This window comes from Balaenoptera musculus, chromosome X, assembly GCF_009873245.2.
Source record: "Balaenoptera musculus isolate JJ_BM4_2016_0621 chromosome X, mBalMus1.pri.v3, whole genome shotgun sequence".
NCBI classification, from domain to species: domain Eukaryota; kingdom Metazoa; phylum Chordata; class Mammalia; order Artiodactyla; family Balaenopteridae; genus Balaenoptera; species Balaenoptera musculus.
The window spans coordinates 25,845,627-26,133,984 of record NC_045806.1 but is presented as its reverse complement, the minus strand read 5'-3'; the positions used below and the strand labels follow the sequence as shown (position 1 = coordinate 26,133,984).

The 288,358-nt window shown below is 40.4% G+C and overlaps 4 protein-coding genes and 1 non-coding gene across 7 annotated transcripts; all 5 read right to left on the bottom strand.

The window, feature by feature from the left end:
• Positions 1–18,956: 18,956 nt before the first annotated feature.
• On the bottom strand, positions 18,957–21,883 carry LOC118888997. The gene is given in 3 exon segments (XM_036840538.1): positions 18,957–19,780; positions 19,783–20,211; positions 21,706–21,883. Coding segments are annotated over 3 exon segments (1,431 nt in total).
• A 20,249-nt stretch (positions 21,884–42,132) lies between these two features.
• LOC118888737 (ferritin heavy chain-like) lies at positions 42,133–42,684 on the bottom strand. The gene has a single exon (XM_036840126.1). It carries the CDS (start codon positions 42,682–42,684, stop codon positions 42,133–42,135), a length of 552 nt encoding a protein of 183 aa, XP_036696021.1.
• A 25,411-nt stretch (positions 42,685–68,095) lies between these two features.
• On the bottom strand, positions 68,096–68,202 carry LOC118889350. Its single transcript, XR_005018487.1, has one exon. It is a non-coding gene; the product is annotated as a U6 spliceosomal RNA (small nuclear RNA).
• Positions 68,203–99,541: 31,339 nt separating this feature from the next.
• On the bottom strand, positions 99,542–251,097 carry LOC118888681 (dystrophin-like). Of its 3 annotated transcripts, XM_036840024.1 has the most exons (18): positions 250,980–251,097; positions 245,218–245,279; positions 214,209–214,283; positions 202,330–202,531; positions 200,033–200,118; positions 197,775–197,932; positions 171,851–172,017; positions 169,485–169,596; positions 167,956–168,092; positions 167,223–167,261; positions 162,856–162,921; positions 161,698–161,763; positions 158,804–158,962; positions 136,947–137,190; positions 135,957–136,080; positions 115,886–115,978; positions 106,767–106,798; positions 99,542–101,778 (listed from the first exon to the last, which is right to left on the bottom strand). In XM_036840024.1, the coding sequence occupies exons 1-18, from the start codon at positions 250,997–250,999 to the stop codon at positions 101,767–101,769; spliced, it is 1,854 nt and encodes a 617-aa protein (XP_036695919.1). In that variant the 5' UTR covers positions 251,000–251,097; the 3' UTR covers positions 99,542–101,766. The 3 variants fall into 3 exon arrangements, with proteins under 3 accessions (XP_036695919.1, XP_036695921.1, XP_036695920.1); XM_036840026.1 differs by lacking the exon at positions 106,767–106,798; XM_036840025.1 differs by lacking the exons at positions 99,542–101,778; positions 106,767–106,798 and adding an exon at positions 110,925–110,978.
• A 34,253-nt stretch (positions 251,098–285,350) lies between these two features.
• LOC118888868 (melanoma-associated antigen B1-like) lies at positions 285,351–286,388 on the bottom strand. Its single transcript, XM_036840394.1, has one exon. The coding sequence runs from the start codon at positions 286,386–286,388 to the stop codon at positions 285,351–285,353; it is 1,038 nt and encodes a 345-aa protein (XP_036696289.1).
• Positions 286,389–288,358: the final 1,970 nt, after the last annotated feature.

Genomic DNA, 288,358 nt, shown 5'->3' with positions numbered 1-288,358 from the left:
CTTTAAAAAAAGGCATTTAAAATTCTTCAGTGAAAATAAACATATTCGAGCTGATGTATAATAAGCAGAAGGAGCCTGAGACTTACTTTGGGTTAACCAGTGGCATTCTGAGATGTCCCCCTGATTCAATACAGATTGGAGATAGGTATAAGAAAATGGGTTATATGGTTATACTCAACCAACAATAGCACCATAACCATCTAACGAAGTGTGTGTGTCGGGGGGTGCAGAATGAGTATGTGATTTGAATATGGTGCATCAGCCTTGTAAATAGTCACTCCCAGAGCAAGTTGCAATTTGCTGTATGTCAAATGAATGGTAAAAGAGCTGAATTCATTCATTTCACGATCTCTGAATTTCTTGAGGGAAGGAAAAGAAGGTTTAAAAATTCTTGGTTTTATACTTACTTTTCAGGTTGCAGAATGTCGATTTGACAGAAAATGCTTGCACCTTGTTCCACTGAATGAGACTCCTCAGATAATGTTTCCAGATGATGAGTCTTCTCTCACCAAACATGTTTAAGCAAGAGGCACCACACACTTTGAAAATGCCTATCAAAGGAATTTAATCATAGTATAAAGACTCCTGGGGTGAGCCTGGGTAGCACAGTCGTGCCCTGTTCACCATTACAGGTTTATTTAATGTATTTTGCACAGTAATGCTTCATACGGCAGTGAGGATGCTTGATTTGGGCATTAGTATGTTTCTGATCCCCCAGGAAGCTTTTCTGCCTCAACAGGTCGCAAGCCTCCATGGCTGCCTTTGATGAAGCCATTTATCTTGGTGCCAGCAGCAGCATGTTGAAAGAGTGCACATGGGAAGGTATGCAGAGGATTATGCATGCCTTTGTGGAGCCAGGAGATTATTATTGACAATAGGCTTGGAGAAGATTTAGGTTATATGTCCTTCTGCACAAGGCTGCTGAACTGCCTTTCTGGAAACAATGAGAGGGAAATTGGGAGGGGTTCTTTCATCTCAGCCCCTTGGCACTTCCAGAATGTGCTTTGGTCAGCAGAGACTGTAAAACACTTTCTGCTGGGCATTGTCTCCATGTGATGAAAGAGCTTGACTGAAAATTTGCACAATAATTTCTGCTCATCTGTGGTCTGCCCCTCTGGGCAGCATCTTTGAAAACCGCAGAAGCCATGCTCAAAACACTGGACAACCTAACTGGTAGCATGTGCATAGAGCCTGTATCGGTTAGTTTTTGCCACATAACAAACTTCCCCCAAACTTGGCGGCTTTGATGATCATTTATTTAGCTCACAATTTGCTAGGCTGCATGGGCAGTTCTTCTGATCTAGGCTGGCTGTATTGATTTCTGCTGGATTCCTTCATGAGTCTACAGTTAGCTAGAAAGTCAGGAGGTGGCTGGATGATCCAGAATAGCCTCACTCACGTGTCTGGCAGTTGGCTGGCTGTTGGCTGGTAGCTGGCCGACTGTGGCTCTTCTTTATGTGATCTCTTATCTTCCAGAAGGCTAGCTGGGACTCAATCACATGGTGGCCTCAGGATCCCAAGTACTACAATAGCGCAACCCCCAATATGCAAGGGCTCTTTAAGCCTCTGCTTGGGTCATATTGGCTCTTGTCCCATTGGCCAAAGCAAATCACATGTCCCAGATTCAAAGAATAGAAGAAAGTACCTCACATATTGATGGGAAGAACTGCAACATCAGTATTGCAATGATGTGGGTATGGGGATCAGGAGAGGATTGGGGGCCATTTTTACAATCTACCACAGAGCCATTTAGAATTTGTAAAGTGTTTTCACATGCATTACTCCTTACTACAACAACGTGAGACAGAAACTATGATTCCCATTTTATAGATGAGTAAACTGGCTCAGAAAACCTGAGTAGCTTAACCAGATAATAAACAATAGCATTCTTGCCCCACACCACAGCAGCCTGAACTGTGAAAAACAGAGAAAACCTCTGTTATACTGTTAGCGCTGAAACCAGGTCCTTGGTATCTGTTCTTTTTTCTTCTATCATTTAATGAGAATCAGAGTCATCTCCTGACACTTGCTAAAATGCAGATTCTAGGGCTCCAGTGGAGGTTCTGATTCAGTCAGTCTGCTTGGGATCTGGCATTTGCATTTTTGACAGCCAACCACAGGAGAGTCTGATGCAGCTTCTCATGTTGGGAAACACTGGCTTATATATATTTTTTAAATTTTTAATTAATTAAGTAATTAAGTAAGCTTTTGGCCGTGCTGCATGGCTTGCGGGATCTTAGTTCCCCAACCAGGGATTGAACCTAGGCCACAGCAGTGAAAGCGCTGAGTCTTAACCTCTGAACCGCCAGGGAATTCCCTGACACTGGCTTATATTAAGAAACTGAGTGTTCCCAGCATGGCACGTTTTCGTGCTGTAGCAGAGAGCCCTGCACACTACAGTTCATTTGGTCAGCTTTCCAGAACCATGAGTTACTAGCATTGGGATGGTTATTTAACTTCTCTGAGCCTTTGTCTTTTTTATTTTTTTTATTTTTTATTTTTTATTTTTTATTTATTTATTTATTTATTTATCTATTTATTTATTTATTTTTGGCTGTGTTGGGTCTTCGTTACTGTGTGAGGGCTTTCTCTAGTTGTGGCAAGCGGGGGCCACTCTTCATCGCGGTGCGCCGGCCTCTCATTATCGCGGCCTCTCTTGTTGCGGAGCACAGGCTCCAGATGCGCAGGCTCAGTAGTTGTGGCTCACGGGCCCAGTTGCTCCGCAGCATGTGGGATCTTCCCAGACCAGGGCTCGAACCCGTGTCCCCTGCATTGGCAGGCAGATTCTCAACCACTGTGCCACCAGGGAAGCCCTGTCTTTTTAAAAATTATTTTATTTATTTACTTTTGGCTGTGTTGGGTCTTCATTGCTGCGCGCGGGGTTTCTCTACCTGCGGCGAGCAGGGGCTACTCTTTGTTGCAGTGCGCTCGCTTCTCATTGTGGTGGCTTCTCCTGTTGCAGAACACGGGCTCTAGGTGTGCGGGCTTAGTAGTTGTGGCTCGTGAGCTCTAGAGTGCAGGCTCAGTAGCTGTGGCACATGGGCTTAGTTGCTCCGCGGCATGTGGGATCTTCCCAGACCAGGGCTCGAACCCGTGTCCCCTGCATTGGCAGGCGGATTCTTAACCACTGGGCCACCAGGGAAGCCCTGAGCCTTTGTCTTGACATCTGCAAAATAGGTTTACTAAGAAGGACTGCCACAGGGCAGGGGTGAAGCTCAAATGAATAACGTCTGAAGCACTGAGCCTGGTGCCTTGTAGATGCTCAGTAAGTGTTATTTTTCTTGTCTCTTCATCCTGAGAGGCTGTAGGACCCCTTGATAAGGCAAGCCTATGAGAAGCGGAAAAACTGTTTCTAGAATGTTTGGCAGACTTGCACTGTCAATGCCCATGAATGAGAAATGATAAGTCCAATATTCATCAACATCTCAGAAAGTACATAGCTGTTTGAGGAAATAAAGGTATCGGATTCTTCAGAAGCCTAAGAATCATAACTGGAAACAGTGACAGGCCTGGGAGACAACAGCTGATATCATTAGAGACCAGCTATATGCACAGGAGGCACAGAAGGGCTGGTCATGCCTCAACCCCTCCAGTCTTTCCCAAACTGCTGTGAACTTCCGGCATCAGCACTATTGTCTTTATGTCCCCAGACAGTGACAAAATGTACAATGATTCTGTATTAAGACTTAGCCTTACCCAAGTCGATTGGGTCAATGTGGATAAAATCCCTACAAAATATTTCCTTAAGGTGATTTAAATGAAGGCTCTAAAACATGACATGTACTGTGTTACTTCCAGAGCTTCTGGGGGCTTTGTTTGAAGCTTCTGTGTTAACATGATGACCAAATAGCTTGTTTCTTACAGTTTTGCCATTTGGGCATTTTCTTCCCTATTTTTTATGCTGCTTCTCCCATTGTGTCTGTGTCTAGCCGGTTTCTCTTTTTTCTTCGTAGCTTCTGTCTTTACATGTTTCACAGCTTTCTTTCCTTGTTCCTTCTTTACTGTTTTTAAAAAAGAAAAGGTGCCCTTTATTAATCCAAACGACCACAATCCAGTTTAAAGCTGATGCCTTTCTTTAGTCTGTTGTATGGTGTTTGCATCTCTCTCTGTGGTTGTCGTCTGTACCAGTAGATGGAGCACGTCTCCTGTACTAAACACCATCGTAGGTCTTAGGGTGGGGTGTTTTCCCCCTCATCTGTCATTTTTGCTGCAGTGAAATCGTAGTTGGAAGCTGGTGTAATACAAAGCAAAACTTCTAATCTTGACTAGACTGGAGCATATACTTTTCTGACTCATGTCAGCAATGCGGGGCTTGACAGGCAGCTGATCTAGATAGGTGAAAAATAATGAGGGTTCTCCATGTGTGTGCTTGTGTGGTGCACGTTCGCTTTGGGAAGAGTTAGCAGCTTCGTGCCAAAGGTACCCTTTCTTACCCTTCTCGCCCTTCCTCTCCTCCCCATCCTTCCTTTCGGATATCCAGACTTCACCCCTCTGCTCTTTCTCCCTAGTGTCACGGCTCCCAGTACACAGAAGTGTGCCCTTGTCTGAAGACCTCAAAGTAAAATCATAGCTTGTTAGAGCTGGAAGGAAACTTAAATGTCATCTAATAGTGAAAGCAATAGGGCCCAGGTTAACCAAGGATTCATGTCGGCATTTGGGGCAGCCCTTGTCTTTGATCAGACTGTTGCCGCCCTCCTTGCTGTCGTTGCTGTTAAGCTGGGATCCCTTAATGGTGGGCTCACGGCCTGGAGAATTTCCCGACTGGCCTGTTTTAACTAAAGTTACCAAACAATGCTGTCAAACAGCTGATCTGATCTTTTTCATCAAATCAACCAGCTGTTTTAAGTTTGCTGTATGCTGGGGAAGACGCAAGCGTCAGCTTTTGAACTAATTTGTTCCGTATGTTGCCTGCTGCAGTGTCATGTGCGTTTGGGTACTTGTTAGAGTTTCTCAAAGGTCCATGGGAATCAACTGGGGCACGAGAAAAAAAGCACAGATTCCTGGGTCCTATTCCTTTTCTGTAGCATTAGAATCTCTTAGCTTAGGGCTTCGGAATTTGCATCTTTAACCAGTTTCCCCAGGTGAGGCTCATTCACCTGAAGTTTGAGAACCTACGGCTGAAGAGGTGTTGAGGACCGTGGATCCTTTGATGCACGTCACCTCTGGGCTGGGCCTCCTCCACTTTCCACCTCCGTTCCGGGGAAAGCAAAGCTTAGGAACCATGTTCTGTGCAGACCTTGGGGCTGGGAACCAATAACGCCAAGTTATTGTATATTTTTCTGAGTGAGGGCTGGGATTTTCTTTCGTAAAAATAGGTCAGAAAAGCTCACTTGAACCAATTTCTCTTTGGGGGAAGTCAACCACTTGTTTCTATGGTGATCAGATAAAGGACATTTGTCCTGAAACTTTATCAGAAGCATGGCTGGCATCTTATGGGAGGTAAGTGGTTTGATAAGACACTACAGAAACCTCTCTCTCGTCCCACATATGTCTGAAGATCCTAATATTTATCATCTATGACCAGAGACTTGTAACAAAAAGCCAGAATACTTACTGCCTGGAATAGAAAATCAGCTTAGAAATGTAAAGATTCGGCTGATTCCAAGATGTTTTCCAAATTTCTAGAATTCTCCCAGCTGCATCTGCAGGATTTGTGGCAGAGGCTTCTAGATGTCACCTGATACCAGTTCTCCCCTTTGGCTTAGTAACAGAACCCTCGTTGTACTCAAGGTGTTCAAAGACTGCCCCAGATGCAATGAAAAGCCACATTTCCCGGCCTCCTTTGTGGACAGTTGTGGCCATGTAACTAAGTTCTGGACAGCGAAATGGAAATGTTGTGTATGTGGGATTTCTGCTTAAAGGTCACTGACTCATTGGGGAGGGACCTCCTTTCGTCTTTTCCCCTCCTTCCTTCCTGTTGCCTTGAATGTGAGGTGTGAGAGCTAAAGCTTAAGTGGTCATCTTGGACACTATGAGGCAGCCTTGGGGATGCAAACCAGTGCTGAAGATGGCAGAACAGAAAGCCAGGGCTTAGGTTTCTCATGGCTTTGTGGTACCACCACACCAGCCCTGGGCAGACCACCTTCCGACTTCTTCTATATAAAATTAATTACAAGTCTGGTTTTTTTGCCACTAATATTTGTGTTTTACCTTTTATATGCAGTTAAAACTAGTCCAAGCTGAAATACATTCTAAACCTCCTTCTACTACAGCGGTTCCCAAACTTTAGCCTGTGTCAGAATCACCTGGAAGACTTAAAAACACAGACTGCTGGGCCCCCTCCCCAGAGTTTTTGAATCACTTCTAACAGCCTCCCATGTGATACTAACGCCGCTAGCCGTGAGACTACACTTGGAGAACCACTGTTCTATCAAAATCATCTTAAATTTCAAGGCAGGTTCCTAATTATTTAGGATCAGCCTAGGTCAGTTAATATCACATCCCTCAGTTGATACTGTAAGAGCTTCGTCCCCACCGCAATAGAATTTAAGACAAATGCTACAGTCTATTGGCTTGCTTTTAGATTACTTGGTGTAGGAACAGTGCTATAGCTGGGCCGTCCATGACTGCTTCCTTCCCCCCATTACTAATTCCTCTCTCAACCTCTTCACCAAAATGTGCAAACAACTTCCAGAGGAGCCACTTACCTTCCACAGGGAATTCCTTCACGGTGGTCAGTTCAGGCTGAGTTCAAGATGGAGGCAAAAGCATTCCATTCTCCTCGTTCGTGCTGGACAAAAGACCCTTTTCTTATATCTCCTGTGAAGCAAAACCTATGTATGTGGAAAGGACAAATGTGTTCATTCTCATCATATGCCAAAATGCTGGATTGAAATCAGGACTTCATTGGTGGTTTTCTACCCCAGGTGACTACTAACTTAACCTTTTTAACTGGTGCTTCCTAGGAGCTGCTTCTTTGCACCTTTTTTCCTGGATGGGTTAAGTCCAGTCATTGCCTTAGGGTCCCTGCCACCTCCTCTATTCCTCCCCAGGTCCTAAGGAAGTTCTTTCTCTGTTAGCATTCCCTAACCATTTTCCCCTTAATTCCTCATTATACACTGCACTTTGGAGTCAGACGTACCTGGGTTGGAAGCCTGACTTGACTGCTTACTTGCTGTGGGAGCTTTGGCAAGTGACTGACCTTGCTAAGATTCAGTCACCTCATTTGTAAAAATGCAGCTCATCGTGTGGACCTCACGGGGCTGAGGTAAAGATGAAAGTAGCTAATGTTCATAAAGGGCTTAGCACAGTTCCCAGCCCCTGGGAAGTGCATAATACATGGTATCAATTATCACTAATGGTAGCATTTCAATCCACTGAAGAAAACTTTAGTCCCTATATGGTACCAAAAGTACGCCCCACAAAAGAAAAAAAGGACACATTGGACTTCCAGATTAAAAACTTTTGCTTTGCAAAAGACTCTGTTATGAGGATGGAAAGACAAGCCACTGACTGGCAGAAAATATTTGCAGGTCACATATCCAACAAAGGACTCATATCCAGAATATATAAAGAACTCTCAAAACTCAACATCTAAAAAAAAAAAGACAAAAAGTCCAATTAGAAAATGGGCAAAAGACTTGAAAGAAACTTCACCAAAAAAGATGTATGGGTGGCAAATAAACACATGAAAAGTTATTCAGCATTGCCAGCCATTAGGGAAATGCAAATTAAATTCATGATGAGATACCACTACATTAGAATGGCTAAAATAAAATTTACTGAAAATACCATATTCTGGCAAGGACACAGAGATACTGAATCTTTCATACGTTGCTGGTAGAAATGTGAAATGGTACAACCACTTGGAAAGCAGTATGGCGGTTTCGTTTAAAAAATTAAACGTATACTTAGCATACAACTGAGCAATCATTACATACCTGGGCATTTATCTTAGAAAAATGAAAACTTGTGTTTATGCAAAAACCTGTACATGAATATTCATAGACACTTTATTTGTAGTGGCCCAAAACTAGAAACAACCCACATGTCCTTCAGCAAGTCAGTAGTTGAACAAATTATGGTATATTAATACCATGGAACACTGCTCAGCAATAAAAAGGAAGGAACTATTGATACACACAACAACTTGGATGGATTTTAAGGGCATTATGTTGAGTGTCTTAGTCTGTTTGGGCTGCTGTAACACAATAGGACAGTATGAGTAGCTTATAAACAACAGAAATTTACTTTTCATGGTTCTGGAGTCTGGGAAGTCCAAGATCAAGGTACCAGCATGGTCACATTCTGGTGAAGGCTCCCTTTCTGGCTCATAGCTTTCTCACAGGGTCCTCACATTGGTTTTCATCTTGAATTAATTGGATAAACACTAGACTTTGAAGAGACATATGATTGATACTGAATTTTTCTTAAGACAGTTACTAGGCTGTGGTTTTTCTTTCTTGGGCTGGCTATATGTCATGTTATCCTCAGAGCTTTAACATCCTAAAGACTAGAGTGGGAATACATTTTTAAAAAGGAATTTTGTGTTGAAATTATTCTCTGATCACAATATAATTTTCTTCTCATTATACAAATGTCTGATTTTCTGGCTACATTACAGAAATGTCTAATTTTCTGCCCACTTCAAAGTTCTAGGCAGCCACGATAAGGGCACCTTTCCTAAGCATGAAGGGTTAAAAGTGGATGGTGGTGTCAGACAGTTTTAAAAAGTCACCCAGAGTTGTATCCAGCGAAAGGACAGCTTAAAAGAGCAACAGAGCAATTCAGCCCTGAAGCGGAGACCTTATTTATATGCCACATTTCAGCTGGGAAGAGTTTTTATGACCAAATCTTAGAGCCTTAAAGATGAAGTCTGTAATATAAACATCCTAGCAGCATTAACTCTAACAGCACAAGGCAGGCTTGGCACACACCCCGTTTATTATTTTGATTCTCTTCTGCATGAAAGACATTTCAATAGTCAGTGGAACACTTCCGTCTATATGATTCTCATCTCCGAACCTTCAGACACGATGCAAAACTCTGTGTAAAATTGAATTATAAACCTCTACGTATATATTTTAACCCACAGAATAGATTCAGGTTTGGGGTTCTAGAGTGGACTTTCATCACTTCTTTCCCTCTGACAAAAGAGAGTTCTGGATTTAGGATGGGCAAACAGAGGTTTCATTCTGATTTGCTCTGGCTGTTCCTTCCAGCAGGAAGTAAATGACTGGGGCTACCAGTTAGGTTCATTTGCTTCCACTAAAATAAGGCCACGGGTAGAGAAAGTAACAAAAGCTCTATCGGTTATCTACTTTCTGTAAATCCCCCCTCTGAGCCTTCGTGAATGCTGTTCCCTTTATTTGGAATGCTCTTCTGTCTTCCCCTCTCACGTCAAACTACACCCCCACCCTTTCTAGTTAATTTTTACTCATCCTTCAGAACTTAGCTCAAGACTTACTTCCTGAAGGAAGCCCTAGATTAGCTCAGGTCCCCCATTATACTCTCTCCTGGCATCCGGGACTTCTTTTTCATAGCATCTATCATAGATGTAATTTAATAATTAATTGAATAGTTAATTTTCATATTATGTCTTCTCTACTACACTGGAAGGTCTACGGGGGGAGGGGGCAGAGAGAGGTCTGACTTACACAGATCCACATCCCCAGTACGCAGCACAGTGTGTGCCATGTAGCAGGCATTCAACAAACATTTGTTGAAAAGTAAAGATTGAATGAAGGCAAAAGTAGACGCAAAGGAATGGTGAAAATTGTAATATCTAATCTTTATTGAGCATTTACTATATGTAACGCTAGGCAGTGCATTAACTGCTTTGCATGTGTTATGCCATTCAGTTCTTACCACACCCCTAAGACAAGTACTATCCTTATCCCCATTTAACAGCTAAGAAAACTGACGCTTTAGCGGGTTGAAAGAGGTTCCGCAGCTAGTAACATTTTTCAGTCACAGAACAGCTTCTCTCCTATTCCTTCCGCTCCCTTCTCCCTCCTCTATCCATTTTGTATCTACGCTCACCTTTTCTCTGTGGAGAAAACTCCCGATGTCAATGTCAGAGAGAAGTCACTTTGTTCTGGACGTTTTTTGAGGACATTGCTCCCTAGGGAGAAACTGCTTCTAGAGCACATATTTGATGGGGTGGCCAAGGGCAAATCAAGTTGCCTGATTCCAAGCATCAATATATCTCTGTGGCAGTCTGTGTGTGTTTGGATGATATGCTGAGACAGGTTCGAAAGCACTGTTCTGCTCATTCTAATATATATGATAACACTGTACTTTATTTTTTTTTTAATTTTTAAAAAAAATTTTTATTTATTTATTTTTTGCTGGGTTGGGTCTTCGTTGCTGCGCACGGGCTTTCTCTGGTTGCAGAGAGCTGGGGTACTCTTCGTTGCGGTGCGTGGGCTTCTCTTGTTGCGGAGCATGGGCTCTAGGCACACGGGCTTCAGTAGTTGTGGCTCGCGGGCTTCAGTAGTTGTGGCTCGCGGGCTCTAGAGCGCAGGCTTAGTAGTTGTGGCGCACGGGCTTAGTTGCTCTGCGGCATGTGGGATCTTCCCGGACCAGGGATCGAACCCGTGTCCCCTGCATTGGCAGGCGGATTCTTAACCACTGTGCCACCAGGGAAGCCCGATAATACTGTACTTCAGTTGTAGGGTATTTTTTTAATCCAAGGGTCTAAAAGTTCTTTTTCAATATATCAATTTCAAAAAACATGATCTAGTTTTAAATATGGACTCATCATGCTCTACAAGATCAACTGTGTGAGCAGCAAACTGCCGATATTTAATTCTTTTTTTTCAAATCTGAGTCATGGTCCTCCCCCCACCAATGCCAGCTTGTGCTCTCATCATGACTATCACGGTTTAGCAGTTTTAAAATATATGTTACATACCAAGTAGGCTGCAGTAGCTTTCTCAGTGGCATTTGGAAACACATTAAAAATATGCAGCTTGACTTTTCATCCCCTTCACACCCTCTGCATTTCCCTTTTGGAGAGCTCAAAGGGAGGCATAGTGGGAAGAAAATAAGCCCAAAGAAAGGAAAATAGAATTTTGCCTCTGTGGAAAACAATGTACAAAACCAAATCTATTGTTCTTAATTTAGGTTTTGGTTCTCATGGCTGTCTTTTTGTGTCTGTCATTTTCTTTGTTTAATAGTGATTTGCCATTTAGGAGTGTTCCTTTGTTTACCTCTCCTTCTGCCTATCTTGATACTCCTACTGGTCCACGCGAGGCTCTGGCTCCAGCTTTTTTTCGTATTGTTCTGGATGAGTCTCCCTCTTCCTTCACCGTGTCCATTCACATTAGCTGCATTCTTTCCTAATTCTCCTCCCTCTCTTAGTTTCCCAGATCCCAGACATATCTTTTCTCGACTCCAATATATTGTTTTCTAAACCTTGACCCTTTTGCTTGACTAATTTTATTTCCTTCATTAATCCCTTTGTGTTGTAGTCTGAAAATCTCTCCACAATTTTCTCTAATTGAATTTCCAGCTCCATATTTCCTTTTGAGCTTGACTTCTGGAAGAGCCTTTACCTGGTTGCTTTTTTCTTTCATTACTGAGTTTCATTGACAAGGCTTTTCATCCCTGCTTTTGGTCCTCTGATGTATGTTGACTAAACAGTTTGAAGCAGTGAGTAAGGCCCAAGGGAAGGAGGACTGGATTTGGAGTCAGAAGGTCTGGACTCAGATCTGAGCTCTGCTAACTTAGTCATCGGAACCTCATCTGTAACATGGAAATAATGATATTACTGCCCCCCCATGGGGGATCAAATGGCATAAAACAGTGTAAACAGACTGCAAATGTCTCCTACTCGAGGGATTTTTTTTAGTCTTCATGGAACTGTTATTTCCATAAAATGGCACCTCTTTTTCCATTTAACACCAGGCCAAAATAAAATGATGGGAAATGTTAACTGAAGCATTAGAAGTTTAAAATCTTATGAAATTCTCCAAGAGGTTCTAATTAGCCTCTTGGTAAAAATATCTTGGTAATGTTGGCGCAGAGAATGCTGACAGTATCTACATCTCTCAGCTATAGCACATAACCCAAAGAGGCTTTGGAGGAAGGGATAGCATCTGAAAACTTATTTGCAATATTAAAATGAAATTAGAATTCAAATAAAGTGAAAAGAGTTCTTAGGCTCTAGGATCCAGAAATTATCATTCAAGTTTCCCATACAAAGAAGGAATCTTATCTGTTTAAAAAAAATTTTATTGAAGTATAGTTGATTTACAATGTTGTGTTAATTTCTTCTGTACAGCAAAGTGACTCAGCTATACATATGTTCTCTCTCTCTCTCTCTCTCTCTATATATATATATATATATTCTTTTCCATTATGGTTTGTCACAGGATATTGAATATAGTTCCCTGTGCTATACAGTAGGACCTTGTTGTTTATGCATCCTATATATAATAGTTTGCCTCTGCTAATCCCAAACTCCCAATCCTTTCCCCCACCCACCCCTCTCCCCCTTGGCAACCACAAGTCTGTTCTCTATATCTGTGAGTCTGTTTTTGTTTCGTAGATATGTTGATTTGTATCATTCTTTAGATTCCATATATAAGTGATATCATATGATACTTTCTCTTTCTGACTTACTTCACTTAGTATGATAATCTCTAGGTCCATCCATGTTGCTGCAAATGGCGTTATTTCATTCTTTTTGATGGCTGGGTAACATTCCATTGTATAGATATACTACACATTCTTTATCCATTCATCTGTCGATGGACGTTTAGGTTGTTTCCATGTCTTGGCTATTGTAAATAGTGCTGCAATGAACATTGGGGTGCATGTATTTTTTTGTATTATAGTTTTGTCTGGGTATATGCCCAGGAGTGGGATTGCTGGATCATATGGCAACTCTATTTTTCGTTTTCTGAGGAACCTCCATCCTCTTTTCCATAGTGGCTGCACCAGTTTACATTCCCACCAACAGTGTAAGAGGGTTCCCTTTACAAAGAAGGAATCTTATCTTAATCACTCTCTTAGTATTGGGTACTTGCTATTTTGAGAAGCAACCCATTTCATTACCAGATGTCTTGTTTTGTGGAAAATGACACATAACGTTCCCCCACTACTTCCGATGACTTCCTGAACAAGTCCCATTCTTCTCACCTGGGACAGCGCTTTGATGTTTCTGAATAGTTTCTGGGTCATCCTTTTCTACTGGCTAAAATTCCAGTCCTTTTAATGGTTTCTCATATAACGTGGGTTTTCCTGCTCTTCCATTAGTCAGACTGCTCCATTTGTCAGTGGCCTCTACAAAGCTGAGCCTCCGGGGCTGGATGCAGTACTCGGGATCTATTTCCACCATAGAGTTCTGGACAGTGTGATGTCACCAAGAGGCTCATTGCCTTAACAAAATGGGTGCTGTCACTGGTTTTAGAGAGTTGCATCGCAGTCCATTAATTCTCTAGCAAGAGCCAATAAGCTGGTTTTCATTGGTATGTCAAGAACTTCCACAAACTAACTTATTTTCAGTAAGACTGTAGGGTTTAAGTTAAACTATCGAAAATGAATTTCTTATTGTTATGTAGAAACCGGAGGTGTCCATTCACTATAATTGGAACCATGGAACTACTTAAGTTTATGATATTCCATATGTCATATTTATGCAAAAGATAAAATACTAGGTGTCAAGCTCTTCTCTATCATGATTTTTTTTAACCTTTATTGAGGTTTTTACTCTCCTCTCTGCTTATAAAGTGTTTCATGTGCACAACAGCCCTGTGAGGTAAGACTATTATTATTCCCATTTTACAGATAAGGATACTGAGGCACAGAGAGGTTTATTAGCCTGTCCAAGGTCATCCAGCTAGCAAGTGGTTCTGAACCCAGGAAGGCTGACTCCAAACTCTATACTGCCTCACCTCCCTGGGTAGTACATAATTGGAAAACATTACTTGTGTTAATTGGTTGTTTTTCCCTAAAAGAAAAGATCTGAGTAAGAACTTATCTTAAAGTTCCTCTTCCCCATGTTTCCAAGGTCCATTCCATGGAACATTGGTACCTTAAGGTGATCTAAAGGGGGAAAAAAGAGTTCCCATGTTTAAGACCACATAGTTGCCATTTTTTCTTAACTTAGCCACTTTGACCATGCTATGCTGTGGCTTGATTCAAATGTTAAGTGACAGGTTTCCATGAGGTGTTATACATGAGAGCACTTTGCAGACGCTGAATACATTGTACCTGCTTATAGCATCTCAGATTATTCATGAATTTTACATGCCTAAAAACACCATTTTAAACATTTGCTTCCCCAGACTCACAGATAGAGAGAACAAACTAGAGATTGGTTACCAGTGGAGAGAGGGAAGTGGGAAGGGGCAATATAGGGGTAGGCAAAAAGAAAGGGGTTGTTATGGGATTATATGAAATCAAGCGTGTGAAACTTTTGAAAATTGTAAAGCACTATAGAATTTAAAGAATATTTCATCCAATAAAAAGCAATAACAACAGCAACAAAACAGTTGCTTCTCTAATCATTTATACTTCCTTTACAAAGTATTTTAAAACTTGGTTAATCTATGGTTGTCAGCAGTTGCAATACACATAATAATAATGAATTAGGAAGTTTAAGATTGTTTTAAACAATCTTAAATGGGAAATATATTAAGTCTTATAGTGGTACTTTGTAATTCTGTGAAGCAGAAATTCAGTTGAGCTCGAGCGTTTATGATGCTCGAAGAAGCATGGAGGAGAAATTTACATTAGTTATGTTGGGCCACTTCTGTATATACTTAAATAACAACCACAGCAGCAGCAGTAAAGCCCTAATGACATCAAGAAATTCTCTAAATTAACATTTTGTTTTAATGGGACAACTAATAAGAATACCTTACATCCATCTTTATTCTAACATCTCAGTCCTGTTTGCTAGCTAACTTTCTTTGATCCATTTTTGTTCTCCACACTGAATAATTCTTTCAGTTGTTCGTACCATCTCCCTTCACAGAATATATTTAGTGAATTATCATGGTCCACTGATAAGCATCATTTTGCAAGACTAAACAAATTAAGTCCGTTCAATCTCTCTGCGTAAATGACATTTTCAAAGACAAGTTGAAATAAATCACTCCAGTCAGGATAAGACACAATAAAAATGTCGTGACAACTGGGTGTAAAGTCAAACCAAGCAAGTTTGTACATTTTTATTATTATTATCTTCCCAAAATGGACAGGAAAATAGAAAAAGTACAAGAACCTTAATTTTTTTTTTTTTTAGGTACAGATAACAACTTTATTTGTCCACACCAGGATTAAGCTACTTAACAGAGAGACAGAGGGTGGTGGGAGGTTGCCATACACAGCACCGTTTACGTCGAGGGCATCAGGTGGCAGAGCATTACTCCTACCACGGTACCACGGCCTTCATCCTCCTCCTCCTCCTCCCTGCTGAAGTGCCCCTTGCGGTCAGCAGGCCCCTGTCCCGCACTCACCAGCACTCTTATGCTACCAGGCTTCTTCCTTGTAGAATTGCATTCCCTTCCTTGTAGAATTGCATTCCCTTCTGCTGTGCCATCTTTTTTAAATATATCTAGCTATTGGTCCTGGTTACTTTTTTTTTTTCCTTCCTTCTCTTTGGACCACAGTAAGCCTTAGAGTAGTCTCTTCTGGAGCAGGGTAACTTAGAGGTTAGAGTGATGAGACCTTTACTTGGAGAAGTAATTTGCATGTATGAGTTAGGAAGGTGTTTTGCAGGTATGTTACAGGCTTACTTTAAACCATTTAACTTATGCTCCAAAGTAACTGTAATTTAATGTTGGTAGAATAGCAGATTATGAATAGCTTTAATTGTATGTTTAAAGTCATATGTTCGCAAGCTTAAATCTGGATATCAGCAGCTACCCTGCTGTCCCAGTACAGAGCCCACCAGGTCTGGAAACGCCTGTCTTTACATTCATCTGTCCACTGGGCCCTCACACAGCTCCTGCGAGGTAGCTGGGATGGCCTCCCACTGGATAGGTGAGGGGCCTGAGGTACAGAATGGTCAAGTGACCTGCCTGCAGACTGACGGGGTCACGGCTGGGCCTGGGGCTCAGACAGGATCTCTGGGCCTGTTTCTCTACAGCCTCCCCTTATTACGACTTCCCTCCTCTTCACAAGATTTGGCCTGTTTTTTCTGTTTACTTTTTAAAGATTTTTCCCTTTAGTTTTATTCCCAACCTTAAAGTTGCTCTTGCCCATTAGATCTGCACACTACTACCTCCCAAGTTCACCTTGACTTCTGCTCTTTAGCACTTCTCTTATCTCAGATAAATCCCTGCCTGTGTACTTTGCTACCATTAATAGATTAATATAGTACAGGTCTAACTCTTTCAAGTACTTCCCTGTTTTTCCAGAAAGTCTACCTATCTACAGTAATGTTATCCAGTTGTAACTGACATGGACCCCTCAATGTAAGGGCCTAAAACAACTGAGAAAAAAAATTGTATATCTCAATTTCCGTGCCTTAAACGTATGCTCCTTTAAAGCAAGGAATCTGTGTCTGGGTGTGGTGCTTATAGAAGTTCACGAGTACATTCATAAATGTTAATGCCATAGAATGCTTCCTTAAAACACAATTGTTACCAGGATTTCACATCCATTAATACGCTGCTGTGACTGAAAATATCGCAATCAGAATTTCACTTTTTCTTTTGTTATGCTATTCATCTAATCTTTTAGAACTGGAAGGTACGAGAAAAGTCATCTAGTACAAACCTCTCACTTTAGAGAGAAACTGAGGCACGAAAAGGGCAAGTGATCTGCTCAGTGTAACGAAGTGTGGCAGCATTAGAATCTGGGGGTTCTGACTAGATTCCAGTGTGTTCTACCTCACGCTGCTTCCTACGTAATCGCCCATTCCCCAGAGAGGCCTGCCATCTATTCCTGCTTCCACTGTGTTCCCACTGTGGTTTGGACCATTTCTCCACCTATTGGTATTTCCAGCATCTAGGTAAGCAACCAAGCTGGCAAAATAGAAAATAAAACCTCTCCCAACATGCCTGCACTTTTTTTTCAGCCTCTTGATTAGAGGAAAGCTTTTTAAATTCCAAGTCTCCTTTTTGTACTTTCTGAAAGTACTAAATAGCCACTAAGAGCTTTAAGTGAGGTTAACAATGGCCGGTAATGGCTTCCCTTCTAGAGTAAATTGGAAGCATGGCTCAACACCATCATGTCTCCTCTAGTAAGTGTGTGTGTTTTGGAGGGGAAAGGGGATGGATTTGTGGAGGGTTGGTGCTTAAAAAGAGTTACCTATTGCAGGCCGTCCTTATCCATACCACCCAACTGTTCCCAAAGCTGTTCTATCCCATCATATACCATTAACGAGGTGAACTTTTGTCTATATCTTGTGAGAAAGAGTGACTTTGGAAAGTTCCCTAGAAGAAAAGTTTTCTAGGGCTTGCCTTCTGTAACATACCAGACAGAAAAAAGGCTAACAGAGAAGAACAAAATTAGCTAAAAGCATTTGGGAAACTGATATAATCTGAATTGTTTCCACAATGTCCAAATGGCAAACCAAAGCTAAAGATATATAATTATGCATAATCAAGGAACCTAAAAAATATGGAATGCAAAGAATTTACTTACATGTAATATTTTTTTAAACAACTATAATGCTGTAAGAAATTTTTTTTTTCATTTGTATTTATTTATTTATTTAATTTATGGCTGTGTTGTGTCTTCGTTTCTGTGCGAGGGCTTTCTCTAGTTGCGGCAAGCGGGGGCCACTCTTCATCGCGGCGCGCGGGCCTCTCACTATCACGGCCTCTCTTGTTGCGGAGCACAGGCTCCAGACGCGCATGCTCAGTAATGGTAGCTCTCGGGCCTAGTTGCTCCGCGGCATGTGGGATCTTCCCAGACCAGGGCTCGAACCCGTGTCCCCTGCATTGGCAGGCAGATTCTCAACCACTGCGCCACCAAGGAAGCCCCATGCCTGGTAATATTTGATTTTTTTTTAAAATATTTATTTATTTATTTGGTTGCACCGGGTCTTATTTATGTATTTATTTTTATATTTATTTTTGGCTGTGTTGGGTCTTCGTTTCTGTGCGAGGGCTTTCTCTAGTTGCGGCAAGTGGGGGCCACTCTTCATCGCGGTGCGCGGGCCTCTCACTATCGCGGCCTCTCTTGTTGCGGAGCACAGGCTCCAGACGCGCAGGCTCAGTAATTGTAGCTCTCGGGCCTAGTTGCTCCGTGGCATGTGGGATCTTCCCAGACCAGGGCTCGAACCCGTGTCCCCTGCATTAGCACGCAGATTCTCAACCACTGCGCCACCAGGGAAGCTCTACATGTAATATTTTATACGACAGCCAATTTCTCATTATATCAAAGATTATCAATATGAACTAAAACGCACGATTGTGGCTCCCTGTCAGTTCTGAAATATATCCATAGTGATAAGAGACTAAGGACTAGTAAAATGGGGGGAAAGATGGTTTGACTATTGAGTGTTTGCTAGTGGGTATGTCACAGACACAACAGTGAAAATATAAGAGATAAAGGTACCAATACGTGTTGTGTCTATATTAGCCTAATGAGCTATAGAGAGATTTAAAGAAATGAAGATTGTAAACTCCAGGAAACAGTCAAGTTAAACTAGTAGATTCGAGCAATGAGGTCTCGGTATACAACCCTAATTCTGTATCTATCTTCTCAGCTACTGTGCCTCACCCTAGTCTGACCTTGGCCAAGGTCATATGCTTTAATAACTTACATGTGCATAGTGCTTTTAAACTTTTAAACCCTTTCACATCTATTTAAGCCATCTGATCCTCACGACAACCCTGTGAGGTAGGCAGGTTGCCCCCTTTTAACAGCCAAGGAAAATGGTGTTGAGAGGTAAACTAAATTGTCACACATCAGTGATGAAACCAGGGCTAACTAGTTCTCTGGACTTGGCTGCTTCCGTTGTCTACTAGGCTACCTCTCATGTTTCTGAAAGGTCTTTCAACTAGTGGAGACGCTTGGGAGAAGCAAGTGTATTCCTACCCTTCTGCACATTAATGGTCCATCCACTCTTTTTCTGAGGACACGGAAAAGGAGCCAGGGTACCAGAAAGCAGCTGTTGGACCCGGGCCTCTGCCAGAGAAGGAAATACACCCTTGTGTGATCAGATAACTTTTGGTGTTTGAAATTAACCTCTGAAGCAACTTTTCAAGCCCTAGCTGAAAAGCACCGGTTGCCTCTTCTACCGCTGTGGCTGAGCGTCTGACCGCGACCACGGCATCCCTGCGCAGCTCGTTGGCGGGGTCCTGCTGAGCGCTGGCCTCCTCGCCAATGGCAATCAGCCGGTCCAATTTTTCTTCCTCCCGCTTTGAAAGTTCTCGTGCCAATCTCCTGTTTTCTGCCAACTCAGCTGCGATAGTCCTGGCCACTGACTGCCTTCTTCGCCTCGCCCACCTGGGAGGGGCCTCACTGGTCAAAGGCCCATCCCCACCAGAAACAAAAGGAACTCTGGAGGAGGAGACTGGAGGCCGCTGTGCCGAGGCCACCCCGGGAGTGTTTCGGCTGGAGCTGGTGCAGGGGCTGGGCTCACCAGACACTCCCAGTCTGGTCACGGGGCTGCTCTGACAGGGAGCAGCTGCACCTCTGCAAAAGTGGTGGGAGCTGCTGTAGCTGGGGGTCCCTTGAGAGCACCCTGCACCCGAGGATTCACCCCAGGAGTCCTCAGGGTCACTGGTTTCTCTCATCTGGTCACTGATCCTCAGTTGACAATCCTCATCTGATTCCTTAACTGTTTTCAAGGTGGGCTGGTGATCTGCTGCCTGAGTCCGTTCTGCTCCCAGAACGCTGGCTCCCTCTTCCCCTGGGGTGTCGGGGGCCGCAAGTTCTGATCACAGTGCTGGGCCCACGCAGCCTCCTCCGTTAACTTGTCTGCGTCAGTCACTATCTGATTTCGGAGAAGCTGACCCAACGTATCATAAAAGGGACAGTGTGGTGGATCACCCATACTTGTGGCGTGGGCCACATAGGCCTTTAAATATAACGCCTTCAGGACCTTGAACTTGGAGCGGCACTGACGCTCGGTGCGGCGGAAGCCTTCCTGCTGCATCCGCTTAGACGCAGTCTGGTAGACATCTGCATTGTGATGCACGGTCTGGAGGCGCTGAATATACTCTGCCTCACCTAGTATGGAGAGAAGCGTCCGTGTCTCCTGTCTGGACCACCGGATGCCCGCCCTGCGATTGGAAGTGGCCGTAGCGGACTGGGAAGGAAGGCCAGCTGGAGGAGGCTCCTGGGCAGCAAGGTGCCGATCTGAAGGTGTGGGGAGGCTCTGTGTGCCCCGGTCTATCTCCAGGAGCCAGCCGATTCTTCCCTCTCAGGGCTAATTGCTGAGAAGCCAGGTCCAAGGACCGCATTTCTGGCTTCTGCCAAGGATCTGCTTTCCTTTCATCACTGGATTTGAAATATTCCTTATTCCACTTTGTTTTGTTGCCAGTCCAACAACCTCTTCACTTTCTGAGTAAACAAAAACAGCTGGAGTGACTCTGTCACCTGCACCACTGGCATCCACATCAGCCCGGCCATCCTTATAGACGGATGTGCAGGTGAACCCCGCTGGCCGCTGTGAAGCGGCAGAGACGGCGGCAGCAGTAACGAGTGGTCTCCCCTCCGCAACAGCGCCCGGCCGCAGAACCCAGAGCCTTCATTTTTGAGACTGGTTTGGGAGACTGTAATTACATTAGCGACATCCAAGTGTTATCAACACTGAGCAATTCCTCTCATCTCAACTCAGCAGCCGACTCAGAAAATCACACCTTCCAGCTCATGGAAGACACTTAGTAATGCATGTGTAATTGGGTTAAAAAATAGTCATGACCGCAAGCTTTATTTTTATTTGCTTCTGTACTTCTCTAAAGGAAAAAATACTCATGGCTATCTCCTTGCTTCTTCAAGAGGGCCATGGCCAGGTCCCCTTTGAAGGAATATATAGCATGACTTTTTTCAATCCCAGTTGCCCAAGTGCTGCCATATTCCTGACGGGAGAGTTGTGCCCGCAGAACCCCTGGAAGCTCTTCTCTCCCTGACACAGCACTGGAGGTGTGGGCAGATTCCAATCACCTGTTAAACAGATCGCTGCCTCCCCTTAGGCCTACTTCTCCTGGATGCTGTTTCCAGACCATATTCGTAAAATATGAATCTTATAATGCTCCTCCTCTGTTCAGAAACTTTCCATGGCTTCTTACTGCTGGTTGTTTAAAGTCTAAACTTCCCAGCATCCATCCAGAGAATAAATTCATTCAGAAATCCAGCACCATCCTCTTGGTAATGCTTATTTTCCTCTTTTCCGCATCTTGAACCCTCTGCTCTTGCCTTGCTTGGTAATAGTGTCCTACGTTTGTTGGTTCTCTGTTCCCTCCCTGAACGGCCTTTTCTTTTCCCCTCTGCCTATTCAAATCCCTGCCTTTCCTCCAGCCCCCACCCACCCTCCACGCCATCCATGAGGCCATCTTTCTTTACCTTCCTATCATTCAGATGGAGGCCTTTTCTACAAGAAGGGAGCCAGGATATACAAACACAAAAGGGGATTAGGTGTGGGAAAGTTTACCCTTCACTTTTAATTCCATGTAGTCTGAATTGCCACATTTCATTCCATTTCCAGCTCCACCTAGATGTTCCACGGCGTCTTGAACTGAAGAAGAGTCACTACTTTTTCCCAGAGTCCCCATTTATCTTCTTGTGTTCTCTCTCTCTGACAATGATGTCACTGTCTACCCAGATGCCCAAAGCTAGAAATGCAAACATTACCCTTCAAAATTCTTTCCTTTGCTGCCCATCTGGTCACCAAGAACTCTAATTTCTGGTCATATCTCTCAACATCACTCCCGTCTTCTTCACTGCTCTGTCTTAGCTGAGCCTTCATCATGTCTCTCCAGATTTTCTCCAGCAGTCCCCTAATAGATCTCAGGCCTCTAGCCTCATCCATACTCCGATGCTTTATTCATCTTCCACATTTGTCTGTGTTCCAAAGGGAAAATCTGATCACTCAGAAAAATTCAGCAGTGGCATTACATTGTTTTTCACATCCAATTAAAACTTTGTAGTTGAACTGCCAGGTTCTCTCTGATCTGTCCTGCTTCTATACCAGCATCTTTTCTCTTTCCTTACTCTGCCCTATCCTCCTCCACTTTAACTCTGAACATGGAAAGGTCCACTGTCGCCCACACCACTCTCTACCTGCAATGTTTATTGTCCTTAACATCTCCTGTTCAGTCTTCAAAATTCTTTTCAGCTATCACACCTGAGGAAGCTTCCAGGACGCCCACAACTCCCAAGTCAAGATAACACTCCATTTCTCTGTGTGTACTTCATTCTATCACAGCACTTACCTATCACTCTTCATGTTGGTCTCTCCAACTAAAGTATGTTCATCTTGAGGGTAGAACACCTAGCATCTAACACAGTCCTCATAAATAATTATTGAATGAGTGAATAGCACGTAGTCCTAATTTCTCCATATGGCTTTTTTAGAATTATTCATTGGTTTACATACCTGAGTATATCTTTCTAAGATTATAAGGAGCTCAACAATCAAGGATTCTATGTGTCTAAAACTGCACTAGAATAATCCATACACGTGACGAAGTGTGATAGATACACTGGAGACCATGACTGAGAGTAAGAGGTCAAATATGTGGACTGATCAAGAGGATGCATTTCCACCTTTATTCCTCCTGCTCAGCCTTTAATGGATACATCTTTGGCTTATTGAGCAGAAGTGTAATAATTTCTCAGGACATCACTTTCAGGTCTAGCCAAGGGCACCCATCAACAGAGCCCATCATCAGCTGCGGTTGACCAGGGCTCTAATTTGGCTGTTATCATTGAACTCTTTTGTAAGAAAGGTTGACTAAGGAGTGACCTTGTCTGTTTCATAAGATATAGAGAGCTCTCTTTCTAAACTTCTCCCATAAGTTTCAAGACCTTTCATTTTAATGTCTGGGAGCTATAGATGAGGTATAAATAACCACTGAGAAAGTGGTGTGATAGAGACATAATAGCAGATCAACAATCCAACAACCAGAATTCTGCTCTTGATGAAACTAGAAAAATCTATTGGCTCAGTGGCTTCACTTTCTTAAATTCATACAGAATTTAGAATGAAAAAGAAAATAGATGTAATTCAGTAAGAGGAGTAAATACAAGAACCAAAAGGCTTAAGAACAGCTCATCATGTTGTCAGACTTAGTCTGGTTTCATGTATTCTTTTGGACATCTGGTGGACCTAGGGCCTGGCCTTATTTTATGATAATTCAAAACATGGCACTTCCCATGCATTTGCCATACTCCTGCTATGTTATATTGTGTCATATGGCTCCTCTATCCCAGCCAAATTGCTCCACAACTTGTTTCTGAAAAGATCTCACATTCTGGCTCCTGTCTGAATTCCCCCACCCCTCATTTCACCCTTTTCTAAGTCATGCCCTTTCTTCAAGCCTAGCTAAACCAATAAAGAATGCATAATTCCTGAAAGGCAAAATGGATGCTAATTTGGGAGGACTTTATTCTGTAGGCAGAAAAAAATCCCAAGATGGTGGGTGGGGTTATGTTCAATGTGATCAGAGCATTGTTTTAGAAATAGCCCCTCCTCCAAGAGATTACTATGCCAAAATAGATAATTGCAATGCTCTGGTCCATTTAAGAGGATTAAATGTAATTGGTGACTGTTACCTATTGAGTGAGTTAAGACCAAACTTATCTAAGGTATAAAAAGCAAAGCAATAGTAATTCTGTTTTTAAATTCTTAGTATTTTCAAAGTGCTTAATATGTATTATTCCGTCATAATGTAGCAGTGTTACACCAAGAAGGATAAATGGTGGGCTCTAGACCCAAACATCAATAGCACTGTTATAGCCAGCAAGGAGTGCTCCTGCTTCGAATCATAAACACCATCAGACCATCCATTCATTCAAAACTATGTTTTAATTTCCTACTCTGTTCTAGGCAGTGTTCTAGGCATTTGAGATAAAACAGTGGACAACACAGACAAAAATCCCTGTCCTCGTGGAGTTTATATTCTAGAAGGAGAAGACAGTGAACAAAATAAGTAAGTTAGGTAAGAAAGTGATAGATGTTACAGAGGGATATTAAGCAGGAAAGAGGCACAGGGAGTAGGGAGAGGGAGCTCATCAAGGAAGGTTCACTAAAAAAGTGATATTTGGGCATAGAGTTGTACGAGGTGAGGCAACAAGTCATGAAGGAGGAATAAGGTTTATGGTAGATTGTTTGCAAAAATGGCCACAAAATTCCTATCCTTATAGCCACGTCTTTGGGTAGCCCCTTCCACACTGGTTCTAGGCTTAGCCATGTGACCTGCTTTGAAAAATGGGACGATATCAAGTGTGACCTCGCTTTTTGACCTCAGAAACTCTTGTGACCACCATATGTAAACGAGCCTGAGCTACCCTGATAGATGATGAGAAACACGTGGCTAAGCAATCCCCACTGACCCATCAATATCAAGCCACTGCTCTTGTAGTATGAAAGCGGTCATAGATAATACATAAACACGTAGGTACGGTCGTGTGCCAATAAAAGTTTATTTGCAAAAAGAGGTGGCAGGTCAGATTTGGCCAGCAGCCTGTAGCTTGCCAACTCCTATCCTAGACCGTACAGCCTCAGTCAAGCTGGTGTAGACAAGAACTGTCCAGTCAACTCAGAGAACCATGAGAAATGATAATTGTTATTTTAAGCCTTTATGTTTTGGATTGACTTGTTACACACATAAGCTAACTGCTACAGTGTTCCAGACAGAAGAAACCAGATACAAACATCCTGACAAGGGAGTATGCTTGGGATACTCTAGGAATTAGAAATAGAGCAATGTTGCTGGAGCCAGATGGACAAGGAGTAGAGTCATAGGAAGTAAGTGCAGAATCAGCAAGATAGAAGGGATGGGACAGGCAGATTGTAAGAGCTGTGAGGCCCATTGTAGCAGAGGAGTGACATGCTCTGTCACTTACATTTTTAAAAGCTCAGTCTAGCTGCTATGTTGAAAACAGACCCTAGACTACAAGGGCAGAAACAGGGAGATGAGTTAAGAGTCTATTGAGATAACCCTGGTGGGAGGTTGGATATGGGTGGGAGCAATGGAGGTTGTGAGAAAGGATCTGAATTTGGGGATATTTTAGATAAGATGCACTCATAATTTGGATATGGGGTATATAAGAAAGAAGGTAATTAAAGATGACTTAATGGTTTTTGTCTTGAAAAATTGGAAATTGCCATTAATTTGAGTTGGAGGAGACTATAGGTAGAAAAGGTTTTGGGGAAAATATGAGGAGTTCTATGTGGCACATTAAGTATAAGATGTCTGTTGGGCATTTGAGTAGGTATTTGTATACATGGGTCTGGAGTTCAGAGAAGAGGATTAGCCTGGAGGTACCAAATTGGAATCATCAGCACATAGAGGGCGTTTGAAATCCACGAGATTGATGAGATTGCCAAGGGAGTGCATATACACAGCCCAGAGAAAAGCCTTAAGAAATGAGCCTTGGGCTTCCCTGGTGGTGCAGTGGTTGAGAATCTGCCTGCCAATGCAGGGGACACGGGTTCGAGCCCTGGTCTGGGAAGATCCCACATGCCGCGGAGCAACTAGGCCTGTGAGCCACAATTACTGAGCCTGCGCATCTGTAGCCCGTGCTCCGCAACAAGAGAGGCCGCGATAATGAGAGGCCCGCGCACCGCGATGAAGAGTGGCCCCCGCTTGCCGCAACTAGAGAAAGCCCTCGCACAGAAAGGAAGACCCAACACAGCCATAACTAACTAACTAACTAACTAACTAACTAACTAACTAACTAACTAACTAACCCCCCCCGAAAAAAAGAATGTGCTTAGAGATTAAACAGCATTAAAAAAAAAAAAAAAAAGAACAGCCACTAACTAGCCACATATGCACTTGAAATGTGACTAGTCCAAATTGAGGTGTACAGGTGTGAAAACTACACACACACACACACACACACACAAAAGAAATGAGCCTTGGGGCATTCCAACACTAAGCTGTCAGGGAGATGATGAAGAGGAATTGAGGAACAGTAAAGGGGCAGGAGCCTGGGAAGGAGAGGCCAGAGAGATATAAAGAAAACCAAGAGAGTGCAGTATCCTGAAGGTCAGCTCAAGAAAGTGTTCAAGTAAGACAAAAACTGAGAATTAACCCTTGGACTTATCAGTGTGGAGGAGGTTGGAGACTGTGACAGAATCAGCTTTGGTGGAGTTAGGGACATGAAAGCCCAATAGGCATGGGGTGAAGAGAAGTTGGGAGGAGAGGAAATGGAGACTGTGAGTAAGGAGAGCACTTTCAAGGCAGTTAGCTGTGCAGGAGAACAGAGAAATGGATCAGTAACGGATCAGTTACCAGAGGGTCATTAGAGGGACGTTTTAGAGTAAGATAAAAGATATCATGGTTTTATTCTGAAGAGAATAATCCAATAAAGAGAGGGAAAATGATGATGCAGGAAAGAGAGTGAGGCCTCCTTAAACGATGCAGCCCATTCAAGCCACCAGATTACTGCATGGGCTTGAGTGACTCCAGAGGAGAAACAGAAGCCAGGGCCTTGAGTGGACGAGAAGGGATAGGCTGTAGGGCCAAAATGGAGGGGTTAGCCTTAGAGGCATGGAGGGTTCTTCTAGTAACAGAAGAGGGGGTAGAGTATATGCACCCAGATGCTGGTGGGTGGGAGGTATGGTGGTAGATGGAAGTCTGTGGAAGTGGTAGATTGTCCCAGTAATAACTCCCAGTGCATCAGCCCCTTGCTATTCCTCTCCCACACTGATTCTGGGCTTGGCCATATGATTTTCTCTAGCTAACAGGACATTGGCAAATATGATACATGCAGTGGCTTAAAAAATGCTTGTTTCTGGGAACACTTCCACCACCACTTGAAGGAGCTCAAGCTAGCCTGCTGGAGACAGGTGGCCCTTTCAATAGCAAGCACCAGCTGCCATCTGAGACCAAACAGCCCCGTTTGAGTCACCAGATGACCACAGGCACATGAGTGACACCAAGCAAGTCCAGCAGAAGACGTACCCAACTGATCCTGACCCAAATTGCTGACCCACAAAATCATGAGCAAATAAAATAGTTACAGCTTTAAGCCACTGTTTATTGGGATGGCTTGATACGTAGCTAAGGCTGACAGATACAGAGGAGAATGTATGTATGATGGACAGGGAGAGTAGGAGAGAAAGTAGAATAGGGAAAATGTGTATAGTATGATTGCTGGCAGTACCGAGGGCCCACTTAAGAGTCACAGTTCTTAAGTTTCAGTACATTCAGTCAGTATGGTTGGGTTTTTCTCTGGCCACATGTCAGTTGCATGGTTGCTGGTGTGGTGTAGGGGAAAAATGGATTTAGTCAGGTTAGGGACTTTGTTTTTCAAAATTTTTTTTTTTTTTTTTGGCCGCGTTGGGTCTTTGTTGCTGCGCACGGCTTTCTCTAGTTGCGGCGAGCGGGGGCTACTCTTCGTTGCAGTGCGCGGGCTTCTCATTGCAGCGGCTTCTCTTGTTGCGGAGCACAGGCTCTAGGTGTGTGGGCTTCAGTAGTTGCAGCACACGGGCTCAGTAGTTGAGGCTCACGGGCTCTAGAGTGCAGGCTCAAGTAGTAGTGGCGCACGGGCTTAGTTGCTCTGCGGCATGTGGGATCTTCCCGGACCAGGGATTGAACCCTTGTCCCCTGCCTTGGCAGGCAGATTCTTAACCACTGCGCCACCAGGGAAGTCCCAGGGTAGGGACTTCTGCCAAGCAAATACAACAAAGTCAGTGAGTCAGGTAAGAGGGAAATGCATCCAAGGGAATGATTATCATCGTTTACCATGGCATTTAACTTCAGAAAATAGAGGAGATCACGAAGTTGAAATGCAATGAAAACGTTGTTGGACCAATCGATTGGATTTCTCAGAGGGGTTCAAGGATTTTTGGCATCAGGACACTAGGGAGGATGAATTAGAAAAAGAGGAGGTGGTGGTCAGGGAGTCTGATACATGAATTAGAGATTATGGAAAGAGAACAGTTATCGCATATGGCAAGGTCTGTGATATGACTGTAGCAACGAGTGGCTGAATAGATTGGAGGACAAGATCAGGGGAGGAGAAGAAACAAGAAAATAAGAGGCCAGGCTGCAGAAGGATCATCTCTGCGGATACTGGAATCGCCAGGAATTAGGACAGGGCTAACACGGGTAGATTGCCATCAGCCAGGAGCTAAGGTAACCTAGCAGTGTGTGGGGGGGTCCCAAGATAACTATAACAAGAGAGGGGAGAGTGGGCATAATGTGATGACATTAAATTCTGAACTGGGGCGGTAAGGGAGGAGGGACCCGAGGAAGGATGGCCTGGAAGTGTCAACAAGGAAGAAGGAGGAGGCCTGCCTTACTCTCAGGCCCGGTAGTATCGTGCGTGGGGAACACATGACCGTGACTTGAGAGGGCTGCGCCGGCAGCAGCGTCCTTCGGGGAATTCCAGATTGCAGTTAGAGCAAGAAGGTGAAGAGAATGTTCAGGAAAGAGGTTGACAACATAGGAGATCGTGCTGATAACGATCCACGAGTTCCAGACAGCACAAGGGAAGGATTTCAAAAGTTGTGGAAGAGTGGGAGAAGGGGACCGGAAGGGAAAGTGCCCAGCCTTTTGAGAATTAGAGTGTGAAGGATGAGGTTTGTCCTGGAAAACTGGGGGTGGGAGCTGGGTGGGGCGGCTCTCGTGGTAATGAACATGAGGAGAGATAAAAGGCCATTTGAGGTTAGACCCTGGGGATGCAAGGCAGACAGTGATGTCAGCTTTAGAGGTTGGGGAATTTCCAGGGGACCCCTCTTCACGTCTGCCTGTGGAAATGTAGAGCTCTGGGGAGGGTGGTTGTGTTTTTAGTCGAATAGTCCAGTGGGTAAATGCCATATCGCATAACCTCACCATTGTGCCTTGATTCTGTCCTGATACACATGCATTCCCTGGGATGATTGGCTGGATGAGGTACCCTGGCATCTTTTAAACTCCAGGGCTTGCTGATCAACTTCCTTCTTCCAAATGTCTGACAAAAACGGTGAACGGTTTTTGAAGAGAGGCAGAAAGTGCCAGAGCTGAGTCTGATGTTCTTTCTCTGGGCAGAAGGGTGTAAGCCCTGCATTTCTTTGATGCTGCCCTAAAACACTTGTGCCGGCACCACCAGGGGCTTTGATGTTCTTCTAGCGCTTCTGACGTTCTGACATCTGGACTTGTACTCTTCTGAAGCAGCAAATTGAAACAATAGTCAAACTCTGGTATGAAAAGAAAAAGGACAGCAAGACCTTATACAGAACTTTGTGATGCCACTCGCCTGATTAGAGAGAATGGTTTCTCTGCCTCTTCAAACACACGATCATTAGTTTCACATTTTATTATTCATGCCAGGTGTCTGTCACTGGGCACCCTTAGCATCCCAGGATTTCTCCAAGAAGGGATTTACCAACCGACTCCTGAAGCCCAGATCCAAATTGACTGTTTCCTCCAAATGGCCTTTTACTTAAACATAAAAACCATATGCCTGACCTTAGACTGCCCTTCACACTTCATCTTTTATCATCTCACCTCGAGTTACACTTCTTGCCTTCACACCACATGAGCTCTCTCTCTGGCCTTTGTCCTCAGGTCCCGCAGACCCTGATTTGGGTCTGCCTCGTGTCGTTTTCACCTTCACATCTGTCGGGCGAGCTCTTCTTCCACTCACAGTGTTCATCTTCAAGCTAACCATCTTCCAGAGAATGATCCAGATCACAGCTTTTCAATCAATGGATACTCTTTCCTTCACTTCTTTAACCTCTGCTTTCCATATACGTTCACATCCTTTAAGAACGAATGGAGGAAAAAAAGTGAACAATTTATTTTGGTATTAAAGTTGCTTTGTTCAGTGTGAAATCCTCCCAGACAGAGCATGCATCTCTGCCAGCCTTAATACCTCAGGCCTCCACTTCTCTTCCTAATGTCTTAGACAAGTTGGGTATTTTCCTTTTCTCCCAAACTTCTTTTCCTAAAGGCTACTCTCTTTTGCTGCCATGAACAGATCAGACAGGTGAAGTGGGTTTTCTTGATTTGTTGAGGGGAAAGCACCCCTTCATCTCCTTCCACAAACCCCCTTCTTGTAACATCGTTATTTCCAATAAGATGTAGGTTGACAGGTAACAGTGAAACCCTAGTGTGGGTGTCCCTGCAAATATCAGAGGCTCCCTGGAATCCAGTTAATCCAGTGCCATAGCAGCCCTTTCCCAAGGCCCCTGGGTCTGTTGTTAACTGTGTCACCAGGAGTCCTGCCCTGGCATCACTGAGCTCCCCTATGCTAGCAGCAATTCTGCATTTAAGGTCTGCTGTATCTTGGATTGTTTCTAAGCAAGGAGGCTTGCCAAAGGACTCTCCAGAGTGGGGACAGATCCCAAACACTTCAGGCCCCCAGTCTTCTTTTTTACCTTTTTTAGTAGGTCCGTCTTGGGAGCGTTCAGATGACAAAGTGGAGGTTCTCTCTGATCACGGAGGTAATTCTGTTTATAAAGAAAAGATCCTTCCAGAACAAATTGTTAGAGAAGGTAGCTCAGCTGCTTGGTTGTGAAGCCCACAGCATGTCTTCACCAGAGTACCAGAAAGATACGTTTCTGGTTATTCCCATTTCTGAGAGCTCGGATGAGATTTTTTGCTCTTCATTGGTCTCTGGATTTATTGGCCTTAAGCCACTCTCCTAATCTCCTAATCTCCTCTCCTAATGGGCAAGACCAAAGTTGCCTGAGAAAATGTAATTTTAGTGACGGCTTAATACTGCATATTCAGGACTACAGTTAACCAGTCCCATGTTGCCTTCTTTCTTTGTTCTCATAAATAGCTATTCAGTGAACGTCCAATGGCTTCTTGAAACTCCCTGCATCCATGTCTGCACCCCATGTAGCCATATCTTCCCTTTCCATTTACTCTTTTTTTTTAAGTCTTTATTGGAGTATAATTGCTTTAAAATGGTGTGTTAGTTTCTGCTTTATAACAAAGTGAATCATCTATACATATACATATATCCCCATATCTCCTCCCTCTTGCGTCCCCCTCCCACCCTCCCTATCCCACCCCTCTAGGTGGTTGCAAAGCACCGAGCTGATCTCCCTGTGCTATGCGGCTGCTTCCCACTAGCTATTTTACATTTGGTAGTGTGTATATGTCAATGCTACTCTCTCACTTCGTCCCAGCTTACCCTGCCCCCTCCCCACGTCCTCAAGTCCATTCTCTATGTCTGCGTCTTTATTCCTGTCCTGCCCCTAGGTTCTTCAGAACCATTTTTTTTTAGATTCCATATATATGTGTTAGCATGCGGTATTTGTTTTTCTCTTTCTGACTTACTTCACTCTGTAGGACAGACTCTAGGTCCATCCACCTCACTACAAATAACTCAACTTCGTTTCTTTTTATGGCTGAGTAATATTCCATTGTATATATGTGCCACATCTTCTTTATCCATTCATCCGATGATGGACACTTAGGTTGCTTCCATGTCCTGGCTATTGTAAATAGAGCTGCAATGAACATTTTGGTACATGACTCTTTTTGAATTATGGTTTTCTCAGGGTATATGCCCAGTAGTGGGATTGCTGGGTCATATGGTAGTTCTATTTGTAGTTTTTTAAGGAACCTCCATACTGTTCTCCATAGTGGCTGTACCAATTTACCTTCCCACCAACAGTGCAAGAGGGTTCCCTTTTCTCCACACCCTCTCCAGGATTTATTGTTTGTAGATTTTTTGATGATGGCCATTCTGACTGGTGTGAGGTGATACCTCATTGTAGTTTTGATTTGCATTTCTCTAATGATTAGTGATGTTGAACATCCTTTCATGTGTTTGCTGGCAATCTGTATATCTTCTTTGGAGAAATGTCTGTTTAGGTCTTCTGCCCAATTTTGGATTGGGTTGTTTGTTTTTTTGATATTGAGCTGCATGAGCTGCTTGTAAATTTTGGAGATTAATCCTTTGTCAGTTGCTTCATTTGCAAATATTTTCTCCCATTCTGAGGGTTGTCTTTATGTCTTGTTTACAGTTTCCTTTGCTGTGCAAAAGCTTTTAAGTTTCATTAGGTCCCATTTGTTTATTTTTGTTTTTATTTCCATTTCTCTTGGAGCTGGGTCAAAAAGGATCTTGCTGTGATTTATGTCATAGAGTGTTCTGCCTATGTTTTCCTCTAAGAGTTTGATAGTGTCTGGCCTTACATTTAGGTCTTTAATCCATTTTGAGTTTATTTTTGTGTATGGTGTTAGGGAGTGTTCTAATTTCATTCTTTTACATGTAGCTGTCCAGTTTTCCCAGCACCACTTATTGAAGAGGCTGTCTTTTCTCCATTGTATATTCTTGCCTCCTTTATCAAAGATAAGGTGACCATATGTGCGTGGGTTTATGTCTGGGCTTTCTATACTGTTCCACTGATCTATATTTCTGTTTTTGTGCCAGTACCATACTGTCTTGATTACTGTAGCTTTGTAGTATAGTCTGAAGTCTGGGAGTCTGATTCCTCCAGCTCCGTTTTTCTTTCTCAAGATTGCTTTGGCTATTCAGGGGTCTTTTGTGTTTCCATACAAATTGTGAAATTTATTGTTCTAGTTCCGTGAAAAATGCCAGTGGTAGTTTGATAGGGATTGTACTGAATCTGTAGATTGCTTTAAGTAGTATAGTTATTTTCACAGTGTTGATTCTTCCAATCCAAGAACATGATATATCTCTCCATCTGTTTGTATCATCTTTAATTTCTTTCATCACTGTCTTATAGTTTTCTGCATGCAGGTCTTTTGCCTCCTTAGGTAGGTTTATTCCTAGGTATTTTATTCTTTTTGTTGCAGTGGTAAATGGGAGTGTTTCCTTAATTTCTCTTTCAGATTTTTCATCATTAGTGTATAGGAATGCAAGAGATTTCTGTGCATTAATTTTGTATCCTGCTACTTTACCAAATTCATTGATTAGCCCTAGTAGTTTTCTGGTAGCATCTTTAGGATTCTCTATGTATGGTATCATGTCATCTGCAGACAGTGACAGCTTTACTTCTTTTCTGATTTGGATTCCTTTTATTTCTTTTTCTTCTCTGATTGCTGTGGCTAAAACTTCCAAAACTACGTTGAATAGTAGTGGTGAGAGTGGACAACCTTGTCTTATTCCTGATCTTAGAGGACATGGTTTCAGTTTTTCACCATTGGGAACAATGTTGGCTGTGGGTTTGTCATACATGGCCTTTATTATGTTGAGGAAAGTTCCCTCTATGCCTATTTTCTGGAGGGTTTTTATCATAAATGGGTGTTGAATTTTGTCGAAAGCTTTTTCTGCATCTGTTGAGATGATCATATGGTTTTTATCCTTCAGTTTGTTAATATGGTTTATTGCATTGATTGATTTGCATATATTGAAGAATCCTTGCATTTCTGTGATAAACCCCACTTGGTCATGGTGTATGATCGTTTTAATGTGCTGTTGGATTCTGTTTGCTAGTATTTTGTTGAGGATTTTTGCATCTATGTTCATCAGTGATATTGGCCTGTAGTTTTCTTTCTTTGTGACATCTTTGTCTGGTTTTGGTATCAGGGTGATGGTGGCCTCATAGAATGAGTTTGGGAGTGTTCCTCCCTCTCCTATATTTTCCTTTCCTTTCCATTTACTCTTAGCTTAGGAAATCAACTTTCTGCCCCCATCTTTCTTCTTCCAAGAGCCTCCTGGACCTAGTCCACTACAGATATCAGACCTGTACAGAGGTGGGGCAATTAGGCAGGGATATCTTTTTTTTAGGAAGACTTTTTTTTCCTCTCCTTTCCAGATTGCTGAAGAGAATGATTTCTTCAAGGCATTGGAGGCTAAGGGGCTATGGAATCAAGATCCTTAAAGAAAATGGGGTCATGAGTCCCTTTATTGTGAGCTGGATATGCTCCTGAGAGGGTTTCCAGATGATCATCAAGGTGGGCAACAAAGATTCCAGTCAACAGAGCCAGGACAGGAACCAACCTAACAGTACCCAGCAAAACATTCATGACACCTCTCTGGGCCAGTTCATCTCTGAAGAACAGATTAGAAGTTGCTTGTATAGGGACATGTTTGTTCACTGTTTATTTAAGCAAGAATTTTAGAATTAAGAATACTGTGCAATAGAGAAGAAAAACAAATAAGGAGGTTAGACAAAACTAAGTATAGATAATTCTTGTGAGATATATTAGACATGGATAAAGTCAGCAGAATATATGTGTTCTGAATAGGAAGGGATGGAAGGACCAAGTAGACACCAAGTATTCATGACAGTTGTCACATCCTTAGATCAGCCACCCATTGGGGACACCAATTTTGGTCCCATATGTCCTCTGCCCTATACACTAGGAGTACTTGCACCTTGCTGTCTGACAGAACTGGTGTATATTGGCTCTACATATCTTCATCCCTGGTCTTTATAATCATATGAAGTGGGGAAAGCTAAAGCAGCAGAGAATGGACATGTGAACATTGCATGATATAGGATTCAGGCTGTATGGTCCTTCCATTGGGCTCGCTCGTGCCCTCCCTCCCTCCCTCCCTCCCCCCCTCTCTCCCTCTCTCCCTGCCCCTCCTCTCTCCCCCTCCCTCTTTCCCTCTCTCCCTCTCTCCCCACCCCCTTGATTCTCACTGTTCTTAATCATTCAGTAAACAGTGTGATCCAAGCCATCTTAGTTTGATCTGTGAGCCTTTTGGTCTGTGACATTTCGTATATCCTGCCTGGTGATGCAGTTGAAGTCTACACAAGCATCAAGGTAATTTCTCATCATGATATAAAGTGATAACGGAAGGTAAAAGCAGTTGAGTGCTTTGGCCAACAAGGGGACAAGAAACTGACAGAGACACCTGTAGATGAAGCTGTCAGCTGAGCTCTTTTGACTTCTAAGCAGCAAGGAAACAGACAACCCAGTGATCCAAGTTTCATCTCCCAAATACCATTAGAGGCCCAGAGACACAGGGGCACATCAACCAAAGGGACAGGGACCATCCTTTTTCTAGGGCAGAAGATCCATTTCAAGTTACTGACTCCTGCACTCTCCATGGTGCTTGAGACAGAATCTAAGAACAACAGTACAAAAGTGAGTACCAGCAGGGCCCAGTGGGTAATTTAAATTAATGAAGAGGTGCATTTGGGTACCCAAATTGCATTGCTTGGATGGCATTTTCTGTGGTGAATTGGAGAATGTAATTACATTAAGATGGCCACTGAAACTCAGTTCCATATGAACGTTCCCATGGGACAGGGCCCAGTGTGGCCAGACAGTTAATATTTTTAAGAGAAGCCAGAAATATAGAATTTTATGAGAATTCTTCCAGTTAAAAACTCACTAGTTTGCCAAGATCTTAGTTTCTAAATACGATTTATCCAATTAAAGGAACTGGGACTCCTTGGAGAAGTGGCTGATTCTAGGGCTGGGGCAGAGAAAATACATCATGAGCTTGGAGCATCTTGTAGTGCCAGAAAGGAAGTACTACACACACATACACACACACACACACACACACGCACACACACACACGCACACACACACACACGTACACACACACACATGCACAGAGTGATGGGAGAATGTCAAAGGGACGCAAGAACCAACTGAAAGAGTTCCCAATGACCAAATCTGGAAGAACTTGAGCAACTAAATAGATAAAGTAGTATTGGATTATAACCCAAAGTAGGAAGTAAATATGTCTGAGTTCATACTGGTATAAATACAATAAATGACTGAATAAATACATAAATGGCAGAGAAGCTACAAGTTTTCTTTTCAGAAGAATTTCAAATATTACAGGTAGATATTCTCACCATCCAGGAGGTGGTACTTAATTTCTCCTCCCCATCCCTTGAGGTTGAACTGGACTTAGTGACTGGCTTCTAAAGAGTAGAGAATAGAAAGGGAAAAATATTAACTTTTCAGGGGAGAAAGCTGGCAGACCCCACCTCAACCAAGTGATCAAGGTCAACATCACCAGTGATAAGTCATGTGTATAGCATGTACCTCCTGATATGATGTGATGAGAAGAGCACATCATCTTTGTGGTATTCTTAGCCCAAACCCATAACCCAGTCTAATCAGGAGAAAACTTCAGACAAACCCAGGTTGGTAAACGTTCTATAAAATACTTGCCCAGTACTCTTCAAAACTCTCAAGGTCGTGAAAAACAAGGAAAGACTGAGACAGGGGAGGCCAAGGAGACATGACATTAAATGCAATGTGGTATCCTGGATTGGAACCCAGAACAGAAAAGGGACTTCAGTGGAAAAATTGGTGAAGTCTGAATATACTGTGGAGTTTAGTTCATCGTAATGTGCTAGTTTTAATTTCTTATTTTTAACAAATGCACCATGGTTATGTAAGACGTTAACAGAGGAAACTGGGTGAAGGATATACAGAAACTGTCTGTGCTATCTTTGCAACATTTATGTAAATCTAAACTTATTCCAACATTGAAAAATTATTTTAAAAATTATTAGTTCAAACAAAACGCATCTGCAGGTGAATGTGGCCTGGTCCTTTCTATTGGATCCTCTGATTTTGAAGGAAAATAAATGTTCCCATGACAGTGTTCCCCTGAATCGGAAATCACAGTAAGCTGCCACCCTTTAACTCAAAGATCAACCCTCCATTCATGGCACCCAGATTTATTATCTTTTCCCTCCTCCTAGCAAAGGTCCCTATCTTCCCCCACTCCTATCTATATTCTATCTATCTATCTATCTATTCTTTCTTCTTCCTGGTATGCTGGTGTAAGTAGTTGGAGCTCCAGTAGCCATATTGGAAAATACAGCTTAAGACCAGAAGCCCCTGTACAGTGGAACAACAAAATAATGTATTTTATCAAATCAAACATGTCAATTTTAAGGCTCACCATTATTTTATGAACCACAAAGAAACAAAGAAAATGCTACCAATTAAAGTAAGACACAACCTTTTCTTATCCATTGGATTTTTCATAGATTTTTCAATTTATACTTATTAAAAGATCTCTTTTACACTTATTTAGACTGAATTTTTTTGTCATTAGATCACTCTTGTGCATACACAAGAAAAGGAAACTATGCACTAAATTAATTGTTTAAGGCACTGATAGAACTTCTCTAGATTCAAATTTCAACTCTTCTAAGATATCTGCACCCCCGTGTTTATAGCATTATTCACAATAGCCAAGGCATAGAAACAAACTGAACGTCCATTGACAGATGCATGGATAAAGAAAATGTGGTATATGTGCAGTGGAAAAAAGGAAGGGAATCATGCCATTTGCAACAAGGATGGACCTTGAAGACATTATGCTAAGTGAAATAAGTCAGACAGAAAAGATAAATTCTATGTGATCTCACTTATATGTGGAATCTAAAAAAGCCATACTCATAGAAATAGAGAGTAGAATGGTGGTTGCCCAGGGCTGGGGGTTGGGGGAAATGGGGAGATATTGGTCAAAGGGTACAAATGTTCAGTCATAAGATAAGTTCTGGGGATCTAATCTACAGCATGGTGACTATAGTTAATAATATTGTATTATATACTTGAAAGTTGCTAAGAGAGTAAATCTTTTAAAAAATGTTTCTTTTATTGAAGTATAGTCGATTTACAATATTATATAAGTTTCAGGTGTACAACATAGTGATCAATATTTTTAGAGCTTATACTCCATTTAAAGTTATTATAAAATAATGGCTGTAGTTCCCTGTGTTGTTTAATATATCCTTGTTGCTTGTCTGTTGTATCCATAGTAGTTTGTATCTCTTCATTCCCTACCCCTATCTTGCCCCTCCCCGTTTCCCTCTCCCCACTGGTAACCACTAGTTTCTTCTCTGTATCTGTGAGTTTGTTTCTATTGTTATATACATTTGTTTTATATTTTTAGATTCCACATATAAGTGATAACATACAGTATTTGTCTTTCTCTGACTTCTGTCTCTAAGCATAATGCCCTCCAAGTCCATCCATGTTGTTGCACATGCAAAATTTCATTCTTTTTTATGGCTGAGTAATATTCCATATATATATATTTATATCTCACATCTTCTTTATCCATTGATCTGGTGATAGGCATTTGGGTTGCTTCCATATCTTGGCTATTGTAAATAACGCTGCTATGAACATTGGGGGTGCATGTATCTTTTCAAATTAGTGTTTGTGTTGTTGTCTGGATATATACCCAGGAGTGGAATTGCTGGATCATATAGTAGTTCTATTTTTAGTTTTTTGAGGAACCTGCCTACTGCTTTCCATAGTGGCTGCACCAATTTACATTCCTGCCAACAGTGTATGAGGGCTCCCTTTTCTCTACATCCTTGCCAACGTTTGCTATTTGTAGACTTTTTGATAAGAGCCATTCTGATAGGTGTGAGGTGATCATTGTGGCTTTGAGATCATTGTGGTTTTGATTTGCATTTCTCTAATTAGTGATGCTGAGCATCTTTTCATGTGCCTGTCAGCCATCTGTATGTCTTCTTTGGAAAAATGTCTATTCAGGTCTTCTACCCATTTTAGAATCAGGTTTTATGTTTTTTTTTATATTGAGTTGTATGAGCTGTTTATATATTTTGGATATTAACCCCTTTTGGTCATATCATTTGCAAATATTTTCTCCCATTCAGTAGGTTGTCTTTCTGTTTTGTCGATGGTTTCAAGTAAATCTTAAATGTTCTCACCACCCCCCAAAAAGGTAATTATGTGAGGTGAAGGATGTGTTAACTAACTTCACTATGGTAATCATTTCACAATATATATGTGTATCAAGTCATCATGTTGTACACCTTAAACTTACACAATGTTATATGTCAATTATATCTCAGTAGAGCTGGAATAGATAAACAAATGATTTAAATAAAACAAATTTCAACTCTTCTAATCACTTTTGTACTCAGTATCTCTTAATAATATTGGTATCTCTTAATATTGTCCTCTGTACCATCAAGAGTGTTGGTGATGCAGAATTTCTTGAGTACTCTTCTAATGTTGCTAGAAGTTTGTTCCTAGCTAGTGAGACCACTCCATTGAGTCTTGATGTGCTTGCTCAGGCAATGACAGCTGTAGCCAACAGTGACTGTAAGATGTATCCCAATTTTAAAGATGTGAAAATGTGAAAAAAAATGCACCTCTTGGAATGAGTGAAATGAAATGGAAGGAATTTCCTCAGCAGCCCGAACTGTTTTCCTCCATACTTGTTTTACATATGGGAGAGGAAACGCTTTTTTTGTTTTTCTTTTTTTTTCTTAAAGCCACTGCTTTTCTGATCTCAGTTACTCATAACCAAACCCAATCCAAACTGATACACAATTATTATGTTAGCCCTTACTACTTTGCTTTCTCACTGTAACTTATTCCACTCTTACATCCTTCTTGACTAAATGAATCAAGGCATACATTTCTTTACTTTTTAGGAGTCCTAATGCTTTTCTAATCACCCTCATTTCACCCTTCACTTCAGCTTTCCTGAAGCATATTCTCCATCAATATCCCTCTGAAGATGAACTCAGGACTGCAAAAAAAAAATCTGTAATAAAAATTTTTATTTTAAAACCTGAAGCATAGTATCACTTCCAAGATTAGTGGTAATGCCTTCCTTTCCTGAATACTTGATTAGATATGTCTCTTGGGCTTGTGAAAAGAAACTGGAATTGCTGGCAAATGAAAAAAAATTAAAGGAGAATTTAAAAATCAGAAATGTAGAACAAATTTCAAGAGTAGAGATGATTCAGGAGAAATTAATGGGTGCTTTGTACTGCTTGTCACACATTTCTGAGGGAAAAAAATACTTTTCCTTTTTCTGGAAAATGAAGTACAATTTGTCAGTGACAACCATCTATTAAGAAATTTCCTTTTGTGATAGAGTGAGGATTTTTTCCCCCAGAGGTAAATTATTCAACACAGTTAATCTGAATCCGTGTTTGAGCCTGAGATGAAGTTATCAATTTTATTATCATTTTCCCTCAGTCTGTCCTGATATTATCATTGCCTGAGACTCTGGTACCCATAGCAACAGCCACTATTTCAGACATTATTCCCCCAAGCAACAGAGCACGGCCAATGACTGACAACCATCCAGCTGTGCATCTCAGGGTGGTATTTTCCAGGGCTGGAAGACCAAGTCACAACTCACTCCCATGTCTTGAAAGTCAGGTTATCAAGGAGTCGGGAAGGCTGTGAGTATGCAGGAAGGTGACACACCCACCAGAAGTTTGCTCACCCCTTTTGAGAGGTATACGGCAGGCAGGGGAGGATGGGAAAATAAGGAGACTTACAGTGATGGACAAAGTCAAGATGTTGTAAAGTACAACGGGGCAAACTCCATTAGTCTGAATGTTTCTTACTTCTTTCCATCACTGCCACACATGTTCAAAAGACTGTGGACCCCAAAACTGAACTAGGAAAAGGGGGATTTAGAATGTTCACTTTTGTCTTGTAGAAGAACAAGGAGAGAAACAATTGAGCTGCCACCACACTTAAACTTCCCTGCCAGGGATTCTTAAAGAAAAGCTGTGAAATGTGACACTACAAGTAGTGGCTTGTAATAGGCACTGGAGTGTTATAATCACAAGTCTCTTTGAGTCTTGCAGGTGAGGAAATCCTTCTTTTCCAGGTAAAATAAGAGGATGTAGCTCTAAGTAGACTTCTCTGCATTATCCCGGGGAGTCCCTCTGAATCACACAAAAGGAAAAGATGGGATAAAAAGGGGGGCCCGGCGCCCAAGACTGGAGTCAGCTTTAGAATCCAGGTGAAGAGCCCATGACAGGCAGTGCTTTGGTATATAGATTACAGTACCCCACGCATAGCAAAAATACAGGGTTTCTCAGTCCAGATGAGGTGAATTTGCAGGCAGAACATGTGTGTTTTGCAGCCACTCCCCTCACCTTTTGTGCCTGAAGAGAAGCCACCACAGGCAAAGATGCACTCTCTGGGGATTTCCAGTCCCAAGGTCTTTCCGGGTATTCAGGGCCAACTCTGGTAGCAGTGTCGCGGCCTGTGTGAGGGAGAGAGCCTGAACAGAGGGATTCACGTGTATAGGTGGTGACTGCCTTCCTGTGAGGTGCCCTGCTACCTCTTATGCATTCGGTGGCCGATTCTGAAGACTTCTTTCCTATGAGAAGGATTTTGGCTGAGGTTTAGCAGCCATTCCCACCCTAGGCCGGAAGGCACACCTGTAATTAGAGGAGAGACTGCAGTGATCAGGGCTGTCTTTTAAGAGTGTCGGGGATTTCCCTCCCTTCTGGGGCTGGTTATCTGGCTGGATTCCCAGTCTACCCACACAATCTTTCTTAACCCATTGTTAACCTGTGGGGTAACACACACACACACACACAAATATGGCATCAGAAGATCTATGTTCATGTCCACATTCCACGTTGCTACTTCTTACCTGTGTGGCCTACCTTTTTCTCACTGATAACACCTATCCTTCTTACTTCTTCAGGTTCTTATACAAATAAAATACAAGAATGTAAATAAGAAGACTTGGACTTGCAAAGTGCCATTATTATTATTTTAGTTGGTCAGCCCCTGGCTATGGGGATGACAGCCCAAGGCTCCTTCCCCATTATCACTGTAGCCCAGGGTGTGCTTGTCAACAACAGACTCTGACATGTTGGCTTCCAGGGCCCCCAGCTTGCTACCGAGAATCAACAACCATTAACATTTGCATAATTCATTGAACTAAGATACATCAGATAATGCTGAAGATCCCCTTTCTTTTAATCCCTGCCCATTCCCTTCACTTCTTCCCCAGAGGCAACTACTGTGATGAATTCTAGACCATATTCTTTTATATCTTTACCATATATAGGCACCCGTAGACACCACCCACCCACCCATTAGGGCCCCAGACCACCCATCTCACCCCACCCCACACACACTGTTTAAAAGGGGAAGATGGATTCTGTGTTTTCCAGGGCCCCATGGAACGCCTTCTCCCTCCCTCTGTGGAGATCCTGAGCTGCCTATGGGTGGGGCATGGGTGGGGGGAGAGCCTCCTGGATACCTGTTTTAAAAAGTGAGCGATTTGCCCACATGAATCAACCAGAGACCTTTACTTATGAGCCAATAACTTTATTGGAAGAAACAGAAAAACTGGAAGAAAAAAACTTAAGTGAACTTCTTCTGCAAGGGCACTATTGCCGTCTGCATGGCAGGCACGGTGACCAGGGCTCTGGTCACCCCGTGGCTCTGGGGAAGTCCAGGCTCAGTTCTTCTGGTCGCTGTCGCCCAGGGTGAGCTTGTCAAAGAGGTACCCTGCCAGGTCGGCGTCCGGGGCCCCCATCATGCTCAGGGTGGTGACATGACCCTCCAGCTCTCTGATGAACGCCACCTGCTGGCCGAGATAGTGAGTTGCCAGGAAGAGACGCAGGTGGGGGTCGCTCTTGTCGGTGGCCAGCTGGTGCAGGTCGAGCAGGCTCCGGTTCACGAGCTTCTCCAGGCACAAGGTGTACCACATGGCCTTGAGGCCGCTCTTCCACTCGTCACTGGCTGGCTTCCTGATGTCTTGGAAGTGGAGGCGGCCCCCGCGCTGGTTCTGCAGGCGCATCAGGCCCTGGGCCCGCTCGCTGTGCTCGTGGGAGCGGCGCAGGAAGAACCCGGTGAAGTGCTTCAAGGCGACGTCGTCGCGGTCGAGGTAAAAGGCCACGGCCAGGCACACGAAGGAGGCGTGGAGCTCCAGGGTGAAATGGCTATTGACGGCGGCCTCGCAGTCAGGGTGGTAGTTCTGGCGCACCTGCGAGGGCGGCGCGGGCAGCATGGCGGGCGGCGCGGGCAGCCTGGTGGGCGTGAAGGCCAAGGTGAAGGCGAAGCCGTGGGACCCGCGGTGGTGGCCTCGGAGCATCCCCATGTTGTCGAAGAGGGCGGCCGGAGGCGCTGGGCACCCTCTCTGGGACGGAACGTTCTAGAACGGGGAAGGGGAGGGGGACAGAGAGCGGGGGGCGGGTCCATTACTGGAAGGGGGTGACGGTGGCCGGAAGGGGGCGGGGCACCGTGCTCTAGGTTCCCTAGGAACCTGGGTGAGGCCGGAAACCCAGGGCAACTCTGCACTGTCTTGAGACCATTAAAAAAAAATAATAACCCTATTGAGATATAATTCATATACTATAAAATTCACCTTTGGAAAGTGAACATTTACCTGTTTTTTTGTATGTTCATGGAATTGTGCAACCATTACCACATCTCAGAGTATTTTCATCACTCCAAAATGAAATTCCCTACCCGTTAGCAGTCACTCCCCATCCCGCCTCCCCCCAGGTGTGGCCACCACTAATCAGCTTTCTATCTCTGTAGATTTGCCTGTTCTGGACTTTTCAAATGCAGTCATATAGTATGTGGCCTTTTGTATCTGCCTTCTTTTACTTAGCATAATGTTTTAAATCTTTTATCCTTTTTATTGCTAAATCATATTCCATTATGTGGATATATCACATTTTATTTATCCTTTCATCAGTTGATGGACATTTGAGTTGTTTCCATTTTGTGGCTATTATGAATAATGTTGCTATGAACCTTCTTGTACAGGTTTTTGTGTATACATGTTTTTGATTATCTTGGGAATATACATAAGCATGGAATTGCTGGGTTATATCGTAGCTCTATGTTTAATATTTTGAGGAACTCCCAGAATGTTTTCCAAAGCACCATTTTTACATTCCTACCAGCAATATGTGAAGGTTCTAACACTGTTATTGTCTGTTTGTTTTAAAATTTTAATCATCTTAGTGGATAGTAAGTGGTATCACATTGTGGTTTTGATTTGCATTTCCCTAATGACTAATGATGTTTAGCACCTTTGTATGTACTTATTGGCCATTTGCATGTCTTCTTTAGAGAAATGTCTATTCGAATCTCTTGCCCATTGAAAAATAGAATCGTTTGTCTTTTTATTGTCGTGTTGTAAGAGTTCTGCATCTGTTCTGGATATAAGTCCCTTATCAGATACATGATTCACAAATATTTTCTTCCATTCTGTGGGTTGTCTTTTCACTTTCTTAATGGTGATTCCTTTGAAGCACAAAAGTTCTTAATTATGATGAAGTACAATTTATCTATTTTTTTTTTGTCACTTGTGCTTTTGGTGTCATATCAAGAAACCATTGACTAATTTAAGGTCACAAAGATTTACACCTAGGTTTTCTTTTAAGAATTTTATAGTTTTAGTTCTTAGATTTAGGTACATTTAGGTCTCTGATCCATTTTGAATTAATTTTTGTATATGATGTGAGGTAGGGAATCTAACTTCATTCTATTGTGTGAGGGTCTTCAGTTATCCCAGTACCATTTGCTGAGAAGACTATTCTTTCCCCATTGGATAGTCTTGGCATACTTGTTGAAAATCAATTGGCCATAAATATATGGGCCTATTCTTGGACTCCCAGTTCTATTCTGTAAATCTGTATATCTAAACTTATGATAGTACAACACTGCCTTGACTACTGTAGCTTTGTAATAAGTTTTGAAATAGGAAAGTATGAGTCATCCAACTTTATTCTTCTTTTTCAAGATTGTTTTGGCTATTCTGGGTCCCTTGTATTTCCATATGAATTTTAGGATAAGCTTGACAGTTTTTCCCCCAAAATAGCTTGCTGGGATATTGATAGGGATTGTGTTGAATCTGTAGATAATTTGGGGGAGTATTGATATCTTAACAATATTAAGTCTTCTGATCCATAAACATGGGATATCTTTCCATTTATTTAGGTCTGGGACCTTTTAAAATATAGATTCTGATTTAGACTGAAGCCCAAATTTGAATTTCTTTTTTTTTAAATTAATTAATTAATTAATATTTTGTTTTTGGCTGCGTTGGGTCTTCATCGCTGCACGCGGGCTTTCTCTAGTTGTGGCGAGCGGGGGCTACTCTTCATTGCGGTGCGTGGGCTTCTCATTGCAGTGGCTTCTCTTGTTAGGGAGCACAGGCTCTAGGCATGCAGGCTTCAGTAGTTGTGGCACGTGGGCTCTAGAGCACAGGCTCAGTAGTTGTGGTGCACGGGCTTAGTTGCTCCACGGCATGTGGGATCTTCCTGAACCAGGGCCCAAATCCGTGTCTCCTGCATTGGCAGGCGGATTCTTAACCACTGCGCCACCAGGGAAGTCCCAAAATTTGAATTTCTAAACCAGCTTTTTAGGTAATGCCGGACCACACTCTTAATAACAATGCTTTAAAAGGGAGGAAGCTGCCATGCTTTAGTTGTCTTAGTCTATTCAGGCTGCTGTAACAAAGTACCTGGAGGCTGGAAGTCCAAGGTCAGGATGCCAGTGTGGTCGGGTTCTGCGAGGGAGCTCTCCAGGGTCTCTTTTATAAGGGTACTAATTCCATTTATGAGGGCCCCAGTCTCACGATGTACTCACCTCCCAAAGGCCCCACCGCCTAATGCCATCACACTGGGGGGTTAGGATTTCAACATACAGATTTTGGGTGGGGAACACAAACATTCAGTCTATAGCACTTATTGAGGTTTGGATTTGAAGACACATATATTGGTCTCCACAAGCAGAAATGCCCGTTCCCACTCACAGACAGTGCTTCCGATAGTTATGTTAGATGTGGGTTCCTATGGGAAAGGGGAGAGGCCTTTCTCCTATCAGGGAAAATTGTGAAAGATTTTTAAATTGGCAAAGAAAAGGTTTACTGGGTGTCCTTTTTAGAGTACCCTTCGTGGTTATGTCCACCTTTCATTGATTTTGAGCTATTTTATAACTCTAAATTATAGAAAACTAATAATAATGCAGATTATTCTTGTCCACAGAAATGCAAATGAATTGTGTCTGGTGGAATGCAACTTATTTTGGACTAATTTTGCATCTGTTTGTGCATTCATCCCAACATTACTTATTGCCTGCCTGTATATGTATGGCTCTATGAGTTTTCCTTTGAATGATGTGTAACATCTTACTGGTTTCCTCATTAATGAGTTAAATAAAATCTTTGACACGTTTTTATTTTATATTTACATGAGAGCCATGCTTTTATTTTATTTTTTTTAAATGTTAAAACCTTTCTCATTCTCATCCCTACCCCCACTAAGAACACAGTCAAAGCTCACAGGAGTTGGCTTAGTACATTAAGCACTTTTATGGGTTGCTCATCAGATATATGATTCCAGAAAAGTTTGGGGATCTAAAGGCATAGAATTCCTGACGGGGATGTAGACTGGAAGGATAGCATCTCTGAGGAGAAAGAGGCAGGGGGGACTCTGGGGAAGCAGGGAACCAATGCAAACCAGGGGAGGAAGGAGGCATTTAGAGAGTAAGTCACAGGAGGGACCTCATTAGCAGGACACTGTACACTGCGGGGTGAGGCTGGCTCAGTGCGTGCTAGGGATGGCAGGGAAGTAGCCACGGCCAGTAAAGACCCATGGAGAACCAGGAGCAGCTAAGAACCAGGGCATTGGTGAGAGCTTCCAGGCATGGAAAGCAGTCAGCAGAGATTTGAGGAGTGGATGGTTGACTGACTCGCATGGGATTCTGACAGGCTGAGATGCATGATCTGGGTAAAATTAACCCTGGAATGAGGTAGAAACATGAACCTTTGGAGCCAGGAGAAAGGCTTCCTTCATCAGCACTTTTGTGCTGAGTCATACTCCTGAAAGGGGTGTTGGGACCCCCAGATACTGAGGGTGTGGAGTATTCAGGACTGGGCCATGGGCTCCACCTTCCAGGGAAGGCTCTTCCAGCTGGTGATCAGAGACAGGGACGTTCTAATGCATCCGGGTTGGCTCCACTAAAGGGCATCTTTTCAGCACAAAGGCCATAAGAAAGTTGTGTAGTGGCTCCTATTTGGTTGGGTGCTCATGAGGCATGTCGGACACCCACGTCAATTATAGTCTGAAGAGGAGAAAGCTCTTTCCAGTCTCCACTTCCTCACTGTTTTGCCTTGGGGGAAAGAAAGGAGAATCGCTACACTGGGCAAAGGAAAGTCCTCTAAATTTAAACATGCCCATTGTATATACTGGTGTGTGTAAGTTGATGACTGATACTAATTCAGCTAAATGTGACTTTTCTCTAAGGTTGTAACCTTTCGGTTTTAGTCATTGTGCTGGATATTCTCCATTTGCCTTTCCAGGACTGTTCTCTGTCCTTCTCCATCTTACTCTGATTCCTGGGAGGGTGACTTGTGTGGACTGCATCCACGGGCCCCTCTGCCCTCTGGCTTCTGATTGGGTTCAGCCAATGGGAGGCACTGGCAGGAGATGCGAGGGCACGAGGAGAGTGAGGTTGGGATATTTATTCTCTTGGCTTCCTCTCTTCAGGGCAAACAATTAAGAGGCAAATCTATTACTCTTTTATATCTCTTGCTCCCTGGATCAAGTAAGACCATTCTCAGAATGGGCCTTTTGCGAACACTGCTCACTTCAGAGGAGTTTATTCCAAAAAAACAAGTGTTCTTTGTCTCAAGTTTAATGCACAGCCTAAGAAACTCATGAGGACCCAGAAACCAGTATGCAGCTGGACGTTCCTTCAAGCCAGAGAATAAATGGAGCTGATAGAAAAAATAAAGTGTCTCATCTAGGACAGTCTCAGGCAATAAAATAATGGTCCAGGTGGAGCTGCCACCCAAGATTCTGGCTCCAGTTTTCTAGCTTGTGGATTTCTCTGGCCTCTGGCTCCCTTCTTAGGTGATTGGTCCTTTGGTTATCGCTCATGTAATTAGATGAGGAACAGGGAAGAGGAAGCAGGAGAGTCATTTTCTACTTGTTAGTAGCCATGTTAAAAAGTCTGGTTGGGGAAGATGTTGACTTAATAAGGTTTGAGAATTATCTGTTTATTTCAAATAACCTTTGTCTTCCCTTGCTCACCTTCTACTGCCACTGATTAGAGCTATTGCAGAATGTTCTGCACAGCAGTGCATAAGTGAGTCCAATCAATGTACACAAGGGGTGTAGATGCTGACTGTTTAATTAGATACCTCTTAATCACTTGCTCCTAGGCAGGAAGGCATACCTCTCTATTGCAGATAGCCAAAAGTAGATTTTAAAAGTTTTCTTTGCTTGCTGTCTTTTCTAAATAGAGGATGAATAATTTTTATTATGTGATATTGCAATTCCTTCATAGAGAACACTAGGTATAATAGAATAGGGTAAGCTATGCTGCAGTAACAAATAAAACTGAAATTTCTCAATGGCTGAAGACAATATTTATTTCTTGGCCACATCGCAGTCTGAGACAGGTGAAGTGACTCTCTTTCATGGCTCTCCAAGGATGGTTAACTTACAGATGCAGGCTAAATTCCGTCCTGCAGTTCCACCATCTCAGAATTCTTTACTTCCAACTACACAGAAGGGAAACAGGATGCATGGAGACCTCCCACGAGCTCTTTCTTGCCTTGGACCAGAAGTCATATTCACTTCAGCCCAAACCAACTTCAGAAGAGGCTGGGAAAACGTGATATTTAGTGAGCAATCTAATCTATGCCATGCATGTTTTATCTATTTCTCCTAGTTATATTTTAAAATTATTTAGAACTCACATTTTTTTTAAACATCTTTATTGAAGTATAATTGCCTTACAATGGTGTGTTAGCTTCTGCTTTATAACAAAGTGAATCAGTTATACATATACAATATGTTCCCATATCTCTTCCCTCTTGCATCTCCCTCCCTCCCACCCTCCCCATCCTACCCCTCTAGGTGGTCACAAAGCACCGAGCTGATCTCCCTGTGCTATGCGGCTGCTTCCCACTAGCTATCTATTTTACATTTGGTAGTGTATATATGTCCATGACACTCTCTTACCCTGTCACATCTCACCCCACCCCCTCCCCATATCCTCAAGTCCATTCTCTAGTAGGTCTGTGTCTTTATTCCCATCTTGCCACTAGGTTCTTCATGGCCTTTTTTTTTTTTTCCTTAGATTCCGTATATATGTGTTAGCATACTGTATTTGTTTTTCTCTTTCTGACTTACTTCACTCTGTATGACAGACTCTAACTCCATCCACCTCATTACAAATTCCTCCATTTCATTTCTTTTTATGGCTGAGTAATATTCCATTGTATATATGTGCCACATCTTCTTTATCCATTCATCTGTCAATGGACATTTAGGTTGCTTCCATGTCCTGGCTGTTGTAAATAGAGCTGCAATGAACATTTTGGTACATGACTCTTTTTGACCTATGGTTTTCTCAGGGTATATGCCCAGTAGTGGGATTGCTGGGTCGTATGGTAGTTCTATTTGTAGTTTTTTAAGGAACCTCCATACTGTTCTCCATAGTGGCTGTATCAATTTACATTCCCACCAACAGTGCAAGAGTGTAGAACTCACATTTTTGACCACTGTTATTTACTTTCTTACTTATTAGAGTGTGCTTATAGCAAGGATCCTATTGAAAAAAATTTACAATTGTGTGTGTGTGTGTGTGTGTGTGTAAGCATGCTAAGTAATGTAACTTGTGTGGTCCCATCTCCACATAATTGCTTCTAGTATTCCACCATGGTCATATTTCTTTCCCATCCCAGTCCTAGCTTGACATTCAGATTCAGATCCAACCCCATCTCTTACCTAAAACCTCTTCTCTATGAAGTGAACACAGCCGCCTCGAAGATCTATAGGGATTAGTGCCCACACCATTAGCTTGGAAATCAATCATGGATTGTCCAGTGATGGCTTGTTTGTAATTGCCTCGAACTATTAATCATCTCCTTTTCTGTTATGTCTCTTTGGTGCAACGTTGTCCCCGACTCATAAGCTTCTGGAGGGCAAACACCCTTTCTTCGACTCCACAACACCCAACAAGACAGAATAGCACAGAAGAGGAGCTCAGAAACGATGGGCTGATTTAATCTGATTTAATTGGATTGATAGAGGCAGCAAACACATTATCAAGTATCTGAGTACCATGTTCTAGGATCTCTGCTAAGAGCTGCGGGTAAAGAGATGATTAAAACGCAGTGCTTATCCTCAAGAGGCATTTAGAATTTTCAGGATAGTCTGAATACACACCAGCAGGGTGTGGTAGCTAGTCTCCAGAGACGGCCCCAACAATTCCTCCCCTCCCTGTTTGAGCACGCTGCTCCTCATTTAAAGAGTTGGCACTTATTTTTCCCACCCAGTGACTGCCTTGACCAACGTGATGGAAGTGGCATTCTGGGACTTCAAAGAGGATGGGCAGATTTTTCTTCCTTTCATTTGGAAGTTTCGCTCTTGGGACACTCCCTTCCCTCTGAATTTAGCCAGCATGCTGTGAGAAGATGGAAGCACATGAAGGAGGGGAAAAGAGGCTGAGTTCCCAGACAACAGCCAACACCAAGTGGAAGCCATGTGAGTGAGCCATTTTATTTTATTTTTTATTTTATATTGGAATATAGTAGAGTTACGATGTTGTATTAGTTTCAGGTCATGTGAGTGAGCCGTTTTAAATATTCTAGATGATCGCAGCCTAGCTGACATCACAAAGAACAGAGTAACTATTGAGCTGAGCCAGTTCACACTGAGGATTATGAACCGTGAGAAAATGGTGGTTGTTTTAATCCACTATGTTTTGCAGGGGGAGGGGGTTGATTTGCAGCAAAAGGTAACTGAAACACAGGGTCAGAAAGTTTTACCAGAACAGTGGGTCCACAGAGGAAGGAAAAGGATGAAGGAAGCTGAGGAATGCCCTCAGAGAGTTGACATTCGAGCTGATGAGTAGAAATTCCCCAGGTAGGACTTGAAGGGAAGGGCTTTCCAGTTAGTGACCCCACAGGAGGAAAAGCATGGAGGTGTGAAAGTATGTGACATGTACAGACAACTCCTAGCAGTTTGTGATGGATGATGTGGGAATGCAAGGGGGAGAGCCACAAGTATTTTGAGAGAAATCTGGAAATCCAGGAGCCCGGCTCTGGGATTTATTCTCTACCTAACGGGATACTTGAGACTTCAAAACAGAGGACTGTCAAAATCAGATTTTTGTCTTAGACAGGTTTCTCTGGCATGGGTGAGAGGTAGATTGGGGAAGGGCATGAGATTGCAGAGAAGGAGAACAAACAGCCAAGAAACTTCTGGGCAGAGGAGGGCAGTGGCAAGGGAAATGGGCAGGAAGGATGGGGGGCAAATGTCATCGAGGTGGAAGAGCACTAGAATTTGAAGCTGGATGTGGGTAATGAGGGAAAGAGAGGAATCTAGGACTCCCAGATTTCAGGCTTTGATTCACCGTTCTCAAGCCTGGCCATGCAGGAGGCCAAGCAGATAGGGGAAGAAGGTGATGACCTGGGTTTTAATTGAGCCCTGGGAGTTCTGGGACATCAGGAGAAGAGGCCCTGTCAGACAGTGACTACTGGATTCAGAGCTCAGGGGAAAGGGCTCAGTTAACATGATAATTTTGATAAAAAGCGTCCAGGACCTGAAGCTCTTTAGTAGGTATTTCTTCCGTTCTAAAGTAGTGATGGTTTAGGGAAGAGTGTGTCTGAAAGACGGCGTGTGAGCAGGCAGAACCCCAGAGAGATGATGTAACCAGGAAGAGGAGTGTTAGGACTCATTTATCCATTAGCAGTGATGGGTTGTGGAGAGCTATAGACACGCTTATCCAGGCTCCTTTGTGGCTAATTTGACAGAATTTGTCTTGAGACCACAATTGTGGGTGTAGTTTGTGGCTGTGAAGGGTTTTTCTCTGTGTGAAACTCACTGACCCACCTGGGCTTCAGCTCAGTCTTGGCTTTATTAGGCCTACTCTGCAAGCACCTGGCGAAGTCCCAGCATAAGGCTGCATGATACGCCAATCATCCTAGTTACATGAGATAGCTAAAGGTTTGCAGCAAGGGGAAATTACTTCGATTTCCTAGAAAACGTCTGAGAGCTCATCACGGTTCTCTGATTCCAAAGAATCCAACTTTAGACCACAAGGTACTTAACTAGGTGATTATTTTGAAGGCAAATGGAATACTTTTAGGCAGGTATCTAAAGCACTGAGATAAGGAGTATGACGGGCTTTCTGGGTTATGTTGACAGAGCTGCTTATACCCATTACCATGTACATGGAGAGCTTGATTTGACCCCAGCAGGTAATCTGTGGCAGATATGCGTGCCTGTTATAAATGAAATTTAACTACTTTTAATGGGCCCTGAGAAGAGCAGAGTAGGCATTTGATCTGAATCTTGACCAGCCTATTTACCCTCTTACTTTCTATTTATGTACAATCACCCTACCCTGGGACAATTGTGTTGTTAGCTTGCTCATTTTTTTTTTTTTTTTGATTCTGGCCATGCCTATCACATACAGGAATATCCATAAGTTCACTTAATTTGATTACTTAATATGATTTTATTTTCCTAAATGTCATGGCTTCCTTATGAATAAAAACAGAAGTGATTTCAGAGCTGGAGTCTCCAGGTCATGGAAAGCTCAGGCCCAATACCGGAGTCTTATCTACGCTTCTCTTTCCAGTCCAATGCAGGGGTGTTTTATCAGTCAGAATAGGCTACTGAGTGCTTCAGTAACAGATAAGCCCCTCCCCCAAATCTCAGTGTCTTAACACAATGAGAGCTTAATTCTTCCTCTGGGCCAGTGAGGCTAGCTAGTGCCCAGGGCACAAACTTTAAGGAGGCTCCTACTCTCAGGGTCATGAAAGCACAGGGTCTTGCTTATACTAGCCGTCCGCCATGCATCGACAGAAGGCCCTGTTCATTGTTGCCTCACCAGGATGAGATTGACAGAGGCCTCATCTCAACACATACTTCCGTGATCACTGGAGCAGTGGGACAAAAACATGGCAAATTGCACACTGGCTCTTAAAGCTTCCACCAGGAAGTGACATATGTCACTTCTGCTTACATTTCATTGGCCAAAGAAAATCACCTGCTCTGACTTCAAAGAGGACAGAGAAATGCCACCTCACCCCGTACCTGGAAAATAGAGAGCTGGAAGTATTCGGGGCACACTCTGAATGATTTCCATAGTTATATTTCCTAAGTTCTCTAGCACAGAGGTCACTGGCACACTGAGCCCACAGCCGCTGTGCCCGTATCTCTCACAACTTGCAACCTGGAAGTAGAGGGAATTCTGGGGATGGGTACCTGGTGGATCGTGACTGCTTGTGTGTGCACGGGGAGGCCCGTTAGGCTGCTGGGCTGTGCTCCTTAGCGCCATCCGCTCAGCCGAGGAAGGCTTTTGTAATGTGCTAGGACAGACCCATCCCTGAAGTGAGGCTCTTCTCTTCCCAGTGTGCTGCGTGCAGCGGCTCTGGTTACTAACGCTTGTCAAATCTCAGCTGGAGAAAGAGCCCTGCTCCTCTTTCTCCACCTCTTAATTTCTTTCAGGCTATCTCTTTTCCATTACTTATTATGCAACTCCAGGAAGCTTTGGGATATGTTCTGCAAAGGAGATGTTATCCTAAATAGAGTTGTTCTTTGTCACTTGGGGGAAGTAAAGAAAACTAGTCAATGGGCGTTATTTATAATTAGCTGGGGGCTCCAGAGATAACTGGACAAAAAGGACAAACTATAAAATAAGGAGGAAAGACCAAAGCAGTGGGCTCTTGCCTTTGATTTTTTATTATGTTTTCCTCTTCTTTAAATGTAAATTAAAGGATAGTTGTAAAATTTTTAAAAAAATCTTGTTTTGTAGTAAACCCTTTCCTAGGAAGTTTGGATTTTTTTTTCACACTTAATCAATTTTCATCAAATACCTCTGATTCTCAGCTTTGGCACACCCATTTTATAGATGAGGACTTAAGAACCCTGGCTGGTTCAGAGACTTGGTTAAAGTCATGAGGTAAATAAATGACTGTAGTTTGAGATCACAGTCTTCTGGGGTTTCCACCTTAGCCTTTAGTGTTTCCTGTGGTAATAAACCTATGGGTTTAATTTCAGCGTGAATTTGAATTTGTTTTTTGGTGTTATAGGTAATATTCTGAAGCTGAGATTTCAGTCAGTTTCCATCTGGGTATTTATCAATTATGTGTCATTTATTGGGTTGAACATTTGCGTCGATATTTGGGGGAGAAAAGGGAGTTAAAGATGGAAGGTATCTCAGTTCTACTGAATATGGTATATGATATGAACTTTCCATAAAGCCCTTTGTTTTTGGAATATCAAGTCCATGCTGGCCCAGAGTGAGCAGCAGTTGAGTGTGGCTGCCGATCTGGACCCACATCCACGTTGAATGGGAAGGGTTTAGGCTGACATTTTATTTCATTTCCAACTTCCTGGCTCCCTGGATTTTGAAGGTAATGATTCAGGGTATCATCAGTGAGATAGCATTTTAGCTTTCGACTGGCTAAAACACAATGCCAAGTTTTGGGGAGCGTGTGGTAAGGATATAGAGTGGTATTACCACTTTGGAAAACAGTATGGTAGTTTCTTATGAAGTTAAATGTGCACCTATTCTGTGACCCAGAAATTCTACTTATAACATAGGATGTGAAATAGAACACATGTACACTAAAAGGCCTGTAAAAGAATGTTCGTGGCAGCTTCATTCATAAGAGCCTCACACTGGAAATAACCCAAATGCCCATCAACAGGTGAATGGATAAATAGTGGTATATTCATACAGTTAATCGCAACAATAAAAAAGGACTGAGCCACTGATACACTCAACAACATGTATGAATCTCAAAGATATTGTATTGAGCTAAAGAAGCCTAAGACACACACACAAAATACTGTATATTTCCACTTATATGAAGTTGAAGAACTGGCCAAATTAAGCTGTGGCCATAAAAGTCAGAAAGTGGTTGCCTCTGGCAGGGGGATTGACTAGAAAGGGATGCAAGGGAACTTTTTAAGATGATGGAAATATTCATAACTTAATTGGGATGGTAGTTACAACAGTGTTAAAGCTCATCAAGTTGTGTATGTAAAGTCTGTGCTTTTATAGTATGTAAATTATGCTTTGATTGAAAAACAGAAAATAAATTCAAGGTATCAGACTTACAAGACCCCTGATCTAACATACACTTTACCCAGGTGTTGTGCTTATTTCCCTCAGGGAATATTGAAGAAATGTGTCCTCTCCTGTGGTCAGTTGATTCAGAGGATATCAATCCTATCTGTCCCAACTTTACTCTTTCAAGGGAGAATATAAGAGCTGCAGTGGGGTCTGAATCACCACATGGGGTTGGCCAGCTTTTGCTTAGCTTATCTCCTGTTAACAGCTCGTGGTCACAATAGTGGCAGGGCACAATTACGGAAAATCTCCCTCTTCATCTACTTAGAATCAATAGAAATACATGATGCCCTGAAAGATTAAAGCCAAACCCCTGGTCATCCAGATGCTGAAAATGGAATGACCACCTGCTATTCATCTTCAATGTGTCAGCATGGTTCTGGCAGGTAAAAGAAGCTGTATCAGATGTGGGCAAAGCCATGGTGACTGCAGAGGTAGATGTGCAGAAAGAGGACAGAGGGGAAGGAAGGGTAACAAATAAATATATTCCCTTTTAATGCCACAAAGGATCACACTACAAGCTTGAAGTGGCATTGGGTTGGTATCTAGTCTACACTTACTGAAATGTGACACTTGCATGAGGAAAGTAGGAAAATTCCCACCATTGTCTGATATTCTGCCTTGGAATGCTGATAAGGATTATGCTTTTCTTTTTTCCTTTTTATTTGGTCCCCTGTGCTTTCTAATTTTTTGAAAATGAACAACCACTGTTATGACATGTTATTCATTTATATCGTGTTAAGTATTTATATTTTTATATACTTATAACTATGAATGGAATACCTTTTTGAAAGGTGGATGTCATAGGTGCTAAAAAGAAGTCTATGTAGTTACTTAAAACTAAGCAATTTTGAAAAGTGAACCTGTTGTGAGTACCCAGACCTTCTTCCCCTTGGGTAGTGAAGCAAGTCTTTTAAAATCAGTGGTTTCCATTTCCTCTAAGATCAGCAACAAGACAAGGTTGTTCACTCTCACCACTACTATTCAACGTAGTTTTGGAAGTTTTAGCCACAGCAATCAGAGAAGAAAAAGAAATAAAAGGAATCCAAATCAGAAAAGAAGTAAAGCTGTCACTGTCTGCAGATGACATGATACCATACATAGAGAATCCTAAAGATGCTACCAGAAAACTACTAGAGCCAATCAAAGAATTTCATAAAGTAGCAGGATACAAAATTAATGCACAGAAGTCTCTTGCATTCCTATACACTAATGATGAAAAATCTGAAAAAGAAATTAAGGAAACACTCCCATTTACCATTGCTACAAAAAGAACAAACTACCTAGGAATAAACCTACCTAAGGAGACAAAAGACCTGTATGCAGAAAACTATAAGACACTGATGAAAGAAATTAAAGATGATACAAATAGATGGAGAGATATACCATGTTCTTGGATTGGAAGAATCAATATTGTGAAAATGACTATACTACCCAAAGCAATCTACAGATTCAACGCAATCCCTATCAAATTACCAATGGCATTTTTTACAGAACTAGAACAAATCATCTTAAAATTTGTATGGAGACACAAAAGACCCCGAATAGCCAAAGCAGTCTTGAGGGAAAAAAACGGAGCTGGAGGAATCAGACTCCCTGACTTCAGACTATACTACAAAGCTACAGTAATCAAGACAATATGGTACTGGCACAAAAACAGAAATATAGATCAATGGAACAGGATAGAAAGCCCCGAGATAAACCCATGCATATATGGTCACCGTATTTTTGATAAAGGAGGCAAGAATATACAATGGAGAAAAGACAGCCTCTTCAATAAGTGGTGCTGGGAAAACTGGACAGCTACATGTAAAAGAATGAAATTAGAACACTCCCTAACACCATACACAAAAATAAACTCAAAATGGATTAAAGACCTAAATGTTAGGACAGACACTATAAAACTCTTAGAGGAAAACATAGGCAGAACACTCTATGACATAAATCACAACAAGATCCTTTTTGACCCACCTCCAAGAGAAATGAAAATAAAAACAAATAAACAAATGGGACCTAATGAAACTTAAAAGCTTTTGCACAGCAAAGGAAACCATAAACAAGATGAAAAGACAACCCTCAGAATGTGAGAAAATATTTGCAAATGAAGCAACTGACAAAGGATTAATCTCCGAAATTTACAAGCAGCTCATGCAGCTCAATATCAAAAAAACAAACAACCCAATCCAAAAATGGGCAGAAGACCTAAATAGACATTTCTCCAAAGAAGATATACAGATTGCCAGCAAACACATGAAAGGATGCTCAACATCACTAATCATTAGAGAAATGCAAATCAAAACTACAATGAGGTATCACCTCACACCAGTCAGAATGGCCATCATCAAAAAAACAACAAATGCTGGAGAGGGTGTGGAGAAAAGGGAACCCTCTTGCACTGTTGGTGGGAAGGTAAATTGGTACAGCCACTATGGAGAACAGTATGGAGGTTCCTTAAAAAACTAAAAATAGAACTACCATACGACCCAGCAATTGCACTACTGGGTGTATACCCTGAGAAAACCATAATTCAAAAAGAGTCATGTACCAAAATGTTCATTGCAGCTCTATTTACAATAGCCGGGACATGGAAGCAACCTAAATGTCCATCATCGGATGAATGGATAAAGAAGATGTGGCACATATATACAATGGAATATTACTCAGCCATAAAAAGAAACGAAATTCAGCTATTTGTAGTGAGGTGGATGGACCTAGAGTCTGTCCTACAGAGTGAAGTAAGTCAGAAAGAGAAAAACAAATACCGTATGCTAACACATATATATGGAATCTAAAAAAAAAAAAATGGTGCTGAAGAACCTAGGGGCAGGACAGGAATAAAGATGCAGATGTACAGAATGGACTTGAGGACACAGAGGGGGGAAGGGTAAGCTGGGACGAAGTGAGAGAGTGGCATGGACATATATACACTACCAAACGTAAAATAGATAGCTAGTGGGAAGCAGCCGCATAGCACAGGGAGATCAGCTCGGTGCTTTGTGACCACCTAGAGGGGTGGGATAGGGAGGGTGGGAGGGAGGGAGACGCAAGAGGGAGGAGATAAGGGGATATATGTATATGTATAGCTGATTCACTTTGTTATAAAGCAGAAACTAACACACCATTGTTAAGCAATTATACTCCAATAACGATGTTAAAAACAAACAAACAAAAACTCAGTGGTTTCTTTGAAAGGTTCACTTCACGTTTGGTTTTGTCTGGCTTTTGTTACATCATTGACCCCCAACAGATTACACCTCCCAGTATTCATGCCCTGTGTAGTCCCCTCCCACTTTGTCTCTGGGCTTGGCCATGTGACTAGCCCTGGCTAATAGGAAATTAGCAAGTGTGGTGCAAGCAGAAGCTTCGTAATTGCTTGTGCGTTGGGGCTTGTTCTTTTCGAATGCACCCTCTTAGAACCCAGCCACCAAGCTGTGAGAAAGTCCAAGCAGCCATGTGGAGAGTCCTACATGGTGGACAAAAAAGGCCCCTGGCCACCAGCTGGCCCCAATTTGCCAGCTGTATGAACGAGGCTAACTGGTAAACGGATCCTCCAGTCCTCCTGGTGGAGCCTCCCCAGCTGATTCCATGTGGAGCAAAGATGAGCCGTCCCCATCAAGCCCTGCCCAAACCACAGTTGTGAACACGTGAGTGATCATTGTTGATTTACGTCGTTAAGTTTTGGGGTGGTTTGTTACATATAAATGAAATAGTACCTAAGCTATTTTTGTGTGTATTTTATCTAGGTGTCTGTCACCACCTAAATGTAAGTTGGCATATCGATTTTAACTCTGTCAAGTAGTTCGGGAACTCTGTGTTGAGAAAGATTCTGAGAGCGCATCCTGGTATAGCAGAACAGTATGCATGTCCCTCATTTAATCTCTTCCCCATACAGCAGTCAGAGTGATCTTTTAAAAATCAGTGTGATCGTGTCACTACATTGCTTAAATCCTCCTGGGGCTTTCCGCTGTACTTAGAGTGAAAAGCGAACTCCTTATTCGAGTTTGCAGAACCCTCTATATACTGGCCTTTGCTTGATTCCCCTTCAGTCTCATCTCACATCCCTCTCCCACTCAGCCCCTCACATCGTCCAGCCTCACGGGCCGTCTTTCAGTTCCCTGAACATGCCAAGCCTGTTCCCACCTTTGCATCTTTTTACGCATGTTGGACGTTCTCTTTGCCTGGAATGATCATCACAGGACTGGCTTCTTCTCATTTAGATCTCAGCTTAAATATCACCCCCTCAGAGAGACTTCCCTGACTACGGGGATCAGTCACCTGTTGCCATAATATTTCATAACAAACCACCTCAGAGTTCAGTGGCTTAAACCGACAAGCATTAATCTCATATCCACAGGCCCGTGAGATGATTGGGGCAGTCCTGCTCTGCATCTCAGTCTAGGGTCCAAACATCAGTGGGGAGGGAAGGTCCTCCTCCCATGGAGGGAGTTATTTGTGGAACAGTGATGTCATCTACCACACTGTCAATTCTAAAGCAGCCACACCATCAGCACTCACCTTCATCTCACCCAGTTGTAATTCTCTGCAGATAATTGATTACTCTCTGATATTTTTGTGTTTATTTATTATGTTTATTGTCTGTCTCCCCTTGTTAGAGTAGGTGTTCTATGAGAGCACAGTTGTCATTTGTCATCTTCAGTGCCATGTGCCCGCACATGGAACAGTTTCTGGCTGAGTTGAGGTGCCTGATAAGAACAAATGTTAGCTGCAGATACTGGTAAGGGGAAAAGGAATTGGAGAGCCAATTACCTTTTTTTTTCCAAACCCAATCTACACAAATATCTTGATCTTTTAAACCAGTGGTTCCTCTTGCAATTTCTCCATCTCTTCCAGTGTTGTCTTCCAACAGTGTAAGAGAAATCATGCTGATCTGCCTTTAATGCTTTGTTTTTTATTATCCATCCGTGCTTTGTGCCAGATGTTAGCTTTAGGAACTGTACTTAAATGCAAGGGGGTTTGAGGGGCAGTGCCTTAGAACTCAAATCCTCAAATCAATCTCTTCTTCCAACTTCTAGGGGAAAATCTTCACCAGAGCTTTGACCCTGTGTGAATTGGGCTCCCCTAGAAGCTGACCTTGGCACAAGGATTGGAGTGCATATAGTTTATTTGGGTGTGTGGACGGGTAGGGGAGTGGAGAAGTGATACAGGGAAGTAAAGACAGCCCACGATGGGTCCATTATTAGTCCAGATACCAGCAGGAGCAACTGGAACTTATTCCCACCAGTATTAACAATTCACCTCAGAATGATCCTGGTCAAGAGGAGAGGGAGCTGGGCGTTCATGCCCCTCTACCTGTCAATCATTAAAGGCTGCCCAGGGGAGTGAGGGCAGAGGGGCAGGAGAGGTGGGAAAAGTTGACTCCTAGGCGCTTCCACCCAGTTTGTAGGGCAATGTGGGTTTTGGCACCCTGAGGCAGGCTTCTGACAAAGATGTGGGTGTTACCCATGGGAAGTCAGGCTGGGTACAGGAAAAGTCTAAGATCAGGGGGGATAGGAGCACAGAAGATCCTGATTAGCCTTTTTTTAAAAATGAGTTTTGTTGTAGTATAATTGGCATATAATAAACTGTACCTATTTATTTATTTAATGTAAACTCATGATTGATATGGTGGCAGAAATGTTTTATTTACTCATGTTTACATTAATACTCTTATGGATGCATCTTAATGTTTTCTGGGAACCCAAGTATCTATAACTTGAAACTTTATCTGCCATTTTATAGAAGCAAAAGAAACACTCCCAAAATATTGTCTTTGAATGTATTGTCCATTTGTTTCAAAATGAGTTTAAAAAATTCTTTTCCTTAAATATCCCAGCCTCCATTGGTAAGATAGAATCTAATGAAGTTCCCATCACTCAGCTATAACAATCACTGGCTCATGGCTATTCTTTTCTTTTTTTAATTTTTATTTAATTTAATTAATTTATTTCTTTTTAGATTTTTAAAAGTCTTTATTGAATTTGTTACAATATTGCTTCTGTTTTATATTTTGGTTTTTTGGCCCTGAGGCATGTGGGATCTTAGCTCCTGACCAGAGATCGAACCTGCACCCCCCGCATTGGAAGGTGAAGTCTTAATCACGGGACCGCCAGGGAAGTCCCTAATTTTTATTTAACATTGGAGTATAGTTGATGAACAATGTTGTGTTAGTTTCAGGTATACAGGAAAGTGATTCAGTTACACATATACATGTATCTATTCTTTTTCAAATTCTTTTCCCATTTAGGTTATTACAGAATATTGAGCAGAGTTTCCTGTGTTATACAGTAGGTCCTTGTTGGTTATTTATTTTAAATATAGCAGTGTGTATATGTCAATCCCAAACTCCCAATTATCCCTCCTCCCCACCGTTCCCCCCTGGTAACCATAAGTTCGTTTTCTATGTCTGTGAGTCTGTTTCTGTTTTGTAAATAAGTTCATTTGTATCATATATTTTTTTTAGATTCTGCATATGTGATATCATATGATATTTGTCTTTCTCTGACTTACTTCACTTAGTATGATAATCTCCAGGTCCATCCACGTTGCTGCAAATGTCATTATTTCATTTTTTTTTAATGGTGAGTAATAGTCCATTGTATATATATATACCACATCTTCTTTATCCATTCATCTGTTGATGGGCATTTAGGTTGCTTCCATGACCTGGCTATTGTAAATAGAGCTGCAGTGAACATTGTGGTACATGACCCTTTTTGAATTATGGTTTTCTCAGGGTATATGCCCAGCAGTGGGATTGCTGGGTCATATGCTAGTTCTATATTTAGTTTTTTAAGGAACCTCCATACTGTTCTCCATAGTGGCTGTACCAATTTACCTTCCCACCAACAGTGCAAGAGGGTTCCCTTTTCTCCACACCCTCTCCAGCATTTATTGTTCGTAGACTTTTTGATGATAGCCATTCTGACTGGTGTGAGGTGATATCACACCAGCGTTTTATTGTAGTATAAATGACATATAATAAACTGTACCTATTTAAAGTGTACTACTTGATGAATTTTGACATATGTGTATACCCTTGAAGCTATCACCGCAGTCAAGATTGAACATAGCCATCACCTCCAAAAGTTTTCTCCCGCCCTTTTGTAGTCCCTCCCTCTGGCTCCTCCCCATCCCTAAACAACCACTGATCAGCTTTCTTTTTTTATAATTTTCATTTTCTAGAATTGTATGTAAATGGAGTCATACAGTATATGCTTTTGTTTTGTCTGTTTCTTTCATTCAATGTGATTATTTTGACATTCATCCATATTGTTACATGTACCAAAAGTTCATTCCTTTTTATTGCTGAATAGTATTGTATGAATATATCACAGTTTTTTTTATCCATTCACTAGTTGATGGATATTTGCATTGTTTCTGTTTTTGGCTATTATGAATAATGCTATGAACATTTTCATACAAGTCTTTGTGTGGACATATGTTTTCATATTTCTTGATGTCACATTGATAAGTTGGAACTGGCCACGATCAGAGTATTTACACTATGGAAACTGGCAAACTGTACAAATTCAAGGCTTCTTCTCCAGAGATCCAGCTGTTAAACATTTACCACCACAGCATTAGATATACCTTAGAGTCGGAATTACTGAATCAAAGTCTATGCACTTTAAAAAAGCCATCAGTATATATTGTCAAGGAAACTTTCCAAAAAGGGTGTAACTTTCTTCTTTATTTAAATATGTATATCCTTTATGTCATTTCAAAATGTTCAACTTCCTCTAAATAAAAAATTCACAAAGTCTAAGATGCTGATCTTTCCCCAGGGTGATATTGCCATTTTTTCTCATTGTAGTAAAGATCAGGGACTTCTGAGTATTTCTGGAAGATTTAAAAAACATTTCTAGACAGGTACATGCATATACAATGCTTTAGTAACAAGGAAAAGAAGACATTAAAAAAATCAGGCCAGAAAGGTGACATAATCAACCAAGGGAGATAGGGGGAAAAGGAAGCATGAGACATAAAATTCCTCTGGTACCTAGAGTTTTCTAAGTCATTGTTTATAAAGACACATATTTTCATATAGTTACAGCCCAGTGAACGTGGACCATCTCTGCTTTTTTTTTTTTCCATCTCTGCTTTACTCATTTAATATTATTTCACATTACATTTCCCCAAATGAACATAATCATCATTTTTATTTGAACTACTTCATAATATTCTATTGTTATTATTCCCCTATTGTTGAGCATTTGGGTTGTTTCCAGTGTTGCAGCATTATAAATAGAATGTCTTCCTGCGAATTCCTTCTTTTGCCTTGTAAATGATTTCCTTGGATTAGCTTCCTTAAAGTCTTCTTTTCCCCTGTCTAGTTACTTGTTTATTTTGTTCTGTATAGATGCTTCTTTTCTTCTCTCTCCTGTTCCCAGCCCTATGCTTGACAGAGTTGCATGTTCTTGCTATGTACTGTCATAGCACCCTAAATTTCCTCCCTTACAACCTAGAACACTTCCTTTAATAGTGTTTTTCCCCCAAGTTAGAGTGTAGGTTCCACAAGGGAGGGGCCATATTGTTTTTTTCCTCTTTGTTAGCTCCTTGTTGCTTATAACGTAGGTGCTTAATATGTATTGTTGATCTATCGATCTGTTTATCTATTTTACTTTCTTTCCTTTCTTCTTTGTTCAAGTCTCATTTGACATTAATTCCCTAAGGAATTAATATATGATCAGCCCTTTTGTGTCCTACTCTAAACCGGCTGGCCTTGCTGTAGTTAGATAATTGCTAACCCTGAACTAAACCTCTTTTTGGCATCAGGCCCTGTCTGCTGTAATCATGAGTCAAAGGTCAAGGCTAGTCGGTACTTCCCTCAGAGATGACTTAGTTACAGGTAGTACAAATTTTAAAGAATTAAATTAGGTAAACCTGCAAAATTATCTTTCTGACTCTTCCAAATGCAGCCTTGTACTTCAAATGGGTGTGTCTTAGGTCAGGTTCCCAGGAAACAGGAGAGATGTGCTGGAAGTTCATAGAGGCTTGCTCTAGGGAGATAGACCTGTGGGGGACCAAAGGCAGCAGGCCTGGGTAGAAGAGACGTTGAACTGGGATGCAGACCCCTCAGCCAAGCCCATGGGGAGCTCTAGAGTTGGGGTGACCCTTCAGAGTTATCTTCAAACGGGGTGAGGGAATGGGGGCCTTGTACCTGCCCCTCATTGGCCAGTGGTTGAATGCGGACCGCACCCAGGAATGGGGCACTGCTTTGGATGAGAAAGTGACATTCAACCGAGGGTGATTCCCAGAAAGGGACTGAGCAGTGCGCCAGCACCCGTGGACACTGCCGGCAGCTGGGAGGATGTATCCTTCAGTCCTGAAGGGGGGATCTGGGCTGACACCAGAGACCCCTACACGGTGCAGGGGGGTGGGTATGAGTCACCTCAGAGTGGAGTGCTGGCAGAATAGATGGGCAGCTGTGGCAAGAGGACAGAGCCAAGTGACCGTCCCCATTCAAGTGAATTCCTATTGTTACCCAGGAGCTCTGAAGTTCAGAGGAGGTAATGGCTGAAATAGCCCAAGTTTGTGTGGTCTCAGGATGTTTTTAAAAGATGCATAACAATCACCAGCCTCCTTTCCCTCGAGGTGTTTTTCCCCACAGCTGTTTCCTCATTTCAAGCCCAAGGAGACAGGGAGGCAGGAAGGTGTTATGATATAACCAGGAAGTCTGGCCTCAAGGATTGTCTCAGGACCTCCAAAGATGCCCCGAGGTTGGGGATGGGCCTGTGTTATTCGAAGATACCTGTTCCCTCTGACAAACTGCCACCCTTGAAACAGTTTCAAAGGAAACGGGTGGACGTGAATCCAATTACACAAACTTATTTACAAGGCTGAATTAACTCATGTCTGCAAAGCACTTTGAGCAATTTGGATAGACTTCCTAAATTGTTTACCTAAAGTATTACCTCACCCTTAAGTCAATTTCCTAGAGGTAGGATGGGCTAAACAGAACCTCCATTAGAAAATAATCTTCTCATAAGCTTTTCCAACATCTAATATGTATTATCACTAGCCATTTGATGTAAAGGTCTGCTTGCTGAGGCGAGGCCATTATTTTTCACGTATTTTTCCTACATTTTCATTTACTGTCTTTTAAGAATGGATTATGATTTTTGTGCTAAGAAATTATACCTTGGTACATACCATATTTAAATGAATACTTTTAGGCTAAAAGAATCAGTCATATTTTCAATGTAAGGTAACCAGATGTCTTAATTATATGTATGTGTGCGTGTTTTAGCAAGTTTTATTTTAGAATCCCAGCTCCCTGGATACAAATAGCTCCAGTGTCCTCCAGGATCTCTGGCAAAAGAAGGCTTTGGGGGCACAAGCACTGAGTCAGTTTCAGGTATGTATAGAATATTCTAATGCATAATGTCACCACAGGGGTCAATTTTTTTAAAAAGCTGGTTACAAGGAAATTTGATTCCTGTTACTCTGGCTGCTGCTGCTGCTTCAGTAAAGACAGACCGAGAATGGTTCTTTCTCCTCTCCACTAATGTGTAACCGATAAGAGTTTCACAACATTTGACCATTTGTGTGTGGGTTGGATTTGGGGGGATGGGAGGTACGGCTTGGTAGATACAATCTAGCTCTTTCAGCTCTCAGTGCACAATAAGAGGCACTATATAAGGGCCCCTGAGAGGGGCTGATGCTGGGGTGCATGTTCGCTGCCTTCAGGCCCCCTAGGCCAGCAAGACCAACCCAGGTACCTATTACATTGAGGTTATATTTTCTATAGCCACTCCTGGTCCTGTTTCTATATCATTCAGGTTTCTTAGTTGCAAACAACGTGTTAGTTCAAGCTAGAAAAGAGATTAGAAAGTTCACATGCTCTCCACAGAGGCTGCAATCTCCCAGCAGAACTGCTCTAGTGGAGACCATGCTGCCACCATGCCTTGGGGCAGGCAGCTCCCATCACGTCACTGATGCGGCTCACTGGACACAACTGCTAGGAACTTGACGTTGATGCTTCTGGAGACTGAGTGTTTCTGCTGCTGCCCATGTCACAAGGACTCGAGCAGTGCCTGCTTCTTTGGGTCACCAACTTCTTTTTATTTATTTATTTTTAGTTTTAAAATTTTATTAAATTTTTATTTTTTACATGTTTTTTTATTTTGCAATCCAACACTTGGTGAAAAGGTCACCAGCTTCTGGTTCAAAGGCTGGCCTAGGTATGTCTCACTGGCGAAGACATTCTATGTCTATTCTCTGTCTGTATTCTTGTGCCCCCTGCCTCCCATGGTTTACAAACTTATCTCCCCTTCTATTTTGAGTTACTTATGGAGAAGAATGGGAGAGAGATAGATTGTAAAACAAGAAGGCCACATTTCAGAAAGTACACCAAAAACTATTTCACTACTTTATTGGCCCGTCAGAAAAGCAATTTTAAACTTCTGAATACCTTTTACAAACCATTAAACTTTCAGCTGTTAGATGTTTCCCCCCCCCCCCCCAAGGAATGTGTAAAACAGTCATTCTTACCCTTAGAAGAAAATTTAGCTGATTATTTATATAATTTTGCAGGAGAAATTTCTGTGCATGACACCAAAGCCAGAAACCATAAAGAAAAATATTGCTAACTTTTATGACTTCAGAAAAAAAAAACCCACCACAAACAATGTTAAAACATTTGACAAATGGGAAAACATTTGCAATTCATATGACAGAAGACTAATGTCCTAAATATAATAAGATCTCTTACAAATCAATAAGAAAAATTTTAATAGCACAGTATAAAAATGGTCAGAGGATATGTACAAATAATTCACAAAAGAAGAAGGCAAATGGTCAACAGCCATATGAAAAGATACTCAACCTAACTATTAATAAAAAATACAACTGAAAACAATGAGGCATAATCTCCCTGTGAGGTTGGCAGGGATAAGTTGCAAACAGACCCAAGCTGATGTGGCAGTCCAGCAAATGTCAAGGTCCTTTAGTGAACATATTAAAGCTGGGCGGTGGCTATATATACCTGTCCTCCCAACCTGGCTACTGGCTGGTTTATTACTGTGAAGTTAAATATTAAACCAAATTCTCCAATTTCTCTCAAACATACAAACATTTACTAGCTAGCAAGTACAAAAGCGGTTGAAAGGTTTATTCTGTGGTAGATGCGCCTCTCTCCCTGATAACATGACTGGCTGGTTTTGTAGATGAGTCAGGATCTGGCAGCATTAACAGGACTCTAGAGCTGGAATGCTGCTTCAGTGGAATTAGACACCTGGGCTGCAATTTTTATACCTTGTTCCCGAAAGAGTTGTAAAGCCTGTACCGCATTCCTAGCCAGAGCACCACTCATCTCTCCCATAAAAACGTCTCTTTTCATTATTAAAGTTCTAGGTTACCTCCTCTGAAGGTGTTGATTCTCATTAGGGCTGCTTAACTATCTCTAAGATATTTCAAATGTCAATCCACATTCACAGTCCTAGCTTAAGCACACAGAATTACCTTGGGTGCATACAGACACAATGTCAATATAACAAATGAAAATAAGTAGGGAGAAACAGTCATTGTAAATTGGTACCTTCCTGAAAGGCAGTTTGTCAACATGTATAACAATGTCAAGTGAACATCCTCTACAAACGAGTGATACTACTTGTGGCATTTTATCCTAAGGAAGTAATTGAACACATACGCAGAGCTTTGTCCATGGATGTGCATGACTGCATCATTTCTAGTAGTGCAAGTTTGCAGACAATCAAAATTTTGTTAGTAAGATAGTGATGTAAAACAGATCAGTGGTTGCGTGGAGGTGGGAGTGCGGGCAGGGAGGGGTGGAAGGGATGGGAGGGCAGGATTACAAATGGCCAGGGTGAAACTTTTGGGGTGGTGGACATATTCACCATCTTTGAGTGTGGTGATGATTTCGCGAGTGTATAGCTATATTAAGGCTTTTCGAATTACATACTTTAAATATATGCAGTTTATTATATTTCAATTATACGTTAATAAATGTGTTTAAAATAATTCTGTCAGCAGATAAAAGATAAATTATAATAATGAGGGGAAGATTTATTACACATTTAACATGTACCTGATATTGTGCCAGCTGTTCCACAAATATCATCTCTTTTTTTATTGAAGTAGAGTTGATTTACAGTGTTGTGTTAGTTTCAGATCTACAGCACAGTGATTCAGTTATACATATATATATATTCTTTTTAGGTTCTTTTCCCTTATAGGTTATTATATTGAGTAGAGATCCCTGTGCTATAGAGTAGGTCCTTGTTGGTTATCTATTTTATATATAGTAGTGTGTGTATGTTTTTTTTGTTGTTTTTTTTTTTTTTTAAAATATGGAACGCTTCACGAATTTGCGTGTCATCCTTGCGCAGGGGCCATGCTAATCTTCTCTGTATCGTTCCAATTTTAGTATATGTGCTGCCGAAGTGAGCACTAGTGTGTGTATGTTAATCCCAACCTCCTAATTTATCCCTCCCCCCCACCTTTCCTGTTTGATAACCATAAGTTTCTTTTCTAAGTCCGTGAGTCTGTTTTGTAAATAAGTTCATTGGTATCATTTTTTGGATTCCACATATAAGTGATATCATATGATATTTGTCTTTTCTGTTTGACTTCACTTAGTATGATAATCTCTAGGGCCGTCTATGTTGCTGCAAATGGGATTATTTCATTCTTTGTATGTGTGTACCACACTTCGTTACCAAGTCCTCTGTCGATGGACACTTAGGTTGCTTCCATGTCTTGGCTATTGTAAATACTGCTGCAATGAACATTGGGGTGCATGTATTGTTTCAAATTATGGTTTTCTCTCGATATATGCCCAGGAGTGGGATTGCTGGATCTTTTTGATTCTCACCATAACCCTTTGAATTCAGAACTTTTATCATCCCCATTTCTCACAGATGAGAAAACTGAGGTTTAAAGGATTTAAATGACTTGTTCAAAGTCACACAGCTAGAAAGTGGCTAAGAGTAGAAGTCAATAGACTATAGCCATGGACTAAATCCAGCCTGCCACCTGTTTTTGTAAATGGAGTTTTATTGGAACATAGCCACACCCATTTCCGTGCATACTGGATTGCTCTGCTATCACATAACAATGACAGAGTTGAGTAGTTTGCAACAGAGGTCATCATATGGCCCATGTAATGGTTAATTGTATGTGTCAACTTAACTAGGCCATGGAGCCTAGATATTTGGTGAAAGATTATTCTAGATGTTTCTGGGAAGGTACTTTTTAGATGAGATTAACATTTAAATCAGTAGACTTTAATAAAGCAGATTACCCTCCATGGTATGAGTAGGTCTCATCCAGTGAGTTCACAGAAGAAGACTGACATCCCTGGAGGAAGAGGGAATTCTGCCAGCGACTCCCTTCAGATTTGAACTGCAGCTCTTTTGTGGGTCTGCAGCCTGCTGACCCACCCTGCAGATTCTAAACTTGCCAGTCTTCATAATCGTATGAGCTAATTCTTGAAAATACCTCTTTCTTTCTCATATAGATAGGTAGGTAGATAGGTAGGTAGGTAGGTAGGTAGATAGATAGATGATAGTTATAGATATCTATATATATAGATTTACCTAGATAGATATAAATATAGAGATCATCTATCTAAATCTATTTAGAAAGATCTCTGTGTCTATGTATCCTGTTGGTTCTCTTCCTCTGGAGAACCCTAATACAGCCCTCAAAGCCTAAGATATTTATTTGGCCCTTTACAGAAAAAGTTTGCTAACCCTTGCCTGAGAGCCAGGATCAGAATCCAGACAATTTAAATGTAGAGTTTACACTCTCGGTCACTACCCTACACTGTCTTGTGGGACATCCAACCAATGGAATACTCTATGGCCATTAAAAAATCATGATACCTAACTATACTTACTGGTTTGGGAAAATGTTCAGAATGTATTGCTAAACAAAGAAAGCAGGTTATACCTGTGTTTATGGTATTATCACATTTCTATTGGAAAAAATAAGCCTGGGAAAAGTTACCGAAATGTATACACTGTATATGATAACAGGGGTTTTCACCAGACACGGGATTTCGGGTGGTTTTTACTTTTCCTTTATACCTCCTTGTATTGTCTAAATATTTCACAATGAGCATACAGTAAGAAGGAAAAGGCAACGAAGCAGTTTTCATTTTGAAAATGGAAAGAGAATGTCTAATGATTTGCATTTTATACTGCTTCAAAATTACCCCATGTCAAAACGTTCAAGTTTACAGAATGTCCTTGATGACAAAAGCTGTGTAGTAGCTACAGCCCTCTCTGTATGCTGTGCTAGTCCATTTTTTATGCAGCAGGCAATCTGAGTGGTCTTTCAAAAGTACTCATCTGGTTGTGTTACTCCTGTGCTTCAATTCCTTCCACGATTCCTCTTTAAGGCCTGAATTGTTGTCAGCAATGGCACACAGGGCCTTTGTCTTTGGCCCTTGCTGCACCAGTCTTGCACTCTGTTTTGGCCACACTGATTTATCTGTAGTTCCTGAAAGCACTTTGGCTCTTATCTTGGTCTGACAAGATTAGTCTCATCATTGCCACTGAGAGCAATAACTAGATCTTATCTTTGTTTTTTTAGTGCCTAGAACAGTACTTACTATAAGTAGGCAAAATGAATGTGGAGAATGCTAAATCTCCATTATGACTGTTAATGAGTTTCAACCTTGGTCCTGGTAGACAAGATGGCCAGAGAGGCGACATTTTAGTCACTGAGGACTTACTCTATTAGCAGTGTGCTTCAGTTGCATTTTGGGTGGGTTGATTTGGGAACCTAATCATAATATATGGTATTGCGTAAATAAAAAAATGTGTTTTAGGTTCTTTCCCTCTGTGTCAAATACTGGCTAGATGTTCGCCAATACGTTTCCTTTTCCTGGGTACTCAGAAAAACTATATTTCTTAGCTGTCCTTCCAGTTCGGTTGGGAAATTGTGACTGAATTCTGGCCAATGTAAATATGAACAGAAATCATGTGTGCCTTTCACAAATGTGCCTTCTGCATATTCTCATTCTCTGGTTCATGTGGCTGAACTCGAAGACTTCTGAAATGGTGGAGTTGCAAGATGGAAGGAGCCTGGTCCCTGAACTGTGATGTAGACTAGAAACAAACCTTTGTTGAGTTTAGCAACTGAGATTGTAGGGTCTGTTTGTTATTTCAGCCCAACCTAGCTTCTCCTGACTGCATCATCTTTCAAAGAAACTTTTGTAACTCTACTTGTTTTTGAGTTGGGCAGGACTTAACATGGTCACTTTAATTTGACACTGGAGAATGCAGATGTCGAAGCATATCTCCTTATTCAGCTTCTTCATTTGTATTTTCCAGATGATTTGAAAGAGAAACATGGAGTAAGATAATGACTGTTCAGTAGAAAGCAAAAAATAGTACAGAGCATAAATAACTCACAATTAGCATAACAATTCTTACTATTAATATGAATCATTTCTTCTCTGCTTAATTTTTTGAGTTTGCAAATCTGCTGTGTTTAATAGAAAGCTCCAAATATACTGCCTTTTCAATAAAAGGGGGGGTCATACAAATCTATTAGACACATGAATGTATTATGTATTTAATTTGTTGACTTATTTATATAAGGATGAAATCAAACCAAAAATTAATTAGGACCTACTGTGTGTGTTTTGTTGTATGGCAGTGCTCTTTTCAGTTGGTGGATTCAAGCTGCTTGTAGTCATGCTTGTCTGGTAAATAATCTTTGCTAAATGTGACCAGAAATATGGAATTTTTAATTGGCAGTTATAATCCTTGGGCTGCATGTTACTCTATTAGACATCTGGCTGCCAACTCCATACAGGATCTTTTCATGACCATCATACACTGCAGGGAACATTAATTTACTCTGAAAATCAAATTAATTGAAAAGGTCTTTTTCAAACAAAACACATGAAAGGATATTAGCATAGTGCTTGCAAATGTAATGATTTGATCCATTGTAGGGATTTTCTCTATGAAATTTTGCCTGATTCCCCCTACTTGCTTGGTATACCCTCCTTTTCTTAAATTAAAAAGAAATTTTTTTATTGTAGTATAATTGCTTTACAATGTTGTGTTAGTTTCTGCCGCACAGCAAAGTGGATCAGTCATGCGCATACACATATCCCCTCCCTCTTGGACCTCCGTCCCCCCCAATCCCACCCAACTAGGCCATCACAGAGCACCGAGCTGAGCTCCCTGTGCTATACAGCAGGTTCCCACTAGCTATCTATTTTACACATGGCAGTGTATTTATGTCAAACCTAATCTCACAGTTCATCCCACCTTCCCCTCACCACCACCCCCACCCCGTGTCCACACGTCCATTCTCTATGTGTCTTTCTATTCCTGCCCTGCAGACCGGTTCATCTGTACCATTTTTCTAGGTTCCACATATATGCGTTAATATATGATATTTGTTTTTCTCTTTCTGACTTACTTCACTCTGTATGACAGTCTCTAGATCCATCCACATCTCTACAAATGACCCAATTTCGTTTCTTTTTATGGCTGAGTAATATTCCATTGTATATATGTGCCACATCTTCTTTATCCATTCGTCTGTCGATGGACACTTAGGTTGCTTCCATGTCCTGGCTATTGTAAACAGTGCTGCAGTCAACATTGGGGTGCATGAGGTACACCCTCCTGTGCTACCACTTAATTTGTGTGAGCCTTATATCATGACCTGTGACAATTATTTCTCACCTGGCTCCTCTAGAGACAAGGGGGCTCACACCACCCACCTTTTAACTTCATATCCTAAGTGCCTGGCCTGAAGTAGAAACCCAGTAAATGCTTATTTTATGAGTGTTGATACAATTGTTTAGACTAGTGTGCTTTTAGAGTTGAAAAAGTCCCTTAAGATACACAAACACCTACTTTACAGTTACAGTGTTTAACTGATTGTTATATGTAGCATGGATATAAATAAGTCAGGTTTTGTATAACTATATCTGGGTATTTTATACAGTTTTAGGATACTAAAATTTTTTTAAGAGAAACGTGGTGGGAGGGTAGGAGGTTGAGGAAAGATTTAAGGAACAATTTAACATTGTTTAATGGTGCAAAAAGAGCCAGAATGGACAATAGGGTGCTAACTCTCTTGTGACTTGGGGTGGGATATCCTACCATATGTGACAAAGTCCAGGCTTAGACATTCAGCCAAATAAGACAGTGAGTGAGAAGCCAGAGGGTCAGAGGAGAGGAAGGTTTTGAAGCCATTTTACACTCTTGTTTTTGCTTTTACCCTGCCTACACTGCTATCAGATAGGACCAGCCTTGAAGGGGAATCTGTTTTCCTATAAACACTTCCAGAGGAAGATGAATGCACTGTGCCCAGTAGGTAGTTATTTAGCCAGGGTGGTTGTTACTGAGTTCTTCCTTTTATATAATCCCAAATTCTTTAAGCTTCGATTTAAACTCTTTCTTTTTGTTGTTGTTGTTCTTTCTTCAGTAGAGCTAGAGAACAACTGGTCATCTTCTTCAACATAAGATGTTAAATCACCCCAGTTAGTTTTTTTCCTCCATTTTGTATAAAATTCCAGCTCCCTTATTTATTTCTTTTAGGATCTTATTTCCAAAGCATCCATGTCTCCGACACTCTGCTGGAATGTCCCTGGGCTGTCTCTTTCATCCTGGAGCTCTGAACAGCACTCCATAAAAAGAACATGACAAATGACCAGCAAAGAAAAGCTAGTATGTGACATCCCTAAATGTCACTTTCCTGTGTCCTTCTCTCCTCCCAAGTTAGTTTATTCACTCGGAGCGCATTCTATGTGTCAGGAGTTCTAGGTGCTCTGGGATATCATAGTGAACAAAACTGATGCATATCCCTCACAAACTTTACATTCTAGCTGAGGGGAGAGATAATACACAAAATATAGAAGTAAAGAACCATAGTATGCCAGCTGATAATAAACGTAATGCAGACAAATAAAGTGGGGAAAGGGAAAGATAGTGTTTGGGGTTGCAGTTCTCATAGTGGCTACGATAGGTTTGAGAAGGTTGTTAAAAATGATTAAAGAAGATAATTTAGGTGATACGAATAAATTTTAACCTTCATGAAGCGGGCAGTATCTGTGCCCAAGAGCCCAGAGAAACACAAAATGAGGCAGAAGGCAGGAAGCTTTTACAGGATAAAGAATAAGGAACAAAGAAATAAGTATAGAGCCCAGAGTTGGCTTGGCGTTTGGGGATTGGCTGACTGGATGGACTGCGTTTCTGGTTAAGCGGCACATTTGCAGGGACACAAAGTTGTCTTTTTTTGTTAAAAAATTTTCATTGGAGTATAGTTGGTTTACAACATTGTGTTAGTTTCTGCTGTACAGCAAAGTGAATCAGCTATACGTATACATATATCTCCTCTTTTTTGGATCTCCTTCCCATTTAGGTCACTACAGAGCACTGAGTTCCCTGTGCTGTACAGTAGGTTCTCATTAGTTATCTATTTTATACGTAGTATCAATAGTGTATATATGGCACAAAGTGATCTAAGTTCTGCTTGGCTGACGTGGCACGTGGCACCCGAGGTGGGAGCGGTTCCATCTTGGGCCTGGAAATTTGTCTTTTTTTTTTTTGGACCGCGCCACGGGGCATGTGGGATCTTAGTTCCCCGACCAGAGATCGAACCCTCACCCCCTGCAGTGGAAGCGTGGAGTCTTAACCACTTCACCGCCAGGGAATTCCCAGAAATTTGTTTCAACAAGGTGTATTCTGGGTAAGGACCTCACGGAGGTGAGGAAGCCAGTAAAACAGGCATCTGGAGGAGAGCTTATGGGGCGGAAAAAACAGCCAGCATGAAGGCCTTGAGGTCACAACTGGCTGGTGTGTTTGAGAAACAGGTGGCAGTAAATGGATGGAGCAGAGTGAACGAGGGGAAAGAGTAGCAGGGATGAAAGCAGAGAGGTTCGGGTCAGGTTGTGTAGAACCTTGTAGGCCGCTAGAAGGATGTTGGGTTTTACTCTGGGATGGGGAGCCATTGTGTGTTTTAAGGCAAGGACGGACCAGATCTGATTATGCCTTAACAGGAAAACCCTGTGTCGAGGATAGAGTGAAGGAAGCAAGGGTGGGCGTTGGGAGACCAGCTGAAAGCTATTGTAATGATTCAGCAGCGTCATTACGATGTCTCCAACCAGAGCAGTGGAAGTAGAGACGGGGAGAAGTTGCCAGATTCTAGATATGTTTTGAAGGGAGGAACAGTAGAATTTACTCATGGAATGGATGTGAGTATGAAAGAAAAGGAGTCAAGGATGACTTCAAGGTTTTTGGCCTGAGCCACTGGAAGGATGGAGTTGCCATTAATGGCTAGGATAGAGAATGTTCTTGGCCGTGGCAGGGACGTGCTGGTAGTGGGTAGATCAGGAGCGCAGTTTCAGACGTGGTGAGTTAGAGAAGACTGTTAGACCTCCAAGTGGAGATGTTGAGGAAGCTGCTGGATGTACACATACGGAGTTCATGGATGAAGTTCTGGCTAGAGATACAGGTGCTGGAGTCATCATCCTATTGAAGGTATTTATAGCCCTGAGGCTGAAGGAGATCACCAAGGTAGCATCCACATTATAGATAAGAGGCTCAAGGAGTGAGCCTTGGGGCATGCCACGGGGGGATGGGCTACTTGTAAAAATATAAGCACGTACATCATACACAAGCATTTTTTTTTCTTGGCCGCACCGAGTGGCATGTGGGATCATAGTTCCCAGACAAGGGATCGAATCCGTGCCCCCTGCATTGGAAGTGCAGAGTCTTAACCGCTGGACCGCCAGGAAGTCCCCACACAAGCATTTTGATGAAAGTAACCAAGAGTGGAGAAGGAGGGTGATTCAGCCCGGTATGGAGGGAGGAAAAGATACTGATGGGTGGAACATGACAGATGAAACCTGGAAGAGTAAGAAGGCAGCAGTGAGTGAAAAAGCCTCGGCTGATGGCTGGAAGCAGATGAAGGGACAGTCTGGCTGTAGTAGGCAGCAGGATGGAGACAGATAGAATGGCTTAGGTTACTCTCCTCTTGTTTTGCAACTCTATTTTCCAGTGAAACTAACAGCCACGTTTTAGACGAGGCTCCCTGGAAACAGCCTCTGAGATGGAGTATTGTCTGCAGATGCAGTACTCACCTGCAGAAGGTTTACTGGGATTGCTCACCTGCAGAAGGTTTACTGGGGAGTGCTCATGGGAGATACCCCTGAAGGAGGTCAGGAAGGTAGGCGGGGCAGAGAAGCTGAGCTGTGTTGTGCTTACAGCTAAGGCTTCAGCGGATCCCACAGGGTGCTCTGGAGCTGGGATGGCCCTTCAGAATCGTCCCAAACTGAGGTAAGGGGGACTGAGTCTCTGTATCGTTACATCAGCCGGTTATTGGCCCAGGCTCTTCCCCAACAAGAGGTGGTGTTACCTTGGGCAAGACAGTCCCCTGTAGCTGAAGGCAATGCCCAGAGAGGGCCAGAGCTGTGAGCCATCAGCAGCTGATATTCTCAGAAGCTGGGGTGTGGGTGTCCTGGCCCCGAAGACAAGAGGGGATGTGGCTGGTGCACTGCAGTATCCACTAGAAGCATCTAGAAGCTGAAAACGCACTAAGAAGTCAGATGTTACGTTTCAATGATGCACATAAATGGAGATAGCTTCTTTCTCCACTTGTGAAAAACGTCTCTTTATTTGCTGGTTTTTATAAGATGGTCAATGTTTTCATCAGGGGTGGTGTTATTAAATTACTTTAGAGAAGTGACTAGAAAGTTGGACAAAATAGGAAGAGTATGCAAGAACGAATGCCATTCAGATCTTTCTTAGAGCCGGAGCGTGCCAGTTAGGGAGAATGTGAAAAGAATACAGCCTGTATTCAGGCTGGAAAGAGAACCAGTAATTCTCTACTGCTTCCCAAGGAGGCCTTTGGAGATGTGTGGAGGGGGCTTTGTCTTCACAATGACTGGGAGAACTACAAAATGAGGGAGAATCGTGCACGATGCAAAATTGCCCCAACTCAAATGCCAATAGTATCTCTATAGAGAAACACTTAAATGGTTGAAGGAAGTTAAAGGCAACCTGGTGATAGGTAGGATGACCAGATAATTTATTCTACTAACCAGGGCGTTTTTGAGATTGAAAGCGTTTTATTAATACTTAAGTCAAGATGACTAGAGTAAACCATGAGTGAGGGCAGTGAACTAGGACCACGAGAGCCCTGCTGTAGGGGCTGCTGGCAGTTACCTGCATGGGTAAAGGGCTAAGCGTAACCCAGGAACACAGTTTGTGAAGAGTGTATGCAAAAACTTCCTACGTGGCTTGGAGTCCCCCTGTTGTCATATTAACTATAAAAATGGATGGAATGTTTCTCTCCTGTGGCATAAGAAGAGTTACCCATCTTAGCCACAAATTCCTGACTGATTAAATTGTCAACATGCCTAGGATGTTTAGTTTCAGTATGGACATGAATTGAACCAGTAACCTCAACTCTCATGATGGTAAAAGTATTCCCTCCATTCAGTGTTTCCCAACTATTTTCACATCATGGCATACAGAGAAGTTGATTTTTCATTGTAGGGCATCCTTGGTTGACTGCAGGAGGCTGAAGGTTCCAGGCTCTATCCGGCCATCCCCAAGACTGCAAGGTTTAAGACCTCGACACTACTGGGACACCTGAGGAGTACACCACTGAGAAGCTCTGCCTTACCAAGTAAGTCTTTGAAAGCCTAGGAACTTTAGAAGAAAACAGAGAAATGGTGAAGTAAACCTAACTCATGGTTTTAATACTTTTTATTGTTGTTGAATTTAGGAATAATTTGTGTTTGTTTAAAGTGCTTAAAATGTTTGTGGCAATTTGACATATTTGCAAATTGGAGAGATGAGTCTTAGGTTGCAATCGAAAATGTATACTTATACAAATGTGATTTCAAAATGAACAGAAAACTGGACTCAGTCCATACAGTATATGGTATCAGAATATTTCAGAGAACGTGTGGCCCACGGGTGCGCAGTTCACTCCCCTGTTTTGGAGGGAGTAACTGCAGGTCCAGATAGACGGGCCAGGAGAGGATGAGCTGGGATGCGGTGAGCAGCAGAGAACAGCAGAATCAGACACCAGGCGCTGCTGCTGCAACCACTCTTCCCAAAGGAGGCCCAGTCTTCCTGGCAGCAGCAAGGTGTCTAGAATTCGTCCTGGGAGACCATTGCTGCCTGTTCTTCAAACCTTCCCCCGGAGAACAGCCTCAGGGCATTGCTGTCTTTCTGACCCAGCCCAACTGTTTGTCTTTTGGATAATAGCCATTCTAACAGGTGTAAGATGGTATCTCATTGTGGTTTTGATTTGTGTTTTCCCGATGATTAGTGATGTTCAGCGCCTTTTCATGTACCTTTTGGCCATCTGTATGTCATATTTGGAGAAATGTATGTTGAGATCTCCTGCCCGTTTTAAAATCAGACTTTTTTTTTTTTTTTTTTTTTGCTATTGAGTGGTTTACGTTCTTTGTATATTTGAATGTTAATTACTTGTCAGTTATATGATTTAGCAAATATTTCTCCCATTCTATAGGTTACTTTTTCATTTTGTTGATAGTTTCTCTTGCTGTGCAGAAGCTTTTTAGTTTGATGTAGTTCCATTTGTTTATTTTCGCTTTTGTTGCTTTTGCTTTCGGTGTAAACTTCAAAAAAGCATTGCCAGAGGAATGTCAAGTAGCTTACCCCCTATGTTTTCTTCTGGGAGTTTTATGGTTTCAGGTCTTGCATTCAAGTCTTTAATCCATTTTGAGTTGATTTTTGTGTATGGTGTAAGATATTGGTCCAGTTTCATTCTTCTGCATGCATTTGTCCAGTTTTCCCAGCACCATTTATTAAGGAGACTGTCCTTTTCCCATGGTATATTCTTGGCTCCTTTGTTGTAAATTAATTGACCATATATGTATGAGTTTATTTCTGGGCTCTCTATTTTTCCCCATCGATCTATGTGTCTGTTTTCTTTTAATTTAATTTTTATTTTATATTAGAGTATAGTTGATTTGCAGTGTTGTGTTAGTTTCAGGTGTACAGCTAAGTGATTTCGTTATACTTATATCCATTCTTTTACAGATTCTTTTCCCATATAGGTTATTACAGAATATTGAGTAGAGTTCCCTGTGCTATACAGTAGGTCCTTGTTGATTACTTTATATACAGTGGTATGTATCTGTTAATCCCAAACTCCTAATTTATCCCGCCCCTCACCTGTCCCCTTTGGTAACCATAAATTTGTTTTCGAAGTCTGTGAGTCTGTTTCTGTTTTGTAAATAAGTTCATTGTATAATTTTTTTATTTTTAATTTTTTTAGTTTTATTTTTAAATTATTTTTTATTGGAGTATAGTTGATTTACAGTGTTGTGTTAGTTTCTGCTGTATAGCAAAGTGAATCAGTTATACATATACATCCACTCTTTTTTAGATTTTATTCCCATATAGATCATTACAGAGTATTGAGTGGTTTCCCATGCTATACAGTAGGTTCTTATTAGTTATCTATTTTATATATAGTAGTGTTTATATGTCAATCCCAATCTCCCAATTCATCCCATCCCCCTTCCCCCCTTGGTAAGCCATAAGTTTGTTTTCTACATCTGTGACTCTATTTCTGCTTTGCAAATAAGTTCATCTGTACCATTTTTCTAGATTCCACATATAAGTGACATTATATGATATTTGTCTTTCTCTGACTTACCTCACTCAATATGACAATCTCTAGGTCCATCTATGTTGTTACAATTGGCATTATTTCATTCTTTTTTATGGCTGAGTAATATTCCACTGTATATATGTACCACATTTTCTTTATCCATTCCTTTGTTGATGGGCATTTAGGTTGCTTCCTTGTCTTGGCTGTTGGAAGCAGTGCTGCTGTGAACATTGGGGTTCATGTATCTTTTCGAATTATGGTCTTCTCCAGATATATACCCAGGAGTGGGATTACTGGATCATATGGTAATTCTATTTTTAGTTTTTTAAGGAACCTCTATACTGTTCTTCATAATGGTTGTATCAATTTACATTCCCACCAACAGTGTAGGAGGGTTCCCTTTTCTCCACACCCTCTCCAGCATTTATTGTTTGTAGACTTTTTGATGATGTCCATTCTATGTGTCTGCTCTTATGCCAACACCATACTGTTTTGATGACTGTAGCTTTGTAATACAGTTTGAAATCAGGACATATGATGCCTCCAGTTTTGTTCTTCCTTCTCGAGGTTGCTTTAGCTACTCAGGGTCTTTTGTGGTTCCATACAAATTTTAGGATTGTTTATTCTGTTTCTGTGAAAAGTGCCATTGGAATTTTGATGGGGAATGCATTGAATCTGTAGATTGCTTTGGTTAGAATGGGCATTTATTTATTTATTTAATTGACATAGAGTTGACTTACAATGTTGTGCTAATTTCTGCTGTACAGCAAAGTGACTCAGCCACACACATACATACGTTCTTTTTTATATTGTTTTCCATTGTGGTTTATCCCAGGAGACTGGATATAGTTCCCTGTGCTATACAGAAGGACCTTGTTGTCTATCCATTCTAAATGTAATAGTTTGCATCTACTAACCCCAAACTCCCAGTTCATCCTTCTCCCTCCCCCTCCTCCACCTTGGCAACCACAAGTCTCTTCTCTGTGTCTGTGAGTCTGTTTCTGTTTTGTAAATAGATTCAGTGTGCCATATTTTAGATTCTACATGTAAGTGATATCATGTGGGACCTGTCTTTCTCTTTCTGACTTACTTCACTTAGTATGATAATCTCTAGGTGCGTCCAAGTTGCTGCTAATGGCACTATTCCATTCTTTTTTATGGCTGAGTAGTATTCCATTGTGTGTATGTACCACGTCTTCTTTATCCATTCATCTGTCGATGAACATTTAGGTTGTTTCCATTTCTTGCTAGTGTGAATAGTACTTCTATGAACATAGGGGTGCATGTATCTTTTTTTTTATTTATTTATTTTTGGCTGCATTGGGTCTTCGTTGCTGCATGCGGGCTTTCTCTAGTTGTGGTGAGCAGGGGCTACTCTTTGTTGCAGTGCGCGGGCTTCTCATTGCGGTGGCTTCTCTTGTTGCGGAGCATGGGCTCTAGATGTGCAGGCTTCAGTAGTTGTGGCTTGTGGGTTCTAGAGCACAGGCTCAGTAGTTGTGGCACATGGGCTTAGTGGCTCTGCGGCATGTGGGATCTTCCCAGACCAGGGCTCGAACCTGTGTCCCCTGCATTGGCAGATGGATTCTTAACCACTGTGCCACCAGGGAAGCCCGTATCTTTTTGAATTATAGTTTTGTCTGGGTATATGCCCAGGAGTGGGATTGCTGGATCATATGGTAATTCTATTTTTAGTTTTCTGAGGAGCCTCCATACTGGCTGCACCAACTTACATTCCCACCAACAGTGTGGGAGAGTTCCCTTTTCTCCACACCTTCTTCAGCATTTGTTATTTGTAGATTTTTTAATGATGGCCATTCTGACTGGTGTGAGGTGGTACCTCATTGTAGTTTTGATTTGCATTTCTTTAATAATTAGCGATGTTGAGCATCTTTTCATGTGCCTGTTGGCCATCTGTATGTCTTCTTTGGAGAAATGTCTATTTAGATCTTCTGCCCATTTTTTGATTTGGTTGTTTGGTTTTTTGTTATTGAGTTGTATGAGCTGTTTGTATATTTTGGAGATTAAGCCCTTGTCAGTAGCATCATTTGCAAATATTTTCTCCCATTCTGTAGATTGTCTTTTATTTTTTTTTATGGTTTCCTTTACTGTTCAAAAGCTTGTAAGTTTTTTTCCGTCCCACTTGTTTAGTTTTGTTTTTATTTCTATTGCCTTGAAAGACTTACTTAAGAGAACATTGGTACGATTTATGTCAAAGAATGTTTTGCCTATGCTCTCTTCTAGAGTTTTATGGTGTCATGTCTTATGTTTAAGTCTTTAAGCCATTTCGAGTTTATTTTTGTGCATGATGTGAGGGTGTGTTCTAACTTCATTGATGTACATGCAGCTGTCCAACTTTCCCAGCACCAGTTGCTGAAGAGACAGTTTTTTTTCCCATTGTATATTCGTGCCTTTGTCAAAGATTAGTCGACCGTAGGTGCGTGGGTTTATTTCTGGGCTCTCTATTCTGTTCCATTGATTCGTATATCTGTTTTTGTACCAATACCACACCGTTTTGATTACTGTAGCTTTGCAGTATTGTTTGAAGTGTGGGAGAGTTATGCCTCGAGCTTTGTTTCTTTTTCCTCAGGATTGCTTTGGCAATTCTGGGTCTTTTATGGTTCCATATAAATTTTAGGATTATTTGCTCTAGTTCTGTGAAAAATGTCATGGGTAATTTGATAGGGATCACATTAAATCTGTAGATTGCTTTGGGTAGTATGGCCATTTTAACTATATTAATTCTTCCAATCCAAGAGCATGGGATATCTTTCCATTTCTTTGAATCCTCTTTAATTTCCTTTATTAATGTTTTATAGTTCTCAGCATAAAATTTTTCACCTCGTTGGTCAGGTTTATTCCTAGGTATTTTATTTTTTTGGGTGAGATTTTAAAAGGGATTTTTTATTTTTACATTCCCTTTCTGATATTTCATTGTTAGTGTAAAGAAATGCAACCAATTTATCTATGTTAATCTTGTATCCTGCTACTTTTCTGAATTCATTTATCAGATCTAGTAGTTTTTGTGTGGGTTTTCTATAGTCCTTAGCGTTTTCTATATATAGTATCATGTCATCTGCATATAATGACAATTTTACATCTTCCCTTCCAATTTGGATACCTTTTATTCTTTTTCTTGTCTGATTGATGTGGCTAGGACTTCCAATACTATGTTAAAAAGAAGTGGTGAGAGTGGGCATCCTTGTCTTGGTTCAGATTTTAGTGAGAAACCTTTCAGCTTTTCATTGTTGAGTATTATATTGGCTGTGGGTTTTTCATAAATGGCTTTTATTATGTTGAGATATGTTCCCTCTATAACCACTTTGGTAAGAGTTTCTATCATGAATGGATGTTGAATTTTGTCAAATGCTTTTTCTGCATCTATTGAGATGATCATATTTTTCTTTTGTTAATGTGGTGTATTACATTGATTGATTTGCATATGTTGAACTATCTTTGTGAACTTGGGATGAATCCCACTTGGTCATAGTGTATGATCTTTTTTATGTGTTGTTGGACTCAGTTTGCTGATATTTTGTTGAGAATTTTTGCATCTGTATTCATCAAAGATATTGGCCTGAAATTTTCTTTTTTGGTGGTGTCTTTGTCTGGTTTTGGTATCAGGGTGATGGTGGCTTCACAGAATGTCTTTGGGAGTGTTCCCTTCTCTTCAGTCTTTTGGAAGAGTTTGAGAAGGATCGGTGTAAGTTTTTCTTGTATGTTTGGTAGAGTTCGCCTGTGAAGCCACCTGGTCATGGACTTCTGTTTGCGGGGAATTCTTAAAATTACAGATTCTATTTCACTTGTAGTTATTGGTCTGTTCAAGTTATCTATTTCTTCTTGTTTCGGTTTTGGCAGGCTTTATGTTTCTATAAAGTTGTCCATTTCTTCTAGGTTGTCAAATTTGTTGGCATATAATTGTTCATAGTATTCTCTTACGGTTTTTTGTATTTCTGTGGTATTGGTTGAGATTTCTCCTTTCTGATTTCTTATTTTGTTTATTTGGGTTCTCTCTCTTTTCTTCTTGGTGAGCCTGGCCAAAGGTTTGTCAATTTTGTTTACTCTTTCAGAGAACCAGCTCTTGGTTTTATTGACTTTTTCTATTGTTTTTTTAAATCTCCGTTTTATTTATTTCCTCTCTGATCTTTATTATTTCCTTTCTTCTGCTGACTTTAGGTTTTGTTTGTTCTTCTTTTTCTAATTCTTTTAGGTAGTAGGTTAGGTTGTTATTTGAGATTTTTCTTGTTTATTGAGGAAGGCCTGTATCACTATGAACTTCCCTCTAAGAACTGCTTTTGCCATAGATTTTGTGTGGTTTTGTTTTCATTGTCATTTGTCTCAAGGTATTTTTTAGTTTCCTTTTTGATTTCCTCATTGACCCATTGGTTTTTTAATAGCATGTTGTTTAGTCTCCATGTAATCATTTTTTTCTCATTTCTTTTCCTGTGGTTGATTTCTAGTTTCATGACACTGTGGTCAGAGAAGATGCTTGCAATAATTTCTATACTCTTAAATTTGTTGAGGTTAGTTTTGTGCCCTAGTATGTGGTCGGTCCCAGAGTATGTTCCATGTGCACTTGAAAATAATGTGTATTCTGGTTGTTTTGGATGTAATGTCCTGAAAATATCAAGTCTAACTGCTCTGTTGTATCATTTAGTATCTCTGTTGCCTTATTTATTTTCTGTCTAGAAGGTCTGTACATTGACGTGAGTAGAGTGATAAAGTCTCTTACCATTATTGTATTCCCATCAGTTTCTCCATTTATGTCTGTTAGTATTTGTTTTACGTATTTGGGTGCTCCTATGTTTGGTGCATATATGTTGACGTGTGCGTATATCCTCTTGTATTGATCCTTTTATCATTATATAGTGTCCTTCTTTATCTTTCTTTATGGCCTTTGTTTTAAAGTCTAGTTTGTCTGACATGAGTATTGTGACTCCTGCTTTCTTGCTATTTCCGTTTGCATGAAATATCTTTTTCCATCCCCTCACTTTCACTCTATGTGTGTCCTTTGCCCTAAGGTGGGTCTCCTGTAGGCAGCATATTGTAGGCTCTTGTTTTTTTTCCAGTCTGCCACTCCCTGTCTTTTGATTGGAGCATTCAGTCCATTGACGTTTAAGGTAATTATTGATACATATTTATTACCGTTTTAACCCTTGTTTTCCAGTTGATTCTGTGTTTCTTCTTTGTTCTGTTCTTTTTGTTTTTCTTTTTGTGATTTGATGATTTCCTTTTACTTTATGCTTGTGTTCTCTTCTTTTTGGTTTTTGTGAATCTACTGTATGCTTTTGATTTGTGGTTGCCCTGTTTTTCAAGTATGTTAACCCCTTCCTATGTCTGTTTACTTTAGACTGATAGTCATATAGGCTCAAACACATTCTAAAAAAAAAAGAATCTACATTTTTTACTCTCCTTCCCCACATTTTATGATTTTGATATTCTTTTTTACATTTTCATGTTTATCCTTTTGCTGTTCCTTGTGTTTGTTATTGCTTTTACAAATAGTTTTTTTTTATCTGTATACTGGCTTAAGTGACTTTCCAATTGTGATTTCCTCCTTCCTTTATCTTCTTGCTTCTTTTCTATTTAGAGAAGACCTTTCAATATTATTTTTAGGATAGGTTTAGTGTTGCTGTATTCTTTTAGTTTTTGCTCGTCTGAGAAATTCTTTATTTCTCCTCCTATTCTAAATGATAATCTTGCTGGGTAGAGTATTGTAGGTTGCAGATTTTTTCCCTTTCAAGACTTTGAATATATTTTGCCACTCTCTTCTGGCCTGCGGTGTTTCTGTAGAGAAATCAGCTGATAGCCTTATGGGGGTTCTCTTATAATTAACTCTTTGTTTTTCTCTTGCTGCCTTTAGAATCCTCTCCTTTAACTTTTGCCATTTTTATCACAATATGTCTTGGTGTAGGTCTGTTTGGGTTCATCTTGTTTGAGAACCTCTGTGCTTCCTATAGCTGGATATCTGTTTCCTTCTTTAGGTCTGGGAAGTTTTCAGCCATAATTTCTTCAAATACATTTTTAACCCCCTTTTTCTTCTCCTTCTGGAATCCCTATTATGCGTAGATTGGCATGCTTCATATTATCCCATAGGTCTCTTATATTGCTTTCATTTTCTTTTTCATTTGGCTTTCTGTCTGCTGTTTTGATTGGGTAATTTCCATTCTACCTTCCAGATCACTTATTCTTTCTTCTGCATTATTCATCTGCTATTCACTGCTTTTAGCTCAGCTTTTGTCTCGGCAAATGAGTTTTCTAATTTTTCTTGGCTCCTCCTCATAGTTTCTAGTTCCTTTTTACAGTAATCTGCATTTCTGTCGATAGCCTTTCTTAATTCCTTCAGTATTTTCCTTACCTCCTTTTTGAACTTGGTGTCTATTAGGCTGAAGAGGTCAGTTTCATTGTTTGTTCCTTCAGGGGAATTCTCTTGGTCTTTTAACTGGGAGTGGTTCCTCTGCTTCTTCATTTTACTTACATTTCTCTTATTCTGTGCATTTAGGAGAAACAATTATCTACTGTAGTCTTAGAGGGCTATTTATGTGTGGAAGCATCCCTGCCTAGCTTGTGTGGGTTTAATATTGTTTTGGCATGAGGGCCGTTTTTGGTTTGGATGCTTGCCGTCTCTTTCCTCAGCATGCGCTGGCCGTTATTCCGTTGATAGGGGGTGTGCAGGTGTGCAGCCCATGCACATTCCTGGGAAGGTGGGGGCCAGTTGTTGGTGCCTGGTCACAGGATGCACTCCTGGGAAGATGGGGGCAGCAGTTGACGCCTGGTCCCAGGACCCTCAGCGGGGGCAGGTTACATGCGTTCCTGGGGAGGCGGTGGCAGTGGTTGGCACCTGGTCACAGGGCATGCTCCCGGGGAGGTGGGGGCAGCAGTTGGCACCCAGCCATGGCACCCAGCCATGGCACCCTTGGTGGTGGTGGGCCATGCGCGCTCCTGGGGAGGCAGGGGCAGTGGTCGGCACCTGGTCTCTGAACCCTTGTTGGTGGCAGTGGTCCACACCCACCTCTGGAGTTCGACATGGCAGCAGCGGCTTGTGCCCATCCCCCGGAGTTTGTGCAGGCTGTGCCCTGCTGCCTGAGAGTGGGCAGAGAAAGAAGCTCCTATGGCGGTCCCTCCCCTCTCCTTGCGAGCCCCCTAGCAATGGCGACTTTCCTGTCTGTCAGTCCCAGTCTTCTTCCCATACTCCCTTTGTTGTGGTGCACCGCACCCTAGCCCCCCTCAGGCTGTCTCCACGCAGCCAACCCCAATCCCTTTCCCAGGTCTGACCTCCGAAGCCCGAGCCTCAGCACCCAGCCCCATCCCACGCCAGTGGATGAGCGTCTCAGGCTGGGGAGTGCTGGGTGGTGTCACTGACCGTGTGTGCAGGTCTCTCTCTGCTTTGCCCTCCGCAAACTGGTTGCTGTGCTCTCCTCTGAGGCTCCAGTACTCCCCCTCTGTCCTGGCTGGTTTCTCCACCAGTGAGGGGACTTCCCAGTATGTGGAAACCTTTCCTCTTTCACAGCTTCCTCCCAGGGGCACTGGTCCCATCCCAATTCCATTCTTTTTTTTTTTCTTTTTTTAGTTACGTGGAGATTTTCTTGCCCTTTTGGAAGTCTGAGGTCTTGTACCAGCATTCAGTAGATGTTCTGTGAGAATTGTTCCATGTGTAGGTGTATTTTTGATGTATTTGTGGGAGAAGGTGAGATCCACATCTTTCTCTTCTGCCATCTTGATCCACTCCCGAGTATGGGCATTTTAACGTTAACACTTCTACTCCATGAGCACAAAATATCTTTCCATTTATTTGTGTCATCGTCAATTTCTTTCATCAATGTCTTATAGTTTTCAGTGCACCAATCTTTTACTTCCTTGGTTGAATTCTTTCCTATGTATTTTATTCTTTTTGATGCAATTATAAGTGGGATTATTTTCTTAATTCCTCTTTCTGATAGTTTATTAGTGTACAGAAACACAACAGATTTCAGTTTTTCAGTGTTGAGTATGATGTTAGCTGTGGGCTTGTGATATATGGCCTTTATTATGTTGAGGTACAATCCCTCTATACCCACTTTGTTGAGAGTTTTTATCACAAATGGATGTTGAATTTTGTCAAATGCTCTTTCTGAATCTATTGAGATGGTCATTTGGTTTCTATCTTTCATTTTGTTAATGTGGTGTATTACATTGATTTGCAGATGTTGAACCATCCTTTCATCCCTGGAAAAAAATCCTGCTCAATCCTGGTGTATGATCCTTTCAATGTATTGTTGGATCCAGCTGATATTTTGCTGAGGATTTTTGTGTCTATGTTCATCAGGGATATTGTCCTGTTAATTTTTTTTTCTTGTAGTGTCCTTGTCTGGTTTTGGTATCAGCCTAGTGTTGGCTTTGAAAATTGGATTTGGAAGTGTTCCCTCTTCTTTTATTTCTTGGAAGAGTTTGAGAAACATTGGTATTCTTCTTTAAATGTTTGGTAGAATTCACCAGTGAAGTGTAGATCGTGGACTTTTGTTTGTTGGGAGGTTTTTGATTACTGAATAAATCTCCTTACTAATAATTGATCTGTGCAGATTTTCTGCTTCTTCATTATTCAGTCTTTGTGGGTTGTATGTTTCTAGGAATTTATCCATTTCTTCTAGGTTGTCCAATTTGTTAGTGGATAATTGTTCAGAGTAGTCTTTTATGATCCTTTGTATTTCTGTGGGATTAGTTGGAGCATCTCCTCTTTCATTTCTAATTTTATTTGAGTCCTTTCTCTTTTCTTCTTGGTGACTCTAGCTAAAGGGTTGTCTATTTTGTTTATCTTTTAAAAGGCTAGCTCTTAGTTGTCTTTATCTATTGTCTTTTTCATCTCTATTTCCATTCTGATCTTTGTTATTTCTTTCCTTCTACTAACTTCGGGCTTCATTTGTTCTTCTTTTTCTGGTTCCTTGAAGTTAGGTTGTTTATTTGATATCTTTGTTTCTTGGTGTAGGTATTTATTGCTATGAACTCCCCTTGTGGAACTCCTTTTGCTGTATCCCTATGTTCTGGTATATTGTGTTTCCATTTTTATTTGTCTCAAGATAGGTAATTTCTCTTTTGATTTCTTCTTTGATCCGTTGGTTGTTCAGTGGCATGTTGTTAAATCTCCGCATATATGTGAATTTTCCAGTTTTCTTTTTATAACTAGTTTCTAATTTCAGACCATTGTAGTTAGAGAAGATGCTTGACATGATTTCACTATTCTTAAATTTATTAAGACTTGTTTTGTGGCCTAACATATGATCTATCCTGTAGAATGTTCCATGCATGCTTGAAGAATGTGTACTCTGCTGCTTTTGGATGGAATGCTCTGTAAATGTCTGTTAAGTCCATCTGAAATAACGGGTCCTTTAAGCCCGGTGTTTCCTTATTGATTTTCTGTCTGGATGATCTCTCCATTTGTGAGAGTGGGGTGTTAAAGTCCCCTACTATTATTGTTGCCTATTACTCTCTTGATGCCTTTAGTATTTTGTTAAGTGCTCTGATGCTGCATGCATATATATCTACAATTGTTATATACTCTTCATGAATTGACCCCTTTATTATTACATAATGACCTTCTTTGTCTCTTGTTACAGCTTTGCCTTTAAGTCTGTTTTGTCTAATAAAGTATAGATACCTTTACTGATTTCAGTGAGTCTCTTGTAAGCAGAATATACTTGGGTTTTGGGTTTTTTTAATCCATGCAGCCACTCTATGTGTTTTGATTAGACAATTTAGTCTATGGATATTCAAAGTAAGTGTTGATAAGTATGGATGAATTTCCATTTTGTTCATTGTTTTCTGGCTTTTTTGTAATTCTTTTCATTCCTTACTTCTCTCCCTTTGTGATTTGATGCTTTTCTTTAGTAGTTTGCTTAGATTCCTTTTTTTCAATACTTTAATTTTATTGGATTTTACTTGATTTACAATGTTGTGTTAGTTTCAGATGTACAGCAAAGTGATTCAGTTATACATATACACATATTCATTCTTTTTTAGATTCTTATATAGGTTATCACAGAATATTGGGTAGAGTTCCCTATGCTATACAATAGGTCCTTGTTGGTTATCTATCTTACATATAGTAGTGTGTGTGTGTGTTCATCCCAAGCTCTTGATTTATTCCTCCCCACCACGTTTCCCCTTTGGTAATCATAAGCTTGTTTCCAATATCTATAAGTCTGCTTCTGTTTTATAAATAAGTTCATTTGTATCTTTTTAAAAATTAGATTCCAGGGACTGCCCTGGTGGTGCAGTGGTTGAGAGTCCACCTGCCAATGCAGGGGACAGGGGTTCGAGCCCTGGTCTGGGAAGATCCCACATGCTGCGGAGCAACTGAGCCCATGCGCCACAACTACTGAGCCTGCGCTCTAGAGCCTGCGAGCCACAACCACTGAAGCTCGCATGCCTAGAGCCTGTGCTTCGCAACAAGAGGCTACTGCAGTGAGAAGCCCACGCACTGCAATGAAGAGTATCCCCCGCTCGCCAGAACTAGAGAAAGCCCGTGTGTAGCAACAGAGACCCAATGCAGCCATAAATAAATAAATAAATACATACATACATACTTACATACATACATACATACATACATATATACATACTAGATTCCACATATGAGAGATATCGCATGATATTTGTCTTTCTCTGTCTGACTTACTTCACTTAGTATGATAATCTCTAGGTCCATTCATGTTGCTGCAAATGGCATTATTTCGTTCTTTTTTATGGCTGAGTACTATACCATTGTATATATGTACCACATCTTCTTTATCCATTCCTCTGTCAATGGACATTTAGGTTGTTTCCGTGTCTTGGCTATTGTAAATAGTGCTGCTGTGAACATTGGGGTGCATGTATCCTTTTGGATTATGGTTTTCTCCGAATATATGCCCAGGAGTGGGATCGCTGGATCATGTGGTAGTTCTATTTTTAGTTTTTTAAGGAACCTCCATACCGTTCTCCATAGTGGTTGTACCAATTTACATTCCCAGCAACAGTGTAGGAGGGTTCCCTTTTCTCCACACCCTTTCCAGCATTTATTGTTTATAGACTTCTTGATGATGGCCACTCTGACTTGTGTGAGGTGATACCTCGCTGTAGTTTTGATTTACATTTCTCTGATAATTAGTGATGTTGAGCATCTTTTCATGTGCTTTATGGTCATCTAGATTCCTTTATCTTTTGTGTATCTACTTTAGGGTTTTGCTTTGTGGATACATGAGGCTAACATAAAACATCTTATAACAGTCTCTTTTAAGTTGAAACAACCTAAGTCCAAACACATTCTAACGCTCTACATTTTTAGTCTCCAATGTTTTATGTTTTTCATGTTACAATTTCCATCTTTTTATCTTGTGTACAGTAAGTTCCCTACAGACAAACGAGTTCCGTTCTGAGAGCACGTTCATAAGTCCAATTTGTTCATAAGTCCAACAAAGTTAACCTAGGTACCCAACTAACACAATCGGCTATATAGTACTGTACTGTAATAGGTTTATAATACTTTTCACAGAAATAATACATAACAAACAAACAGAAAGTAAGGAAAACATTTTTAAACAGATTTTTAAAACAATTATTTATTTATTTATTTTGATTTTTGGCTGTTTTGGGTCTTTGTTGCTGCGCGTGGGCTTTCTCTAGTTGCAGCGATCGGGGGCTACTCTTCGTTGTGGTGTGGGGGCTTCTCATTGTGGTTGCTTCTCTTGTTGTGGAGCACGGACTCTAGGTGCATGGTCTTCAGTAGTTGTGGCACGCAGGCTCAGTAGTTGTGGCTCACGGGCTCTAGAGCACAGGCTCAGTAGTTGTGGTGCACAGGCTTAGTTGCTCCACGGCATGTAGGATCTTCCCAGACCAGGGCTCGAACCTGTGTCCCCTGCATTGGCAGGCGGATTCTTAACTGCTGCACCATGAGGGAAGTCCGAGAACATTATTAATCTTACAGTACAGTACCTTGAAAAGTACAGTGGTACAGTACAACAGCTGGCACTTCTTAGCAGTACCAGCTACATCACTGCAGCTTTTATGCTTGCTTCTGGACATCCTGGGCTTGAAATAAAGATACTGTACTATTGTACTCTATACAGTACTGTACAGTAAGTTACACAAAAGCACAACCACTTGTAAAGGAAGTACGCATGTGACAATGTATGCCAGACATGTGAACTAACGTGATTGGACATGCAAACGCACGTTTGCACCTTTGAAAGTTTGCAGCTTGAAGATTCGTATGTAGGGGACTTACTGTATCCACTAACAAATTACTGTAGTTATTGCTATTTTTACTACTTTTGTCTTTTAACCTTCATACTAGATCTTTCAGTGATTAACCCACCACCATTAGAACATTAGATTATTCTGAATTTAACTATGTATTTCCGTGTACCAGTGAGATTTATACTTTCATATATTTTCCTGTTATTAATTGGCACCCTTTTGTTTCAGCTTAAAGAAGTCCCTTTAACATTTCTTTTAAGGCTGGTCTAGTGGTGCTGAACTCCTCATCTTTTGTTTCTCTGGAAAACTCTTTATCCTTTAATTCTGAAGAACAACTTTGCTGGATAGAGTATCCTGGTTGGCAAATTTTTTTTTTCTTTTAGCACTTTGAATATATCATGAAACTGCAACGTTTCTGCTAAAAAACCTGTTGATGGTCTTATGGGGGTTCCCTTGTAGGTAACAAGTTGCTTTTCTCTTGATGCTTTTAAAATTCTCTCATTGTCTTTAACTTTTGAGACTGTAATTATAATGTCTTGGTTTGGGTCTCTTTGGAGTCATCTTATTTGAAACTCTCTGGTCTTCCTAAATTTGAGTATCTGTTTCCTTCCTGAAGTTAGGGAAGTCCCTTAAGCTATCTTCACTCTTTTTTATTCTTTTTTTTTTTCTTCTTTGATTGTATGAATTCCACTGCCATGTCTTCAAGTTCTTGGATCCTTTTTCCACTTCATCTAGTCTGTTGTTGAACCTGTCTATTGAATTTTTTAGTTCAGTTATTGTATTCTTTAGCTCTGTGATTTCTGTTAGGTACTTTGTTTTATTTTCTGTTGATTGAAATCCTCACTTTGTTCATACATTGTTTTCCTGATCTCAGTGACTGTTATGACCTTTCCTGACCTTTATGATGGTTATTTTGAACTCTTTATCAGGTAAATCACTTATTACTGTTTAATTAAGGTCTTTGCTGAAGTTTTACAGGCATACCTTGGAGATATTGCTGGTTCAGTTCCAGAACTGCAATAAAGGGACTAATGCAGTAAAGTGGGTCAGACGAATTTTTTGGTGTCCCAAAGCATATAGAAGTTATGTTTACACTATACTGTAGTCTATTAAGCATGCAGTAGTTTTATGTCTAAAACACAATGTACATACCTTAATTTAAAAATACGTTATTTCTAAAAACTGTTAGCCATCATCTGACAATGCAGGGTTGCCACAAACCTTCAATTTGTAAAAAAACATAGTATCTGTAAAGTGCAGTAAAGTGAAGCGCAATGAAACAAGGTATGTCTGTATCTTGTTCTTTCATTTTGAATATCTTCCTCTGTTTCTTAATTTTCCTTGACTCTCTGTGTTGGTATCTATGCATTAGATAAAGCTGCCACCTCTCCTAGTCTTGAAGGAGTGGTTTGTGTAGGAGATGAAAGTCATTGTTCAACCCTGCCCCGCTCTAGGTTTTCTCTCCAGCCTTTGCGATTGTCTGAGTAGAGTTCTTTGTTAGTGGCTCCTAGCAGTTGAGGGTGTGGTAAGATCTGTCACTGTCCCAAAGGGGAAGATCTCAGTTAGCATCTAGAAGCAGGCTGATTGGAAGCCAGCCCTCTTTCAGGGGATAACTGGGAGATGGTTGTTTCTGTCTGCTGCTTCTGCACTGTGTCTTGGGGGGATGGCTGGTAAAAAACCGTTTCTCTCTTTGTTACAGTCCTGTGGGACTCATGAATGTAAGCCCCACTGGCCACCAGAGCCAGGCGATCAAGGGGCGTTCCCTGGGCACACAGACCAGGGCACCAGATGTGTGCACAAGGTCCTTTCTGGGCGATACGGGCAACCTGGAGCAAGGCAGAGGGGGAGCACAAAGAGAGTGTCCACTGGCTCTGGGGTCCCTGGAGAGCATTGCAGTCTGCCCCTTGATGTGTGGTATATTCGAAGCCTGCCCTTCAGGCTGCAGGTATGAAGATTAGCAAGTAGGCCTCATTCAGGGAAAGACTGGGCATTTCTATCTGCTGCCTCTGCAACATGCCCTGAGGGGATAGCTGGTTAAGAACTGTTTATACGTTTTTTGTTTTTTGTTTTGGCCTTGCCATGGCATGCGGATCGTAGTTTGTAGTTCCCCGACCAGGGATCGAATCCGGAGCACCGGCAATGGGAGCACGGAGCCCTAACCACTGGACTGCCAGGGAATTCCATCGAACTGTTTATATGTTTGTTACAATCCTTTGGGACTCGTGAACAATGTGTGGGCCCCACTGGAGACCAAAGAAAAATGGTCAAGGGGTGTCCCCTGGGCAGTAGCTGCAAAAACCAGGGTGCCAGACATGTTCACAAGCTGCTTTCTGGGAGATACCAGCGACCTGGACCTAAGCAGAGGGAGAGCGTAAATATGGTATCTGGGGTGTGTGGGGAGTATTGCAGTCAGTCCCTAGATGTGAGTTAAATTAGGAGACTGCCCCTGAGGCCACCGTTATTATGACAAGTAATTAGGACTCTTTCAAGGGAGACTGGGTATTTCTGTCTGCTGCCTCTGAGTTAGCCATGGTGAGTCTGCATGGACCCTTTAAGGACTGTCTCATAGTGCACTACAGCCGTACGGGTCTCATGGACATAAGCCATGTTGGCTTTTTTCTTTTAATATTTATTTATTTATTTATTTGGCTGCACCGGGTCTTAGTTTGCAGCACACGGGATATTTGTTGTGTCATGCGGGATCTTTAGTTGCGGCATGCGAGATCTAGTTCCCTGACCAGGGGTTGAACCCGGGCCCCCTGCATTGGGAGCGTGGAGTCTTACCCACTGGACCACCAGGGAAGTCCCCAAGGCTTGTTGGCTTTCAAAGCGAGATGTTTTGCAGACCTGCGTGTCTGGTAGAATTCTTTTTTTTTTTTAATTAATTAATTAATTTATTTTTGGCTGCGTTGGGTCTTTGTTGCTGTGCGCGGGCTTTCTCTAGTTGCGGCGAGCGGGGGCTGCTTTTCGTTGCGGTGTACGGGCTCTAGGTGTGCGGGCTTCAGTAATTGTGGCATGTGGGCTTAGTAGTTGTGGCTCACGGGCTCTAGAGTGCAGCCTCAGTAGTTGTGGCGCACGGGCTTAGTTGCTCTGCGGCATGTGGGATCTTCCCGGACCAGGGCTCGAACCTGTGTCCCCTGCGCTGGCAGGTGGATTCCTAACCACTGTGCCACCAGGGAAGCCCTCTGGTAGAATTCTTAATGTGGGATTCACAACCTTTTCTCCTCAGGGAGAAGCTGGTAGTTTTGAGTTCCCTCCTGGCTGTGTGTTGCCACGCCCGGGGTGGGGTTTATAGCGACATCCTGTCTCAGTTTATCCTACCTGTTTCCATGTGGTTTTTTTTTTTTTCTTCATTTGCCTGATATGCGTAGGAGTCACTCAACTAGTTTCTGAGTTTCTTTCAGAAGGAAGTATTGTATATGTAGCTATAGGCTTGGTGTGTCGGTGGGAAGAAGTGAGTTCAGGAGACTCGTATGTGGCCATATTGAACTGGAACTCACAGAAAGTGACTGTTTTTATTTGATATAGGTCAGCTACAGTATACATACGAAAATAAGATTTCTAGTTGAACCTAAAGGTTTAAGAATAATTAGGTTTTTTTTCCACATCTTTATTGAAGTATAATTGCTTTACAGTGATGTGTTAGTTTCTGCTTTATAACAAAGTGAATCAGCTATATGTGTACATATATCCCCATATCTCCTCCCTCTTGCATCTCCCTCCCTCCCACCCTCCCTATCCCACCCCTCTAGGTGGTCACAAAGCACCGAGCTGATCTCCCTGTGCTACACGGCTGCTTCCCACTAGCTATCTATTTTACATTTGGTAGTGTGTATATATCCATGCCACTCTCTCACTTCGTCCCAGCTTACCCTTCCCCCTCCCCCTGTCCTCAAGTCCATTCTCTACCTCTGCGTCTTTATTCCTGTCCTGACCCTAGGTTCTTCAGAACCTTTTTTTTTTTTTTTTTTTAGATTCCATATATATGTGTTAGCATACGGTATTTGTTTTTCTCTTTCTGACTTACTTCACTCTGTATGACAGACTCTAGGTCCATCCACCTCACTACAGATAACTCCATTTCGTTTCTTTTTATGGCTGAGTCATATTCCATTGTATATATGTGCCACTTCTTCTTTACCCATTCATCTGTTGATGGACACTTAGGTTGCTTCAATGCACTGGCTATTGTAAATAGAGCTGCAATGAACATTGGGGTACATGACTCTTTTTGAATTATGGTTTTCTCGGGGTATATGCCCAGTAGTGGGATTACTGGGTCGTGTGGTAGTTCTCTTTTTAGCTTTTTAAGGAACCTCCATACTGTTCTCCATAGTGGCTGTATCAATTTACATTCCCACCAACAGTGCAAGAAGGTTCCCTTTTCTCCACACCCTCTCCAGGATTTATTGTTTGTAGATTTTTTGATGATGGCCATTCTGACTGGTGTGAGGTGATACCTCATTGTAGTTTTGATTTGCACTTCTCTAATGATTAGTGATGTTGAGCATCCTTTCATGTGTTTGCTGGCAATCTGTATATCTTCTTTGGAGAAATGTCTATTTAGGTCTTCTGCCCTTTTTTGGATTGGGTTGTTTGTTTTTTTTTGATATTGAGCTGCATGAGCTGCTTGTGAATTTTAGAGATTAATCCTTTGTCAATTGCTTCATTTGCAAATCTTTTCTCCCAAGAATAATTAGGTTTTAAAAATGTATAGCAAGTGGAGAAACCTTCACCAAGTGATCAAAGTTGACATTATCAAGAATGGGACAGACCATCATTACATTCATGCCTCCTGCTATGACGTGCTGAGGACACATCATTACTTATATCATATTCCTGCCAAAAACACATAACCTGAATCTAATCATGTGGACACATCACACAAACCCAAATTAAGGCACATCCTACAAGTAACTGGCTTGTACTCTTAAAAAAATGTCAAGGTCTTTGAAGACAAAGAAGGGTAGAGAAACTGTTCCAGATCAAAGGAGATTAAAGAGACATGACAATGTCATGAAATTGAGAATTAGATCCTAGACCAGACTGGGGAAACACATATAACTATTAAAAAAAATCGTGGCACAATTGACTGTATTTGAATATGGGCTGTGGAGTAGGTGATAGCTTTGTATAATGTTAAATTTAAAAATTTTGAGAACTGTAATGTGGTTATGCAAGAGAATGTCAGTTCTTAGGAAATGTACATGAAGTATTTAAGCATAAAGGGGTATGATGTCCGAAACTTACTGTCAAAATGGTTCAGAAAGAAAACACTACAGTTGACCCTCGAACAACATGGGTTTACACTGCGTGGGTCCACTTACACGCCAATTTTTTCCAATAGTAAATACTGTGGGAGTACATGATCTGAGGTTGGCTTAATCTACAGATGTGGAGGAACCGCAGATACAGAGGAACTGTATATATGGAGGGCCAACTATAAGAGTTATACACGGGTTTTCAACTGTGCGGGGGAGGGGGGGGCGCCCCAACCCTTTTGTTGTGCAAGGGTCAACTCTGTTGGGGGTGGGGAGGGAGAAAGGAGAGGGTGAGGAAGGAGCGGGAAACTAAATGGGACAAAATGTAAGCAGTTATTGAATCTGGGTAAAGGGAATATGGGGGTTCTTTGTACTATTCTTGTAACTTTTCTGTGAGTTTGAATTATTTCAAAAGGAAAAGTTACAGAAGAGCTCAAAATTTATCCTGAATATATGTAAAACACAAACACATGCGTGCACGCACACACACGCACACAAGCACGCATATATAGAATTTAAGTCTAAAGTTACTGTACAGAATCTTTTCTGTATATGAAAGCCACTCTCAAACATCGCCAAACGTCACACGCTCACACGATATTGCTTGTTATGGCCTGTCTGGCGTGTTGCCACTCCTGTGTTGTCAGATAATTCGGTGAGATCACAGCACTCTGAAGCCCAAGGAGCAGTGGAGGATGTGTTTATGGTTCCTACCCTAGTGGCTTTGCTACTGTGGGAAAGAATGCAATTCACATCCTTCCTACACTTAATTTGAAGGCAGAGTGTTTGCCAGTGTGCCAGTGCTTGCCTTTGTATTCATTCCGCCATTAGAGCATTGCAGTTTCAGGGAAATCCCATCGCGGCTCCACAGAACACGTCCATACACGTGCATTAGTCTTGGGGCTTTCCCCCAAACACACATTCTGCTTGCTGATGCACAACCTGCGCCAGCTTGATGCATTTTAATTTTTAGCTGAAATAAATCCCTCCCCTCCAGCCTGTGCCTAGTGTGGAAAGGAAAGCCAAATGCCCTCCTCAGAGTCAGACATACACAGTTTTGTCCTAGGTTGAAGCATTGAAGAGTCCTCAGTTACCTAGTTGAGTGCCATCAAAACAGCCAGTCTGGGCGTTTCAAACAAAAGCAGGCTGGGGGAATGGCACGGGGGGAATAAATGATTTATTTAAATAGGATGAAAATTAGTCTTCGTATGTGCGGATTTCAAGGGAAGTCACCCCACCCGCAACTTAGTGATTCGTATCAGAGATGCCACACCCATTTAACACCATTCTTAATCAGCTTGACCATCTCCTGTTATTTCCAAAGTCACTAGAATAGGCTGTACCTAGTGGACTTTTGTAATTTCTTTGGCCCTCCAGCATCTGAACCTTGAGGAACCTTGGTTCCTCAACCTTGAGTTGAGGAACTCCTCTCTGTGACTCTTGGTGGGAAGCAGAGATAGATGGTCTCTCCCTAGAGGTGTTGACGTTGCTCCTCGTTTTCCTGGCCTCCTTTGCAGCTAGGACAGAAGCAGAGCAGGACAGGGGTGAGGGGATTTCCCTCTGGTGGTGGTCATGACTATGTACGAGAGGGGTGTCCTCCTCAGAACCAGTTCTGAGGCATCATTTTAGGCATGACTTGTATTCTTCAGATGTCTCCTTAGGTCTGGTACCATTAATAATAATAGAAGTGATAAGCAAAGTGTCAACTGCAAACTGGTCAATTCATATACTTGTTATTACTAAAACAGAAAACAAAAAAACCACTATGACCATTGCTGCATAAAATTACCTCCCGAGCTACAAGTGCTTACCACCTTTGATCCAGAAATCGCCCTTCTGGGAATGTGTCCTATGGATATATTTTTGCACAAGTGAAAGGATGAAATGAGAGATGTGTGGTATTGTTTGTCAGAGCAAAAGAGGAAAACCACCCACATACCCCACCAAAGGGGACTGTTTAAATAATATCCCTCCCCCACACACTGGATTATTAGCTATAAAAAAGCATGAGGAAAGCATTTCATATATTGAAATGAAAAGATCTGTTTCAATATAATTAAGGATGGATCTCTTGAGTCCATTCTTAAGTTTAAAAAAAACCAAGGTATATAACTGAATGCATAGAATGCTAGCTTCTGAGTAAGAAAAGGAAAAAAAGTAGGGACATATGTTTGTAATTGCTTATACAATAATGACACTTTGGAAGGAAACACAAGAAATTATTAATATTTACTCAGAGTGCAGTGAGGATGAGGTGGGAATAGGGTAGTCAGGGTCCTTCTTTTCACCGTTGGGCTTTCTAGATTTTTTAATTTTTTAACGATATGAAAGTTTTGCCTATGTAAAAAATAAAAACAAAGTACTGCAGTCCAGTCAACACTTTTTTGTAACATAACTGCGTGCTTTATTGAGATACACAGTAAAGCAGTAATATAATACAATAGTAAGGCATATATTTGGTGAAGTCTGATATGTTGTGAAAATGCAGTAAAACTGAAGTTTAAAAAAATAATTAGTAAATGTTACAGTGTTGGTGTTAAAACACAATATATTATGATACTCAAGTAAGAACCCAGTACCTGAAAACAATGACATAACATGCCAGGTGATGTTTATGCTTCAGTTACATTGGTTATGATTTACAGTTTAATACTCGGTGGTTATAAAGAACACGAAACAATGTCCAAATTATGCTTAAAACGTAGCAATAAAGCTCTCAGTTTTTATTCAAATATTTTGACAGACTCACTCCAGAACTAATGTCTAAAAGATAAAATAAAACAAAAGATTAAAACAAAATTAAGCCCTCTATTTATCTCTGATTTTAGAATGAAACTTAAACTTCTTAGTAGGAAGTAAAGTAACCCCTTGTTTTAAATCGCGGTTAAAAAAAAAATCCTCGGGTAAAGAAAAAGTACAGCGTCACATAAAGGAAAACAATGCAAGACTAAAATCAAATCTTCATGTAATTTGTTACCTTAGAGCTTTGGGTTTTCTTTTGGAAATTATGAACAAAAACGAAAATGGAGGGAAATGTTCTCACAAGGGACAGGTGGTGAAGCTGTGTTATTAGGAACACCCCAAAACCAAAGTGAGGTAGAAATAGCATGAGAAGCCATGTCTGATGTTAATTATCATTAGTAAAATAAGGAACAAAACCCACTCTCCAAAAGTTAATTACACTTGATGTAAGAGGTAACAGATTTGCAAAATGATAGGTCACACAGTGATTTCTATTGAATGAATGATTAAAAAAAGTGAAAGACTAAGAAGATGAAATGAAAGAGTAAAGCTTTTTCCTACCAGTTAGTCCTCTTGAGCGTTCTCCTCTGCTTGAATGATTTGTTTATTAATATATTTAACCTGCCTAATCCACCAGAAAGGGTTTGGAGTACCTTTTGGAACATTTAAATCAATTTGCGTTCCCACTTACAAACCTGCCTGGAGTTACTTGTAGAGAAATGCCAAGGAGGGAAACATGATTCATGGGCTTCTGGGTGGATATTTAACAGTACCACAATGTGGTGGGGCTACTGTGTTACACATTTTCACTAAGGGTTATTTTAAATTAAGTCTTGTGGCATTTACAAACTCATTGCAATGGGAAAAAAAAATCTTCAAAAACTGGAAAACCAGGACACCCACTGCTGTTTGTGAGAAAAGAACAGTTGTAATTATAAAGCTCTCTCTGTAAGGTTATGAACATTCATCCAGTCCTTTACGTCAAGAGTGGCCTGCTCTCTCTGAGGGATTGGCTGGGAATCCGTAGCCCTCCAGCGCTACCATAGCCCTCCTCCTGCCTGGGAGTTAAAAATGCCTTCTGATGCTCTGATTTTCACTGAAGCATCATTAAATCTAAACCGTGGCATTGCCAGCAGCAGGAAGCTGAATACATCAACCAGCGGATTACTCTGACATAATAAGTCCTGTGTATTCATTCATATGTCCCTGAAAAAAATTCAATACTCTAGTTGTCAGTGGAAAGTTTAAAATGAGAAACATCTGGAGCCCCAGACAATGTTTTAGTGTGGTAGTTTCCTTCTGGCTTCAGGCTCCAGGGAAAATTCATTCTAGACCCAAGCAGGTAAGCCTGGATGACCAGAAGTAATTTCTTTCCATTAGGAAGTGGCAAGAGCATTTGAACAAGAAATTTAAAAGGTCTCTTGAATTTATATCTATTTATCTATATACCCATAATATTTACATACTTATAGACATATAGATGTGTAACACGAAAACCCACAGCCAGTCCCACTCAGTCAACAATTCCAAAAGAGCGATATGAAGTAGTCATTTGGTGGTGTTAGAGGAAGTCCTATCTTAAATATGCAAGAAAAGAAAAAAAAGCCACGAATCTCATATGGATATCACGCTAAAAGGATGCAAAACAATGTGCTGCCTCAGTGTGTGTGTGTGTGTGTGTGTGTGTGTGTGTGTGTGTATGTGTATGTGTTTGTTTTTAGGGGGTTTTATAAACAACTTTTTTTTTATAAAGCACACTTTAGTTTACAATCTTTCTTTATAACTGTTATAAATTTTTAAACAACCCAAAATGCATTCCATATAAAGAAATGGCAAGTTATTTAGCTATCAAGATTTTACATGTAGTTTTCTTATAACTTTTTTTGTACAATTGCATAGACGTGTAAAACCTGCCATTGTTAACAAAACAATAACAGACTTAGAAACTACTGAAATCTACAGTATAGTACCACTACCCTTCACAAAAATATAGATTTTTTTTTTTCTTGTAAACTCTTACTGTCTAATCCTCTTTGTTGTATGAATATTATAAAAACCATGCGGGAATCAGGAGTTGTAAAACATTTATTCTGCCCCTTCTTCATCTGTCATGACTGAAACTAAGGACTCCATCGCTCTGCCCAAATCATCTGCCAAGTGGAAAAGGCTTCCTACATTGTGTCCTGGAAAACAAAGAGAGAGACAGACTTGACACAAGGTGTAGTTATCATGACCCCAACTCTTTGTCATTTGGGAAATCATCCCCCGTTTCTAGGTGAAGACAACACAGAAGCTGCGTCGAGGGGATACACAACAGGGTTTGGTTTTTCACCAGTTTTCCAGGAAGAAGCAAAGCCTTGTTAATGAAGCCATTCCACACTGTTAGTATCAGCCTCATATTGGATCAGGCTCCTAGTGTCATATAAATGGAAAAAAGTCAGACTGCACTCATCTTCCCCATGTAAATATATATCAAAAGGCTTCCATGGATAAGCACAAGATTCCTGTCACAACAGGAACAATTCGTGATGGGATGTATCTTTTCCACCTTGCTGTGGGAGATTATTTACTATGTACTTGAATTAAAAATTATTTTACTGTCAAACAACCATCACCATAACTATCACCACCACCACCGCCGCCACTCTACTGCCATCACCGTTGGCATCACTACCATCACTACCATCGCTACCATCGCTACCATCGCTACGTGTGAAATCTTTATCTCAAGGCTGTTACAAGCTGTTGGCTCATGTCTAAGGCTATGGCGGAGGTGACTGTTTTCTCTCTGCCTTTACTTGAGTTGAAAGATACTCTTGAATTGACCTTTGTATACACTATTAACATTTGAATTAGGAAGCTTCAGGAAAAAAAATTACTTTTCATTCCAAATTACTCAAGAGCCTAATTATAAGATGACCCACATGTATAGCATGGATTTGGGTAGCCTCTGAGTCCATTTTTGATCTCCTACTAAATGAGGGTTAACTATCAGAATAGCCTTCTAATAATAATATGACATGACCTATCATTAATCCCCCAGCACGGAGCATAAAAGCAGCACAACGTCCCTGGGTACTTTGTGGCAAAATTCAGATCTAGAGTAAGATAATTTGAGACATACTTTATGACTTGCCTCGTCATGTACGTCCCATATTTTTATATGGCTAATTTTAATTCTTGGACATTAGGAAATCATTCCACTATTCAAGTAGTGCCTTTGAAACTAAAAATGCTTTACTAGGCTATTACTACCTTGCCATGTATCAACTTTATAGATTCCCATAATAATTGTTAAAATCCCTATAAACATTAAAGATAGACTAGGGCAGGTATTCTATTCTAATATTTATTTCAAGAGACATATCGTTTTTAAATATATGAGGGGATCTGAAGAGGACTCATAGGCAGGCACTTAAACAGCGATGGCACCAGATCAAGTTAGGACTTAACTTTAATGCCGTTCAGCCATTTTTATTAAGGTGACCAAGTCTGTAACTCTCTTTGAGCTTTATTAGTGCAGAAAGTTTCAATGAGGACTAATTATGCTTTAAAAAATCACTCTGCATTTTGGTTGAGGCTGCACATATAAAAACTTTTAACAAAGCATATGTACTATGCCTAGAGTGGGCCAGTAGTCTGGCAGCCCTCAGTGAAGAAGAAAAATCATCTTTGGCTTTTCTAAACCATAAAAACCACAGGAAGACATAGTGGGTCCTTTGCTACTCCTCAGAGCACAAATATCTAACTGATGCCACCAAGTTAGAGGGCTTCCCTTGTATCTACTTTTGAGTGCCCAGCAACCCTGGGAAATCTGTACAATTATTCATGTGTCATTGAAAATAGATGGACTAACTGCAAATGTTAAATTGCTTGCAATCTTAACAGCAATTAATAAAAGCAGTAAAAACAAACCCCAAGACTCTTACAACCTGATACCTAAATATAATTCCAACTATTTCTCACATCTATACTATAGTATAGTCCTCCTGGTAGCTAGGAAATGTATTACAAAACATAAAACAGGGAAGAAATCTTTTTTTTCTCCATCAGCTTATTGACAATAATCAAAAAGTGCCTATTTTAGACTGTGCTAGGAGATGCAGACTGCAGTTCAAAAGGTAATGAAGACAAGTGAATGCATGTATAGATTATACAGCCAAGTAATGCTTCTACTCCTCAAAATGGTGTTCGGTTACTAAGTGGAAGGAAAATTCTTGAGTCTCTTAAGAGGCATAAGTTCTAGGGGTATCTGCTATTTAAAAAGTTACCAGGTCAGAGGTTCATGATTTTTTAAAAAATTAATTAATTAATTAATTTTGAGCTGCGTTGGGTCTTCGTTGCTGTGCGCGGGCTTTCTCTAGTTGCGGCGAGCAGGGGCTACCCTTCGTTGAGGTGCGCGGGCTTCTCATTGCGGTGGCTTCTCTTGTTGCGGAGCACGGGCTCTAGGGATGCGGGCTTCAGTAGTTGCGGCATGCGGGCTCAGTAGTTGTGGCTCGTGGGCTCTAGAGCGCAGGCTCAGTAGTTGTGGCGTACGGGCTTAGTTGCTCCACGGCATGTGGGATCTTCCTGGACCAGGGCTCGAACCCGTGTCCCCTGCATAGGCAGGCGGAGTCTAGTCCCAGGTTCATGATTCTTAATACACCATACCTACTCCCACAAAATGTTAGGTGGCCTTTAACCTGTCCAGATGGTTAAATGTTCACAAATGACCTCATGGCCATCCCTATGCTAGAAAAATGAACGTTCTGAGTCACCTCACCATATCTATATGATGCCTTTCATTATTTTGTTTACAAATACCTGCTTCATCAGAGTGACAATTCCAGTGTTTTCCATGGAGGTTTTCCTTAGAGCCAGAAAAAAAAATTCTATCTCTTTGACTAAATACTGCCCCAAAGAATCATATACCTCAACCCACTGGAGGCATAGAACCACATACAGATAGGGAATTGGGACACAGAAAATAGATTTGTATCCTGCTTCTATTATCCATGCGTGTAAGGCAGAACATTAGTGAGATCATTAATTTTACCTGACAGATTTTTCTAAAGTCAAAATGAAAATCTCGCGCTATGAGCATGAGAGGCCCTGGAAAACAGGCAGGACGCAGGCATCTGCGATTAGCTTCAGGCACAAGCAGACAGAAAATACGTCTGTAGGCGTATTTAATCCATTCTTAAGCAAGGATTGTTGACGAGAAAGGCACTTTGCGTTTAACATTAGGGTAGTTGTATGTTTTTCCAAGTTGGTGCAAAGTGCGACACGTGGACTCTCGCATGCCACCTCTGCCTCAGGGAGTTATTCGCTGCAGTGATTGGAATTGAGACTTTCTGGCAGAGACCCAAGACCTCAATAGCAATCTGGCACTCTGTTTTTTAAAAAATACCGTTCCCAAAGAAATGGTGAGCACTCAATTGGCCAAAGCAAAGCCAGAATACCGCAGCGAAATGTGCTTATCTTTTCTTCTCTGTAATTTAATCTTTGAAAAAATATCTGGTCTACTGTACATTTGGGGTATTTTCATAGCATTAAAGAAAATCACTATTGTTTTGATTCTCTGGCTTTCTGAAAACTTGTCTGACTACAATACACCTCAGGTAGTATGGTTTCCAAATGCCTATGTGACTTCAATTATATGTGCTGGCCTTTTCTAAAATTCGTTTATGAGAGACACGTATTTAGGGTGGTTAAAAATATGGTGCAACTTTTTACCACACGTTAAAATAAATTTTAAGGGGCACTTACCATCAGAATGAACCCAAGACGTCTCACATAAGAAGGCAAACCGTCAGGAGCATTCAATGCTTCACCGATTCAGGTTTCCTGTTTCTCCTCCCAGCCCACCACTCCCTCCCTTGGACCCCACAAGCCCTGGAAGCGAGCACTGGTGTAGACACACTGAAGGATCGTTCAGTTGATTAGACCTGCGTGGCATGGCACTGGCAGAATTTCCAGTATGCTGTTTAAATGTATCAGCGGCTACTCCTTTCCATCTGTTGCTAAGGATCCAGAACCTTCTCATGTAAGGACTCCCCACCCGTCCATTGTCTCCCACAATAGTACACGCTATTGCCATCCATGGGAGAGCTTTCCTTCTTGCGTCCTTCATACTAAACTCTTGGTAAGGACAATCTTGTTTCACTTGGGCTGTCACTCAACACTTTGTCATCCAATGTCCTTTCAGTAGGTAACTCAATGTTTAGCTAATATTTCTGGTAGAACAGAAGTATGAAGCAGCTTTTACTGTAAAACCCCCAAACCACATTCAGTGATAATGCTGTACCCTACCTATAACAGGCATGAAAAAAATCCCTCAAGACTCCAAGATTCACTTTTTATCCCTAATTGGTTATTGTTCTCTCTGGCTCAAAATGCCAAGTAAAGAAAAAAAGCATCCTCTAAAGGGCAAGTTGAGATGACATATGCTTTTCACACACCATTTTCTAAGTGGCAGTAAAGCACACAGTTAAGAGTGTGGCTCTGGACCCAGACTGCCTGGATTCAAATCCTGGCTCTGTCACCTTGGACACATTGCTTACCCTTTCATTGACTCAGTTTCCTTATCTGTAAAATGGGTTAATAAGAGTACCTACCTCATAGGCTTGTCCTGAAGATTACATAATGAAAAAGATGGCAAGTGCTTAGAAAAGTCCTTGGCACACAGTAACTGCTCAAAAAAATGTTAGCTAAAGTGGGAAAGAAAGAGTGTAGGCACCAGGAAAAAGAAAACAAAAAATGAAGTCATCCCTGAAGAATAAAAACCAAGGGCACTGGCAGAAAATGCTAGGGTCCTGGAAGTAGAAGGAAGCTTTATGACTCATCAGTTATGTTCGAGGCTAAATGTATTTTGAAGATTTTGTTTGTGTTGCAAATGGCAACAGATGATGAGCTTCAGGATTCCAACCTAGGGACTACAAAGGGTTGCCATTTAAGAGAGATTCCTGTTCCCCCAACCCCTGGTCCTGTTGTCATGGTGATGACAATGACAGTGAACATTTGAGGAATGTTCCTCATAAGCTGCAAGTGGAGAGGTGACTACCATCCTTACATGATGACACGTGTAATACACACATGGGCGTGCACGCACACAATTCTTACACAAACGCCAAACATAGAAAGCGGGATGAGACAGACAGAAGCCATGGCTGTGAGCCTGAATCTCACTAACCTCTCTCATTGGCTTCCCAGGGGTATTTCTTCCTTTAATAATAGAGAGAGGAAGAGGCAGAGATATCAGAAAGGAAAAAAAAATGCATAAATATACAGTTTCATACCAATTTGCTTCTTTTACCAAACAAATGTTGAGATGACAATTCATTTATCCCCTTCTGGAAAAAAAATAAAAACAGAAACAAAAAAACCCAAAAGACACATCCAGTCAAATAACCTTTACATACACTTAAAATCGGTGTAAACAGATAACATGATCCAGGAGACATCACTTACAGAATCCATAGAGCTCACATGTTCAACTGGATGAAAGCTGGCACAGCATAGAAATCTGACAAATTGAGCATTGTTTTCAAGGGCAACTGTAGAATCTCAAGTTTACTGTCCAAAAATCTCAGAATCCCTTTATTCTCCACTTGACAACCAACACACCGAAACAAACAGTAGTTGGTTTCAGGTGCCAAAAATCTGCACTCCAAATGCGAGGTAGAACACTGCATAGAGGCTAGACTCCATCCTCTTGGGGGAAGTTGTTCTATCTGATAGAAGCTGAGCGTGTCCATGATGGGACTGGGGACACTGGAGAAAATTGAAACAAAGCGGGAAGGAGATAAGTCCCACTTATGGGCAAGCCACGGAGCCAGATTCAGGAATGAGTCTTCACCTTCCTCCTCATGATTCAACAGATACCAGGAGCCTTGAGGGTCAGCCAAAGACCCTCTGGCCTTGTTTGTTTTATAGAATCCTATATCTGTATGCAGTTATTTATTTTTGAAAAGCAGGTTCTGATGAGAAAGTTTTTCTACGCTAATATTTATAACCGGACAGAAAATTAGGGACCGCTGACCATACCTGGCATGTCTTGGGCCTGCAATTTCCGGGGTCTCCAAAGTGAAATACTGATTTTCAAACTTTGGCTTTCGCATTGGGCCACTTCCTAAAACATTCTTCTCTGCAATTCAGTATTTAGACCAGATACAAGCAGAGCTGTGAGAGGTCTTCTGCAGCATCTCCCTTTCCCCTGACACACTCCAAGAAGACCTACGACCCCCCGAAACAATTTGAGTACTAGTCTAGAATGAAGAGGTATTGAGCTACTAATCCAAAAGAAACTTTTTAAAACTCAAGTTTAGGGTTTAAAACTTCTGGTGTACATTGTAAGGTTTTCTAAGTATGCCCCTCCCCCTGCCTTTGCCTTCCTTCTGAATTGTCCCGACTCAGAGGTTTCTTGGGGGTACAGAAACTGCATGCTTGACGACGTAATAAACATGGTCAAGGTATTCATGATGCTCCTCAAACCAGGAAAAAGAGAGAGAACAAAGGGTATTGGCTCCTCAGTTGTGGGTGTTCCCAGTGGTAGGCCCATACCAGACGATGGGGAAAAGGGAAGGGGGAGAACCTCATTTCATCCTTGATGGTGCACACCAACCCCAGCGTGAATTAGTCATCCATTCTTTTTGACTTCATTAGCAAAATTTAAAAAATTTCTTGTACTTCATGGTTATACTGTCTGGTGGTAGAATTAATTCTCCTCCCCTACAAGACTGTGAGCTCCTTGAAGGCAGGGTCCACACGTTGCTCACCTACCTCTCTATCCCTGATACCTCTACTATACCTCGACACTACGGGTATTTGGTAAATGCTGGCTGAACTAAATTAGGTAGCCACTAGGTCATGGCCAAGAGTCCTTTGATGCTTTAGGCAACTTGGCCTTGCCTGCGATCCTTTAGCTTGGATGCCAAGGGCTCGTAGCTGTGTCTGGCTTGTAACTTGGGCCTATTTTTCTTTTTCTTTTTTTCAAATTGAAGTATAGTTGATTTACAATGTTGTGTTAGTTTCAGGTGTACAGCAAAGTGATTCAGTTATATATATATATATATTCTTAGTCTTTTCCCTGATAGGTTATTACAAAATATTGAGTGTAGTTCCCTGTGCTATACAGTAGGTCCTTGACTTGGGTCTATTTTTTAAACCTCAGAACCTTAGGAAGGACAGTGTTGTTAGAAAGCAATGTGATTTAGCTTTAGAATGTAATTATGGTTCCTAGAATGATAAAGGTTATGCATCTTTATTAATTCTTCAACAAGGCCTATTCAGAGCTCAGTATCAACTGGACACTGCTGAAGATGAAGCGTATGATTTGGGTTTTGTTTCAGGTACTTCTTCAGAAACCATGTTTTCTGTAAAATGGACCTCCCAGAGCTATGTGATCCCTGACCTCTTTCAAAATCCTCCCTCGCCACTTGGGTTCCAGTGTGCTCATTAGCATAGTACGAAGCGAGGTCCGCTTCTTGTTTAAGAAGAGTTAAATGTTTTCTACTTGTATCAGAAATACTTTCTACACTGACAAAATAGAGGCTCGCTGGTTGCAGCATTAAAAACAAATTCTTTACCAATAAATAAAGTACCAAATAAAAGTTCACATTCTTTGGAAATGAGTTTCCTTAGACCTTCGGTTAGGGGGTCCATCTGGCGATGCAGTATGCTGTCAGGAAATGAATCAAGAGAAACAGGAAGTGTGCTGGGGAGTCCTGAGTCTAAAGAAAGGGCTTGGTCAGGTCTGGAGAAGTCTCGTTTCCTCAGGCAGTACGAACTTGAGAGGATTGGCTGTAATTCATTATTCACAGTTGGAATCGCAGGACGTTACTGTTTCTGGGTATCTTTATGAGCTTCTTTATCTCAGTTCACTGACTTCTTAAAAAAGTTAAGGAATAGCGAGTCCCTTTTTAGGATTTCTGTTTCATTACAAGTGAAAGAAGATTGAAATGGCTATACTTTATTGAAAATGCAGGATCTTTGGTGAAGACGGATATAAACACGTAAATCGATTCAAAAGCACAGTTTTCTTGAGCTGAAAGTTGATCAGCACCGAAATCTGTGACTGTGTGTGTGTGATGAGCTAGAGTGGACAACAATTTAATGATGTAAAGTCGGGGTTGGCAAATTTTCTCTGTAAAGGGCCAGATAGTTAAATACTTTGGGCTTTGCCAGTCCCTCAGTCTCCGTAGCAGCTATTCAGCTCTGCCACAACTACTCTGCCCTTGGAGTGAGAAAGCCCCCGTAGACAATATGTAAATGAATGGGGGTGGCTGTGTTATGATGAAACCTTATTTATAAAGATTTGGCCCGTGGACTGCAGTTTGCCGGCCCCTGGTGTAAAGGAGCAACAGCTGAAATCCTTTCTGGAAGCCGAGAGGGAAGGGAAGGGAGCCTGCAAGGGGGGCCAGGGTGCTTCCATCTGTCTTTGTTCTTTATGTTGCGCTTCCATAAAAGAATCACGGACAAGACTTGAATTTTAGAAGACGGCAGGTTTTGCAAAGCGGTTGGCTTTCTAATTTAGAGGCATTTAACAGAATGTATGTGGCCTTATTTAGGAGGGGGGAGTGTGAGGGGGAGAGGATGGCATGGGCTGTTGGGGATAAAAATAACGTGGCACAGGTCAGCAGGTAAGAGATTATACAGGCAGCAGCAATACCCACACAACAGTGCTAACTGCTTCTTGAGATGTCTTACTGCACTAAGAGCTCATCTTGGATCCTATCATTAATCAGTGTACAGTGGCACCTAATTTTTACAGAGGCCAGTACCATGCCCCTCACTAGCGAAGCGTTTTCTTTCAGGAATGCACATGCATCGAACAAACTCTTTGTTAGACTGCTAAATGTTCAGAGACGTATGGACAAATCGCTTAAAGAGTTGATTTTAAAACGATGTTTGTTGTTCGTTCTACCCATGTAGCCTCCCTACAGGATAATGGTGGAGATTTACAAAGTGTCCTATGGTAGATAATGCCTTTTATTACAGTGGAATTCAACTTCTACATCTATTTATAGACAGAGGGAGAGATTATATAGGTAGATTAAATAGGTTAGATAGAAATTGGCTCACATTCTGTGTTTAATATACACCAAGGCCCTCAAGCACCTCAGGTGGTTGTGAATAACTAGAGCTAGTGATTCATCAGAAAAGATGATAGGCTCGCAAAGCTAAACAGGCACACATTCACACCTTGAACTCCCTGTGGTTTATAGTGGCTACGAGGCAGGACAGTGCTGGCTATCACTTGATCACTAAGCGGAGAAGCGTGCAGCCTCCTTTATTAATTTGTATAACAGTTTAGCAAGGCCATCAAGGTAAGAGCTGAAGCCTAATCGAACCTGCTGAATAGCCATGAACGAGGCTCTTCACTTCTTTGGGCATCCAGGTACTTCTAGTGGAAATGAAAGGTGAAGATTAGCTGATACCTGAAGACTTAGCGCTAAGTCAAAATTGTGGGAAAGGGTAACAAAAAAGTTGTGAATTTAAAGTACACAAGAACTCCCCTACCTATATGCTTTATATTTATGAAAAACATAATATTAAAAAACGTCTTTTCCTCTGTGGGAGATTATCTAGCAGGGTTAAGTAAACCATGAGGTGGTATTTAACAGCACATTTCCACTAAATGTCAGACCTCTGGCTCAAACATCTGTTTTAAGTTACTAAAACAGCTGTCCGAAACAGCTGTAGCAAGCATGAACTTCATTTTTCGTAACACAACAATGGGAACGTGGATGCAGACTTAGATTGAAAATACAGTGTTCTCTAAGATACTAGCAAGGTCTTGGCAGAAACTTCCGTGGTAATAAAACTTCTAAAATATAATTTTTGTCAAAAAGATATTCACCTGGGCAAGGAAAACTGAGATCAGTTAGATCAGTATTTTTAAACAACTGGATCAGAAAATCAATATAGCGGGTTGCAACCAGCATTTTATTTTTAAATAAAGAAAACAGAGAAACAGTGTGAATTATACGTAGTAAAGAAAGTATTGTTTCATGAAACTTTTGTTTCTGATCTTTGTATGTATACGTGACTACATATATGTGTGGTGTATACATGGTGGGTACATACATATTTGTGTGTACATACATACGCAAATAACTTGTTTTATGTCTTTACCCCGGTTTAAGATGTAAATTGTTTCTCTTATTATGGATAATGGTCAGAAAAGGTCAAAAGCCACTGTTTTGAACATCAAAGATGTTAAGATGAACTTTCAAGACCCTTCCAATTTGGAAGAGTCTCTAATCCTGAGACGTTAAGAATCTCAAGATTTTTGGCTTAATATCAACTTAACATACCTACTAATTGGTAAGATATTCCCACTAAATCCTACCATATATATATATATATATATTCTCCATTCTTTCACAATGAAAAAATGCCTTTAGTTAGAAATAAAGCATCCAAAATACCACTTTTTAAAATTTTTTATTTTTTGGGTGAAGTAGAAAAGAATAGCTTTATTGCAGGGCGCCAAGCAAGGAGTCCAGGGCAGCTAGTGCTTAAAAGACCCTGAAACTCCCCTTAGGCTTTCAGGGAAAGGTTTATAAAGACAGTGTGAGGGAGGGGGTTTGTGGGGTGTGTGATCAGCTCATGAACACTCTTCTGATTGGTCGGTGGTGAGGTAATTGGGAGTCGGCATCATCAACCTCTGGTTCCAACCCGTCTGGGGTCTACGTGCTTGAAAAACCACTTTTTAGAGTGCATCGATGATCAGCCTATTTTTACAATGACAAGACTTTTTATCCATTTAAATTTATGGAGAAATAGGTGTGATGTTGTGATTTATAACAGGAAATATATATTTAGTCTTCGTCCCCCTTCCAGGCACAGCGCTCCTAAAACCCTTGGAATTTCCTGTGATGAGCAGCAGCAAGGTGTCTTTTGTTATGTTACCAAGGTGACTTCTGGAAAGCACCTAAGGATGGGGGCTGCTTGCCAGGGGAGCCAACCAAGTGATTAGAGGGTTGGAACTTTCAGTCCTACCCGCTGATGTCCAGGGAGAGGAGAGGGGCTGGAGGTTGAGTTCAGTCACCAGTGGCCAATGATGTAATCAATCATGCCTATGTAATGAAGCCTCCTTATAAACCCAAAAGGACAGGGTTAGGAGAGCTTCCGGGTTGGTGAACACGTGGAGATGTGGTGAGAGTGGTGTGCCCAGAGAGGGCATGGAAGCTCTGCACCCTTTCCCCATGCCTTGCCCTACGCATCTCCTCCATCTGGCTGTTCCTGAGTTGTACCCTTTTATAATAAACCAGTGATCTAGTAAGTAAAATGTTTCTCTGAGTTCTGTGCCCTGCTCTAGCAAATTAATTGAACCAAAAGAGGGGGTTGTTGGAATCTCTAGTCTATAGGCAGTGGGTCAGAAGCCCAGCTAACAAACAACCTGGACTTAAAATTGGCATTCTGAAGTAGGAGGGGAGGGGCAGTCTTGTGGGACTGAGACCTTAGCCGGTGGAATCGGATCCTGTCTCTGGGTAGACAGAGTCAGAATCGAGTTAAATTGTAGGACACCCAGCTGGTATATGAGAATTGTTTGGTGGTGTGGGAAAAGAACCCCACACATTGGAATTGGGTGCAGAATCATAAGGGGCCTATGATAAGGTATAATTTGGGAGGAAGTAGCAAAAAAAAAAAAGAAAAGAAAATGTCCAGGTCATAGCATCACAGAAAGACCAGCCAGCTCTTCTAGCACCTTATCTACTCTCGTTATGTGTATTTTGTTTGTTTGTGTATTTGATTGTTTTCTTCAGGAAAATGAATGAATTCTCTCAGGCCACCAGGGTACTACTGAGTAAGTAGGAACTTGGTCAATGGAACTGGTATCAGACAAAGCCTGCTTATCCCCTATTTGAGAACTCAAATTCGCACTCAGGGGATGATATGCTTCCATAAGCACTAATTTAGTAAACACTATCCAGGCGGCCTGAATAGAGTTTCCTAGGTTTTCCATATAAGTAAATTAACATCGGACAAGTAAATATAACATCAGAGAGGCTGACTGCCAAATACCATATCAGAGGAGGTATATTTCTGATCTTTCATACCCATGTGGGATTTAGCTTCAAGGACTCTAAAAGGGGGATGCCGGGAGAGGGTGCAAAGGTCTCACCTTAAGATAATTAGGATGGCCCAGAGACCCAGTACAAAAGAGCAGCCGCTGGGGAAGCAGAGCCATGAGCCCTGCTGTAGCCTCTCCTCTGATAGACTCTAGTTGCTCAGATGTGAAAGAAATGCCCAGGGCAGCCACTAACTTCCCACAGAGCAGGTCAACAACTTTTCAGGTCAAGGAGCAGGGAGGAGACGCATGTCTATGACCTTCAAGGGAAAGCCTGGGGTCAGTGAAATGTGTGTGAGACGCGGGGCCCAAAGTTCTGGCCCCATGAGTAGCTGTGTGATCTTGAGGAAGACACTTGCTCTGCTTGAGGCTAAGCCATTCCTATTTATCTAGAAGGGGGTTTCTAGGATTCTCTCATGTCATAGACGTCTCCATTACAGCAGTAATACTACTGTGCTGTGATATGAACTTCTCGGGAAGGCTGCATCCCCAACTGACTGTAAGCACCTTGACGGCAAAGAACTTGGCATTTCTACTTTGCATCCCTGACACCTCCGCTGGTACATAGTAGGTGCTAGCAAAAGCTGGCAGGATCAAGGTGAATGTGTTTGATTTACGTCAAACCAGCATGTGGTCTTCTCATTATGAATCATGGCATTTTGGGAGAGGAGACAGTGAAGACAGGATGGAGAAGAGGCTGGCAGGTGTGGGATAAGGAGGTGGGTGGAAGACAGAAGACTTTTATCTGTTAAAATCAACACATCAGAGGCGCTCAGCGGTGAAAAGATGGCTGGTGCAGACATTTAAAATTAGCTTCCCCTGACGGTTCCTTAGCAACGCTCTATCAGAACATTATTGCTTTTAATGTGCACCACACAACGTTCACTCGCACATGAAATAGCTGGGAAATGGCCATTGTTAACTGACACTGAACAAAAAGATAGGAAAAACACAGGACTCAAAGCACCCTCCTCACTGCCCTTATGGAGAGGAACAAATAGCCAGATCCTCTGCCGCCCTTCCCTCCCTGGCTGCCCATTAGGGGTGCCAATCACTGGCCACAAAGCCTGTGCTCCCCGCCCCCACCCTTGGTTCTCTAGATTATCCCTCTATTTGCTCACAGGTGACTGCTGCCAGTCTGTTTTTTTTTTTTAATTGAAGTATAACTGACATACACCATTATATTAGTGTCAGGTGTACAACCTAGTGATTTGACATTTGTATGCACTGTGAAATGATCACCCAATAGGTCTATTTACCATCTGTCCCCATACAAAGTTACAATATTTTTTCTCTTGTGATGAGAACTCTGAAGATTTTCTTTCTTAGCAACTTTCACACTTGCAATACAATGTTATTGACTCGAGCGTCCATGCTGTCTGCCATTCTTTTTATTCATTGAAGGGAGTGGGTCAGTGACCTGTCTTATGTTAGGGCAATGAACCACTAGAAATACTCCAAAACACTAACAATAGCAGCAAAATTGCTCCTTGGATGAAGTAAGGCATCTGAAGCTCATACTGGCTGGTAGGAAAATTCAGTGCGGTAAAATGCTGTATTTTTGGTATGAGGGGCAAAATATTCAAAGTTAAAGTGATGGGAAAAATAATGTTAATGTTCAATAATATTAAGATATATTAACATTTAAATTAAATAATATTAGTGTCTTCCTTTGTGAAAATTGTATTCTATCTAAGGAAGTGAAAAAAATAACGAACTAGTACATAGAGATTTAATTGTACTTATGTTTAAATGATGGGGTAATATACAGTTTTCAAATATACATAAAAGGCATGAGATTGCAAGCCCGAGTTCCCACCACCACTGTACGCTAGGCACATCACAGACCTTGCTGTATCACATAGTAGCTGTATGTCCCTGGCAAAGGCACCATCAGGGCATTAATTTCCTCGTCTGTAAAAGTCACTTAATAACTGCTCTTAAGTAAAAGCTATCTCATAAATAACTCTTCAGACTAATGTGCCAAGCAAGGAAGATATCGATACTTTATAAACATAAGTTAGTATTCTTATTTCTAGAAACATCTTGATTACACAGGTATTTGAATTCAAAATACTCCAAACCAGAAATTCACATTCGAAAACAAAATCTTCTCACAATGATCCCAAACTGGCATTCTGTCAGCACCTGTTTATCTACACATGCTAGTTGGGTATGGAAACGAGTGGCCTACTTCCAGGAAGTTTGAGTGACTTCTGGGTAGTGGCGCTTACCTCTCGAACTAGGGAAGGAGTTGTTGAGTTGCTCCATCACTTCTTCTAACCCTGTGCTTGTGTCCTGGGGAGGACTGAGAAGATCTTCCTCACCTTAATGAAAGCAAACACAAACAATGGCAAATTACACTTAAGGAGAAAATACAGATACCAGAGAAAAGGTTCATGACGCCATTTAAAAATCCATTATTAATTCATTTTCACTCCTTCATAAATAACGTAAATAAAAATGACCCCTCAAGCTTAATAATTAGGGAACAGTTCCTTCACGGGAAAAAGAATTTCATGCAGGGATTTATCTATGTCATTATCTTTGGAAAAGAAAACTGTGTATCTGCTTAGAAGTTAAAGTTGCCGTAAGTTTCTTATGCCCCATTAAGAAACGTGAAATGTTTTTCTTTGTAATAAATGATGATTATCGCACATTTGCAGCGTGTCTCTTCAACACAAAAGAAGCATGTGACATTTTGCATTCACTTTAGTAAGGTAAGGAGTGGAGACACTGAGGTATTTTTTCCATTCTTTACTTTGACATTCAACAAAAAATACAGAGAAAACTCAAGTACCTTTAAAGTCCAATGTAATAGGGAGAAATAAAAGTTGTATGTGCCCTATATAGGAAATGAAATATTGATATTCTAAGGACTGTGTATATGGACATACTGGGAAGTTATGTTCCTTTCCTATTTGTTCTATGGGGTTACTTCATCATAATTATGTTTTTAGATGCTTACAAAGGGGAACTTTTTAAAAAAATTTTTGAGCATTTGTTTATGTGAGGAGAGAAAGATGATTTGGAAGGAAGGGAGTTTAGGGATGGATGGTCTTCTTCTGGGGATGGGAGTCTCCTTGTAGATTTTGTTGATCTGTGTCTCGACTGTTTATTCATGTGTCAAAGAAATACACCTCAAATAGCATTTGCAGTAAGGGAGAAATTTCTTAAGTGCAAACAAAATTGTTTTGAACTTTGAAGGTCCTTTGAAACTAATTTTTCATAACATTCAATCTTCCAACAGTGAAAATAACTTCTTTTCAAGCTCTGTTTGTTGAGTACATTGCCACTTCCATTTAAAACAAGACCTTGCTTCAGCAGATCAACAAAAATATACATGCTTAAGGACAACCTCTGGTTCACATGTGACTTGAAAATGGACTGGGGAGCCAGCGATGTAATGACTTAAATATGCTTGTCATTTCCTTTGGTCTATGCCACTTGGATTTTCATCTCTGATTATAATCCTGCATTTATTACCAAGTGTTCATCCTTCCTTCTTTTTTTTTTTTTTTTAATTTACTTATTTTTATTATATATTTATTTATTTATTTTTGGCTGTGTTGGGTCTTCGTTTCTGTGCGAGGGCTTTCTCTAGTTGTGGCAAGCGGGGGCCACTCTTCATTGCGGTGCGTGGGCCTCTCACTATTGCGGCCTCTCTTGTTGCAGAGCACAGGCTCCAGACGCGCAGGCTCAGCAGCTGTGGCTCACGGGCCCAGCTGCTCCGCGGCATGTGGGATCTTCCCAGACCAGGGCTCGAACCCGTGTCCCCTGCATTGGCAGGCAGATTCTCAACCACTGCGCCACCAGGGAAGCCCCATCCTTCTTTCTTAAAGCACAAGCTAAAAGAATCCTTGGCACTGCTCACCATTTAGACAAAATCATAGGTGGATGTGAGGCTGTATACCATTATTAGAAAGGAGGGCTAAAGACCTGGGGTAGACAAAACCCCTCTGATTCTGTGAGTCTCCTGGTAACATACCATAGGAACTCTCTTTGAAGTACTAAGGACAGGAAATGATTGCTATTCAGGTTATAAGGTGAAAAGGAAGTTAGGTTATCTATCTATCCATCCACATGCACATGCTACTTGCTGATATTTATGCCTTTAGAAGTGAAAAAATGAAATTCAGCATCTTTAGTTTCTTTTTGCCTGTGGGTTTTTTTAAATTTTATTTTATTTATTTTATTTAATTTATTTATTTTTGGCTGCGCTGGGTCTTCGTTGCTGCGTGTGGGCTTTCTCTAGTTGCAGCGAGCAGGGGCTACTCTTCGCTGTGGTGTGTGGGCTTCTCATCGCGGTGGCTTCTCTTGTTGCGAGCACAGGCTCTAGGTGCATGGGCTTCAGTAGTTGTGGCACACGGGCTTAGTTGCTCCCCTGCATGCGGTAACTTCCCGGACCAGGGCTCGAACCCGTGTCCCCTGAATTGGCGGGCGAATTCTTAACCACTGTGCCACCAGGGAAGCCCCTTGCCTGTGGTTTTAAACTACCATCATCTGGAAAGGATGGAATGAATGAAATATTGCCAGAAGGAACTGGATGCTGACAGCTGCAGGGTTGATTACATCTCTGTTCCATTACCAATGCAAAATTTTGCCGAATTGGGGAACACGAGGCATTTTTAATGGTGTCAAGTCCACTTTAGTGATAGTATGCCTTATAGAATAAATTGGAACCAACAGAGACACTCATGAGCAATGATGTTAATATTTCTGACAGTTTAATTAGCTCATACCGGAGCTCTAGGAACTCAACTGTACTGTCTTAAGGTTTAGGTACAGTTCAATGAAGTGACTGACATTATTCTCCCTGAATTACTTCAAGGATCAAAAAACGGTATAAACCTAATTATGTCAACCAGTCATAACTATCAGCTGTGAGTCTCAAATGTAAGTGTCCAAGTACAAATGTAAACTTGGCTTCTTTGTTTTAATGGAAACTTTCATGGCAGTTTCATGTATCCTTCAAACAGTTTTTGAGGGCCTATTACATCGTACATAGAAAATAAACAAGTAAAGTATACTCTTTTCTTCTTTTCTCAAGATTTTCACAGTTAAAACTCCTTTGGGTTTAACTAATCTCCTTTAAAAGTGGAAATCAGAATTATCACATATATGCATGAGTAAGAAGTGAATCAACCACTGAAAAATGCTTAAGGCCTAATATTTTCTGTGTGAGATTATACTGGAAAAGTGAAAACCGCTAAATGACACCTGAAATTAAAGTAATGCCACTGGACTATTCAATACTGAGCCAGATTTTAAATGTTAAAAAAAAAAGCCATAAAAATTTCAAAACAGATTTATTTATATATTCAAGTACTTATCAAAAGCCAACTGTGCCAGGCAATGTTCTGAGTACTGGGATTATAGCAATACACAACCAAAAAGCCCTGTCTCCATGGAATTCACATTCTTATGGAGGCACTCAGGCCTCAGAAAAGAGGGTTAGGGAGGGGCAGTGAGGAAGACTCTTCAGAAAGGGAAGTCTAAGAAGCCCTCATTAATAAGGGGCAGGTGAGCCAAAATGTTAGGGACTTAAGGGTGGGAGCCATGTAGATATTTGAAGGAAGAGTGCATGAGACAGAGGCAATAGGAAATGCAGACTCTGAGAGGAGAGTGTGATTGGCTTGCTCACAGAAGAGCAAGAAGAAGGCCAGTACATACAAAGTAAAGTGACTGAGTGTTGGGGGGAACGTGCTTCTCTGGCCCAGGAATTTGGACATGGTCACATAACCTGCTTTGGCCAATGGAATGTTAGATATGACATAAGCAGAGGCTTGTAATGTCCTTAAGTGGTTGGGCTTGCTGTCTTGTGCTTATGTGCCGTAAGAAGTACATGGTACAGTGGTCTTCTGACCCAAGGGGGATGAGAGACATGTGGAACAGACTTGACCCCAACCCACAACTTGGAGTCCAGCCTAGTTGAGCTCCAGCACAACTCCAATCAACCAACAAGATGGCATGAATGAAAAATATGTAACTTGAGAATTTTCCGATTATTTTGTTACACAGCAATAGCTGATTGATATACTCTGTTTTAAGGCATCGAACTAGCAAGATACCAATATTTATGGGTTATCTAATCATATGCTGATATGTAGCTATAATATTATAGGCGGCCCAAAAATGTTCCTGACTCTAACAACAATACTGGTGACCACAGGCCTCCTCCCACAAAAAAAAAAGCCTCAAGAAAATATTTATTGAGTCCCAACTGTGTACACTAGGAACTTGGCCAGCCCTCATCCCTACTTCACTGATCCACTGCCTGCTCAAATAGCACTGCTAATGGTTCAGGGATTTCTAACTTAAGTAATGGCAATTCTTTCGCATTAACACTTCAATTTGATTATATTCTGAGGTGATTCCCACAGATATGCATAAAAATCCTTTTTGGATTATTGGCCCTAGTTTTCATGGTTTGTCTGAAGTTGGTCCAAAGAAATGACTGAAACATTAAAAAAAATGAATGTTTCAAAATAAGGAAAGACATAGTCAAAGTTAAAATAGCACTCTGATATAGCATAATATGATAGACACTGCTGAAGTGAAGGAAAAAGGAGATGACTCAATTTAATCTGAGATAAAAGAAGTGAAATGGTTTGCTATAGGCAAGATATTCTTTAAGTCTTCTGAAATTCACCATGGTTTTAGGCTTTCTAGACGGGATGATATGTAACTCACTTCTCTTTCCTCAATTCAAATGATGATAATGGTTTTACTTGCTTAAAAAGTGACTTTAGCCAGAATTGATGTAAGCTGAGACACAAGAATCCTTACACCTATGATTTTGTTTACACCCAAGCAAACTATTTTCTCTTTATACAAAAGGAAGCTGTGTATTAGAACATTATTTTGTCTTAAAAAGGGGGCTGTGTATGAGCAAATATGCCCACCACTATTTTTTTTTGGATTACTTATCTAAATCATATATTTTGTTTTTAACCAATTTCCAACTTGATGTGTGACTACTTTGTCATTCCTGCCTTTCTCTAGTTTTTCTTAAGAAAAAAAAGATCTATCCAGTACCTGATATTTACCTTCAGTGACTTTTTGAAATTATGATTTGGGGTAGATGGTTTCAATTTTACATAAAAATGCTGTGTTTAAGTTCTTTAATATATTAACGGTATACAATGATGATGTTGATTACTAGTTGGTTAGTGTTGAATAGTGATGAAAGATATTGAAATTAGTAGCTATTATTCATTTGTAAAATTTTTATTGAGATATAATTGACATGTAACGTATTAACTTTAGGTGTACAACATAATTATTTGAAATATGTATATACTGCGAATTGATTACCACAATAAGTTAACATTCATCACCATAGTTACAAATCTTAAAAGTTCTCATCACAAGAATAAACACAAGGCCTTGTTGTTTATCTATTTTATATATAGTAGTGTGTATCTGTCAATCCCATACTCTTAATTTACCCTGCCCCCTTCTCCTTTGGTAACCATAAATTTGTTTTCTATGTCTGTGATTCTACTTCTGTTTTGTAAATAAGTTCATTTGTATCATATTTTTAGATTCCACGTATCAGGGATATCATATGATATTTGTCTTTCTCTGTCTGACTTACTCCACTTAGTATGATAATCTCTAGGTCCATCCATGCTGCCATGCAACTTTTAAACATACAGTACAGTATTGTTAACTGTAATCTCCATGCTGTACATTATATCCCATGCAGGACTTACTTATAACTGGCATTTTGTACTTTCTGACCACCTTTGCCCATCCCCTACCTCTGGCAACCACCAGTCTGTTCTCTGCACCATTTTTCATTTGCACTAAAACTGTGCACAAGGGTTCCCTTTTCTTCATATTCTCACCAACACTTGTTATGTCTTATCTCTTTGATAACAGCCATTCAAACAGATGTGAGGTGATATCTAATTGTGGTTTTGATTTGCATTTCCCTGATGATTAGTGATGTTCAGCACCTTTTCATGTACCTGTTGGCCATTGGTATATCTTTGGTAAAATGTCTAATTGATCTTCTCATTTTTTAATCAGATTGTTTTTTCTCTTGAGTTGTATGAGTTCTTTATACATTCTGAATATTATCTCCTTAGAAGATGTATGATTTGCAAATATTTTCTCCCATTCTGTAGGCTGTCTTTTCATTTCTTGATGGTTTTGTTCGCTGTACAGAAGCTTTTTATTTGATGTAGTCAGATTATTTTTGCTTTTGTTGCCTTTGCTTTTGGTGTGAACTCAAAAAGTCATCACCAAGACTGATATCAAGGAGCTTACCCTCTATGTTTTCTTCTAGGAGTTTCATGGTTTCAGGTCTTACATTCAAGTCTTTAATCCATTTTGAATTGATTTTCATGTATGGTGTAAGATAGTGGTCCAGTTTCATTCTTTTGTATGTGGCTGTGCAGTTTTCCCAACACCATTTACTGAAGAGACTATTCTTTTCCTATTGTATGCTTTTAGCTCATTTGTTGTAAATTAATTGACCACAGGTGTGAGGGTTTATTTATGGGCCCTCTATTCTGTTCTGTTGATCTATGTGTCTGTTTTTATGCCAATGCCATACCGTTTTGACTACTATGGCTTTGTAATACAGTTTGAAATCAGGGAGCATGAGGCCTCCTGCTTTGCTCTTCTTTCTCAAGATTCCTTTGGCTCTTCGGGGTCTTTTTTTTTGTGGTTCCATACAAATTTTAGGATTTTTTCTTCTATTTCTGTGAAAAATGCCATTGGAATTTTGATTGGGATTGCATTGAATCTGTAGATTGCTTGGGGTAGTATGGACATTTTAACAATATTAATTCTTCCAGTCCATGAGCATGAAATAGCTTTCCATTTGTTTGCATCTTCAATTTCTTTCATCACTGTGTTATTTATAGTTTTTAGCGTACAGGTCTTTCACTGCCTTAAATTTATTCCTAGGTATTTTATTCTTTTTGATGCAATTGTAAGTGGAATTATTTTCTTAATTTCTCTTTCTTATAGTTTATAGTTTATTAGTGTGTAAAAATGCAACAGATTTTTGTTGAGTTTTTATCCTGCAACTTTACTAAATTCATTGAGTTCTAACAGTTTTTTGGTAGAGTCTTCCAGGTCATTTGCAAATAGAGATAAATTTACTACTTTCTTTCTGATTTGTGTGCCTTTTATTCTTTTTCTCACCCAATTATGCTGGCTAGGACTTTGAGTACTATACTGAACAAAAGTGGCAAGAGTAGGCACCCTTGTCTTCTGATCTTAGCAGAAAAGCTTTCAGCTTTTCACCATTGAATATGATGTTAGCTGTGGGCTCGTCATACATGGCCTTTATTATGTTGACATATGTTCCCTCTATGCCCACTCTGTTGAGAGTTTTTATCATGAATGGATGTTGAATTTTGCCAAATGCTTTTTCTTCATCTATTGGGATGATCATACGATTTTTCTTTCATTCCATTAATGTGGTATATCATATTTATTCATTTGTATATGTTGAACCACCCATGCAACCCAGGGATAAATCCCACTTGGTCATGGTGTATGATCCTTTTAATGTACTGTCGAATTTGGTTTGCTAATATTTTGTTGAGAATTTTTGCATCTGTATTCATTAGATGTTGGTCTATAGTTTTGTTGTAGTGTCCTCATCTGGCTTTGGTATCAAAGTAATGCTGGCCTTGTAAAATAATTTTGGGGGTGTGATTTCCTCTTCAATTTTTTGGTAAGCGTTTGAGAAGGATTGGTGTCTTTTTTTAAATGTTTGGTAGAATTCACCAGAGAAACCATCTGATTCTGGGCTTTTTTGGGGGTGCGGGGGGGACTTTTGATTATAGATTCAATCTCCTTTCTCATTGTTGGTCTGTTCAGAGTTTCTGTTTCTTCATGATTCAGTCTTGGTAGGTTGTATGTTTCTAGGAATTTATCCATTTCTTCCAGATTATCCAATTTGTTGGCATATAATTGTTTTCAATAGTCTTATGATCCTTGGTATAAGTTGTACTTGTCTCTTCATACATTTCTGATTTTATTTGAGTCCTCTCTCTTTTTCTCTTGGTGAGTTTGTCTAAAGGTCTATTTTGTTTATCTTTTCAAAAAACAAACAAAAACAAACCAAGCTCTTCGTTTCATTGATCTTTTCCATTATTTTTTCATCTCTATTTCATTTATGTCTGCAGTGATCTTTCTTTCCTTCCATTAACTTTGGACTTTGTTTGTTCTTCTTTTTCTAGTTCCTTGAGGTGTAAAGTTAGCTTGTTTGTTTGAGACCTTTCTTGTTCTTGATGCAGGCATTTATCTGTATGAACTTCCCTCTCAGAACTGCTTTGCTGCATCCCGTAACTTTTGTTATGTTGTATTTCCATTTTCATTTGTCTCAAGGTATTTTTTGATTTCTCCTTTGATTTCTTCATCAATCCATTTGTAGTGTGTACAATAACACACTGGTGTGTTATTAAATATTCCCATATTTGTGAATTTTCCAGTTTTCTTCTTGAAATTGATTTTTGGTTTCATAACACTGTGGTCAGAAAAGATGCTCGATATGATTTCAATCTTCTTAAATTTACTGAGACTTGTTTTGTGGCCCAATATGTGATCTATCCTAGAGAATGTTCCATCCTAGAGAATGTTCCATGTACACTTAAGAATGTACTCTGCTGTGTTTGGATGGAATGTTCTGTATATATCTGTTAAGTTCATCTGACATAATATATGGTCCCATGCTTCCTTATTGATTTTCTGTCTGGATAACCTATCCATTGATGTAAGTGAGGTATGGTTAAATCCCCTACTATTATTGTATTGCTATCTATTTTTCCCTTTAGGTCTCTTAATATTTGCTTTATATATTTAGGTGCCCCTATGTTGGGTGAATAAATACTTACAAATGTTATAACAAATGTTATAGCCTTTTATTGGAATGACCTCTTCATCATTGTGTAATGCCTTTGTGTCTTATTTTAGTCATTGTTTCAAAGTCTATTTTGTTTGATATAAGTATAGCTACCCCAGGTTTCTTTACATCTTTACATCTGAAGTGAGTTTTTTATAGGCTGCATATGGCTAGGTCTTGTTTTTGTTGTTGTTTTGTTTGTTTTTGTTGGAAAGGATTTTCATTAAATTTTATTTAAATTTCAAAGTTACAGAAAAATTCCAGTAGTAAAATAGACTCCTATATACCCTTTACCTTGATTCACCAAGTGTTAATGTTGCCATATTTGCTTTGTTTCTCTTTCTAAATACATAGATTTGTTACTGTTGTCGTTACTATTGCTGACCCATTTCAATATAAGGTTCAGGCCCATGACCCTTTATTCCTAAGTACTTCATCATTATGTCCTTGAACCCTTATCTTATGGAACCACATTGCACTATATTATCATCTAATTTGTAGCCTATATTTAAATTTTACCAATTGCCTTAATAATTCATAATGTCTTTTATAACTATAACCATATATGTGCATATATATATATATATATATATATATTCCTCCCCCACTGCCAGAACCTAGGGACATATGTTGCATTTCTTTGTCTTGTGTCTTTCCTTTCCTTTTTTTTTAAGTATAGTTGGTTTACAATGTTGTGTTAATTTCTGCTGTACAGCAAAGTGATTCAGTTATACATATATTCTTTTTTTAATATTCTTTTCCATTATGGTTTATCATAGGATATTGAATATAGTTCTCTGTGCTATACAGTAGGACCTTGTTGTTTATCTATTCCATGTATAATAGCTTACATCTGCTAACCCCAACCTCCCACTCCATTCCTCCCCCAACCTCCTCCCCCTTGGCAACCACAAGTCTGTTCCCTATGTCTGTGAGTCTGTTTCTGTTTCTCAGATAGGTTCCTTTGTGTTGTATTTTAGATTCCACATTTAAGTGATATCATATGGTATTCTTTCTCTTTCTGACTTACTTCACTTAGTATGATAATCTCTAGTTGCACCCATGTTGCTGCAAATGGCACTATTTCATTCTTTTTTTATGGCTGAGTAGTATTCCATTGTATATATGTACCATATCTTCTTTATCCATTCCTCTGTTGATGGACATTTAGGTTGTTTCCATGTCTTGGCTATTGTGAATAGTGCTGCTATGAACACAGGGGTGCATGTTATCTTTTTAGATGAGTTTTGCATGGATATATGCCCAGGAGTGGGACTGCTGGATCATGTGGTAATTCTATTTTTAGTTTTCTGAGGAACCTCCATACTGTTCTCCATAGTGGCTGTACCACTTTACATTCCCACCAACACTGTAGGCAGGTTCCCTTTTCTCTATGTCTTCTCCAGCATTTGTTATTTGTAGAATTTTTAATGATGGCCATTCTGACTGGTGTGTGAGGCAGTATCTCATTGTAGTTTTGATTTACACTTCTCTAGTAATTAGCAATGTTGATCATCTTTTCATGTGCCTGTTGGCCGCCTGTATTTCTTTGGAGAAATGTCTATTTAGGTCTTCTGTCCATTTTTCTTTTTTAAAAATATTTTTACTGGGGTATAGTTGATCTATAATGTTGTGTTAGTTTCTACTGTACAGCAAAGTGAGTCAGTTATACATATACATATATCCACTCTTGTTTTAGATTCTTTTCCCATATAGGCCATTACAGAGTACTGAGTAGAGTTCCCTGTGCTATACAGTAGGTCCTTTTATTAGTTATCTATTTTATATATAGTAGTGTGTATGTGTCCATCCCAATCTTCTGCCCATTTTTCAGTTGGGGTTGGTTTTTTGTTGTTGAGCTGTATGAGCTGTTTGTATATTTTGCAAATTAAGCCCTTGTTGGTTGCATTATTTGCAAATATTTTCTCCCATTCTGAGGGTTGTCTTTTGGTCTTGTTTATGGTTTCCTTTGCTGTGCAAAAGCTTGTAAGTTTCATTAGGTCCCATTTGTTTATTTTTGTTTTTATTTCCATTTCTCTAGGAGCTGGGTCAAAAAGGATCTTGCTGTGATTTATGTCATAGAGTGTTCTGCCTATGTTTTCCTCTAAGAGTTTTATAGTGTCTGGCCTTACATTTAGGTCTGTAATCCATTTTGAGTTTATTTTTGTGTATGGTGTTAGGGAGTGTTCTAATTTCATTCTTTCACATGTAGCTGTCCATTTTCTCCCATTCTGAGGGTTGTCTTTTCATTTTGTTTATGGTTTCCTTTGCTGTGCAAAAGCTTGTAAGTTTCATTAGGTCCCATTTGTTTGTTTTTATTTCTATTGCCTTGGGAGACTGTAGGTCTTGTTTTTCAATCCATTCAGCCACTCCATATATTGTGATTGGAAAATTTAGTCCACTTAAAGTAATTTTTGATAGGTATGTACTTACTGCCAGTTAAAAAATTGTTTGCTGGCTGTTTTGTAGTTCCTCTGTACCTTTCTTCTTCTTGCTCTCTTCCTTTGTGATTTGATGATTGTCTGTAGTGTAATGCTTAGATTTCTTTCTCTCTATTGTTTGTGTGTAGGTTTTTGCTTTGTGGTTACCATGAGGCTTAGATAAAACATATTTATAACAATCTATTTTAAGTTGATAATACCTAAGTTCGAACACATTCTAAAAGCTCTACATTTTTACTCTCCTCCCTGTTTTATGTTTTTGATGCCACAATTTACATATTTTTATCTGTCTATTAACAACAAATTACTTTGGTTATAGTTATTTTTATTACTTTTGTTTTTTAACCTTCATACTGAACATAAAAGTAATCAGCCCATCACTATTACATGATTTGATTATTTTGAATTTAATTATATAATTATTACCTTTACTTGTGAGACTTATACTTTCATGTTTTCCTGTTACTAATTAGCTAGCACCCTTTTGTTTCAGTTTAAAGAAGAAGTAAGTCCGTTTTACATTTCTTGTAAGGCTGGTCTAGTGGTGCTGCATTCCTTCAGCTTTTGCTTGTCTGGAAAACTCTTTTTATCTATCTCTCCTTCAATTCTGAAGGACAACTTTGCTGGATAGAGTCTTCTGGTTGGCAGTTTTTTTTTTTTTTCTTTAAATACTTTGAATATATCATGAAACTCCCTTCTGGCCTGTAAAGTTTCTCCTGAAAAATCTGCTGATGGATTTATGGGGATTCCCTTGTATGTAACAAGTTGTTTTCCTCTTGCTGCTTTTAAGATTCTCTCTCATTGTCTTTAACTTTTGACAGTTTAATTATAATGTGCGGGAACTGTCCAGGCTTCCTGGATCTAGACGTATGTTTCCTCCCTCAGGTTAAGAAAAGTTTTCTGCTTTCCCTCTCTCTTTCTTTCCCTTCTAGGACCCTATATTAGGAATATTTGTCTGCTTGATGGCATCCAATAAGTTCCTTAAGCTATCTTCTCTATCATTCTTCTTTTAAAAAATTTTATTGAAATATTGTTGATTTTACTATGTTGTGTTTCAGATGTATAGCAAAGTGATTCACACATATATATGTGTGTATATATATATATATTTATACATATTTTTTTTACATCTCTTCCATGATAGGTTATTACAAGATATTGAGTTCCCTGTGCTATACAGTAAGTCCTTGCTGGTTATCTATTTTATATATAGTAGTGTGTATCTGTTAATCCCAAACTAATAATCTCCCCCCCCCCCTTCACTGTTCCCCCTTTGGCAACCATAAGTTTGTTTCTTTCATTTTTCTTTTTCATCCTATGATGGATGAATTCCACTGCCCTGTTTCTGGGTTTGCTCATCCTTTCTTCCAATTCATCTAGTCTGCTGTTCAACCCTTCTATTGTATTTATTGGTTCAGTTATTGTATCCTTAGCTTTGTGATTTCTATTTGGTACTTTTCTTATATTTCTCTCTCTCTTCCTTGGAATTCTCTATTTATGCATTGTTTTCCTGACCTTGATGAGCATCTTTAGGGCTGTTATTTTGAATTCTCTATTTGCAAAATACTTATGTCAGTTTCTTTAAGGTCTTTTTTGAGGTTTCATCTTGCTCTGTTCTTTGGAATATATTTCTGTTTTTTCATTTGCCTTGAGCTTTGTGTTGGTTTCTATGTGTTGGCTATAACAGTTACCTCTGCCATCTCTTAAACTTTTGTGATTGTCCACAGAGGCTTCTTTGTTCTTAGTGGCTCTTAGTAGTTAGTTGAGGGTGTGCCCAGACCTGTCAGTGTTCCAATGGGGAGGATTTCAGTCAGCACTTAGATGCAAGGCGATTGGAAGGCTTACCCCCGCCCTGGCAATAGCTTTTTAAAGGATGTAAATAGACCTCTTTCAGGGAAAAAGTGGGAGATGTAAGTTTCTGTATGCCCCCTCTGCACTGAGCTCTGGGGAGATGATTGATAGCTATTTAAAAACTGTTTTTTTGGTATGCTACCATTCCATTGAACCTGTGAACATAAACCCTGCTGGCCACCAGAGCACCAGATGTGTGCACAAGCTCCTTTATGGGAGATACCAATGACCTGGAGTGAGGCAGCAGAGTGGGAAGATGGCACTGGCCGGCCTGCACGATCTCTAGAGAGTACTGAAGTCAGCCCCTGTATGTGTGTTAAATGAATAAGAAGCCTGCCTCTTCAGGCTGAGGCTTTTGAGTTATAAACAAAGAGGACTGTTTCATGGAAAGACTGGATGCATTCCAGTCTGCTGCCTCTACGCTGTGCACTGGGTGGGGGGGGGAGGTGGGGTTAGCCTTGGTGAGTCCACGTGAGCCCTTTAAGTAAGTACTGCCTCTTAGTTCCATAGCCTTGTGGATCTCTCTCACGGATGCAAGCCCCACTGACTTCAAAGTTAGTTAGGTGTTTGTGGAGCCCAAACCTTTACTCCTCAGGGAGAAGCTAATAGTTGAGAGTTCTTTCCTGGTTGTGTGTCACCATGCCAGGGATGGGGTTTACAGCAGGACTGTGTCTCAGGCTCTCCTACCTGTTTCTTTTCTTTTAAATTAATTTTTATTGGCATCTAGTTGATTTACGATGTTGTGTTAGGTGTACAGCAAAGTGAATCAGTTATAGATATACATGTATCCACTCTTTTCCCAGATAGGTCATTTTAGAGTATTGAGTAGAGTTCCCTGTGCTATACACTAGGTCCTTATTAGTTATCTATATTTTAGTGTGTATGCGTCAATCCCAATTATTTCCTCCCCTGGCAACCGTAAGTTTGTCTTCTACATCTCCTACCCGTTTTGATGGGGGCTTTTTTTCTGTTTGTCCAATGTATAGGAGTCACTCAGCGAGTTCCTGAATTTCTTTGAGAGGGAACTGTTACAGGTGTAGTTGTAGATTCCCTGTTTCTGTGAGTGGGGGGGAATTCAGGATCTTCTTATGTTGTCATCTTGATTCAGAACCTCAGGCTAAATTTCCTAAGTGTGTGCACTGTTCCATATGTACACAAGGTTACACATTGTGCTTGGCTTTGAAAACAATCAATCAATCATTCAACAAGCATTTTACTGAATGTCTGTTGCATAAAAGGTGATCAAATGGGGAAGAAAGTGAGCAAGACTTAGTCCTTGCCTTTAAGGAGGTTAAGTTCTAGGGAGAAGAAACAAAGTCTAATAACTAACTAACTCTAAAACAGAATAAATTAATTACAGGATATAATAATGTATGATGAAGTTCCCCAAAAAGACAAAATGAGTGAAAAGGATGGTACATTTCAGGTTAAGAAAACATCGTGCACAGGGTCAGAGATGGCTGACAGCATGGATTAGTGAAACAGCATGATATGTGTGCAGGAGCACTGGGGTCTGCAAATGGAGGCAGGGGATCATGTTTGAAGACAGTGAAAAATTGGGCTCTAGAGGAAGGTGAGAATACCTTTGAATTTGAATACCATGCTAAGGAGTATGGACTTGAGGCAAACAGGAGCCATAAAAAAGGGAGAAGAATAGTTAATATACAATCTGAATGTTTGTTAGGGGAATAACTGGATACACGTGGAAGATGGCTTGGAAAGAGAGCCTAAAGACAGAGAAACCAATTAGGAGAGTATTCATATTGTCTGTTCTGCCGATCACATCATGAGGGCTAAATTTGGGCAGAAGCAGCTGAACTGAAGAGTTTTTCTCTTGTTTGTTTATGCAAAACAGACTGACCTTGATGACTGGAGAGGTGTTGCCTTGATGACTGGAGAGGTGTTGGTGGGGCTTGGCTCAAGAAGGAAGGTAAGTAAAGGGGTGGTTTTAGAGGTAATGAATATGTTTAGTACCTTGGCTGTGATGATGGTATCGTGGGGTATACATATGTCCAAACTTATCAAGATGTGTACATTTCTTTGTATATCAATTGCTTTGATGTAGGTAAAGGGGAAAAAAGTGTGGAAAATGACTGCCTTTGTACAGTTTAGAAATTCTGGAGGTTGATCGCAAATTTTGGATTGTTGTTTTTTTTTGGTTTTATCCAGAAAATACTCACTCAGGAGAGAGGTCTAGGCTGACAATCTTGAGAAAAGCCTTGAAGCGATGCACTGAGGGGACACACCATCACCTATGCAGTCATGTGGCATAAATACTTAGCCTGAATCCAATCATGAGTAAACAAGCAGGCAATGCAAAGTGAGAAACATTTTACAAAACAACTGGCCTGACCTCTTCTGAAATGTCAGTCTCATGAAAAAATCTGAAGAGGCTAGGGAAGTGTTCTAGACTAAAGCATGACCTTTCATTGGCTCCTGAGTGAAAAAAGCCAAAAAGCTAGAAAGAATATTATTGGCAGAATGGGGGATATTTCAATTTAAATTAGATAATAGTACTGTTTCAGTGTTTATTTCCTGAGTGTGATTTTGTAAGAGAATATCTTTCACCTTGGAAGATATATGTTGAAGTGTTACTAAGTATGCAACATAATCATTAAAACTATACAGGCACATAAAATATACATGAATATCAATGCAGGATATATAAAGATGTTTGTTAACATATAGATAAACATAAATAAATAGATGTTACTGTAAATAAAGCAAATGTGGCAAAACGTTGAATTAACTGCAGTTCTGCCCTAAGTTTGAAATTGTTCTAAATAAGAAGCTAAGGAACCTTTAAACACTGTTTAAATGAACAAGTTAAATATAAAAGGTTCTTAAAAAAGAATGATTGATTGGGTAGAAGAAGTTAAGAGAGTCAGAGATAAGCTGTTGGGAAGATACACAGATAGACTTTGTTCATTTCTAACAGAATGTGAGCTTCATTAGGACATCGTCCCATTTTAAAAGACGTATAGAACGCACACATGGTACCCAGAGACTTACGAGTGGTATTTCATGGTTTGAGGAAACACTCCAACTCATTAGATCACCCAGTATGACTTCACCCATATTTCTCTTTAAAAAGTCTTGGGGTTATATATTAAAAGAATGCAACTCTCTACCAGAAAATGGTTCAGCAAATCCCAGCCATATCACATCTCAGAGCTTCAAAGCATGAGGATACACACTGCATTTATTTCAACACCTGTGTGCATCCTGCAAGATGATGGGTTTTTTTTTTTCTTCTTTACAGTGAAAAAAAAAGTCACCTTTGAACTCAGTCTTTTCATCCAGAGAACAAACTTATTAACAACAGAGCCTATCCATTTTACATTGGCAAGTCATCTCTTAGCCTAACTAACTCGGCCACTGGAGAAAGCACTTCTGTTCTGCCACGATCCTCTCAGCTCCACGGCCTGATGTGGACTTTAATTTGGGTGCTTTCATAGGCACGCTGCCTCTTTGCCAGTGTTGACAGGCCTAAATAATTAATGCTTCTAAGCACCCAGGGCTCTGAATCTCACCACTAAAATTAAAATATGTGACTTCGTTTCACAGGCTTTGCTTACTTCAAAAAAAGGCAAAATCCTGCAGTAGGCATTAACAACAGAGGTACTAGAACTCAGTGATTTTTGGAATTCATAGACTTTACAAAGGCATATAATATTTTGTTATATGCTGCGCTGTCACTTACAGTCCCAACAGGCCATTAGCTCGACTCAGATCTCATGTGGAGAAAGAGAATCTGATGCCCTAAATCACTGAGGTGTGGTAAAGCCGGGAAAACAACTCCAAACATTTCCTCTTCCTTCAGAAAAGAAATGAAACCTGGCTTTTCTACAAGCTTTGATTTCTCTAATCTCAGTGCCCTCATCCACCTTCGTCAACATCTTGAGGAATCTTTCTCCTTTCCCAGCAACCCTGGCCCCTCCATGATCTGCATGTATAATCAGCAGCGGCTCACTGGGAGGCCACCTCTTAGACATAGCCGTCACTGGAAAGTGTTTGTTTTACTTTCCACGATGTCCAACTTGTGAATTTTCCTGACCATGGTCCCCAATCCTCCACCATAAAATGCACTCATACCTTTCCTTTTTGTCCCATCAATTTGGATTAGGCACTTCACCTCTCTATATTCTACTCTCACGGAAGATCCTAAGTATAAAATGAATTCTTCAACACACCATGGTACCAGGCAACAGAGCTTTAAGTGTGAATCAAGGAGTCACAGGTCTCTTCCTTTCTGTGAGGTAAGAGGGTCAAGTAAACCCAGTTTAGGACCCAGGAAAACACATGAATGCTCAACATCATTAGAGAATCAAAACTACAATGAGATATCATCTCACACCGGTCAGAATGGCCATCATCAAAAAATCTACAAACAATAAATGCTGGAAACCCTCTTGCACTGTTGGTGGGAATGTAAACTGATACAGCCACTATGCAGAACAGTATTGGAGTTTCCTTAAAAAACTAAAAAGAGAACTACCATATGACCCAGCAATCCCACTACTGGGCATATACCCTGAGAAAACCATAATTCAAAAAGAGTCATGTACCACAATGTTCATTGCAGCTCTATTTACAATAGCCAGGACATGGAAGCAACCTAAGTGTCCATCGACAGATGAATGGATAAAGAAGATGTGGCACATATATACAATGGAATATTACTCAGCCATAAAAAGAAATTGAGTTATTTGTAGTGAGGTGGATGGACCTAGAGTCTGTCATACAGAGTGAAGTAAGTCAGAAAGAGAAAAACAAATACCGTATGCTAACACATACATATGGAATCTAAGAAAAAAAATGGTCATGAAGAACCTAGGGGCAAGATGGGAATAAAGACACAGACCTACTAGAGAATGGACTTGAGGATATGGGGAGGGGGAAGGGTAAGCTGGGACAAAGTGAGAGAGTGGCATGGACATATATACACTACCAAACGTAAAATAGATAGCTAGTGGGAAGCAGCCGCACAGCACAGGGAGATCAGCTCGGTGCTTTGTGACCACCTAGAGGGGTGGGATAGGGAGGGTGGGAGATGCAAGAGGGAAGAGATATGGGGACATATGTATATGTATAACTGATTCACTTTGTTATAAAGCAGAAACTGACACACCATTGTAAAGCAATTATACTCCAATAAAGATGTTGGAGAGAGGAAGGGGATAGAGCAAGTATTTGTGGCCTTCATAAAACCCCCTATTGTCTAGCCTAGCACAACCAGAAAAACCAGTAAGCAGATGGCTGGCAACCACCTGTCATGGTCCTTTTAACAATGGATTCATTACCCCTGCAAAATGCTTTACTTGTTTTGACCTTTTATTTGCCTCATTAACTCCAGTTTTCTTGGAACCCCGTCCTAGGCCGAGAAGACTACTGAAGAACACCACCAGACCCGGCTGACCATTTCGTCTACAAACTTTTTTATCTCCGCCCTCAGTGTTACTTGATAATGTTCCAAAAGGGTCTTTACTTTCCTCAGGCCACACTCATTTTCAAGATTACCTGACCGTTTGTTTCACTGAAAAGACAGACAGACATCTCCAACTTCCCTTCACTTAGCCACTTCTGAGGAAGCATTTTCAGCTAATGCCCTTACAGTGATCCACTGAGCTGTAATTTATTTTCATTTCGATTGAGCCCTTTTCAGCATTTTGACCTGTTGCACTCATCTTCTTCCTTAAACCTATGCCTGCCTGTGTGGCTGAACCACACTGACTCCATTTTGTCAGCTCCATCTTGGGCACACAGGCCTCCTCCCTCCCCTTTCTGTGTGACTGAGCTTCAGCCTACTCACTAGGAATGTGCCCAAGCCGGACAAGTTCCCTATCAACTTTTACCCTTGCCTTCATCTGATGCGAAAACTGGAAGAATGCCTTTTGCTGACACAGATGGTTAATGGTCATGAGACCACCACCACCCCCCCCCCTCCCAGAGGGGAGGAAAAAGCCCCAGTTTCCATCCGTGCATACATGCTTTTGGCCCCTTTAAGTCCCCCTGTACCCCTTTCGGCGGCAGGGAGTGCAGCTGCAAATGTTTCAGCACGGATGTTTCACTGTCCACCTGATCCTACCCTGTACGTAAGCTACCCATAGTAAACTTCATATTTGTACTTTACGGAGTTGCCTGCTTCGTTTTCTGGTCTTGCTGTTCCTTTTGAATGGAGGATATTATTCAGTAATCCCTATTCAGTAACCTTTCCAACACTACTCCCCACTCCTTCACTACCCCATCATCCAAATGGAGGTCTTCCCCGAGGCGCTGTATCCAAGCACCTTTGTTATATATTTCTCATCTCACCCCTTTCAGCTATCAATTCTGTGGAGTTCACTCTCAAATCTCTCCAAACTGTCCTTTTACCACCTCCTAAAACAAACACAGTATATTTCCACATTCAAAAGGATCACTATCATCTTCTTCCAACCAAATCCTCTCCCCTCATTTCCTTTCCTTATATTTTCCAGTCAGTCCCCTGGCCTTGGGTACTCTATTTTCAAATAAGTCCCATAACTTGGCCTTTGTGATTGCCTCCTATAAAAGTTTTACTTTGGGGCAGATAAAACTGCCGGAGTACATCTTTTTAGCTATTTCTCACCTGCTAAGTGATTTTCAGTGGCTCCCTGACACTGACCACACACCTCTGCCCAATATTCATGTCACTATAATGTGACTCCAACCTTCCTCTGCAGCCTTACTTCCTCCCCCACCCCACCTCCTGCTTGGACCCTATCTATCTAACTGGACCATTGGCTCCTTCCTGCCCTTGGCCCAAGGCCCTCATCTCTACATCTTCAGTTATGCTATACCTTCTTCAACATATGCTCAGTTCCTACTCCATCCTTCAAAACCCTTCACAAATATCAATTCGTCGAAAAGCCTTCTCTGATCTCCGAAATGAATGAAACTTTAATACCACGTTGCCTTGTTCTGACTAACTGAATAGCCAGTCCTTTGCGGGCTAGGACTATGTCTTTCATCTTCATACCCCAAAGGCATTTATGACAATCCCTTGTCCAGAACCGATATTAGATAATTTAGCAGATGATTTAAACCTCTGAGCAAATAGTTCACCATTTCCAGGCCTTACGAGAGAACAAAAATCCAGGAGTAGCTAAGACAGACACTTACCCATGGATTCTGAAGTCTGACTGCCAACCACCCGGAGCAGCATAGGCTGGCTGCTGTCTGACCTCTGAAGAGACGTAGAAGGAGAGGACACCGTTGTACCATTCACCTTGGCCTCTGCCTGGGGCTGAGGCATCCAAAAGAAAAGAGAATTATTTTTCATAATAAACACTCAAACAAATATATACCTATTACAGACGCTCAAGACTCAGAAATTACGACTTTTCCTACTTAGAAACCTCCCAAAGATGGTTAAATTTGGGAAATTGCACTGTTGATAAGATCCATGGATACTGTCTGTGTACCTGAATTGTACCCCCTTCTAAGTTTGAAAAACATTACAGCTACTGTGGAATAAGATATAGAAAATCATTAGCCTAAATAACTGCAGGATTTAGAAGGTCATGTGAGAATGGTGAAATCATATGAGACCACAAAAATGTAGTGGAGAATTCTTATTTTTGTGAAGTATTAAGGAACAAGATGGAGAGAACATATCTCAAAATTTAAAATTGCCAGAAAGCCAAGACTGTGTGCAGGCAGGGCCTCCCACAATGCAATATCCTGCTACATTTTCAATGGAGACTCAAAAAAATTATGTTTTAGGGATTATCAAAAGAAAAAAACCCAAAGGCATACCAGAAAATAAGACTAATTGAAAAAAAAGAGTTCCATTTCAAGAGGTAAAATTTTCACTTTGAGATAACTAGTGGAAACCTTTCGGTATTTTTTTTCCCCAAGGTGAATTTTAAATCAGTCAAATAAAAGACATTTTTGCAGGAAACAATCTGGAACAACTATAAAATGACATGCTAGTTTTTCCTCCTCTTCTTATATCCCTTGATATCTAGCACTTTGCTAGGCACATACTAAGTAATTAACAAATCGATGCTTGTTACAGCTCTGAAAAGGACTGGGAGTTCTAGTTGTTAGTTTGAAGAGGGGAAAATGATTTTTTGTAAATATCCCATGTTAGAGAGAGGTGGGTCTCACTTGCTCCAGCAGCTGCCTTAGCCTATGTAACTGGGACTCCAGCTGTTTATTGTGGTCTTCCAGGATTTGCATCCTGGCTTCCAGGCGGCCTTTGTGTTGACGCAGTAGCTTGGCCTCAGCAATGAGCTCAGCATCCCGGGGACTCTGGGGAGAGGTGGGCATCATTTCAGGAGGGGACGGCAGTGGGGATAGGCCTTTATGTTCATGCTGCTGCTTGAGACGATCATATTCTGCTTGCAGATTCCTGTTCGGCATCAAAGAAGTGGAAAAGAAAAAAAAAACAAGAAAATTGAATATCATCACCAGATTTCTTATAAAATGGCAGAGAGATACATCTGACCACCACCAAACACAATAGCAAGCAAAAGGGAGGCACTTAATGAATGGTTTTTATGACGACGATTTTAGCGATGCTAAAAAAACAAAATTTGAAGCGTCTGCCCGGATTATGTGAGGGGAGATGCTTTTCAATCTTCTATACTCAAAGCCTTGTGACTACTATGTTTACATAATTAAGCAGCAAAGGAGTTAATCATTTTGTAAATATTTCCTTATACTGTCATGAGATTATAATTCTTATACCTCTATCAACACTTTGGTTTGCTTAAAAAAATCATCAAATATTTTCAACAGCAATGTGTAAGAACATAATAGTAAGAGTGTACCCATGTACCCACCACAGCGCTTTAATAAATTTAACATTTGCCATATTTTCTTCAAATTTCTTTGAAGAAATAAAATATGACAGTTACAGCTGAAGCTTCCCCACAGATTCTCCTTACTATGATATCAGTTCCCCGCTCACCAGTGCCCCCAAGGAGATAATGCCATCCTGAGTTCCACGTCCATCATTACCACGAATGCATCCACAAATACTAGCTTGCTGATATTCGGCTTTTTTTACCCTACATAAATGGCCATTTCACGTGACTCAATCTAATAGCATTATTTTGCATGTTCTTAAACTTTATGTTTAAGAACTTTGTTTAAGCATGTACATACCATTCTAAGAGTTGCTTTTTGCCTTCAACACCGTTTTGGAGATTTATCCATGTTGATACATAATAGTTTATGATTTTAACGGCTATAAGGTTTATTCTGCTGCTTGAATATGCCAGCAGCATTCTCCTCTCAATGAACATTTAGGTTGTTTCCAACTTGTCACTATTACAAACAGTGACGCAATGAATTTCTGTCTACCTGTCTCCCTGGATACCTGTTTAAGAGATTCTTTACAGAATATATGTAGATGTAAAATTGTTGGGTTCTAGCAACATCTTCAACATTGCTACAGATCACCAAACTGCTCTCCTAAGAGTTTTTATACCAATTTACTCTCCCACCAGTAGTGAGTGAGATTTTCCATTTGGTCACATCTTCATCAAATACTTGTTGTTACCAAACATTTAAGTTTCGGTTGATGGGTATATTTTAATGAGCACATCTCTGACTACTGGTGAGGCTGAACTTAGTCTGTTTTGGCCGTACCGCGTGGCTTGTGGGATCTTAGTTCCCTGACCAGGGATCGAACCCGTGCCCTTGGCAGTGAAAGCGCAGAGCCCTAACCACTGGACCGTCAGGGAATTCCCTGAGGCTGAACTTCTTTTATGTTAGTTGGCTTTTCATGTTTCCTTACCCATTTCCCTACTGGGTTGTCTTTTTCTTATTCACATTCTGGATATGTTCGAGATGCTTTTCCTTTGCCAGTTAATATGCACAGCAGATATTATCTCCTACACATATCTTAGCATAGCTGATCTTTAACTTTATTCTTGGCATCTTATTGTACAACAATTTTTAATTTCAAAACACTCCTCCATGTTTTCTGCTTTTGATGTTTTAAGAAAATCTTCCTTACACCTACATTTTAAAGTTTAAAATTTTGTTTTTCACAGTTAGGACTTTACCCAGAATCTTTTATGTTTGGTGTGAACATAAAATCTAATTTTACTATCCCCACATAGATAACTTATTAAGCCAGCCCCATTCATTGTATAGTCCACCTTTTGTCCACTGATTTCTATGGCATTTATATAATACATCAAGCATCCATAAATACACAAGTGTGCTTCTGAGCCCTCTATTCTCTGCTGTTGGTTTATCTGTATGTCCCTGTGCGATTCCGCACTATGGCTTTAAATACATTGTTGTCTGGTAGGCCATCTCACTCCCACTTTGTTTTGTCTTAAAAATTTTCTTGGCTCTTCAGACCTCTCTGATCATCCCTATGATTTTAGTGTCAAGATTTCATATTTCAGGAAAACCCTTGTTGAAATTCTGGGTTTGAATTACATTGACTGTATAGATTAAAATGGGACGAACTGACTTCGTGTTATTGAGTCTTCATATCCAGGAATATGGTGAAGCTCTTCAGTTATTCTAGTCTCCTTTTATGTCCATTAACAATGTTCTGGGACTTCCCTGGTGGTGCAGTGGTTTAGGAGTCTGCCTACCAATGCAGGGGACACGGGTTCGAGCCCTGGTCCGGGAAGATCCCCCATGCCGTGGAGCAACTAAGCCCGTGCGCCACAACTACTGAGCCCACGTGCCACGACTACTGAAGCCTGCGTCCCTAGAGCCTGTGCTCTGCAACGAGAAGCCACCGCAATGAGAAGCCTGCACGCTGCAACGAAGAGTAGCCCTTGCTTGCGGCAACTAGAGAAAGCCCATGCGCAGCAACGAAGACCCAACACAGCCAAAATTAAATTATTGAATTAAAAAAGACAAAAACAAAAACAAAACAATGTTCTATAACTTCCTGTGTTTTTCCTCTAGCTTTTAGGTTGAATGCTTAAATCATTTTTCTTATTTTTATGTTTTTTAATAAATACACATAGGGGTACAGATTTCCTTCTTGCTTTAGAATTGCTGAGAATACAATTCCAATGGAGGACACCTGTTATTTGATACCCAGCAAATGAGCAGAACTCTTGATATCTTTCTTCCAGTTACAAAGAATACCAAAATAAGATGACAGATTTCTGCGGTTCACAGATGTATTTCATCGGGTTAGAGAATGTCCTACCCACAAATGTGGTCTGAGATGTCTATCTATGAGAAAAGACGTGAGAGGCAAGTGGTGAGCAGGCAAGAAGAGTTTTCCCACCGTCCCTCAGGGGATGGCACGTCTTCCGAAATGCCTAGTTTCAAAATGCTGGATCTCTGCACCGAAGATGATTTTATTTCAATCCAATCTATTTTTTTTTGGGTTTGTTTTTCTTTAAAGCTATACCCTGTACCTAATGTTACAAGTTTTCTAGGAATTTGTTTAAAGTCGTACAGGAAAATCAATCTATGATCTTTTTCATTTACAGGAATATAGTATCCTATCTGTATTGACTGAAATCCTATCTGCTATCAATCTTCAAGGAGAGTTATACGTGCAGTTTGTTTCATAGCCATCTGCTTTGACAAAGCAGTAATAAGAAGAAATTCATCAAAATAAGTTTACCCTCAGCCAGATTCTACACATAGGTCCTCTGGGTGTGAACCACCATAAGTAGTTGTTCACATTAATTAAATCCAATTTCTGGCTGCTTAATTGACAATCATCGAAATATTTCCGTGAACCGGAAGCAGCATCCAATGTTCACAAGGTTTCATTTGATAGGAATTATCTTCTATTTTTTTCCCTTGAAGTGTTCGCTAAAAGAAATCCACCTTCATTGAAATGTCCCAGTTGATAACACCTTTTTATGTAGAATCCTATTCAAGACTTTTCTTTCTACCAGAGTGGGTCATCCATGATGTTCTTTTTGAAAACATTGTTTTTAGACATGGACTTCAGGACAGTACAACAAACGATTACTATCCTCCCACTTACTTTTCACAAAGTTACTGACAGGAGACCACCTTTTCCAGAGACGTCTTTCTCTGGGTCTAGTTTTCCACAGAGCTCTCCTTTACTGAGTTATTTATAAGTGCCCTTGTTCAGAAACCACGGTTTAATACATACAAGACACTGCACTTCTGTTTTTTATGCTTTCCACTGAAAAACAGAAAAAGCTCATTTGAATCAGCCAGGGCTTCCCAAAGCTGAGCTGTAAAGAATACCAATTGCTCTACATAGGCCTTTCTTGCCTTCCCAGATGTTTGAAATTTCTCTCGAGAGACCATTTCCTTAAAGACCCATATCATTCTTCAGTTTTGGAAGATTCTAGGCTCTTATTGCTTCAAATATTGCTTCTCTGCCGTTTCCTCCATTCTCTCTTCTGAAACTTGTACTAGGTATATTTTAGAGTCTTGTGGTCAATTCCCCATCTTTCTTTAATTGCTTGTTTATATTTATCTGTTTTTCTTAGTGCTGTGTATAGTAAAGTCCTCAGAATCATCTTTTCAATTCCTTATCCTCTCTGACTGGGTCCAGCCTAGAATTTACCCTGTCTATTGAGATCAGTAGCTTCAATGATGATAGTTTTTAATTTCCAAAGATGTCTTTTTCAGATCCATCTGTTCTTCATCAATTTCTGTTTCTTAATTTGTTATTTTAATAAATGGTATTTCCTTACTTATGTCTTTGAGCATCTTAAATGTACTTACAATCTTTGTTGTACTGTTTTATCATTTTATTTTCATCTAGGCTTAATTCATCATTTGATGGTCAGTTTGCAGGGGCTATCTCAAGTCTGCGTGTGTTTTGGATTTTGGTTTGGAGACATGTTGAAAGGGATAGGGTGTGTTTTCTGCTATATTTCGTGTTTGAGTGTTTTCCATTCTCTCTCTCTCTCCTTCTGAACTGACTGTTCTGTCATGTGGTTTCATGGCTGCTTCCACTCAGGCAGCAGGGTCTCAGGGCCTCTAGTCTAGGGCTAGGTCTTATATTGGTAGTTTGAAGATCCTACACTGAGTGATATGAATGCAGTTATTGCTCATTTCATCACCAGGCAGCATGGTTCAGGTCCTGGCTTCAAGGCTGTAATGCTCCCCTTCTCAACCATACTTCTCACTTCTTCCCTAGGTTCTATGCATTAGGTCCATGGCTACATATAAGCTGTAGTCCCCTGCTGCAGTCCAAATTGTTCTCTTTTTCATCTTCCTTTGAAATATAAGTGAGTATGTGTCTGTCTCTCTCCAGGTGTGTTTTGGCAGGACCCTGATTTCAGGTCTGGCTCTGAGCCCTGACCTGGTGAGGAGAATTTTAATTCCTGTTATTCCAACAGGAGTTTGAAAGTCCACTGACCAGCGTGTGAGCCCCACACACTGCTCACCGCGTCCTGCACTCCCCCTCCCCGCAACTCCCCATTTCTGGTCCACAGAAATGTTCATCTTGTTTTCAAGCCCAGCTATGGCTTTTTAATTTTCTTCACTCCATATATTACCTACCACTGCACAAATGGTAGGAGAAGAAGATGCCTTAAAGCAAAAGCTAACATTATCTTAATCGGAAACCTACCAGGACATGTTGATTTTGTAAATGTACAGTCAAGGTTCCCACAGTACTCGTTCAAATCTAAATTAACCAGAACAGGGTTCAGTGAACCAAACAAGTGACTTCCCCTAAACAAATATGTGGCATACATAAAACTTCTATTGAGCTCAATAACAAACTTATTTTGAGGGAATAGTTTTTTCTCCTGAAGCTCTGAGGCAGGACAAGCTGTCATGCCAAAGGTTCGAAAAGCCAGAAATAGCACCCAAAATAGCTCAAAAGGAGGTATCTTGGCCAGAAACCAAGTAAAACACAAAGTTCTTTGACTTGAGTCTAAATTCTCTTTTACAGGTATTTATAAATTTTGGTGAAGATTACCAAGAAAAATTGATGTTCAAAGAGTTGAATTAGGGCTTCCCTGGTGACACAGTGGTTAAGAATCCACTTGCCATTGCAGGGGACACAGGTTTGAGCCCTGGTCCGGAAATATCCCCCATGCCGCAAAGCAACTAAGCCCGTGCGCCACAACTACTGAGCCTGCGCTCTAGAGCCCCCAGCCACAACTACTGAAGCCCATGTGCCACAACTACTGAAGCCCGTGCACCTAGAGCCCGTGCTCCGCAACAAGAGAAGCCATTGCAATAAGAAGCCTGCGCACCGCAACGAAGAGTAGCCCCCGCTTGCTGCAACTAGAGAAAGCCCGCGCACAGCAACAAAGACCCAACACAGCCAAAAATAAATAAAATAAAATTAATTTTAAAAAAAGCTTTAAACAAAAAAAGAGTTGAATTAGAGATAACTTTTACTAAACATTTCCTAATAAATGTCATGGTTACAGAGCAGTGTTAGGGGTTGGGAAATGAAGCCAGTTAGCCCTTATGAACTAAGTCATTTTCTTAAATTTAAAAACTTCTATGCCAGTACCTTTTAAAGTACATCATAATGCTGGATTTTTTTGGATGCAGTATTTATAAAGCACATAGGGGATATCATTCCCATAAAAGATCAGTGAGATACCACTGTTCCAAGGTGAGTCATTTTAAACCTTAACCACAAGTACACAATCTGCTCATTTTAGCAGTTGCCTGTCAATTTATATTGTTTGTTACCGATATATATTTTGCTTTTCTTGAAGTTATACATGTACATTTTACCCCTATTGATTCTCTAATTGTTACATGGTATTTGTGGAGTCATTTCAATATAGATGAATATATGTCAGGGATCAGACAATGACTCCACAGAGAATCTGTTTAGGTTCTTGATTATCTTGTAAATTATATTTCTCTGGTAGCTCCCTAAAGAACACTAATTCAAATCCACTTCACATGGTTTCTGTCACCACAATTTCTTCCTGCAGCCAGCCTTGCTTAAAAAAAAAAAAAAAAAAAAAAAAGTCTCCCATCCATTATTAATTTCTTATTCTCCATAGAGCTTAAAAAAATCCCTCCATTCTACAACTATGTAGCTGTATCTGATTAATTTTATGTCATCATGTGTATAAATGTGGTTGTCCAGATACAAATTTACATTAAAAATTTTTTCCTAACTAGCTAATGGATATAAGAAACAAATCAAAAAAGAAAAAAAGAGAGAGAGAAATCAAATTGGCTTTACCTCTACCTGCTGAAAACATGAAAGCACCTGGTCCCTCTAGCAATCATAACAAGCTACATGCTAGTTATAATAAAGAACATTACAACAATCTTTGTGTAATTTCTATTAATTTACTGATGTCAACCAAGTGTTTTCAATGTAGGTCATGTACTCTTTAAATGGAACTTCCGTACCGTGTGTAATTATGTAACTGTTTGAAGATCACTTTCCAGTGGTCACTGTCTTAACAAGTCTTATACATTAAACTGTATATCAAAGCATGAGCACACACAGGATCCATTTCATAAAGTGGGAACAACTACAAAGGTCTGCATCTAAAAAGATTAGGCCCGGAGAAATCTAGCTTTACCCTCATACAGTGTTAAAAGCAGCTAAATCATATCCACCAATCTGGATTCAGGCAAATGTAGTAAATCACACAGAACTATTACAGCAACTATAAATCTAGCAAATTAGCAGTTTCTAAAAAAAAAGGGAAAGACAAATTTCGCAGGCGTGAGGTATTTTAAAAACTGGAAATTGCACAGAGCCTTTTTCAATTATAATTAAAATATTTAAAGCTATACTGTAAAATTTTATCAAACACAAAGTCAAAAATACCCCTAAACTAGATGGAAAGAGACATTAATATGCCTTGGCACTACCAGTGTTAATTATGGAGCCGCTCACAGGGTGGGAAGTAAAAATATGCATATTTTAGGTCTGCCTTAAGCAAAACTGTAAAAATGGCAGGAACCCCCAGGCTCTTATTTCTAATCCTCTTCTCTTAACATTGTCCCCTTGTAATGCATGTAGAGCTCTTAATTTCCAACCCCTTTCCTACTGAATAGACCTTACTGGGATTTTATAATAATGTACCATTTCTTCCAGTGATATCTGCATTTAAAAGCGATGTTGAAGCGGGACTTCCCTGGTGGCGCAGTGATTAAGAATCCGCCTGCCAATGCAGGGGACACAGGTTCGATCCCGCTCCGGAAAGATTCCACATGCGGCGGAACAACTAGGCCGTTGTGCCACAGCTACTGAAGCCCGCACGCCTAGAGCCAGTGCTCCACAGCAAGAGAAGCCACCGCAACGAAGAGCAGCCCCTGCTCGCCGCAACTAGAGAAAGCCCACGCGCAGCAACAAAGACCCAACGCAGCCAAAAAATAATAAATAAATAAATAAATAAATAACTTTATTTTAAAAAAGCAATGTTGAAGCAAGTAAAGAAAAATAAGATAATTTTTTTTGGACACATTGCCTTTTTTGCTGCCTTTTATCACCCATGGCTGAGGCGGAAATTGGAACAGGGTTTGAGAGCATGGTTCTGGAGTTAGAAAGACCTTGATTCACAGCCAGGCTCTGCCAGCTGCTGAGGCTGGGCAACTGACCTAAGCACTCACCCCACCAGGAGGTTCAGTGAGCCAGTGCAGTCTACATTCTCTGTGTACAACTTTGTTAGAACCAGACCCAGCCCATTCTAAGTGTTCATAATTATTATGACTTCTTTCTCTATATTGTGTACTCTTTGGATTTGGAACCTCAGGTGTGCTGAAAGCTTCTTACCAAAGGAAAGCACTTAAATTGTCTGAAATAAAAGCAATCTAGTAACACCCACTGAACTTGGCAGAATATATATATAGAGAGAGAGAGAGAGAGAGAGCGAGAGAGCGTGAGCACTTAGAAACTGATTCACCGTTTGCTCTCTTTAATTCTTGCCTCCCCCTCCCCAGTCATGATTGTAGCTACCCCAGAATCTGGGAATTGTTGTATATTTTCCATCATCTGTGCTATAGTAAAGTGTATCACAGCTGAGCATCTGGGCAAAATGAAATGACTGAGCTAAGATCACTAGGATGAGATTTCCTTAGATTTCACCAAATCTGCTGGGCATGTGACAGAATTATAAAATTTTGTCCATAGGTTACTGCTGTAATAAACTGTTCAGACCAAGTCTACAGGGTTAATGTACTTAGATATACTCTATTCTCAGGATTTGCCCTTGACATAGTGATCTATATCTTGCTTGAGCTCCATGAGACAGAACCTGACAGTATTAATTGGCTTTAGTTTTTTTTTTTAATCTTCAATGAGTGAGATATTTTTTCACAAATTCCTGATCAAGGACTAACACAGTATTGTCCAAGAATAAATGTATTAATCAAAAGTTCAACACAAGAAGTGAAGAATTCATTAAAAAAATCCTGTTATACCTGGAAATAAAGCAGACAAACAAAACCCAAGACAAATATGACCGTGACTAGTCTTAACCATACAAAAAGCATACTAGGATTGGAAAGCTTTTAGAAGTGAGGAAGTCTAGTGTCCAGGAATAGTACCATTGGGAAAAGTGTGTTTCAATTTTCAGACAAATACAGTAAAATATTAAACTTTCATTGTTTGTGGTCAGCAAAAATCTGTAACAGTCTCTAGGAGAATCATAATTTTAGGCTTTGTGTGTCCTGGCTTGAATCCCTCACGAGTAGTTAAGACTTGGCCTTAAATTCTCCCAGTAACTTTATCTTGATGGCCTATTTTTCACTTCCTGGCATGCACTGCTATATACTCTTGCCATATTTAATCCTACGGTCTCCTCTATTACAATGACAGAAACTACAGAATCATTTCTTTAAAGTAGGTCCCAGTACTCGTGCACAAATGTTCATGGCAGAATTATCCATAATAGCCATTAAGTGGAAACAACTCAAATGTCCATCAACTGCCAAATGAATGTTTTAAAATGTGGTATTTCTATATGATAGAATATCATTCAGTAATGAAAAAGAATGAAGTACTAATACATGCTACAACATAGGTGTCCCTTTAAAATATTATTCTACGTGAAAGAAGCCAGTTACAAAAGACCATGTATTGTGTTATTCCATTTATATGAAATGTCCAGAATAAGCAAATCCATATAAACAAAGAAGATTAGTGACTGTCTGGGGCTGGGGTGCGGTTGTTTTGGAAGAAATGGAGAGTGATTGAAAATGGGTATGGGGTTTCTTTTTGGGGTGAGGAAATTGTTCTAAAATTGCTTATGTGACGATGGTTGCACAACTCTGTGAATATACTAATAACCAGTGACATATACACTTTAAATGGGTTAATTTTATGGTATGTGAATTATATCTTGATAAAGCTCTTATAAAAAATAAGTTCTAAATTCAAAATATTATTTCTCACAGCACAAAAGATTATTTCCCCAATGAAGTCAATAATTTTCTAATGCTCTCTCCTACTATGGAGGAATCAAGTTTAACCCGTGTACATAAGAGAAAGATGGTGTGTATATGCCTGCAGAATTATGTATGCAGACACTTCTCAGTATTTTCAGACAATGAATTTAAAAGAGAGCCCCCAAAAAAGCCCAGGAAATGTTCAAGTCTGGGTTAACCTAAACAACTTCAGTGTTTTCAGTCCAGTGGAAAATGATATAAAAGACAACCCACAGAGTGGGAGAAAATATTTGCAAACAAAGCAACCAACAAGGGATTAATCTCCAAAATATACAAACAGCTCATGCAGCTCTATGTCAAAAAAACAAACAACCCAATCAAAAAATCGGCAGAAGTTCTAAACAGACATTTCTCCAAAGAAGACATACAGATGGCCAAAAAGCACATGAAAAGATGCTCAACATCACTAATTATCAGAGAAATGCAAATCAAAACTACAATGAGGTACTGCCCCACACCAGTCATAATGGCCATCATTAAAAACTCCATAAACAATAAATGCTGGAGAGGGTGTGGAGAAAAGGGAACCCTTCTACATTGTTGGTGGGAATGTTAATTGGTGCAGCCATTATGGAGAACAGTATGGAGGTTCCTTATAAAACTAAAAATAGAACTACCATATGATCCACAGCAATCCCTCTCCTGGGCTTATATCCAGAGAAAACCATACTTCAAAAAGATACATGCACCCCAATGTTCATAGCAGCACTATTTACAATAGCCAAGACATGGAAGCAACCTAAATGTCCATCGACGGATGAATGGATAAAAAAGATGTGGTACTTATATACAATGCAATATTACTCAGCCATAAAAAGGAATGAAATTGGGTCATTTGTAGAGACATGGATGGACCTAGAGTCTGTCATGCAGAGTGAAGCAAGTCGGACAGAGAAAGACAAATACCATATGATATCACTTATATATAGAATCTGAAATAAATGATACAAATGAACTTACTTACAAAACAGAAATAGAGTCACAGATGTAGAAAAACCAGCCAAGAAATCTGGCAGGGAACAAGAAAACTCCAAAGGACATTTATCCATTAATTGAATCAACATGTAAAGTCTACACCAGCACTAGAAAGAGAAACATATGCGAGACACAGTCCCTTACCCTTCAAGAGCTCACCTTCTAGTGTGTGGGATATTGTTTAGTTCCATGGTGACAAGCCTTACACTAATGCAAAAGGACTGGGAATTATGCTCATTGTTTAAGCTAAGAATATAGGTTATTTCTATCTTTGAAATAATCACTTTGATTTACTAGGAAATTACAGGAAAAGGATCATATGGGTTTACTTATAAATTGTAGATAGCAGACGGAGTGGTACCAAAAGGTAACCCAGAATCTGGAGATACAGAAAAAGGTCAACTTTAATCATCCACATAGCAGGAAAAAAAAAAGGGTTTGGTCATCTGCATAAGTCATCCATTTACGTAAGTAATACAAACCAGGAAACCATTTCTAACTGGGCTACTGGTGGAGAACTGGGCATAGCCAGTTACAATCAAGTACACTAGGAGGTCCTTGGTCTTCTTTCCACATGTGTTCTCTTCCTAAGAGGACCCTGTCCTCTCCCTAGGCTTCCACCTCCTCTACACCCATGACCCGGCCTCCCCAACCCATCACTCCTCAGTCAAGGCTTCTCTTCTAGACTCCAGACCTGTCTTTTCAACAGTCTCCTGGATGTCTCCATTAGCCATGGGTTCTGTGAACTTAAACTTGCTAAGTACCAAGCCACACAAGGTTGATAGATTCATCACTGATCCTTCCCCTAACATTTCAGTGCCAGAAAAGGAATCAGCTTCCTCAAGAAGCATTACACAGGACCATACACTAGCTACACATCTTCAAAATGTATACCTTAATCTGTCACTGAGATGACTGTTACAGCTGCCTTCCTGCTAATATCTTACCATGTGTTGGCAACACACTTCTATATCACAACCCAGGAGAGGCCTCAAGTAACAACTGGCCTTCGCATCTAACAGCTTAGGAAGCAAAATCCAACAGTAATTGTTACAGAAGCAAAAGTTCCTGTCTTCGGTAGACATCCATCGAAATTCAATCAGTTAACAATTAAGAGCTCCATATAGCAAATTAATTTTGTCAAGTTATTGGTGGAAATGCTTTTTTGTGGTTTGATTGGAAAGCCAGGTCACTCACAGTGGGATGTTCCACAAAAAGACCTCATAGAATTATCTATTCTTACGGGAGGTGATTTAATACCTATCTTTGAATTTTTCAGACTAAATCATCTTGGTCTCTGGGGTTGTAGGGCTTTACTACTGGAGAAAATCAGAAGTTACTTTTGTGAGAAAAATCCAGGTTTCATTTTCAGAGACATTAGTACAGACTTGTATTTCTTACCAAAGTGAGTTCCACAGAAAACTACAACTGGGCTGAGGTCAAGTATGTGTAACCAACATTGGGTTAAACAAAGCTAATCATGTTTCTTTACTTCTGGACTCTTCAATGCAAACGCAAATTAATCAACACTTTCCAGTACAAGCACTTCCAAAGTTTATCTGTCCTTAAAATCAGTCTTTTTAGAGTATCTTAGAGGTATTCTATAGAACACATTTTGGGCAATAGTGACCTTTATCCATGGAGAACCGTCATCATTTCTTTGGTCTTTAATGGCAAACTTTCTACAATTATCAAAGGCCACTAGAAACAGCCACATAAAATTTCCTTCAGTCTTTGTTATAAAAATATTGATAAGGAGACTAGCCAGTAATCACACCAAGCATTAACACTGTTTAAGAGTCCAGGAATGCCTGAGTTTGAATCCAGGCCCTATTCCTTGCTAGCCGTGTGACGTGTCCTTCATACTCTGTGTCATGGAGTCTTTATTTGGGAAACAGCCTCTCCTGCATAGGGTTGTTGTGGGGATTGAATAGGATCTTACCTATCCTCAGAACAGTTTTGGTCCACAGCAAGCACTCAAATGACAGCTATTTGTTTTTGCTGTTACTGTTATTTAGAACCAGGAAAACTACGCTGTTTCCTTAGAAAGTTTCACGCTTCTTTCATCCAATATTGAGAGATAGATAAATCATTGTTTCCTCTTATTCCCCCTGCCTGCAGGGAACCTCAAACTAAATTTGAAGTTCAATTATATCAACTAAGCTAATCCCCACTATATTCATTGATTTACTATTTCTACTACAGGAATCTTCCTATTTTTTTTTAAGTCCTTTTTGGAAAGTGAATACATAAAATCAATATAGGAAATTTCCACTTGAATCTCCTTGGGCAAACAGAACTCAGTATGCGCAATACATAGTTCTTTTTCTCTATCCATTGACCTTGGCCAATCAGTAGCTTTTCTTGTGTGTGCTATGTTGTTGTTGATATTGTTTTTTAATGACCATTTCCCAGTTCCCTGATAAAAAATTTCATACCACCCAATTCCTCCCTCTCCCATCTCCCCTGGCCTCATTCATCCAGCGACTTGCCATTTCTCTATCCCTTCTTCACTTGCCTAAGAGATCCTTAGTTAAGAACCTGGCCATGTTTCAATGAACTGTTGCATTATCCTTCTACCAATCTCCACGGCTTTAGCTCCCTGCTTACAATTATTTTGCTAAATCTTCTCCTCCTCACAAAGCCTTCACTGTTCAACTGCTTATAGGATACAATCCAAACTCCTTTGTCTGACATGTAAAGCCCTTTAAACAGTGGTCTCCACCTACCATTCCACTACTCTCTTGTTCTCTTCATCCTGTGCTCTGGCCACACATAACTCACTGCCCCAACAGTCTGCAAAGCTCATCCTTACGCCCTCTCTCAGCCTGGAAAACTCCTATTCAGCCTTTATGTTCACCTCCCTTTGTGAAAGACTCCCCAAGCCCTCCGACAGAATTAGTCATTTACCTCTGTGCCCTCAGAGCACTTGTAACACTGGGTTATAATTAGTTGTTTATATTTTAATGTCTTTTTATTAAAGTTTGAGCCCCATGAGGGTAAGAACCAAGGCTTATTCCTTTTTTGTAGTCCTGTTTGAAAAACACATTTAGCATTCACTAACTATCTGTTGAATTGAGTGGAATGATATCCTCAGGCCTGGAAAGTAACTAAAGAAAGTTAAGACTACAGTCAGTTCTACTGTAGCAGGATGGTCTGGTAACAAAAGCCAAAAGAAGGATGAGGGTCTTCATGGAGGATCTAAAAAGGGAAATTGGATTGTAAGAACTTCAGCTTTTATCCAGCTTGCTCTAGGAAGATGGCAGCTGTACCAATAAGCTGTGAATACTGTTATCACCAGAGGGGCACTTCAGTTTTTCTGTGGTATGAAGCAGTCCTCACGACTATCCAATTTCCTATGCCAAGATCTAAACTCACCAGACAAGTTTTTGTTATGATTTCCAAGATATCTAAGACAGAGGACCCTAAAATCAAGTGATAACTCCAGTCTTTAAAAAACATATATTCCCCATTTAAATAGATTGAGTATTTGCACTTAAAACTTCATGATGTTGTCCATCAACAGATGAATGGATAAAGATGTGTGTGTGTGTATATATGTATATATATATATAAACAAACTTATGGTTACCAAAGGGGAGCGGGGGAGGGATAAATTAGGAGTATGGGATTAACAGATACACACTACCATATATAGAATAAAAAACAAGGATTTACTGTATAGCACAGGAAACTATATTCAATAATGGAAAAGAATTGAAAAAAAAATATACACACACATATATATCCGAATCACTGTGCTGTACACCTGAAACACAATATTGTAAATCAACTATACTTCAATTAAAAAAAAAAAGATTATACATGGCTACCTGTATTCCAAGTTAAATTTTGTGTGTTTACAGAGAATTTATAATATGAATATTAAAACTGTCTCTACTGTGAAAAATAAAATTTTCTTCTAAAAAAGAAAACCTCATGCTGCTCCCCGAAAAGGTTTAAGGTGACATTAATACATTTAGTATAACAAGACAGTTAAAAAGAGGGAGAACTCGGATAAAGGAGGAAATAAATTGTCATTCTGGGTCATCCATCCACTTACATGAATTGGGTAGGATGAAGTGGCCCCCACAAGCTTCGATTAACTCAGGATACACTGAAGGAAATGTAGTTATTGGGTGGCTTAGTTAGAAACTGAGCCTCGGAATCATGGTGACCCCGCCCCATGTAACTGTCCTCCCTGCCTGCGTAGAGCGGGGGCAGTTGACTCCTGCACAGCTTATTAAATGCAGTGGGTATGCCCTTCAGCTTCTCTTCATACAGCAGCTTCTCTTCATATGGCAGCTTCTCTGGCCATGAAAGACCTTGTCGGTTTGACTTATATGAGAAAAGTAGCTCCCTTTCTCTAAAAAGGCTCTGTAGCCCTTTGTTTTGGGGGCTTGTATTGCCAAGTGGCATGAGGGCCCAGATTCATTAACTTTCTCATATACTACTCTTTTCCCCCCAATTCAACTTAAAAAAAATGTGTAGGGGGCTTCCCTGGTGGTGCAGTGGTTAAGAATCTGCCTGCCAATGCAGGGGACACGGGTTCGAACCCTGGTCTGGGAAGATCCCACATGCCGCGGAGCAACTAGGCCCGTGAGCCACAACTACTGAGCCTGCGCGTCTGGAGCCTGTGCTCCGCAACAAGAGAGGCCGCGATAGTGAGAGGCCCGCGCACCGCGATGAAGAGTGGCCCCCGCTCGCCACAACTAGAGAAAGCCCTCGCACAGAAATGAAGACCCAACACAGCCAAAAATAAATAAATAAAGAAGCTTTCATTAAAAAAAAAAATCCTCTTTCAAAAAAAAAAATGTGTAGACCAGCTATGGGAATCAGTCTCTACTAATTCCCAATGATGTCTCCTGGACAGTTAACATTCACTGTTACCTTCCCCACCCCCATTCCTTACCCTGGCTTCGCCACCTACAACATTATTTTCAGAGGTGGCCCTTCTCCCGTTCAAAACCAAGCCTCCTCCTGTGTCCTTGTGCCCCTCTCCCTCTTGCCTTCTCTGGGAAAATGCTCCTATCATTCCCAAGCTCTTTTCCCCTCTTCTTCTGGGATATTCCTCCAGCGTGTGTAATTAGGGATCTTTAAGTAGAACGAAAAGACCAGAGTGAACACTACATGGCACTGTGTGAAATAATTCCAACAAACACAAAAGTATTTGCATATGTAGAGAATATCTTTGAAAGATTACACGAGAGAGCAGCAAAGGGGGCAGCCGCCAGCGCTGGGAGCACTACAGCCAGGGGACAAGGTTGGAGAAAGACTCACTATCTTTATATGCCTTTTAAACCCTTTGCATTTCATACAATGTGCATGGATTACCTACTAAACAATAAAGGGAACTGTATAGACATTTTAATGTTTACATCTTCTAGAGTTTTACCAAGCCCATTGTTCTCCTTCTGCCACGTGCTCCCTGGGTAGATAAATTGACTCTCAGTTTCAACTACCAGTTATGAGCTGGTGACTCCCAGATCTGTCATCTCTGGCCCACACCCCTCCTTCGAGCTTCAGAGTTCCATTTCCCACTGTCAGACATTTGTCTTGGGTGTGCCACCAGAACCTCAAACCCAACGTCCCCTGCACCCCACTCACCATCTTCCAGCTGCCTGACCTTGAGGAAGGCCCCCTGTCAATCCTGCTGAACTGAAGGGCGACCCTGCCGCCGCTCCTCCTGAGCTGTCAGTCCCAGCTGCCAACAACCGTGGCCTCGCCCTGCACCCGCCAGAACTGGGGTTCACTCCTTCCCTCCCCAGATCCACCCCACCAGCCAGCCAAACAGCCCCGCCCCTCCCCTACAATATCGCTCAGATTCAGCCCATCCTCCCCATTTCTACTACCCTCCTGTAGGCCCTTATCATCTCTTTCCTGGGCTTCCATGCTCCCTCCCAATCTGACTTCCTTCTTCCAGGCCTGTGCTTTTCAAAGTCCCCCCCAACCTCCGCCCAGCTGCCCAGGTCACACATGTAAGTGTAAGTCTAACAGCATCACTCCTGGCTCACCCCCGGGACGCTCCCTATACTAGATGAGGAGGCCCCAACACAGCACCGCACTGCGTCCTTGCCCCTCCCCACCCAGCCTTGCCGACCTGTCCGGCTTCATCTCTTCCCATTTCCTGCCTTGTTACAGAAGTCACGCAACTGTTTGCAGTTTCCCAAGCATCCTGTGCCATTCCTCCCTGACACCTTTGTTTATGCTCCCCGCTCAGCTTGCAATGCCCACTCCTGACCCCCTTCGGCTTCCCTTCATCTTGGCCATCTCCTCACCATCACGTGAGACTCACACAGAGACCTAAGGAAGGAACGTGGGACAAAGACATCCTGAGACGGTGAAGATTGAAAACTATGAGCCCCGGGCCCAGTCATCACGTCAGTTACAAGGGAAAGCACCAGGACCCGGATGGCCAGTTAGTTTAATTCAGTGGTATAAGTGACCCATCTAGAGTTTTTCTGAATATAACATTTACAATCCTGCATAGCCACTGGAGGAGTGAAAAGGATCAAGGGAAAACTCAAACTCAGGCTGCATCATGACTGGTTGCCCAACAAGAAGACATATGAAAGGTACCGAGTAGGTGCTAAAACTTCAGAATCCTCTGTCGTCATAAAACACCTACTAACAATTTTAATTAACTTTAGACTTCACAGTAAATCAGCTTAGTATTTACCCTCCTTTTAGACTTGGGAACAATCTAATCAATTTGATGCGCAGGCAGCAGAATGACAATGAGGTTTTGTCTCTCATAAAGGCTACCTTTTCATTGCTAGGGTCATACCTAGAATTTCAGAGCAAGTCTGAGTTCATTTAGACAGTGCAGAGAAAAATACATCGAAATTTGTCACTACAGATTTAAGTCAGCAGATTGCAGGCTGTCATGTACGCAGGAAGAAAGCAAACTTTGAGTTTGCAATGCTAAGGACACACAATAGAGCAAATTCTCGACATCCAACTGGTCTCGACCGAACAGGTGAATCAGAATTATCTGTGGTATGAGGGAGAAACATTATGCAGAAGTGAAACATTAAAGACCGTATAAGTCACTAGTCACCCAAATTTATGAGAGACACTATTGAGAAAATTGAGAGTCAGACTTAGCTTTTGCTCAGAGCTTTCGCCTTATCTTTGTGGCATAAGCCAAGAATCAGAGGAAGCCAGTGGGGGGAGACACGCGGGGCTTAGGATTTGGAAAATGAATTTTGAACATTCTTAATTTATGACAAAGTAAGGCTTGGTGCTCATCAAAGAAGTCTGAAAAAGGGAAGTATTCTGAAAAGCAAGCAGAAGAAAAGCTTTCAAAAGGCTTTCCTCTATGAAATTAGAACTTAAAAAGAATTTTAGCCAAAAGTACATGCATGAGTGCTACAATGAAAATAAATTCAGCTTCATTTCAATGCATTTATTCATTAACTTATTCAACAAATATTTATTGAATGCTATGTGGCAACAAACTGGGAGAAATGGAATTCTAAAGACAGAGATAAGATATCCTTGAGACACTTCCTAATTAGCCAATTTCTGTTTTCCAAGGGGATGGTGGGGAGGTGTCATGAATAACAGAATTCAATAAACATATCTAGTCAGGAATGGGGATCTTCAAGCCTCTTTCCCTTGCTAACTGTCATTTGGAGATAAGCCCTTGCTACAGGATAAAGGAACACAAAATACACATAGACATGTGTCCAAGGGACATGGGATACTCTCAGTTTTAAATATCCTTTCCCATTTGCTCTAAATGTCTGCTTGTATTTGTCCAATTATATAGCCAATTTGACTAGAGAAATATAGCCAGGTTGGCGGGCACACAGAGGGGACATCTAATGACCTCCCGGGTTCTCTCAGAGGAAGGACAGGAAATGGTGAATTACAGGCTCCTTTAAGCAACACTGAACTCAAGGATCATGAAGACAAAGCTATGGCTCTGAATTTCTTTGAGAAGAACTGCAAGAAGACAGGAGAGGATAGAGCAAAGAAAACCAGAGGCTACCTTCAGGAGGGGAGCTCTGTAGAGACATGTCTTGGGATTTGGTAGGAAATGAAAATGTGACAAAGTAGAGACAGAAAGAAGGAAGCTCATCCTGACCTTTACTTGAGGGTCAAGATAACTTACAGAAAGACTTGCACCAATACCAGATTCTTCATTTTGGAGCTCTAAGCAGCCCTGGTGCAATTTATTTTTTCTTTCTTTCAGAGAATAAACCATGTCATTCCTGGATATCTTTCAGGGTAAAGTGGTTATCACTGTACCACAAGTAGATGGACAGGTTTATTCATATGTAGTCCTAAAAATATTCCCTCAAGTAAAGGTACATTCCATGGAATGTGCCACAGTTCTACATAAATGATATTTACATAGAATGCACAATTCTACATAAATGATATTTACACAGGATGACTCTTCTTTAGGCTTTGGTGCAAGGTACAGTTGGCTATTTTGAGTCAGAAAGTCTGGATTTGGATTTGCTTCTGCCACTGGCTGATTGTGAAATTTGGGTCAAGCCGTTTGAACCTCTCTGAATCTGCATTTTCTCATCCATCTTCTACACAGAGCTCTTAGGAAGATTAAATGACCCAAAATGCATTAAGGTGCTCTGAAAATGATGAAATGATATACAAATGATAGTTCCACTACTCTTCACCAGCACTCTTTGGCCTGGTTGTCATGGTATGGAGGGAAAGCGTAGTAATAATAACCAAGACAGAACTCTTGACCAATGAAATGGAAAGATACGTTACACAATGGACAATCATATAGTACAAACATATTTTTATTCCTGGGTAACATCAAATTCTATTTATAATGCCAATACCAACTTTTTCTTCCTATCTGACTTTGACCCCTAAAATAATTAAAGACAACATAAATGAATACTAATGATACTCAATAAAGTAGAGGGAAAGGTTTTATCTACCATGATGTTCACTGCCAGTCTTACAAAATAAGGCCAAAAACAATGTCACCATTCAAAACCCACAGAATGTTCAGTATTACCTCCTGAATGGTATGTGTGTGGCATCCCCTCTGTACTCTTAACTCAGGCTTTTACCAAACATTTCTGGAGAACCCATTAAATAGTCACACTGTGCTAGGTACCATAGGGGACACTAAGAGGATTAAAACACAGTCCTTATTCCAAAGGCATTCACTGTCTCCATTAGAGGGAGGCATTGGGAATAACTGATAAAAAAGCAAACTGAAACACAGGTCTCTGAGAAAGGTCCAAAGTATTCTGAGAATATAGACAAATGATAGATTACTTCCAAATGCCGGGATCTAACAGGGCTCTGTGGGGAAGATCGTTCTGAGCAAGGGCATGGAGGATGGGAAGGACTCCTTTGCCAGATATGGCAGTGGAGCCATGGGGGTTAGTAGCTAGGCTGAGACGCAAGCTTGCGCTCGACCCAGAACGTGGATGAGAGCGGGATGCATTCAGAAACAGCAGCCACAACAGCACGGCCAGAATACAGGTACAAAAGAAGATGAAGTTGTAAAAAGCAGGTCAAGAGAAAATTGTGGAAGGTTTAAAATGCCCAGCTGAGAAGCTAGGTCTTTTAAAAGATGCAGAAATCCAGTGAAGGAACAATGCCATGCTGGGTCTTGGTTCTGGAAAGATGCACAACTACAGTCAGTATGGAGGATTTATTGGAGGGGTGAGAAAGAGACAAAGGGAAGCCGACCAGATAAGGAGCTCTGGCCATAGGTCAGAGGTACTGAGAGCTAGAAAGAGGCCAGTGGCAGGAGAAAGCAATGGATGAATGGCAATTTGCCTTTTCATCTTGAGGTGACATACTCCCTGAGGGCACTGGTTCTCAGACATACTGTGTTGCCTAGATTAAGAGGTCCTTGTGCCTTGGGCTAAACCAAAGAGATGAAAGTACTCAAGTCCCACAAATTTGAGCATGTGCTCTTTAAAGACTTGCCTGGTGGCATCTGCCTAAGGAAGGCACACTGAGTTAGAAGTGATCATGTGCAAAAGCCTTTCTTAACCAAGGGACCTGTGATATAATAAATGTAATACAAAAGTCAAAGTCCAATGATTTGCATTATCCTGACATCACACAATATGCCAGATTTTTACATCTTTGTCCTCTGTGCAGTCATTATGAAATTTTCTTTTCCTTTGTAATTTCTGCTCTTTTTCCACGGACATCTTTTTCAGGTGATGACTGACAACTGGAATCGTCTCACTAATCTGCTAGGACAGTGAGCATAAATGACTGCTGTATTTGATGATGGAAACCAAGATGAACTAATTCATTCCCAAATATGACCAATGAGCCTACTTTCTTAAATGCTGTGAGATAGATAATATGGCCAAACACATGTACAAATCATATCATCATAAAATTAAATGACCTACTTAGTTCTTAAATTCTATTCTCAAATATAAAATCAAAGCCTCTGAAACACATGCAACAAATCAAATACCACCATCAGCATTAATTCCTTTAACACCTACTATATGAGTTCTTACTTATGCTATTGCATTCATTTTCTTCTTTCAGATGACAAAAAAAAAGGAGAGAATCTGTAAATGGAGCTAAACAGATTATTGGAGAAAACAATTAGACATAAAATGACTCTAAGTGAAGACTCCTGGCACTTTTCTATGTGTGCAAGTGTATGCACTCTGCATACCAATGACAAAGCTAGAAAGAAAACTCACCTGTTTTCTTCCTCAAGATCTGCTAGGATTCTCTCTAGCTCCCCTCTTTCCTCACTCTCTAAGGAAATCAAGATCTGGGCAGGACTACGAGGCTGGCTCAGGGGGGAGTCCTGGTTCAAACTTTGGCAGTAATGCTGGATTAACAAATGTTCATCATCTCTGGAAAATAAAATCAAAGGTTTTGGTTTTTTCCCCCCTTATTTTGCCTTGGGGGTCAGGGACTTGGGTGTGTATTTTAAAATAGAAACAGTTATTTGCTCTTAACAATTAATGAGACCCTTTTTCCTGCTTTTAAAGACATTTTGATACTCTTGAAGTTGTGGTCTACCATCCCGTGGGTGACAATTCCAAGTGTTTCTTGCTCAGATTTTCCATTGAATCTGGTTGGCCTATTTACATGGGTAAATGAATGGTAGAATTACAGTAATACTGGGACTCTACGTTGACAGTTTAACCAGTCGTTAGTAAATATTAAGAGACGTAATAATGGCTGTATAATGCTTTTGCTACCAAGCCTGTCAAGACAATCTGTTCACTCACGCACTGTGTTGTTGATACTGACCAGGAAAAAACTGAAGCCCTTAAAATAATAGAGTAAATATTTTCTTAAGTGGAAAGCAATGCAACTGAAAAGTGTTGCTTTGGTAAGCCAGTTTCAACTTATTAACCCCACAGAGGCAGGATGGTAACAATAATGAAACTACAGATAAAAATGACTATTTCATTCAATTGTTGTTTAGATAGAAAAACAAAAATTGGCAGGGGAAAAAAAAAAGCCATTAAGGTGACTAATACAAGAGGACTGAACAAGTCATTCCTCAGAGCAGCTTTTAAAGACTAATCTTGGGGAACAAAGAGGCCAAAGGCTTATATGTTGGGAGGAAGCTGCAATCTTTCCTCATATCTAGGAACTCTCTCATACACAGAAGAAATTATTTTCTAAATGCATCGCCCCCAGCTCCTGAAAAGCCTGTGTTACCTCCGAGTTATAAGAACTTCATTCTGTTCTTAGTGAGAGGCTAAAGCCCTTTGCTTCCGGCTACATATCAGTAAGATGATATGTTAATATTTCCCTCTCCACACCCCTTTAATTTCCTTTTCTCAACTCTATGTCCTCTGAGTTGAAAAAATTTCAGATACTTAGGGAAAAAAATCCTCCTAATTTAAATGATCTTGGTCCATCAAGTCAGATAATTGGTTGGTAAGTTAAAATTAAAATAATTTTTGGGTGTTAAAAACAAACATTTAAGTGAAGTCAACCAATCTACCAAACCACTTCCCCAGATCTGCCCCTAAGATATCATGATATTACCGTCCAACATTGAGTCAAAATGGATTTTATGTCCTCAGAATAAGCTAAAGCTAAATTTCGTTTAAAAATAAAACAAAAGCAGTTTTGACCACCTAATTTGTTAGCTCTCTTCCCAAATTCTGCAGTTTGATTGCTAGGACTTCCCATGTTTAATTACAACATATAGTTATAATTCAACTTCTCTTACTGTTCTCTGAGGCAGTCAATGAATGGCAGCCATTATTATACAGATACAACTTGAATTACTGTGAATGTGCTAGAGCTTCTAATATTCAAATCGGTGACCCAAAGAAGCAAATCATTCAGGTTGTTTACATTTCGTTGATTCTTTGGTTACATATTTTTCTGTCAAAGTAGTTTATATATTAATACTATTAATACTTTCCCCCACAGTTAAGAAAGAGAATGCACCATAGTTATGTTTGGGGGAAAAGGCTGTTTTGTTTTCTTTTCAGTAACTAAGTCATATATGAATGGCTGAGTGTTGACTTTATTCTTTATTATTACCTTGATCACCTTTATGTACCAGATGAGATGACTTAGTCTCACGTCTTCAATAACCAGTTATGTATAAATGCCACTTGGATACTGTTTCCTTCAGTCTAATCCTTATAAAGCCTGTTTCTCATCTGAGTGTGACTTTGGGTTGCCACACCAACTACATATGATAAATTTACCATTTTCCCTTTGCCTAGATTCTCTATGACAAAGTGGTGAGACATCCATAACTTATCAAACTAAAAACATTATTGTACCTTGACTAGATTTCATCTCCCTAAATTATCTATTCAGTTAGCAGATCCTTATTTTGTCCTCCATATTTGCTTCTCAGTCTGCTCCCTCCACCTCAGCCTCTTGGTTCATGGCAAGATTCCTTTGTGCTCCTTACTGTGAATACTTCCCCTACTCTGTAACGAAGCCTCTGTTTCCCTGCCATAGCTGTGTTCTCCGCCACCGCTCTCTCGCCTTCCTTAAATTTGACAGGCCTGGCTTATCATCCCACTACAAAACCGTGACCTCAATTTGTACTTCTTCTTCTGAAACAATTCACAAGATAGCCTCACTTTATTTAGCTCTTGAAGGCGCTAAATCACAAAAACCTACTAGTTAGGATCTCTAAAGGAAAATTCCCATCTAGCCTACCATATGGGAATGCCAATGCAACTACACCAAGATTATAGTTCTACTCCCCACGAGTGGAGAAAACACTACTTAGCTATCACTTTAAAAATTAATACCTAATCCCTTTAAATATCCTGCAGGTTTGGTCAAAGATTAAACATTTCATATAGTTTAAGTATTTGGGACCCTGCAATTTGTGGTAGTATGGCATTAAATAAGAATAAGGCAAAATGTTTTGGAACATTTTGGAACATCTGGAATACCAATAATGCCACAATTTGGATGAGCTCATTCTGTGTCGGGTTGTCAAGAGTTAGAGAAAAAAAAGTAAATGAAAGTCTCCTTGAAAGATCAAATGAATATAAACGCTAATTCCTATCTTCTGCACTACCCTACCTCTAAATCCCTCAAAGCAATTTCATGGTCAGGAACATTTTGTAAAAAGAGACAGGATACTTACATGCTCTCATTAGGAGAGATGCTATCATTTAGATAAGATCCATTGCTGTTTTCCATTTCTGCTAGCCTGATAAAAAACGTAAAAGCTCATTAAAACTTATGTGACTTCTTAGAATCTATTCAAGACCTAATCGAACATTCCTGAAAACTAAAGGATAAATCATGTCAAGAGGAGAAAGGAATCCTTCATATTAAAGGATGTGTGTGTTGGCCTAACCGTCTGAGGCAGTGAGTGGTGGACCACAGCTAGTTAAGTAGCTTTACATTTACGCTGCAAATTACAAGAGAAGTTGTATTTTTTTCCTTCACAGATTGATCTTCCTTTCACTGAGAAGAGGCCTTTGTTTTCACGAGAAAAGCTTCCCTAACAACAAATACACTCCGTACCTTACGCTATCCCATGTGTTCCTTAAGACAATTAAAGATTTCCACTGAAGACAGAATTATATATAGCTAGTTAATACTTCCTACGGTTGATAAACATGTTCAGCAGTTAGACTATTGATAAAAGATAAGATTCACAGTAAGCTCTCTATACATTCTGCCAATTTTTACCTTTAAAAACCTCCTTCACCTCAAACAATAATAAAGTCTTTTTACAACTTAAAAGTGAACCAAACTCTTACAGATTTATTTAACAAGCATATCTTACAATCAGCAATTTAGTTTTTAGATATAAAAGTTACCTCAAACACAAAGGAAGTGGGACAGAAAGGTCCAGGGATTAGGAAAATGAGTGATTCTCTTCTTTACAGCGTATTATGTAAAATACACACAGAAATGGAAAGCCAGTGCTTTCACAGTCTCCATATAACACAGTATAATTTCTTCATATACTTATGTCTGGTCTAGCAGTTTTCTAAGAAGGTTAGATGATTTCTAAGTCAATTGATTAAACGTGCTCAGTATATAAAACATAACAAAGCTATCAGGAATGTTTAAAGGCCTGGGTTAGGGGAGACTATTGTGGGCTGATGCTCTCATTGGTGTCCAAAAACAACATGCAGTGGAACGGCATGCACGTTAGAGGGCAAGCTGATTAGTAGAAATCAGACAAGATTGGGGAAAAAGAAAAGATTTGTTTAAAATTAATATAGGTTAGCTTTCCTTGGTTAGTTATTTCAATCAATATTTGCCTGGCATTCAACTAGTCTCATACCTGCTAGCATAATGTTCAATGCGTGAATGAGTATCATCGTGTGAAAGCTGAGGGGACGAGGCAGGCCTATAAGGCAGAAAATGTTATTAGTCACAGATACCATCCATTAATGGAGAAAAAAACCCCACCACACAGTTATGTTATATACATGGCCTAGAATGCTTTTGTTCTAATACTATGGATAATGTACACATTTAGCTGTTCCTGTATCTTAGATATCATCAAGTATTTAGAATCCAGGTTTGAGAGATGATTTCTCATATTTCTGCTTTTCTCAAGAGCCATAAAGAGAGATCAAAAACTTCTCTGGAAAGTTTCAATTATAGAAAAGGTCGGGGGAGACAATCTCTAAGTGACATTTTGTCCTCCTGTCTTGTAATGTCTCATATCCTAGAGTTCTGAAATTGTGTCAGCAGTATGCGGTTTAAAATTTTAAACAGTTTACACCTGTGCCATTTATTAGCTGCCTTCTTATTGAATGGAAACTGTACATTTGCCTAGTAAGTTTGCAGTTAACAATATTAGTTCCAAAGAGGCCACTCCAGTCCATGACTACTTAAGATTCCACGTATCAAGATGTCTTGGTTTGTGCAATTTTGTAAAGAAGGAATATATCTACCAATTTAGCAGCAGGACTATATTACTACTTCATAAAGCAAAACTAAATGGCCCTAAATTATAATGTGATGTTTTAAAAAGAATGACTAACTTCAATAGAATGTCAATATCTGAAATATTTCTTATTAGGGATACTGTGTGCTAATATACAGAGGGGAAAACAAGAGAGGAGGATTAGCAGGTATAGTCTATTTACTTTGGGGGTATAAAAACCTACTTTGTTTGGCTTCACAGACGAGAATTTTGGTAGGGTTGACATGTTTTCACCTTTTCATATCTGATCTATTAATTATCATTGAAGTTTTTATAGTATCTTTTAGATTAACCTTAGGAAAAAATCCATCTGTCCTGAAAACCAGTTTGGGCTTGGGCTTTTTTGTTTTAACTGGAATAGGACAAAAGGTCGCTTCCATTTCTCTCCTGACACAGAAAGCCCTTAGGTAAAGGCATGAATCCAAAAGTCAACAGAAACCTATTCAGTAAGGATTAGTTTAGTCCAATGTCTAAGCAGCATTCAAGGACTTGGTCAGGACACTAAGAAGAATATGTCTGTTTTTTCTTACATTAAAAAAAAAAAGAAGAAAGAAAGAGAAACATGTAGTTACCTAGGCTTACATAGGAAATGTGCTAGAAATCTATATTTCTTAAAGAAGACACACAGTCATAAGATGATTACAGCACACTACAGCAAATAACCAGGGAACTGAAGTCTTGCCTGAGAGATAAATGTCTTATTTATGAAACCAAAGTTGTCTAGGTCAAGTGTCACCATAATCAAATTTGGAATGAATTACGAAGATGCTTAAACTGTCATGAGGAAACAAAAGGATGACTACCCAATTTACTAGGCAGATCCAAAGATTTCCAGGTGAATCTTCATTCTAGTTTTGGAGATAATCTGCTAATTTCTTAGAATCCTGGAACAGCCCATTATTAAAAAAGTGCTAAGGTTTGTTTTGAAATATTCACTGCAGGTCAAGATAACTGAGTACCTGGATTACTTAGTTTATAAGCCCTATCTTCTGGAACAGACCAGTCTTTCGATTACATACTTCTTATAAGCTAAAAGCCCACCATCGAGGAAAATATATTAGTGTTTCCCCTTGTAACAGTTGCTACCTTGGTAGTGTAGAGAAGAAGGAAAACATGAGACCTTGGAGCATAACTACACCGAGAAAGCTAGGCATGTAAATGCAAAATACTTTAATAAAATCTTAAACAGAAAATCCTATGCAGAGCTTTAATTCTTAGCCTTGAGGATACTTCCATGTTATTTTTCTTATTAATGTACATAGCACCTAAGACAGCATGCATAAGCTCAAGAACTCATAATAACCAAGCAATCTAAAAAATATAGATATCCACTAACGGAGGTACTTATTAAACCAGAAAATGAGCCAAAAGGGAATACTGGTCAGAGAAGAATCATTTAAAAATCAAGAATTAGTAAAAGTACAAAACTACTTAGTCCAGAAACAACACTAAATGCAAAGCCTTCTAAAACGCTTTTCCAAGAGAAGGTAAGAATACTGTTCTCCCTTCTCACTTCCTAAATACAAAATGATATACCCCCAAAAGGATTATTCCTACTATTCCTATTATTGCTAATGGCCAATTCCATCCCACCCACCACCATTTTCTCTTTTGTGACAACTCCATTAATAAGTTTTCAAAGCAGAATAGCTCAAAGAATATTGTTTGGCTGTCTCATTTGTGGACAAACAATATAAAAGGTTTATGCTAGGTTTACTTTCAAATAAAATGACAAATGCAGGCAAATAAGGGTTTTTTTCTAAGGAAAAACAAAAGATCTGTATCTCAGTAAACTTTCAAATTCTGTGATCCATATTGAATGGATTAAATGCTGTCATCGTCATAGGATTTGTTAACATTGGATAGAATTCCTGCAAAATAAAACACCTTAGGACCTGGCTCTTCTGCCTGAATAGAATAGCTTTACAATTCATTTTATAAATTATTTACCATCCCATGAGTAGAGACTTTAATAAAATTGTTGGTATTACAGGGACTTTAGCCTGCTGGGGTTGTTTTCTTCCTCAAAGTTAGAATTTCCCACTATTTCTGAATAATCTAGCATACTTTTTTATAAAAAGGCTAAGTAGGGATAGGTTTCAGTTGTTAGAGAAGATATTTTTTAAAACAATGTTATTAATTTTAAAGTTCTTCAAAATTTAAGAAAGACAAACACCCTCTACTTAAAATAAGTTATATTAAACTGTCATGAATTTTTCTCATTAGCTTATGTATACAGTAAACTTCTTCCTCTAGTTAGTTATTCTTTATTATGTTGTGCTACCTCTATGTGTTTTAAGACATTAACCTTTAGCATATTTTTCCTTTGGATTTGTCAGCTGGTTAGATTTACTTTGTGTTGGAATAAGTTCTATTTGCTTACTAGGATCCAATCAAGCTGAGAATTTCAGTATATCAATTAAATTTTTTTTTTATTTATGAAAGGCTTTACCTTCTATAAACAAATAGACTACCTGGGATAGGGAAAATAATTACCAACAGCAAGGAACATAACTGAATCTAAATAACTCCCCAAGTTGTTTAAGCATGATGATTAAAGAAATCGGGTATAGCTACCATATCTCAAAATTAAAGGGCACAATAATGCAGCTTTACAAAAGAAAGGAGTGTTATACTTCCTTTAGGCCATTAAAGACTTAAAATAAACTTCAATTAATAGTTTGCATTTATCACTACAGGACGTTTTTTTAAAAAAAGACCTACTTTAAATTAAATTACATGGTGGAATAAAAAAGACCCAATAAAAATAAATTGAATTCTTATATAAGCCCGTCTTCCAAATTGGTCATTTCCCTCTTATATATAATAGAGCTGTCTGACTTTAAATAAATATTTTAATAAAGTACACTTTGAAATACCGAAATTTTGTTATAAAAACCCCACACAATATAACTTTAAAACAATGCACACTTTGTTTGCTGATATTTAAATCACGGACTCTAAAAGGAGTTTTCTGATGACATTATAAACTCTGAGATAAATCAATTATCTGTTAATATCTAGTATTAGTAGTATTAATAATATACACCAATAATAATAACAAAGACTACAGTACACCTTCTTTCCAGTGTAAATGTGTGTTTATGAGCTGGGTATTTAGCTTGGAGAAGAGAGCAAAGTGAGTTTAGGTCAAAATTGAGAAACTCATGTATATAAACACTGGTCAAATAGCATGGCATTACCTGATAAAAAGTCCACATGTCTAATTGAAATTATTCAACCATACTCAACATCATACCATGAAACCAATTTTGATTTTAAATAGTCCACTTATAACAGGCCCTAAAGAGTAAACCATCATCCTTTTGAAGGTCCTAAAGCATTGAATCTCTAGAAATATGGCTAAAGAATGTTATTATGTAATCAGAAGGCTCTTCCCTGCTTATAATGAAAGAATATATAAACATGTCTCCCAGGATTATAACTAACAACCCAACAATTTCTTTGATGTTAATTTGAACTCCAGGCCAGGATTTCTGCTGGTTTACATTTGACCAAGTGGGGACCTAAAAACCTCACTGATTCTCCTGATCTGTGGTGGATGGCACCCTCAAACTCTTATCAAGGGAAACATTTTTGAAATGAAGGAAGGGAAATTAAAGTGTCTTTAAACAAAACAAACAGAACAAAAATTTAAAAAAATCAAGCAAGCGAATGTGTTGGTGGTAGCAGCACCCTTCCGTGGAAGTACTCACGCAGAATCTAGCGGCCAGAAGTTGATCAGAGCAACAGGACTGCAAAACAAAAAATGAGGCGGTGAAGAGAGACACAGGCAAACTCAGCCACACACACACACACAAAATCACTGAAAGGTCAAAATAAATGAAGTCCAATCAAGTATGAACCATGGAAAGCAACGGCCAGACAAAGGTGAAAAGTGAATTAAAAGAAAACCAGTTGTGCGATTGCCATCAGAGTTATGGAAAAAAGAAGAGAAGGTTCAAAAGAGGTGAAGACATCATCATTTTGATCTAGAGAATCATAACTACTTACTGTGAAGAAATTTCCTGTGACTATATTTTTTTTCAAGTAGAAAAACGTGACTAGGTACGACCACACAATCAGATACAAAAAAGACACACGCCTACTGATTTGTAAGGGAGGAAAATCAAAATGAAATCTTGGAATCACTCATTTGTAAACAGTCCCACATCTCTTGCAAGCCTTGTGAGGTAATTAGGAGCCGGAACGTGGTGGTTTACTCCCTGTGAGATAAAGTTTAACTTTTGGAAGAGGTCATTGTCATGGGACAATTGACATGGAAAATGGCGACTGAACATCAGCTTGCTTTTCTCTTTTTAGATACAGTAAATCTAAAGAAAGAAATAGGAGAGACTGTTTGCATTTGGGAGTGAAGGAAGGTATTCAGCTGAGAGGAGCTCAAAGATACGTCAACTGAGAGGCTGGTTTGCTTTGGCCACTACTCACGTTTCCATGTTGTCCCCCTCTAAGACCGTCTGCACTGGCAGGTAGCCCATTCGGGGATGCTTCGCAAAATACCTTTTGGTTCGAAATTTGTTTTTCAGTACCTTGGCAAAGTCTCGAACATCTTCTCCCGATGTAGTCTGAAAGGGAAACCATGCTGACATCAGACTTGGGGAGGGGGTATAATCTCAAGAGAAAGCACAATTCCAGGGCTCTGCCTCGGAGCGCTTGTTTTATTATAATTAAGAGCAGTAGGAGTTGAGAGCAAAGGCTTTGGAATCACATGAAAACACGGTTTTGAAACCAGACCTGCCATTTACTAATGGGGTTAACCTGGGTGAGTTATTTACCTATCCAAGGCTCCAATCACCTATAAAATCGGGGCAACACCTCAACAGGTTGTGATGATGAATAAATGAAGTATACCAACTACTAGGCTACCCAACAAATGGTAATTTATGGAAGTCTGGAAGTCAGAAAGTTGACCGTCCGTTTTGCCACACTTTACAGTAGTTTTAAAACGATTTTGTCCACATTGCTATAGTATTTCACCCACTAAGTACCATTCTATTCACAGCATGGTACATTCCCCATCAATGAATACCTTTGCAAAAGGAATCAAAATGAGGAAGACAATGAAATAACTGGGAGAATCACTCTGAAGATGGAAGAGACAAAAGCTCTAAAGCAGAGCTTCTCAAACTTTGATGTGTTGGATACCACCAGCAGACCTTGCTAAAATGCAGGCTTTGATTTAGAAAGTCCAAGGTGGGCCCCGAGGTTCTTGCATTCCTAATAAGCTCCCAGGTGACACCAATGCTGCTGGTCCACAGATCACACTTTGAATAGCAAGCAGCTAGTGTTTACGGAATAAAAGATTTACACCCAGGTCTGCGTCCACCAAGTCCAGGCCCTTTCCATTTCACCAGTGATTTTTCCAAGTCCTGCTGGCCACTGAGCATTTTCCCAAAACAACATCTTAGGAGAAGACTCCAGCTCTTAATTATAGAACCTTGGGCAAGCTTTTTTAACCTTAGGATCTCAGAGTCCTCAACTATAAAAAGGGGATAAAAATAATACCTATCTCACACAGAGTAGTTTAAAAGGTAAACGCCTAGCATTTAGTTGGTAAGTGTGAGCAAGATTAATTTAAGTGGTGGATTGCGAATTTTAAGGAACCTATATTACCCGCCCCCCATACCCAACGTGCCCCATGGCCGTAACACCTCTGCACACAGCCGCTAGGGATGTGCAAAATAAACGTGAAAATGTCTTCCCTACAACCCACGAAAACAGAAGAAAAACCTATTGATTCACCCAACAATATGTGTTGAGTGTCTACGACAGTCCACATGTGCCAGGCATCGCACTAGGGATGAGGTAAATCCCGGAGTCTACAATTTGGAGCCACTTTAGCTGGGCAACATCTGGGGAACTTACAAATCACAGCGTGACACATGATCTGCAAGACTGTACAAAACTGAAACTTCTTCCAGGTGAACTAAGTCACGTCAGGGAGGAATCTAACTTACCGGAGTGCAATATTCCACCATGGGGTAGTGCATTTTGTGGCCTTTTGCAACGCGACCAGAAAAAAAGCAACTTTGGCAGATGTCATAATTAAAGTGCTTTAGACTCCTGTACCTGGTAAAGAACAAAAACAAACATATATGTATTTCTTCAAATCAAATTCCCAAAGAACACTCTTTAATAAACCTCCTTCCACACTGTCTTAATTCTGGAAACAGAATGCAGGGTTCATTAATCCCACAAGGTAAGTGATTAACTTCCTACTTCCAGATTTCTCTGGTGCTTCTCCTACAGTATCAAAATATTTTGGCAGAAAGATTATCCTATAAACATTTGGAGGGAGGGGAGAAAAACTCAGCTCTTATTTAAACTCCACTAGGAACTCTTTCAGATTAAGTAGGAAGATAGTGGCAAACTTCCAGGCTTTTGAAGACCAGATACTAGAATTTGAAAGAACTTCCAGAAAGGATAGATTGATGCATTGCGGGCTCCCATACCCATCAAAAAGGCACAAAAGTTTTCTGAGGGAATTATTTTCAAAAAAAAAATTATAAAGATAAAGCAATTTCATAAGACAAAAGAAAATTAAACAAGAACTCTCAATTAAACCAAATCTTGCTTTAATTACATTTTCTGATTGACTGAGATGACTCATCTTCAGATTGTTACTTGGATAATCTCTTTTATCTGTCTCTCTTCAGAAATCCCTCATCTCATTACCTCCACATGATAATGGAAGCCCCAAGAAAAGACACATTTTGGGTGAGATGTAAGTACTACATGGTACATTTCCCCCCCATTCTCAGAATACTGTATTCTTCGTTTCATACCAGCCCTGCCTTGTGCTTTCTCAGATAAGAATCTTAGCCAATTAAAATAAACATATTCCTTATGTCACATATGGGAATGTGGGAAAAAAAGCTACTGTTTTTAGATCCCAACCATCTTCTGAGAGTGGGGGAAAGGAGGAAAGAGAAGTGCTCATTCCTAAAATAATCTACTTTCATAAGGGCAAAAGAATGGAATGTGAAAATGCTCTCTTTGATCCTCCAAAGCATTCTCCTTTTTCATTTTATAAAACTTCCCCCAGTATACAAATCTTACCAGCGAAGGAAGCTAAGAAAAGAAAGGTAAGAAATGCAATGGAGCCCCGCCCCCCGCCCCCCAGCATCACTCTTACCTGCCAAAACCAGGAAGGAAAAAAGGTGTCCTGTGCAAGCACTGCCTACTCGATGTTGTCTATCTAGGCTTTAGAAACCTCTGAAGGTTTCTGTAAAACCTCTTTGTAAACAGCATGAAGTATGGAAGGACAAACACCAATGGTAAAGGAGCACAGTGAATGAAAAGCACACAAATGGTACAAAGCAGTTATTAGGAAACAAAGTAATGAAACAAGTCTAAGCTTAACCAGAAATGAGTGTCTACTTAGCTGATAAGTGGATTCTGAACAGGCATAGATGATATAGCTAGTTTGCAACTTGACGGCTTATTCGTTGCTATGGGAACCTTGATGTTGATCCAGATGTTTAAATACATCATCATTTCAGAATCTGGATTTGGGATTATTGTTCAATAAGATTAATTCATTTAAAAATATCCTGTCTCCCCAAACAGGTCAACAAGACTGAAGATTTAAGAGCCAATCGTTTTCTGGGACATTTCAGGAATATCAGAATAATAACCTGCGATGTTTCCTACCACTTTCACTTTTCAATTTATAAGGAACGTTTTCTTTTTTTAGCTGCTTTGTGAATCTTTCATTTACTTGCACACTTTATATTCCCTCAGAAGTTCATTAGGATACTATGAAAAGAGCGCAATCGGATTCACAGATAAAGAAGTATGTTCTAGGGTGCTCGAAACAATTCTTGTTACTTTAGGGCAAGAACAGTGGTGCAAACTGATTAAGAGACTGAGCTACCATGACAGGTCTCCCGAAACAGAATCATCCCTTAGTTTTATAACTGATTCTTGGAGAGTTTCTATAAACAGAAAAGACCATGGAAAAAAAGAAAGAGATGATCAAAATGTTTTGGTTTGAGGAAAGAGGAGGTACAGTTAATCTGTATATACTTAATGGACAAATATCTTGGTGGAGACAGGCGGTCAGTCCCGATCGACCAAGAACATGGCTCTGCAGAGCTGAAGAGTGAAGGCTGAGAAGGACGCCTGCCTAATGAGGCAGATCCACTAAAACGACCCAGTGATCCGGGGAGTGACAGGAGTGATCAGTGCTCCAGCCTGATCACCTCCTCTCCCACTGTGCAGAGGACCACACTAACAGCAACTGGTAGAGGAGATAAAAGATCAAGTCATAAAAAGGTGAGAAATGATCAAATAAAATGACATTTGGGGGCGTTCCTCATACCTGAAGCCGATGATCGGACACTCCTTGCAGATGTTACACTTGGCCTGATGCTTGGCAGTCTCCGCAGCAGCCACTCTGTGCAGGACGGGCAGCCATACCATGGACTGGGGTTCCAGTCTCATCCAGTCTAGGAAGAGGGCCGCTTCAATCTCAGGCTTATTATTAGCCTGCAAAGACAGGAGGCCGAAGAATGCCAGGAGAGAAGGTAAGAAAGTAAAGGAGGCAAACGTCAGCTCAGGTAACGCGTTAAAGGAAGAAAGAAAGATCAATAGTGGCACAGTGAGGCCCACTCTTCACAGGCTGTTTCTGCAAATGTCCCCCCAGCATCTACACAAGCCACCTACCCCTAAAGCTTTGGGAAACTGCTATTACTCTGTTTGGCTACTAGATGACAAGAAAGCAAAGCAAAACAAACAAACGGAAAAAGTAAAGCAAAATACACATCTGGGAGAGACTATATTTAGCTCCAGTTTTGGAACAGATATATAAAAGTTAGCCAGAAGTAAAATGCAAGCGTTTATTGATAAAATTTCAAAGGAGAAAAAGAAAAAAAAAACAACTCAAGGAACTATTGCTCCCTTTTTTTCTAGTGAATCTGTTTCTCAGTGTTTCATAGAATCATAATGAAGAGGCTTTACAATTCATCTGGTCCCACAGCTTCATTTTATAGACAAGACAGCTGAGATGTAGATGATAGAAGTGGCTTTTTCAAAGGCCAGACAACTCTCTGGCAGCAGAGCTGATACTAGCATCCAAACCTCCTGGTCTAGTGCTGTTTTCATGGTGGCCTGCTGCTTTTCTGTCTCTCTGTCTGTCTGTCTGTCTGTCTGTAGTTCTCTCTTTCAGAGTCTAAGTTTAATAAATACCATTCTTCCCAGCGAGTACAATGATTTTAGAAAATTCAAAATATTATTTATCCATCACTTGATTGGTATGTTACCACACTCAACATTTTAATTATATGTTGCTTTTAACCCTACAAGACCATGTTTCGTGTTTTTATACTGTTAGATTGACCCATATATTGACCACTTTAGGGGGCTTTGTTTCTCATTGTGTCCTTCATCTCAAATCTCCCATCTGGGATCAGTTCTGCCAAAGTGTATCCTTCAGTATTTCCTTTTGTTAAGTGTCTGTTGATGGCAAATTTCTCAGATTCTGTTTGCCTGAAAGTCTCTTTTTCTATGCACATTCTTGATAGCTATCCTCATTGGGTATAGATTTTTAGATTGAAAGGGTTTTTTTTGTTTTTGTTTTTGTTGTGTTTTGTTTTGTTTGTTTTGATTTTGTTTCAGCACACTGAAATATCATTCCACCTTTATCTCACTTTCTCTGCTGCTAACTGTTGACAAGTCAGCTGTGAAGCTGTTGGTCCCCTGAAGGTCATGTGTCCTTTTCCTGTCTTGTACTGTACTTCTAGGATTTTATTGATACTTTTTAGGATTCACGGGGCTTCATGAACCTGTGGGTTAGACTCTTTAGTCAGCTCTGGAATCTTCTCACTCATGATCTCAACAAATACTGCCTCTTCTCCATTCCCCCTCTCCTCTGCTTACAGAAACCTATTAGGTAAATGGTAGACTTTCTCAATCTAACCTCCATTTCTCTGAACAGGCTTTCCTTAGTGTTCCTCTATTTTTGGTCTTTCTCTGCTTCATTCCCAATACTTCCTTCTGCCCTACTGCCTGGGTATCTAGTTCTCTCTTTAGCAGCATCCAGTCTACTGTAAGTCCATACATTAAGTTTTCAATTTTGATTATTGTACTTTTTAGTATCTACAGGTTGTATTTGGTCATTTTTTTTAACATCTTTATTGGAGTATAATTGCTTAACAATGGTGTGTTAGTTTCTGCTTTATAACAAAGTGAATCAGCTATACATATACATATATCCCCATATCTCCTCCCTCTTGTGTCTCCCTCCCACCCTCCCTATCCCACACCTCTAGGTGGTCACAAAGCACCAAGCTGATCTCCCTGTGCTATGCGGCTGCTTCCCACTAGCTATCTATTTTACGTTTGGTAGTGTATATATGTCCATGCCACTCTCTCTCTTTGTCACATCTTACCCCACCCCCTCCCCATATCCTCAAGTCCATTCTCTAGTAGGTCTGTGTCTTTATTCCCGTCTTGCCACTAGGTTCTTCATGACCTTTTTTTTTTCCCCTTAGATTCCATATATATGTGTTAGCATACTGTATTTGTTTTTCTCTTTCTCACTTACTTCACTCTGTATGACAGACTCTAACTCCATCCACCTCACTACAAATAACTCCATTTTGTTTCTTTTTATGGCTGAGTAATATTCCATTGTATATATGTGCCACATCTTCTTTATCCATTCATCTGTCGATGGACACAGATTGCTTCCATGTCCTGGCTATTGTAAATAGAGCTGCAATGAACATTGTGGTACATGACTCTTTTTGAATTATGGTTTTCTCAGGGTATATGCCCAGTAGTGGGATTGCTGGGTCGTATGGTAGTTCTATTTTTAGTTTTTTAAGGAACCTCCATACTGTTCTCCATAGTGGCTGTATCAATTTACATTCCCACCAACAGTGCAAGAGGGTTCCCTTTCCTCCACACCCTCTCCAGCATTTATTGTTTGTAGATTTTTTGATGATGGCCATTCTGACTGGTGTGAGGTGATGCCTCATTGTAGTTTTGATTTGCATTTCTCTAATGATTAGTGATGTTGAGCATCCTTTCATGTGTTTGTTGGCAATCTGTATGTCTTCATTGGAGAAATGTCTATTTAGGTCTTCTGCCCATTTTTGGATTGGGTTGTTTGTTTTTTTGATATTGAGATGCATGAGCTGCTTGTAAATTTTGGAGATTAATCCTCCGTCAGTTGCTTCATTTTCAAATATTTTCTCCCATTCTGAGGGTTGCCTTTTGGTCTTGTTTATGCTTTCCTTTGCTGTGCAAAAGCTTTTAAGTTTCATTACGTCCCATTTGTTTATCTTTGTTTTTATTTCCATTTCTCTATGAGCTGGGTCAAAAAGGATCCTGCTGTGATTTATGTCATAGAGTGTTCTGTCTATGTTTTCCTCTAAGAGTTTTAGAGTGTCTGGCCTTACATTTAGGTCTTTAATCCATTTTGAGTTTATTTTTGTGTATGGTGTTAGGGAGTGTTCTAATTTCATTCTTTGACACGTAGCTGTCCAGGTTTCCCAGCACCATTTATTGAAGTGACTGTCTTTTCTCCATTGTATAGTCTTGCCTCCTTTATCAAAAATAAGGTAACCATATCTGCATGGGTTTATCTCTGGGCTTTCTATCCTGTTCCATTGATCTATATTTCTGTTTTTGTGCCAGTACCATACTGTCTTGATTACCGTAGCTTTGTAGTATAGTCTGAAGTCCAGGAGCCTGATTCCTCCAACTCCGTTTTTCTTTCTCAAGATAGCTTTGGCTATTCAGGGGTCTTTTGTGTTTCCATACAAATTGTGAAATTTTTTGTTCTAGCTCTGTGAAAAATGCCATTGGTAGTTTGATAGGGATTGCACTGAATCTGTAGATTGCTTTGGGTAGTAGAGTCATTTTCACAATGTTGATTCTTCCAATCCAAGAACATGGTATATCTCTCCATCTGTCTGTATCGTCTTTAATTTCTTTCATCAGTGTCTTATGGTTTTCTGCATACAGGTCTTTTGTCTCCTTAGGTAGGTTTATTCCTAGGTATTTTATTCTTTTTGTTGCAATGGTAAATGGGAGTGTTTCCTTAATTTCTGTTTCAGATTTTTCATCATTAGTGCATTAATTTTGTATGCTGTTGCTTTACCAAATTAATTGCTTAGCACTAGTAGTTTTCTGGTAGCATGTTTAGGATTCTCTATGTATAGTATCATGTCATCTGCAAACAGTGACAGCTTTACTTCTTCTTTTCTGATTTGGATTCCTTTTATTTCTTTTTCTTCTCTGATTGCAGTGGCTAGGACTTCCAAAACTATGTTGAATAAGAGTGGTGAGAGTGGAAATCTTTGTCTTGTTCCTGACCTCAGAGAAAATGGTTTCAGTTTTTCACCACTGAGAACGATGTTGCCTGTGGGTTTGTCATATATGGCCTTTATTATGTTGAGGTAAGTTCCCTCTGTGCCTACTTCTGGAGGGTTTTTATGATAAATGGGTGTTGGATTTTGTTGAAAGCTTTTTCTGCATCTATTGAGATGATCACATGGTTTTTCTCCTTCAATTTGTTAATATGGTGTATCACATTGATTGATTTGCGTATATTGAAGAATCCTTGCATTCCTGGAATAAACCCCACTTGATCATGGTGTATGATCCTTTTAATGTGCTGTTGGATTCTGTTTGCTAGTATTTTGTTGAGGATTTTCGCATCTATGTTCATCAGTGATATTGGCCTGTAGTTTTCTTTCTTTGTGATGTCTTTGTCTGGTTTTGGTATCATGGTGATGGTGGCCTCATAGAATGAGTTTGGGAGTGTTCCTCCCTCTGCTATATTTTGGAAGAGTTTGAGAAGGATAGGTGTTAGCTCTTCTCTAAATGTTTGACAGAATTCTCCTGTGAAGCCATCTGGTCCTGGACTTTTGTTTGTTGGAAGATTTTTAATCACAGTCTCAATTTCAGTGCTTGTGACTGGTCTGTTTATATTTTCTATTTCTTCCTGGTTCAGTCTTGGAAGGTTGTGCTTTTCTAAGAATTTGTCCATTTCTTCCAGGTTGTCCATTTTATTGGCATAGAGTTGCTTGTAGTAATCTCTCATGATCCTTTGTATTTCTGCAGTGTCAGTTGTTACTTCTCCTTTTTCATTTCTAATTCTATAGATTTGAGTCTTCTCTCTTTTTCTCTTGATGAGTCTGGCTAATGGTTTATCGATTTTGTTTATCTTCTCAAAGAACCAGCTTTTAGTTTTATTGATCTTTGCTACTGTTTCCTTCATTTCTTTTTCATTTATTTCTCATCTGATCTTTATGATTTCTTTCCTTCTGTTAACTTTGGGGTTTTTTGGTTCTTCCTTCTGTAACTGCATTAGGTGTAAGGTTAGATTGTTTATTTGAGATGGTTCTTGTTTCTTGAGGTAGGAATGTATTGCTATAAACTTTCCTCTTAGAACTGCTTTTGCTGCATTCCATAGGTTTTGGGTTGTCTTGTTTTCATTGTCATTTGTTTCTAGGTATTTTTTGATTTCCTCTTTGATTTCTTCAGTGATCTCTTGGTTATTAAGTAGTGTATTGTTTAGCCTCCATGTGTTTGTAGTTTTTACAGATCTTTTCCTGTAATTGATATCTAGTCTCATAGCACTGTGGTTGGAAAAGATGCGTGATACGATTGCAATTTTAAAAAATTTACCAAGGCTTGATTTGTGACCCAAGATATGATCTATCCTGGAGGATGTTCCATGAGCACTTGAGAAGAATGTGTATTCTGTTGTTTTTGGATGGAATATCCTATAAGTATCAATTAAGTCCATCTTGTTTAATGTATCATTTAAAGCTTGTGTTTCCTTATTTATTTTCATTTTGGATGATCTGTCCATTGGTGAAAGTGGGGTGTTAAAGTCCCCTACTATGATTGTGTTACTGTCGATTGCCCCTTTTATGGCTGTTAGCATTTGCCTTATGTATTGGGGTGCTCCTATGTTGGATGCATAAATATTTACAATTGTTATATCTTCTTCTTGGATTGATCCCTTGATCACTGTGTAGTGTCCTTCTCTGTCTCTTGTAATAGTCTTCATTTTAAAGTCTATTTTGTCTGATATGAGAATTGCTACTCCAGCTTTCTTTTGATTTCCATTTGCATGGAATATCTTTTCCATCCCCTCACTTTCAGTCTGTATGTGTCCCTAGGTCTGATGTGGGTCTCATGTAGACAGCATATATACGGGTCTTGTTTTTGTATCCATTCAGCCAGTCTATGTCTTTTGGTTGGAGCATTTACATTTAAGGTAATTATCGATATGTATGTTCCTATTACCATTTTCTTAATTGTTTGGGGTTTGTTATTGTAGGTCTTTTCCTTCTCTTGTGTTTCCTGCCTAGAGAAGTTCCTGTAGCATTTGTTGTATAGCTGGTTTGGTGGTGCTGAATTCTCTTAGCTTTTGCTTGTCTGTAAAGGTTTTAATTTCTCTGTCGAATCTGAATGCGATCCTTTCTGGGTAGAGTAATCTTGGTTGTAGCTTTTTCCCTTTCATCACTTTAAACATGTCTTGCCACTCCCTTCTGGCTTGCAGAGTTTCTGTTGAAGGATCAGCTAGCTGTTAACCTTATGGGGATTCCCTTGTATGTTATTTGTTGCTTTTCTCTTGCTGCTTTTAATATTTTTTCTTTGCATTTAATTGTTGATAGTTTGCTTAATATGTGTCTTGACGTGTTTCTCCTTGGATTTATCCCGTATGGGACTCTGTGCTTCCTGGACTTGATTGACTATTTCTTTTCCCATATTGGGGAAGTTTTCAACTATAAATAATCTCTTCAAATATTTTCTCAGTCCCTTTTTCTCTTCTTCTTCTGGGACCCCTATAATTCGAATGTTGGTGCGTTTAATGTTGTCCCAGAGGTCTCTGAGACTGTCCTCAATTCTTTTTTCTTTATTCTCCTCTGCAGTAGTTATTTCCACTATTTTATCTTCCAGGTCACTTATCCATTCTTCTGCCTCAGTTATTCTGCTATTGGTTCCTTCTAGAGAATTTTAAATTTCATGTATTGTGTTGTTCATCATTGTTTGTTTGCTCTTTAGTTCTTCTAGGTCCTTGTTAAAAGTTTCTTGTATTTTCTCCATTCTATTTCCAAGATTTTGGATCATCTTTACTCTCATTACTCTGAATTCTTTTTCAGCTAGACTGCCTATTTCCTCTTCATTTGTTTGGTCTGGTGGGTTTTACCATGCTCCTTCATCTGCTGTGTGTTTCTCTGTCTTCTCATTTTGCTTGACTTACTGTATTTGGGGTCTCCTTTTCACAGGTTGCAGGTTCGTAGTTCCTTTTGTTTTTGGTGTCTGCCCCCAGTGGCTCAGGTTGGTTCAGTGGCTTGTGTAGGCTTCCTGGTGGAGGGGACTGGTGCCTGTGTTCTGGTGGATGAGGCTGGATCTTGTCTTTCTGGTGGGCAGGACCGTGCCCGGTGGTGTGTTTTGGGGTGCCTGTGACCTTGTTATGATTTTAGGCAGCCTCTCTGCTAATGGGTGGGGTTGTGTTCCTGTCTTGCTACTTGTTTGGCATAGGGTGTCCAGCACTGTAGCTTGCTGCTCGTTGAGTGGAGCTGGGTCTTAGCGTTGAGATGGAGATCTCTGAGAGGGCTTTCACTGTTTGATATTACATGGAGCCAGGAGGTCTCTGGTGGACCAATGTCCTGAACTCAGCTCTCCCACCTCAGAGGCACAGGCCTGACACCTGGCCGGAGCACCAAGACCCTGTCAGCCACAAGGCCAAACCAAGTTCAGCCAAAGTTGTGATACTTATTTCCCTTGTAGGAGTCCACATGGTATTAAGAGGCACTGTGGGAAGAGTATATTAGTAGCTACCATGTCTTGAGTCCTGTGGATTACCTTTTCCTTCAGCCGCACCACCTCCTGGCAAGTCTTGAGGAGACAGGGCTCCTGTCAGCGTGAACTGGACCCCACAATGTCCCAAAGCCAAAGCCCCAGCAAGTCCTGAGGAGACTTGGCTCCCATTAGCATGGACTTGACCCCGTGTTGTCCTGAAGCCCCTGGGCTGTCAGCATGGACTCAGCCCCATGTGTTCCAGAAGCCAAAGCCCCAGCGGGTCCTGAGGAGACCAGGTTCACATCAGCTGCCCGGGGGAGCCCTATTTGGTCATTTTTAAGGTCACTTCTAAAGTCTGTGATTCCCTAAAGATATTTTTCAATGTTGTTTCTTATTTTTTTGACAGAGTATATACATAGTTTTAAAAAAATCCTCTCTTTCTAATGATTCCAAGATAAGAAATTATTGCGGGTCTGCTATTTCTGCTGGTTCTCACTCACTTTAGTTTCTTGTGGGCTTAATTCTCTTTACTATGAACTATAATAACCTTAAAAATATTTTCTGGAGATACTGAGCCCTAGAATGAAAGTGACTTCTCCAGAGACAATTTTCATTTGCTTTTGCCAAGAGCCAAAGGGCACTACCTATTCTGAGACCAATTTACACTGAATACATGATGGGATATTTAGTATCATACAAGTAATGAGTATATGAACGGCAAACCCATGTTGCTTCTCTTGGAATGTGGTTTGCTAATAAGGAATCTATTCACACTTTAGACAAAAAGCGCAAATGAACTCTTTGGCCAACCGAATAGTAGGATCTGGACCGACAGGTCATTTGGCTTGTAACACTACTTCAGTAGTACTCCACTCGTTACCCCTGATTATAAATTTAACACCATTATAATGAGCTGTTTAACCTTGAATTTTCTAGCTGCAAAATGGTATCAACTCAAGCTACTGATCAAAAGTTTTGTTGAGTACTTCTCTCTGTGTAGAGTGCCATCACAGAGGTACATTGTGAAAATTTTCTTAAAAATTAAAAAAGAATTATAGAATCTGAAGATAAAAGGGACCATGGAAGTGAATTCATACTTTTGGAATGGCACCACAGAGCTGTAAGACTTTCAGCAGTCACCGAGTTCAAACTTATCCAATGTCAGTGTGTTCTTATAGCCGCTATATAAATACCACCTGTGTGAGGGAGCAAATGGATGATCTTGAACATTTGTGTACAGGTACCCCTGTCAAAAGTGCTTCATCACACTGAGCTGAAATCCACCAGCATAGCCAATAGGAGCAGAGGCTCCAGAATCCAACCACAAGCATTCAACTCCCAGCTTTGCCACTGACTGTGTTACCTTGGGAAAATAACTTTATCTTTCTGTGTATTAATTTTCCTCTGACATGAAATGGAACTATTAATAGCACCTACCTCGTAGAGTTGCTTTAAGATTTAAATGAAAGGCACCTGGAACAATGTCTGGCACGTAACAATAGCCATGTCAGTGTTTGCTATTGTTATCGTCATTATTATTATATGTTTGACCAGAAACCCAGAAGTTCTCAGCCTTCACAAATCCCTTTAAATATTTTACCAGAGCTGTTATGTCTGTCCATGCCTCTTCATCCCTATTCCTTTTATTTCTTCCTCATATGACATGGCTTGCTTTGCCATTGTCCTTTAGAAAACTATTCTCCAACTATGATCTACTATGAATGGTACCTCCATTTCTCTGGACAGTATAACTGGATGACTTTCTTTGGTTCTGTACTATAGGCTCACACAGGGTTTCTACTCAACTAACATCTCTGGGTCAGTGTTTCCCAGTGTGTCCAGCAGATCAATGATCCAGCAAAATGTTTCATGAAGTGAAGGTCAAATTAATTAAGGACACATTGCACATTATATCTGTCTCTTAAAATTCTCAATGCACGCTAACATACTAAAAGCTGAGATGGTTGTCAGTAAAGAAACACATTAAACCTTATTTGACCTCAGAGTTTTCCACACTAATTATTCAGTGATCCCAGGACATTTAACATTTTTTTTTAAGTTATAAGGCTTGTGAACAGAAGGTACTAATGCACTGTTGGGCATGATAAGAAATGCAGTGTTTGGCTGTTTCCAGTGATTCCTCCATTTTGTACTTGTTCAATTGGGATTCGTTTCCTTCCACTTCTGTCAAGGACTTTCCTGTTAGTTTTAGCCCACTGTATAATCTCATCTATATCTTTAAGAATCCTGACTCTTACAGCCAATGAATTAGCCATTCTTCCCAACTCTGTGTAAGTTTTACATTTTAAAATATGTGTTCTGTCTTCACCAAAAAGTCACTAGTGAATATATCCAACAGGCCAAGGTCACACATGGGCCGCACTCTACAGACTGCACCTCTGGTCAACACAAATCCAGAATCCAGCCCTCTCTGGTTGTTGGACTGTCACTCTTTCCAGTTATATTATTATTTAGTCTCTACTGAATGTGTTTCTCCATCTTGTAAACAAAGATACAATGAGAGACTGTGTCAAAAGAACAGCAAGTTTCGGCTACAATATGTCCTATAACAATCTCTCGCTCCACTGGTCTAGAAACTAAATTTATCAAAATAACCCTTTCGAGCTAGGACAAAAACCATCAAAGAAAGACAGCCAATTGAAAAGCATTGCTAATTCATTCCAATTTAAAACATGGGGTTTATTGTTGCCTAATCTGAACCTATATCTATTTCCCTGACTTAGGTTTAAATGACAGTTTGTTTAATGATAGATTCAAAGACATGCTACAAAGAAAGAATTCAGGCTTAATACAGAAAGCATAATATTAACAGAAAGCTTCTATTCATTCCGGAAGACAAAAAAAAAAAATCTGACCATGAGTCAGCAACAAATGTAGGTGTCCAAAATAAGGGGGGGGGGGGGAAAGACCATGTCTGTGATGTATAATAAAGGCATAGCAAGTATAGTGTGAAGAAATGATCACATTACCCTAAGTACTGTTCAAAGCCTTCTTAGAAAACGGTGTCTAGTTCTGGTGGCTATAGCTGACCCAGAACTTAGAGAAGCCTTGGCAGAAAGGAAGAGCGATAATTAAAGGGTTTGAAAGACCTATGAGAACAGTTTAAGGGAATTGGGATTATTTAGCCATTAAAAAAAACCCAAAAAACATGAGACTGTGCAAGACAGAGTGGCTGAAGGGGTGATTTAATAACAGTTTTCAATTATGTGAATGGCTCTTCCGTAGAGGCCTGTGACCAGCTGTTCGATTTCTCCACTGAGGACAGAACAAGAAGAATTTAGGCTGTAACTCATACGGAAGCATTTCCTGATAATGAAAGTTGTTAAAGCATTAGTGTGAATTACCAAGGGAAGCTAGAGAATGTTCTCCTCTTTCAAATACCATAGATTCTCCTGTGCTTAAAGGCTGGAAATTCTCAAGGTTCTTCCTACGTCCTAAGACGCAAGATCCATCATTTTGGCTCTTTTAAAACCACTCGCCTATGCCAACTGACAGCACTGAAGACAAGATATGGGGATTCACATTCTCATTCTGTTTCGATCTTTCATGTTTACTACAAACCATTCTGTATCCTAGTGTTATATTCCCTCTCCTTTTGTCTGGCGATAAAGAAGGGAAGAATTAAAAATCAGGCAAGCGTCTCTAAAGAGCTAAAAGAACTGGAACTAAAACCCAGCTAAAATTACATTTTGATCATTCTAGAAAAAAATAAATAGGTTAGTTTGGAATGACAGGAAGTTGCTGAGGTCAAAAGACAGGTATGGTGGCAATGGATTGAGATCATCCTTGTAGGTATCATTATCTGCTGACCTACATATAGGTCTCAGATAGCTTCTCTTGGTATCAAGGATGACCTTGCCCTTGCCCCTGCCCCTAAATGCCAGTTTCAAACCATCTAAGCAAAAACTTAGAATGGGCCATTTAGCCCTGGGTTTTGTTTTGGTTTTTTTTTGTTTGTTTGTTTTGGGCAATACCTCCTCTTTCCTCTTTTATGGCGCGCACACACACACAAAGCAAGGATATCACAGCTCCTTCCACTGTGACAGCCACAGTATGCAAGTATCTTGCATCTCCACTCCTTCTCTATTGGTCCTCTCCTGTCAGCAACTACCCACAGCATGGAAGCTAGGGAAGGAATCCACTGTAATTACTGCTGCTGCCTTACAGCAGATGGCAGGGTGGCTTTATACAGATGTCATCTTAACAACATACAAAGACAGTTAAAGGGGGTACTTCTCTCATGGTCCAGTGGGTAAGACTCCACGTTCCCAATGCAGGGGGCCCAGGTTCAATCCCCAGTCAGGGAACTAAATCCTGCATGCATGCTGCAACTAAGAGTCCGCATGCTGCAACTAAGAAGTCCACATGCCGCAACTAAAGATCCCACATGCTGCAACTAAGAGCCGGCATGCCGCAATGAAGATCCCGCGTGCCACAACTAAGACCCGGTGCAGCCAAAGTAAATAAATAAATAAACAAATATTAAAAACAAAACAGACAGTTAAAGGAATCCCAGAATCCCAGTATCTGGAATTTCTAGCCAAGGAATGTAATTACCAATATAATAATTTCAAAGGACATTACATGGCAAGTTGGGAGTTAGGGGATTTGCCAGGGTTCAGAATAACTTTTGGGTTTCTTTCCCATTGTGCTTTCCATAAACCCTTAGGAACTCAAGGGCCAGGCTCTGAATGGCTACCAGGGTGTCAGCCTGAATATTTACTTTTCTCTCAGGCTAACAGTATCAGTTCATGGCCACAGAAGAAATGCAATGGCAAGGTTTCTCAGCAAGCCCCACACTCCAACTGCCAAAAACACATACAACATATTTTTAAGAGAAGGTAACTGGCATCGCAATTGTCAGGCTTTTGAAAAACCATGTCAATCCTTAATAAACTGAAAAAGCTTAGTATAGAGAAAAGTAAACATTATGTAAGAGACTGTACCCAGTAGTTCTCAGATGATAAAAAGGAACCACCTTTTGCTCTGGAAACAATACTTGTCTAAACCTCCTTCGTTTCTCTCCTAGGTTGCAGGTTATTTAAAGACAGGAGTTATGTTTCTACACCTTCCATGAAGGTTTGCTGAACTGAACGATGGGTGGGAATTAAACTGTGATCACGATAATTAAAAGGAAGGATTATAATATCTGAATGAGGTTAGAATAAAAAAAAATACTGCCTACTCATCCTGAAGAGCAAAGAAAAAAACTCATAAGGGTTGTCTAAGGAATAGGAGACAAAATAAGTACATTCTCAAATGCTCAGTTTACTTTTAAATAGTTTTTAAAGTAAATGGCCTCTGTTGGTTTGTCTGTTACAGTATCACACGCAAAAGGCTAATCCATAGTCTATTTCTGGATTTGGAGGGTATATTTAGAATGATCTGGCTTAAAATGTACGAAGATGCAAAATTTATACTGGGGGCCTGAAGGGAACCTCACAGGCAGGCAGTCATGCTCAAGGTCAGAGACAATTCTGTTCCTCAGAGGACATCTGACAACGTCTAGAGACGTTTTTGGTTGTCACAACTGGGGTACAGAGACAGGTCAGGATCCTGCTAAACATCCAACAATGCACAGAACAGCCCCCTACAACAAAGAATCTTCCAGGCCAAAGTGTCAGTAGTGCCAAGATTGAGAAACCTCGCCCGAACGTTAACACCTTACACGGCCATGGTTCATGTGTCAAAACTAAGAAACCAACATGGGTCCACTCTGATTAACTAAATGCTACAGGGCACCTAACAGGCAGGCAGCTATCCTCTACAACACAGAAGCCGAGAAGCTACGATAGGCCTGTTCAATTACTGATTGGTAGAGAACGGCTACATTGGTTAACACGTTGTGGACAGAGAAATGAGATGTCGTTTCACACCTGTTAGAATGGTCATCATCAAGAAGACAAGAGATAAGCATTGGTGAGGCTGGAGAAAAGGGAACCCTTGTGCACTGTTGGTGGGAATGTAAATTGGTTTAGCCATTATGGAAAACATTATGGAGGTTCCTCAAAAAATTAAAAATAGATCTACCATGGGATCCAGCAACTGCACTTCTAGGTATATATCCAAAGGAAACGAAAACAGGATATTGAAGAAATATCTGTACTCCCATGTTCACTGCAGCATTATTCACAATAGCCAAGACTTGGAAACAACCTAAGTGTCTGTCAATGGATGAATGGATAAAAAAAGATGTGGTGTGCATATATACAGTAGAATATCATTCATTCAGCCATGAGAAAGAAGGAAATCTTGCCATTTTTGACAATATAGAAGGACCTTGAGGGTGTTATGCTAAGTGAGATAACTCAGACAGAGAAGACAAATATGTATGGTATCACTGATATGTGGAATCTAAAAAAGCCGAACTCCCCAAAACAGAGTAGAATGGTGGTTATTAGAGGCTGAGGGTAGGGGAATTGGGGAGATTATCCACTTACAGCTAGTAGATAAATAAGTCTTGGAGATCTAATGCACAGCACGGTGATTACAGTCAACAATACTGTATTATAAACTTCAAAGTTGCTAAGAGACTAGATCTCAATTGTTCTCACCACAAAAGAGAAACGGTAATTCTGTGACATGGGAGAGGTGTTAGCTAACACTAGGGTGGTACTCATATTGCAATATACGTGTCAAATCAACACGTTGTACATTAAACTATAAAATCTTTTTTTTTTTTTTTTTTTTTTTTGGCTGAGTTTGGCTGCACACGGGCTTTCTCTAGTTGCAGCGAGCGGGAGCGACTCTTCATTGCAGTGCGTGGGCTTCTCATTGTGGAGCACGGGCTCTAGGCGTGTGGGCTTCAGTAGTTGTGGTACGCAGGCTCAGTAGTTGTGGCACGCAGGCTCAGTAGTTGTGGCACATGGGCTTAGTTGCTCCATGGCATGTGGGATATTCCCAGACCAGGGATTGAACCCGTGTCCCCTGCATTAGCAGGCGGATTCTTAACCACTGCGCCACCAGGGAAGTCCCTAAACTATAAAATCTTATATGTCAATTATACCTCAATTAAAAATTTTAAGGTTGTACATTAAACTTATACCATGTTATATGTCAATTATACCTCAATTTTTAAAATTTTAAGCTAAAAATATATTTACATGTTGTGGAGAGAGGAAAGAAAAAGGACTGATAAATTAAAAAAGCCCAAACTGGAAGTAACAAGGGAACATGCTAAAATCGTAGACCCTGATTTGAAATCAGGCTGCTTTTCAAATAGAAACTCTATGCAATGTATTTCACGACAAATAACAGAAATTTATTTATTCATGGCAAATAATTAACCAAAGCAAGGTTAAGGCAGTCAGCTAGTATAAGAGTGTGTGTGTGTGTGTGTGTGTGTGTGTGTATGTGTGTGTGTACATGTGTGAGTGTATGTTTTCATTTCTTTACTAGAGTTCCTGCCCATTTCGAAGAAAAATAATAAGTAAATTTATAAATATTGCATGCATTCATATGCATGGATAGAATTTCCAAACATTCTTATTGACAGAAATTTATGGAAAATACTGGGGACAAACCACAGATTTTTAAAAAAGGTTAATCTCTCCTTCCTGGCCATTTTCATCTGCTGTTTTCACAAGTAAAATGTTCCCTTCATAAATCCAAATAACCCTTTCAATATCGCTGCCATTGTTAATAGGTTATAGCATTAATAGCTGACAACCCAACTTTTCTGGCCCTGATTATAAAAAGCCCTAGTGTTTGGAAAGATTTGCTGAATTCAAATTGATCAAAACTGTTTTGTGAATTACAGTCTGTACACAAAGATTTAGAAGTACAAAGAGAATGGCTAGCCAGGGTCAGACGGTATAGGACAGGCAGTTCCTGGCTGTTCCCTGAGCTGTTATTACGATTTCTTTAACAACCTCTAAATCTACCAAGGGCATCAGTGGAATATTTTACATAAGAGAGAAGTCTGCACTAGCAATGAACATAAAAGGAGGAACAAGTTGTAAAGAATATTAATGACTCTTCTTCCAAACAATCCCAATTTTTATGAAAATCAAATGAGTGATAAAAAAATCTGCTATAAAACTATACGAAACCTGCATGTAACAAATAAAACAGAAGGAAAGTGGCATTTTGATCATCTTAGACATAAGATCCTTGTGTCTTACCTTTGAGTTGTTGAGGAAACTATAGTGTAGGGGCACCAGGGATCATTTATATGAGGCTCCACACAATGTTTTTTCACATCTTGTTCTTAGTCTACGCTACTTCTATTCAGAGAACAGTTGGTCTCACGTGAAAGGCCACACTATACATATAAGACTGTTTTCTATAGAAACAAGAATTGTTACCCAGAAGATCAGGTAAGACTTGGCTGATAATGACCAAGCTTTAAAGTATATACAGTAATCCATATCCCTTTCTGCCTTTTCCATTTACAACACTTAGCATATAATATAATCAAAGAAACCTGGGGATAAGTAACTCTTGAGATAATCTGTTTCACTTGATGTGACAGCTGAAAAAAGGCTCAAAGAGGAAACAGCTCAAGATCATCTATTATTTTAAGACTAAAATATGTATGCCTAAAGGAGTTTTTAAAGAAGGGTGGACAAAAGTGATTTCCGATGGGAACATACAAGGCTGATCTCCAAAATCTTTTGAATCTTTAACTTGTCCAAGAGTACGAGAGGCTCTGATATCTAAATATGGCCTGCCTGAGACAATGCCCAGGTACCAATCTTGAACTGAATTCTATGCTGGTCTACTGAGAGCTACATGAAGATACAACTGAATATTCAATAAGCACTGAGATAAATGCATACTCTTATCTCTTCTGATCGGCTCCTTTCCTCCTTCTTTTTGACATTACGTGTCCTTCCTCCTACCATTAGATGCTATGACATATATGAGCTACATGGACTGACAGGTGCCAGGTTAACATAAATTGAGGTAGCAAAAGGGAAAAAAGAAACAGAAAAGCCTATGAGTTTCTCAATCCTCGGTAGCACATAACTCAGGTTATATGACTTGGTCCCACAAAAGAGTTGGCTGATATGGAAATGTATTTATCAGACACATGCTTACATTGTTATGGGGGAAAAGGATGGTTAATTCCGTGCACTGGCGTTTTAAGCAATGTCATGGCAAAAATAGTATCCAAAAGCAGCTCAGTCAGGAGAAGTCCTATTCTCTCTACACGCAAAATCACCCTGGATGTCCGTGGTGATACTCAGAAAAAGAGAGGGGAAAAGTGGGAGCTCTGTTACAGAAGAAAACCAGCTAATACGCGCAGAAAGAATGGTAGAATGAGAAAACCACTATTAGGCAAGCACTAATGTAATCACTGAATTAGAAAAGGATCATCAATGGAGGCTAAAACCATAGGGTGAAAGGCTGTAGAGGAATAGGATGCTCACCAGCGCTCAAAATATCACAAAAATGACTTTCTAATTACAAAGGGAAAAAGATACTTTTACAATGGAAATATCTGACACCACCTTACCATTCTTAGCATTACTGATAAGAACCAAGTGTCATTTTGTTCCTCCAGTTGTGATGTAGTGGGAAAGACACAGCAGCGCCTCTATCGTCCTCTTACCAAAACAAAAAAATTCAACCTGAATCTAATCCAAAGAAACAACCAGAAAAATCCAGAATATGGGACATTCTTAAGAAAGCTGCTTGGACTCTTCAAAAATGTCAATATCATGAATGAAAAAAACAAAAAATGCTGGGAGACTGTTCAGATGAAGTGAAAGTACAGAGGCATGACAAGCCAATGAAAGACAAAGACCTTGACTGGATCCTGGAAGAAAACTACCAGAAATAAGGAACATTCCAAAGCCATGGGGACATTTCAGTGTGGACTGCATGCTAGATGGTATTACTGACTTAATGTTAAATTTGTGTGTGGCAACAGTATTGCAGTTATGCAGGAGAAAGTCTTTTTTTGAAACAAGATATATGGTGAAATGTTCAGGGGTTTATGTTTTATGGTATGATGGCCTTTTACCTTTAAATGGTAAAGGGGAAAGACGTGTCTGTGTGTGTAGATTCAAATACACACATACATGGGAAAAGTGAAATGTAAATGGGGCAAAACGCTAACCAGGGGTTGGACAGATGTACGAGACGTACAGGTGTTGATCATACTATCCTTTTAACTCTTCTTTATACTTGAAGTTTTTTCAAAATAAAACATTGGTTGGAAACCATTGTTTCTTACCAAGCACCCCTTCCTGGGGGAGGGCAAGGAAGGCAAGAGTGTAAGGAACTGTGGTAACTGTGAAAGGGGAGGGGGAAATGCATTAATACCAATGGTATAAAATGTGAAAAACTCTTCAGGACTAGTTTTCTCGCAAAACACAAACCTAACACCAAACTGATGTCCTCCCTGTTCTCTTAGCTTCATTGCTCTAATGTGTCCCCTCATATACTCGGCCGAGATGTGCTTTCCCCAGATACCCGACTATGAATTTTCAGCCATAAATACGAGTTTAAGAAGCCCAACATTATCAGAAATTTTTCTTGTTTGAAATAAGGATTGAGAGGTCCACAGTTGTGTTCATGAGACAAGAAGAAGTAAAAGGCTTCCCATAACTGCTGTCTTGGGTAGATATCAAGTATTTTATTTAAAGTTCTGAAGATAATGAGCAGGTTGGAGGCCAGCAGTCACTGCTCTAAATATTAATCAAGACTCTGAATCACCCATTAAAGATAAAATAAGCCCAAACAATAACACACAGTGATTATCCACTCTTCATTTACATGTTCAAGGACAACTGTCCTGACCTCAGGCTTTCCACTCCACCTGACTAATAAACCAATTAACACCATGGCTCCAGGGAACAGAAGCACAATTTTTAAATCTATGCAAACCTGTAAGTATACTCAACGTTATTAATTTATGCTAGAGAGTTCTTATTTAACAGAAAACTTTCACAGATACATGGTAGAGCACATATATCTGCCTGTAGATATCATGGAATATCTTTTCTCAAGTAGGTATCAGGACAAATTATGCTCAAGTACAAGACAGCACATTAACTCTTCCACTGCTGCCTCCTACAATCATTTAAAATCCAGTTCAGGAAGAGGCAAAAGTACAGGAACAGAATACAGAGTAGTGGTTTCCAGAGACTGGGAGCAGGCAGGATGACAACAAAGCAAGAGGGAATTTTAGGGGTGATGGAAATGTTCTGTCTTGATTGTAGTGGTGGTGACAAAACTATATGTCTAATCTCAGAGAAGTGAACACTGGAACAGACTGTACTGTATTTTTTTAATGTAGCTTAAAAAAAAGCTAATTAGAAATTTTTTTTTTTTTTACTATTTTTTCAAATGCCCTCCCCCAAAACCCAAAGCAAACAACAAAAAAAAACCCTTTAGCTGTTAGTATATCAAGACACCCTGGATAAACAGATAAGGGTATCCCAGGAAGAAGTTTTGCACTTCCCTTCATCTTAAATAATCTTCGTAGAAAGACAGATTTTTTAAAAAAATCCAATTTACAAGCCAGTGACAAACATGGGAAAAAAGAAAATGGTAAATGTTGAACTCATATTTCCTTGTTTCTCTGAGCTTTGTGGGTAAGTATCAGTTTGAGTTAGAATTAATGGTGAACTGATCAAAGGGAGTCCAGAATACACTTCCAACTAAAAGCATGGCTCTCAAAAAAAAAAAGGTTTTTTTCATTACCACCTCTGCCTCAGCTTTTGTAGGAAAGGGGAAAGAGGGGAGGGGAAGGGAGGGGAGGGGAGGGGAGGGGAGGGGAGGAGAGGAAGGAAAATTTGCTCCTAACAAAGACTTCTGCTCTAGAAGGGTAAAAAGGAGAAACAGAATGACATGTGCTTTTCCTTAGCAGTAAGTGTATAAATGAAACAGGTTTCAACTCCAACACAAACCTATCTTTGAAACACTGGTGAAGAAAATATCTACCGCTCCACATGGAGAAGTTAACCGCATAAACCACGACATAATTATGAAGGTAAACCACCACAGCTTATAGTCAAAATAGAAAAGAAGAGCAACTGAAAACCAATAGTGAACTCCCGACAATGCTGATAATACCCTGATAAAAGGTCTTTCCCAAAAATTTGCAGGAATTCTGTCCGCGAGCAGGCCCAGTAGGAGCTCGGTGGTGCTACCTCTACTTATATATACCAAGCCCTGGTAACTTATATCGTAGTTTTTAGTGAGTATCCAGCAGTCCAAACGGGTGTAAAAAGAATGTCCATAAGACCAAAGGGCCCATATTTTTTTTTTTTTGAAGGAACATCTTTATTTTATTTTGTTTTTTTAGGCCGCGCCATACAGGCATGCGGGATCTTAGTTCCCCGACCAGGGATCGAACCGGCGCCCCCTGCAGTGGAAGCGTGGAATCTTAACAACTGGACCGCCAGGGAAGTCCCAAAAGGGCCCATAACGGCCAAAGGAAACCTAGGCAAAGCGGATTTTTTAGGAGTTATTTTAAGGATGGGAAATATAAAATGTGATCAATTGGCATGAGGAATGCTGTCAAACTGGTTAAGAAGTGTGTTGGCATGGTACTTTAACACCATCTCAAGAGTCTCTAAAATCTAATCTACAGATGCTGGGTTATGGATAAAAGGAACTGTTAATCTTGGTGGGCTATTCTCATGTTAAAATACACTTTAGATAATCATAACTAACGCTCAGTAAGTACCTACTATGTGCCCACCACTCTAAGTGCCCTGCCTCTATTAGCTCACTTAATCCTCACAACTGCTCCAGGAGCTTAGGGGCCAGGAAGGTCAAGAAATGGGCCCAAGGTTGCACACCCAGCAAATAGCAGACCTGGGATTTGAACCTGGGCAGTCAGCTTCAGGGCCTATGTGCTTAACCACTCTGCCACTCCCTACTCCAGATGTCCTGGAATGATCTACTATTTACACACACACACACACACACACACACACACACACACACACACACACACACTTGTTCTCGACAGTTGAGGTGGTAATTTATTCCCATTTCTGTATCATTCTATATTACAGCAACTGTGCACAGATGATATTCATTTTTGTCAGAGGAATATAAAAACTCAGAAAACAGATGAAAAAGCAACTTATTCATTTTGAATGCATGAACACAACAGGAGGCAGAAAACAGATGTAGAATAAACAGATTTTGGCACACAAGCTCTTGTAGGTGAAGCATATTGAATGTAAAGTTGGTACACTCGATTCTGTCTAAACAATAAGGTCCTTAAAATGTTTACAGAAGAAAATACTACAAAGACTATCGGGGGGGAGGGGTGAAGGGAGTACCTCTCAGGGCACTGCCAAATACCAATTTACAGATACATGACTCTTTTCTGGAGTCACTTTTAAAAACGTAAAGTTTTGCCCACCTAAGAGGAAATATTATTTCATTTCATTTGGAAGTAGACTAGACACCTGAAATTGGGATTAGAGTATTTTAAATAAAGATCATAGTGCGTGTGTACACATGTGTGCTGGGGTAGGTGAAGGAGTGTTCATTTAGCCACATATCCTATCATAACCTAAAATTCATATAAAGGATCATGCTAACACTTTCTTCGTTCAGTCTAATATTTGAACTGGTTAAAGCCATTTATTTCTACTCAGATGGTTTAGCAGAAGGAAATGCTAGCTTGGAACATAGGGAACTTGGGCCTGATGTCTAGTTCTGACATAAATATAATTGCAGAATGTAGAAAATATTCACTCTGCCTCTCTGGGTTTCAGTTTTCTCATCTGAAAAAGGAGAGATGTGGACAATCTCTCAAGTTCCTTCGGGCAGTCTGTTGACTCACTGCCAGGGCAGACCTGGCCTTGCGGAGGTCATAAGGATCAATCTGTTCTGTTAACAAGGAAGATTCCATGGAATATGAAAGCAGATCAACCTGCTGATGCATTAATTGAAGCTGTATTTCCAAAACAAACTAGTTTCAAATCTTTACTTCTACTACTGCCCAAAAGAGTCATTTTCCCAGTACACGTGTTGACTGCCATATGCTTCTAATGTAGAAACATATCCTGTTGCCTCCTTTAATATCAGTGAAGATACTACTGTCAAATCCATACGTTTATAGTGAATTTTCCCCTTTAAAATCCACAGATATGACTTCATTTCCTGGCCTCATGGATAATTCCTTGATGGACCTATACTGATTTTTAAATAGGCAAAGCATTTTATTTGGACTTGGCAATTTCCTTTTCTCTTTCTTTTAAAAAGTTTTTGGGGTTTTTTCCCCAATTTTTAAAAATTGTGGTAAGATACATACACCATAAAATTTACAATCTTAACCATTTTTAAGTGGATAGTTCAATGGTATTAAGTATATACATACTGTTGTGCAACCATCACCACCACCCATCTCCAGATGGGCTGAGGAAACCTATAAAAAGATCACCCAGCTAGCACTGCACGTGCAAACACTGCTCTCCTCCTGTCCCTGCCAGGCCCTTGTCTGAGCCAGAAGCCAACACTTTCCTAACTGTACCGACCTGAAAAGAAGGAAGTTTTCTAGTCGGTGACAAAAAAAAAAGGAAATAAAAAGACTATAGTCTGAAGTCAACTTCTCCTTCTGTGATGCAGGGAATGTATTTGTAGGAGAAACAAGTACTTTCCTGCCGTTCATTTCTTTAGGCTGGTAGAAAGAACAGCCTTTGAGCACAAGCTTGCTGAAGGAACCAGCCCGGCCCCATTCCCAAGGTCTTATGCTTCAAACAAAGGGCAGGGGGCATTTTCACTCCTGTTATCTTTCCCTATAGCAAACATTGAATTTTCATGCATGCTGCATGGTTTCCGAAAGGCAAGGTGACAGCCAGAGCTCCTGGCTGAGGAAAAGCCCGCCAGGGCTAGGACGCCAGTTCCGAAGGAAGAATTCACAATGGATCTGTTCAAGCAGACTGCCAATTCCTACCAAGTAGAGAGGGCCCCCAAATCTGAGTAATATAAACCTCGCCCGGCTCTGTACCCACAGGACGTGCACCCCAGCCTTTTAGCAACATCCAATTTGCCAACGCTCAGTGTCTTAAAATGAGGATTCCTCTTCTCCCCAACTCTATGTTCCCTGTTTTGTTATGGCATCATGTATTCTAGCAGAGACCCAGAAAAAAAATGCCTGTTATTTCACCTTGGGAAGCTGGAGAGCCTTAAAATAAAAAAATGCATATTTGGGGATGAGGAGGAAAATGGGGGCGGGAGGCATCCGCTCTGGAGTAGGAATCACACTCTTCCACCAGTTGAGGAAATGCAGGGGCGTTGATAAATTGTTCATCTATTAAAACAACAATAAAAACAACCCCCCAACCTGCTTATTTTATTCTCCTCAAAGGGTTTGGGAAGATTAAATGAGAGAACTGTGTGAACAAAAGTAAAATATTACCATCAGTAGCAGTAGTAACAGTATTATTTACAAGCATGGTCAGTACAAATGGTAGGGAGAAGCTGTTACTTGGTAGTAAAAGCAAACCGTGGGCAGCTATGGAAACAGATCAGGAAAGGTCTGAGAGTTAAGTAGAGAAATTAGGATTTATTCAGTGGACCGTGAAAAGAAACTGAAGATTTCGAAGGACGGTGTCATACAGTGAATACATTTCTCTAAAACCAGTATGAGAGCGGTGAGACTGACGAAAGCCACCAGGGCGTCTAGAGGAGGCTTGCTAGGAAGACAGTGCAATAATCTATCTGTGCAAGTGATGAGAAGGCCTGAAAATAGCGTATGAGTGGCAATGAACAGGAATCAAACAAAAGATGTTTCTTTCCCTTAAAAAGAAAAGTTAGCACTTTACTAATTTTTTTTTCTAATTCTAAATGTTCAAAGAAGAAAATCTGGAAAATACAAAAGAGTAGGGAAAAAACCCCGTCCTGTTACCACTGTTAATATCTTGATGGATTTCCCCCCAATCTCACAAAAGACCTTTCTGAGAGCTTGGAGACTGGCTAGCCAGGATGCGTTCAATCGCTATGCCATCAGGTAGTGGACTGAGTTCAAAGTTCTGACGCTGAGAAGAGTGTAGCTGTTACAGGGGCAGGGACGGAGCGGAACAAGAGGAGGCAGGTGAGTGAAGAAGGCAAGCATCCCGCAAGAGAATGCAACAGGCTGTCGTGGAACAGACCTGGCTCCTGACAAGAGGACGGCACGACGGAAAGTAGAGTTTCTGTTCAGCAGCCCCTTGTCCCGACAACCAAGTTCAAGAGGCTAGCGCTTACTTATTCCCACCACAAAAGAGAAATGGTAATTATATGATGTGATGGCACTAACCACTGCTACAATGGCAATCATATTACAATATATAAATGTATCAAATCAACATGTCGTACACCTTAAATTTACACCATGTTATATGTCAGATACATAAAAAAAAAAAAGACAGAGAGAGCCAGAGTCTGCAGTGAGGGTGACGGTGGCTGCAGCACCAGCAATTCCGCGAGGTGACAGGACAATGGCTCCAGTGGCCCTGAGGCCAGCCCGCCTGACTGTGCGGCAGGAACCGTCCCTCAGTAGAGATGGCTGTCGGCAGGTTCGAGCTCTGACCATTACTCTCAACCTCAGTCACAAGACACACACAACTGTGTATATATGTATATATGAACACATGTGTGTGTACGTGTGTGTGTGTGTGTGTGTGGTTTCACAAATAGAAAGTAAAAAAGTTACTGAAACTTGACTAAAGAGAAAACGCTTCGGAAAAAAAATTAAGTCACTGCAAGTTGTTTTATAATAGGATTTTGAAAAAAATGGATCTGGACTATTTGTGGCCATTAATATTCATTGTGTGAAAGTTACTTGGTCTACGTTCTGGAGTAGAAATGTTAACGCAACAACATGTAAGAAAAAACCCAGAGGAAGTGATAGTCTATTCACGTTTTGGGAGATTTGAGTATGAGGTGAAAAAATGCATTTATTTCTCCACATCTGTTTTGCTTTTATAGCCAATTTGCCATAATTTTGGCAAAACAATCCAAACAGTATATCCAATGCTACATTAAGTGGCCTTATTATGTGTGCATTTATTTACTCTGCCCAGTGAACTATTAAACGAATGCGAAAACTGCTCTAAATATCTAAATATTCACAATATTCTGCCCAGAAGGCCTTCTATAGTTTTATCCTAGTCTGTGGTCAGACTACATACAGGTCTAACCCAGTTATTGGTACACCTAGTTCTATCGGTAATGAGATTAGCATGGATGGATGGAGAAACCCCATACAAGAAAAGTAGTTCTTAGCATTTGAAAAACAACATAAGAACACTGTGAATAATGTAACACTCCAAATATCTCATTCCTTCAGTGCTGGTGGTACTACAAACAACTTTTGACAAAAAGCCATCTGGTAATATGTATCAAAAGCCACAAAACTGTTTATATGTGGTAATCCCATTTCTGAGAATTTATCCTAAGGGAAAAACTTGCATCAAAGAAAAGAGCTAACTACATAAAGATGTTCACTGCAGCATTATCTATCTTACCAAAAAAGAGAAACAAACTAAATGGCTATCAACGGAGCGCTGAGGCACTTGGGAGGAAGAGGGTATTTCTGGGGACACTGATTATGGTGTGGAAAAGGCACTGGGGCAGGATACGAAAGAGAATGGACAGGAGTGTGTGCAGCTAGTGACAGACATTAGCAGAGAGTACAAACCTCCGACCTGGTTGTAAGCCTACGGGAAGTCACCATCCAGGCCTTGGAAAAGTAGAGGAATGTCAAAGTTACAAAAGGAAAACTTTAGGGACTTCCCTGGTGGCACAGTGGTTAAGAATCCACTTGCCAATGCAGGGGACACGGGTTCGAGCCCTGGTCTGGTAGGATCCCACATGCTGCAGAGCAACTAAGCCCATGCGCCACAACTACTGAGCCTGCGCTCTAGAGCCCGCGAGCCACAACTACTGAAGCCTGTGCACCTAGAGCCCGTGCTCTGCAACAAGAGAAGCCACCGCAATGAGAAGCCCATGCACTGCAACAAAGAGTAGCCCCCGCTCGCCGCAACTAGAGAAAGCCCGCGCACAGCAACGAAGACCCAATGCAGCCAAAAATAAATAAATTAATTATTTTTTTTAAAAAAAAGATAGCTGTGTCAACTATTTACCAACAGCTACTGAAAAGAAGGCTACGATGACAGAATTAGGTTAGGAAAAAAAAACGAAGAGACTAAGACACGCACAGACAAAGGTCATTTTCTTTTTTACAAAGGATTTCTCTGGCTGGAGATTTATTTCCTCCCTCGCTAAACCATGCAGACTCCCTTCCCTCCCAACATCTTAGAAACTGTGGGGTTCTGGCTGCAGACGCAGATTTCTTTCCCTTCCTTTGCACTGTCCTCTCTCCCCAGACCCACAGTTCCAGAAGCCACTGCCTACAGAGTTTTCAAATATCAAAAATCCCTTACCTACCTGCCTACGGAAGAGCTAATGTGACAAACTACAGTTCTGTGGGTTTTTATATTAATTTCTAGAATACAAAAGAATAAGTATGTTACTTAAGAAGGTGAATAACTTACAAATTGGAAGCAGCTCCTGACACTCGGCTCAATGTTACTGCCCCCAAAGGATGCGACTTCACCCAACTGTCTTGGGATTTGGATAGAATCATGCAGAAGGAGGCCCAGTCTGCGCTGGTCACAAAATCCCGTTGAACTGGCCACTTGCTTGAAAAGGTCTACAAAAGGAAAAAGAGAATTGCAACCATCAAAAAGCAGAACCAAGTAGATGTTAGCAGAATCTAAGGACCAACTCAATTCCAGCACCAATTCTCAAGAGTAGCCAATATTCCCACAGTGTACTTTTACTGTACACTAATCTGCACATTATTTTTATGGATCAAGTTAATCATCACTGTGTATATATGAAGTGTGACAACTTTTAAATAAACTACAGCCCTGCAAGTAATGAGAGCTCACATACAGTTCTGACACGTGAGTTTTTCCTAAGCCAGAACATAATCCTTTGGAAAATATTTTATATATAGGACATGACCACCATCATAAAATAAATGTTTTAGCCTTAAGAAACATAGAACGGGCCCAAAGCACCATCCCCTTTGGACATCAGATTCCAAAATATATCAAAATTGGGACTTCTTTATGCAGTCATACGATCACTGAGTTTCTCGTACATGTTCCCACAGGATGCTGTACATATTCGTAATTAGCTCATATCACTTTACACTGTCACTGATTTCATATGTGTCTTTTTGGCTGAAGAATGATATCCCCTCAAGGCTGGGACCATATCTTGGTCAACTGTGTGCCGGAAATGTGTGGAGTAGAAGAGCAGCGCCTGGAGGACAGCAGGTGCCCAATATACGTGCATTCACAGCATGAATGAATATACCAAACACTCGCAACATGTTTTGTTCTCAGAAATAAAATTATTTTAATCCTACCTTGTATTCAAATAAAAGTTGCCCAAAAAGTAAGCCCACGGAAGATTCTCCTACTCATAAGCACACTTTAAACCCTAAGAAATTAAATGTTTTAACGAGATATTTAAGATGGCAGTAACAGCACTGAGCTCTCAACAGCATTTTCTCGTCTCTCCAGCGCACACACATAATTTCAGAATTATGAATTATCTTCAAATATCCCAGCTTGAAGTTAACAGTTTTGTTTCGCCAACCTCAAACCTGTTCCCTCTCAGTGGTTATTTGAAACACAAACTGGAAGCTTCCTTGATGAATCAAGTTAGTATTACGATGTGCTGGTACTATACCTATCCCGAGTAACTACAATATTTAAAGGACGAAAGCCCACAGAAATATTCTATTTTATCCAAAACACATTTTCAGATGGCTAACAAAAGCTGTTCTGTTCTTTTTTCTTGGGTTCTTAGGATGAGAAAACTCAAGTGGAAACTACATAAAAGTAAGAGCTAAAAGAGCTTGTGTATTTTGTGGCTTACTCCTAGGGGGGAAATGCGCAGTAGGACCCAGAGTGGCTTTGGAGGAATTCAATCTCTTTTATCTCCTGCCCGTCCTTAAGCTCAGCACATCTCCACATCCCTGTGTGGCTAGGCCTTAGGGGAAAAGAGAAAAGACAAGATACACTAGGTTTGTTTAATATTCCTACCGAAAAGATTTCTCACGAGCATTTAAGGGGGAAAAACAAGTACATTCCTTCACAGTGGGAATGAATGGTTGCTTAGTCATCTCAACTGTCCCTCCTCTAGCATTTGCTTTTAATTTGGATTTACAAATTTTAAGCAGAAGAGCCCAATAGCTAATCAAAAGGAAATTCTGTAAGGTGTTATTTACCCTGTAAGAAATGGCAAGCTGTCTCTCAAATAATAAAATGTTAATCACATCACAGAATTAGGTATGTCAGTACAACTCACAGTAAGATGATTATAAAATAAACAAGGTTTCTTGAACACGAATGCCAGATAGTACTCTTTAAATAAGAATCCAAAGACGAGGCAAGTGCACGGATTAAACCTTCACATTTATTTTTCTGACTTAGACAAAGGGGTTAGGAAATCGGACTTTATCCCCAAGGAACGTGTGTTTTACTCAGACACAGTCGATGTAATGTAAAATAATACTCGGACTGGAGAAGTTAATGCTCATTCTCTATTTAAATACCTACAATTTAACATCTGACAGGGAACGGCACAAATCAAATTTTATGACAGTCTGAAAGCAGTTCTACATCTTACATGAGAAACCTGCTGTCAAATAAGAACACCATGTTATTCCCCATCTGGAACTGGGGTAATTAGCCAACATTAATAAAAGAATACTGAGTTAATATACATGACTTACATCTGTACTTGTCTTCCAAATGTGCTTTACACAGAGAAATGATGCCAGTTTTAAAAGACAGGACCCGGATCCTCCCTGTTCGTCCCCTGTTATGAATAATCAAAGCAGAAAACAATTACTGACACTTTACTGAACGATAAACACTTCTTAGTTAAGAGGAAAAACCTTGGATATGGAAACTCTACTGACCATTGTTTTATTAAGATCATTTAGAATGTTTCTGAGTTCATTATCTATTTGGCTGATGACCTAGAATGCGATGGAAATTTGACCAACTCGACCAATGAACATTTACCAAGTTTTCAATTCTTAAAAGCCCTTACTTGAATGGTAAGAGTTTCTCCACATAAAAATAAGAAAAATATCCTTCTATTCATCTATGGAGGGCCACCTGGGTTTATGTCGATAAGGGGAGAAATTACTACTACGTACTAAGAAAATCACCTACTTCAGTTATTGAAGCCAAAAAATACCAGCAAGTAACTGCTCTGCCCTCAAAACACTCATTTAGATTTTCATCAGATTGCCCCTTATTGAGAAGAAAATTAATCACTTCAGGCCACAAAACACACAGTATAAAATATGAACATTTATCCCTACAAGAAAAATATGATACAGTCTATTAGAGAGCATTTGAATAGATGATCTTAATGAGCAATTTAAAAATAACCTATTGCTATAGCCATGTTTTAACATAGGTATGCTTTCACTTTACATATAAACCATTCCACATGACAAATTTATTAACAAGTTCATTTTGCCCATGGGAAAAAATTAAAAGAATGAAAAGTTTTTCATTTTGTAGAAAATGTCTTTTGATAATTTTCAGCCTTTATTTTGTTATGAAAAACAACTGAACCATATATGTCGGTTAAAAAAAAAGTCTGTAGAATAACTGTAAAGGATAGGTCCCAAGAGTGGTTATTTTTGGTGAACAATATGCTCAGCTTTCAACTGGTACAATTCACTAAATCCATTAGTCAAACAAAAATCCTGGGTCCTACTGCGTTAACAAAAGTACTATCATTGGAAGATTTTATCTTTTTCCCTCTTTAAAACGGCAAATCAAAGTTTAAGAAACTTTATATAGTGACTCAGGTCTTCAAGGAGTTAAAATTGTCCCCAGATAATTTTCAGGCAATTGTCCCCAGATAATTTTCAGGCATAGAGAAGGGAAGTTATATACTCAGAATCCATTCGTACATCATCTGCAAAGAGAATGGTGCCAAAATATATTTGAGGGAAGACCTGAATAGAAACCCTTATCAAAGCAAATCTAAGGATAATCCGTAATTAAAATCCAACATGATCAAGGGCTTGGTAGATAATGATGAGAATTCAACAGCCAGGTGATCTTGGAACTTAAAAAGCAATACCTTATCAAAATAACAAAGAAAAAAGGTATACATTTATATCCAGGAGGTGGTAGAAATGTACACCAAAGGCAAAAGCAAATAGTTGCTATGCAACTCCTTTCAGAAGACCTTCCCAGATTTCCAAACGAAGAATACGTTCTTGTTGACATGTGAAATCAGGCATATAGTAATTCTGATGTCTAAGAAGAATTCAGTTGAAATTGAGACCAATTCCTTCTGCTACCTTCCTCAATTGTCTTCATTAAGCTCAAGACAAAAGTGGGGAGTTCTCCTATGTGCAATCGAAAAGAAATAAAAGAGTGTTTTCTAAGAGAGAGGGATGAATGGAGGTGCCAAAGTGAAACTTCATAAATCCTTATTAAAAAAAAAAAAAAACAAGGCTTCCCCAGTTTGAAGATCTGGATTTGCTGCATTAGGGCTTGTTTTCTTTTTTTTTTGGCTTATCAATTTACACTCTTCTGCAAAAAATCTCTCGAGTATCAGCTAACACTATTCAGAGCTGGTGACAGGTGTGGCAGCATCTCCAGGAGCACATCCCTCTCTGCCGGTGAGAGGAAGCCACCCCCGAAGAGGACGGAGGAGTTCAAAATTCACAGGCAAGAAAGGGAAAGAACTCATGGCTACACACTGACTCATTCTACTATTTGAAAAATGAGTATCTCAGGGTTTGGTTTGTTTTCTAATCGGAGAGCATTCTACGTTCTAGTTCTTACCTCCTAGCTTATCAAAATATTTTTCAGTTCCATTAAATGCAAAAATGATTAATCACGGGGATAGCATTAGGTCACACGGCTTCATGAAACTTTCATCCTGAGGACCGTACTTCTAGACTGGAGCCCTGTTGTGACGCTAACTACACCGCCACCGGTCTGTAAACTAAGCCTCCAGTGGTACAGTCTGGAGAAAGCCTGCTGTACGTACGTGTCATAAACATTCAGCAGCCAATTGAGACACATGTCCACGCAGAGAGGGACGTTGACCAGACTGTTGTGCTCTTGCTCCAGGCGATCGTAAATCGTGGTCAAACAATTAATGATCTGCAGGATGTCCATGGGCTGGTCATTTTGCTTGAGGTTGTGCTGGTCCAGGGCATCGCATGCAGCTGACAGGCTCAAGAGATCCACTGCAAAAGCCACATAAAATCACAGGTGATTCAAAGGGGAAAATCCTTCTCTCACTGTTTTTCTTTTTGACAATCCTGGTAGGATTGGCTTGTACCCTTTAGTAAACAGCAAACCCGAACCCTACCCTCTTTGATTAAAGTGTTTTCTTTTCACCCCTCAGCTCTAAGTCTGATAAGTGTGATGAGTATTCAAGCTCTGAGGCTGTCCTCAAGTCCCACCGGCATTGCGTGAAGATGTGGATGAAGAGACAGTTCTCATTCCTGAACTATTAGGAAATATTTGAGCGTTAAGGGGACCTAGAGTGTTCTACAGGAACAGAGTCATTTCCACCTGAATTAGAAAGAAAAAAAACCTGTTTTACTAGAGATTTTCAAAGAGGTCCTGAGAATACTTTCTTGTATTAGTACTAGAGGAGGTCAGTTTGATTAATCTGCGTGGTTAGGGTTGTGTAAACTCTTATTTCCAGCTATGCATTTATAATCATTAAGCGTTTTCCTCCTTGAAGTATCAGTCACCTCCTAATCTCTCTGCTACATTAACACTAGGTGAAAAAATACTCAACTTCACTAAAATTTTCTATAGGCCAACTAAAATAAATGCATCATCTATCCAGTTCTCAGATGCAAGGCTCACTTATTTCTCCTTTCACCTTCAAATTACAGTCCACAACGTACTTTTCAAGTCCGCTAAGAACTTTATAAGTTTGGGGGGGGGGTGGAGGTTCCCGTGATCTGAGGTGGTATTTAATCATATACTGAAAGACAAACATTTATCAAAAGTGAAGCCTCAACACTGCCCAACATGAGCAAATCGTAAGCTTTACTCCCAAGTGTCACAGAAAGATGCTTTTCTGTAAAGCCAATTTATTAGCCAAATTGGAAATGCAACAACATTGCTTTTGTAACACCTTATACATCCAAGCTCTGGTCTGAATTCTCAGTCCTTTGAGAGCAAGAATCAATGGTAATTAAGTAAATCTCTCACGTATCCAGGGGGAGGAGGCAACACAATTATAAATGTAACTGCAGATAAACACCACCATCCCAATCAGTAAACAGCTTGCCCCATACTAAACAGATGCAAATTTAAGGCTTTAATGCATTTTACTAGTTACTATTTGTGGCTACTTCTAATTAAATGTTAAGGACGAACCCCCCAAATGGTGGTTAATACCTATGTAGGTTAATACCTCTGTAGTGCATGTTTTCCTCTTTTCAAAAAGGAAAATAGTAACCTTTTGAAGTTTCCCTGGAAGCATGAAGGAGACCCGGGGGTGGAAGCAGGAGGTTTTTTTTTTCCCTTTGTCTTTCATCCCAGTGAGTAAACCTCTCTGCTTCCATGGACCAGTTTCCTTAAAATACCCTGGCCGAGCACTCATCCTATCAAAGCCAAGCCCCCACTCCTTTTGCTTAAAAATACTCGAAAGATAAAGGAGTGACCTCTTTACATTGAAGCCAAGACTTGTTTCAAGTGGCAGAAAGGAATGTAACTTGATTTGAAAGGGAGGTAGGAAGGAAAAAGAATAAAGAATTTAAAAACATGACAACACAAGCAGGCAGGGGGACAGGAGGAGGGGAAGGCCGAGTGGTGACTGTATGGGAGACCAGAGAGACATGCAGAGACAAAAGACTCCAACTTTCATCCTCTCTGCTGTGCGCCTGACTTTCTCTGAGGACACGTTTTCAGGTTTAGGAATGCAGCACCCCATCTGCATTAGCAGAAGAGAGGAGATTTCCTCCAAACACCAATAAACCCAATGTGTTTCTGTATATACTGAGGGAAGTGATGGGTGGTTCCAAGTTTTTCTAGTATTTTCTTTCTGTTACTTTGCCGTAATCATTATAAATATTTTGCTTTATATCCAAGGATATAAGAACTAACAAGTGAGAATTTTTAGACTCACTTTTGTATGAAGAGTCTAATTTCCCCGTGTGATGGAAACAAATAACCAACAGCAAAATGGCATCAATTTTTTATCAGGCCTACTCTTCTCTCCGTACAGGTGAATGGGTAACACACAGAAGAGGAAATTGGGAGCATAAATAGCTCCAGAGGGGCGCAAAGCAATTGCTCTGAAATAACAGGAGCGGGAGGTTACACAGTTGGGAGAGAAACACTGTGCAGTGCGCTCTGCTAAAACCAAATGTGGTTAAACACAAGAATGAGCCATCACAGAAGACTGGAGAACTCATTTTCCCAAAACAAACATATCAAACAGAATCCCACTATCATGCAACAATTTGTAAAAGACTCCTATTTAGGTGTATATAGCCGATACTGTGGACTTGAAAAGAGGTGAGAAAATCAATAGGGACGATGTAATTGCCCCACAAACATACACTTAACTGTTCAAAATGAGCATCTTAAAGAATACATTGCGATTCTTTGATGAAACATTAAACATAATGATTAGCTGCTTCTAGAAGAAGCCTCAACAAGCAACCAGCAGACACAATTTTGTAAAACTACCCTTTTACCGCAAGCTAGGAATTTCCATTTAGGAGAAAATCTCTCTCTCCTTTAGTGTATTCACTAGGGAATACATTTTAAAGCTATATAAAAACCCAAGTGTGTTCTAATAGACCCTTCTCTTTCAAAAATTATTTTGACAGTAGAAGATGCTATAGGTTTTGATGCCACTGAAGAATAGAGAGCATCTGGTGGTGCCCCTCATGCATCAGGGGTGTGGGGTGAAAGAGGGGGGACAAGATAAAAAACGACCGGCTCGCCAGGATCCTCTCTGCTAAGCACGAAAAGCAGGAAAGGAAGGAGACGGGATGGGATGGGATGGGGTGGGATGGGATGCGATGGGGTGGGGTGGGGTGGGGTGGGATGGGGTGGGGTGGGATGGGATGGGATGGGGTGGGATGGGATGGGATGGGGTGGGACGGGGTGGGGTGGGGTGGGGTGGGGTGGGATGGGGTGGGGTGGGGTGGACGGTTCCTGAGGCGCTGGCTGTGCCCAGTCACCCTCTCAACACCCTAGGTTCAAATGCTAACTCTGTTCTTTTCCTCATACGCCACAAGTGAGGAGCTCAGATGGATTTTTTTTTTTGGTCTTTTACAGAATCCTAGGCTTTGAGAACTCAAAAGCACTTTAGAATCGTTTTGCAGTGGGGAAAACTGAGACTGGACAGGAGGAGACCTGCTCCGGGTATTATGGCAGGATACATGGAGGTATGTACTGAAAAGCAGAAAGGTGGGTGGCAGAAGGTGTCCTTACAGGCTGTACAGAAAAAGAAAAGAAAACCACCCCACATTCTCTACTAGCAATAATACTGGGAGAAAAAAGAAGCACCAAAATGTTGGCTAGAATAAGCCCGATGGTGCCCACACAACCCTGGGCTCATCCCATGGGTCAACCTGGATACCCCAGGTTAACAATATAAACAATCCTATAACCTAATTAGCACAGACACAGACAGGGGCGAGCGGGTCATGGTGGGATAACTCCTGTGTGTCTGACATTTTGGCCCAGGCAGCAGAAGGCGTCTGCGGGAAGAAGAGGCTGTTGTGGACATCACATCATTCTACAGGCAGCTTACACTTCAGGCTAAAGGACTTTCCAAGCAAATCTTTGCCCAGCAAGAAAGTCAAGCACTTTGCCGTAGTTATCTTTGCTGTGAGGGTTAACTCCAGAGGCGCTGAAGTTGGCAAGAGATGTTTTGCTAAAACAGACACACGACGCAGACCCTTTGATCAAAGCAAGGAAAAGAAGTGACTCATTGTGTTTATGGGTAGCCACGAGTTACAGGTTATCACAGTTGTTTGCTGCTAGCAATAACATTAGCCATTTTTACCTGGTCTCAGGGATGCCCAGGGAGGCCACTGGGTTTGGGACTGGCTATGTAAGAAGACGACGTCCAGATTACCAGCAGCTAAAAGCAATCCTGTTGTGATGCGTATCCTTGTTTTAATGTTGCTGCTGTACCGTAGGCTTTTCCTTTCTACAGTCATGAACTGTACATTTGTAAGGACTGTCATTTGGGTTCTGTGAGCTTAACTATCATCCCCGGAGCAATCAGTGCCAGAATGGAGATTGTTTAGAAGACCCCAACTCATTCTTAGCTGAAAATACGGGTAAGGCATTATTTTAAAAGGAAAAAAAAAGATGATTCTAATAAAAGGGATGAAAATAAACCATTGATGCTGGTTGCCAAGCTACCCTTGGTTTGAAGTAGCGCAGGCTTTGAAATTCGTTATCAATAATACAACTTTCTACTGCAAACTGGAAATGGTAGAACCTGAACTCCAGGAGCTAACGGAATGGATTAGAAGGGGAGAGCAAACTGATGGTAAGTCTGCTAAAAATTCAATTCCTTGGTTGCAGGAGCAAAAGCTCAAATAAGTTCAGCACCTGCCTCCATTGAGCTTCGCCCTCTCTGGCCTGCAGGTAGAGTTCCAACTAAAGGAACCTGGGAACTGGCACTTTTTGATAAATGGGCGACACCTCAGAGACCAATTACAATTGAAAAGATAATTCAAGTGAGGGAACTTACAGGTGTTCCCTACTTTACCACAATTTTCTCTTTCAGTGCCATACTAGTAGTCTCTGGACTGGGACTACAATTAAGTGTATGGAACCAATGTGACCCCTTATCAAAAATTGGGAAGAGAAGGGGAAGGGAAAGGGGAAGCCCAGGCATGTCTTATCCTGCTACCAGCTAAATATGGACTAGTCCAGTGGCCGAACCCAGGGGATATACTCTTTGTTGGGGGAGAGAGTTTGGATGAAATTTTAACAGTAAGGAAGAAAGACTGTTGCCGAAGGGAAGAAAGCCACCAAATGGGTGTGAAAAAGGGAAAATCTAACATAATGCTGGTGCCTAGAAAGAGGCTTAAAATAAGAGAATAATATGCTCCCTTGGCTATGACTCAGATGCCCTTTTAAAAAGCCAAGAAGTGAGCAGGACAGCTGGCCAATCTATCGAACACACTGGATGAAGAGGTGGGAGTTCTGACTGTGACCAAGACCCCACGGAGCAGTATTAAAGTGGTTATGGCTTTTGGTGCTTGTTTCACAGGATACATCTGTCATTAAGCACCTGCTTTGGAAAGTACCCTGTGGGAATATTTACCCAGTCATATCTGGAGAACACTGATTTATAATCATCTGAATGAAGACAGTATGGTCATTGATTGTGATGATGAAGGATTACGAAAGGTATTGGGTATGTGGTAGAAAGTTTATATGGTATATGCCTCATCTGTCACAATATTCTGTGTTAAAAAAAAAAAAAAGCTGGCGTTAGTGTGTGAGGAAAGCTACAAATCGGTGGAGGGACAATTGGGACGCTTGGATCACCGAGGAAAAAGCTCAGTTGAATTTGGTGGGCCCACTTCCCTGAGATTGAAAAGCCAGACATTTTTTTGTTGTTGTTACTTAGACATTCAGATTTATCGTTGACACCTGATTTCTTCATATTGCAGTTTTCACATAGAAGTCTGGATTAAGTTGATAATATGGATGTAATATACATTTACTTTTGAGAATTTTCAATTCCATTTTAAATGATCAAGTAGTTTGTAAATCATAGGTGAAACCTTTTAAGATGTTTCGAGTACAGAAGTTTGTTTGACATAGGCAGGATTCATGAGATGTGTTGGGGATAAATGTGTTTTATAAACAGCATGTTTATATTAAACATAGAAAGGGACTGAAGGACCAAGAGATATGTAATATTCCAGAGGCAACTGAGTACGAAGTGTTTATTGTATACGAAATATACAAGAGGCACTAATTATACACATGGATACTTAATATTCATGAGGTCTTAATTCGGGCACCCATCAGTGAGACACATTCTGGCCCCATGTGTCCTTTGCTCCAGAAACTCAAGTAAAAACCATGGCCATTGACCAGGCTAAGTATCACACTATAACTGTGGACAGGTGCGCTTGTCTCTGTGTCCTCAATAGAGCAAGTTTACGTCATTGGCCTAAGGTGAAAAGCCAGAAATTTGCTGTGGACGGCTATAGATATTTCTGTGGCATACCCAAACCAAAGTTCATTTAGGAGTGACTACTATTCCTATGATGTTTGCCTGGGAGACTCAACATTTCTGTATCTCAACTGTATTTCCTAGTTATAGTAAAGACGTTAGTACACAGTGGCAACAACATGTCTGGTGGACCAAAGAGCATGGGACTGCTTGAAATAAAAGAATCTTAGGAGAATTAGGAGCTGGGAGAGGACTACCTGGCAAGGTAGAATTTGCTTTGAGTGAGAAAAGAGAAACCGACGGAAAAGACCGCCTAGTGCAAAAAGAACACATCAAGGGAATCCAATTCCAGGAGAAAAGAGGATATCAACTAGAAATGGAACCAATGATAACCCGAGAATGGAACCTACAAGGTCCTCCTTAACAGCCTCAGCACCATGACTGAGAACCCACCCTTCTTTCCCTTAGTGAGCAACTCGTGGGTACTGGACACATTTCGGACAGGACTACAATGCACCCCCTGGGAGAGAGATGCCTCCTGTTACCGGCCGGACCCCTCTCTTGGGGCACCGATATCCATCAAACCATGTAAGTGGAGAAAACGAGTTTGGCTCCATCCTCAAGATGTTTTGAATTCTGAAATAACAGAGACCTGGCCTCCAACCTATGTGAAAAATAATATAATGGTATACGGGAAAAGGAGATTTTTGCGGGGAAGGGACAAATAATTACACTGTAACGCTGTTGCCTTCTTGTACCCTATGCATGCAAGAGATTGTAGATTTGTAAGCAATGTTACCGTGGGTCCTGTGAGTCTTCTTTAGTGACCAAACCCTATCTGATGCCACCTTTCAGTGCATGCACAAAAGGTGACGTGCATGTACCAAGAAGGGAGCACCTTTTTTTACCTGGTATGTCATGGTAAGGATGAGTCTGGCCATTGTGCCTCTATTCAGACAACTCCAGGCTGTACAAAATTTCTCTACTGTGTGATTTAGTTGCTGAACAGAAGCAAATTGTTCTATATTTCTTGTTTGCAGAATATCTGTCACATTTATCAACTGCAGTATATTTAGCCCTATGGTTTGGGCTCTCTCCAACCCACCACACGCTAATAAACTAAATACATGGGCTCTGTTAAGTGCATTTTTATTTCTGCTCTTAGAAGTTGGCTATATTTTTAATTTTAGAAGCTGCAAACCTATAGGATGCTCATGAGAACTACAGCCGGAGAAAGAAAAAGCTTAGATTATCTTCTTCATAACTTTCAGTGGGGTATCAGCCATATGAACGGGCTTATAAATCCTTCTTACCCAGATTTTCTCTTTGTCTCTGCTTTCCTGTCGAGTTGAATTTTCATTCACAATGAAAGGCAGTATGGAGTCATGCAACATTAAACGGATTACAAACTGGGGACATTATAGGCCAATGTTGATGCTCTAGACTTAAATAGCAAATCCTCTATAGTGGATAAAACTGTGGTATTCAGGTTTCTGCAATACCGAAGCTTTGATAGTGAAGTGAAAAAAATAAGACCAAGTGCTTAGCGGCGGTAGCATGGCATATTTTCTAAGGCACCTGTAATTCAAACTCTTTACTGGCATCAGGAAATCACTGAGATAACGTCATTAATTTTCATTAAAGTAAGAGTTAGTGGACACGACCTTCAGTTGGAAAAGGTAGCCAGGACAAGTTTTGTTTGTCTATACCACAGACAATAGCTCTTTATCATGGCTTTACAGGCACAGAAATGACAAAAAGGCCGGAAGATAAACCTAAGCAAATCTAAAATTAAGAGGAAATTCTGAAATCATTTACTGAACAGTTAGTTAAGTAATGTGACCACGCATGTTTTCAATAATAAAAGGATAGCTGAACTCTTCATTCTATATTCATACTACACGTGGAAACCTCCTACCATTCTTGAGAATCTAGTACTTAATTTAGATAAATACACCCTAATTTTGCTGTAGCTAAATCTTTTTCAAATATGAGAAAAGTCATGCTTAGAAAGGAAATGCTGAGAATTTCAAATCTGTTTAAAAGTGAAAATTCTACAGTCTGCCTTCAGAGCTTGCTTTATTACAGGGTTATAATCGCCCATGGTCAAATTTTTTTATAATATCAAATCCCCATTTTTCTAACGTTTATTGGAAATGTTAATAATGTACACTGAAATAATAGATAATGAGACACATGTGTGAATAGAAAGAGTTTTTTAACAGGAGGAGAACTGAATAATGCCTAAATCCAAGGTCAAAAGGAATATTATGGAAAGGGTTTTTCCAATCTAGTCAATTTGAGGGCTTTTTCACAGTATAACCTGGAACAGCTGATTATCTCTTCTGAACTTTTAGTATCTCTCTTTTACATCTCTCTATGTACTATAGCACTTTACAGTAACCATTTCATAATTGCCCCTTTCTCAATGGAAGGCACTAGCTCTGGGATGGGGCGGGGACAGAAGAAGAAAAAGAGGCAGAAGACTTTCTCCATCCAGCCTTGTGACTCCACTCCATCCCAAACTGCCTCTTTCCAGCTTTGGTACATTAACAGGTCTCTAAGGAAATCCTAGGCCTGGGGAGTCCTTTAAAAACCACTTGGCAGCTATACAGCTGAAAAATGATAGCTTCAGACTATAAGCTATATGGAAATGGAAGCCTGAATTTACTTTCATTCATGCATCCATTCCTTGAAAACCGATTAAGCCCTTCTCTGTGCCAGGCTTTGTGCTCAGCATTGGAGAGACCAAGAAAAGGAGGAAAAGCCTACTCTCTCCTTCCCAATAATTTCACTTCTAGGCCATTTCTTCTCCATCTCCATGTAGAAAACCACACACGGGCAACACCAGTTGACTATCTTACTGCTAGCCTCTGCAGACCCCCTGGGTCAGACGCCTTCATTCCTGAAGATTGGGTAGCCAGGGGTCACAGGCCTCTGCTCTTCCCCAGTTCTGGCCCAGTTCGGGGTGATTTCAACCTTGGCAGCGATGACTCGTGCATCACTCTAGCCTCTCAGTTCATTAGCTTCCTATTTCATCTCCACGGAAATTCACATCTGGTCCGTCTCTGCCGCCCACGCAAGTGGTCATATCCTAGACCGAGCCAGCCGAACCGTTCCGCTTCTGAAATAACGTTTAGCTTTTGCTGCTGTCTGACCACAACTTCTTGGCTTTCCAGTCACTTTCGCACAATCTCTTCCTCTACTTCCCTGAACAGCTGGCCTCTCGATCCCTCTACCTCCTAATTACCAGCTTCCACCCAAATTCCCAGCCTCTCCTACCCCATGCAGACTCGACGGACAGCACTCCAACCACTTAACCACTCTTTTGCCCAAATCCCTACTTCACGTGCCCGGCTGGCCTCTGCCCACCTGGGACAGAACCACCTGGCTGTGCCTGGAGAAACAGCCCTGCGGATTGGTGCTGTCGTAAACCGCTCTGCAGACTCTGGGCTCCATGATGCTGCTTCTCAAAGTAGCCCTCTCTCCACAGAGGTTAAGGCCAACCTCGACTCCATCCCCTTCTGCCCTTAGCCGCAGCACGGGACCTCTCCTCCACCTTCACACAGAAAACAGAGCCCCCCCCGCGGGCATCCCTCGCCCGCTTCCCACTAGGTCTCCTTAGTTACCTAGCCCGGCCCAGCTCCCTTCCTCAGCCCCACTCCTTACAGTTGAAGACAGGCGTCCCCTTTCTTCTCTCGGCCTCTGGATTACCTTCCCCTCTCCTCTGAGAACTCACATGTTTTAGTATCTCCTGAGCCGGCAACTTCAATTTTGTCCCCGCTTCTCATATTCATTTAAACAGGCTCAAGCGTCTCTCAACCTATGTGCACGTGCACTCCATTAACTCCTCAGCCCCTTCCAGCTAACTACCGCCCCTCTCCCCTCCCCTTCACAACGAAATTTCTCCAAGAATCGTCTCAACTGTCTTTACATCCCCACTTCTGCTTTACTCTGAAGCCAACTTCACCACCTCCACCGTGCCTCTAAAACCTCACCAAAGTTACTAAGGACCTCCTCGTTGCTAAATCCAATGGGCACTTTTGCCAACCTCATCCTGACCTCCCAGCAACATCTGACCCCGGTGGCAGGCCCCTTCTTTCTGCCCACGCAGTATGTGCCACTATACCCTCTTTGTGTTTTCCTCTGCAGTCCCCTCTGTACCTTGTTCGCCCTCTGCCCTAAATCCTGTTTTCTTGTTACTTTACACTCTCCCCGAGCACCTGCACGCTTACGATTCCTAAACATTGCCCGTATGTTTCTCCTGAGCGCCACAGCTCTATGTCCAGCTCTGCCAGGCACGTCCACCACTCACCCCAGGTGAGCACCTAAGTATCTTCCTTGATTCCGCCTCACCTAGCACATCAAACTCATCACTAAGCCCTATCAATTCCACCTCGTATTTTTCAACTCTCCCCACTTATCTCCATTCCTCCTTTGCCAATTCAGGCCACCATATTGCTGGTTTAGACGACTGAAACTGCTCACCAAGTCTCTCCCCCAGCAGGTGTACACCACCGCCAGGGTGCAGGCTCTATTCCACAGACAGAGTCATCTTTCTAAATGACAATCCCATCGTGCCATCCCATTGCACGGCTCCCTACTGACCTCTAAACTCTTTAACTTAAGTTTAAAAGGCCTTTCACAATCTGCCTCCTGCTTCTCCTCCAGCCAAATATTTTACCACAGTCCCTCCCTGGAGCTCCTGTGCTTTAAGCCAGGCTGCAGTATTTTCAGCTCTTGACTGCATCTCTGGACCCCACGCCTCGGCACATGTTCTGCCTTCTGATGAGAACATTCTTTCTGGAGTGAGCTCTACTTACCCTTCTGGACTCACGTATCATAGATACCACCTCTTCAAGCAAACCCCACAACTCATGGTACCCATTCTTCCACTGTCACATGACTAAATATATGACTTTGAAACTGTCCCTTCACTTTTTCTCAGGGTGTCCATGAAGCCTTAATAGAGGGTTGCTTTTTACTGATTTTTTTTTTTTTACAGACTGCAGATGTTCTTGATGATCTTATATACGTACACCTATGTCTCTAGACTTATGGACACCCTGTATATCCCTCATTAGACTGTAAGTTCCATCAGGGTACGGACTGTGCCTATCTGTTTTGTGGTCACATTAACAACATACGTGGGCTCTCAAACAATATTATACCTGGTAACAGATATATAAACTATCTGATGAACAGACAGCATTGTATGACACTGGGAATTTTTCCCACTGATGTAAGCTATTTAGCAAAAGCAGGAAAACAATCTTGTCATCTTTCTTCTCTGACAGTATTTATCTGAACATTAGCATTCAAGCTAAAAAAGAATACACATCTGTGAACTTTGGTTTGGGTAAGGCAATCTGATGCTAATACTTCAAATATTCAATACATTTTATAAGAAGTAAAGGAAGAACAGGTGGAGATAATTCAAGTTCCATAAAGATAATTCTAGATGCCAACGCCATTAGTTAGAAAATAAAAATTACCGGTATCTTATCAATTCAACATCAGTAGCTGAGGAATGGTGACAGGAATGATTCTAAACAATGTAACAAAGCAGTCTAGGTGAACACTCAGCCAAAGATACTTTAAAAAAATGAATTCTATGTTACACCTGGACTTGAGAGAGCTATTTCTCCCTGCTCCAACAGCAAATACTCCCAACCATTTTTTTTTTTAAACCAAAGAATAACTATCAAGTATTTCGAGCACTGGTTAATACTTACAGCAAAGGGCCTTCTGCAGTCTTCGGAGTTTCATGGCAGTCCTATAAGCCGAGAACCTGACATTATTCAGGTCAGCTGAAGAAAAAAGGGGGAAAACAAAGATCATTTGTTATTTTCTCAAAAGGCACTGATAAACTCCCAATGATTTGCCAACAACAACAGCAAGAGGCTAGGGGAAAAAAATCTCTTGTATACGCCCCAATTTTGGAAAGGTGAAATTCTGTCGATGTGGGGAAAGAAAAAAAAATGTCTTTTTGCTCTTTGACAATCAGGAAAGCTAAGTTCTGTGAGGGACGACGGTGGCATAGCCTGCAGGGAGCTCATGTAGCCCTTGTTCCCAAGAGGGAAAAGAAGGACAGGTATTTCTTTTTTCTAGACTGTAATCTTGGTTCTATTGTAGTGGATCTTTGCTTCACAAGGTGAAAGAGAACAGGGCAGATTTCCCTGAAACAGCTATGAGAATTTAGCAAACAATCAAGTGGCAACATAACATGTTTTTGTGATTATCAAAGTTATACAGGCTCACTGTGGAAAACTTAGAAATTAAAGGAAAATATAAAATCAAGTAAACAAACCATCCGTAATCCCATTACGCAAAGATATGCACTGTTAACATTTTGAATATTTCTTACCCAACAAAGGCGTGTGTCTCTGTGTGTGAGATGTATTTTAAAATTTAATTGGCACAGTTAACCCTCATTCCAGGTTTAGGTCCACCTGATCCCACAGGTTCCTTCTATTTAACTATTTTGCATTTATCTAGAAAGTAACTAATTCAGCAAAGACAGGATAAAAGAGAGCTGGCTTAAAAAGAAGTTCACAAACTCACATGCGTGTACACACACACATGAACTAATTGGAAGTTTTTGCTCAAAAATTTGGATGCAAGCTAAACATACAAAAATGATACTAGATGTCAACAAGAAAAGTTGCGAATCCATATCAGAATGGATATTTGTTTCTGTCCGTATTCTGTACTAATGAAGATACTGCTATTCTAAAAGAGATTAAAATAAGTAAAATAAAATTGGGACTAAAATAAACATTTAGCTTTATATTCTAAGGTGCAATCATTCTAATATTCTGCACGTATTAACAGCTCAACAATTTCTGCTACAGTGGTTTCTACTGTCACCTGTCTATCAAGCCCCAACTCACCTCACCTAGCAGAAATCTATATTTAGATGACGCCCTCACTCAATTTTGCATAAGCCTTGATATACGCCAAGCTATATTTCTTTTCTTGCATTTTTGTGTACTTATGTTTCATAAACCCAGCTCCAAAAAGCTCCTTGAAGACAAGTACTCCGTCCCCTACTTCTGTCGTATTTCCCAGTGACTTAACATACAACTGCTCTCTGAAAAAACAGGTCTAATACAGCTCAGGGACTGACTGACAAACTGAATGAATATGTGAACAAAAGAATGAAAAAAAGAAAAAATATACTGGCAAACATGACTGACTGCCATAATCAAATGGCACCCACAGAACAAATTCTAATTGGAGGTTAAGAAAGGGAAATAATTTAACCCATATCCAAGTTGCTTGGGTCAACATTATTAGATTGATGGCCTTCGCAGAGACCGAATAAAACAACCTAAATTGAAATTAGGGGAAAGAAAAACAATGTCTGTAATTTACTTTAAAATATTCAACGTAAAAACCAAAAAGACTGACAATACTAAATGTTGGCAAGGAAGTGGAGCAACTGGAACTCTCAGACACTGTTGGTGGGAATATAAAATAGTACGACTACTTTGGAAAACCAGGTTAGCAATTTCTCAGGAAATTAAACATACGTCTACCTTAGGATCCAAAATTCGACTCCTAGATATTCAGCCAAAAGAAATAAAAACATGCCCACAAAAAGATGTGTACGTGAATGCGCATAGTAGCTTTAATTCATAATAGCCAAAAACTGGGAAGAAAACTAGAGTAGAATGAATAAACAAATTGTGGTGTAGTCACACAACAGGATACTACTCTGTAATAAAAAGGAACTAACTACTGATAAAGCAACAGTGTGAGCTGATCTGAAAAACATTACCCTGGGTAAAAGCAGTCAGACACAAAGAGTAAAAAAAAAAAAAAATACTGTTTGATTCCGCTTATATGAAATTCTCGAAGAGGTAAATCTCACCTATACACTGACAGAAGGCAGATAGATGGTAGCCGGGAGCGGGGACGGGGTGGGTAACTAATTGAAAGGAACACAGGGGTATTTTTTAGGTGATTGAAATGTTATATATCTTGATTGATATGAAGGTTGAGTGCATACGTCTGTCAAAAACTCAAACTGTACACTTAAAATGGGTACATTTTATTGTGTTTAAAGTATGCCTTAATAAAGTAGATTTTAAGAGTTAAAGAAACCCTCACAGGGACCGTACAATATGAAGTATGTGTGTGTTAGCTTAGCTACATTGCAGAGGCGGTCAGTTGTCTTAATCAGGAAAGCACACTCCAGGGGCGGTTGGCTAGCAATTAATCAAAAAGCCTCACTCCAGAGCTGCCACTGTTAAGTGCTTCAGCTATATTTAGCTCTTGTTACACCTAAAATCCTATTAATACAGCTAGTATCCAAATTAATGTTGGATGGGCTTGTGTTAGTGATATTAGTGGTTTACAAAATACCAGGACTGTTGAAAAGGGTTTAGAATAGAAACATTCCCTGCCCTTACATTAACAGGGTGTGGGAAGAATCTAGCAGGCCCTCCACCTTTAAAAATGGTGCCCTAGACTGGATTCCAAAATCTCCAGCTGTAGCTCATTGGATTCTTGGTTGCCTGAATTCAATTAGATGGCTGGCAAAATCCTGCTGTTACAGCAGGGGTTTGCCAACTTGAGCGTACACCAGAATCACCTGGAGGGCTAGTTAAAAATACACATTCCCAAGCCCCATGCTCAGATGTTCTGATTACGCAGGTCTGGAGAGGGCCTGAGAATCTGCATCTCTAACAAGTTTCTGGGTGCTCGATGCTGCTGGTCCAGAGACCACGCTTTGAGAACCACTGTGTTAAGGACTGTGGCAGGTGTGGATTGTGAGGCTCTCCCGCCAAACACTCAAAAAGGCAGGGCTGTGACTTCACTGTGCCTTGGGCACAGGCTTTAAAATTGTTCTCTGCTCTGTGGCTAGTAAGTGTTCATATGTGACAGAGCTTGTTCTGAGACTTGCTTTCATCATGAACCTGGTAGCCAAGATGTGGTTAAGAAGGCAGCCCTCACCTATGTCTTAACCACGGGTGGCTACCGACACCTACCTACCCCAGAGAACCTGGGCAGATCCTTTTTACCCAACTTACGATTTGAGGGCCAACAGCACCAGCACCGCTTTGGACCTTGTTAGGAATGCAGAATCTCAGGCCCCACCCAGCTCTAAGAATCAGAATCAACATTTTAACAAGATCCCCTGGTGATTCATATGCACCTTCAAGTGCAATGGAGTCTTTAATTGTACATTTTAATACAGTTTCTTGTTCCGTGTTGTTAAAGTGCAAGTATAAACTCTGTACAGAGACCTGTGTGGGCTTTTGTTTTTGTCTTTCTACATTCCATTTTGTGGGCTTTCAGGGTATTTAATGACTATTACAGTCAATTTGACCAAAGACTCACCTCTGGGATATATTTGTGGGTCTCTTGTTTATGATGAATGCCAATAAAAGGTATTCAATAAGTTAAAAGTGTCTACCCTGTCCGATTTTCCTGGATCTATTCGGAATTCAGGAGAAATGGTCTAAATGAGGTCAGAAGCTCCATCCAATCCTCACAGTTTGTATCAAGAATTGGCAAATTCCAGGAGCTAGAGATCCAAGTGGGAGAGGCAAGGATGATCTGATTCTTTCAGGGCGTGGTTCATGGTAGAATACTATCAGAGACAAGCATCTGGAACATTCCTGCTCTAGCAGTGCTCTCAGCTTCCCTAAAGCAGTTCAAACTTTCTTCCCTTTCAAATCCTTCTAACTATGGCACATTCTGCCTGGCGTTAATCCACTCTGATGCCCTTTCAAGCATACCCCCAAACACAATGCAGAGAACAAGACTTCTGCCACCAGTTTTCTATGTACCACAGTCCAACCCATTATCAAACAGTGATTCAGGAAGACCAAAAGAGAGTAGCAGGGAAAATGTCTAGTTTTCAACATAATGCAACAGAAGCCATACAAATTTATATCCAGTAACCATCAGTGAACTGCAACGGAGTTCTGGTGCCCTGTAAGTCCTACTCCAGAGAGTTAACCATCTGTGTTGTCTGAATCCGCCCTCTGGCTTACAGCTGGAAGAGATAAGTCTCCGCCGCCTTGTGAAAACGTGTAGGATACACACTGAAACCTCAAGATGCGGTACAGCTGCGGACAATGTGACACTGTCCCGGGCTGAGGCTGGAGCTGATCTCGTAGCTAAAGTATGCATGCAGAATAAAGCTTCAAGCCCCGATCCCCATCCCCCGTGGGAGGCCGGCCTCCACTTTCCCTGGGAGCTGCCTTTCCAGGACTTTGGCCCAAGTTGTGATGAGCTCACTAGCTCTCACAACCGGAACTCAAGAGGCGTGAGGCTATCCAAGAAACGAGTCACACGATGTTTGCATGGCAGCTGGTAGAGAGCGTACTTGGAAGGATAAACATGCTGAACTGTACATTCCTCTTCATGACTTGAATTAGTTTATCCAGGGCTGGTTCTGGCCTAAAAATGGAGAAATCTAGAAACTCAAGGAACAAGGGGAAATATTATACCATCTACGCTCTCAAGTTGAATCACCAGCTACTGAAGTGATGGTCCATTTGACTTTTATTTTGAGGCACAAAACAAATAACAGGTTTTGCTGCACCTTTCTTTGGCCTATGAATTTCCCTTGACTTTGGTAAGTATTTCTGTTATATGACTTTTACTTTCATTCTGTGGAAGGTAGTGGTGGAAGGTGTCAAATTCACCAGAAAAGAGGAATGACCGATCAAGTTTGAGCCATGAACCTACACATTGTTGGACTTGCTCTTGCAAAACGACTGAAAAACACCTCAGCATTTTAAAGTTATGGGAAATTTTGGAAAATATTATAGAAATAAAACATTAAGGCCCTTCATTTCAATTTTACAGCTGGTTTCTGCCTTTTAATCATACTTCAAAAATCCTGCTATCCATGACCGAACTGAGGTCTAGAATTTAAAACAAGGAGTATTTCGGTCCAGCTTTCCAATGCCTTGTGGGCACTTTTTAGAAAGGCCCAAAGTTTCAGTATGTTTATCTATATTAGGTAGAAAGAATGACAATGACCCCATAAATGTAATGCGTGGAAAGAGCTGGATGGCTGAAGATTATCCCAACAGATGAATTCGTGGTGTGGTCTTTGTTTCCTACCAACTCTATTTCCCAGCAGAAATGTATTCCAAATCCCTCAGGTGATCATGAGTGAAAAATAAAATCTAGAGGAAGTATGATTTTTTGGGGGGTATAGTTCCAACTTCAGTGTTGGCATACAATGTGAATTAAACTACTGCATGTCCATTTTAACAATTCTCCAAATTTTCTGAAGAAGCCACAACAGGGTAGTCTCCTCCTACACTAATATAATATATAGAAAGGCAGTAGATTTTAAAATATTAATATAATAATATATCTCTGATTCCCCAGCCTCACTCTTCCTGCGTTCTAATGGACTCTCCACACGACAAGTATTATTCTTATCAGTTCCAACTTACTAGAACAGACAAGAGCCACGGACAGGCCTTTATGAGGCTTGAGATAAACTGAGTAATTTAAACCAAGTCTGGCTTGAAAGCAAATTAAGCCAAGATATCCAGGCTTCAGAAGCTTTAGAGTACAAAGTAGTATTGTGGGGAACTCTTCAAGAACTCTTCAATAATACGGAGGATTTCTGGAACATATCTTTAAAGAATTAGCCGAGAGAGAGGAGGTACATTAACACATGACACTTGGCCTATAATTTTTTAGATATATTTGAGGCCTTTTACAATCTACACTCATTAAAACCTCATCATCAACACTGAGCTTTACTTAAGTGGGGAAAAAATAAACCTACATAGAGATAAATAGGAATGACACATTCATACTTGTATGAACTGCAGAAAGCTGAGTCTGTGAATTTATAATTACCATCAAGTTGTTTCCAGGTGTGAAATGGTATTACTTATTTGCTACCAGTTATTCTCTAGAATTCTTCTGAAAAATGAAGAGAAGCAGTAAAGTATCCAGGGTAGCACAAATGTGGAAGACTTAGAATTGTGAAAGAGAGACACAAACCAACCCAAACCAAAAATAAAAAAATAGGGAAGTTCAACTGTGAAGTAAAAGAGAGCACCAAATCCTGACTGTGGGTTGTTCAAGGGCTTTCTGGCTCCCTCCTCTTGCTTGGCCTTCCTCAGCTCAATCTCACTACTTCTTAGCAACATTGTTCTAAGAGTTGAAGAGTTGAAATTCAAATTAGCTTTGCTTTCTTGTTTGCTGCTCTGGTAAAAGGTTTGTTGAGAAAGCAGTTTCCATAACAAATGGCCAATGTAAAGTTCTGCAGGCGGGGAGACACCCTGTATCTTAAATACTATTTCTGGGCCTGAATTCTCCCCCGGATAATGGAGAGGTGACTCATGTGGACACTGCTGCACCATGTTCCTTCTACTTAAGCTTCAAATCAGAAAGGATTTGGGCTCTAATTCTCAAAGCCTTGTCCATCAAAAAATAAATATAAAATAATATTAATGATTCAGAAAGACTCTTCAGGCAAAACTGGTTTATAGCTTTTTAAAAGACATCCACCAAATAAAAACAAACACACAGATAGAGAGAACAGAGTAGTGGTTACTAGAAGGCAAGGCAGGGAGGGGAAAATGGGTAAAGAAGGTCAACTGTACGGTGATGGAGGGAAACTAAATTTTTGGTGCTGAGCACACCGTAGGGTATACAGAAGTAGAAATATAATGTTGTACACTTGAAACTCATTTAATGTTATAAATCAATGTTACTCAAGGAAAAAAAAATTTTAAAAAGACATCCATCTATCCATAATCCTTCCACCTATCTTTTCAACGCTTATCGAGAGTGAGCACATAGGGAAACACAGGCCAGGAAGGCCTCTCTGAGAAAGTGACATTTAAGCAAAGATCTGAAGGGTGATGGGAGTTAGCCAGGTGAAGAGTAGGAAGAGCAAAGCGAGATGAAGGGTCAGCATGCTCAAAAAAGGCCCTTAAGGGGTTTCCCTGGTGGCACAGTGGTTGAGAGTCTGCCTGCCAATGCAGGGGACACGGGTTTGAGCCCTGGTCTGGGAAGATCCCACATGCCGCGGAGCAACTGGGCCCGTGAGCCACAACTACTGAGCCTGCGCGGCTGGAGCCTGTGCTCCGCAACAAGAGAGGCCACGATAGCGAGAGGCCCGCGCACCGCGATGAAGAGTGGGCCCCGCTCGCCGCAACTAGAGAAAGCCCTCGCATAGAAACGAGGACCCAACACAGCCAAAAATAAATAAATAAATAAATAAATAAATAAATAAATAATTTTTTTTTAAAAAGGCCCTTAAGCAGAGAAGAATGTAGACCATTAAGAATCCTAAGAAGGCCCAGACTGCTGAAATCTCAGAGCGCAAGGATGAAGAATGACCCCAGGTAGGCAGGGGGAGGCCCACGGTAGGGCCCTGCGCTTCATGTTAAGGACTTAGGTCTTGGGACTTGCAGCTAAACGTGGCAGATGGAACAGACTCGTTTATTTCTCATGTCAAACTACTAGGATGACAGAGAAAGAATGAAAAATGACATCTACCTAAAAGAAAAGAGACAAAACTGGAGAGGAGATGAGAAGAGACTCCAGTGTCTTGGAAGCTTGGGAGATGACCTGATAGTAGCTGATTCAGGAGAAATCCCAAGCCTAAATTCATGTGAGGGCTGTGATGTGGCTGAAAATGCAGGGAGTAGCTGCAACTCTTTAGAGCCCTCAACACCTTCTCCCCCAGCCCATGCAGCCAAGCATCCTAGCCACCCCTGGCTTCACCCTCACAGAAGGCTGGAGGGTTGATCTCAGAAGAAGCTGCACCAGACACGGAGGCATCAGAAGTAACTAAACCTGGGAGTGACGTAAGGCACCGAAAACAGAGGGATCAAGTGCCATGGCACTCAAAGAATGTAAATCCTTAACTTCATTCCCTACTCCCTAATTCCGTATTGTGCCTTTTCTCCTTCGGTCAACTCACTGAAAAAGCTATTCCACCCAAGCACTTCCTTATTTGCCATCCTTATGGTCAGAAGAAACGTCAATCGGCAAGGTCTCTAAACTGATCCGCTATCTCTGATCAGCCTTCCCTGTCATCTTCTTCATGCTCCAATTAGAACCACAGCAAATCAAGCCAATGCTCTTTCCTTCTGGTCTTCTTCGTAACAAGAGACTAACAGTCACAGAGTCCACTCTCATCACTGTGCTGAACGATATTATTCCCTTTCTCTGACTCAGAACCTTCAGTCACTGCTCTCCCGTGTGTTCCTTGAGCCTTCACACGGGCAACTCGACTAACCGACGCAACTATCAGAACTCCGCAAACTTATAAAATTACCCCAGTCTCCTTCAACTCTCTTCTACACTTCATTCATTAACCGTCCTTTCCACTCTCTCTTCACAAATGAACACACATCCCAGATTCTCTAGGGCAGAGACAGTTTAATTAAATTTTACTCTGTATAATAAAGGTGAGACATTTTTAAATGATCACATGTGACTTGATTTTCATATCTTTTACAATTTTTCATATAACCAAATTCACAAACAGTTTTTAAAAATGTTGTGCCCTATTTGTCGGGGGCTGGAAAAACATACTTTCTTTGTAATAGGGTTGACACTACCTATTTCAAATCTACCATTCTTTCTCACAGTTGGGGAATCTGTGGTAAATCTATTTTCATGATAAAAATAAACAGCAGTAAATGTCCATTTCCTTTAATGCTAGCCTCATCTTTCAATGATTTCTCCGGTAACCACAGACCATAGGGCACAAACTGGCTGAATTTAGTCTGCAGACCTGTTTTTTGTTTTTGTTTATTTGGTTGGTTTTGGCTCCCGTAATGGTTTTTTAAATTGTTGAATGATTTGCCAACAGTTAAAAATCTGGAGACTACCCATCATCTTGCTTCTCTGGAAGAACCTAAAGACTCACCTTCTTGCATGTCAGTGGGGGAAGCTGAGGCCCAATTAGCCCCAAGAGAAGCTTTTCAGGTTGACCCACTTCCCACCCAGCCGCCTTCAGTCATTTAAATGACCAGTTTGGCCCCAGGAGGCGTTTCTTTTTGGAGTTCTGCCTCAGCCAGACCACTTCCTATTCTCCCCCCAGATTTACTTCCACCCTCTTTTTCATGTCTATGTCAAAGCTTTTACTGTCGAGTTCCTCCAATAACTAGCTGTTATCTGGCTTTCACTCAAATTACGCTGTGGAAACATTTCTTACTGGGTTTTCCAAAAATTTTCCAGCTATTAATTCTTTGGACTCCACCATTTACTAATGCATTCAAACTAAAGGACTGTGCCACCAAAAATACTGTCTCAGTACACTTACTTTTCCAGCACAAGAATATAGGAAGACAGAACCAAAACCCATAACTAGTCCACTGACTGTATATCATGAAGTGACCATTACTTATACATTTAAAAATCATCAATTCACATTTATCTAAGCGCCTATTGTGGGCCTAACTGTATACTAAGCTCAGGGGTTGAAGATTCAGGCTTCTAAAATACTGGGAAAAACACAAAGGTAAATATTTCACTCACACAAAAATCAGTATGTATTTTCTTTGGTTACGTGAGCAGGCTTCCGTACATACAGAAACATACACTGCAAAGAGCCGTGTATATATCAGATGCAAAAGTAGTTTCCAACACGACATAAACTATTCCAGTGGACATTTGTAAGGTTAATGGAATTGAAAATTTTCCATATAAGCCATGTTATTTATGAAATAGTGATTAATTTCTACGTTAGCCCACAAAGGCTTAAGTTTATTTAAATACTCAATATACAATAAAATCTATAGCAATACTGGTAAAAATGAATGATATAACTAACTAGAAGTAGCTTTATCTTTCATTCTTTTACTTGAGGAAGAAAAGATGAGAAAAGGAAATGGAGACTTCTGGAAAGATTGTGTTGTGTTCAATATCACTGGCACCGAAGGGCAATAAATGTTGGTGCTCAATAAATGGTTTGAATTGAATGAGATTCGGAAAGGAACTTCCCTACTTTTACCAGGTTTAAGCCTTTAGTGACATTGATACCACATCTGATTTCTCTTCAAATAATATCACTTCCCACTGCTCTGGATGAATCACTGGAATAATTCTCTTGCTTACCCCTTACAGCCTGAGCTTGGGCTTCTTTTCTGTAACACACATAACATAGGTATCAAGACTTTCCCAGACATAAAGGAGTCGGAATAAAAGGAGAAAGAACAAAGGTGATCTAGAGAGAATGCTTGTAATCTAGAAAGGTGACTCAGCTGTATTTAACTGTGGCAGATTGTGTAGGTTGTTTCACGCAATACTCATTTTCAAAGTCTTTCTCCCTGGTCTTTCTCTACTACAAAGTCCGGAGGATCTCAATTCTCTAATCTATAGCCAGTGGCAGCCATGTGGACATGGTTTTGGTCAATGCTTGACAAGATATCTGCAGGGAAGGGTTTCCTTTTCCAAAATGAAAGACAAAGAGCCTGAGAGGGAGAAGGTCCTTTCTCCTTCCTGCCTGAGGGGCAGCAGTCATTAAGCAACCGGGAGGTCAAAGGTCACTCACTAAAGATACTACAGCAGGACAAAGGCCCAGATCTCTGATGGCATCACTGAACTCTTCCTTAGCTCTCTACTGTCTCCAGGCTTCTTGTTATACAAAAAACATCAACCCCTATGTGGTTAAGATACAGCTGGTCAGGTATTTTGTTACTTGCAGCAAATGTACTTCTGACACACTAATTGAACTATAAGCAACAAAATGCAGAATACCAAGTAGAGAGCACCATCCTTCCCTTGCAATCCTCCTTGGGGCAGAGGAATAAAGCAGTAAGATCTTGGATCACAGGGTTCCCCATTCTTGCTACCAAGCGGTGTCACTGATGCAGGACAGCTTGACAGTTAATTTAATGTTTAAAACAATGTTACAGTAGACGGCTTATATGGCTAAGGCACTCTTCCAGACATAAATAGATGTGCGGAGCATCTAACTAGACATTTGTTTTGCATGGAACTATCACAAATCTGATTTGGCCCAGATATGAGGATTCGAATTTTTAAGTATACAAGTTATTTCTCTGAAAATTAATGTCTACGTATACATGAACACTTAATAAGTAACTAATTTTTCATTAAGTCTTTAGACATGTTTATATCTTTATCTCTTCATTAGTGCAAAATCTCCTTAAAGCCAAGCAGCATCTTTCCTTACTCATCGCTCTTAAGATAAATGTTATTTAAAAAATGTTAAGCTTTGTTAACTTTCAACTATTCAGAAGTCTTAAAACTCAGATTAAGATTTCGTAGTCTATCCTTTATCTAAGAGTGTAAGTTTTAGGTTCTAATTGAAAATGATTTGCATCCTCTGTCTGCCTCTCTCCATTCTCTGGTCCCCAATTCCCACACACCCCCAGTATCCATTCCCCTCAATACCACTGTGAATAAAATAGATGCCAAAGTGGACCTCAGTGGAAATCTGACCTTAAGTACCATGGGAAAAACAAATTAACCTTTTGCAAAACTTTTTTTGGAACGTTCCTGCCTTAGGCTGGTACTCACCGTTTAACCTTATTAGGGAAAATAAATTGTTTGGGTTTTTATTATTGTTGTTATTTGAGAGGTGGAAGAAGATAATTTGTTAAATCCTTAAGCATGAATAGTTAGTCCAAGATAGTACACAGTTCAAGATATGTAAGTGGGCTTCCCTGGTGGCGCAGTGGTTGAGAGTCTGCCTGCCAATGCAGGGGACACGGGTTCGAGCCCTGGTCTGGGAAGATCCCACATGCCGTGGAGCAACTAGGCCCGTGAGCCACAACTACTGAGCCTGCGCGTCTGGAGCCTGTGCTCCGCAACAAGAGAGGCCGCGATAGTGAGACGCCCGCGCACCGCGATGAAGAGTGACCCCCGCTTGCCACAACTAGAGAAAGCCCTCGCACAGAAACGAAGACCCAACACAGCCATAAGTAAATAAATAAATAAATAAAAATACAGATTCCTAGAGTCTATTCCCTGAAGGTCCAACGTATCAGGTCTGGAGTAGGATATAGAAATTTCAAAAAAAAAAAAAAAAAGATATGTAAGTGGCCAGGAACATGATAAAATGTGCTTGTTTCTGTGTTGTGTATACTCTAGCTGGGGAGAGGAATGGGGGGACATGACTCAAACTGCCCATGCGTCCAGAAGTCTCATGATAGTATGATGTTTATAAAAATGAAGTATACTTCAGTTTTATGTGTTACTTTCTCTGGAGACTAGATACTAGTGATTAGATCCTTTTAAAGATACTAATATAGAAATCATTCTTAAAAAAGACAAAAAAGACCCACCACTTAGCTGCAGCTGTTATAAAATTAATCAGTGGCAGGAGCTTTTCATTAGATAATGGACTGCCTTGTCCCCTGACATAGACTGAGTTGCTTTTAATAAGAAAGGATGCCTTAGGGAGAGATCCGCATTCACCCGTCTATGTGTCTAGACAATACATTTGAATCAAGAAATGAAATTTTCATGTTAGTGGGAAAAGACTCTTCTTTATCACCTCAAAACTCTGATGTAGTTGGAAGTTGCCTGATATGAGAAGCATGTCCTCCCTCATTTGACCCGTTTGAGGGTTCAGTCCAAGAATTAGGCAGACTCTGAGTTCCTCTGCACATCTCCTAGATGGCTCTGAAGTCTCACGAATGAGTGTTCCCCTTTCCCTTTTCAGTAGCCATGTCCAGGCTCCCCCCACCCGCTTTTCATTGACTCCTACTGCACAGAAGGCGGGAACCATTCCCCCCTTCTCTACCTCTTATTTCAGCTTTCACTGAATCTGACCCAGCCTTTATTCTCCTTTGACTCCTGGACAAAACTACTTGGGGACAAGCTTAAAGCAGCCTTTTTTAAAAATGTAGGTGACTCTTACTTCAACCCTTTTTGTACCCAAGTATTCCCTATAGAGTTTAAGAGAAAAATGGAAGTGGTGAGCCGATGGCAAAAGGAACGCTAACATTCACTGAGCGCTCAAGGGCAGATGGTGTTGTAACCTCATGCCACTGAGTCCTCACAATGCCCTGAGTTCCATATCACCAACCTCATTCAAGATCAGAAAAATGAGGCTCACAGATCTTTAGTAACTTCCCTAAGGGTGCATCCCAGAGCCTGGATTCAAGGCCAGATCTTTCTGACATCCAAAGCACCTGATGGCCTTCCCCACTCCTCCTCTGTTATAGGAGAAGTGGGGCTTCGCTTGCCCAGTGTGCTTGTAATCCTAACCAGCATGAGGGTGATGGGTGGTACGTGCGGAAGGACCATGATGCAGGGCAGGGGACAGCGGGTGGGGCAGGTTGAGAGATCACAGAAACCTTCATATAAAGAAAAATGAGGACCAGAGAGAGGGAAGCTGAAAGGTCAGTGGAGTGACCAAAAAGGCAACTAGACCTCTTATGATTAAATGTCCAGTTCTTCTTAACCAGAGAAGCTTTGCGAGTAGAGAAATAAACCCCGGCAATGTGTGTTTCTACCCCAGAAGCATTTTGTTCCCATAGAAACACGTAGCTGCATTCTATTCATACCCTGCAGTGCATGAGGCACTCTGAGGGTTAAGTTAGATTTTGTGACTTGGGGACCTAACCACCCTTTATAACACATTTTATTCCAAGCTGTAAGCAACTAACTTACAAATAAACTTGCGGAACACAGCCCGAGGGTAAGTTCAAAAAGGACTAAATCTTGTCTCAAGGCAGGAATGCGGTTCTTGCCTGACTGCTGAGGGATTTAATGGTTACTGGGCAACCAGGAATTAAATTCTTTAGGTAGCTTTAATTTATCTCTACCTACTCCTTATGGGTATTCCTTTGGGGATGAAAACAACTAACAACATTACTTTCATCAAATAAGAAAATGATATAGCATCTTAGAACTAGAAATCTCTCATTTTAAATTTTCCTTTTCCAGACGAGAAAGCAAAGGACTAGAAAGTTCTTGGTAACATGTCCTGGGTTCCCTAGTCAGAAGAGAAACAAGGACTAGGAGCCAAGGGTTTCTCTGTTTTCCCTCCTCCCTGCAGAGAAAGGGTGCTTTAGTTAAATCAATAAAGTAGCTGAGGAACTCAAACAGGCAAATGCCAAAAATTTTCACATAAGCCCAAAGCATCATGTTCCTGTATGTTCCCCCACCTTCTCTTATTTATCATTTTATTTTATTGTAGTAAGAACACTTAACCTCCTAATGCAGCATCCCTCCCCTGACCGAGCCAGAGAACAAAATACAAAGGCTCATTCTCAGCGGGACTTTGAAACTACTCTTTCGGCTTACGGGCTCCCACTTGCTCCCAATTTGAACAGAGACCCTGAATTTCTTCAACCCTGACAAGTATTTGACATGTTCACGTTACATCTGAAAAACGAATTTTCCCTGAAGCCAGCAAGTCCTAATTTTCCCCCGTGAGAGGAGTTTCTAGACCTTGTGATCTTCTTAAATTTTCAAGATTCAGCTCCTTCTAAACCACCCTGACATAGAAAGTCACGACTGTTCGGAGGTGGAGCGTGTTACAGGCGGAAGTCAGGAAGGGAGGACAGGCTCGGTTTCTTTTCAGGAACATCAGCAGTCCAAAGCCCAAAGAAGGCAGCCAGGTCCGAAGCGCGCCCGTCAATGTGTCAGCCTATAAAACAGTTCCTCTCCGTCCTTCTAGTAATCTTAATTTCTCCATTTAATAATAATAGTTTTTGCTTGTTTTAGACATCCGGAGAACCAGTTAGCATTTATACAGTTTTTAATGGTTGTCTAGTTTGACTTAAAGGCCACCAGTTGCCAATTTTGAACCTCTTACATTTATTTCTGGGTTTCTGTCTCATAAAAATACGAATATAACCCTCCATATAACAAATTTTCATAATCTGTCAGGCTGTTATTCTACAGAAGAAAAGTGCTTTAGTTTAGTTATGTAAAAGGTGATGGCATCAAAGAAGAGAACACTGTCTGTTATGGTATCACTGTGTAAAAAGGGGCATATTTATGTCTATGTATGTTTGTATATACATAAAATATCTACAGAAGGGAACAGAGAACTCTACCATTAATTGCCTCTGGAGAGTGACACTGGGGGATTAATATCAGGGCTGACAGGGAGACTTACTTTTCTCATTACCCAGTTGTATTGTTTCATTTTTTAAAATCATGTGCACATATTACTTAAAAAAATTAGTGAGTGTTAAATCTATCTTCTTTTCCATACTTCTCTGTGATTCCTTCCAAATTCTTCGTTTCATCCACTACCTTCCGCAAGAGTACTACTGTATAATGGAAAAACTAATGGCTAGAGAAGAAAAGTCGATGGGTTCTAGCTATGACTTTGCGATAAAAGAACAGTACTAATGACTGCCATTAATTGGGTGCTTACGGTATGTTAGTAATAAATACATACATTCTCGGATAATATCTCCAACTTTGCTATTGTTGTTTCAGTCCCATCTTACAGACAAGCAAACCAAAGGCCGAAGGATTGAAACTCAAATCTGTTAGACGCTAAAGCCACTCCCCTTAATCGTGAAGCAGTCTCCCAGTGTGCTTGGGCAAGCGACCTTAACTTCCCTAAGCTGCAGTTTCTTCATTGGTAAAGGGAACCTGTTCTGAGGGCTGCTGTGAAGACTACACGAGACATGGTATCTTAAAAGCTCCTAGGAGAGAGATATCCAGGATATCCACTTGCTAGGTAAAAGTTAGGAACCTTACCTGCCCCTAGTATTTCCTATATAAACTGCAATAAAAACACAAGGAATCTTTTTATCACGTTGATGATTCTAAGATACTTTTCTAGTTCCCCTTTCGAAAAGCCATCAGGATAGTTCCTCTTCAAATTGCCACTATCACTTCCCAGGAAGAAAGTTTAGCTCAGGGGCTAAATCACTGAGTTAGGAGTTGAAAGTACATTTAAATCCCAGCTATGCCAAGGGAACAAATTACCCACGTTCTCTGAGCCTCATCTGTACAGTGGAGACAATAATATACTTCACAGGGCTTTTGACAAGATTAATGAGAAATATATGCTTATGATATCAAAGTTCATACACTTGTATGAGCTACCCCAAAGAAATCTTTGCAGAAAGATAAATAAATCCAGAAGTACATAAAATCAATACAATTCTGATACTTCCTATTGTCCCAATCAATTTGCATTTCCTCTTTTTGTTCAGTGGTATCACCATTCTCTGGGTCATCAAGGCTGAAAATCTAGAAGGTATCTTATAACTCTTCTCTTTTCTTTAAAACCTACCAATCTGTCATTACTTTCAGACAATTCTACCTTGGAAAGAAAACTTCCAGAGTCATGCCCCCATGTCTTTCCCCCATTGCTATCCTAAGGCCTTTATCATCTCAAGTTTTGCCACAAAGCAAAACAAGACAGAATAACTAATCTCTCCCCTCTCTTCCTTCAACCATCCCATCAAATTCTCATTCCTAAGAACAGGACACGGACTTCATCGTGTCTCTCTTCTAAAGAGTCAACATTTTTCCCACTGCCAATCAAATGAAATTTAAATTTCTCGTTCTATAATTTAAGGCATTTTAATTTACCCTGAATTTAATGGCACCGAATCAGGTTTTCCTTCAAAAATCTGGAGAAGGTTCTCACAAAACAACGCCCTCACTGACCCTTAAACAAGCTAGTCTTTCTCTCAACTATACCTTTGCTTATGCTGTTACACTATCTAGAATACCCTATCCTACACTTTAATTCACATAAGTTTTACAAAATTCCTTCCTAGAACAATGTTTTATTCTACTCTCCAAATAGCCTTCCCCAATGATTCTAATCGGTACCAGTCTTTCTACTGTACAAGGTGCCGTACACTTGACCTCGATATTATGTAAGTTAGTATACAGTCTTATTGCATTTATTAACTATTTCATGTATGTCAATTTTATTCCCCAAAGGAGACAGTATGGTCTTTTGTGAAGCTGACATACTGCTTTTCTAGAATCTGTACACAACAAATACAATGAAACCAGGCAATAATAAGCTCCGTGTGTGTATATGTTAGCTTGAATTTAAACCTTCAGTCATTCCAACTTGACATTTAAATGTGCCTTGGAAAACAAACTGGGTATATGCTGGCATTACGGAACTATCAGCAACAAGAGAAAATAACATGGTTGTCATTTGGGTTGCAAAGGCAGAAAGGACTCAGAATAACTTAAGCACTCCCCCACTGGCCCCAAGCAGAGCCGGTGCTGTGCCTGCCACTCTCATAAGGCAAGGACTTCTATCACATCGCAGGGTCCACTGCGTGGCCGGGTTCATACCCACTTGGGAATGGACGGGGATCATACCTTATGTCTCTTTGTATCCTGTTACTCAGAGCAGGGCCTGGAACATTCTAAGTGCTCCATATCTACAGGGGAAAAAACCAACGCCTCACATGGGACTGTATAACTATGGTAGGTATGAGCTTCCATCACTCAAGAGGCAGGAAGCAACCTTCCTTCTCCCCCCATACTGAATAGCCCTTCATTAAGAGAACTACTGTAGTTTAGGGTTCTGCACATACAAGAAAATGTGAAGAAACTGAAGCTGGCACAGAGAATAAGAAAATCTAACATAATGGGTGGATAATAGGTCCACTGAGGACGGATAAACGGATTAGGCTTATTTAGCTTGGAGAAGAGAAAGCTAAAGCATAATTCAAAAACTGTACTGATGTAATCAGGAGTCTCGCATCACCAAGAGTCCCTCAACACAATGAAAAAAAAAAAAGATTACATTATGGAAGAAAAGTTTGGAAGAGTTTTGTTCAGTTAAATTGGTTTTGCTTTCATATTACTCACAAAAGAGGAAAAATGCTCAGTGAACGTTTAAAAGAAAATGTTCATGATCACTAGTAATCAAAGATATGCACGTAATGACAACGATAGATATGGTTTTCCTTTACAATTTCAAAAGTAAAACTAACGCTCCACACTGGCAAGGGCATATAAGATGGGCACTCTCACGTATTAAGTGTATAAATGGACACCACCTTTGGAGGGAATTTCAGGAAGTATATATACTACGAAACTTAAAACATTACTATCCTTTGACTCAGTGATTACACTTCAATGAATCAAATATGGAAAGGCTTTATGCACAAAGATGTTCCTCACAGGCTTACTTCGAGCAGTGAAAAAATTGGACACAACTGTGGAATATATTATTAGCGCCATACTCTTTAAGTGCACCTTGGCCAGAAAATGTAACTGAAGCAAGAGGCTACAAGCCTTAATTGACAGTGTAACAAAGAACCTTGAACAGAATGTGCTCATTGTAAGCACAAATGTTTTGGGAAGATAATGTGTGTGTTCTGCTAGCCATTCTCTTTCCAGATAGGTAAGTTAAAGGTAAGTGAATTTTTGACAGTTATAATAAGTGATTGCAAACACAACGGGAATCAGACAGTAGGCTCTTGCTCTACAGAAACTGAAGAAACTGGAAGATAGAGCTGAGGAAATATCACAGATTACAGCTGAAAGATGACTTCTTTATGGAAGATAGCACAGAAAGGACCCACACGTATCTGTGAGGTGTTCCAAAAAGACAGGACAGAGAGAAGGGAAAAGCGGCAATAACTGAACAAACACTGCTCACAAATTTCCAAAATCGATTCAAGACACAAATTCTCAAAGTGGAGAAAAAATGAAACATAAATCTCAAGCAAGATAAATAATACATTCAGCATAGGCACAGTGTAGGGAAACTGCAGAACACTGAAGTGAAACAAAGTATTTTAAAAAGAGAGATCATTGAATCTAAAATACGATACAAATGAATGTATATAGCAAAACAGAAACAGACTCATGGACACAGAAAACAAATTTACGGCTACCAAAGGGGAGAGGGAGGGGGAGGTACAAATTAGGAGTTTGGGATTAACAGATTCAAACTGCAGTCCATAAAATAGATAAGCAACAAAGCTTTACTGTATAGCACAAGGAATTATATCCAATATCTTGTAATAACCTATAATGAAATATAATCTGCCAAAAACCTGAATCACTAGGATGTACACCTGAAACTAGCACATTGTAAATCAACTATACTTCAATAAAAAAGAGTATTTTGGAGATTAATATCTGAAAAAAATAGGTAAGTGAATTTTTACATATCAGTTATTATAAAAATTAAAACTTACAGGAACTTATCATAAAGTTGAGTTTCTGTCTAAATTTGTTTGCTAAGAAGGCAAAGATTTTTCTGTAACACTGAAAGTTTCCAAGGATAGTTGCCTTGTCACCTTGAGAGCATAAATATTTGGCAAAAGAAATGTTATCAATTAAAATATTTGTGGTAGAAAAGTGTTTGTTCATATAAATTTATAAACTGTATTTATCATAGGATAAATTTTTCTTATCAGCCTTCTGATTACTGACTGCCTATTTTTGACTTTTGTTCTGTAACATCTCTAATACATAAGTAGCTTTTTGGACAGAAGGCATCATAACACTTTACTTGGCTTTCTTCTCAGAAGCCTGTTTGTAATAAGTCTCCAGAATCTTAAGGATTTATTTCTACAAATTCAACATGAATTTGAGTTTCCTCTGTCATAAATTAAGTTTTGAAAAATGGGAAATTATTTTTAAAAAGTGATATTTCAGGAAAATGCAACTTGGGAAAAATAACATCCCCAAAGAATTTAAGAATGAGAGAAAACTTGGGACATTTAGTGAATAAAGTATCATACAACGTTATAAACAGAATATTGCCTCAAACAACTATATAAGAAATGCATAGAAAAAAAGACTGGAAGCAATCCTCTAAAATGAAAATGGTGGTTATTTCTGGGTGCTGAGATTGAAATTGATTTTTGTTTTCTTTTACACTTCATCTTTCCAAATTTTTGGAATGAACATATGTTTTGTAATGTTCAAAAAAATAAGATTACTGTAAAAATGTTTATACCTTCAATAATATTTTTAGCCTGTTGTCCTAAAGTGTAGGATTCACAATGCCTGGCACACTCTTAAGTGTTTATTGAGTTAAGAAACCAATGAATAATTGAGGCTACCAGCACACCAAATTGTGTTCAGTGTTTCCTTGTTATTTAAATTCCAAATCCACGGTGACCCTTTCTTTCATGGTCTTAGCTCCTTTTTTTCTCTTTTTTAATATTTATTTATTTATTTGGCTGCACCAGGTCTTAGTTGTGGCACGCAAACTCTTAGTTGTGGCATGTGGGGTCTAGTTCCCTGACCAGGGATCGAACCCGGGCCCCCTGCATTGGGAGCGCGGAGTCTTGGCCACCAGACCACCAGGGAAGTCCCTCAAGGGTCTTAGCTCCTTGATTATCAATGAGTTATTCCTTTTAGAATAAAATTAATTCCAGGGTAGCAGTTCACCTGGTTGTGCTAAGATATCAAATTGCCAATAAAATTTACAACTTAACTTACATTCCCAATTTTTCTTACCATGATGCTTTATCTTCTACTTTCTGGAAAGAACTCCATCTCTCCAGAGACTTCCATCTTGCTAGTTTAATAATCTGCCTTAGGAAAACATCATCTATATCTTTGTCTTCTTTTTATTATTTATTTATCTATTTTTAACACCTTTATTGGAGTATAATTGCTTTACAATGGTGTGTTAGTTTCTGCTGTATAACAAAGTGAATCAGCTATATGTATACACATATCCCCATATCTCCTCCCTCTTGCGTCTCCCTCCCACCCTCCCTATCCCACCCCTCTAGGTGGACACAACTTTCTGTCTTCTTGAGTGGTATTTGTCTTCTTCCCCAGCAAAATCACTCTCACTTGCTCTACTGTGTTTCATTCAATGAACATTTACGTATTCAGAGACTACCATGCACTGGTCACTAGTGACAAAGATGAGGAAGGCAGTTCCTGCTTTAAAGGAATTCATCAGTCAGTCTTGAGAGACCTGAGCATAAACAACTATAAATAATGCAAGTACTACAATCAAATGCACGGAGAGCTTATTCTGTGGACTTCTGTGCAGATAACTTTTTGACTGCTACCTCCTCTTTGCTTGTTTTTAGGTCAGTTTCCTTTGAATCCAGTGTGCCCTTTTAGTGCCTCGTTTAAGTTGCTTCAGACTCAGGAAATCCTATGCGAGCTTTTAAGGCTGTGTGTCTCTCTTCCCTGCACATTGGCACAGATGGCTGACTGCATCGCAGTCCGTGAGGCCTCCTGCCCTTCAGCCACTTGCTCGCTGGTTCTCAGATCCATTCTCTGACGTTCCCCTGCTCTGCCCTCTATTACAGAGAATGGCATTCTCCTGCTCCCTTACAATTGGCTTCTAGGTAAGTATGGCCAATGGCGGTCACTGGCAGAAGAACTGAGGGAGGGGACAGGAGGAAGGAGAGGCCAGGCTACTTCTCCCTTTCTCTCTCTGTCTTCAGCACAAGCTCTGGCAGTAAGTGTGTCCCCTCCCTGGATCCCGCCTCCCCCCCCCATTAACCCCTACCTCAGCGGTCCCAACTGGCCACTGGTTCTAGCTCCAGCTGATGGCTCTGGCTTCTGGAGCTCTGGTGATACTACCTCTTGGCACTGTCCCTCCAGCCCTGGGTACAGCAGAGGCTCCCTGCCGTCTGTTTGGCTTCTTAGCTCTTCCATCACTGGGTAACCAATTTCCGGCATAAATCCCCTCTGTTTGAAATAACTAAAGTGGTTTCTATTTTCTGACTGGACCCTGACTGATACTTCACCCAAGTCAAAAATCTTAGCATCAAAGCCTTCAACGTGTCATATGAGTTTTTTATGGTCTCATCCCTCCTTACCTCTGCAGCCATTCCCTTGTCCCCTCCCTACCATAATAGTACCACCACCATTTGTTAGGTGTTTACTCTGTGTCAGGCATTTTTCTGGGCATGTCACATTATTTCACAGGCTTTCTCCTTTCTTTTCACTCTTGAATTACTGTGCATGTTTCTTTCTTTTGGATAAGGAGGGACATGGGGTACGATAGTAGTGCTGCATCATCATCATCAATAGTTATTATAATTCTGTACACAGTTACTATATCCGACATTTTGTAATTTTACATCTATTATTTCTAATCCCCACAACACTCCCCAAGGTAAGTACCATCATAACCACTTGATAAATCACAAAACTGGGGTTCAAAATTGTTACTGCCTTTGTCGTGGCCACAGAGAACTGGCGGCAAAGCCAGAATTTCAAATCCATGTCTCACCAGCCTCAAAGTCAATCAACTATTATGCTGCTACATCACTTTACCTCCCAACCTCAACTCATAAAGTGACATAGTCACAGTATAATCAATCAGTTCCCCATTGACTTCCACACACAATATAAAGAGTACACATGCCACATTTTATGTTCTAGATAAAAACAAATTTGTATTTGAAAACTATGATATGTTATACACTACATTTAATTATAGGGGTGGAGGAGGCATGAAATTAGGCAGCAGGGATCCTGCCACTTCATACCCAGCCCCTTCCTGTATTGGGTGGTCCTGTTACTTTGGCCTCCAAAATAATTGCTAAGGAGGCCTATGAAATGGGAAAGAATATAGATCCCTCCTTTACCTGAACTTGACTCAACTGGCAAAATGTAAAATCCATAAATAACATTTTTCAGGTGTTCTTATTTGGTGTCAGTTAATTACCCTCTCCCAAGGTCACCTGATTTGAGTTTACATTTATGCTTTCAAAAATTAAATGCTCTAGAACAGTGCTACTCAAAGTACACTTTTCCACAAACACAGAAACTAGGAATGTGTTAAACAACTTTTATAGCAACTTGACATTGCCATGACATCCAAATGCATAATCAATGGGTCCATTTCACGGAACAAGGTACAGACTAGGTCAAGCGCGGCTGAACTTGTGCGGTGAGTTATGTGTGATGTCAGTGTACACTAGTCAGTTTCAAGAAGGCCACCTCAAAGTCCGTGACATACTGGATGTTTTAAAAACAACTGTCCTTCACCAGTTGGAGAAGCACTGCTCTAAAACTGACAGCCTTTTTATAGAACTAGAAAGCAAAATATAAAATGAAGCACTTTCCACCAAAATTAATGCTTGATAAAAAATATGTATGTAAACATATAAATATATGTGCATGCAGGTATGCAAACTCATATATAACGTATGTCCTAGTTAAATAAGCTTCAGTTTATGAGGGGGCACAAGGACTTCCCTGAAGTTGTGCAAGGGATCAAGACTTTGTGGAATGGCAACTTCTGAAACATTCTCACAGAATACCACCAATTCATAAATAAGCTAATGACTCATCCACTATGTCATAAGAGACTCTTTCAGAATATTTTTAGGTCACTTTATTACTACTGTAGAGAGTATGGACTTTAAAAACTCACTATCTATTTTATGTGAGTGTTCCGACTGTTCTAAATCTCTTTCCAGCAAAACTGCAGCTCCCGAGAGACGTACAGAGGTAATCAGACTCGTGTGCTTAAAAAAGAAATATTGGAAATGTCTGGAAAAGAGCAGACACGTTTTTAGACGCCTTTACTTCGTGTGCAAAAATTGTCTTCTGCAGACCCAGCTACATAAAATTGTACACATCCAGCACTTTTCTCACAGCTGCAGGTGTAACCTTAATGCTCCTCTTATTTAGATCAAGTAAACTACCAAAAAATTGGCAGCTCTTCTCACTTGTAAACCAGTCTAAGTCTGAAAGAGAATCCTTTTGAGTTTCCTTCTGAAATAAGCTTTGCAAGATGCAATTCAGAAACATCTATTTATGTTCTTCAATTAGAAGCTTTAAATCAAGTTATTTGAACAAGAAAAATATTATAAAAGAATATCCCATTAAAACGCCATAAATTTTGATTCGAAGATTACATTTCTCTTTTACAAATGGGGACAATCAATCGATTCTAACTGAAGTGAAAAGAACAGATTATTTTTCTTTTCTCTTTTATAAGCAGGATAGACGTAAAGGAAGAACATTTATAACAGTTTTAATGTCTTATGCCTTCTGTTTTGCAAATCTGAGTAAATCTCCTGTGTTAACTTTGTCAGCTAGGAAATAAAGAATGCCATTTGAGATTCCATAGCTTAATTATGCTGATAAAGCAGTTTTATAAATCATGCTACGAGTAATGGATGTTCCTTTGAGAACAGCAAACTAGGAGCCATAAAATGTGTGCTCTGGACTTGGTTCCTTATCTTCTACCCATATGTCAGTGTGAATAAGTCAAAGCAAGTCTTGCGCCTCAGCCTGCTCAAGTCCAAATAGAACGGAGGAGGAAACAGTTGCCCCATCCACTCATATGATAGCATAATTTTCTAAATCAACAACAGGAGCCTACTCAAACGGATGGCAGGACAGAAGATCTGAAAATGACAGAAAGTTCAGGTCATATGCCACCTATATACCTAATTTACAGCTGCGTAAAGATTAAATACGGTTACTTCTGAAAGCTCTCTGCACACTGTAAAGTGCTACACAAATGAAAGGACAAAAATTACTCACTCAATGATCTTACTATTCCTATCTTCCAGGCTGGTGGGGACAAAGGGAAACTGGGGTGTGGGGCACAGCATTCATGAGGCCAAGCCAAATCCAGTCAGAAGTTAAACGAAAACCAGACACTTAGAGATGGACGGTTGCTGCCCAACCTGACAAGCCAGAAATCTGAGACGGAGGGAAAGCAAGGGACCAGCTCAAGGTCACACCCAAGCTGGGATCTGAACTGAGGTATTCTTTCCAGTTCAAGGCCCTATGCTAGTAGAAAATCCAGAGGCAGAAGTTTTAATACTTGGCAATACTTAAAGAACTAGAGATAAGAGAAGGAATATGCTAAACATTGAGTCGCTTGGTTGAGAACAGTTGAGTTTACAAAATATGCGGAGAAAAGCATCAGGACGTGCTCCCCACGCAGAAGGAATTCATAGTCATTCAGAGTCCCGCAGTTCCTATCGGTAGAGCGTCCTCAGGAGGGAATACTTAATGGAATGTAGAAAGCCTATCAAAAGAGAGAGAGAATAAGCTACCTTATTTTCCTTCCTCTTGGCAAACTGAGGAAAGAGGTACAGGATTTGTATGGCAGTGTTTCCAACTCTATCTGAGCAGCTGCAATTATTTATTAATAACAATATTGATGTATCCTGAAGAAGCTCTTAGCCTCCTGACTTGACTGGTGGTCCTCTTAACTAGGACTGCTGAAGAATCACACCAGCCTCAGACCCATCAGACCCTAGAACTGAGCCCTCATTTGAACATTCTGAAGCTCTTCTCAGGCAACAGACATGAGGCTTGGGGCCATGTGCTGACAGACTGCCTTCAAATCACAAGGGTTTTTAAGACCACTTTTCCTAGGAATTCCTAAAACATTTGTAAGTCCATTTTTGAAAACTGAGAGATTCTGCATCATTTGGGTAAGCATCATGGAGAGTGGGCTCCAGAATTTGGGCAACAGCTAAGAGGGGCTAGATCCTTCTGGAGAATGCCAGACCCACAGGAAAAGAGGGGAACCAACACCCCTAGAGAAAACAAAGCTGGTGGTGAAAGGGCTTCAAAGAAGGAAAAGGAAATTGGGATAAGAAATGTCAGATCAGCCAGCACATCTAGATTTTAGTAAACAGTTTGAAATGAAATCAGTTAACCTTCTGAAGCTTAATGATTCTCTCTTCACCTTAGCCTATTTTTTTAACCTATGTCTCCTTGGCAAACTGCTATTCCTGCGCTGTACTGCTTGTATCCCTCATGCGAATACCTCATACTGTAGAGGAGAAAGAAGCCAGGGAGGGGACCACATAAAGATTTTATTGTATTTATAATTAATATATTCACAATAAGACAGACTAAGAAATACTTTTTAAAAGTATTTTTAAGCAGCACATATTATATGTGTGTGGGGAGGAATGGTTTTTTTTTTTTAATGTTAAAATTTCAGTGATGAACTTAAGAACCTAGACGTAAATTGTGAGAAAATGAGAGGCTTTTTATCATATAACGGCACTCCATATAAATCAATATTATATTAGTATTTCAAAATAAATTCCAGAGCACATTACTATCTAACATCTACTGATTTTTAAAATGTCTTTTGGAGCCTTAAAGAGCTTTACGTTTTAAATCACCAAGATAAGCGTTTGGAACAACAGTCTTGCCATTCCATTTGTAAAGATGCTAACAAAAATCTGAAATTCACCTCATGAAGGGAACATATTATTACTTCTAAGAAATGAGGAAGAATATGCCTTCTCAACAGCAAATAGATGGCCCAGCAGGTATATTTCCAGAGAGCCTCCCTACTTGATATCAGCCTGTCTCACTTGGCCTGTAAGACAGGGACGGGCGGCAGGATCTTCTCCCTGTTGCTTGTTTGCCAAGAATGTGCATTTTTAAAAATAGGAATGATTAAACTTTTAGAAATCCATTTGTCTGCAGAATCAGCCAAAGGTACTTCTTGAAAATTATGATCACAGCAAGTTTTGGAAACAACCTGCCCCACCTCCGCCCAAAGCAAGAGAAAAACAAAATTCTTCAACACTTTGGTCCAATACCGTCATTCTAAGGATAAGGATAATAAGGCCACGTAAAAAAAGATATGGGAAATTTTTTAATATACCACTCATCCCACCACATTGGGGGTAGTCAGAGAAAAATGCTGAAAGAAAACTGTTTTCGAGTTGTTCTTACTGATTTCTTCTCCGCGCAAACAAGACAATGCTTTTGCCAAACCGTTAATGTTGCGTAAAAAATTTTCTGGAGACCTTCCAATGCTCCAATTCCTAGTGACTGTCAGGTCATGTCTGTGAATGTTTAAATTATTTCTTTACTATGCCTTGTTTTGCGTTTGTGTGGGAGCCCAACAATTTTTTCCTTCATAACTTGGAATATTTTGAGTGGGTACACAGCCTAACTACATGGGGAAAACACAATATTTTTAACGTTTGATGAAAGCTCACTCAAAAAAGCCATTTTAGATCTGTTGAGAATTACCTGAAATGAATTCTTTTACATTTTTTAAATAAAAAATTTAGTGGTAAAGAAGACAAGGCTAACTTTTTTTAAGTCAGCTTTTTGTGAATGGACATATTTAGAGACTAACGACGCATGAGATGATCTCCTTGTGTTTAAATTTACCTGATAAAGTTTATGGGAATCAGGACTTAAGCATAAATTTTTTATATGCATACGTATGTGTGATGTGTATGTGCGTGTGTGTGTGGCTATTGCTGCTTTTCTGTCATAGGTTCTCATTGGTTGATGAATTAGAGCTGTAGGGACACTAAGGAAGGGGATGGGGGTACTGACGAAGAAACTTTTTTTGCTAAATATCTAATTGTAAATAATATAAACTCATTGTAGAAAGTCAGGAAAGGAAGAAAGAAAATCACCTAGAATTCAAGATCTCGAAGATTAACATTTCCAGTAATACCATAGCCTTCCATCAGTTAATGCTCAAGTCCTACTTTTTCAGTCCTTACCAAATGACTCTGGCTCATAATACTGTGGTGTTTGGACCAAGGGTCGGGGGCAGATCACGTGAACGCGTTTGGGGGCAAGGCAGAAAACAGAGTGTGTTAAATAGGCTGGTTGGGGATTTTGGCAAATTAGAGAATGGAAATCCCCTCAGAGATGGGCATATTTAGGAACGTGTAACATTTCCTGCATGCTGTGAGCCACTGTAGCTTCTACAGTAGAGTTACGTCTGGAGTTGGCGGTATGGTGGGGATTAGCAACTTCTTGATATTTTCAACATGTCACCACAGACAAGAGGTTCAGGTTCCATTAGGAGAGGGCCCGAGGTATGGTCTAACACTGTGACCACACCAGACCAGTTTTGCTTTCATGATACCTTTCACGAACTAAGTGTAGTTGAAGGCTTCCAACCATCTCACCCAGTTCAAAACAGCAACTTGGACCTAAAGGGATACCTCGTGAGGAAAAACATACGCCAATATATAAAGATAAAAAAGAAATTAAAGGCTTCTTTTCAGTATGTTATGCTTATATTTCAACTTCGAAACACTGTAATTTGGGAGTGGGAAGGGCACTAGTGGTACTTAATCTTGTAGGTTATCTCAGGGATGTAGACACACACCAAACTACTAAATCAATCATTCCATGTGCGCCTGGCAATGGCGAAAGGAAGCGTGTCCACTGTCCAGGAATCCACCATACTATTTCTAGAAATGTAATGGTTTGTTCCAGAAATACCATTCAAATAACTGTCTATCCATAGGTAAAACTGTCAATCTGTACCTATTTGTAGCAGGTGCGTGGTAATCTACATGGACGTACTTTGCTAAGTTAATAATATCGGTGAGATAAGTGCAAACACTAACAGAAGATCTGGGGTAGATCCCAGTGTAGAGCCATACATATGGCTGTGTATCCCTGACAAAGGGTTTCTCTGCGCCTGACTTCACTGCCCTGTGAAAGAAGGCTGTTGATGACATCTACCAGGCACGATGGTTGCTCACATACATTTCCATGCACAGCACACACAGTACGCTCTCAATAAATGGAAGATGTTATGTAATGTGTCACCATTTGAATAAAAGTTAGCCCAAGTAATATGTGATTGTAACGAAAATATTGGAAATATAAGTTTTGAAAGCTGAAAATCAAATTTCAACACCTAGTTCATTTCCAAGATGTTTGTTGCCAGGATAACAAAAACCAAAATTTCAAAGCGGGGGGGAGCGGCTGGTGGTGGTGGAATTGACCACATATTTATGATGGCAGCATTTTAATCTATGTAACTGATCTCAATTAAATTGATTTCATCAAAGAAAAAGTCTGTTAACAAATGAGCTCTAAATTTCCCTGCAACTGTAAAATTCCATTATCTTCCAAAGTCGGGTCATTTGCCCAAGGTTTCAAATCATGCCAGATTACCAGCTTTGAGTTTACCACCGCATTCGACCTACTGAGAAAACTTTAGAAATACGACGATAAAAAGCATATTTAATTCCTATTGAAGGAGCAAACACCTCTTCATTGAGAGTTCATAATTAGCTTTTTATCAACCATGTTTGTGATTTCTCATTACAGAGTAATTAAAAGTAAGCTGGTAGAGAATACAATGCAATGAAATGGAAAGATGGCCATGGTACATTACCTTTAGGTGAATAAAAGCTGATTAGCAAACAGAACGACCCAACTTTTGTAAAAATGTATGTAGAGAAAGAAATTTTTGAGGATACCTACTAGATTGTTAAACATTAGTTAACTAAGAGATGGGTTATAGATGACTTCTTTTTTGTTAGCTTGTCTATATTTTTTAAACTTTAAAAAATATGAACAAGTACTGAGTCTATAATTATAATTTTCAAATAAAAGTAAATTAAAATATTATAACTAGAGATCACTGTGATTAGAGTAGAAAAAAATTATAAGTAGGCTGAGCCTATGTAAACCAGAGGTTATAAGCAGGAGGCCCAGTTTCAACGAGCTCTTTATTGAAAGACTTCTAGTTTGTCTTGAAAAATCCAAAGTCTTGAGAGCACTGGGCCAGGACGACCAGCTCCTCCAGCACAGCCACTGCCCACTTCAGATGAAGTCTCATTCTCTCACTTGCCAAAATATAAGCACTCAAGTTTTCTACCTGTGGCCTAAACAGTGCAGCATAAAAGCCAGAAACATTCTGCAGGGGCTGAAAATGGAGCACTTGAAGATGAGTTGATCCTGATTTTCCTTAAGTTTTTAAAAGGGAGTGTGTGTACATATGTGCCTGTACACACACACACACGCTCTTACTGCTAGACTGAGCTGACATAATATGACTTGAAATGTATTGGTATCTCTGGCTAGGAGAATTATAAGTGACTTTTCTTTTTCACGCTATTTTTTCAGATTTCTAGAAGGAACTTCTATCATTTATAATAATGTGTTAGTTTCAGGTGTACAGCAAAGTGATTCAGTTATACATATACATGTATCTACTCTTGTTCAAATTCTTTTCCCATTTAGGTTATTACAGAATACTGGGCAGAGTTCCCTGTGCTATACAGTAGGTCCTTATTGGAAAGAGTTTAAGGAAAAATCTGGGGGGGCTAATATCTCCTACTCCATGCCTTAAAGTCTCTATAGCTGCAATTCATTAACCAATGGGAACCTATGAGAGAAAGGCAGCAGCAGCTACACACAGATACATGGACACACACACGCATCCAAAATTTATGTTTGAGCACCCTGATTCCCATGGGCTTTGTCACATAACTTAAAACCCAAAGAGTTTCACCTCACGCATTTCAGTCTGTAAATATGTCCGTTCGCATAAAGGGACTTAAAAAATGTTCAGTAGTAGAGACAGCATGACGATTTTTAAATTAAAACAACAACTAGTTACAATGTGAGGTAATTCATTTCAGGTTATTCCCGAGGGATGGAAAACGGTATAGAGTGGACTTTCATCGAGCATGCATGCTGCTGACCGGACAGGCTTAGGAATTAGAACCACTGGAGTGACTGCGGAAAATTCCTTTACACGGCATTCGTGGCTTGGCAAAAGTGCCTTCTTGGTTTCACAAGGAAGAAATCAATAAGAACAACTTGAAACCCTTTTCTTTCTTTGGGGGGGGAAAACATAGCCGTCAATTGCAAGTATTTTTTCCATCCTTTTAGGCAAGAAAGAAAACTAGCAAGACCTTTTGGCCCTCTCAGATATACTGAATTTTCAGGAATCAGTGAAATCCTAAAACTTATTTTTAAGCAACCTCGGAAAAAAAGAGAGCTGACTGTCAATTCTGAATAGAAAGGTGTCGCTGTTTTCAACCCTTAAACAATCTAGTGATGTATTTAGACAACAAATGGCTTGCGCGCTACCAACTACTTTATCCTACGAGTCATTTGTCATTTCACCTGGAGGAAACATGGCCATGTCCTTACCTAAAGACTGGTAGAGCTCTGTCATTTTGGGATGGTCCCAGCAAGTTGTTTGGGTCTCGTGGCTAAAACATAAAATACAAAGAGAGACTTTAGAATTTAGAATGAGTAGTAGAGAAAAGGAGACAAGAAAAAAAAAAAAAAGCACGGTACGCCTTTGGCTCATTTGGCTTCATTACTTCACAGGCCTTCCATCTTGCAGTGACGAATGTTTATTTTACAAGGAGAGAGACCCCAACCTTTGCTCTCAACAGGAAAAGCAATATGATCATTATTTGGTAACCAGCATTTGTTTCTTTTTTCTACCCACAAGTCGGCTGCACTTCTGTTATAAGAAAATGACCTTGTTAGGTACTCAATAATCAAAAATCAGGATTTTCTTCAGCCGTCCAATTCAGAACATACAGAAAGGACACTGACAAGTGTTATTCAACTCTGTCAAAGAGATACTGACATTAGTTTAATAAATAAATCGCCTCAGTTCTCATTTGCTTTCACTGTCCCTGACACTTTTCCATTACTTTCTTCTCCGTATCCAGATCTCATCTCTATGATGACTGCATTTCACTTCAGCTTAAGGTTCATCCATTGCCTGACTCATAGATTGTATCTTCCCTCTTCCCATTACTTTTAGAATGTCCTTTTAACTCGGCACTCTATATACCACCGCGCCTTTTCCTATGTTTACTTGGGCCTGAATAAAGCATTCACAGTTCTCTTCCATTTCTTGAAGTTTAGCTAAGTGTGTTCGCTGGCTATCAGCTCCTGCCACAAAAAGAACAAAACACCTTTGTTCCGCATTCGATTCCGTGAATAAACCTGGGAGAGATAACTACATATACTTTTCCTTACTTTGGCCCATCTACATAAATCACTATAGCATCGTATTTCCAGTTTTCGGGGATTACTTGACTGGGCTTTGATGCAGTAAAATGCAGCCCTGAACAACATTTCAGTACTCATAAGCAGAGCCTATTCATTATCTTTGAGGGAAAGGTGGGAGTGGAGAGAGGAGAAATAGCTTAGATGTGGACACTTCAAGGGGAGCAGAAAGCACAGCGGCTGCACGCAGAAAGAGGAGCTTAGGGAGGCCAACAATGTCAAGTGTAGGTGTTAAATCTTAGGACTGGATTCTGGCTCTGTGACCTACTAGCCGTGAAATTTGGGGCCAGCCCGCTTACCTGGGAGCGTTAAAGGACGGGCTGACATAGGACGAGCTGATATAGACTGATACCTTCTGGTGCTCAATACGTGGTCATTTCTGTTATTATGTGGCCCCCAAATTACTGCCCACTAAAAGCAAAGCTTTCATTAGTTGATTATAATATAGATGAGGATCCAACTGTGGTTAAGTCAGCCATACCTAAGACCCTTCATAGAGGGCAAAAGTAACACTCGATGTGTATTACCTCTGTTTTCAAGAAAATAAGCAAAAGAGAGAAACATTTATTGTGGTTTGATAAATAGAACACAATCACAAATGACAAAACACATGTGGAAATTCCCCCAAAGTGTGTAACTTCAGAGACCATCCCTCTGATATTCACCATTCAGCAATTGAATGGTGAAGGCTAGTGAAAGAAATTTACAAGACAGTGTTCATTGGGGAAGGGCTGTTCCAGTCTCTTCCAAACCTGTTTGTTTCTGTTTGACTTTTCCACAGAGACAATTTGCAGTTGAGGAGTACCTCAGTCGAGGGAATGTACCAGAGTAGAATCCAAATCTTACAGAGCAAGACAAGCAAAAGATACGGTCCATGCTTTAGGGGGTTTCTGAAAGCCCCATGTCCACATTGGTTTATGATCTGGAGAAGGGGTGGGAGGGACTGCTACTTTATATGCACAGCACAAGGAGGCTGCAGCTTGCAGCTTCATGGAAAAAGTGTTGCTTATTCTCGGGTGTTTTTTTAGCTCCGAAAGAGATTGTGTACCAATTCCATACACAAGTGTCCAGCAAGGAAAGGTTACCTTCTATTGAGACCACCCTGCATTTAGACCTCTGCCATTTCCAAAGGCCATCATATGTGAGCACATGGGAGGGAGGGAGGAAGGGAGAAGAGGGGGAAAGCACATGTGTCCACATGTACAGGCTCTTATTACACACACTACGCAATAATAACATCCCATCTCTACCACATGTGGGAGGACTGTAGCATCTTCAATCGATGGGCAGAAAAAGTCTGTCTGAGCTGACAAACCTAACCTGACAGAGACAGAGAGAACCAGTCTGAAAAGCCACCATCTGTAATGGACTTCAAATCGGAGGAACACGGGCAAGAAATAACTTGTACCAAACGCAATTCCAAAAGAAAAGAGAAACTTGCCTATGAGTGACAGGAGAATCCCACATAGACTGAATGGGAGCTTCATGTAGCTCCCTCCCTCCAAAAAAGATTTCATGACTGTTGATATACCTACACTTCCACCTTTTTAAGGAATTTATTCCAGTGGTTAAAAATTACGAAAGGGATTTTAGAAATTATTATTTAATCCATCTGTCCATAGCTAAATTGAAATGTCCTTTACTGGAGGAAGGAAGAAATTCTAAGCCCCTACTTCTGCGCTCCATTCATGTGCTAACAGATACCAGTTAGGCCTTTCTAGGTACTCATTCTTTCTCCCAATTAGTTGTGATTCTGGGGTATGTGAATAACCTAGATAAATGAACTCAAACAAATCCAAAAGCTAATCTTTTACCTTCCTCCCCTCCAACACGCAAGCCTTTTATTTTTAAGCAATGCAAAGTAACTAGAAAACCAGATTTATATTTCACCTTTGCCGAGTTAGTTTCACTTCCATTACAACCCGGCAGTAAGTGAAAGAAGTGAGCACAAGTGGAAAGAAAAGAATAAAGGGTGTGACTAATCCTCCAAACTAGAAAAATAATCTTTTAATCATTTAATGCTAAAAACAATTGGCAACATAGCTGAAATGACTCTAGCTTTGGGGGTAACTATATGATGAACCAAATAGTCACTTCACTGTATGTGGATATTTTCAATCTGTGATGAATCCAAAGCCCTGGTGGGACATTATTTAACCTCCTAAACAGATAGGAAAGATGAGTATGAACAGGATGAAATGGTAAACACGAATTTGCATAACTCCTATCTATAGTCTACCTTATAGAACAAACCAACTTTTGGTCTGCGATCAACACAGGTTTTACAGCTGTATTTCTGACTCTGTGCCTATCTTCAAAAACAGGAGAGGATTCTCAGTAGCTCCACGAGAAGCACTTCAGGTTCACCTGGAATACACAGGCAATATAGAAAAATATGCTGTGCTGGGGAGCTGGTGGTGGAAGGGTGGGTGGTACTGTTTTTTTGGTTACTGTCTCTTCTGCACTTCACTTTTCACATCGGAAATGCACTGCCCATATACCACGTCCAACCAGAATGGCAATTCCGGACCCTGTTCACAAGTTAATGGTTACATCTTTGTTCAGTCTTCCTGAAAACAACGATGTTCAACATAGATCAAAATTCTACATATGCATTAACACAGAGACCAGCCTCATAAATAATCCTTAAAATGCCCTTTAAATCTTTTAAAAAAACGTTATTGATTTTGGCCCTGATGGTTCCAAAACCTGGCATCAGATATGCCTCTCTGAACAGCCTTCAAACTCTGATTTCCCCTCCTTTTTTAAAAAAAAATGTGTATAAGCTACAATAATCTCTCTTTCCTCTTTTATTTTCAGCCATGATAAGAACCGGAAACAAATTAAAATACAAAATCACTGGATGTGACAGAAGACCCCGGCAACACCTACTTGTCAATAATAAGAAATTAAAGCATTACTCCACTAAGCACAGGGCTGACCTAATTTCCTACCACACAATTTAAATTTTCTCTCACCTTCTTTAGTTTCAAGCAGTGTGCAAGGTTATTCTAACCGCCTCAGAGCTGTTCCTGCTGCCAGTGCTGGAATATCAGACTTATTGGAACCGCTTTTTTAGTTTCTTTAAAAACAAATATTCAACACTTACAAAAAGTAACAAATTTCTACTGCTCTCCCCGGGAAAATGGCAGTTGCCTAATTAAAATAAGATTTCTTCTGCCACCACTGATATTTGGTACTGAAAATATTCCAAACAGTTGCCTTTTTTAAAAAAAATATCTTTTCACTACTTCCCAGGGAGGAAACTAATCGCTATGCAGCGATATGAAAAGGTAACATTCTCTCGCGATTTGCAGAGGATTAGAGTTTGGCTTCATATATAATCTGGAGCCCATTGATCCACACACACAAAATCATTTCCCTTTAATCTGGGGATCAGACCCTCTTTCTAGAGAAACCTTGGCATTTGCATGGTGACTGTTGAACTTGGCTTGCATGGCTGGAATACTGGCAGGGTGGGAATGGGAAAATATATTTAAAAGTTTCTGCTACTGTGGGTAGGGGGAGGGGGGGGTGTCGGTCTAAGCATCAGAAATCCTATTCTAGTCCCCATTTCTTGCTACCTGGAATTGTTAACATTTTACTCTGTTTGGCTCAAGGCAGGGCAAAGATGATTGCCTCGGTGACTGTTCCAGCTGTTACATGTCCTCCGTTCTGTTTGCTTTTCAGGGCTTAACTCCCACCCACCCTCAATTTTGGCCAAAGCAATTTCACTTCAGGGTCGTGTCCAATCCAAGATCAAACAATGAGGACTGAAACCAATTCTACGGTGATCAAGGGTCAGAAACCTTTCATATACCCATGTTGTTTCATTTGCTCCTCTGCTTCTCCAAGAGCAACCGTATCCTCCAAGGAGGGGATTTGGGACAAGGAAATAAAACATCTAGGCAAAAAAGAAAGGGTGATGGGGGGGTGACAAGGAGAGGAGACAGGGGTACAGAAGCAGAGAGACCAAGAAGAGCTTGTTGGCCACAAATGTTTATTTCACTTAAAAACTTCGGTTCGTCACTTAAACTGGATGAATTTTTTTCATGTTAAAGTATTTTATAATTAATAATATGTCTCCCTCAGGCAACTAAACCCCTTCAATTCAAGCTTCAAACTTAACTCCAAATTTAACGGAGATAAACAGTGTCCTGCCCTTTTCAGTGCCATGATCGGATCGGGAATGACAAACTTTGCTTAAAGACAAGCACAAACACCTGGAGAAAAGCGAGAGAAATGACTCCACACTCAACCCCAGAGGGCAAAGGAAAAAAAACACCCTCAATCCTCTATGTCAAATCCTTGACTTCTGGGCTTTAATTGCTTTTCCTTTCTCTCCCGATTTCTGCAAGTTTTGGGGCATGGGACGAACACAGTAGAAAATGCAACGAGGGAAATGTCAGTTGGAATCCTCGGAAGAAATCAGGCAGAAAGTTGACCTTTTGGCACTTGCAGCGCAATGGAAGGTAGAGCCTGGCGCGCCCCTTCCTTCTGCGAGGTCGGGCGACGATTTAGGAACAGCCTGCCTGGCTCACGTCCACACAGACAGCCCGGAAAGGAGCAAAAAGCTCCCGCGGCCCCAATCCCCGCGTGGGGAACGCTCTGTCCCCTCCGGGTACGGCGAGACATCAGCCTTTTCTCTCCGAGCCCGCCCCAAAGCCAGGGGAAGCGTCTCCTAGCGAGCCAGGCGCCGGGGGGAAGCCCCGGGGGCGCACCTGCTTCGGCGCCGCGGGGACCCGCGGGGGAGGTGCCCCTGCGCCCGGACGCCGGGGGTCCAGCCGCCGCGCGGTTCCAAGTTTTGGCCGCCTCGGCTCGCACCCTGCTCGCGCCACAAGTGCACTGACTGCGGCGATCCGAGGGCGCCGCGTTGCACTTACCCTTTGAGCTGTTCCCTCATGGCTGCAAGGGCTCCGCGGCCGGGGGAGGGCGCGAGCGGAGGAGTGAGCTTCCCAGAGCCGCCGGGCTCCCCGAAAGTCGAGCGCCGCCGCCGCCGCCGCCGCCGCCGCCGCCGCCGCCGCCGCCCAGGCTCGCAGCTGAAAGCACTGCGGAGGAGCCGGCGCGGGTTAGCGGGCGGGAGGGCGGGGCGCGCGGGAGGGGGCGCTGCGGGCAGACGGGGCGGGGCTGGGCCGGGCTCCGCCCCCACCTAGCGCCCTGGGAACCCGGACTCCCCGAGACCCGGCAGTCGGGGCTTTCAACACGGAAAGGAAAGACAAAAGAAAAAGAAAGAAAGACGGAGGAGATTTAGGGTAGTGCCGGGAACCTGCAAGCCGCACACCGCCCTGCCAGCACCCCCTTAAAACCTCCAGCAAGACTACTTGTTGCCTAAATAAATGACCTAGGTGCAGATGACCTCATCGCAGATAATTAAGTGTGTGGGTCCAGAGTTTTCTTTTTAGAGAATGAAAGAGAAAAAAAAAATTCACAAACATAATTCTTCCCTTCCCGCCGTCCCCCCCCAAACTGAAGATTAAATTGGTGGAGATGTAAGGACATGACATTCAGGTTCCGCTCATCCTGGGCTAAATGGGCTTTTAAGGAAGCATTTGTCTGTGCATTTCTGATATAGCAGTGGTTCTCATCGTGTAGTCCTGGGACCAGCAGTAGCAGCATCGCCTGGGAACTTCTTAGAAATGAAAATTCCCCAGGGCCCCAGCCCAGAGAGAGCTACTGAATCAGAAACTTAGAGCACACTGAAGTTTGAGAACCAGTGGTATAGACTCTTTAAATAAAAACCACCACCAATGGTGTGGCACGGTGTGGTCTTTTAGTATTCTTTAGAGAAATCTAAAAGGAAACCATTTCCAATGGAACGTTCCATTGGAAAAGTTACAGGGCCTGGTAGTTCAAATATTTCTAATCGTAGAGTTTGCAATATGACGACACAGGTTAAGTATGCAAAATTCTTACAGGCTTGGAAATATTCTGAAGAGAAGAAAGCCTTCATTAGCACAAGAATTTTTCTCAGCCTTCACATAATATCTTCGATTAGAGTCCAAAGGGTATTTTCAGATAAACTCCCTTAGTGGTTTCATTGTCCCCTTTTGTCCATTTATTTTGTTGGCCTGCTTTTTCTTTTTATCTTCTTTCAACCATTTCCTTTTCACTCTCTGTTCTGGTTGATGTGTTCTACTTCAGTTTACAGTTTAAAAAGTGTTCCCCTTTATCTTTTTAAATATCCTCTTTTTTTTTTTTTTCCTCAACATTTCCCCCGGCCCCGGAGAATGTTCGAGCTTAAAGGACTCTAGACATCAATCTCCCTTTACCGTCTGCTACAGCGCGACAAAAGAGGCAAAAATAAAGTGCAGGAACCAAAGGGAAAGGGAGTGCCAAGTTTCTTCATTACCCTTGACAGACCAAATACAAATGTAAATGTTATCACGGAAGACACGTGCATGCAGATCTGATTGGTGTTGCTATTTTAAAGCAAATAGGGCACTTCTGGCATTCTGCCTGCTAAACTGAGACCTTACTGCTATCTTTTAGTCATTTTGAGCCAGTGAGTTGTGCATGTGGCTGCTCTTAAAGTCTGGGGGGCAGCGGGGGGCACGCTAGGACTGGCTTTGGGTGAGGCTGTCCCTTGGTCTTACTGGAGATTCTACATCTGCCCCTATCTTTGACTGGGGGAGAAGGATTAGTGTTCTGTGATAAGGAAGTGGTGGCCTTTGCAGTTAATCAGTGACATAATCTCTGTGTCATTCAGTGACATAATCTCTGTGTCAATGTATCAAGCACATCCCTTAAATATTGTTTATGTCTATTCCAATGAAAAGACACAAACCTCCCAGCATGGGCATTTGTAAATATTAGAAATCAATCAACTAAAGGTTTGTAACACCTATGTGATAGGATACATTGTCTTTCTCTGTTTTTTTTTTTCTGTCTGTTTGTTTTACACTTTTAAATTACCTGCTCAAACTTCAGGAGTTCTGATATGGTCCTCTAAAATATAAATGCTCAAGTCTATTTTCTCAGTGTCCAGCTAGAAAACTACTCGGAACAATTCATTGAAAAAAAAATGGAAAATTAGAAATCACTATTCAATTGTTTTCTTAAATTTGACAGATGGCAATCCTCAAAAATACATCTTTAAGTTCTTTTTTAGACTGGAGTTATAGGCACTTGAAGGCTTGTTCCCAAATCTTGATGTTGTTTTAGAAATTAAATACAGAAAGTATTATTAAGAAATGACATGGACAGGACTTCCCTGGTGGGGCAGTGGTTAAGAATCCGCCTACCAATGCAGGGGACACGGGTTCGAGCCCTGGTCCGGGAAGATTCTGCATGCCACGGAGCAACTAAGCCTGTGCACCACAACTACTGAGCCTGTGCTCTACAGCCCATGAGCCACAGCCACCGAGCCCACCGCCACAACTACTAAAGCCCGTGCGCCTAGAGCCTGTGCTCCGCAACAAGAGAAGCCACCGCAATGAGAAGCCCGTGCACCGCAATGAAGAGTAGCCCCCGCTCGCCGCAACTAGAGAAAGCCCACGCGCAGCAACGAAGACCCAACACAGCCAAAAAAGTAAAAAAATAAATAAATTAAAAAAAAAAAAAAGTAATGACATGTGCCTCACTGCGACTGCTTTGTTGTTAATTTCAGTTAGATTATGAATATTGTTTTATTAGGGAAAGACATTAAGAAAACATAATTTATATATCCTCATTTCATATATGAATTAGAGTGATGCCATGTATGATAATACATTAATTGCCTACTTGTAGTAGCTCTCCTCTTCCTCATTATTATTATTATTGTTTTGATGTAAACCACAGATATGAAAGAAGCATAAAAAAACTTAAGTTGAAATCCTGCTTTTAAAATCTACCATGAGCTACTTGTCCTCAATACCATGGCTGGAATGTGGCAGTGCAAGGATTGGAACTAGGGAGTCTGGCTTCAAGGCCCGTGCTGTTAGCCACTCTGTCATGCTGCCATCCAGAGAAGTGGCTTCTTTTACTCTGGGGGAAGATCTGTATTTTTTCTTGTGTGCTCATAAGCGATCTCACTGCTGGCTGACAGCAGAGGACAGTCAATTTGCTAGAAACAGAGGTAAGGAAAGAATGAGATAAGATAAGGTCTAGGAAGGCAACCTAGTAAATTTTTCCATACACCAAACTCCAGTTTTTGAACCACTTAAATGTTGTAGGTACTTAGAAAAATGAGGACCTCTCTGACCTACGGGACTGTGCTGGGGATTTCCCCATTCTTCCTTCCAGCCCTATTCTCTGCCCTTTTCCTCTCTGCCCTGTGGCCCACGATGTTGGACCTCTGTGGATGGCATCAATCAGGCTCTCTTGCCCACTAGCTTCCTTTCACTTTCAGCCAATGGGAGGTAATGATGAAAGGCCTGTAGCAGGAGATGAAAGAGCAGGAGGAGAGAGATGTTGGGGTATTTATTCCCCAAGCTCCCTCCTGTTGGTCTTGAGCCTGGCAGTGGCCGAGTTTCTTCACCCCCGGCCACGAGTCTTGTGGGACAGTCATTTCTACAGCAACAGCTTGCTCCAGGTTCCTTAAACCGTTCCCTCCCCTTGCCCTTGTTATTTCTCCTACACAGCTCGGATTTTAGTAAACAGCCTTTTTCATCACACTCTCTTCAAAGACCACTTCTGAATGTACCATCTGTTTCTCCCAGGACCCAGACCAAACAGGGACCCACCCAGTCAAAGCCACCCTCTGGGGCACTTGATTGGTTGCTGAGCAGGGACCACTGACGGAAGAGAAAGTTAACTCCACCTGTTGGAGCTGAAAAGGAGATTAGGCTCACTCACTGGAGAGCTATTTCTAGAAGCCTCCTCTGTAGGCCCAAAAGGAGTTTCTGGCCCATTGGGGGTAACGGCAAGTCAATAATTATGAACGGTGATAACAGCAGGAGTGAAGGTAAATAAGCAAGAAACAGCTTATTCTTTCTAAGAGCTTCAGTGCTCTCCTTGAGAGAGAATGTCCAGATAGAGATTAGAGAGGTAGACAAATTCAGAAGGACCTGGTGTGATGATCCAGAGTTTGACCTGTATCCTGAAAGGTATGGGTGAGCTTTTTAAAGAAGGAATTTAAGCGTCAGTGTGGCTCTGTCAGATTTGCCTTTCAGAAAAATCACTTGGGCAATGGTGTGGGGCTGCATCAGAAGAGTTTGGAATAAGGACACCAGATACAGGGTGACTGCAGTGTGATGAGGGTCTGAACAATGGCAGTGGGAGAGAGACTGGGGAAAAAATACAATCATGTTAAAACTACAGGAGTCTTGACTGATTGGAGGTAAGAATGAACGAGAGGGAAGACCTAGGGCAATGGTCCTCAAGCCTGGCCACCACTGGAATCACCTGGGGAGTGTTAAAAACAATTCGGATGCCTGGGTTTCACCACCCTGAGATTTCGATTTAACTGGCCTTGGGCACTGGGATTTTTAAGGCTCCCCAGGTGATTCTAAAATGCAGCCAAGGTTAAGGATTACTGTTGTAGGCTGACTCTCAAGATTGGATGAGTAATACTCGCCAAGCCAGGACTTTCAGGAGGAGGGGACAGGTTTAGGCAGAAGAGGGTCAGGGAGAGATGATCAATTCAGTCTTGAGCCTGCTGACTTGGAGGTGGCAGTGTGATGTGAAAGGCAGTTGGGCATCTGAGTCTGGAACTCAGAGGGAAGATGTCTGGATTGGAGCTATCGATTTGAACTGTCAGTATTTGTAGGGCGTGGGTTTGGATGATCCCATTTAGTGGACGGTGTGAAGGGTCAAGGACGGAGGCCAGGGTGCTCCTACCTTCCACAAACCCATCCTTTTCCTTTTAGGCTGCTCGCAGTTTCAATGTTAGCCTGATTTTACCAGGGTAAAATGAGGAGCAGAAAGGGAAAGGAAAAGACAGGGAATGGTCTGCAGTGGGCACTTGCCTGGGGATGGCCCTGAGGGACTTCACCACCCCCTAGGGTCCAGCTTCCCTCTGGCTCCAAGAGTCTCTATCCGAACTGCTTTTCGTTCTGTAACTAATCTTAAGTATAACCTGCATCATTTTATAAAAATCCATTTGGAATATAGGTATTGCTTCAATTAAGCATAGCACATAGTTTATGGCAAAGTTTCAACATTTTGGGTATCCAGTAAACGCATAAGGATTCCATGTTTCTCTTTGCATAGTACAAGTATTAGCCATGAACAGTGAATCAGATGTCTCACAAATGCGTACAGTGATGGTGAGTCATTGTCAGGACAGATATCATGGTGTACTAATTAAAATATGTATAACAATCCCTTTAGGTCAATCTGAAACCAGCATCTTCTGGATATAAGCATATCCAGTCAGTTCGCGTTAACTAGTAAATGAAGAGGCCTCTACATTCAGACACAGAGCACTTCACACACACACAAAAGCCTATTTTTCCATCTAAACCAGAGATTTCACCAAACAGGTTCCAGGTAAAGTCAAGCTGGGCTTGACTCTCGTACAGTATTCTTCTAATAAGATTTTTCAAAGCTTCACGGAGCCACCTATATCAAAGCGAACATCTAAAAAGATGTGAAGTTTAGCATCTTCACTAAAATAAAGCCACACCTCTTTAACCTCACAGGCCCGGCGGTTGCTCCGCGTTACCTATTAGCCTGCCAGCTGTAGTGCTGTACCCCGGGTATACGGAGCACACCACCTCCCGCTAAACATGGATATTGGTTACGGTGGTTCAAGCAGATCTGACTACGGCATTCGTGGTCCACCTTAACAACAGCTCAAAGCTGTAACTATTGGTCTGCCTTTCCCAAATGGTGGTGCCAAATAACAGGAATTTCAAAACTAGGCAGAAATTCTGACACTCTGCATAATCGGCCTTCCTCTCCAGCTACAAATAAGGCTTTGTATTCCATTAGACTCACAGCAGGTGAAAACCCCAATTAGTGAATTCATTCTGGGGCCTCTTTCTACCTTCCTCCCACACACCACAGTTTAAAAAAAAAAAAAAAAGGGAAGTCTCAGCCTTTTCTCAAATCACAAGTAAATTAACCCTTGGATCTGCCCAATCAAGCCATGTACCACATGAAGAATTTCCATAGGAAAGTGGCAGGCTGTTGAAAGATGTACCTTTCTTGACGTCATAATAGGGGTTACAAAAAATTCTATTTCTCCAGATTTTACTGTTTTCTTCAAATCTATAAATACTCTCAGATTTTCTGATCAATCTAGAAATCAGTTTTCTTTTTACCTGAATACTCACAAAGCCAATATCATCTAAAGAATGATGAATGGAGAGTCGGCTACGAGAGAGAATTATTTTTAAGTTATGTTCTTATTTTGGTGTATTCGAGGAGAGAGAAAATATTAAATTTTATTTTAAACACTATGTTTTGGCCTTAGGAAGCGCACAAACTATATTTCATACTTCGTAAATATTTATTTGTCAAAGGAAATTCATCATTGGACTAGGATAGAGATTTGGTTTGAACGTTCAAAAAAAAAAGCAAGACAGCTTTAGTTCTTAGAGTGATTTACTTATACTTTGTCAACTGCTTCTCTGGAAATAATTCACAACCCAGCTTTATTTATGAGCATGTGATTAAAAAAAGAGCAGCTTTGTCTTTTTAGATTGTTTTAGTCCTGTCACTTTTCTTGAAACAAGCCGTAGGACTTATTATCCACAAGAAAATACTGAACATACATCAAATAGTAACACAGCTTTTAGAGGTAGTCATCTGTTACTGTCAGAGGTTCATTTCATTTTGAGGCTTTTTAATTAAAATGCAAAATTCTACACACATTCCTGCCTAACTTACCCCTTTCTGAAATACTCGAATTTCATAAAAAAGTTAAATGCTAATGTAACCATTTTTAATACTTATGACTTGGTTCTTGAGATCCCGAAAAAAGTAAACAAAGGAATTACCAGTCAATTAAGTGAACAAGGAAGTCCTCCTAAGTTGAAACGGATAAGGAAAATTTAATATTCAAATGCTACCCAATGAAGACACTGGGTTGTTTTTTTTTTTTTGCCCCTTTGAGATGAATATCTACCAGGATCAAAAGCAGCATCTTAATCTTCAGCAAGCGTAGCTGTATATTCTGGCAGAAGCATTAACTCCAGCAAGGCAGAGCTCTAGGCCAATTCTGCCCCTAGAGGCCAGTCACTTAACCCTCAGAGACCAGTCACTTAGCCCCTCTGGAGCTCTGGTGACTCTTCTGTAAAATTCGGACACTACTGCAACAGGCCAAAGTAGGGGTCAAGTGACATAATGACTATGAAAGCAATTGTAAGGCTGGGGGATGCCATGTTAATGCAAAATAGCCTGTTGTGCAGGGGTAATTCCTTAAAGGAAACCCAGTAAGTCCAGGAATAGTGTTAGGAATATGGCACAAAATAAATCAGCACTGTCACTTTAACTTTTCATTTTTAGACTGTTGTATGAGGGAAGACAAGCGGTCCAAGAGTTTCAGTCTTTTCTCTTTAACAACTTGCAAAGGGAACTTTTACTTCTTTTGTTTTCTACATTTAAGAAGGAAGCAAGTAGGTAAAATAAGATTTCTTTTTTATTTTTTTGGAAAATAAATCACTAACCACAAGCCTGAGATAGGAGTAAAATTCACACCATACTCTATTACTTTTCGGGGCTGAGGTTAAAATATCAATACTATTCACACATGTTAAAAGATGTATTCACATTCATATTGGCAGAGAGCAGAACCCTAGAGTAGTGAGAGAACAAGTAAATATTGGTTTTATGGGGGACAGTGGGAGGGAAAGATTCCCTGCACCCTGATGGAGAAGTACTCTTGGTGCAGGCATTGAACAGCCAGGATGTGGTAGGAATCCCTAAAAGGGGAAATGAAGGTTAAAATCAACTTAACTGGGACTTCCCTGGTGGCGCAGTGGTTGGGAATCTGCCTGTCAACGCAGGGGACACAGGTTCGATCCCTGGTCCGGGATGATCCCACATGCCGCGGAGCAACTAAGCCCGTGCGCCACAACTGCTGAGCCTGCGCTCTGGAGCCTGCGAGCCACAACTACTGAGCCTACATGCCTAGAGCCCATGCTCCGCAACAGAAGAAGCCACCACAATGAGAAGCCCGCGCACAACAGCGAAGAGTAGCCCCCGCTTGCCACAACTAAAGCCCCCGCGCAGCAATTAAGACCCAACTCAGCCATAAATAAATAAATAAACACTCTTACTTTAAAAAAAAAACCAATTTAACCAATTAATGATTTACCAAGGGCTGAATCTTATACTTCAGTTCTAGTTTATTTTTGTCAAGACATTTTTTGAAGATAAAAGGGAAATATGAATACAAGGAATTTTAATTAATCCACAAATTCCCAAGAAATCTTTTTCATGTCCCATACCTAGACTAAGTTTCGCTATTAAATATTCCCCTATATTAATTTCTTTAAATGACTGCAATTGTGGTGTATTTATGGGGCATTTACATATGTCTTTGCTTGTGAAACTCTTCTCATTTTTCATTACTATAAGTAAATCCTGGGAAGTGTTTGGAGGATGGACTTGGGAATATTTTAATATTGCAACATTGTAATCAGTTTCCTCTACCAGAGGGACTCAAATATGGCCTTGATCTGAAGGAGCTTAACAACCTAGTGGAGGGGAGGAGACAGATTCACACCTGATGAAGCACAATATCAGACAGATTCTAAATACAGAAATAGAGACATGGAAAAAAAAGCAAAAAGAGAAAGGGGGTTAGTTTGACCTCTTGGGATTAGGGAACATACATTTTAATTAACAGCTAACTAGGCTTAAGTCACCAGGTTTCATGCATGTTTCTGTTAGTGGAAGAAGAGCTAAAGCAAGTTTCTTAAGTTGACTCTGAGAGCTAATCTCTCATATTAATCATTTACTAAGGCACAGATTCTTTTTTTTAATGTTAACATACTGCTGTGTTATGAAATCAGATTATGCTTTTTTGGAGTTCAAAAACGTATTGCGCCAATATAGGGTTTTGTATCTCAGGAAGACTAATACGCAGAAAATACCAACATCCCCATTAGAATATGAGATCACATTCCTGAGTTAATATCAAGCCTGTAGTGTGGAAATCTAGGCCTTCACAGCTTGAATTACTCTCATCCCTTAGAAGTCTCTTCTCATATATTGGATAGAGAAGAAAAAATTGCCATCACCTGTACTTCTGAGTGTTTTTCGTTTTAAACAGAAATTAAATTAAATTTGGAGTGGGAAGAAACAAGCTTGAAAAAGAGGGTATGGATTAGAATGGGAATGTATACTACGGAGACTACATTACACTAGTCCAGTTACGAGAAGATAAAGGCCTGGGATAAAGAAAATGGGACTGGGAATTGGTGGAAAGGTTGAATTCAAGATAGGTCATAGGATAAAATCAACACTGCTTTTCAACCAATTGGAGGTGAGGACTGGAGGAAAGGGAAGACTAGAATTTCTTTTTTTAAAAATTTTATTTATTTATTTATTTATTTATTTTTGGCTGTGTTGGGTCTTCGTTTCTGTGAGAGGGCTTTCTCCAGTTGCGGCAAGCGGGGGCCACTCTTCATTGCGGTGCGCGGGCCTCTCACCGCCGCGGCCTCTCTTGTTGCGGAGCACAGGCTCCAGACGCGCAGGCTCAGTAGTTGTGGCACATGGGCTTAGTTGCTCTGCGGCATGTGGGATCCTCCCAGACCAGGGCCCGAACCCGCGTCCCCTGCATTGGCAGGCAGACTCTCAACCACTGCGCCACCAGGGAAGCCCCAAGACTAGGATTTTTGATAATGGCAGCATTAGCTGAGGATTCAGATTTGTGTTTATACTATGTATGTATTTATACCTCACATTGTTCCACAGAGGCTTTAGGGCAACTGACAAGATTGTATAAATTTCAAAAATTAATAGATAAAATTAAGGATTAAGGATATAGAATAAAATATGAAGAAGGGAGGAAAAGCTATAACACAGATTTGAAGACCACAGGGCTTGGTATATCTAGTAAATTTAGCTATGTACACCAGCCAGAATGAGAAAGACAAACAATACAAACAAAGTGTTGGGAAGGATGTGGAGCAACTAGAACTCTCATGCTTTGCTGATAGGAATTTAAGTTGGTACAACCACATTGGAAAACTGTTTGGCAGAATGTATAAAAGCTGAACATATACATTCCCTATGACCCAGAAATTTCACTCCTTGATATATTTCCAAAAGGGATGTATACATATGCTCACCAAAAGACACATTTTAGGATGTTTATAACATCATTTTTTGTATCAAATGTCCATCAACAGTAGATTATAACATTTAGCACATTTACACAATGAATTATTATACAGCAACGAGAATGAACAACTTCATGCAACGGGGATGAATCCAAGTCTTAAAAAGTCAGACATAAGAGAGTACATGCTGTATGATTCCATTTACATAATGTACAGAACCAGGCCAGATGAATTTCAAATTTGGTGTTCAAAGTCAAGATAGTGGTTACCCTTGGAGGGTGGGTAATAATTAGAAGCAGGCACAAGGGAGCTTCACTGTAATATTCTATTTCTTGATCTGGATGCTGGTTACATGGGTGTGTTCAGACTGTGAAAATTCTGTGTATATTTAAGACTAAGCCTTTTTTGATATATCAATATATTTCAATAAAAATTTTAAAGGGAATATAATTTCGCTGTGGGCTTCCTGGATGCCAAAGTGAAAGGAAAAATATAAAATGAAATATGATCGATTTTATTATTTAGATTATTGATAAGGGGAAAAGAACACAATTCTTTAAGTGAAGCCAAGTAAAATCTAAATTCTGTTCTTAGATCTAAATAAAATCGTTGCCTGGATTTTCAGATGGGAGACACTGCATGATGTCAATCTTCAATAAAATCCCTTTCAGTAGTTGTCTTTACAGTGCCTCTCAACGTAAGTTAAGGGTATGATGTAATCTTATGGGGATCAAGGCAAAGTGGTCCAAGAATGTAGCTTTCTGATGGCCAGGCCTGAGGTATGGATAAAACACTGTACAGCATTTTCCCAAACTACAGGTCATGAACCGTTAATAGGTCTTGAAATCTATATAGTGGATCACCACTAATGTTGTTTGTAATGAAATAGAAAAGAATAGGAAATATGAGGATGAATTAGGTGGCAAGGATAAGTCATGTTTTGTGAAACTCTTCTTTCCATTGCATAAACATACATGGAGAAATATTTATAGATAGAGATATGTGTGTGTTTGCACTGGCATGCTATATAAAATGTAATTTTTACTGTGGATTGGTCAAAAAAGGTGAAAGCTAGAAACCTCTACTGCATAGAGAAATGGATAGACTGTATGCTTATGGGACAGTTATGCAAAAATAGAATTTCTCTAGACTAAGATCTGGAAGTAAGCTAGGGGCAGACAGTTTGCAGTTTTCTTCCCCAGTAAGGGCTGGAGCATTACAAAAGATTGAAGGGGAATGAAAAGATTCAGGAGAGGGAACAAGCTAGGGAGGCATTCATCAAGTCTGAAGTTCAAGCCACACGAGGTGCTGCAGGGGCTGAAAGTATGTCTCGAGTTTTAGGGCGCGTCTTCTCTGCCAGCTGTTCGTTTGCATGGCTGTTTGAAAGTATGCTCAGAATCACTCAGCCCTTTCTTTTTATTCCGAATGGCACGGTGATACTGTCACATTGCAGAAGGAAAAACATTGCTGCTAAAAGTATTGCCAAGGGAAGTAACAGGTAGCTCACGCTACTATACACAACTGTATGTTGCCTGTCTGAGCAACACACTTCAAAACATAAACTGAGAAATAACCCTTCTTCTCTCGTGTTGCAATGGGACCTCATCTGAAGCCCTTGCTAGCATGCCCCGGTCGAGGCCAACAATCTGGCAAGTGTGTGCCTGATAGAATAGTGACATTTTAGGGCTGAATGGTCTCCATTTTATTTAATACCTATAAATTTATCCTATTACGTGCTTGGGGGAAATTATCTGAATAAGTGTTTTTGAAGACTGGCAACGATTATGCTTACACAAAAAGGCAAAAAAAAAAGAGAGATTCTTATATGACTGTAGGAACACTTTTTTTTTTTCTTTTTGGATTGTTTCGAGGTTACACCGGTTTATAACGTTATATAAGTTTCATGTGTACTACATTATATTTCTACTTCTGTATACAGTCTATGGCTATGGGGATACGATGTGTATTAAGAGTAAAAATAATAACAGCTTTGAGAATAAAATTCTTTTCAGAAGAGTGGCCAGCTAAGAGAGTAACCAGAAGAAAGTCATAACCTTTCTTCAGTATTAAATCACCGCAGTATTCATTAAATTCCCAGCAGTAAGTGGTTAATAGATGATATTTCTCATCTGTATTTTGTATATTTTAAAATTACTAGACTATGGATACTGTATTTCCACCATTGGCTGAGAAGCTACAAACCAATTGCCTAGCTCAGCAACGATTACTCACAAAGCAAGAATTATCATAGCACATCTCGTTTTACATGCATCTAAATTCAGAGTCCTCTCAGTCTACAAAACATGCTGATAACTTTTCTCCAGTACCTTGTGATATACTGCAAAATGGACACAAATTCTGGCCCTCTGCCTGGTATCCAGCTCTTGCAGTGTATTTCCTCCCATCAGAAGGTGGAGTCTTTCTCCACATGTTGTATCTGGAATGACTCTATGACATGACTTGCTTTGGCCGATAGACAATATCAAATGCGATACGAGCACAAACTTGACAAGTGTCCATGTAAAATAGCCTGGGCTAGCCTGTTGGATGATGAGACACACAGACCTGGTTGCATCTGTTCCTAAATGACCTGTCAACCGTAAGACGTGCGAATCACGTCATGATAGCTCATCCAGCCACTAGCTGACCACAGATGCATAAGCAGGCCCAGCAAAGAATACAACAGCCCCCCTCATGCACATTTTGGCTTTCCATGATTTCAGTCACCTGTGGCCAGCTGGGGTCTGAAGATGTTAAATGGAAAATTCCAGAAATGAACAATTCTTAAGGTTTAAATTGCACACCATTCTAAGTAGTGTGCTGAAATCTCATGCCATCAGTCTCACCCAGGATGATCCCTTTGTCCAGCATATCCTGTCCGTTAGTGACTTAATGGCACCGTCTGGGTTATCAGATTGACTGTTGCGGTATCACATTGCTTGTGTTCAAGTCACCCTTATTTTCCTTAATAATGGCCCCAAAGCACAGGAGTAGTGATGCTGGCAATTCAGATATGCCAAAGAGAAGCCGTAGATGTTTCCTTTAAGTGAAAAGGTGAAACTTCTTGACTTAATAAGGAAAGAAAAAAAATTATATGATGAGGTTGCTAAGATCTACGGTAAGAATGAATCTTCAATCTGTGAAATTGTGAAGAAGGAAAAAGAAATTCATGCTACTTTTGCTGTTGCACCTCAAACTGCCAAAGTTAGGGCCACAGTGCATGATAAGAGCTTAGTTAAGATGGAAAAGGCATTAAATTTGTACAATGATATTCTGAGAGAAAGACCACACTCATAACTTTTATTACAGTATATTGTTATAATTGTTCTACTTTATTATTATTGTTGTTAATCCCCTACTGTGCCTAATTTATAAATTAAACCTTTTCATAGGTATGTATAGGAAAAAACATAGCATATGTAGGGTTCGGTACTATCCGTGATCTCAGGCATCCACTGGAGGTCTCAGAACGTATCTGCCATGGATAAAAGGGGACCACTGTAGTAGCTGGTCCAGAGGACCAAAATGGGCCAGTCTATCCATCAAATAGTGAGCTAAATAAATAGTTGCTGTGTTAAGGGATCTACAAAGTATGGCTCATAGACCAATCTGGCCTGTGGCCTGTTTTCATATAGCCTCCCACCTAAGTATGATTTTTACATTTTTAAAGAGTTGTAAAAAACATAATATGCAAGTGTACATATGTAGCCCACAAAGCCTGAAATAGTTACTACCTGGTCCTTTATAGACATGTTTGCTGACCCCTGTGGTAAGCCATTAAGTTTTGGGGTAGTTTGTTATACAGCAAAAGATAGCTGATACACATCTACTCCCAAGAAAGAATGTTAGACACTGAGACTTTCTCAGAGAACTCAGCTGATATCTGCTCAATTTATCCTTGGTACTTGCCGTCTAGGTGCTTGTTAACTAAGATAACACTTGAAGTTCTTTTTGTATTGTGCTTCTCAAAATTAAGATTCCTAAGGCTAGGTAGTAGAACAAGTATACAGTTTTTAGCAGCTTTATTCATAATATTCCCCAAACTGGAAACAACCCAAATGTCCACCAGCAGCTGAACAGATCAACAAAATGTGGTATATCCATACAATAGAAAGTACTACACAATTAAAAAGAAACGAACTACTGATTTTCAAACTACTGATATTCGAAGTCATTATGCTGAGTGTAAGAAACCAGCCACACAAAAATACTGAGTGATTCCACTTATATAAAATACTCAAAAATGCAGACTAATCTAAAGTGACAGAAAGCAGACCAGTGGTTGCCTGGGGCCAGGGGTGAAGGGAAGAATGGCCTGCAAAGGAACACAAGGAGCCTTTTGGAGGGATGAGAATATTTTGTGCTCTGATTGTAGCAGTGGTTTCATGGGTATATATCTGTCAAAAATCAGTAAATTGTACACTTTAAATGGATGCAGGCTATTCTGTGTAAATTATCCTTTAATAAAGTTGATTTTTAGCTTTTTTTTTTTAAAAAGCATTTGCCCTAAAATAAAATTTAACATTCACAAATGTATACAGTTGGACAAAAAATGAGGTGCATTACACAGGATGTTTATATAAGTATAGGACAGATTCAGGTCATGCTGTTAGTCCCTTCTGATTAATTCTGAAAATATCAAAACATTAGATTCAGAAGCGACCTTAAAGCTTAATGAATTACATCTTCTCATCCAATATGGGAATTGCCTTTAGGGGTGAGACAGTCATTTCAGCCCTGAGTATCTACTGTTTAAGGAGTTTACTGCTTTTTTTTTTTTTTTTGAGTTTACTGCTTTTTAAGGCAGTAGATTCTGTGTTTTGGCAGCTCAGTTCCAAAATTTTCTTTAATATTTACTAAAAATTTGCTTTCTTGTAACTTCCACATATGTACTTGAATCTTTTCTTAGGGCAAAACAGGAAAAAATAAAATGAGGAAAAATACAAACAAACAAAACCAAACAACAAAACACCAACCAAAATGCAATAAAACACATTTCCTCTAACCTTCTAAATATTTGAGGCCCCCTACTGCAGTCTCCTTAATACCACTTCTCTCTAAGCTAAATCTAAATACCTGTATTTACCTCTATTTTTTTTAGCCTTATATAATACAGCCTATAGACCCTTGGCTATTCTGGTGACACTTTAAGAAACAAGATCCATTTAAAATGTGATATCCAGAACTGAGTTAAGTGGTATGCTTACATCCTTTTTTGTCCTATTAATGCCATCTACAACTGTTGTAGCATTTTAGTTTTGTACATGCCATCAAACTTTTTGTCATACTGAATTTGTGGATTACTAAAAACCCAAGGGTTTTTAAACACAATCTGATATTAATTAAGCTCTCTTTCCTCCTGCGTTTCTAAATTGATTACTGAGTCTAAATGTGAGATTTATGTCTTATTTAAACATGCTTTCATATTTCATCTTGTAATAAGAAATTATCTCTCTGATGTAAATCGATTAGAATTTTGATATATTTATCATATAAAGTATTAACAACTTTTGTCAATTTCAAATTTATTAATCAATATAACTATTATCTACAATCATTCCATCAATAACTGAGTACCTATTGTGGATTCAGTTATATTAGGTAGCAAAGAGACCACAATGGATCAAAATGGTCCTTATCTTCTTGGCATTCATAGACTAGAGCAGGAAACATATGTATAAACAAGCAATCACAATTTAGTTAGATAAGTGCTGGTGAAAAGCTGTGCTCATTGAATACAGCCAAAGGAGGGTTCACAGAGGTAGTGGTGCATGGGTAAAATTGACTAACTGAGGTCTTCAGGTAGAGGGCTGAGATTGTGGAAGAAAAGTTGATGGAAGAAGAAATAGCCATGTGCAAAGGCATGGCTATCTAAAATACAGGTCCAAGGATAGAGATTCTATTGCATGTTAACCCTGATCTACCAATTGACATTCTTTGGATGTCTTTATCAGCTGCAAATTCACCCTATTACCCAGCCCACTGTTCTTTATTTTGTTCCCAAGATCCTCAAAAGAGAACTTGAAAAATGTGGTGTAAAATCATAATATACACTGTCTATAATAGTCCTCTCATCTAACCATTGAGTAGCCATAATAAAAATGGAAATGAAGTGAATGTGGCATGACACATTTTGAGGATATCATGCTGACTCCCGGGAGCATATTCTTCTAAGTACCCATTATTCATCACTTCAGTGTCATTTTCTAGGATTTTATTGCTTGTCAACATCAAGCTGATTGGTTTGCAATTTTAAAAATTCATCTTCTTTTAATGCAAGTCAAAACTACAATCAGGGGCTTCCCTGGTGGCGCAGTGGTTGAGAATCTGCCTGCCAATGCAGGGGACACGGGTTCGAGCCCTGGTCTGGGAAGATCCCACATGCCGTGGAGCAGCTGGGCCCGTGAGCCACAAGTACTGAGCCTGCACGTCTGGAGCCTGTGCTCCGCAACAAGAGAGGCCGCGACAGTGAGAGGCCCGCACACCACGATGAAGAGTGGCCCCCACTTGCCACAACTAGAGGAAGCCCTCACACAGAAACGAAGACCCAACACAGCCAAAAATAAATAAATAAATTTATAAAAAACAACAACAACACCAAAAAAAAACTACAGTCAGGTACCACCTCACACCGGTCAGAATGGCAATCCTGAAAAAGTCTACAAACAACAAATGCTGGAGAGGGTGTGGAGAAAAGGGAACCTTTCTACACTGTTGGTGGGAATGTAAATTGGTGCAGCCACTATGGAAAACACTCTGGCAGTTCCTCAAAAAGCTAAAAACAGAGCTACAATATGATCCAGCAATCTTACTCCTGGGCATATATCTGGACAAAACTATAATTCAAAAACATACATGCACCCCTATGTTCACAGCAGCACTATTTACAATAGCCAAGACATGAAAACAACCTAAATGTCCACTGACAGATGAATGGATAAAGAAGATGTGATATATATACAATGGAATACTACTCAGCTATAAAAAAGAATGAAATAATGCCATTTGCAGCAACATGGATGGACCTAGAGACTATTATACTAAATGAAGTAAGTCAGAAGGAGAAAGACAAATACCATATGATATCACTTATATGTCGAATCTAAAATATGATACAAATGAACTTATCCATGAAACAGAAACAGACTCACAGACATAGCACACAGACTTGTGGTTGCCAAGGGGAAGGGGGAGGTGGGGGAGTGATGGATTGGGAGTTTGGGATTAGCAGAGGTAACCTATTATATATATGATGGATAAACAACAAGGTCCTACTGTATAGCACAGGGAACTATATTCAATGTCCTGTAATAAACCATAATGGAAAAGAATATGAAAAATTATATATATGTATAACTGAATCACTTTGTTGTACAGCATAAACTAACACAACATTGTAAATCAACTATACTTTAGTAAAATAAATTTTTAAAAAAAGGAAAAAATTCATCTTCTCTTTACTTTTTAAATGTCAAAATAATGCTTTCTGATCTCCTTATATGACATCACCAATCCTCTCCCATGTTTTCTCCAAGACTACCACCAGTAGCTCTTTCCATGGGAGGAGGAGTAAGGTTTTAATTGGTATTAGGTAAAAAGAACACATTCCTGCTGAGTAGAACGAGGGGCTATGTACCCAAATAGAGGTTAGACATTAGAATCACATGACAGCACTTCCAGCAAATCAGATGTGGCCTCTGAATTGATTTTATTTATTTTACAATGAAACCACCATGAGTTGAGACTGCCTCTGTGATAGTCTAGAAAAGAATCCTGTTCCCATTAAACTTGAATAAATTTTGGTTGGATTTATGTCATTTTATTTTATTTTTTTATTAGTTATCTATTTTACACATATTAGTGATTGTATATATGTCAATCCCAATCTCCCAATTCATCTGGATTTATGTCATTTTAAAAGCCAGGATAGTTTCCTAAAAACAAGTGATTTAAATGTTTCAGACTGTATTTAGTTGTTCTTTATTCATCTGTGGCCCTCTAATGAATTTATGTCCTTCAGTAAAGAAGTGATTCTCTATTTCTGACTAATGAGTCATGGCAATGGCAGTGGAAGGGTTAAGAAGGTTAGCTGAGATGTTTCGTTGTTTTCTGATGATTGCTTTTTGTTTGGTGAGTAAACAAGGTAATATACCTAGCGTCTTTTAGTTATAGAGCAAAATAATGTTTATTTACTTTTCTGAAATTGTACCCTAAATCTATGCAAATCTCCAATTTGCATCACCCACAAGCCTCCCTATATTTTGGCAGATTTTAACTAGAGCTAAATAGTTGGCATATATTTGTATTCATATTGTAAATATATTTACAATTATAATTAAATGTAAAGACATGTATGCAAAACATAGACTTCGCTCAATGCTCTCTTTATAGATGAAATGTGATCGTAGAACTTGACAGTAGATCATTCACTGAGGGGAAAAGTGGTTGATCCTCCCCTTGTCTCTACTCTTCTACCCTTTGATGACGTTGGTTATATTTCAAGATTCTGAATGCTATAAGTGAACATTTTACTGAAGAAGCATCTTTACCCATGGCAAAAATAAATGTGCCACCTAAAACTAACAGTCGTTCATGAGGTTCAATGAAGAGAAAATGCAAATGGTTAAAATAAATTCCATTATTTATCAGCAGTAAATCCAATATTTTTTGGTAAAACAGATTTCACAGAAGCTCTACTTATGTTAGCTTTTCCTAAACCTTGCTACAAAGTGTCAGTTCTTTCTAATATATAATCAAGGGAATTTTGTGTCAGGAAGAAAACTTCTCATCTTTGTAAAGGACAGTTAAAGGAGAGGTAGGGAAAAACAAGAAAGACCATGCATGAGGATTAAGTGTAAGGGTATGAACTGAATGCATTTCAACCATTATTTTAAAAAGACTGATGTGAAAAAAAGGTCATGTTTTGAATCAACTGGAGTCTGATTTCCAATTTTAGAATATTTCCAAATTTAGTAATAACATGCATTATTCTGAAAATGAAGACAGAAATACAAAGTAGCCATAAATAATTCTGAATAAAATTCATCCACTACTGGTTTTTCTTTTTAAATTTCATAACTTTCTATATGAATCTATCAACTTGTGTTTTTCAACTCTTCTAACTAAAATAAACTTCAACAAACTTTAATAATAATGAATTTAATCAAACTTTAGGTGAAATTTCTTCGTGAAAGAGCCAACAGAGTTTGACTAAGTTGTGCCTAAATTTCACTTTTTACATAAAAATGAACAAAAGTACAACAGTTGAAATCCAACAACAAAAAAACCTTCAGAGGAATGAAAATGGTTGTTTTCACAGATGGGGTTTATATTTATATGTATCTTTTCAACCTGGCAAATTTAAATCTAAGATACAAATTCAGACATAGTTTCCGAATGGTGAGGAAAGCCTAAAATATTGCCAACCCTACTGAATTAAATTATGGTTTCGAAAAATTACACTTTAAGGCCAGGAGGTTTCTTTCTTTTCTGAGGTTAGCTCTCTGAGGCAAGTGCCACCAACTTGTTAAAATAGTAATTATGAAAGTTTTGTATTGTCATAAAAACTCACACTTAATTTGGTCCTCGTAACTGCTCTGGCCTGGTCTACTTTTCATCTTAGTCACTATTTATTCTCTGATTTGAGAGTAATGTTAAGGGCCACAAATGTTATGTTGAGAATGATAAAACATGTGGGCTAGTTTTTGTGAAGAGCTTACCTTCAGAGAGAGAAAAGAAAATGAAAATATCAAGCAGATAAAGAAAATATTGTTTTTGACCTCATCTAGGAATGAGAGTATTGTCAGCAGACTCATAACGCCTTTCCTCCCCAACGCAATGGCTGGCCACGAGGTGGACATGCTGACGACATGCGTGGTGGCGTTTCAACTGGGGAAATAGCTGATATATGCAGGCATTACTAGCAATACTTCTGGCTCCAACCCAGATATTTTATTGATACTTCCCAGTAAGGATCTGCATTTGCAGGAAGAATAGAGAGGAGAAAGAAAGTCATGAAGACAAAGAATTCTTGGTGATAGGAGCCTGAGAAAGAGAAAAAAAAAAGAACCAACTAAAGAGGCTCCATGGAGCTCGGGAGTCCGGAAGCTCAGCCTAGAAATTAAGTATATGTTGAGCCATAGAGAACTCAACTCTCAGTCTGGTTATCATTCCTTTCCTATCACTGCCATGGTGAAGTGTCAGAAAGGAAATGTAAACTCCTTCCTCAAGAAGTACAATAAAGAACTGTTTCTTATGATTAAGTTCTGTTCTTCCCATTCCAATTCCCCTTAAAGATAATACTAATGACACACACACACACACACACACACACACACACTCACTCTTTTTTAATCACTCTCCTCCTGTCCCTCTTACACCTTGCTTTGGAATTGACTGGTGCTTTGCATTTCCAGTCATTTATCACACATTGTGTAGACCCAAGGTTTTAGATATTAAATCATTCAGACTGTCAATCTACGTAGGAAGCACCCTCAATGTCTTTAAAATGCTATTCTGGAGCATTTAAAGAGAGCCATCTGCAATAAGAACGATCATTAGATGATGATCCACAGTACTGGGTCACAGATGGAGAAAGTAATAGTATTTGAGAGCCATTTTCATGTTAATGTTATAGATTACATATTAAAGAAATGTGCCAGTAATGAAGCAAAAAACAAAGAGGGCCATTGGAGAAGAACAGTTATGCTATTGAAAGCAATGATATAATAAGCAGAATGGCCCCAAGCCATCTGCTTTTAAAGCTCACCATATTTAGGCTGTTAGGACCATTCCATTGTCCATGGAGGTGCTATTCTGAGATAACAAGGAAGTGAGAAAAGCTAACATAAATTAAACTACTGTCAATAATTTTTAAAAACTTTATTATAACTTGGGTTTTTTTCCCTACAAACAAATCTAATGCTCTCAGAGCATACCAGTGGGATAATATAAACTTTTTTGCTCTTTTTAGGGCATTAAAGAAGAGTTATGCCAACTTGAGATATTTACCATTTGTGTAAAAAGAAGCAAAATTCTTAAATACATATGTACTTGTGAGTAAAGAGACAAAAATTTCAGCTGGTTCTTTCAACCTTAGAATTATATCTCTAAGGGATATACAGGGAGATACACACATACACCAACATACATAATAAATATATAGTTATATAAGCACAAAATAATTTAACAAATGGAGAAAATATTGGAAAATACCTCAATTGCTACCTTTCTAAATAATGATCACATATGCACTACAGAATATATGACTAGTTAAAAGGAGTTAACTTTTCACATTTGGGATTTTTTTGTTTGTTTCTTAGTGTTAATTTATGCACATCACAACTCTGGAGAGACTAGAAAAGAAGCATAAACTATGGTGCTTACAGTCTTAAACTGAGGCTTTTAGATATTGATTTTCATCAATGCTCTCCTCTAAAATGGCTTCAGTCTTTTGTGCTTCCCAAATTAAAACTTTATCCTTAGGTTTTGCAGTTTGGATCTTGTAAGGAGATAAAGAAGGAAGAAAAAAAGTTTATGATTCAGGGGCATAATAAACTCCAGCTGGTGTATCATGAGCCTAGTTATGTCAAAATAAATAAATGATCAAAAATAATCTTATTAAAAAACAAAATCATATTGGGACTTTGGAAAATAAATTCAGGTAAAACAAATGAAATGAAAATAGGAAGAATATTAAAATTCAGAACCTGATTGATTATGTATTAGCCACATCAAAGCCTCTGGGTGATAATGAGCCACTGAACAGGGATTACCACCTGTCCTGTTCAACTAGCAGCTGGACCTACCAAGAATAGCTGGACAAGAACACATATAAAATTAGCCTTTAGAAGCATAAGCTAAGTTTTTTCACCTGCTTCTCAGTTCTGCATCTTTATCACTCATGCCAGAAGTAAAAAGCTTTATATATTTTGATGCTGTTTTGCCTTAGGGAAAACACAGCTTTGAACACCAATCTTCCCCACCAGCTTGCTACCAAGTAACAGAGGTTGTCTTCTAGACCTGATAAGCTAGGATGTCAGATGCACTTGGGCTTTCCTGTCACTGCCTCATCTTGTGCTCTTATATTTAAGCCTCACAAATTCTTTCAAAAGGCAGTAGAAGCATAAATTCTAAACAAAAACCAAATTATTAAAAGTCATTTATCCCTATACTTCTACTTAGATATCATCATTTCACTGGAACCTATTTAAAATGACAATAGATATGCACACCTGGAAAGTTTATCAAATGATTTTGATTCAAGATGGTATGTTGAAAAATGAGGCACATGACAATATTTATTTGGTGCTCTAAACTGTTTTAAAGTCAGAAATCTGTTTTGAGAGGTATGATGGAACAAGTGAATGGGTAAGTCAAAAATAATCTACTGCCTTGCTGTTCAAAGTGTGGTTCATAGACCACCACCAGCGGCGGCGGCGGCGGCGGTGGCGGTGGCGGCACCAAAGAGATTATTAGAAACACAGAATCTCAGATCTCACTCTAGACTTACTGAGTCAGAATCTGGATTTTTAACAAGATTCTCAGACGACTCTTATGCACATTAATATTTGAGAATCAATGTTTCTCTGTGTTCAATCAGGACCTCTCTTTCTTTGTTCAATTTGTACTGGAATGCTTTTATTTGAACAATACATTTTAGCACAAACCAATGCCTAGGAAGTCTGTGTATTAAACCAACTAATACTTATGGGATGCCTACCATGTGTAAGTGTAGCCCATACAGATTGCACATAAAGAGGAAGTTCAGCATAAGATTACTATACAGGAGGTTTCCTGATATTAGGACATCTGTACACCTGTATAATGGAATAGCTTTTTTTTTTTCATTAGACTCTAATCTGAAAGTTTATCTGTCTGAGATAACTGAGAATAGAATTTTTCTACTCCCACAATGCAAGGTAAAAGGTAGAAGAAGGGAAGAGGGAACGAGGCGGGAAAGGTGGGGGGGGAGGGGGAGGGGGGGAGAGAGGGAGAGAGAGAGAGAGAGAGAGAGAGAGAGAGAGAGAGGAAGTGAGAGAAACACAGGAGAGAGAGAAAACATTCCAGGTGACATGTAACTGGCAGCAGGCACTCTGCATAACATCTTGGACACAGCATGCGTTAGCAAGTTGATGAGGAGTCCTTATTTCAAATCTGCACTTGGTGCAACTGCAGAGAGATCAAGAATTCTCGTCAATGAGTATTAAAAGTTCTGATAGAAGAAAGCAACGTATGTGGCTCAAGACTGGAATAAAGCCCAATGAAGAGGATCAATATAAACTGGATGTTGGGAGAAAAGTGTAATCTATAGCAGGATTGGGATAAAATCTCTTTTTCCGAATCTTCTAGTTCCTGATAAGGAGGAAGTGAAAGCTAAGATCAGAATGCCCTGGTATGCATATAGTCATATACACATTCATTTATTTGTGTTTATTGAAATTTTTTAGTTATATGTTTTTATACCTAATCAGGTTTCAATTAAGTATATAGCCAATGGTAAACAATTCCCGTTCACATAGCATGAGTTCAGTCATTCTCAATGAATCTTTTCTGATGCTTTAAAGCCTCCAGTTAAAGTCTCCTTCAAATACTCCAATCAAAGACAGTGAGTGATTAAGAATTCTTCCCCACAGACAAATGTCTGAACCAGGCAGTCTTCAAAATGGTAACTAGTGTTAGGATTCTATATTCAAAAAGGATGTATCAGTCAGTCAGTAAGCTAATTGACTGAGGGACAGAAAAGGATCGCTTCAGGGTAGCTGGAAGAAGAGTGGGAGTGAAAGCAAAGGAAAAAGGGAGAGGAGCAAGATTTAAGAGGCAGTGGGACAGTAAGATGTGTAATGGTTTGAACTGGGACACTAGTCAGGGAATAGAACGTCAAAAGAACACGAGAGTGTTTTTGTTCCTCTCCAAATAGAAAATGCCGTATACCTTAGACAAGCACTTCCTTCACTAGTTGAGTCTGTGGGTATCATCTAGTTAGGGCAGGTAGGACATTTGGTATTGTCAATCTTTTTCAAAGGCTTGAAATCCAGGTGCATACAGGAGTAAGAAAGCCTTTCCCTTCACTACTTGTAAGATAAAGCTGGTCAACTGAGTGAATTTTATGTCAGTTAAAGGAAGTAATGTGGGTAGGTTGCCAACAATTTATCAGATAATCAAGTACAATCCCATTAAGATAACGGTTATACCCCTGAATTGAAGACTTACAGAGCCATACAGAGGTCGCTTTTGTCTGGAAAGGACAAAGGAACTCAATAGTGTCGTCAATTTTTTGCCACAGAGACATTAAGACAAACCAAGAGATTTTATGTGTGCTTTGCCCATTTTATCAGAAATAACAGGTGATTTTATTACATTGAATCCTGTCCAAAATGCTAAGAATAACTGACAGCTGCCAACTTTGGAGGAAAGATTCCTACCAGTGTAATTAAATTTGTGCTGTTCTAATTTATTCAATTAGTCCAAGATCTAAAATAAATAAATAATAGAAAATTCCAAAATCTTATTTGTAGGACTTTTGGATGTATAACTAGTACTAACATTCTCTATAAACTTTTTTGCTTTTCTTAAAGAAATATGAGGTCATAAAATGTTACCATTCTGATACGCAATTATAATTAAATGTTTAGGACTTCCCTGGTGGTGCAGTGGTTAAGAGTCCGCCTGCCAATGCAGGGGACACAGGTTCGAGCCCTGGTCTGGGAAAATCCCACATGCCGTGGAGCAACTAAGCCCATGCGCCACAGCTACTGAGCCTGTGCTCTAGAACCCGCGAGCCACAACTGCTGAGCCCGTGTGCCACAACTACTGAAGCCCACGTGCCTAGAGACCGTGCTCCGCAACAAGAGAAGGCACCGCAACGAGAAGCCTGCGCACCGCAAGGAAGAGTAGCCCCCGCTCGCCGCAACTAGACAAAGCCCGTGCGCAGCAATGAAGACACAATGCAGTCAAAAATTTAAAAAAAAAATGTTCATTATAACTGACAATACAGATATAGCTGTGTTTATTTGGTTGTTTAGATAGTTTTAAATGGAGAATAAATTCTAATTTTTGTTGGTTCCATATTGAATTTAAAAAGTAAATAGACCCTTTAAAGTTATGTTTCAGTTATTAATTTGCTTCACAGAACACTTAAAAAAAGATTAACAGAAAAACATGTGAAAGTTTGAAGACCAGGCCTGAGCCCACTCAGCCATCTCCTCTATGAACCTTTGAAGTGTCTTACATGAAATGACAGAGATTTCCAGACTTGAGTTAGAAAATGCTGGAACCTAGGCTCTAACACTGTGTGGTGTTGGAAAAAATCACTGCTGTGGTCTGAATGTTTGTCTCCCTAAAATTCATATGTTGCAATCCTAACCCCCCCGAAAAAGGTGATGGTATTAGTAGATGGGGCCTTTGGGAGGGGATTAGGTCATAAGGGTGGAGCCCTTATCAATGGGACTTGTGTTCTTATTTATTATTTATTTATTTTTTGTTGTTTGTAGCTTTGGGCTATTATTACAAATAAAGCTACTACGAACATGTGTGTACAAGTCTTTGTATGGATATATATTTTCTCTTCTCTTGGGTGTAAAGCTAGAAGTGCAGTGGCTGGATCACGTGCTAGTTGTATGCCTAACGAATAAACTATCACAATGTTTTCCAAAGAGTTACACCATTTTATGTCCTCACCAAAACAAGAGTTCTTTTTCCTGTGTATGAGAGTTCCAATTCCTCTGCATCCTCGTGAACACTTGGCATGTTAGCTATTTTATCTCTTTGTGGTTTTAATTTGCATTTCCTAACTGAGTAATGATATTGAGTATCCCTTATGTACTATTTACCATTTGTATATCTTCTTTGATGAAGTGTCTGCATATTTTAAAAAATTGGGCTGTTTTCTCATTTATTTTTCTTTTTAATTTTTTTTAGCACTTTAAAAAATGTTTTTATTAAACGATACACATACAGAAAGTGCACAAATTTAAATGTAAAGATCAATGAATTATACCACAGTGAGCAAACTCTTATAACCACCCCCAAATTAAGAAATGAATCACCACCAGCAACCCAGAAGTCCTGCTTACATCCCTCCCATAATTAGTCCCTCCCTCTTCCTCAAAGGTAACTATTATCCTGACTACAAACACCACAGATTAGTTGTATCTGTCTTTAAAATTTTTGTAAATGGGATTATATATAGTGTATTCCTTTCCCTCAATCTATTTGTAAGATTTGTCCAATGTAGTTGTGTATAGCAGTAGTTCCTTCATTCACCCTCAAGTTTCATTCACTTTATTTATACATTGGACCATTGATAGATATGCGGACTTGGGGTTATTATGAGTATTGTTATTATACTTATATATTTTATATAATTATACATTCTATATATATTATATGTTATATATATTTTATATATATGTAACTTTTTTCCCACTTTTTCCTTTATTAATTTGAGATACCTTCCATTTATCTGCTTTCATAATCAGATGCATTTTTGTCTCTACTGATATTTGAAATAAAATACCAAATGTTTCCCTCATAAACATTCTCTTTCTGAATAAAATGATACTTTTAGACTACTTCATGTTCTTATAAAAGAGACCCCCACAGAGCTCCCTAGCCCCTTCCTTCTTGTGAGGACACAATCACAAATCTGCAACCTGGAAAAGAGCCCTCACCTGGCATGCTGGCACCCTAATCTCAGACTTCCAGCCCCCAGAACTGAAAGCAATAAATTTCTGTTGTTTAGAAGGTATCCAGTCTATGGTATTTTGTTACAGCAGCCAAGCAGACTAAGACCTCACATAATCTCTTTAAATATCAGTATTGTTGACAAAAAAATGAGAACAGTGAAACCTATCCTACATACCTTACAGTGTTTTTTTAAGATTTAATGAGATAATATATACAGGGTACTTTATAAACTAGAAAATTAAATGATTATTTGATTTTTAGTTTAGTGAATTATATAAAAACACTACTTAACTCTTCATATAATATTGTCACTTATTATTTTATTTTCAATTATTTAACTATTTTTCTTTTATTCTAATTTCTTGAATTTTCCCTAGAAGTACAGATAAATAGGTAATGTCTTTGGTAATGGTGGTAATAATGAGATAATACCTAGTCCTGAAATTAGCTGAAAAATTACCTTAGACACATACTGTTTCTCCAAATACATGAACTGTTGTATGTCAAATAAATACAATTTGAAAATGGTTTGATTATTCAAAGTTCTTATATTTTTAGTGTACTATTTTATACTTACATATATGTCATTATACTACAAGACTATAAAACACAGTCACAGCAGTCTCTATGCATTTTTGTGGTCTCCACTTGCTTAGTACAGTGGCTATAAATACTTGTTGAACAAATGAAAACAACACTTTTAGAAAGGTGTTCCTATGGATAGTTTTTCATTCATGATGCTTCTATCCTAAGTATCTGATCTACAGATCTTAATCAAAAGTAATCTCAATTCCCTGAAAAAATTAAAAGGAATCTGAGATTCCTTCACCATATAAAACCTTGAAATGTAACTAGGCAAAAAAACCAATAACCTAAAATGAGACTAACCAGCTTTACTTGAGAAAAGGTAGACTATGATCTAGACGATTGTAAAACTGACTTTTACAAATCAGTCCTTTGAAAAATCCAAAAAATACTAAGTTTCTTCAGACTCACAGGCTTAGAAAACAAACTTATGGTCACCAAAGGGGAAAGGTGCGGGGGAGGGATAAATTGGGAGTTTGGGACTGACATGTACACACTGCTATATTTAAAATAGATAACCAACAAGGACCTACTGTATAGCATATGAAACTCTGCTGAATATTCTGTAATAACCTAAATGGGAAAATAATCTGAAAAAGAACAGATACATGTATATGTATAACTGAATCACTTTGCTGTACACCTGAAACTAACACAACATTGTTAATCAACTATACTCCAATATAAAATAAAAATTAAAAAGTACAAACTTACAGTTACAAGTAAAGTAAGTACTAGGAATGTAATGTACTACATGATAAATATAATTAACGTGCTGTTAAGAGAGTAAATTTTAAGAGTTCTCATCACAAGGAAAAATTTTTTTTCTATTTATTTAATTTTATATCTGTATGAGATGATGGGTGTTCACTAAACTTATTGTGATAATCATTTCATGATGCATGCAAGTCAAATCAGCATGCTGTACACTTTAAACTATACAGTGCTATATGTCAATTATATCTCAATAAAACTGGAAGAAAAAAAATACTAAGTTTCTCATCAAAATAAGATTTAGGGAAAAGCAAATATAAAAGCATGAGAGTAAATGAAAATATTCTAGCTGTTCACAGACTTGGGTGTTTTAAAATCGAAACTTAAAAAATATATGGTATCATTTATTTATCATTTATCAGTAAATGATAAACTAACAAACTCATGTTCAAATGTGAGTTAAAATAAATGTCAAACAGAAATGAATTTTATTATTTAAAAATTAAAATTATATCTGTGCTATTGTGCTTTTTTATTAGTTTGGAGTAAAAGTTGCAAACTAGCAATCTTTGGGCTATATTTGACATGTACACATTTTGTTGAGCCCATACAGTTTTTTGTTTGTTTGTGTGAATTACTCAACACTTAACTGTTCAGAGATTTTTTAAGAGTGATCTAAATTTCTGAGTTCTCATTTAAAAGGAATCATTTGGCTATACTGGACTCCCTTTCTTACATGGTAATAATTGGCTGGAGCTGACATTCACCACTCTGTAAAGGGGCATGCACTCTGTAGTCCCCACCAGTTCTGATTACCTTACACTTGGCCAGCCTTGCTCATTTACATTAGCAAGCTAGCCTCAGTTGGCATTTAAATTTGCAGGCTCTGGTTACAGCAGCAAGACTTGACCATAGCAATCTTAGGGTATCTTAATCTGCTTTAAGTTAACTAACACTGATACATGAAGAAAATGAAAATTGGAAGAGCCCTATAATATTTAAGAAATTGACTCTGTAATTATAAAGTTTCCCTTGCGGAAAACTTCAGGACCAGATCACATCACAGGCAGAAATACCAATCTTACATAAACTCTTCCAGAGAAGAGGCAGTACTTCCTTACTTCCCTTTCATGAGACTAGAATCATCCTGATACCGAAGCTTGAGAAGAATTACAGACCAATATCGCTAATGAACATGGATGCAATAATCCTAAACAAAATATTAGCAAATCAAATCCAAAAATGAATGTTTAGAGTCATATATCACAACCAAGTTGGGATTATTTCAAGAATGGAAGTGATGCTGGGCCAGGTGGATACCTATGCTGTAAAAAATGAAACAACTCCTATCTCAAAAGTGACACACACAAGAAAACAACTCCAAGTGGACTATATATCTAAATATGAAAGATAAAAAAATAAGGTTTCTAGAAGACAAGGTAAGAGAAAATATTCATGATATTGGGTTAGGCAAAGATTCCTTAAATAGCACACAAAAATAATTAACTATAAAGAAAAAGTTATGTATTGGAAAGATCTATACATCAAAAGACACAATTAAGAGAATTAAAAAGGAAGCTATACAATGAGAGAAGATATTTGTGACACATATAGTTTACAAAGGGCTGTAACTCAGAATATGTTAAATAAAAAACTCCTACAAATCAATAATAAAAAGAGGGATGAACCAATAAAAAAGTAGGCAAGTGACTGAATAGATACTTCACACAAGAGGATACCCAAAATGGCCAAGAATACATGTAAAAATATTCAATCCCATAAGTAACCAGAGGAATGCAAATTAAAATCAATTGAGACTCTACTACACACTATTGCAATGGCTAAAATTTTAAAGACTGACTATATCAAGTATTGTTGAGATGTGAAGCAAGTACTTCATGTATGGCTAGTGGGAGTGTAAGCTGGTACAACCACTTTGGAAAAGTGTTTGGAAGTATCTACTGAAGCTCAGCATATGCACACCCTCATGCTTCCAGATATATACCCAACATAAATCTATGCACATGTGCACCAAAAAACACACAAAAGAATGTTCATAGAGGGACTTCCCTGGTGGTCCAGTGGCTAAGACTCCGAGCTCCCAATGCAGGGGGCCTGGGTTCGATCCCTGGTCAGGGAACTAGATCCCACGTGCTGCAACTAAAGACACTGCATGCTGAAACTAAAGATCTCACGTGCTGCAACGAAGATCCCACGTGCCGCAACTAAGACCCGGTACAGCTAAATAAATAAATAAATATTTTTTAAAAAAAGAATGTTCATAGAAGCCTTATTCATAATGTCTCCAAACTGGAAAAGAACCAAAATGTCTATTAGCAATAGAATAGATAAATAAATTATGGTATATTTTTATAACAGGATATCATATAGCAATGAAAATGAATGGCAGCTACATGCAACAATGTGGGTTCATCTCATAAACAAAATGTTGAGTCACAGACACCAAAGTTTATAAACTGTATGATTCCATTTTTATAGAGTTGAAAAACAGGCAAAACTAAACCATGGTAGTAAAAACACAGGGTAGTGGTTACCTTTAGGATAAGGGAGGAGTAGTGTTTGGGAGAGGGCACAGGGGAGAAGTGGTAGTTTCTGAGGTATTAGTAATGTATTATCTTTCTCTCCAACGTTTTTATTTTGAAATTTTCAAACCTACCAAAAAGTTAAAAGAATACCCATCAACCATTCACCATATTTGCTTCTATTCTCTCTCTCTCTTTCTCTTTCTTAGATAGATATTTGGATAGGTAGATGATAGATAGATAGATAGATAGATAGATAAGAGTCTGTTTTTGGGATATTGATAATGTTTTATTCATTGTTCTAGATGGTAAACATGAGTGTGTTCATTTTGTGATGATTGCATTGCGCTGAACACTTATCATTTTTGTACTCTTTCTGAATGTGTTATTCTTCAAGTTAAAAAAAAATCTGATTTAAACAACTTGTTTGAAAATGCCCTTGAAAACAATTCATTGAACACAACATATTACTCAAACAGTACAGCCTAATGATTTGCTGTTGTTTTGACAGCATTTAGGAAAAACTACACCATATTTTTGGATCCATTTATTGAAGTAAAATACTTTAGTGTAGTAATAAGGCTTAGATTAAAATCACAGTGTCATAGCCTCACCTGCTGGTTGTTTTCCATAGCCATATTTTATACCTGCCTCTGTATTATATGGAGATCAAAAATTTCCCCATGCTTGCTGCTTTTAAGATGTATGTAGGACAGGACTGTTTAGGTTACAGAGTGACACAGGGCAGGGTTTTAAGGGGTTGGTGGCAGTCTGGGGTAGATCTCAAACGGTCATATCAGTTAAGTGACTACATAAAGCACAGTTCTGACCCTCAAACAAATGGTTAAACAAGCTAGCTAAAGAAAGAACATAATATTTTCCAAAGCTTAGGTGAAAGTTGGAATGTCTGGCCTGGGGATGAAAGAGAGACATGCTTATCAACATTTTCCCCTTGTATTGCTTATCAGGAGGAATGAATCAAAAACATGGCACCACAGTACAAGCCCTCAGCTTAGAGAAAAATGACTTACATTCCACCTTTTACTCCACAGTCAGTGATCTTAGGTAAATCAAAACATCTTAGAGCCTCAGTTTCCACAGCTGAGGAAAAATGAGGATAAGCATATATGCTATTCAGACCCTTCACGGGACATTGCAAGAATCAAATGGGGTAACAGATGTGAAAGGGTTTTAGAAAGTACTATACAAACACATGGGACTACCTGTAAATTTCCTACTTGCACAACCATATGCCTTCTATTCCAACAACCATGGCTTTGTAGAAGTACCATGGGACCAGGTCTCATCAGATCTAGTTTTCTAGGCCAGTTTTAGCCACCTTACCAAAATTACTTTCTCCTTTGGACTTCCCTTTTCTTATCTATAAGGTGAAAAATTTGGGTTGGATAATCTCTAAGATTCTTTCTTCTTCTTACATTTCATGATTTTATCTCTTCACACTTGAGTAAACCCATTTCTGTAGTCTTATTAGCTGACTGTAGATACCAGACTGATGACACATTATAGCAGTGTGCTATCAGAGGTAAGTTAAAGGGCAAGGTTTCAATCCTAGGGTCTTTGGAGGAGAGGACCCGATCCCTTGAATGATAATAGCAGAAAATGATCACTGAAGAAAGGTAAGAATTATCTGGTTTATGGCATGTTGAATCTATTTGCTTAAATAGAACTCAAATGTAAAATTCCTGTGCCGAGTGAGGTAGTGTTGACTGAACAGTGTTGATATAGGAGATGCTCTTAAAGCATCCAGTGTGCATGTGTGTTTCAGTAGAGTGTACTTGAAATTGAGTATTTGTCTGTGTTTGTAAGAGACACTGTGAGTTAGCTTTCAGTATACGTCTAGAGTGTGTGAATTAGTATTATGTATTGGTAATATACGCAATTGATTCAAATTTTTTTGGCTGCTCTATTCAGGGGGAAATGTGCTAAAATAAATTAAGACCTATATACCAGCCAAAAAAAAAAAACCCAAGAAACTCTTCGTTTTGAATATTGAGAATAAACTTACAAGAGAAATTTAATGTTCATGATGTAATACATTCATTTGTATTACCTAAAGCTTGAAAGCAGAAGCCAAAGTGTTAAGCATACTCAGAAGCATGTGCTCTGGGTATGAGAAAAACAATCCAAAGGGCAGGAACGGAGACGCAGAGGTAGAGAATGGACGTGTGGACACGGGGGAGAAGGGGAGGGTGGGATGAATTGGGAGATTAGGATTGACCTATATACACTACCATGTGTCAAATAGATAGCTAGTGGGAACCTGCTGTACAGCACAGGGAGCTCAGCTTGGTGCTCTGTGACCACTTGGATGGGTGGGGGGAAGTCCAGCAGGGAGGGGACATATGTATACGTACAGCTGATTCACTTCGTTGCATAGCAGAAACTAACACAACATTGTAAAGCAATTATACTCCAATTAAAAAACCCCGCTAACTAGGTAATGGAGCGGGCTGGGGCTCTTCCAGCTCAGGGCACAGAGTGCCAGCACAGGGGCTTCTCAGCATCCCACCACAAAGGCGACCATACGCATAAAACACCTGGTTTGTTGGTGCACTGTGTTCACCTGCACCGGGGCAAAAGCACTGGACCCCTTCTATTCTTTCTCCAGGCGGAGATTCTCCCTGGTTTACTCACAATCCCAAGTAACTGCTCAGGGCGGTTTCTCATTTCAGGCTTCGCCTCTCAACTCTGAGGCCCACCATCTGAGGGTCTGGCCCCTGCTCACCACTATCACAGCCTCATCTAGCCCACCATGCAGCCAACCCAAAGTTACCTCCCAAGGAGGGATTTGCAAAGTACCAAGCCTCAAAGTGTTCTGGCTAAGACAAGCTATACTTCACTGCTCTCATCTGGACTCTCTCCCCACCACCCTCACTGGGTTTTTTCATCACGCCACCTTCCTTATATAATAGCCGCTCTTCTACTCTAAACATCTACAGGCAGGCGCAGGGTCTTTTTTATCTTAGCACCATCACTACCAGCACAGAACCTTCCAAAGAGCAGATGCTCAATTAAAGATGGGAATAAATGAGGCACTGAGTGAGGAATGCAATTTATTACTATTTAATTTTGTCGGCATTCTTGAATAAGCTAAGGACATCCAGGTGTATACCTTTGAATTTTACAAAGAGAAAGACAAAGGTGAATAAGACAAACCAAAATTTGACTAAACTTTACTTTGTTTTCATCCATTTTAAAACCACAGCATTCTTTCACATTTCCAACAAAATTCCTATTCCAAAGCCATATTATCTCATTCCAGAACCCCAAAAAGATGCAAGGATTTTTCAAATCGTACTACACAGTACCAAAACTCTTACTCTTAAACCCGATAAACAACAACAAATCTGTGATCCATGTCATTTGTAAACTTGGATTCTGAATCTAAATAAACATTCTAGTGAAAGAAACAACATTTGAAAGATACTAGTGTAAAACAGGGACACAAAGAAGAGATATATTATGATCTTTCCAGCCCCAGCTTAGCCTCTCACTACTTAAAGGGTTGGCAGCGTTGGTCAAACACAAAGTGAAGAAGCTGCCTCAGACCTCACTGAGGGTGGGAGGAACTGCTAGACATGACCTTGGAACGCGCACTGGCCTTGACACGAGTAGGAGCCCTGGCTGCAGCTCTGGCTCGGGCTCTCTCTTCCTCATCTCTCAAAGCCTCTTCATACTGGAGTGGAAAGGCACTGGGGACGGTACCATTGACCTTGGCCACAAACTCCAGGACTTTCATCTTGCTGGTTTCAGCGTGGGCTCTCCGGCCCCACAGGAACTCATAGCGTGGGGGATCGCTGTTGCGCACCTGACGATACACCAGGTACTTTTCCCGCACCAAATCTTCTGTGATAAGCTTCCTGGGGTCCCCAAAGATTACGTGCCACCTTCCATCATAAATACCCAAAACATTCACGAATTCCCAGATCTCCTCCTCAGAGGCGCGGTTGCCATTAAAGAAGATCGCACCCAGGAGAGGCATCAGGAGCCCATTCTTCGGAAACCGCCCGCCACTGCTGCGACTCCCCCGATCGGTGAGATCTAGCTTGCTGACAAGGGTATAGGAATCACCACTCGGCTTGACTTCCTTCAAGTCAAGACCAAAGGCCAGCTCCAGGCATTCAGCAGCTCTCCTGAGGATTTCAGGGAACTTCCCCTTGTACCTTTTGTTCACAAGCTTCAGCATGTCTGCCTTTATAATGGGCTCTTTCATTTGATACCTCTCCAGCAGGAAGTCTACCAACATTCCCACCTTCTTCGTTAGAGGATCTCTGCGAGAGCTCTCATCGGAGGCTGAGGCCTGGGAGGAATTTTTCCTGGCCTTAACCTGGCCCTTGGCACGTACATCAGATCCTGGGCATGAAACCCCTGCAGCACGAGAGCTAGTGGCTGGGGCTCCCTGAGGCTCCTGGCGAGCGCCAGCACCAGGGGAGCTCGGGGGAGTACCCTGAGAAACAGAAGCGGGGGAGGGGGGCGACTCTTCTATCTCTGCTGCAGGGGCCTGGGCACCCCCGAGATTCTGGGTCTCCCTCCGGGCCTGGCGGCGCTTCTCACGGGCACGGAGCTTACTCTTCTGCCCCCGAGGCATGACTATGGGCAGGGACAGCGAGCGGGGGAGTGGGCAGGAGAGCAGGTGATGCTGGAACCTGGAGGAGGGAAGGTGAGAGGGCGTGAGCACCCTCAGCAGGGAGGCACCAGCCTGGCCTGAAGAAGGCCGCTCTGCACGTTCCCTGGAGGGCACTGCTCTAGGAGCCACTAGGCTCTTGTTCTTGGCCAGCCTGTCCCCTGAGACCCCAGTGTAAGAAGTGAGAGTGAGTGAGCCTCAGGCTACAGCCTGCCAGCCCTGCCTGTGGCTGACGGCGGTGACCACAGATCCTGGGAGGGTAGGCCCTCTCTGGGTTCCACGGGTCCCTTTCGTTCACAAACAGGATTGTCACATCGACTCTTGGTAGGGCCGGGACCTCTTTCCTGTGCTGCTCTAAAGGTGCCACCTCAAAGCTCCCTGGGACCCATGAGAAGGAACTGAGTCATGGACACTGTCGGGGTGGACAGCGCTGACAGTTCTGTGGGGCCTGCTCTGTCCTGAACTCGCTGGTCCTCAACCATTCAGCGTCCTCATCTTGTCGATACCGAGGGTCTGGGATTCCCCCCCCCCCCTTCTGCCCCTGGTGTGGCACCTTCAGACGAAGGATCTCATCTCCCTGAGAAATGATACAGAGAGATGAGGCGCCTCCGCCTGACAACCATGCTCTGGGCCTTCAAGGGCTGAGCAGAGGACTGGGCAAGACTCTTTCCTATTCCTTTGATTCGGTGGAAGGGGGGTGTGCTACCTTCAGTCGTCACTCACAGCCCCCACTGTGTCTCCTGGGAGGACCTGGGGGCTCCTTTCTCTCTTGACTTGAGGACGTTTCCTCACAGTAAGGCCCACAGCTCCCTGAGCCCGAACGGTGGAAGTGAGGATGGCCTTACCCGGCCACAGTGCCCCTAGTCTCCAGAGGCTGAAAGCTGCAGCAGGCAGGCTGAGTCCCTATAACGTGTGGTCCTCGCTCACGGTCCCCATTTTTCGCTCAGGGGAGGGTCTCAGGTTCCTCCCTCTGCTGACCCATCAGACCAAGATGCTTACTTCCCTGGGAGTTCTGAGTGGGGAACTGATGGGCACTTCTGCCTGACATGTGTGCCCGGGGGCGCCTAGGAACGACAATGGAGAGGGACTCTGCGGGGCCCCCCGCTGGCATGGGGTGCAGGTCCCCACGGCCCTCAGCATCTTCTCCGTGAGTCCTGGCAAATCCTGGAAATCCTCCCTCCGCTGACCTGAGTTCGCTTGCATCGCATTAAGATTCTCACCCTCCTGAGATCCCCAAGATGAAAGAAAGGGTGAGCCACTTCCAGTCACCCCCGTCCATGACCTCCCTGGCTTGCTAGCAGGGGCTGGACTCCGCGGGACCCCACTGTTCCCGCATCGTTGGCCTCTTTAGCCCTCACTCAGACGGGATCTAGGCTCCTCCCTCAGCCCACCTGAGTCTTCTGGCCTCAGATCAAGGCCCACGTCTGCCTGAGTCCCCGGGGCTGGAAGTGAGTGGTGACACATCAGGCTACCTCTACCTGGGGTTTCCCAGGGCTGAGGGGGGTGGCAGTTTGTGGGCCCCCACTGCTTCGGGTGGGTGTTCATCTACGTCATCCCTCACTGTCCTCACCCCGACTCATAGCAGGACTTGGACACCCTGTGTGTCTTGACTTGAAGTCTATCCCCTCATACTAAGGCCCCCAACTCCCCGAGACCCACTAGAAAGAAAATTTTCTTGTCTCCCTAGCTACAACTGTGTGTGGACTTCCAGTGCTGACAGTCAGGAAGAGATTCTGTTGCCCTCACTACTGTGGTGTAGCTGGTCCCCTCAGTTCTCAGGGTCCTCTCCTTGGTTCCTGGCATTACCTGGAAAGCCTCCGGCTGCTGACCTGAGCCCATACTCCCATCCACGAGGTTCCTCACCTCCCTGCCACGGGCCGGGGACAAGTGAGTGATGTTCATCAGCTCACCATGCCTCAGTCTCCCTCCCAGGT

Bases quoted from the DNA above. Each gene is read 5' to 3' on its own strand.
- LOC118888681 (XM_036840026.1), bottom strand. From the start codon at position 250,999: ATGAGGGAACAGCTCAAAGG. The intron at 161,764-162,855 runs GTATGAGACTAG...GTTTTTTATCAG, and splicing joins ATTGAACATTATGCTAGCAG to GCTAGCAGAAATGGAAAACA. The intron at 137,191-158,803 runs GTGAGTTTTCTT...GATGCCGAACAG, and splicing joins GATCTTGAGGAAGAAAACAG to GAATCTGCAAGCAGAATATG.
- LOC118888737 (XM_036840126.1), bottom strand. From the start codon at position 42,684: ATGCTGCCCGCGCCGCCCTCGCAGGTGCGCCAGAACTACCACCCTGAC.
- LOC118888868 (XM_036840394.1), bottom strand. From the start codon at position 286,388: ATGCCTCGGGGGCAGAAGAGTAAGCTCCGTGCCCGTGAGAAGCGCCGC.